This window comes from Thamnophis elegans, chromosome 14 (assembly GCF_009769535.1).
Source record: "Thamnophis elegans isolate rThaEle1 chromosome 14, rThaEle1.pri, whole genome shotgun sequence".
Classification (NCBI taxonomy): Eukaryota; Metazoa; Chordata; class Lepidosauria; order Squamata; family Colubridae; genus Thamnophis; species Thamnophis elegans.
In genome coordinates this window covers 19,426,377-19,713,518 of record NC_045554.1, presented here as the reverse complement: position 1 = coordinate 19,713,518, position 287,142 = coordinate 19,426,377, and the positions used below count along the sequence as shown (strand labels likewise).

Below are 287,142 nucleotides of genomic sequence, written 5' to 3'. Positions count from 1 at the left end.
CATATCATCTCTGATCTTTTGAACCCGGTCTCAAGTTTATCAGACAGATCCTTATGCGCAACGATATCTCTTGAGTTTGTTTCCAATCGTAACTGTCCTGAATTTTAAAAGCATCAGCCAACTCCTTCAGAAAATTCTTTCGTTAATGGCTCATCCATAGGGGGCGGAGGAAGCAGCGACTGCAGTTTGTGCCAGGTACGGGCGAGCTGCCAGAGCCTTTGGGAGCCGGGGGGGGGGGAATCTTTTGAGTAGGGTTTTGCTTAGAAGCCATTCCAAGTTTCTTCTTCAACCAATTAATAAAACTCTGCTTGCCAATTATACCAGCTGATAATTTAGGGATAAATCACTCCTTTCCTTTGAAGTTTTAAAACTCCGTAGAATTCAAAACATAAACATGTTACAAAGCAGCTCGGCGCCATTTTAACTGTCTCTTTAGTAGTTAAGTTATCGGAAGGAGTTCTTGTAAAAATGAAGCTAAGATTTAATACAAACAATTAAAGGTTCATGTGTACCGGTCCGCTCACCTTGGACTCAGTAAATCAATTTTGTTCTGAGGAAGAGAGAGTTCGCACTGCAAATTGCAGCTGGAATTCCTGGCACGGAGACAATTCTGCCTTCAGCTGGCCTTCCCCCCCTCCCAGGAACAAACTGCGAGGGTCGGATGGCACGTTGCTCAGCAGAACGGCTCACCTTATCTTCTGCCCGAAGAAAAAGGGTAAACAAACCTGTCAGACGTCTGATGGATTGGTCATCCGACAGATAAACGTGACCAGGGGTTCGGGAGCTGTAATGATCAGCTCCCATCAGCAAGCCCCTCCCAGCGAAAGTCTAGACTGTTTTGTTAAAAATCTATACTGTGTACGGGTTCTGGGAAGTCGGGGGGGGAAGGTTGTGGGAGGGATTGGGGGGAGGGTGGGGGGGAGGAATATAGATCAGGTTTGACGAGATGTGTTAGATTTTAACGTAATTTGACTCCACATGTATACTGTTTTTTCTTATATTTTCTTTACTATTATTATTTTTTCTTTAAAACTAGGATATGTTAAGCATATTGACATGTAGCGGAAATACACCAATGAGAGGAGGAGTTGGAAACAGAAGGGAGAAGAAAGATGGGAAGAGAAGGATAGGAGAGAGGGTAAGGGAGGAAGATGAGGATGATAAGGAGGAGTGGATTGTAGAGAGAGGAGCAGTAGAAAGGAAGGGGAAGTAGAGTAGGAAAGGATGATGGAGGGAAGGTAGAAAGTTGGAGGGTGGTAGAAGAAAGAGGTGCATGGAGAGCAGTAGAGCTAAAATGGGTTTTTATTTTTCTGGGCATTGTTGACAAGAGGAACTGATGTAATTATTATTTAATACTATATGATACGGGCTATGTATAGTATACATGTGAGTGTATGTTATGAAAATGGAAATAAAAAATATTTACATTAAAAGATATTATTCACTGAAGTTCTAGTTAGTTATCATGGCAAACCCCAAACCAGAAAATGGTTAATGTCAAGATTATTCTAATGCAGAGTTTGTGAGCATAAAACATCAAGCCACCCCCAAAAATGGCAGCACTCAACAGTTGGCCTGTTTGCTTGACAATAAATGTGGAAACATCAGGTTGTGGCTGATGTAGTCTGTCTCAACAGGAAGTCCCTGATTACTACTATTAGGAAACTATATTGAAAAACTGTTGAAGCTACCCTTTGCAGAGATATGATCTGGAAGTAGGAATGCAAGAACCACTAAATAAATGTCAGTCTGGCACTAAGGAGGAAGAAACTCAATATAACCCCACTTTGATTGCATTTTATACAAGAGTATGCAGAGGGAAACCTGGGCTTCCAAGGTTTTACAAGTATTGTTAACACTAAAGTATCGTTCCACCTGACACCATGTTCTGGGGAATGATGGTAGGTTCCTCTGCAATATGTTACGTTTATTTTTGGTTCCAAGACATAGTTTAGTCCAAACCAATCTTAATAAACAAAATCAATTCACCCCTTGTGTCACTGACTTTTACACAGACCACAGGATCTTCACTGAATGTTTCCTCCTTGTAATGAATGGGAAGACCCCCATCCCTAGAGGTCTGGATTCAAAATGATTAATCAAAAGCAAGCTAGCCAATCAAGATAATGGGTAGAATCCAGCAAAGCCCTGAAAACTCACAACTCTTGTGCAACTAATTTAGAGCAGGAAGTTCTCCCTCTCTCAAGTATTTGTCTTCCATGCTCAGCTTGACTCCTCCTAGGTAAGAAATTGCACTCCAAATTGGAGAATTTGAAAATCAAATGGAATAGCCCCACCTTCCACCCCCTGGAAAGATGAGCTAGGTATGAATTAAAGTCTCTCTTGCTCTCTCTTTGGCTTGCATTATAATCTTTTATCTTCTCAAATCAAAGTTTCATTTAACCTCTCATGCACCCCATCCAGTCTGCTAGTTGCTTTGCTTGTAGCCCACCTAGGGATTTTGGAGGTGGATTGATTGTAGCTGAAAAGGATCCTGGATGAAATAGACGTGGCACAAAGAAGCAGCACTGGTTGTTCACATGTGACAGCAAATGAGTTATTGTTAAGATTTCTCAACTGCTCACTGATCGCATCTTTCTAGAACTCATAAGGGTTAGGAGTTGGCCACACAGTATTTCTCCCTTGGAAATAAGTGGTTAGTAGAGGGGGTTATGGAGTTAGTAGATGGGCTTGCAAAAGTCCATTCATGTGCCTATCGGCCCTGTCACTGTATTTTTATTCTTTTACTCTTGTTCTCGTTTGACAAATGCAAATAAATAAATAAAAATAAAATATAGAGCCCACTGAACATTTATGTTGTTTACACATTTCTGAATACACTCTCCTGCAGTTGTGTTCTGTTATAGTTCTTTTAATTGTATTTTAATGGTGTTTGTTCAGATCTGCTAACTGTGTGCATTGTCCAGTCACATGGTAGATGAATAGGTACATAAACTAAATAAACATTGCAGTGGTGCCAGTCCTTTGTGAGTGGGCAGTGCAGATCATGGAAGATTAGCAATCCAGACTGTGCTACTTGCGTAGGAAAGGCCATGGGACTCATTCTCATAACGCCTGTGTATCAGGTTGCTGGGAAATTCCTGCCAGTTTATGGATGTCTCCTGAACCCAGTTAGACGTTTCCATGCAGATCCAGGCAGGTGATGCGGAGGTCCCTAGAATACGTCAAACGGCCAGCAACTGCAGGGAAGAAAAAACCAGGGGATACCAGCAAAGTTCTGAAGTTCTTTACACGCGCAGATTTCTCCTTAGGGACCTGCCCGGAAAGCGTCGCAAGGAAGATTAAAGTTGCGAAGCAAGGATTCCTCCTGCTTTTGGGGTGGGGGGGTAGGGGGGTGGACTAGATGACCTATAAGGTCCCTTCCAACTCTGTTAATGTTAAATTTCAGACAAGCAACAGGGCGACCAATCGATTCCACCTTTCCGGCCTAGAGAAGCCGCAGTTCTCGGCCGGGGCACAACAGGTGGCTGCACAGGGTCACAAGTCGGCGGCTCCCGCCCGGGGCTCCCCAGCAGGGCCCACAGGAGGGAGCGGCGATCGCACGGCGGTCTCCGGCCAAGCCAAGGCCGCTCTGGTGAGCCGTGCGAGGGCGCCATCTTGGGGGCGGGCCCTGCGCCCGGAAGTCCTTCTCGGGCGGGGCGGGCCTTCCGGGGGTAGGGCGGGCACTGGCGGGCCTCCTCCAAGAGGGAGGCTGGAAATGGCGGCTGGGCGCGGGGGCGCCAGGAGGCGGCCGAGGGCGGCGGCGGCGGCGCCCGCGGACGACGGCGGCGACCAGGCGAGCCTGCCGAGGGCCCCCAGCGGAGCGGCGCCGGGCCCAAGACCCCGCGCCTAGGAGGCCCGCCCCCCGCGCCAAGCACATGCGGTGAGCCCCGCAGCGAGCCCGCCCTGAGGAGGAGGAGGAGGCCGGCCGAGGCCCGCTGGAGGCGCCCGGCGGGAAGGGGAACGCCAGGCCGGCATCCCGTCCCTTACCCTCCCCCCGCCGGCGGCCTTTGTCCCGTGGCGCCCCTCCCACCTCGAAGTCCGCCCCTCCCCCCTCCGAGCATCCCCGGGTGGCCTCCTCCTCAGGGCCCCCGCGCTGCTTCCCTTCGGAGGGCCCCCGGGGGCGTCGGCGGGGCTGGCTCGGCCTCCCTGACGGGCTCTTCTCTTTTCTCTTGCAGAGAGTGGGAAGCCAAAGCGACCAAAGACGCCGAAAGGAAACCAAGCAGGTGAGGCGAAAGTTTGGCGTGGCTGCGTCGTGTGGAGACCGGGGTGGGGGGAGGGAGAAGGCGCCGTTTTCTGCCGGCTTTTCCTCCCCGTCCCTTCGGCTCCTGTGCCAGGCATGCTCCCTTTCGCTACACGGGAAGAGCCGCCGCAGGAATGAATGTGGGGTTTTGTTTGTTTGCTGGCGTGTCTCCCCCCCCCTTCTCCCCTCTCCAACTTTGTCCTGCCAAATAGATTTCTTCCCATCGCCTGCAAAGCCTTTTGCTGGCCTTGAGTTGCACACAAACCGCATCTTGCGAAGGGAAGATTGACTCCTTGGCTGTGCTCATACAGAGGCAAAGCGCTCGCTCGCGTTGAAACTGCCCTTCGACTGCACCAGCCTTTAGAAACTTGAGTATTTGTTTATAGAGTTCAGAGTGGTTTTTTTTAATTGCTTCTGCATAACAGTTGAAACAACCAAATTCATTTCAAGAAGCAGTTTTTCCATTCCAAAAAAAAAATCACCTGAGGCATATTGCTCATATACAATCTTCCCTAAATTGCTTTTTATCGTAATTCTAAAAGTTAGGAATGCATTTATATGTCCTTCCAAGGTCAGTAAAATGAGGATCCAGATTGTTGGGGGACAGTAGGCTGACTCTTAGAAAGGGCTGTAAAGCACTGTGAAACTGTATATAAGTCTAGTTGCTATTATATATATTTGAAATAATTTGTTCCTGAAAATCAGAATAGTAATTTCCTGGCATCTGTAGAGGCTCATACCACAAAGCAAATTGAATAACTTTTTAAAAGATCTTCAGCGTAATCCTTATTGGAATTCTCATTCTTCTGATAATGCTAGTTGAGCTTTCTCTCCATGTTGTATTGTTATTTAGAATAGTTTAAAAACCAGTGTGGTTTTAATCTTCCTAGTTTTCCTGTGCTTGGATAGTCTGAAAAATAAGGATGATTCAGTAGTTTTAAAATCCAACAAAATGTTAACTGGGCAAAACAGATTTTTGGCAAGAACAGTAACTATTGCTAGCCAAGTGTTTTCTGTCTTCATTGGGACTAAATAAAGATGATCGATTTCCCTCTTTGTAAATCTGTATTCCTGCTTTTAAAGAGAGCATTTATTCCTAATCCTGAAAATTATATCTGTCAGAGGTTATAAGCAGGATATATATAAAACAAATACTACCAGGGAAAGCCTTCCCCATTCCTTATATGAAAAAATAATGTTCCCAGTTATGTTGAATCAGGCATAATGAGGATTCTGACTGAAGAGTTGTTTGTATATATTCCTCACTCTGCAGAATATATAAAAGCATGAAGAATATGTTAAAGGCGACCTAAACACTTACTTACCTTCAGTACTGAGCATAGTCATGAAGGGCTTGTGAAAAGCTACTGCAGCAGTAATGGTTCTGTTTATGTCTCCATGATGTTTTTATTATGCCCCTCGGAATGAAAGCTGATTAATGGGAGTATTTACTTTTTAGACTGGCCTGACTATTGTACAGGTTGTAGTCCTTGACTTACAACCACAGTTGAGCCCAAGACAGTTAAGTAGATTTTATGACCATTTTACAAGCTTTCTTGCCTCAGTTGTTAAGGGAATCACTGTAGTTGATAAGTGAGTCACCTGGTTAAGTGAATCTGGCTTCCCCAGAGACTTTGCTTGTCAGATGATCGCAAAAGCTGATCACATGACAACCCCCCCTGCAAATGTCATAAATATGTGTCACTTGCCAAGCAACTGAATTTTTATCATTGAGTGTTGAGGGGGGGGCACTGCTGTAGCCCTGAGTCACTTCTTTCAATGTTCTTGTGACTTCAAACAGTCACTAAATGAATGGTTGTAAGTCAAGAACTACCACTACATGGGCTGAAATCCTCTAGTTCATATGCCATGTAGAAAGGCCTGAGTCAGAGGACATTGAACCTGTGGCTGTTAACATAGGTATTTGTAAGGGGCAATATTTCCATGAGCAGGCTACCTTTTATATCATCTACAGCAACGCCCCCTCCCCTTTTGGGTGCCAGGGACCAGTTCTGTGGAGGGCTTTTTTCTGCGGACCTGGAGGGTGCATGGTCCTGAGTGCTGTTTGGATCCTATGGGGCTTTGCTTACTTGTATGGCCTGGTTTGTATGGCCACGGACTGGTGCCTGGCTGCGGACCAAGGGTTGGGGGATATCTGATCTACAGTATTCCAGTTCGTTTTGATAATGAATCTATAACACGCCTGGTGAACCAATGTGTGTAGGCAGAGTTGTATAGGAAAAGACAGTCTTTCTTTCCAGTCTTTGAAAGTTTGGCCTACAACAATCAGTAAAGGGGTCCCCCAAGACTAAATACACAATTTGAGAAATGTTGCCAGATCTCTGCCCTCCCTTGTCACCAAAAAAGCTGGTTTCATTCAGTTGTGAATTATTTCAACAATCAACTAGAAATGTGCAACTCTTTGTGCTTGATATTTGATATTTAGGATATTTGCCTATCCTATCTTGTTGACCACTAAGCAAAGGAAAACTGTTCCCAAAGGATTGTTCCCTGTTATGGCTTTGGGCAGTCTTTCATCTCTTTGCTTTAGCTAAACATGTCACATATTTTAAATTGTATGTTTTTAATGGGTAAGTAACCTTTGCATATGTAATCCATGCACTAAAAGTTTACCAAATTTTGCCTAAGATTTTAAATTGCAGCTTTAACTTTATCAGATTTAAATTCATTGAATTAGGCCTGAGGTTCAGGATATTGTACCTTTCCGGGAGAGAACCAAATCCATACCTACTCTCAGCCAGGAAACTTCCCTTGGTGACTCTGGATTAGGCATAATTTCTCACAAGGTAGTAGTTGTGGAGCAAAATCAGAGAAAAGAGCTCCTGGAGGAAAGGCAGGGTAAAAACCTAAGGACTCAAAATAATTGGTACTATGAATACAGAAAGCCCTTGACAATTTCTCTGACTAAGTGAGACATTTGTTAAGTGAGTTTTGCCCCATTTTATGACCATGGTTGTTAAGTGCCATGGTTGTTAAGTGAATCACTGCAATTGTTAAGTTAGTAACACAGTTGTTACGTGAATCTAGCTTCCCCTTGGCAGAAGATCGCGAAAGGGGATCACATGATCCTGGGACACTGCAAACCGTCATAAATATAAGTCAGTTGCCAAGCATCTGAATTTTGATCTCACGACCATGGGGATGCTGCAACAGTTGTAAGTGTGTAAAACAATCATGTCTCTTTTTCAGTGCCATTGTAACTTTGAACGGTCAGTAAATGAACCATTATATAACGAGGATTATAAGGCGACTTATGGACCCTTTGGAGTTCCAGACGGAGCTTGGGGTTATTCCTGATACTCTCGCCCGCAGTCCGGTGGAGACTCTGGTTGCTGCCTGGAACTCGGCAGCGACGGAGTCCCTTAACCGGATTGCGCCTCTATGGCCGCTCCGAGGCAGTGGATCCCGGAGGGCTCCTTGGTTCACTGAGGAACTCCGGGAGATGAAGCGCCGGAAGAGACGCCTAGAGCACAATTGGAGGTCCAGTAAATCCGAATCGAGCCGAGCACTTTTAACAACCTGCATCAGAGAATACATTCGAGCAATCAGGACGTCTAAGAGATCACATATTGCCACTCTGATTGCGTCCGCTGAGTCACGCCCAGCCGCCCTGTTCAGGATAACCCGTTCCCTCCTAAACAGGAGGGATACGGGCGATCCGCTGCAGGGCAGGGCTGAGGATTACGTCCAATTCCTCGCGGACAAGGTTGCTCGGCTCTGGGCGGACCTGGACTCCAATCCTGCAGAACCAGCCGAGGCACTAAGGGATAATCTGGTAAGCCATTGCTGGATTGATTTTCAAGCTGTTACCCCTGAGGACGTGGACAAGGCGATGAGAGCTGTTGGCACCTCCACATGTGTGCTGGACCCGTGCCCCTCCTGGCTGGTTGTAAACAGCAGAGAGGTGACACGAGGCTGGATCCAGGCGGTTGTTACCGCCTCCCTTCAGGAGGGGGTCTTTCCCCCCACTTTAAAGGCGGCGGTGGTGAGACCCCTCCTGAAGAAACCATCCTTGGATCCAGCCATTTTAAACAACTATCGTCCAGTCTCCAACCTCCCCTTTGTGGGGAAGGTTGTATTTTGTATTTGTATTTATTGGGATTTATAGGCCGCCCTTTTCCCTGAGGGGACTCAGGGCGGCTTACATTCGTAGGGAAAGGGGGAGTGCAATATAAAACAAAAACAGTATGTGACTAAAATAAACAGTAAAAAACACAACTTTCATTCAGCATTCAACACTCGGGCGGGGTGAATTAGAAACTTATCCCCAGGCCTGACGGGATAGCCAGGTCTTGAGGGCTGTGCGGAAGGTCTGGACGGTGGTGAGGGTGCGAATCTCAACGGGGAGGTCGTTCCACAGGGTCGGAGCTGCTACTGAAAAGGCTCTCCTCCGCGTAGTCGCCAGTCGGCATTGACTGGCGGATGGGATTCGGAGGAGGCCCAATCTGTGTGATCTAATTGGTCGGAGGGAGGTAATCGGCAGGAGGCGGTCTCTCAAGTACCCAGATCCACTACCATGGAGGGCTTTAAAGGTGGTAAGTAATACCCTGAAGCGCACCCGGAAATCGACAGGTAGCGAGTGCAGCTCGCGGAGGATGGGTGTTATGTGGGCGAACCGCGGTGCGCCCACTATCACTCGCGTGGCTGCATTCTGGAACTAACTGCAGTCGCCGAATGCACTTCAAAGGTAGCCTCATGTAGAGCACATTGCAGTAGGTTGTTGAGAAGGTGGTGGCCTTTCAGCTCCAGCGATCCTTGGAGGAAGCCAGTTACCTCGATCCATTCCAGTCCGGCTTCAGACCTGGCTACAGCACAGAAACCGCTTTGGTCGCATTGACCGATGATCTCTGGAGAGCCAGGGATGGAGGCCATGCCTCCATCCTGGTGCTCCTTGACCTCTCGGCGGCTTTCGATACCATCGACCATGGTATCCTTCTGCGACGACTGCGGGAGGTGGGGGTGGGAGGCACTGTTTTACAGTGGTTCTCCTCCTACCTCTCGGACAGGTCGCAGTCGGTGTTAGTCGGAGGGCAGAGATCGACCCCTAGGCCCCTAACACATGGGGTGCCGCAGGGTTCGGTCCTGTCCCCCCTTCTTTTCAACATCTACATGAAACTGCTGGGTGAGATCATTTGACGGCACGGGATAAAATACCATCAATATGCGGACGATACACAGTTGTATCTGTCCGCCCCGTGCCAACTCAATGAAGCGATGGACGTGATGAGCCAGGGTCTTGAGGCTGTTAGAGACTGGATGGGGGTTAACAAGCTTGTGCTCAATCCAGAAAAGACCGAGTGGCTGTTGTGCTTCCCTCCCACGAATTGGCCAAGTGTTCCATCTCTCAGGCTGGGGGGTCAAATTGTACGCCCCCTCAGATAGGGTTCGCAACTTGGGAGTCCTCCTGGACCCTCAGCTGACTTTCGAACACCATTTGTCAGCTGTAACCAGGGGGGCATTTGCCCAGGTTCGCCTGGTGCACCAGTTGTGTCCCTACCTGAACCGGGAGGCCCTCACAACAGTTACTCGTGCCCTTGTGACCTCTAGGCTGGAGTACTGCAATGTGCTCTACATGGGGCTGCCCTTGAAGAGTATTCGGCGACTTCAGCTGGTCCAGAATGCAGCCGCGCGAGCGATTGTGGGTGTACCTCGATTCACCCACGTAACACCTATCCTCCGCGAGCTGCACTGGCTGCCTGTTGATCTCCGGGTGCGCTTCAAGGTGCTACTTGTCACCTACAAAGCCCTTCATGGTATTGGATCTGGGTACTTGAGAGACCGCCTACTGCCAATCACCTCCACTAGACCGATAAGATCGCATAGATTAGGCCTCCTCTGAATTCCATCAGCCAGCCAGTGTAGACTGGCAACTACTCGGAGGAGAGCCTTCTCGGTGGCTGCTCCGACCCTCTGGAACGAACTCCCCGTGGAGATCCGGACCCTCACCACCCTCCAGACTTTCCACGCCGCACTTAAAATCTGGCTATCCTGGCTGGCCTGGGGTTAAAGATTCTAACCCCTACTCGAATTGTATGATTGTTGAGTTCTTAAATGATGTAATGTTTTTATGTTGTAAATTGTTGTCCTTCCCTCACCCCTTTTGAACTGTGAGCCGCCCTGAGTCCCCCCAGGGAAAAGGGCGGCATACAAATAAAGTGAACTGAACTGAACTGAACTGAAAAACATAAGATCACATTGAGTATATTAAGACAGTCTTTATATTACCAGCCATTCAAAGAACCTTCCTATCTTAGGTGACTGGTTGTCGCTGAGCATGCCTTCCCTTGTGGGATTGCATGAAACAAACCAGATCTGGGTGGGAACAATGGGTACCAAGTTTGGGTATTTAGGGTGCTGTCACCTAGCATACCAAATAATATTCTGAAGTTTGTGAATTAATATGAATTAGTATGCATATGCATAATACAAATGCATTAATTTTTCAACATTTCTATATATCTTGCCCAGGCAGCTAAGGTCCCAGTAAAATTTAGAATTATTACAATAATTATCTAAAAATCAAGAAAAGGTTAAAAAAAAAAACCCTCAAATGTGGATTAGGGGCAGGATGTAAATTTTCATCTCCAAACAGCCTCTTTAAAGCCCTTTTCTCTGGAATGCAAGGACAGCCGATTTTACTGGAATGGGGCAGTTCTTGGAAATGTCTGTTTCCGAGTCTCTGAGTCTCCGCTTGATCTGTTGATGAAGAGGACACCAGAATATCCGCTTGTGCACAAATCAACCAGGAGACTGGATCTAAAACCATATAATTTTGTTGCTAAGATTTCAGCCCATCCAGTCTTTTGATTGGGAAGGCAGAAACCTGAGTAAATAAATCTTTTGAGACTTCAAAAGGCAAAAATAAGCACCTGGAATTGTATCTGGAAATAAACCAATAACCAGCCTCTAATACTGGTGAAACAGAGCTATATCAAGTCATCGGTATACAGATTGCTGCATTTTGTACCAAATGTGCCCAGTACTTTTCAAGTCATTGAATTTTGAGGTAACGGGTGTGAGTGACTAGTGCCAGTTCTGAAGGCTGCCTACTCACAGAAGGGGGCAGTTGCATGCCAGCTGACTTAGCTACACTGTCCATTAGCTTTTCCAGTAGGAACTATGAGTCAGGAAGACTCTCAAGTTCCAGATATGCTCCTTCATTGGGAATGCAGCCCAATGTATAGTTAAGAATGGCATGAACAGCTGTTTCTGGACAAATGGACAGTGCATCTTGCTGGAGTGCATTTTCAGCAGATTTTGTCCCATTTTCATCCTTTCAGTCTCCAGATGCTGTGTTAGTACTTCCACAGCATCTCTGCTTGGCCCAGGGTGAAGACACGTAAAAGGATATCGTCGTTTCCCCCCACCAGCAGCTGACCTTTTTCAACAGTTTCATCTGCATGTTAAATAACATGGAAGACCAGTGCTGAGCTGTGTAGTACCTTATGCTGGAGTAGCTAAGAGCTCAGGTAATATTGATTGTAATCCTCCATTTAGCGCAGTGTCCCTGAATCTTAACCCTTGTTGGCAGCCCAGAAGAATCTCATCGTTAATGGTATTGAACTACTGCAGAGTGAGCCACGTTCCCTCCAGGTCTTGTCAGGACATCCAGCACTGCCCTCCATGTCTGGGCCAAAGCCTACTTAGGGAAGATCCAAATCTGTTTCCTTCAGAATTTTCTTCAGCCCAACTACTTTATCCAACCCCCTCCCCCAAAATTGGAAGGTTGGAAGTTGCATAATGTGGGTGGATTGAGAGATGCAAAGGCCTGCTACTCCGCCTTTTTCCAGGACGCAGGCATGTCCCCCACTCTCAAAAAGACATTGATCACCTCCCAAATCCAGGCTTTGTGGATAAAGCAGGTTGGGGGGGGGCATGGATCTTGCCCAGAGATGGCTCTGCTGCAGAGGACACTGTCCAATATTAGAGTTCACAAACCCAGTGGATCCCAGATCCCTGCAGGAGTCCCTGCCTCAGTTAGCTCATTTCCTTCTGCCCACAATATGTATTATATGTGTGTTATAGGCCTCCTTTTTCCTCCTCAGTTCTTCTGGATGACGGTCTCTACATAACCATAAATCCGATATAGGGTAATGCTGGGGAAAGAAATCTAAGAGCTTGTGGTGAGCTGGGGAAAGTGTGCTTAGTCTGGAGAGAGAGAGGTGGGGGGAGAGAGCCAAGGGGATTAACCACCGCTAATCGGCCCAAAGCCATTCACTGAGAGGGAAATGGCTCCCAGACAGACTGCTGAGAAGGTTTCCTGGCTGTGGGCTCCTGCTTGCTGGCTCTGGCTCTTGCAGGCCTCATTTTTACCCTTATAGCCTCTGCTGCAAATGTTGCCACCCAAGACCCTGATTTCACTCTCTTCTGATTTCTCCAATTGACTTTGTAGCCACAGCTAGGTGGAGTTAAATGAGGCCATGGCTGCATCCTCTGGGGATTGTAAAAGTGTGGGCCTCACCAATTCTGTTAAACAGTTCTTCCTCTTTCGGAGGTGCACGTGTGCAACAGAGGTGAAATCAGTCTGGAAGGGCAGCAATTTAAGTGAAAGTTCTTGAAAGCGCTGGTGCCAGTTTTGAGGGAGGGGGAAGACGGGGTGCTTGAAGAGGCTTCAAGGTCCTTCCATGTCTGAAACATTTAGTTGATACTCCGCTTTTCTCATGTTTCCTTTTCAACCTGTTGTTCAGAGTTTGGCCTTGAGTGGTGGAGATTGTGTCATTTCCCCTAACTAGATCCCCCCCCCTCCAGTCTGGGGAAGGACAGAAAACCTACAAGCTTCATTTTACCTACTGTAATCCACATAATCTAATAATACTTTGATTCTTTTAAAAGTATCTAATTTAAATAATATTGAGAGTTACAATACAAAACGTTCTGTCTACTTTTAATTTATTAAAATTGCAACGTACTGAAGTGTAGGAGTAGCTGATGTGGAATGACAGCATCTGGTCAGGAATTCAAAGGGGGCTCCATGGAGTCCTGAAGGGAGTCCTCCAGCCCCCCTCCACTTCTCTACTAAGCCTGCTGCCAAACCCTTGATGGGGGAGGGGCTCTAAGGGGTAGTGCCCCCCCCCCCTGATCCAGTAAGAAAAATACAAGCCTCTGTTTATGGGCAACAAGGGCCGTCTGGCCCTGCAGTCTAGATAGCAGGGTGGCGGAATAGCTTTAAACCAGCGGTCCCCAATCTCTTTGGCACCAAGGACTGGTTTCATGAAAGACACGGTCTTGTGGTGGGGAGGATGGTTTCCGTCACCGCCCACTTTCAGCCATGGGGCCAGGGTGTCGGGGACTCCTGATTTAAACTGCTTGCTCTGTTCCAGAGCTCAGTGGAAATGTACCCCTTGGTCTGTCCTGGATTCTCTTCTTAAATGGGGAGCAGGTACCTGTTCCAGCAGCACCTCTCCGCCTCCCCCTTTTCCTCCCTGACATTGCATCTCTCCTCACCTGTCACAGCTTGCTGCAGCCCATCCCAAGCTGGACACATTTGGATTTCTTCACCTCCATTGGTCAACGGGCCAACTAAGTATCCACTCCTAAATCTAGCTTGGCCTCCCATCTCTTGGGATCTGCCAGGCCACTCCCCTCTTTCCTTTCAGCTCCACCTCTTGTCTTGGCTGTTCTGCTCTCCTTTTGCCCTGGGGATCTCGCCGTCTTTCTGCCTGGGCTGAGGTTGGTATCAGCAGCTGCCCAGCTTGGGACCCTCCTTCCTTTCAGAGGTCCCCGATTCCTATTTCTTTGCAAGTTCCGTTCTGCTTCTTTGCAGCCTGCTTCTCTCTTCTGCCTCATGCCTGGGTTTTTCCAAAGAACGGCGTTCCCAAGATCTGTCTCTTTTCAGTTACGAACCTGCAGTCAGGTACTTGGAGCCAGCTTGCTTGAATTTACATGGCATATCTCCAACTTTAATATTTGGGAGTTCAACTCCCAGAATTCCCCAGCCAGCTTTGCTTTGCTGAGTGGGGAATTCTGTGAGTTCAAGTCCACACGTCTTAAAAGTTGCCAAGTTTGGAGAGCCCTGCTTTATAGCCCCATTCACTTTACTGGTTCTTCAGGGTACTGTAGACGTCTGCTGTACAAGAGCTAGATCGTTTAAGCCTTGCTTAGTCCATAGAAACTGAGGAAGAGTTCTCTGAGGTGTTAAACTGTGTTTCCCTTCATTTAAGACGGAAGATGGAAAAACAAAGATGGCATTGTAAACCTTTGTGTTACATTGTGACCAAACAGAACTCTGTGGTTGGTTAAGCTGTATTACATATTTTTGAATCAGGAACACTTTCTTTCAGTTAAGTGTTATCTACATCCATGCCAGCCTTATTCTCCTCTTATTCCTCACCAACACTGCATTACTCACAAGATGTCCTGTGGAGTGCTGTCAAAATTTCTCTAGCTATAAAAACTGTCCATAAAATACTCTGATTTTCAGTCTTCTTTGAAGAGAGAAGGCGTCCATTGCTAAACATTCCGTACACCGGACATTGTTCCTTCCCTCTTCCCCTGGAAACACAATATGAGAAAATTTCAGTGGGACTAAAAAGTTTGTGGACCCTTTGGATTTTCAGTATTTCTGCATAAATATGATCTAAAATCTGTTCCCACATAAAGCCTAAACATAGACAAAGAAAGCCTGATGAAACAAATGAGACAAAAACTTTGTTCATTTATTTATTGAGGAAAATGACCCGAAACTACATATTTGTGCATAACAAAAGCATTCCTAGAGAATCAATGCATTAATACTGTTTAGGACAGTAAGATGATTTGATCACTGGAAGCTGTATGGGTCAGACTTGCCACAACTTAAGCCTCCTAAATGGGTGACAGGTTCTGGAGAACCGGTAGTGGAAATTTTGAGTTCAGAGAACCGGCAAATACCACCTCTGGCTGACCCCAGAGTGAGGTGGGAATGGAGATTTTGCAGTATTCTTCCCATGCCATGCCCACCAAGCCACACCCACAGAACCAGTAGGTTTGAAGGTTTGAAAGTTTATTGCATTTATATGCTGCCCTATTCCCGGAAGGACTCAGGGCGGCTAACAAACCCAGAAGGGGGGGGGGTAAAACAACAAAGTAATACAACAAACAAGATACAAAGAGAATTTAAAAAACAATCAACAGTCACACAATTCGAGGGGGGGAAGGGAATTCGTCAACCCAGGCCTGCCGGCACAGCCAGGTTTTAACAGCTTTACGGAAAGCCTGGAGGGAGGTGAGGGTCTGAATCTCCACGGGGAGTTCATTCCAGAGGGCCGGAGCAGCCACAGAGAAGGCCCTCCTCCGGGTAGTAGCCAGGCGACATTGGCCAGTAGATGGAATCTGGAGGAGGCCTAATCTGTGGGATCTAATGGGCCTTTGGGAGGTAATTGGCAGCAGGCGGTCTCTCAAGTACGCAGGTCCAAAACCATGAAGGGCTTTATAAGTGACGACTAGCACCTTGAAGCGTATCTGGAGACCAATAGGTAGCCAGTGCAGCTCGCGGAGCCCTGACTACTCATGCCAACTGGCCTTGGAGTGGAACTAAAAGGGCCGGAAGGAGGGATCCCTATGACGTAGGGAACCCTCCTTCCCCGGTAATGGCTCGCCCTAAAGTTCCTGCCATATCTGCCCCTCCCCGTTATGACCCTAATGTTCCGGCCCACTCCCGCGTCTATGGTCCCTCCCCCCCCCCTGGCCACCGGATTCACCGGCAGGCCCTTCGACACAAACATCTGAGGACAGGATTGAGCCTGGGCCCCCCTGACACTTCTGCAAAGCACTCAGTGCAGGAGGTACCCAGCTATGCTCCCGACCCACACACATATACACACACATACGATCAGTCAATCCCCATGAACAAGTTAAAAACAAGGGAACAGCAATATCATCAATAAAAGTGGGTACATTCAATCAACCATAATCATACCAAGCACTCCATACAATTTAAAAATTATATAGTAGTAAAAAAAATTAAATTTCACCACTGCTCTAAATAGAAACAATTCTTCGATCCATTTGTTGAGAAAGGTATAGTTTATTAGACATCAGATCCATTGCACTAGTGCAAAGCCAGAACTGAAAATCGCACACCAAAATCCATAAGTTCTATTCTTTCCTCCCTTAACACTGTCTCATTGCTTCCCAGTCAGTGTAACCAATATGGTTCAGGCAAGTTGTGTTCCTAACAGTCATTAAAGTACGGGTTGGTAGGTGGACCCCTCCTTCCAGCTGGGTGACTTGAGGCAGCGTCTCAAGGAGATAAAGCCCTTACTTTCGTTTCCCGAAGCATCGCCTCCCTTCCCACACTTCATGGTAGTCTGTCACCGCAGTGAAGCACAAGCAAGTATAAGATCTCATCTGATAATTAAATAATTTAAAAATTAAGGGAAAAAAGCAGATGCTCTCTCTGGCAATCTGGCCCTACACCAGTTCATGTCCTGGAGTGAGTCACTATTCTGTCCCACAGCCACCCTGGCACAGCACAAGTTTTGCGCATCAGGGGGGACAGGAGGAGTGCAGCGCAGGCAGGAGCTGATGCGCCAACAGTGCAAGAAATTGCTCTGCTACAGGCTGCTCAGTCCTGAGAGGTGGAAAAGGGTTGCTCCTGGCTCTTGTGCAGGGTGGTAACCTAGTTCTTTGGGTGTGGGGTATTTGCATGCGTGGTTGATGGAAGAGCTGGGTGTGAGTAGCTGGCCATGTATTGCATAGCCTACTGCGTGTGAGGCTACGCACCTGTGTGTTCCATGTCATTGAGCTCTGAAAGGGCCTTGCAAGACAATACCGACTTCAACACTGAATGCCCCTTTCATACCATTGAATGTCGGGATCATACAGTGAAAACTCTTGTACAGGCAGTCCTCGTCCTACAGCAGTTCATTTAGTGACTGTTCAAAGTTACAAACGGCATTGAAAAAAGTGACCTGTGACCATTTTTCAGTTACAAGCGTTGTAGCATCCCCATGGGACACGTGAAAAAATTCAGATGCTTCGCAAAACTGGTTGCAGCATCCTGGGGTCATGTGAGCCCCTTTGCGACCTTCTGACATCAAGTCAACGGGGAAGCCAAATTCATTTAACAATTAATTCAACAACTGCAGTGATTCACTTTAAAAATGTGGCAAGAAAGTCGTAAAATGGGGCACTGAACAAATTTTTCATTTAGCAACATAAATTCTGGGCTCAACTGTGGTTGTAAGTCGAGGATTACCTGTAATTTAAATTGGCTGGAAAAGCAGGGACCTTGTCAAAAGGATGGGCTCCATTCAGCAGATTGTGTGTACATGTGCTAAACTGCATTCTTTCTCCTTGCAGTTTCATAAATGAAACTACTAAAAATAGTCCTGTCCAAATACAAATCATTGCTCCAGATTTGTGTTTTATAAGACTTTAAGTCAAGGTTTGTATGCATATTTTATATTTCAGTAGTTTGCTATAGGAGGTGGGGAGAAGAGTCCTTATAGTGGTTGGATTATTTCCTTGAGAGCATCACTGGGACACATTCCACAGCAGTGCCTGGCAGACAAGATTTAGATTAACAGAGTTGGAAGTGACCTTGCAGGTCATTTATATATATTTATATCCTTTATTGTCATTGTACAAAATAAATGCAGCAAAATTGGTTTTGTTGGTCAGGGATGGTGTAGGGTCTCCTACTTGGGTGGAGTGGAGGATTGGACTAGATGACCTACAAGGTCCCTTCCAACTCTGTTAATCTGTGTAACAGAAGGCTTAGTTTCTGGCTGAGTCGTCTCCCTGACAGACAACAGGCATAACAGGGATTGTACTCCATAAGGTTAAGTAAAACGTTGTTTGGTCAAACTATCATGCCCTTGATTACGCTGAGGGGCTTGGCCTGAATCCTGTAGACTTTGGGAACTCAAGATCCACAGTAAGGATTTTAGATAAAAGTTTGCAGAAAGGAATGGGAGAGGAGCTGTAATAGGATCTATTAAATAAGTCCAGGAAAAGCCATTAGCTCATGAATCTTGTTACTTTTGCCATAAAGTTCAGAGGATGAAATGAGCAAAATGAGCTTGAACTCTGACAATGAGAAAGCCAGGACAATGTCTCCTAGGGACATTGGGTTAATTTTCTCACTGTATTGGCTATAGCAGCTGAAGGATACAGGAAGCCACCTGCTTAGAAATTAAAGTGAGTTAATTTAGCAAAAGTGTAGAAAATTTTGGCATTAAAATCAGGATAGAAACAAGAAGAATTCTGTATTATTTTTGCCGTTTACAATAAATCAAGGAGAAGTTGAAAATGCTGTGTTCCACAGCAAAGAATTAGAGTGAAGAGGGGTTTTAATTGCTCCAACCTCTCTTGGAAAACAAACTGAATACGGTTCTTCCAGGAAGCACCTCACTTCCTCTGGCTGACAATGCTGTCCTTCAGACAGAAAAGGAAAGCATAAAAGTGTATTAACTGTAAATGGTTTGATATTAACTGAAGAGTAAAACTTAGTAAATAATATGGAAGCACAGTGAAAAAAGAATGTTGGAAGCAAGCCAGGATTGAAGTTTTACCAAAAGTGCTTTGATAAAAATCTTCTTGTTGGACCTTTCTATGAGAGCCTGCATGATGCTTCCCCCTTTCCCCCCTCTCTCATCTCCCCCTGTATCACCTTCCTGTCAAGTAGAATAGAATAGAGCTGGAAAGGTCCTTGGAGGTCGTCTAACCTTCCTAATGCCACGACCCTTTAATACAGTTCCTCGTTGTGGTGGCCCCCAACCATAAAATTATTTTATGTTTTCCCTATTTTTTCAAAATATGTGTTTTCCAATGGTCTTAGACGACCCTGTGAAAGGGTCGTTTGACCCCCAAAGGGTCCCGACCCACAGGTTGGTCTAGTCCAACCCCCTGCTCAAGCAGAGACCCTATATCATTTCAAGTCCTTGCCTCGTTCCACAGACCTTAACTCCCAAATTCTGCTCAGTGCCTTCTCTGAACAAGTTCTTGGATACTTAATCATACTTGTTCTTTCCTGTAATGCAACAAATTGAGGTTGTTGTATTTTAAAGTTCAGGTATAATAGGAACATATACAGATAGTATATGTCCTAACCACAGTTAGGACCAGAATTTGCATTGATAGGCAAGGCAGTTGTTAAGTAAGTCACGCCCAATTTTACTATCTTTTTATCACAGTTGTTAAATGAATCACTGGCAGTTGTTAAATGGTTATTAATGAATCCTGCTTCTCCCCTTGACTTTGGTTGTCAGAAGCCAGCGGGGAAGGTCATAAATGGTGGTCACCTGACACTCCAACCATCATACAAGCATGCCAGTTTCAAGTCCCCAAATTTTATTCACATCGCGGATGCCACAGTGGTCATAAATGCAAGGACAGATCATAAGTTACTTTTTTCAGTGCCAATTTGTAACTTCCTGTGGTCACTAAATGAACAGTTGTGAGGGCTACCTGTAATAGTTAGGCTATTTTTCCAGAATGCATTCCTAACTTCAGCCCTATCCTCCAGGGAATTGGTGCAAGAGGAGGAAGAACAGTTGATGGAAGAAAAGAGAAAGAGGAAAGACGACAAGAGAAAGAAGAAGCTGCTCAGAAGAAGGTGAGCGGGAGAATAAGGTGTTTCATGAAGTGAAGGAGTGCCCTCAGGTTACCTGAATGCTGCTCCAAATGTGTGCGCTCTAATTAAAATAACTTGCTTGGGGTGTATTAGGAAAAAAGGGGAGTATTCTATAATGGTCTGGCACGTGATAGAAATATCATATGACGCCGGAGTCACCTTGTGGGAGGGATGGGTGGCATACAAATGCAATACATAAATAAGTAATAAATACAATTATTACACACAAGTTGTAACAATAATGCTACAGTGTACATCACCATAAATAATAGTGAACCATTTCTTTTCTATACAGTTTTCTGATAACCAATAGAATTCATAACCTTTGTATAGAATGATGCAAAATAAGATTTCATCATATGTAGGTGATAAAGGAGGATTAGACATTCCCGGAGAATAAGGACTATAGAGGGCATGACAGTAATGAAGGCACTTTCCCTCTATTACTAGTTTTGGAAAATTAAATGAGGGATTTATGTCATCTGGTATGTTGTAGCATTGCCCTTTCTGCTTGTTTGATTATTGGCAATAAACATTAGTCTGTGGTGCAGCCATGGCACATGAACTCAACACGGTAACATTTTGAACAATAAGTGAATCCGGTAAAATTGTAGCTATGGTAACTGTCACTCTATGCTAAAAAGATTTTCTAATTGCCTCAAATACTGTGTACCATATTTTTTAAAAATCCTATGACAATTAAGGCTTTTACACTTACAGATATTTTTCTTTATGCCTACCTAGCTAGGGCTCAGATGATTGAGTGGAATAGTGTCTAATAAAAATAAAAATATGTAAATGTAAAAATAAGACGAGACAAAAAAGTAAAATATGTTAATCGAGGGTGGTAATTTAAACTATCCGTTTTGCGGAGAGAATCCACAATTGAATCCTCCCTCTCTTTTCTGCCTCCTACCAATCTAAACAATATCCAGATACCCATTGTCATATTTGATGTGGGCTTCCTTTAGCAAAAGTATTGTGGAGTGCAAAACTACTTTGTGAATGTGCATTACAGATACAGCATTTATAGTATTAGCTTTCTGGTTTCCAGATGGAAATAATGTTGTATTTTCATTCACTTTTGCAACAAAAACTGAAAGTATAAAGTGCATTTATTAGAAGATAAACATCTTTGCTGGTTTTTATGTTTCAGGCATGTTTTTGAAAGTTAATTCATTGCTGTTTGTCTACTTCTGTGACAGGCACATGAAGTCTTGAAAAAAGTGTGTCTGACTGTTCCTTATTATTTGCTGATGTATATTCTTTTTAATCAGTTGCTTAACCTTTTTCTGTTAGTTTGCAAATAGAACCCAGCATGAACTACCTTTGTCATCCTGCTATAGAAACAATAAAGGGCCTTAAGTTCCCATTGTTTCTTTCAGTAGAACATTTTTTTAAAAGAATTGGGGGAGGGTTCCAACCAGAAGCTAGTTGAAATACTAAATAGGAAAGGTCTGGTGTTTTATTTTGAGATTAGAAGATTTTTTTTTAATGTAGTTGTACAGGTTACTAAAAGCCTCCATGAAGTTATTTATTAGAATCACAACCTAAGAGACTGAAGTATAACAGACCCTCCAAAAGGTTTATAGCCCAGTTTCAAAGTTACAGCCACTGCAAGGTCCCCACAGTTGTTCACCTTTACAACTGTCCACAGAGACACTGCAGCATGCCCCTACTCCCATCCCACTTTGCTGGATCCCCACAGGCCTTGCAAGGGTCAGCTTCCCACACGTTACTTCCCAAACCCCCACCACAGATCACTCACTTACATTTTACTCCTTAGGCATAGGGAGGGAACAGTCTCCGCGCCTGTTCTAACCTCCCTTTTCACTTGCTGTGGTTATTAGGGATTGGGCCAAATCCTAGGCATTCCCGTGCAGGAAGACCAGGCCTTACCCATCAGCTCTTTGGCTTGAATAGGGAAGTGTTCTGGCAGAAGAACACGCTGACCTCAGAGAGGGCCACTCTCCAGTTTATTCTGCAATACTTAATTTTTTTTAGCAAGTTCAAGCTTGATTCTGTTTAGTTTACTACTTTACGTTCTCAATGGACTTACTTGATTTTTAGAACTAAATTTTGAGGCATGTTGAAGAACAAATATTGGCTTCTGTTATTGTAGAAATAACTTTTGAGAGCTTTTACTTGAAAGTCCATTGTAATGTGCTGAGTCACTTTCTAAAAAACATTCAGTATTGTTTGCTTATTTCACAATATTTATAGGTTGCCAACCAGACTTTGGTCAGGATAAAAAATTATATAAAAATTAAAATATTTTAAAAAATCAACCACTATGTATCACATGTGCCCTTAAAACTAAACAAACTGAAGTTTGAACCAGATTTATTTGATGTGCTTATGGAATACCATCTTCAGGCTCATCTGCACACAAGGGGGGGGAGGGGAGAGAATATTCCACAGAGTGGAATATTGGACCTGGTCCATGAACTTTGAAGGGAAGGGGTCCTGCACAGGCCTCTCTTCAATATTCTATCAGATAGGAAGATGTGAATCTAGCAAGACCTTGCTATAATGGTCTCTGACTGCTGTGCTATACAGGGTTTTAAAGGAATTTACCAGTACTCTGAGGTTGCCAATTGGAAGCCAACTGGCAATTATTACAGTGACTTCAAAGTAGGTATTATTCTGGCTTGGTGCGGCTGTTTCACCAGGAATATAGCGACACATTTTGTACAGCTGTATAGATTCCAGATCAGACGTGGAGTGTTTGTGTTGTGTGTTAAAGAGCCATCCAAGTGAGTGGTAATGAGGATGTGGGACCAGAGAGAGACCCCTTCCATCCTCAGTTTTCATCTGTGTTTTCAGCAGCATCCAAGGGTCCAGAAGTTAATGAAAACTTCATTCCAGACTTTTGAATGATCTCTTAGCAGCTTCATGTAGATGTTAAAATAAACTGGCAGAAAGCACTGGTCCCCAAGGCATCCCACACTGGGGTTTTTAGGGACTCAAGTGTTGATCTCCCATGATCCCCAGCTGAGATAGGAGTGGAACCACTGCGGGGTGGTAATGCCATTCCCATCTCATAAAGCATGCAGAAGGATGCTCCGGTTGATGGTATCAAGACCACCAAGAGGGACCCATTCCCCCCATTGGGCTCTGACAATGGTCCATCATTTAGACTAGTGACCATTACCATTAGGATTGCAGAAACAGGCACAACTAACTGCATTAAAAGCCTGGGGTCATCAAGAAATAGAGCAGCCTTGTCATTTAAATGAATAAATCCTGACTGGAAAAGATTTCAGTAATCTCCACCCATTTTGGGCAAGTTTCCCTTCCATGGTCCAGCCTTCTTTTCACGACCTCAACACTACACATCAGTCATCTGCAGCTTGCTACAGTCAGGGAGTTCCTCCTGAGATACTTGTCATTCTTCCTACTTTATTATAGTAGCAGCAATGTATCTCATGGTTTATATGGATGCATTTTTACGATGACTGTGATAATGATTTATCACTTATTGCGGGTATGTATGCCGAGAGCTTATGCACCAGAGACAAATTCCTTGTGTGTTCAATCACACTTGGCCAATAAAGAATTCTATTCTATTCTGTTAGTTTTGATTTTACCTTCTGGAGCAACAGAGAAACAAGTGTTTCTCTATTGCCCCAGAAGGTAGAATCAAAACTAATAGACAACCCTTCAGATATTTGATGAGAACAGGGATGGGGAATAGCAATAGCAATAGCAGTAGACACATATACCGCTTCATAGGGCTTTCAGCCCTCTCTAAGCGGTTTACAGAGAGTCAGCATATTGCCCCCAACAATCTGGGTCCTCATTTTACCCACCTCGGAAGGATGGAAGGCTGAGTCAACCCTGAGCCGGTGAGATTTGAACCGCTGAACTGCTGATCTAGCAGTAGCCTGCAGTGCTGCATTTAACCACTGCGCCACCTTGGCTCTTGGAAGCAATTAAATTTTAGACTAGAACCGATTCAAGGTTGCTCTCGACCACTGAAGCTCATCTGATCTCACAGGGTTGTTATAGAAATAAAATGCAGGCAGGCCTCCTATAAGCTGAATCAGGTTTCTGGAGACAAAACAGGATATAAATCTAATCAGTATTATTAATTCATGAGGTTTCTAGTGTCTCTCCTACTCACCAGGCTTAGATGCTCCATTTTATCACAAGCTCTTGACAAAGCAGTAGGAGAGATTTCTCATCTTCTAAGCCGATTGTGGGCTTCCAAGAGGCATAGGATGGCCAGTGTGGAGCAGCATGCTCTCCTCCTTGGCTATGTCCAGCATATTCTAGTATTTCAGTCCTGTTTTAATAGCGGCTTGAATATTTTATCCGATGCCTTAATTGGAAGTTAAGTGGGGTTGGGAATTGTTTGTAAGAAGAAAAGAAGATCTAACAGATGCACATTCTGATTGTCCAACAATCCTCTAACCATGTTGGTTTGCAGCTCCCATAATGTGTAGCAAACATGATCCTTAACAAAGCATAAAATATAAACCTTTATAGGATGCCACTTTAGAAAATAGTTTGTTTGGGTAGAGGGGAAATAATAGGACCAAAGTTTTCTAGTTAGGCATGCCTTAAGAAAGCTAATGATGCCCCTAAATTGGTAGTAGGTCTAGTAGTGATCAAAAGAGAATTAGGAAATCAGTAACCAAATTTTCTTTTTTCTTTTTACTTCACAGGTCACTGAACAAAAAAGCAAAGGTAAGTTAGTTGAAATACTACAATTATTTTCCCATAACTTTGGTATGTATCCTCTTGGGGAGGGGGGCAGGTTGACTGCAGATTCTATAAGAGACCATCAGGTAGGGCCAGATACTTCCAGGTGTTCACCTTTGTGGCCTGAAAAGCACTTGCAAGCAGTTTGCTCTTCCCATTACTTGTCATACTCAGTTTTACTCATTGAGGCCCAGAAAGTGAGGAGAACAAAAAGCAACAAATTCATTGAAGGAAATTCCTCCTACTAAGCATCTCATGGTTCATAATCTGCTAGAGAGGGTGGCAGAGATACAGATGGAAATGCTCATCAAACTCATCAAACCTTGTTTGTCTGCAACATTTTAAAAGCCAGAATTTATTACCCTGAAGCCAGAAGCCTTGCTTTCAGAAAACCAAAATTGCAGTTATGCACTGTATACCAAATTCATTAGAGGTCTTAGGTGTTTTTCAACAGTTGTGTTTAAGATCAAACCATGATTCCATTTCAGTGCATTAGGTCAGAAATAGACAAAAGGGATCAACTCTAAAATTGTTGTGGAATATGTGGATGACTTACAGGTGAAACTCAAAAAATTTGAATATCGTGCAAAAGTTTATTTATTTTAGTAATACAACTTAAAAGGTGAAACTAATATATGAGATCATTATGCAAAGCAAGATAGTTCAAGCCATGATTTGTCATAATTGTGATGATTATGGCTTACAGCTCATGGAAACCCCAAATCCACAATTTCAAAAAATTAGAATATTGTGAAAAGGTGCAATATTCTAGGCTCAAAGTGTCCCACTCTAATCAGCTAATTAAGCCATAACACCTGCAAAGGGTTCCTGAGCTTTTAAATGGTCTCTCAGTCTGGTTCAGTAGGAATCACAATCATGGGAAAGACTGCTGACCTGACAGTTGTGCAGAAAACCATCATTGACACCCTCCATAAGGAGGGAAAGCCTCAAAAGGTTTGGAATTGGAAATTGGAAAAGAAGCTGGATGTTCCCAAAGTGCTGTATCAAAGCACATTAATAGAAAGTTATCTGGAAGAGAAAAGTGTAGAAGAAAAAGGTGCACAAACAGCAGGGATGACCGCAGCCTGGAGAGGATTGTCAGGAAAAGACCATTCAAAACTTTTGTGGGCTTTCACAAGGAGTGGACTGAGGCTGGAGTCAGTGCATTAAGAGCTACCACACATAGACAGATCCTGGACATAGGCTTCAAATGTATTCCTCTTGTCAAGCCTCTCCTGAACAACAATGTCAGTCTTACCTGGGCTAAAGAAAAACAGACCTGGTCTGTTGCTCAGTGGTCCAAAGTCCTCTTTTCTGGTGAGAGCAACTTTTGCATCTCATTTGGAAACCAAGGACCCAGAGTATGGAGGAAGAATGGAGAGGCACTCACTGCAAGATGCTTGAAATCCAGTGTGAAGTTTCCATAGTCTGTGTTGATTTGGGGAGCCATGTCATCTGCTGGTGTTGGTCCACTGTGCTTCATTAAGTCCAGGGTCAATGCAGCCGTCTACCAGGAGATTTTGGAGCGCTTCATGCTTCCTTCCTCAGATGAGTTTTTGGGGATGCTACTTCATTTTCCAGCAGGACTTGGCACCTGCCCACACTGCCAAAAGCACCAAAACCTGGTTCAATGACCATGGGATTACTGTGCTTGATTGGCCAGCAAACTTGCCTGACCTGAACCCCATAGAGCATCTATGGGGCATTGCCAAGAGAAAGATGAGAGACATGAGACCGAACAATGCAGAAGAGCTGAAGGTCGCTATTGAAGCATCCTGTTCTTCCATAACACCTCAGCAATACTGCAGGCTGATAGCTTCCATGCCACGCTGCATTGAGGCAGTAATTGCTGCAAAAGGGGCCCAAACCAAGTACTGAGTACATATGCATGCTTATACTTTTCAGAGGTCCGATATTGTTCTATGTACAATCCTTGTTTATTGATTGCACGTAATATTCTAATTTTCTGAGATTGTGGATTTGGGATTTTCATGAGCTGTAAGCCATAATAATCACAATTATGACAAATCACGGCTTGAACTGTCTTGCTTTGCATGTAATGAGTCTATCTCATATATTAGTTTCACCTTTTAAGTTGCATTATTGAAATAAATGAACTTTTGCATGATAGTCTAATTTTTTGAGTTTCACTTGTAGAGGGAGACAAGGGAAAGAGGCTGCCTAGAAAACACTCGGACAAGAGAGGTAGGAGCCCCCCCCCCCCAATGGCTTAAAATCAGAGAAAGAAATGTAGGATTGATGAAAGAAATATTCTTCTGGGTTCGGCTCCAAGTGGGGAAAAAGACACTGGAGACATGGAGGCAGCTTGGAAAGATGGTTTATTGGTAGACAGGACCACATGGCTTGAGTCCTGAATAGAAAAGATGATCACATGCTTCCAAATGTTGATGAAGTTGATGAAGCAGAAAGGATGAAGTTTGTACCTTCAAACTTGCAAGATTCTGTTAATGTAGCCATCTAATAACAAAGAATTGACTCATCTGTTTGTGTTACCTGTCTGGCTTACCCATTCAGGAAGGCTGACAGACTTGAAAAATCCCTTTTCTCATGTACATATACCTGAACTGGAGCAAATCCTTCTCTTTAAATTTCTGAGTTTTCCTTTTCCTTCTCTGTAAACCTGTGCAATAGATTTAAAAATAGAATCACCCCAGAAGTTGCGTAGTACTTGCTTGGTACTTAAATCAATTGTGCCCAATTTTATAGCCCCTTTGTCATGATCATTAAGCAAATCACACAGTCCTCAAACAAATTATGTCATTGTTAAGGAAATCTGGCTTCCCTCATTGACTTTGCTTGTCTCCAGCTCACTGGGGAGGTTACATGCCAGCTGCCAAGAACCCAAATTTTGATCAGGTGATTGTGGGAATGCTGCAATAGTAATAATTGTACAGAGAGGTCATAAGTCAATTTATTCGGTTAAACCTTAGATCAGCCATTAAACAAATGGTTGTATGTCATGGACTACCTGTATCCCTTCACACTTAAGATCAGTTTCCTAGTGCCCCACGATCACATTTGCAACCTTTCCTGCCAGCTTCCCCACAGTTTGGGGAAGCTGAGAAGGAAAGTTTCAAGTCACTGGAAGGTTTTAAGTCCCTGGGGTCTCTTCCATTCGTGCATCTTCCAATCTCCTGTTTTTTGCATCACCCATTCTCACACTCTTCCGGACCTGTGTTGCATAGCTGACCCGGTTTATCTGCCTTGTGGACCTGGAACTTGCAACTTCCAATTTTCTACTGGCTTCCCCACTTTTTGGTTGTGGGAAGGAGACAGTAATTTGCCTCCACAAATGTGGGATTTTGTTAATTACAGGGACCACTTAGCAACAAAAATTCCAGTCCTAATTGCTGTCATAAATCAAGGATTATCTGTATTCAAAAGTCCTAATAGGAAAAATTGTGGTTTCATCAGAGTGTTAATTTTTAAAACTGCGCAGTGGTTAGGGTGCAGTACTGCAGGCCACTTCAGCTGACTGTTATCTGCAGTTCAGCGGTTCAAATCTCACCGGCTCAAGGTTGACTCAGCCTTCCATCCTTCCGAGGTGGGTGAAATGAGGACCCAGACTGTGGGGGCAATATGCTGACTCTGTAAACTGCTTAGAGAGGGCTGAAAGCCCTATGAAGCGGTATATAAGTCTAACTGCTATTGCTATTGCTATATGTGTCCAGGGTTGTTTTTTTCCCTACTTTTTAATAAGAATGGTAAAATGCTCCATTGTGCTATTTACATTTCAAACAACAATTAGAAATACTTTTTTATAGTAATGCTATTGAAATTTATAATGTACAGCAACACAAACTTAAAGAAATGAAAAAAATCCAAAGGAGTTTTTTGAAGTATTTTTATACATGCTAGATAATTTTTCTGGAGTCATGTATCAACAGTTCATCATTTAACACAAGTTTTCTATTAAATTATAACAATTTAATTTTCAGTTCTTACATATATTTTCCTTTGTTAAAATAGTACTTTTATCAAAAGTTACAATTACAACAGTAAAACCTAATACAAACTAAAAAAGGAAAAAATAAAAGATGCAGAAAAGAAGGAGAAATAGAGAAATAGAAAAAGTAAGAAATGATTTCCCCTATATCACAATTTTAGACAATTTTAGTAGCTTATCTTTTCTCTTAAATACAACGAATGATCTCTTTTTCCCATATCCCATCTCTTAACAAATCTATAAAAAATAATATTTCAGTCCTGATGCTAGCAGAATCCATTAAGAGATAACATTTCTATTTTAACCTTAATCAAGCAAATCAACTTTATATTCCTTTTTAGTCTAACCAATCTTGATCTTTAATCCCTTCAAATAATGTCTTAGAATTTGAGGTCTTTCTAGGTTTTTTTCTTTGTCCTTTCTCACAAGATTCTTCAAAATGTTACCAAGCCTCTTTGAAATCTAATCTATAAAATTATCCAGGTCATTTTCTTGATTTGTTATTAGTATGTTCGAGGTTCGAGGTTCATTTTATTTATATGCCGCCCTATTCCCAGCGGGACTCAGGGTGGCGCACAAACCCAAGGAGGGGAAGGGAGACACAAAAACTACAACAAAAAGTACAGGGCATTTAAAACAACCAACAGCCACACGATTCGAGAGGGGAAGGGAACTCATTGACCCCAGGCCTGCCAACACAGCCAGGTTTTAACGGCTTTTCGGAAGGCCTGGAGAGAGGTGAGGGCCCGAATCTCTGCGGGGAGCTCGTTCCAAAGGGCCGGAGCCGCCACAGAGAAGGCCCTCCCCCGGGTAGTGGCCAGATGACATTGGCTAGTAGACGGAACCCGGAGGAGCCTAATCTGTGTGATCTAATGGGTCTTTGGGAGGTAATTGGCAGCAGGCGGTCTCTCAAGTACCCAGGTCCAATACCATGAAGGGCTTTATAAGTGACGACTAGCACCTTGAAGCGTATCCGGAGACCAATCGGTAACCAGTGCAGCTCGCGGAGATAGGTGTAACGTGGGTGTACCGAGGTGCACCCACAATCGCTCGTGCGGCTGCATTCTGGACGAGCTGAAGTCTCCGAATGCTCTTCAAGGGCTGCCCCATGTAGAGCGCATTGCAGTAGTCCAGTCTTGAGGTCATGAGGGCACGAGTGACTGTTGCGAGTGTCTCCCGGTTCAGGTAGGGACGCAATTGGTGCACCAGGCGACCTGGGCAAATGTCCCCCTGGTCACAGCCGACAAATGATGTTCTAAGGTCAGCTGTGGTCCAAGAGGACTCCCAAATTGCGAACCCTGTCTGAGGGGTGTAAAATTTCACCCCCCACCTGAGTGAGGAGTACTAGCCAATTTTTGGGAGGGAAACACAACACCACACTCAGTCTTGTCTGGATTGAGCGCAAGCTTGTTACCCCCATCCAGACCCTGACAGCCTCCAGGCACTGGCACATCACGTCAACCGCTTCACTGAGTTGGCACGGGGCGGACAGATATAACTGGGTATCGTCCACATACTGATGGTATTTTATCCCGTGCCGCCGAATGATCTCACCCTACGGCTTCATGTAGATGTTAAACAGAGGGGGGACAGGACCGAACCATGTGGGACCCCTATTTCAAGGGCCTAGGGGTCGACCTCTGCCCCCCGACCACACCGACTGCGACCTGTCCGAGAGGTAGGAGGAGAACCACCGAAGAACGGTTCCTCCCACCCCCACCTCTCGTAACCGTCGCAGAAGATACCAGGTCGATGGTATCGAAGGCTGCTGAGAGGTCAAAAGCCTAGACGAGGCATGACCTCCATCCCTGGCTCTCAGAGATCATCGGTCATTGTGAAGATATCCCTTTTAATTATTAAGATGTCAGTTTCTTGTTTATGTCCAATATAGATCTTTTTCCATTCTATTCTTGTAGCCTGTCATTTTTAAATCCCCTTTCAAATCAGTTTCAATCATATCAGGTAATCCTGTTCCATAATATCTTTTCAATACAGTCTATCTATGGAGGCAGATAGTAACTTCTGTCGATAGTTCACAATATCCTTGAAGACATCTGATGTTAAAATGTTTTGCTCTTTTCTGTATTGGCAAGTCACGTTTGGGTCGTGTTCTCCTTAATCTTTAGTTCCCCCTAGTGTTCAATTTTTTAATTCTTTTATTTTTTAAATTCAAATAGAAGCATTTCCCATGGAAGGATATTTTATAATTCATTCTACACTAGAATGAATTCTTCATTTTTTAATAGGATGCCACTGTATTTGTAGCTTGTTCTGATTGTATTCCTATTCTATACCAGGGCTCTCCAAACTTGGCAACTTTAAGATTTGTTTGCTGTCAAACTGGATGGCTGATGAATTGTGGGAGTTGAAGTATTAAAGTTGCGGAGTTTGAAGACCCCTGTTTTTTTACTGTTGGTGCCCAGGGAGCATTAAGAGTGGAGTAGCCTAGGAATGCAGTAAAAGCTAACAAGAAGCTTGCAATGGGGCAGTTGCATCTTTCACATAATCAATTCTTGTGAGCTTCCTGATTGCTTCCTGTCCTGCTAGCTGAAGCTGGCAGTGATAATCCTGTTTGTTAGTTTATGAAATCCGGTGTCATCCTCAAGTAGATTAAATTCTCAGTGAGTCTTGGATTTTTCCAATGGCCTTCATATTTTGTTCTCATCTCGAGAATTTCAATCTGCAGGGCTAGAAGAGGTTTAAGTATCTCTTGGGATGGCCATTCTGCTCTTCTGCTCAGAAGGGTGGGCGATACCCTTCTTCCTTTTCTCACGCAGCATTTACACTGAATAAACTAACATTCCACTTCTCCCCTCCCCCAGGATATGGAGGTGACGTCAGAGGCAGCTGATGGGTTCCTTCCCAAGACTCTTAGTTTCAGTTAAAGAGCTTACAAATGTTTTATGGTTGATAGAGCAGAAATCAGGTTCTTCATCCTATGAATTGAACCCAACTAAACCGTTTTCCTTCATTAGTTAAATTAATTGTCCCTTGTGCGTCCTACAAAATGTGCTTGATGTATAAGAAGCAGGTTGTATTGCAACAAATTGAAGTGGGAATGTTTCGATTTTGAAGTGCTTTGAACTTGAGGTATTCTGTTTTACGTCCAAAACAGTCTTGAGTTCAGAGTGATTGATTCTTACCATGTGGTTTCCATCCACATCTTCCAGCTGGTTTGGAAGTATTGTTCCTTTCAAGCTCCATAGCATTTCTGCAACAGTAAGAGAAGAGGTTGTTTTCAGGGCAGGTCAGGCTTGAAAACCTTTGTACCACTCTGCCCACCACTAAAATATCCTTGTGGTGATTTATTTGTTTAGTATCAATAGAGCTTTTCAGTTGAACCGAGGAGACTGATCTTTCGAAGGCCTTCGGTTAAAGAAATATAGTATGTTCATCAGCTTTCTGAATAGTCTTCATTTAAAAAATGTCAACCTATTTCTAGTTGATAGTTGAAATGAGCCTTAATATAGCAAAATATTTGGCATTTTAATTTTTCTTACCTGAGAGCTGAGCAAGAATTAAAACTTTTTGCAAAATGCATACTTTCTGGAAAGTATGTGCCTTTTGCCTAAGAAAACTTTCCTTAAAATTGGATCCGTTTCCTTTCTCTGGATTAATACAAAATTGTGTTGTGGGAAATTCTCACACTGATAACCCGCCTTTGTTCTCTGTGAGAAATAAAGCTGAACTTCCCTGCAGCTCTCTTGATTTGCAAACATCTGGTTTCCTGTTCAGAAAAAATTCTGACCAAGCTAATGTACCCCTGTCCCGCTTGCATCACATGTTGTTGTTGATATTGGGCTGTTTTAAATGTTTATCACTCTGTCTCCCCCCATCTACAACTCCAGGCACCAAACATACCAATAAAGACACCTTCTTCCTCCTGTTTTCCCCACAACAACAACAACCCTGTAAGCACCTGACTAGAATTCACAGTCTCCTGTTTAGGCCAGCACCTTAACCAATCTGTTGCAATATGTATTAATGCAGAGGTCCCAAACATTTAGCAATAGCAATAGCAGTTAGACTTATATGCTGCTTCATAGGGCTTTCAGCCCTCTCTAAACGGTTTACAGAGTCAGCATATTGCCCCCAACAACAATCTGGGTCCTCATTTTACTCACCTCGGAAGGATGGAAGGCTGAGTCAACCCTGAGCCGGTGAGATTTGAACAGCCGAACTGCAAAACTGCAGTCAGCTGAAGTAGCCTGCAGTGCTGCATTTAACTACTGCGCCACCTCGGCTCTTTATGGCTCCATAGACCTGTGGGGGTGAGGGATGGTTTCGCACACATGACCTAAGTCCCACGCATATGCAAACGAAGCTTCACCAGCTCACCTACCACTTGCCTGGCCCGGTTACCATATTAATAGCCATTAATATATATGGACTTGTCCACTAACAGTTGAAGCACCATTTCCCGAGCCGCTAGTTTGTGATCAAGATGCTTATATGTAGTCCTCTACTTAAAACCATAATTGCTCCAGAATAGCAGCACTTGGATATGCTACTTGCTTACCATTGATAAATAAATTAAAAGAGATAATAGACTTAAAGAGATTGATCCACGTAAATATGATTGAGAAATAAACCCTTAAACTCATTGCAGTGCAACTTGGCTCAATTACTACTCTGTTTTATCTAGTCATTCTTGCCTCTGAATTCTGCCAGAGATTAAAAATGGTGTATACTGTGCAGTTCAGAAGCATTGGCCACTCACACCCTATGGCTCTTAGGGTTACAGAAATTGTCTTCAGTCTTTATACATGTCTCCTTTGATTTCTCTTGCCCATTTGATTTCTCTCTTCAGTGTCTTCTCCTTCCACCCGTCTCTCCTCAACCAGAGATTTTCATTTTACAATTTGAGTTCAGAGAAGTGAGTCGGAGGCAGCAAGAGCTGACCCCTTCCTCCATTTCCCCAGGAACCCTTTTCCTTGGTTTCCATGGGCCCTTTGAAGATGAAATATTAGCATAAGGCCAGATTCCTGCCTATTTCTCACCCCACCGAAAGGGAGAGCAGGAATTGGTGCCGTTGCAACTGGTTTTCTGAAAGGCTCTAAAGGCCTCCATAGTTGGTGGGCCAAGGATGTACTTCAGTTTGGAGAAAGTGCTCGGGAGGTCCTGTCCCTCCTGTCTCTGCCCCCTCTTCATTCGGTCCATCCTGGGAGGTCATTTATAAAGCAATTTCCATTGGCAAGGCCAGACCCAGTAGCAGTCTTCTGCCTTCAGAATGGACTTGAACATTCCTGGTGCACCCTTTCCCAGGAATTGCTGCTCTGGTAAAAGTTGCAGGGAAAACTTGGAGCTGTTGGCCAAAGCTTCACCAGTCCAATGAAGGACTGTTTTTTTTGCAGCAAGTTTTTGAGCAAAGTTTCTTTGTATCCTGAATGAATACATGTCGATGCGTTGGGTAAACATGTCAATTTTGAGCATTTCCTAACTTGTGTTCCTGGTAGTCATGCTACTATATTTGTTTTGGCGTGGGGCATTCATAAATATGTTGAACAGATTATAGAGACCAATTTTCAAATTAGCCGGTCAAGAGGTTTCATGCCTGGCAACAGTAGAATGTTGAGTCCTATCACAGTGGAACTTATTTTGGAAATGCTGAGTTGTTTGCAATGAGTGGCATGTAAGGCTCAGTCGATAAACTAATTCACCTTAAATAAAGGAACACTCAACTAGCTCTTCTCTTAACAGCCACTTTGTGCTTTTTTTGTTTTTTTGAAGAAGTTAAAAGGTTTGCAATAATTTACTAAATATTTTCTCTCTTCCTCTCCTCTTCTCTTTGGGTTGGGGGACAGTGTTAGAACCCCCAAAGCCTGGTACAAGCCAGCCACTCCCTGCTTCAACCCCTCCTACCACCTCAATAGTCACCGGCAGTGTTAGTGGCAACAATAATGCCAAAAGGGCTGTGGGCAACAATCCGCAAGCGCAGCAGCCGTCTTCACCACGCTACCCACCTCGAGAAGTGCCGCCACGGTTCCGGCACCAGGAGCAGAAGCAACTCTTGAAGCGAGGACAGCCACTGCCAGGGATTGCTGCCAACCTGAGGGCGCCATCTAAACTGCTGAACAGCCAGGCGGGCGAGAGCACCGGGACCCGCGAGCAGGCGGTCTCCGAAAGCCAAGGACAGAGCAGCAGCCAGAAGCAGCCAGGTGAGAGGGAGGGAGCGAAGCATCTGCCTGGGTCTAGGAATGTCAGCATAAAAGGGCGGCTGGGCAGTGAGATTGCACCCAGAGCTTGGCTGTCCAGTAAAGGCCCTGGTGACTCTCTTGCCTCTCAAAGGGATATATTTGGCACTGATAGCATTTTCCCAAGAGGCTTCAATAGCCAGGCAGCTTTGTACTGGTTGTCAACTCTTGTTAATTGTCTTTGCTTGGTTTGTTCAGAATAGAACAGACCTTGGGGGTTTCCTCTTCTTCATTTTCTGGGACGCTGGTCCACAAAAATGGTTTTCTCTCGACCTTCCTGGATGCTATTGTGTGTGTGTGTTTTAGTAACGCATTCTATTTTTCTTAGATCTGAACCACAGCACACTTGGATCCCATTATGAGAATGCTCACTGGGAAAGGACCTTTTCCAGTAGTGACTCCAGCACAAACTGGGATAAAACTGTTGTAGACAGCTCAGAGAAGGCATGGCCCTCGACCACCGGCAGTGACTTGCAGCTGGCTTCAGAATGTATGGACGCTGATTCTGCCTCGAGTTCCGGATCGGAGAGGAACATTATGATGGCCTCGCGGGGCCCCAGCAGCGACGTCCAGCACCTTCAAAATGGCATTGGACATGGCAATCAGGCCAAGCTGGTCAGCAGTAGCAACAGCAATAATGTGAGCAGTGGAAGCCTTAGCGGGTCCTGGGTGCGTCTCTGGGCGCCCTGATGAGCCCCTGTCCCCTTTCGGCAGAGGCTTCCAAAGGTATCCCTGAAAGTAGCCACGGCAGAGCGAATGCTTGGGGCGCCCCCAGTTCATCCAATGAAGAATCAAATCCCAGCACTTTGACCTCCAATGGCCACGGGGGTGCCTGGCCAGTCTTGGAGAGCAGCGGGCCTGCCCTGAAAGGGCCCCGAGGAAGCAGTAGTTGCGGCACAGATGCCATGCAGATGGTGAACAATCAGAGTGCGAACTCTAGCCTTGGCAGCTCCTGGGCAGCCTCCAGGAGAACTGTGATTCCCAACTCCATGGTACAAGGAAACTTTCACGAAGTGGGCAGCCTCAGAACCCCAACCACGAAGTGAATGGACCAAATAAGAACACTACTAACTTTATGACCTCTAGTTTACCAAACCCAGCTGGTTCAATGCAGACGACTGAACCGGTGAGCAATGCAGGGCCTGGGACCTGGAGCAGGAGCGCCCAAAGCAAACGGCCTCAGCCCTCGGCCTCCCCACTAACAAACGGCACTTCCATTTCTCACCTGAGCAACGGTGACACAAAAAGTGGTGGGGCTCCTGGGTCTAGGTGGGTTACCTATGGCCCCGTTACTCCCTAGAGACCCGTTCTGACTCAAATAGCCAAGCTAACAATGACACTGTGAATGCAACACCAATGCATCCTGGGCTGACTCGGACCAGCAGCTCGGCCATAGAAATAAGTGAGGATCAGCAGACAGGGACGTGGGAGGTGGCAGGCATGGGTAATAGCCAGAATGGCACCTGGGGGCCTAGAAGTGGAATGGGCCACGGAGGAGGCCGCAGAGGCTCTGTCCAGAATGCCAACTTAGGAGACGGGGAATGGAACAAGCTCCCGAGCGGCCATTCCTCTGAAGCCAACAGTGGGAATGGGAAGATGTTTACCAATGAATGGAAATCTGCCGAGGGGGAGAAGGCTGACCCCCAATGCTGCACAGCGCCCCAGGCCCTGGAGCAGAATGGTGGGTGGACCAAGGCCAGTTCTGAAGCCGGTGATGGCAATCTCGAGGTCCCCGAGGAGCGGTCCTCCGCAGAAGGGACAAGCCACGAAAGGAGGAAAGTAGACCAGCAAGCGCTGCTTCAAAGCATGGTGAACAGAACGGACCTGGACCCGCGTGTCCTTTCCAATTCTGGTTGGGGGCAAACCCCAATAAAGCAAAACACAGCCTGGGATACAGAAGTGACTCCAAAGGGCGGAAAGAAAGCTGACAATGGAACAGAAGCCTGGGGGGTTTGTGGCCCAAGCCTGCAGTTCAGGGGGGGCTCCGGAGAGGCCCCACCTCCATGGGCCCAGTCCTTCCCCTGGGACAGGCTGGGGGAGCCTAAATCTGCAAGCAGGTGGGGAGACTCCAGAGGCCCCAGCAGCCAAGGAGGCTGGGAAGAGGGCGCAGCTCCCGTCATGGGTAAGAGCAGCCAGTCCTGGGGGACGGGCCAAGAGGTCCGCGCCCCATCGCTGACCTGGAACGACCCAGAGAAGCTCAGGCAGGGATGGGGAGACGGCCCCAAAGCAAGCTCTGGGTGGGCTGCTCCGGCTGGCGATGGCTGGGGGGAGAACGTGAGGAACAATCATTGGGGCGAAATGAAGAAGTCGAGTTCCAGCAGCAGCGACAGCGACCGCTCCACCTCCTGCTGGAAAGAGCCCGCTAGGTCGAACTCTGGGCGCTGGGCTGGGGGCAACGGCGGCAGCACCAAGCCGTGCAGTGCTTCAGGGTGGGAGGAGACTGCCAAGCCAAATCCCAGCCCTGTGTGGGAGAGACCCCCAAGCCAAATCGCTCCCAGAGCTGGGGGGAGCCCTCCAAACCCTCTGGGTCCCCTGACTGGAGTAAGCAGCAGGAGGCCGGGTGCTGGGGGGGGCATCTGCGACAGCTGCTGCTGCTGCTGCAAGCAAATCGTCAGGCGTGGGGTGGCTGGGGAACCCATGCCGGCCCCGGTCAAAGAAGAGGAGCCCACCGGTGGGAGGAGCCCTCCCCGGAGTCCATTCGTCGGAAAATTGAGATTGACGATGGAACCTCTGCGTGGGGCGACCCGAGCAAATACAACTACAAAAATGTGAACATGTGGAACAAGAACACCCCGAACCCCGTGGGCCGACCGGATGTGCAGACGCATCAGCCGGGGTTGCCCTTGGGTCCCACAGCCGGCACGGAGAGCGTGGCCAGCAGTAGCTCCAGTAAGTCTCCAGCAGTTCTTGCTCCCTCCTTTCCTAAGCAGCTGGTAGGTTGCCCGAGAGTTGATTGACAGGATTGGCAGCCTGAGGTTCCCGGGGCATCTTTTTTCTTCCCCAAGTGATAAAGACCCCACCTCAAGTGGGCTGGGTCAGGTATTTGGGTCCCTGAGCAGAGGGGCTGCGGGCAATGGGCACTCTAAGCCTTGCCTGACTTAGCGCCTTAGGGGGAAAAAACAATTTTCCTAGGATCAGTGTGGGAGGGCTTGTTTGTATCCACCTTTAGGATTTCTACAAATAAGGTGGAGAATATATCCAGCAGACTTCCTATTTGTATTAAAGTATGTTTCCCCCTGAATGCCCTGGGAACACAAAACAATGTCGCAAATCAAACTCTGTTAACTCCTTCCTGAGATATTAAAGACTTGGAAACTTCTAGTCCAGACAGTCAAAACAGAAGGTCTTTTCCCCCACAAAATTATTGGGATTTTTGCAAAAGGGAGATGGATTAAACTTATTCATCTTTGGTTGGTCTTCAAGGCGAAGCAAGCAGGGAAACGAATTGGCTCTTACCTGTCTTTGTCAGAGTCCTTTGTTACTGGAGAATGTCATATACAGCATTTCCGTTTCCTATCAGAAAGATTTTGCTTTAACACTTGCTCCTGCTAATAAGTTGGATTTCTTTTGTAAGGTTGGGGAGAACCTCCTCCTGCACCTGCTACAGTAGATAACGGCACATCTGCCTGGGGTAAACCTGTGGACACTGGTCCGAGCTGGGGAGCCTGTCAGTGAGGCCACGGATGCCAGGGCTGGGGAAATGCTTCCGTGGGACAACAGGCGTCTCATAAAGCAGGTATGGAGGTTTGGGAGGAAATGGGCTTGGGAGCCTCTGGGCGGATTTGTGGGACTGACAGTAAAGCAGAATATGCTCTGCTTATACAAGCCACAGTTCTGAGTCATGCGGTGGCTTAGAGGTAAAGCTAACGCCTCACAATCAGGAGGCTGTGAATTCGATCCTAGGTAGAGGCAGATATTTCTCTCTCTGGGCATGATAAGAATGTATCTGCCGAACAAAACTCCGCATCGGCAACAAGAAGGGCATCTGGCCAGTAAACACTCAGCTCCATTCAATTGGCCAGACTCCACCCCGCAAGGGATTATGGGGTCGTTAAAGGAAGAAGAAGATGATAATACAAACCACAGGCCCTATGAGTTGGCACTGGGCCTGAGCAGTTTCTCTGCAATAGCAATAGCAATACTTATATACCGCTTCATAGGCCTTTCAGGCCTCTCTAAGCGGTTTACAGAGAGTCAGCATATTGCCCCCAACAATCTGGGTCCTCATTTTACCCACCTCGGAAGGATGGAAGGCTGAGTCAACCCTGAGCCGGTGAGATTTGAACCGCTGACCTGCTGATCTAGCAGTAGCCTGCAGTGCTGCATTTAACCACTGGTGGCACGGGGTGAAATCTCCTGGTTCATGGGACGGAGCAGCCTAATCTGAGTAGGTTGCAAATTAAAAGTGGGCTGCTTTTATCTCCACCAGGACCTAAGTCTATGCAAGTCCCCGATGGCTGGTGTGGAGGGGATATGCCTTTGGCGGGGAATCACCCAGCCAGCTGGGAGGAAGAGGAGGATGTGGAGATAGGCGTGTGGAACAGCAACTCAGTGCAAGATGCCGGTGCGCCTTTGCACTGGCCGCCATGCTCAAAAAAGATGCCTTCTAAGGTAAATACGCCAGGAGGAAGGAGGTCATGTTTAAGGCCAAGAAAAGCTGTGGGGGAGAGGAGGATGGACTTCTTCATCTGGCAGAAATAGGTGATTTTGCACTGTGATAAGAAAACGGGAAATAAGGGACTGAGAGAGCAGAGATCCCTGCCAGCTGGGGTCTCCTTTTCAGGAAGGGACCTGAGGGAATTCCTTGGGTCAGTTGCGGTTCTGGCACCCACATTTTGCCTTGCTGTTTAGCCACAATGCTAAGCTAAGCTTCGGGTTGGCCCTGTATTGATCGCCTTTTGCCTTGACGGATCAGGATGAGGGGAGGGAGGGGGTATCCTTTGGCTGCTGGGGATGGGCTGGTCTTTCTGCCCAGACCTTAGAAGAGAGGAGGGAGCCGGGCAGAGTCAGGTTGGCCACCCTTTGGCTGCCCTGGAGTCCCTCTGCCTCTCCCAACTCCCTGAAGCAGGAAGAAGAGAAGGGCAAATAACACGGCCCCTTTGCTTGGGATGTGTAACCTTCCTTCTTCACTGGGCTGAGCTCAAGTCCTTTGAAGCTTCAGCCGCAGTCTGTGTTTTGCACAGACACGTTCTCACAACCACCTCTTAGCTTTAGCATTTCCTGCTGTTTTCATGCTGGACTCTTGTTTTGTGTTTTTAGGCAGCAATGAAAAGTGGAAATAAGCAAGACGAAATGTGGACAAATCCCTTTGTGAAGCAGTTTGCCAATCTTGGGTTCCCTGTAAGTACAGCAGGACAACGGAACACATGAATGAGCACACTGCCCCTGAAACAGCCCTCTGCTGCCTTTTGGGTGGCAGGCTTCTTTCCTTGGACACCAAAACCTCGAGAAAGGGGGGAAAGTTGCATGCAGAGACTGCCTCGGTTAAGCCCATTTCCTTCTTTCCTCCAGAGAGACCTGCCAGAAGAATTGCAGAGCAATAAGATGGAGCTATCAGGAGGTAAGACAAGCATCTGATTAGAATGAAAACGAAAAGCCCCAAATGCCTGTGAATTCCCCTGCAGTATGTTGTAGTGTGTGCAGGATTCCGATCCAGAGACGACCAGAACTGGGGAGGGGGCTGTTGCTGGGCTGGCTGGCAGGCAGTTCATTTGCAAGGAGCTGCTGGGCTCAGGAAGAGGCATTCACTTCTGAACTCGAAGCAGAGAGGGTGGCTCCAGCAAGGCAGCCTTGCCCATTTCAGATCTAAACACTCCCCACCTCTGCACCTTAGTGACCACCTCATCATGACCACTCACAGGGTCGGGGGAGCAAAAGCCCTTTTAACTGGGAGTGCTTTCCTCTCCTCCTTGGCAGGAAGTGTGTTCCTGCTCTGTGTGGTATTCCAGAAAGCCTTGGAGGTCAGTATTGGTGTCAGAGAGTATTTTGAAGCCCCTTTTCCTCCTCTTCCTCCAGGAATCTTGCCTGACAAGCGGATGGAGCTGGAGAAGCATAACCTGAATGTTGGCGAAGGCAGCAGGGCGATTGGGAAAAATCCTGGCTCCCGTCCCCAGATTTCCAAAGAGTCTTCCATGGACAGAAGTCCTTACTTCGATAAGGTGAGACTTTTTGGGAGAAAGAGTCCAAAGGGCTGGGGGGGGGGAAGGGGGCACCATGGTTGCCTGTGACCTCAGGCCCCTCCTTCCTTGGGTTGTAGGCCCAGGGGGACCCTCCGGGTGGGCTGCCGAAGAGATGGGGGAGGGGAGGATTATTTGCCTCCCTCCCCCTTCCTTGCCTCTTCTCTTTCAAGCTCAGGAGCTCATCGCTGCTTCCGCTCTCGGTCCAGGGAGGAGCTGCCTAGGGCTGGGCATGAATGTACAGGCAGTCCTCGACTTACAACACTTCACTTAGTGACCGTTCAAAGTTACAACGGCACTGAAAAAAGGACCTGAGACTTTTTCACACTTATGGCCGTTGCAACCTCCCCATGGTCACATGACATCCATGACTGGATGCTTGACAACTGACCCACATTTAGACGGTTGCAGTGTCCCAAGGTCACGTGTTCCCCTTTTTGTGGCCACCTGATAAGTAGCCAATGAGGAAACCAGATTCACTTAGCAACCGTGTCACTAATTTTAACAACTGGAGTGATTGACTTCACAAAAGTGGCAAGGAAAGTCGTCAAATGGGGCAAAGCTGATTTAACCAATTTCTCACTTAGCAACATAAATTCTGGACTCAGTTGTGGTTGTAAGTTGAGGATTACCTGTAATTCAATCCAAACCAAAAACGGCAGGTTCTGCCAAACTTTCAAGTGGGCTGCAGTTCATCTGAAGGAGGCCCCCAAACATTCTGGGGGGTTTTGGATTTCGGCTGGAAGAAACCCTGAGGGGGTCTTAGAAGACGAGTGGAGGGAGACTTTTCCACGTGGAGCAGAGCCCTCGGGGAGCTTTGCGCCTTGGTCCATCTGGGTCAAAATGCGTAGGAAAGCCGATTTTGGACTGGATCGTCAGCAGCTCCCTGCTCCATCCTGCCCCTTTCAGGCCTGGAGGGGAGATTTGGATTTCTTTCATTACTTGCTGTCTGCTGAGAGAACCGCCTGGCTGGGCCCTGTGGTGACACTAACCTCTCTCCTGTTTTCCACATCTGTTCCTGCGGCCACCGGTCTCTTCCCTCCGGCTGCTGCTCGGCTTGTGCTTCTGCAGGATGGCCTGGTAGCAGACGATTCCCCAAACATGCAGTTCATGCCCAGTCAGAACGGGAAGTTTCCCCCTTCCAACAGTGCACTTCCTAACCACGTCCTCAGCTCCCTCGCGGGGCTGAACGTGCAAAGCTTGAATTCTGTTAGACAGGTAAGGCTGGGAGCATGTTTTTCCCAGGACGTCCATCGAGAGGTTTACGGGGAGGTCCCCCTTCCTCCATGCAGAATCCATGATCTGTGGAACTACCCGCCCTTTTGCCTTTCCTAGCAAGCGTGTTGGAGGCACAGAGTCCCCTGGCTCTGTGCAGGGGGAGGGGGGGCTCTCCATACTCAGAACCACTAGAGAACGCCCCTCTGAAGAAAAGAGGGTTGTCCTTTTTTTAGCCTCTTAAGCAACTCTCCCCAGTTGATGGTTGGGGTGAAATGCAGCTTTATGCCCCTGTGCTTCCTCCCTCCCTCCCTTTTCTGGCCGAGATTTCTGATGTGCTGAGATAATTCCTTCTTTCTTTCACTCTTTGACTTCCGCCCCTTCCTCAGTCTCGGATTTGTCTTCCCCTTATTGGCCTCGCTTCCTTCAGTCTTTGGGTCTCCACTAGCTAAGCTACTTCCAGATTGGGCAAGCACCAGCCAAGAAGAGGCAAGGAAGGGGGAGGGAGGCGTCTGTTTTGTGCCTGCTTTTCTTAACTTGGGACCTGATTATACTCTGACTTCAGCAGCTCCTTTGAAAAGTTCAAGGAAGGGATGTGAAATTTACTCTTTTCAGAAGGGAGGCTTGGAGAAAGAAAGAGAGAGAGAGAAAGAAAGAAAGAGAAAGAAAAGAAAGAAAGAAAGAAAGCCCTCTCTTTGGGGCTCGGCCGTTCCTTTTGCAGTTGCCACAACCAGGGTTTGAAAGGAGCAGAGACCAACCAGCGTTGTTGGTTGGGAAATCTGAAAATCCTGGTCGTGCTCTTTCTGAAGAAGCTCACTTTGACCAGTGGCTCTCTTCACCTGAATTGGCACCATTGTTCCCGGATGAGGAAAGGGGAGGCTGGGCAGCTGGCAGGAAAGGTCCAGTCAGAGGGGCTTGGTTGTGATGTCACAGGAAGTAGGGCTTTGTGTGGAAGCCTGAGGGGATGATTGTCCCAGTGAATGAAGGCCTCAGCTTTCCAGCTCACTTCTTGAGAAAGAGCCTTTCACTTAAGAAGCCGAGCACCATTAGGCTGGCTACTTGCCCGGATGTATTTGTGAGTAGCACTTGGGGGAGGGGTGGGGCAACCTCTGCAGGCATCCCAGGTAGAGCAGGTCTGGGAGGGGAATTTTTATGCCCCTACCTGTCCTCAGGTGAAGGGGAAGCAACTCACCTGTCATCTCTCCCTCTGCAGAACGGCAATCCCAGTCCTTTTGGAAATCTCACAGCACAAGCCCGGACGATGCAGCCATCTCCAGCACAGCCTCCTCTTCACTCCTCTCAGTCCAATCCCCGCGCTCAAGTGCCTCCTCCATTACTCTCCCCTCAGGTGAGGCTCCACTGGAGGGCTTGTGCCCAGGTACAAGGATGAGGGGGCGGCAGGGTTTCTCCTTTTCCTCTGTGTAAGGCAGGCTGATGGGGCGACCACCTTAGCAGACTGAAATGCTAGTGAGGCGTCCAGCTTGGTTTCCTCCAAGCGTTGGTCAAGGGGCCCTGTGGTATTCTGATCAGGAAGATAATTATCTGTAGGTTGGCAGGCATGACAAGGAAATGGACACGTAGCTGGTTCCAAAATCACGTTCAGAGATTACGGGATCCATTGAGTGCCGTAAAGTTGGGTTCTGGGTGCTTTTCTGGTATTGACCTGGGTGGATGATGGGAATAGATAAAGCATCTAAGGCTGGGGTGTCAAACTTGATTTCATTGAGGGCTGCATCAGGGTTGTGTTTGACCTTGGTGGGATGGAGTGGGTGTGGCCAGGGGGATTGGCCAGTTCGATGTGTGGCCCGAGCACTCTGCCAGTGAAAATGGGCTCCTCAGCTCCGTTTCCAGCTGCCACTGCCTCCTGCAACCATCTGCGCGGCCCTCCCAAGCTCCGTTTCCACTGGTAGAGCCAGAATGCAGATTCTGCTTGATAGAAAAGACCCCCAACAGCGAGAGCAATTCATCAGTGGAGCCAATTACAGATCACGAAGGCCAGATCCTGTGCCTTGGATTAGATGCGTTTAAGGAGAGATTAGATAAGCATTGGGGGATTCCTCAAAGTCAGAAGGCAAAGCAAAAAACAGCAGCAGTATAACAGCCCTTGTCTTCCCATGTGCCGCACGGTCGTTCCTGTTGCCCTCTTGGCTCTAAAGTATTCTGTTCCGAAGGGATTCAAAGCCTGGGACCTGGTCGGGGTGCTTTGACCCTCGGCCACTCCTTCACGGCCTGCTCCTTTGGCCCTTTAGGTTCCAATATCATTGCTGAAGTATGCACCAAACACCGGGGGCCTCAGCTCACTCTTTGGCCCACAACAAGTAGCCATGTTGAACCAACTCTCCCAGTTGAACCAACTCTCCCAGTTACAGGTAAGCGAACATCCAACAATCTCTCCCCCCCCCCCCCAATTCCCCATGAGATTAGTTCCTGAATTAGCAAATGTCCTCATTCTGGCCTCTTTTGCAACCCTGGTTTACTGTCTTAGCGATTGCTGGCCCAGCAGAGGAAAATGCAGGGTCAGAGGAGCACGCCTGCTGTGGCCCGCCAGGAGCAGCAGCAGCAGCAACAACAACAGGTAAGCTTCCCTCTGAGTGTTTTTAAAGATTTTATCCTCAGACATTGAGTGAGGTTGCCTAAAAAGTCTGGGCGGCTTTTGGGAAGGCATTAGCCAAGTGCTGAATTGGAGGCATTGCGATGGGCACCTCACCCTGGAACCAAGCATCTTGCTTTGTGGATGTCGCCCCACGGAAGAACATCCATCTACTGCTCTGCCCCTTTCATCCTTCCCAAGCTCTGAATGGGAAGAGAGTGGACAAGCAGGGTTTCCTGCTTGGGCTGGGGGTATTGGAACAGAAGACCTCCAAGGTTCCTTCCAGCTCGGTTACTGGGTTATTTTGCGCTCATGTTAACAGCAAATTGAATGTGCAAGACAAACAGTCTACAATTGTGTTCAGCATCTACGAAATGGTTCCCCATTTAGAGTTGACCCCATGTAGTTTGGAAGTCCTAGCTGTCGTCTTCTGACTGAACAAGAAACTAATTTGTTGGCTTAATTCTAGTTAAGTTAATTCTGGGCCTGACATATATTTATCATGCTGCTGGTGGATTGTATCATAGCTCCGTTAATCATTTGGTCCTCCCTTTATGTTTGAAGAATCGCCCTCATATATGCAGCAACAAATGATGCCACCATCTTGTCAGCTTGATCCAAGTCTTCTCATGAAGCAGCAGGTGCCTCCATCACAACAGCAGTTCCATCAGACCGCCATAAAATCTTTCCTGGAGAATGTTGTTCCCCATGCTAACCAAGAGTTGCAGAAAGGGCCATCTCAAATCAATGCATTCAGCAACTTCCCTATAGGTGAGTATCTCCTCCATTTGTTGAGATCTTGCAGTGTACTCTGCTCTCCAGCAGCTGGGTTAGACCATTGGCTGCCCAGCTAAGCCACTTCCTTTGTGCTGTAAGCCAAGATTAGGCTGCTGGCAGAAGATCAATAAAATCCAACATCCAAAACCTGACAGTGTGGTGAAGAAATGATCTTCTAACGAATCTTCGGGATACATTTCACCTTCAGTTGCTTGGGTGTTCTTGTGGGAAAAGAGCTGCTGCTGTAACAGCTAGCTGGGTTATTTTTCTGGGGCTTGGATGGAATGTTTTCTACCTAGTCCAACGCAGGCGATGCGGTTGTTTGACACCCAACACTGTCCTACCAAGATAGTGGGGTCCTTCCTTACCAAACCAAATTATATGGCTGTTGAAAAGCATTTGGGTCTAGTGGCTCAGAAACTGCAAGGCCATGGGTTTTAGTCTTGCCTTCAGCATGGAGCCTGAGGGTGATCTCTTAGCTCTAGGAGAGGGGTCCCCAATCTTTTGGCTGTGCCCCAGAGTGGGTCATGAGCTGTTTGCAGCCGGGCTGCAAAAACGGGGGTGCAGGTTCATTCCATTTGTGTGAATGGCGGGCAGGTGTGAAAGCCGCTTGTGTGGGCACACTTGCTAGCCGCTCATGCAGAACCATCCCTCCCTCCCACCCTGACGCTGGTCCACAAAGCCAGAAAGATCTGCCATGGGGGGGGGGAGAGGCAACAAGAAAAGAAGAAGAAGAACCCTGCTTCACTCTCCAAGTTGCTCTTTTATTTTTCTACTTTTCTGGTCTTACATCTAAGGGTTGGTTTTTTTGCTGCTTCTCCAGAATGGCCTTAACAATTACAGATTGGTGACTAGACAGTGTGGGGTGAAAGTTAAGCTCTTGGTAGATGCTGGAATGGGGAATGTTTGATTCTTAGATTGGGACCCAAATTCCACCCTTAACTTGGGGGGGGCAATCCTTGTAGTTTTCTGAAAACTGTCTCCTGGTTTCTGCAGAGGCCCTTGGTTTCTAAAGCCCATCACTGCACACAGGGGTCAGAATTCCAAAATCCTGATCTGATTCTCCTCTTCCAAGCCTTTTTTTGCTTCCAGGCCTCAGTCCCAGTTTTCCTGTTGCTTCTGCTGCTCTGCCTCTGCATTCCCGTGCGATATTCAGAGGAAAAATCCCAGGCCCCATTGAGTAGAAAGGGAGAAGCTCCTGACTGGGCAAAATTCTATGATGTAATGGAGGCATAAGTGCTTTGGGGGGTTAAGGATGAAATTCATCTTAGAAAAGCGAACTTGGCAAGTTTTCTAGGAAAAGTGGCCTCCTCCCCCCCTCCTCATCCCCAGTGCAGTCTTGGGCTGTGAATGTGTGTCTTTTGCTTTGCTCTCCAGTCCGGGGCGGCTCTAGTGGCATCCAGTCCCTTGTGCTGGATCTTTCGTGCTTCGAGGGAGGGAAGAGGGATGCTCTGAGTCTCACCAATTCTCTTAATGCAGGAATGAACGCAAACTTGAATGTAAATATGGATATGGGCAGTATTAAGGAGCCGCAGTCCCGGCTGAGAAAGTGGACAACTGTGGACAGTATTTCCGCCAACACATCTCTGGATCAGAATGCCAGCAAAAATGGTAAATTTAAGCCAGGATGCGCAGAACAAGCCTCTGGGGGAGCTCTTGTGTCATGTGATCAGTTTTGAAATATACGAAGAGAATATCTCCATATTAGGGTTTCATTTTAGCTTGCCTCAAAGGCCCCCACAGCCAGGCCATCCATGTCGCGACAAACGCCTCCTGGCAGCAGCACCAGAACCCGTGTGCAGCAACAGCCTAGATGGCCACCAGCCCACCACTTCTGTTGCTCGCAGCCGCAACGGAGCAGGGGGCCAAGCAGTCTGCTGCTACCGCGCGCCCCAACATGAGGCAAGTGTCGGGGCATAGATGGCCTGGCTGTGGGGCCCCGAGGTGAGCCTGTGGGGCAGCTCCACCCACCCTCACCTCGTAGCCATGGCACCCATGTGTCGCTCGCCCTTCGGCCATGCTGCGAGCAAGCAGAAGAAGTGTGCCTCCTGTACATTGGGTGGGTGGGGGGATAACTCCTAGTGCTTATTTTGGGGCCCAAAAGAAATTAAGACCCGGTTTTATTTTTGGGGGAAATTAAATCTGGAAAAGGGAAAGTGCTGCTCTGCTCTGATGGAATGACCAAATGACCACAGAGTAATAGAGTTGAGGCTGGGCTGCACACAACCTGCTGCTCTTCGTGTGAACACAAAGGACGAAGTGGGATCTGTGTAGTTTCAGCCAGATCTTGTTTCAGTCAACTGATAGTGGCCACACCCTCTTCCAGATAAGACATTTACTGTATTTTTCGAAATATAAGACGCACCAAGGTTTTGAAGAGGCAAATAAAAAAAAAGTTTTTGCACTCTACAAGCCTCCCAAAAACGGCCCATTTTTTTAAAGGCATGAATTGTCCTTGGGAGGCTTGTAGAGTGTTTCCGGAGGGGTGGGGGAATGACCAATTTTTCGCTAAAACGGGCCTCATTAAAAGAACATTGGGAAGCTTATAGAGTGCTCCTGGGGACGGGGGGGGGCGCAAAATAGAGCAAAAAGCAGCCCATTTTTCGCTCATTTCTGCCCTCCCCAGCCCCCAGGAGCACTCTTGAAGCCTCCTAAAGGCTATGCACGGCTATTTTGGTGAAGGGGGTGGGGTTTCTGGAGGCCAAAAATGCTGTATTCACTGTGTAAGATGCACCCAGATTTTCAGTCTCTTTTTTGAGGGAAAAAGGTGCGTCTTATACTCCGAAAAATATGGTACTAGTCACCCATGGATGGGGATCATAGAGACCACATTGAAAACACAAAGACTCTGAATCAAAATGATCTCCCTTCTTAATTCACCATTTCATCTCAGGCCACTTCTCTGTTCCTTGGATCTCCTGTGTTGGTTTTAACTAGAAGGGTTTGGCAAGGTCTACACCCTGTTACCAGCCACATATTTGGGGGGGGGGCATCTCCCCAGGTACAGCTACCTGTCTTATCAGATCCAGCTGGAGAGGCATGCTACAGGTCTATTAATCCACTAAAGAATGGGACCAAGGAAGGGGGCCCTGTGGAAATCCCCCCCCCCCAGATCTTAATCATGTCCCCCTAGGAAGGACCTGGAGGCTTGGCTCTGCCATCATGCCTGTCAGGCTGGCAGTTGTGGTGAGCCTTGGCAGTGGCTAAATCAACATGTGATTTATAGCAGGGGTCTCCAACCTAGGCAACTTTAAGACTTGTGGACTTCAAATCCTAGAATTAACTCTAGGAGTTAAAGTCCACAAGTCTTGAAGTTGCCCAGGTTGGAGACCCCTGATTTATAGTCATTATAGTCACCTGCTAACTACAAGTGCTTTTAAATCATGATTTTAGGATATCTATTTTTTTACAGTTTCCCTTGTTTTAATTATTGTGAGCTTCCCAGAGACACAATTGTAAGAGAGATGGCCACACAAAAACAGTGGGGTTGATCTGGCTCCCAACCGTGCAGTAATCTTTGGAAGCTGCCAGTTGGAGCTCTGCAGGGACACACAACCCACATAATAGCAGATGCAGATAAGTAACCGGATCTTGTCGGACGGTGTCTGTCCTTCTCTGGGTGCTGTTGGTTGAGGCCGACGGGGAGCTAGAAAATCAGCTCTAAGGAGACGGCTTCGTGAGTTGTCAGTTTTCAACGTCTCCAGATGCTGTTCTGGGAAAAGACTGGATCTCCCCCTTGCTTCCCAGGTGCTATTTCCAGTGGCTTTAGAATGGAGACGTCGTCCTTTGTTCCTTACGACTTCATGAGCAGTAGTAACTCACCAGCCAGCCCACCTGGATCTGTGGGGGATGGCTGGCCACGTGCCAAATCACCTAACAATTCAAGCAGTGTCAACTGGCCACCAGGTGAGTCCCTGCAAAGATAGACTCTGCTCAGCCCTTCTGCCCGTGTTGGAGGTGTCAAGCTGGCCTTCTGTCTGTCTTGGGGTGGGGTGGGGATAAGAGGGGGTCTTACTCCCAGGAGCAGACAAGGAGCCCCCCCCCCCGAGAGTCTCATTTCCCCCTCCCCCTCTTCAGGCTCACCTCTGGGATCGCTCTCCTGGCGGGTGAAGGGGCCAGGTGGAGGCCGTGAAACCAACTGGCCCTGGGGAAGTCTCGGGAGGCCTGTCCTTGGCCCTGCGGGGGCCCAGCTGCTGCTCAGGGAGCGCTTTGCTCTCCATGGGTGGAGGGGAACGGGAGTTATGCATCCCAGCGTCTCTGAGATTTGCCTTCAGGCTACGTTAAGGACCGTTGTGGGATCTTGTGATATTGTTACTTCCTAAAATAGTACTTTGAATTTGTCCTGACCCTTCCACGAAGAAATGAATTACAGCTGGTCCTTAATTACGGACACAACCGAGCCCAAAATTTCCATCCTTAAGTGAGATATTGGTTAAGTGAGTTTTGCCCCATTTTACAGCCTGCCTTGCCCCATTTGTGAAGGGAACCACTGCAGTTGATAAGTGAGTCACTCGGTTGTTAAGTGAATCTGACTTCCCCATTGAATCTGCTTGTCAGAAGGTTGCCAAAGTGATCACGTGACCTCGGGACACTGTGACCGCCATATGTATGAGCCAGTTGCCAAGCGCCAAAATTTTGATCCTATGATTATCATGGGGATGTTGCAAAGGTGGCAAGTGTGAAAAATGGTCATGCTAATGTTTCCAATGATGTAACTTGGAACAGCCGTACATGAACTAAATACTTCGTGGGGCCCACAGCTGGGAAAGAAGGAAAGAAACCGCGAGAGACTCCTAAGGCCGCTGGGCTTCTTCCCCTTGCACAGAGTCAGCAGCTGGGAGGGGGAGAGAGCAGCTTCCCCCTGGGGAGTAGCACTGATGGTCACGCTTTTCATTTCCAATCCTAGAATTTCGCCCTGGTGAGCCGTGGAAAGGTTACCCAAACATCGACCCAGAAACTGACCCTTATGTTACTCCTGGCAGCGTCACAAACAGCCTGTCGATTAACACTGTGCGGGAGGCTGACCACCTCAGGGACAGGAACAGCGGTAGGTCTGTCGGGGGAGGGGAGGCCATTTCAGGATCTTCGTCGCCAGCAGAGATACCCCCACCCCCCGCCCACCCACCCCCATCTCCTGCCTGTCTCCCTGGCCAGCCGGGTTTCCAAGCCTCCCCAGGAAGAAAGCGCAAGAATTGGGGAGATCCTGCATATGGCAAGGAGATGCAGGGAAGAGAGAGGGATGGGCACCTGCCCCTCACCCGCTTGGCCATATTTGCCATCTGGGGGTGTGCCAGGAGGCTCCTGCTGCCCTCCTGCCTGGCCCTCAGGAGCAACAGGCCAGAATCTGCAGCTCAGGTGGGGCCTCGCAGCCTGAGAGGACTGGATCTCCCGCAGGCTGGGCAGCGTCAGAGAAGGGCTCCCCAGTAGATTCTTAGCGGCCAACTGGGCTCAGTAGCCACCTTCCCATCACTGGTTCTGCCCTCTCTTTGTGACGGAGCCAGCCGCTCTTAAAGCTGCAGTCCTGAAGTGGAGCTGAGCCATGAATGGCTGCCCCACCTTCCCTCCCCAGGGTCATCCTCATCTGAACCCACGCTGCCTTCAACTAGTGCCTGGTCATCCATTCGTGCCTCCAACTACAATGTTTCCCTCAACAGTACAGCACAAAGCACTTCTTCAGGTGAGGCCAGCGGGTCGTGCCCTGCATCCACCTCCTCCTCCTGCTTCCCTCCAGCCCCCCACCTCATCCCCTGCCAGGCAGTGGTGTTTCACAGCCATTTCTTCCTTCCAGCCAGAAACAGCGAGTCCAAATCCACTTGGTCTCCTGCTTCCGTTAACAACACCTCTCTGGCCCATGAGCTATGGAAGGTCCCTCTGCCACCCAAGAGCATCACGGCTCCATCACGGCCACCCCCTGGACTGACCGGGCAGAAGATGCCTCTGCCCACCTGGGACAACTCTGTGCGATTTGGGGGTGGCTGGAGCCACTCGGATGCCAGATACACCCCTGGTAAGAGTCTGAGTCCCACCCCCGGGCTCCACCCTTGCCCTGCTCGTCTGTACCCAAAGAGTACTTTTCCCATTGGGCCAAGGGTATGGCTGGGGCAGAAAGGAAGTGGCTATCCGGCCCTTGCCAGGTGCCTCCTCCTCAATCTGCCCTTGGCTGCCTGTCACAGAGCTTCTCACCTGCATGGAGATGTTGGCCAAGACCCCTAAACTAGACTCGTTCCTCGTTGGGGGGAGGAGGGAGGCCTCTGCTCTCTTGGTAAGTCTACTCAGTGGTGTGTAAACTCCCCCGGCCAGTCTTTGAAATGTGAGACTCTTCTGATGCAGTCGCTGTTCAGCCACTTGAGCAAAAGTAGGAAAGATGCTCCGGGGGGGTCGTTGCTCAGAGTTGCAAGTGCTCGTGAAAGTGGGAAGCGGGCTGAGGCTGCCAGGGCCTCCCCGTGTCCCCTGCTTTGCCCAGGGTTAAGGGGAGTGTATTTTCTCTTTCAGGTACCAGTTGGAATGAGAATAGCAGCTCAGGGAGAATCACCAACTGTCTCGTCCTGAAGAACCTCACACCTCAGGTGGGTCACACTTTGGGGGGAGGCATTTTGGCCTGGGGGATCCAAGCCCCTCCCAGCCAGGAGGGCAGCAGCTCAATGAGGGGCCCCCTCTTCTCCTTGCCCAGATCGATGGCTCCACCCTGCGGACCCTCTGCATGCAGCACGGGCCCCTGATCACATTCCACCTGAACCTCCCCCATGGCAACGCTTTAGTCCGGTACAGCTCAAAAGAAGAGGTGATGAAGGCACAAAAGTCCCTTCACATGTGAGTAGCCGCCAGGTGGGATGTGAGGCTCGGGCAGGAAACAGAGGGCTGCCACAGGGCTTGCGGGAGAGGCACCTTTGGCACTCAGACCTTCTGTTCGGTGAAGGACCTGGCTTCTCTTTCTAATTAACCTGCTCTTAAGAGACCTGGTTTTATTTGCCATTTAATTGGCTGCATTCTCCTCCGGAGGATGCCTCTTTTTCCTTCATTACCACAGAGTAGTTACCCTTGGATAAAGTTAGTGGGTAAATTCTTGTAATCGCTGTTTTTGAGAGGCGTAGAAGTTTGATGGGGGAGGAGGATGAGGATGCAGCCGGGGTGGGACTGGTGGTCTCGGATGGAGACGCGTTACAGGGGGAGGGGGTGTGCTTTGCAATCCTGCCGCCATCTCACCTGCCTCTTGCTGGCTTTGTGAACAGGTGCGTCCTCGGGAACACTACAATTCTGGCTGAGTTTGCCAGCGAAGAGGAGATTAGCCGCTTCTTTGCACAAGGCCCGTCTCTGACCCCAACCCCCACCTGGCAATCTCTGGGCACCAGCCAGACCCCCTGGGGAGCATGGACAGCACCCACGCGTTCTCCAACCGCAGTGACCTGACCCCTCCCTGGAGCGGTCCTGGGCTTTCAGGAACAAGCAGTGGGGAACTCCATGGCAACTCCCTTTGGGGCAGCCCCAACTATTCCACCAGCCTCTGGGGCTCCCTGGGCGGCAACGACACCAGGGGCCTTGGCAGCCCCTCTCCGCTCAATGCATTTCTCTCCGTTGACCACCTGGGAGCCGGGGGAGAGTCCATGTGACCTTGTTTCAGGGGGAAAAACTGTGACCTCAAAGCAGCACTAAATTTGGATTCCCCCCACCTCCCCTGCAGCCTCTAGGGGTCAACTGTGGAAATGGTTACGTCGTGCACATTTTTCCTCTTTGTGTTAGCCCAAAACATACCATTTTGAATACTTGAATCATGCAGGCCAATTTTATAATGTGAAAAGTGAAAAGATTTACATTTCCAGGTAGTACATTGCATAATTCAGCAGTTTCCTACAAAAGATCAGTTTACTTTTCTTGTTTTCCTTGATTTTTTTCCCCCCCCTTTGGCAACTTGCTGAAAATGTTGGAGTTTGAGCTTTTTAAGCTTTGCACAGACTTGGTCCTTCTCCCTGCTCTACCATGTCTGAGTGGTAGCGGCAGCAGCCCCTACCCCCACCACCCCGGGCAACGTTCTGGGGAGGGCAAGGGTGGTGGTGCCCGCTTTGGGTTTCCCCGATGCCCCTGCGGGTCTGTCCGCCTGGCTCCTCGGCACCTGGTGGCCGTCCGTGGTGCCAAACAGTTGGGGAGGAGAAGACCCTGCCAGGATGATGGACGAAAATGTGTTGCACCTGCCGGCTCCTGTGGAATCGGACGGACGGAGCTTGGCAGCTCCCGAAGCTGCACGCCCGGCTGCGCGCATGGGTGGCGCCCTGCACTTTCATGAGGCGTTTGGGTTTTGTCTTTTATTTGGGGGGCTCCTGTTGGGGCACTGCCTTGTTTACAGAAGTTTTTTCTTTCTCTCTTTTTTTAAAGAAACAAATGTTTACTCTTCCATCACTTATCTATTTTTTTAAAAAAGCAAAAGATGTGGATGATAAAGATGCTTCCTCTTGATCTCTGGGAATCACGGGCCGTGTGCGGCCACGTTCCATTCGTTTTTTTCTAACCCCTCCCCCTCCCGATCCAAGAGCCTGGCTCTCAGGAAAACGAAGGTCCCCAGTAGAACTACTCCTAGTTTCTTATAGGAAAAATAACTTTTAGCACTGATTATTACTTGCTCGGTAAAATGACTTCTGCCAAAAATTGCTTTGATTCGCTGGAGTTTGACATTCTGTGCTTTCCGATGCTGTCTTTTTAATAGGGGGGAAGGGGGGGACTTGGCTGGTAAACTGTAGTCCCCTCTTTTCGTAAAGCCCCCCCCCCGCTCCCACTTTCCCGCCCCCCCCCCCTTGTGCCATTGATGCTTTTCCTGCTCTTGTGACTGTGTTTCATGTTTAACCTTAAAGCTGAAGTAACTATGCAGACTGTAACCAAGGATTTGGAATTACAGAACTTTGTTGTATAAATTTTAAATGTTTAAAAGTTCCTGCAAATACTTTTCTTGTGAAAGTGTTAAACTCATCTTCCTTTTTTTTGCCACAAATGGTATTATCTGATGCTTGTTTAGTCGGAGAATGAAATACTAAACAAGGATAAAAAAAAGAACCTTTTAACTGTGCCGAAAGATGCTCTCATTTCATTGCCTTGATTCTAACTGTTGTGTCTGAAGATGCAAAAGTTGTCAGTGGCTTTTTAACTGTTTACAAATAGTGTGTGATTGTAAAATGTACATTTTGGGTTGTGTTCAAATTATGATGCTTCTCCAGATATTAATAAATCATGACTTTGGGGGCTGCTTATCCATTGTGTTGGATGTCTCTGATTTTCTCTCCAGCAGAACCTGCAGCCTTCGCCACCTGCAGGCATCGGGTTTACCTGGAGAGGCCCATTAGTTTCTTCGCTGTGCAGGCAGCACGGATGCCCCAGAGTAGTTTAATGTTTTCAAAGTACTGACAGTTCTGTACAGTTGCATCTCCCAAAAAACAGTTTCTTTCTCAGGCTTGATTTATTTAACAAGTAGATGATTCCTGTGTTCATGCAGGTCATTCAACCTTGCATGATATCAACAGGACTATTTCCTACGAATTTTTGAAGCGCTTAACAATTATGGGCCTTCCAGTAACTTTGACATAAAATTAGAATTGGCCTCTGGGCTCCCTCCGGAAAAACTGATCACAAAGTTTGTAGGACCTGAGTAGCAGAGAGAATGCCCAGGGCCTGTGGCAGTTTTTAATATTAGCCATTGTAGAAGAGGAAGCTGGCTGACCAGCTAATAGAGGCTGTAAATGGCTCCCCCAATGTTGGAGAGGATCCCTCCGGTCCCTTCAAGGCATCTGATTCTACAAATTTTCAGGGTGAGCCAATTGTCTAGGTGGGGGGGTCAGCCTGCCCCCCTTGTTTTGATTTCACTGGTTCTGTTTTCTCAAAGCGAGACTTCTGGGTTTGGTCTCTAAAAGAGGAGATGAAAAGACCCATCCTTCAAAAGCCCTCCCCCAATGGAAGTTAAAAAAAACCCCACCATATAAATTATTCCTGCAGGACTGGCCTTGGCTTCATTTGTAGGTGCAGGAACTCTTGCCCTGCCCTTCGCTGAGGAGCCGTGCACGATACACCCTGCTTCGTGGCAACGTTTTGCAACATGGTGCCTCTGAAGCAGGGAATCCTCATTCCTGCTAGTCGCTACTGGCTGAGTGTGGGATGATGGCGGCTGCACCATAGGTGGAAAGCAGGACCTATCTTTGCCCTGATGGAAAGCCTCGCTGCCCGAGTTGCCCCCTTAGTGGGCTGCTGTGACTCCCCTATCCTACCTCCCCCTTTAAGGGAGCAAGGGAGGGGGGGCAAGGCTTGGTTCTAGTCCCCAGTAGCTGTGCAGGCTCTTTGGAATGGCCTCCCAGGGGAGCCTGGCTGGCCAGAGGGCCTGGCTGACTGCCACTGTCCAGGCCCTTTGGACCTGGGTTTGCTGATTGTCACTTGTTTGTTTTTGTTCTTCCTCATGGATCTTTCTTGCCAACTGCCAAGAACCCTTGTGGTGGTGGTGATGGTAGTGATGTCCCAAGGTTTTTGCTTCTCATCCAAGAAGCTGCTTCAGCTCTGGATGAGAAGCGAAATGTCTTCAAAGAAAATATAAGGAAGTCCAGTTGCCTCCTGAAAAAGCACCTCTGGGACAGCCACGACCTGGAGGATGGAGAATCTACTGGCTTTTGATCAGGATGATGCAACTAGTTATCTGGCTTTAAGAACTGCTTACACCCTCATCCATTAATGACTGAACTACCCCACTTGTTTGGGTTCAAGCAAGTTACTTAATAAACATCTGGCTCTTCTTCTGCCCAACTGCATGAAAGGAGGAGCCAAGCCCTGAAGGACCTCCCTTGACAGGCTGCTTGCACAAGTTGTGCATTGTATGAACTCTGTGTCCCAATCTCCTAACCCACCAATTTGGGTAAATGTATCCTACAAACACGGCTGCATAAAGCAGAGGAGAGTCAGGTTTATTTCTCACCCAAATGCCATTGTGCACACAGGCCTTGCTGCCCAATGGACAGAGGGTGCACCCAGGGTTCAGAGTTGCACCACTGCAGCAAGCAGTCGTGCTACAGTTATTCTGAAAAGCTCACAGGAATCTAGAACCAACCAGCTGCCCATTAGCTGCGGTTCTTGTGCAGTCAGACCTCCTGCGGCAGCAAAGCCATGAGCTGCAATCAGAACCTCCTGCGCTCCAGACCTACAAATGGTGAGGCAGGGATGGTGCAAATAGGAGGGGAAGTCTTGAGGAACATAGTATTAAAACAGCGACAGTGAAACGAAAGGCGTAAGAATTTTTCATATTTATTCTGAAGGCCAACATTTACAACTTTAAATAGGACAAAGAAAACTTGAGAGCCACAGGGATTCCAAACCGCAAAGGGGGTGGCTTGCCAGGCACCTCCATCTCGATCTCTTCGTCCAGCTCTCGAAACAAAAGAGGGAAGGGATACCTATGGGCATGGCAGGGAGAGAGAATACCTGTAGTTTGCATAGGGTCACCAGAAAGAAGTTAATCTCCCTCAAGAGCAGCCAGTTCTTATTGGCTCCCCAAGCAATGAAAGATCACACATGGAAGACAAATAAACACGTCCCAGGATCATGTTGCAAGATGGAATCAGGGCCGGTCACCGGGACCAGAGATTTACTCTTCTGAGCTTTTGGACTCCTGCTGGAGCCCATCCTCAGGGAACTTCTCAGTGCTGGAATAGGTGCTCGCAGAACAGAATAGCCCAAAGGCACCTATTCCAGTAGAGGCAGATTCAATTTGACAAAGATCACTTGGTAAGACCACTATTTTGATCCAGAGGGCAAGGGTCCCAATGAGCCTCTTTAGGGAGTCAAACCAAATGCATCTGAATCATTGTGTGGTTCTCCACTCCCGGGAGAGGGCCTGGCCAACTGAACACGCACAGACAGACCCAGGGGGCAATTCTGGGGTGGCCTTGGGTTCACGTCTCCCGCTAGAAGAGCAGGTGCCAGGCGTGGTCAGGAGGGCCTTTGCACACCTTCAGGTTGTGCATCAGTTGCACCTGTTCCTGGACTGAGAGGCTCTGCTCAGTCACTTATGCCCTTCGGGCTGGACTACTGCAATGTGTTCTACATGGGGCTACCCTTGAAGAGCATTCGGAAGCTTCGACGGGTACAGAACGCAGCTGTAGGGATAGTAAATGATGTTGGATATTCAACGCATGGAACCGCTACTTCACGAGCTGCCACTGTGTTTCTGGGAGCAATTCAAGGATTAGGGTTATTAAGCCACGCGGGCTTTCCCAAGGAAACAAATTGTCACCGTTGAAGCTGTCCATGGCTTGGGGCCAGGTTATCTGAGGGACCATCTTAGCCCAGTCCTTTCTATCTGCCCAATTCGATCCAGCAGGATGGGGAAGCCGAGGGTCCCATTAGCCAAGGAATGTTGGCTGGTGGGGAGGAGGAGGAGAGGCACCTTCTCTGCTGTAGCCTCTGCCTTCTGGAACATCTTCTCCTTCCAGGGATCAGACTGAGCACAATCCTGTTGGCCTTTCATGAGGTTTTAAAAACCCGGCTATGTGCCCAGGCCTGGGGTTCCATATACAAAGAGTCCAGTTTCTTGGCTATCCTGACAATTATGATACTTTTCTCAGCTACAGAATATATGCATTTAATACTGTTTTTAAGTGTTTTGTTTTAGAATTGTTCGCCACCCAGAATCACTTGGTTGGGATGGGCAGCTACAGAAATTAAAAGAATAATTTATGATCATCAAGCTGCCCTTTTGAACATAAAAGTAAGCCAACCAAAGCTGTGCTGTCCCAAGGCAGGACATGCGGCTTCCTCCACATTTTGCTGCCATGATGAACGGAGGCTCCCATCCCAGCATTCATCAGCCAAAGCAAGAATGTCTTTCTGCCTCATCAAACACAGACAGACAAGGAGGTTTTTGCTTGTAAAAGGCACAGCAGCCCCCTATCATGCCCTGGTGAACCTCAGCCTTGTAGGTGCTCTGGGCCAGTGCCTGTTCTCCTTGCCGGGCAGCCTGCAGCTTTGTAGGAATTCTCTGCCATCTCTGATTTGACTTCTTGCAGCTCACACTAGCATTCCACAATCCATCCCGGGAACACCCTGGGCACGGAGGTTTCAACCCCATCATGAAATTGCAAGCGCTAATTTTCCTGTTTCTGACATGCTCAGCGTTTGAGAAGAAAAAAACAGATTTCATCGTCCGAGCATCTCTGCTTTCCTGCCCCTACTGCTGCTCTTGTTTGCTCCCTCCTTCCCATCCAATTTTCCAATATATCGTTATCATGAAATCATAAATGTAAACTTGGAAAGCAAGCTAGAGATCACCTAGGCCAGGGCTCTTGTCAAACTGGAAACAGCAAAGGACTGGTCTCGGTGCCTCTGCCAGCAAAATGGAGCTTGGGTGGCTACGCTTCCTTTCTGCTGGCAGAGAGCTGCAGGAGCTGCAGAGGGCTCCCCCCCGCCACACTCCCCAATCCCCTTCCCCAGATCAAGCATCAAACACCACCCTGATGCGGTCCTCAATGAAATTGAGTTTGACACCCCTGATCTAGTCTAACCTCCTCTCATTGCAGGAATCCTTTCTCACACTCTGTCCAAGGATGCTGACCAGGAGCGGTTTTGCTCCCAATGCAAATTCTCTCTCCTCCCAGCAAGCAACCCACCTTCCTAGACTGAAATGCAGGCCAACAAACTACCATCACCATGGTCTCACACATAAGTCTCCCACGATGGGACCTCCTCCCTGGTTCAATCCCTTCTTGCCGACTTCACTAGACAACAGCATCGCAAAACAGTGTCCACTTACTCCACTTGAGCAGCTCATTCATACACGTCTTGCGTATCAGCAATATAATCCATGATATCTTGAGGACTCATCAGCTTTTCTGCTGCCGCGTCTGGAATTTCAAACCCTGGAAAAGATTTGGCTCCTTTAAGTTCAGAGATGCCCAAGTTTCAGTCAGTGAGACCAGGAACCACAATCTTGACCTGAAGGCTCCAGCCCTCTGCCCACAAACCCCACAGGTCCAAGGCCAATTCCACGGCCTCAGGGGGAGGAGAGATGTCAGGCCCATCCCTCCATGGGGAGAATACTGTAGAACTCAAAGCCCAAACCCAGCCAGGTCCCAGAGCACTGCCATTCTGGTGGGGAAGGGGGCCTGGGGCATTCCTCAGTTTATAACCTTTTTCCTGGTGCCTATCTATCCTGTACTTTGACTTACCTTCCTGGGAAGGTAAGGGGGGGAGGGCCATCTCTTTTGTTTTGGCTCCTGAGGCTCCAGCAAGCTGCCTCAGCCTGCTCAGATTCTCAAAACAACTTCGCACCTGCAGATTGGCTTATTATTCAACACTCAAACTGAGGGGAGGGGTTTCTAACCTCAGATCTTGCTTTCTTTGTCTTGCTATCACTTTTCTCTCAATAAAAGTTTCTAAATGCCAAGGATCCTTTCTTGAGCAGAGAGAGGCAGGGCCTTACACCCACCAAACAACAGTCTCTCTCCTGGACCCCCCACCCCAAGATCTTTGGCACAAACCTCAATGCCGCCTGCATCCCATTTTCTACATCTGTGCAATGGGTCCCATAATCAGACTAAGACGCTGGCAAACAGGGCAGGCGGATACAGAAGCTTGAAGCCCCGGTCAGTCAGTTGTTGCAAGCCCTTTCCTGGGCAGAGACCCGGGGGCTGCCGAGGCCCTCCCCAAGGCGGGAAATTCAACAGGGCCAGCACCCAAAATCCTGCCTCCCGATCCGACCTCGGGGCGCGGCTGGGAAGCGGACGCCGCAATGACCTTCGCCGGCTGGGCTGCCTTGGGGAGACCCGGGAAAGGAGGGGGGCGGGGGCGGAGGGGGCTTACCGAACTCGTCCTCCATGGCCATGATGATCTCCACCTGGTCCAGGCTGTCCAGCCCCAGGTCCTTCATGAAGTGCGACTCCGCCGTCAGCTGCAAGGCGACCACCGGGCGGGTCAGAGGGGCTGCCCGTCCTCACCGCCCCTCCCATCCCGCGCCCCCTCCCCCCGCGCGCCCCTTCCCCACCTTCTCGGGGTCGATCTTGTCGTAGAGCTTCAGCACGTAGAGCACCTGGTCGTGGATGCTCTTCAAGGTCAGCGTCGGCGCGTCCGAGTAGCAGCGGACCCAGGCAGGCCGCTGGGCCGGAGCCGGCAGCTGCAGCCCGGCCCAGGCCGCCCCTGCCAGGCCCCGCCCGACCCCCTGCGTCCCCGACGCGCCCAGCCGCGGGGCGAGCGGGCGGCGCTGGACACGGACCCTGGCCACGGCGCGGAGCAGCACTCGCGCCGCCATCTTGACCCTGTGCGCATGCGCCCTTTGCGCCAAGGGTGGGGGGCTCCTCCTCCCGGCAGGCCTCGCGGCGAGAGGGAGGGGTCGGTACCGCCGTCCCTCTGCGGGGAGCCTCGTCACGTGTGAATCTGGCCCCATCCGCCACTCGCCTGCAGCCTTCTCGGAGTGAAGCCGGCCAGGTGGCCGCCATTGTTACAAGCCGAGCTACAATGTTGCCATTTCTGCCCAGCCCCTCGGCCAGAGCCTTTCGCGGGGGCGTCTCTCTTTTGGATGCGGCCTTTGCGTCGAAAACAAGGATCCTCGGATTGCAGAGCCCAATGGGTTGCGAGAGACCCCAAGAGAAAGACGGCGTCGGTTTTTGCCTCTCCAGCCACCTGTGGGAAGCCCCCCCCCCTCGAAGAATGGAATATTTTGGGGAATATTAAAAGGGGCAAAATATTATCTTTCCCCCAAGAAGTGGAGGGGCGTGTTCTAGAGGCAGAAAGCAGCCCCGTCTTTCTTAATAGCCCACAGTGGATGCCAGCACTTAAGGAGATCGCGTGCTTAAAGGAGAAGCAACTACCTAGAGGGCTCCATTCAAGACAGGCTGTTTCAAAACCCCTCACAGCAATTTCGACCGCTATCAAAAGCATAAGAACAAGCAGCCCCTCACCCAAAAACCTAACACGGGACATCGCCATCGGCCCCAATGAGAATGACCCAACCCCTTTTCAGAACCCAAAACTCCAATTGCCCAAACCCCAAAGTTGCAGTAACTATAAAGATCCATTCAACCATTTTATCCGCTGCCCCAGAACCCCAAACCCTGTTGTTCCATTCATCAATAAATGGACTTTCTTTCCAATCAGCCTCCATTTTATTTCCAGCTTGGAACTGAACCAGATGGATTTTCCTTTCAACATACCTGTATAATAAAATACTAAGAAGCCAGGGCTGGGCTGGACTGCACTGCAGGGTGTTGTACACGCTGCTTGCATCATTCCCACCCACCACTTCTTCGATTTTATTCACATCCTGTTCTTATGTTCATAAATGTGGCAAACCTAATAATCCTTCCTGCTTCTTTTCCTACAACCCTGTGAAGTGGGTCAGGCTGACAGTGACTGGCCCAACTTCCTCCCTGTGCAGAGCAGAGGCAGCTGGCACATGGGAAGTAAACACCTGGGGATTCCTGCCATTGTGGAGTCAAGTCAGTATGTGAACAGGGAGGGGACAAATGTGGCCCATGGGCAAGCAGGGCAGCCATGGCACAGCTATTACCCACTGGCTGTCTGTGCAGAGCTGATGTAGCCACTGCTGGAGAAAGGGTCAGTCAGAAGAGAGGATTCGATGGCCATAGACAGCGGTCAGCAAGAAACACACGGAAACCGTCTCCTCACCCATAGAAGCTCAATGTTGGGTTGGAAACAAAACATGCAGGGAACTAGCACGGTGGTACACACTTCAATTTTTTTTAAAAACCCCACATCCCAACCACATTGAGGGCAAAAGGTAGACTACACAATGCAGTCAACAAGTAGATGTTACACTGCAGTGCCAAAATGCAGCGGTACGACCCACTGTTTGGCACACGGAGCTGTTGAGAAGGAATGTTGGCTCTCTCATCCCCATCCAGCATCAAAGCAGCAGGATTGGGGTCACCTGATTATTCCATTATGGAATAGCCCAAGGCTGCCTCTTTGGGGACCCTCCGTGCCAATTACACACAGCAGCGTTGCCGGAGATGCTGAGAAACTCATATTTTGGGTAGAGATAAATGACCTCAAGTCCTCCCCTTATATCTCTCAACACTTATTCGTGTCTCGTTTTGCCTGCCTTTTATAGCCTGTTCTGTCCGTTAATGGGCTATATTTTGGCTAGCTGAACTAGCTGTGATCCGGATACAGGGATTAACCAGAAATATTCTGGGGACAAGATAAACCGACAAGTGCAGCTTTCCCACAGTCCGTTCCAGCCACAGCTAAAGTCCAGTTCTTTGCTTCCTCTGACAGCAGCTTCACACAGACAGGGGCATTCTAACCCCCGGTGCAGGCAGTGCAGCTGAGCCCCCACGGCCAATCCTCATTCCCTATTTTTTGCGCCAAGGGTGGGTGTGGGTGGGCAGAGTGCCATAAAGTTAGATATCCCTACAATATCTCAGGTAACAGAATACCCCATGCGGCGTTGTTCGCCACACTGGTGGGCTGCTCATGTGTCCTTGCCTAATCAAAAGGAAAACACCAGACGAAATTCCTTGGGATGAGCAAAAGCCTCGAAGGATCCTCGAAGGGCTCTTTTATTAGAAAAAGTTAGTTACAGCGTCATAATCACACATGGCACAAGTAAGCTAATGAAAAGTTCACAGCATTCCAGAAATAAACCAATAGAAAGTCACATCATGGCAAAGGGTGGGCAAAGGGGGGCAAAAGGGGGAACAGAAGATTTCAAGCTGCATGGCATTGGGAGGGGGAGAGAGGAAACAGAAAGCTATAGCACAGCATAGGGGGGGAGGAAGGGCATGTGTGGGAGTAGGCTCACACAGTTCTTGTTACAAAAGGCTGCATAGTGAGTTATGACCGTTAGGCAATGTTTTTGCATCCCTGTGTATGTGTGTTTCAGACAGCCGAAGCTGTCCTGCACGCAAACATCCAGAATGAATTCCAACATCTCCTCGTTTTTGTTTTAAAAAGCAGCGTCTCCCTCTTCGTCGCTGGGCATGCGGAAGGGATCTTTCCCCATGAAAGGGGTTGCCTGTTCATGTAACTCCATGTGGTTGACAATGTGAATTTTCTTCTGTGGAGCCAAGCTAGAGAGTATATTCTTGCACATTGCAAATAAAGAGGGTACACATTGAATACAGCAGCACAACAGTATCAGCAAAGCAACAAGGGTTATAATGGTCTTGACAGTATTTCCCAACCAGCTAAAATTAGGTAGCCAAGAGGTCAGCCAATCCCACAAGGAGTCCGAGGCCTTATATGTCTGTCTAACTGTTTGAACAATCATGTAATTTTTCCACACTGGTTTCAATTTCTCCGGACTGGTTCAAATAATGACAACAGGTAGCATTCAACCAAACACATAGGCCTCCTTCCTTGCTTAACAAGTAATCCAAAGCTAATCTATGTTGAGTTAAAATTCCAGCTAAAGAGTCAACTTCTGCCTGCAGGGCTTGTAGCCCAAATATCGTGGTGTTAGCTAGGGTTTCCATTTGAGCAGATAAGATACGCAGTTGTTTAATGTTCCATGCGACACCCAAGAGTGGTAGGGCTATAGCAATAAATCTTTCACCTTCTGTCAGATAGGTATTGTCAGGATCATAACCTAAAGCTGGATTGATTGCTTTCTTTTGTCTGGCCCACCCAAATTGTTTCTCCCAGGCACTATCGGGTTGAGACATGGGATGTGCTGAGATTCCGGCAGGTGCCAGAGTTCCAATAGTGCAAGTACCATTCCATACAGGGGGCAACACCTTCCCAGCCCAATGACCACAAAGCCAGTACAGGCCAGGTGGTAACCCATACAAATAATACCCATGATGGCCCCAGATTTGTTCCTGTACTCTGTTAAAGGCAACCATCCCTCTCCTGTTAGAGAATAAATCTATGACTATACTATCTTCTTTTCTACACTTAAAATGCTCAGGTAATGATAAGTGTGAACAATCGTAGCCAGTTTCTGTAATTTTGAAAGTAGCATTGCAGTGGGGATAATCCCCAACAGAAAAGCGGGGCAAAGGGATTTGCTTGGTGATACCACCAATAGTTACTGCTTCATAACCTTCATGCGAGACATTCCACCATGTAATGCAGATGGGGGCAAGAGGGGGTAAAACCCGATGTGTCAAAATATACTGGGCAGAATCGTAGATAGTATGTGCACGATTACTTTTTGTGGAATATAGTACAGTAACATTCCAGCCTGTGAGGTTTAAAGTTCCAGAGGCTAGAATGGGCCAGCCCTGCATGTTAGAGGCAGGGCCATGCGTACAAACCCAGCAATCAGACAGATTGTTAATACGGGTAAGGTTATGTATAAGAAGATGAAACTCATTTACATGCCAATCCATTGTGCGTTTGGGCCGATGATGTGGGGTGGAGACATCCTTTGCCCCAGCAGGAACTGCCTGACATTCCCCAACCCAGATAAGCAAAAACAAAATGACCATCAATAAAGCAAAGATAATCATGTGATGTGAAAATGGTCTGCAGTCCAAAGGCTTGGAAACTTCCTCCGGGGAGTGGAAGGTGGAGGGTGCTCTGCCCTGTTCTCCAGGTCAGAGACAGAGACAGCCTCAAGCTGTGGTTCCTGCTGGTTGGTCATGGTCAGGCGGCTTCTGTGTTTGTGTAGGTGGTTGTGTAGGTGGTTTTGGCAAATATGGTCTTACGTGCCGTCCTGGGATCCAAAGAACCTTGTCTTTCAGTTGGATGGCAGCATAGCCCCTTCCCCAGGTAATCAGGTCAGCAGGTCCTCGCCACGTCAGGTCAGGCAAGCGATAGTAGACAGGTGGTCGAAGAGTGTCAGCAGAAGGTGGAGCTGCGAAATGACGAGTTGCTGCTGAGGAAGGCGGCTGACCGGTGAGATTTAAAAAGTTTAATGTATAGAGACAAAGATTAAGAATGTTTTGCAAAGCTGGGAGGCTAGGGGTGCTTTCCCCTGTGTTTCAATGTAGCGATCAAGGGCATGCTTAAGAGTCTGATTAGCGCGCTCAACCATTGCCTGTCCTTGGCTGTTATATGGAATGCCGAATTTGTGCACAATGTCCCATTGGTTGCAAAAAGCAGCAAATGCTGCACTAGTATAAGCGGGCCCATTGTCTGTTTTTATCTCTTTTGGGCGTCCCAGCGATGCGAAGGTTCGAATGCAGTGGTTGATAACATGTTTTGTGGCTTCTCCCCTTTGTGGGGTAGCAAACAAGAAGCCAGAGAATGTATCTATGATTACATGTAGATACTTCCAAGGAGCAAAGGATGCATATTGAGTTACATCCATTTGCCAAATTTGGCAACATTCTGTCCCTCTGGGATTAACTCCCATAGGGAGGGAATGAGATTGCGACTACAATTTGGGCATTGTTGAATGATTGCAGATGCCCCCGCTGACGTAAGGCCAAATTGTTTTATGAGCGCTTTTTGTTCTGATGAAAGTAAGAATGGCTTTCCCATGGTGTGATAGCAGAACAAACATTGACATGGGGTGGGGGGGCTGATGCTGCAGCATCAGCAGCATCATTGCCCTCCTGGAGAGGCCCAGGGAAGGGCTGATGGCTTCGAATGTGGGAAACATGGAAAAAATGGGTGCGAGCAGAAATTAACTTTTGCAAAGATAAAAAGAGTGAGAGTAATTGTGGTTCCAATGAGGGAGAAAGATAGGCCTCATAGATTGATTTCACAATCTGAGTTACATAGAGGCTATCCAAAATCAAGTTAAAGGGTTTATTTGGAAAAGTGGAAAAAGCCAAAATAGAGGCAGCAAGCTCCGCACGCTGAGCGGAAGTCTGCGGGGGAGTAATTTTTGTACACCACCGACCATTCTCCTGCCAAGCACAAGCACCATAGGTTTTGCTTCCGTCAGCAAAAATAGTCATGGCCTGAGGAAGTGGGAGGGGAATATGGAGTGTGCCATTGCAGGGGAACAGTTTTCAAAAGAGCCAATCTGGGTCGGGGGGTGCATGGCAAGAAATCTCACCTGGCCAGTCAGCGTGCGAATTGAAGGTTTTCCGAGTTAGCAAGCAAAGTCTCCCAAGTTGATAAAGAACAAGGGACAAAAATCGTGGAAGGTTCAATTCCAGCCAACAGCTTTGTTCTGACACGCTTTTGTAATTAGAGCTGCAAAAAGTGCAGGTTTCTGAGAAATAGTGGATTTTGGGGTGTGAGACAAGTGTACCCATTCAATAATTAATAATTTTGAAGTTTTTTGCACCACGGCTCCTGTTGGGAGCCCAAGAGTGTTACATATGATGAAAGCTAAGGGGGTGTTATCCTGAAGACGATCCACCCAAATTTGAGCAAGTGCCTCATTTACCTCTTTTAAAACTTGCTGATGTGTTTCATCTAATTTAATAACATCTGCAGGGTTTTTGCCCATTGTTAATGCAGAAAACAATGGAGCCAATTGAGGGGTTGTGAGCCCCATATATGGGCGTGCCCAGTTAATGGAGCCCAAATATTGCTGTAACTGTACTAATGTGGGAGTGTGTGGCAAGTCCAATTTTGGCATTGCAGGTGCAGCATGAGAAGCCAAAAGCTTGTGACCCAGGTACGAAAAGGTTGTGCTGTTTGAACCTTTTCTGGAGCTATGTGTAGGCCATTTTTATGGAGAAGGTTAGTCAAAAAAGGTAATGTTGCCAAAACTGTACCTGGGGGCCCACATGCCGCTACCAAGATATCATCCATATAGTGTAAATTAAAAAGTGAGGATGTGCCTTCCGATACGGCTGCAAAGTTTTATCTATAAAATATTGACACATGGTGGGGCTGTTGAGCATTCCCTGAGGCAGGACTGTCCATTGAAAGCGAGAAGCAGGTTTGGAATTGTTAAATTCTGGAACAGTAAAAGCAAACAGTTTGCGATCATTTTCATGGAGTGATATAGAAAAAAAGGCATCTTTTAAATCAATGATCATGAGATCGCATTCTTGGGGAATCAAATTTGGATTGGGAAGGCCGCACTGCAGCGCTCCCATGGGCTGGAGAATTTTATTAACAGCCCTCAAATCATGCAAAAACGCCATTTACCAGATTTTTTTTTATAACAAACACAGGAGTGTTATAGGGACTCAGGGAGGGCTCAATGTGTCCTTTTTGTAACTGTTCCTGCACTAATTCTGTTAAAGCCTTGAGCTTTTCCTGAGTTAATGGCCACTGATCAACCCAGACAGGGGTTTCAGTTTTTAAAGTTAGTCGCAAAGGATCAGAGAGCAAGGCAGAAGAAGACATGACAAACAAAGAAAGCAGTTACTGCAAGATTAGTTGGCATTAAATTGGTGCATAAGATCACGGCCCCACAAATTAATATGAAGGGGCAAAATGACAGGTTTGATATGGGCTACTACAGAAGAATCAGTAGAAACAACTGATAGCCAATGCTTACTGATTTTTGCCGTTTGGATGCCGCCTACGCCGCGGACTGCGGGAGACGCTTCAGTAGGCCAATCAGGTGGCCACTCCTCCTCACGGATGATCGAAACGTCCGCTCCGGTATCTAAAATACCAAGAAAGGAGTGGCCCTTAATCTGAAATTTAGCTGAGGGGCGGGCATGTTTCATTGTTTGTTCTATAGCCATGGCTTCATGGCTGTCATGGTAATCATTTGAGTTTGTCTCGAGGGGTACCGGAATGGCCGTAGCCACCAGGGATCCCTCGGGAACATGCATTGGGACATTAGGAATAAAAATCAAAGCAACAGAAGAGAAATCAGAAGAGTCAGTAAGAAAGGGAGTAGCAATAACTCCTTGAGACATGAAATCACGATGAGGAAAGACTAAAAGAGGCATCATAGGGGGTAATGAAAGAGAGGTAGCCGGGATCACTGGAAAATAGGAAGAGCCAGCATTGGAGCATCTATAGATTCACTTGCCAAGAGATTGAAATAAGAGGAAGATAAGAAGCAGCCTTTTGTGTGGGGCTGGCTGAATGCCCCAGGATTAGTTTCCCGACTGTGAGTCAGGTTTAGGCATGGGGTTTGTGCGACATTGATTTGCCCAATGAAGTCCCCTTTTGCAACGAGGACAGACAGTTTTTGGCTTCGGTGGGCGAGAGCCTGCAAAGCGGCCCCACCCCCGGGTGCACGGCACTGAGAGCGAAAATGGCCAGGCTTCCCACAATTGAAACAGTTGCCTGATTTTGGATTATTTCGGGAAGCTCCATGAATGACCATGCCCAAATTTCCATGTTATGGGCGTTAGTGCCAACCACCCGACAAGCCTTCAGGTAGTCGGCAATGGTGGCATCAGGTTTGCTCACAAGAGGGTGCAGAACTTTTTGACAATCGAATTAGCATGTTCATAAGCCAATTTCATGAGCAATTCATTTTTAGCATCAACATTTTCAATTTGACGTGCCAATGCCTTTTGCAGGTCATCGACAAAGTCAGAGTATGCCTGATTTGAGCCCTGTATAATTTTTGAAAAAGATTTAAGGGGGCGGATGATGCCTCATCCACCTTTTTCAGGGCTGCCACGGCTGCTTGAGAAATTATGGTAAAAGCAGCCGCTGGAGAGGTAACCTGCTGTTGAGCCGTGAGAAAGGCACCTGTGCCATACAAATGGGCATCGGTCACAAGAGCAGGTAAACCCCTGTGAATGGCTTTTTGAATTTCATGAGCATATTGAGACGACCAAATAGAAAGTTGGGAAGGGGTCATCAACATACCACACAACAGTTTCCAGTCTTCTAAAGTCATAGTGTAAGTATTAGCTGTGGTTTCAAACATCCCTTGTGCATACGGAGAGGTGATCCCATACGAGGAGACAGCAGACTTAAGGTCTCTGAGAACCTTGTAAGGGATGGGGACATAATTTGGAATATTTTGGCCCGGATTGTTTGGGTCCGGAATCATTTCAATTGGAAACAGGCAGAAGCGTCCTCTAAAGGGATGTCCCCTTTTTGAAAACCTTCCCTTACAGCTGCAGCTATGGCACCCTCACAAAAGGATGTCACAGAAGAAGCCAGTGGTGTTTCTGAATGCTGAGGAGCTTCAGGGGCTGAGGGTGGGCACACAAGGGAGGAAGAAGCTTTGGATTCAGAGTGTGAATTTAGTGAAGAGGTTTCCAAATATGGCGGGGGGGTGTCTGGTCCCCCCATCACGGCTTGTTCATGAACTTTTAAACATTCCATGACGATCCCCAAGTGGAAAGTATTTTCCCTGGTGCCCTTGGAGGGTCATGGAAATACTTCCCTAATTTTTCCCAAGTGGCTATTCGAATTGAGCCCTTATCAGGATATGTGGGACAATTTTGATAAATATACCTGAGAAGGTCAGTAAGGTCTTTTTTCGAAGGGATGGGGAGAAAGTTCCCATTGTTTTTTAAGATTAATATTGAGGTTTTGGCCAATTCTCTAAGTTCTTGGAGGTGCGCAACCTGAGGCTTAGAGAATTCTGCCCCCATAACTCACGATTGGGAGGATGCTCCGTCTGCGACGGCCGGTCCTGGTATGCAAGGGGCGTTCCTTCGCCGGTAAGCAATGGGGGTGCCAAATGAGACGACGTGCTTGATCAGCAAGATCACGTCGGGGGTCACCAGTTGCGGCGTTGTTCGCCACACTGGTGGGCTGCTCATGTGTCCTTGCCTAATCAAAAGGAAAACACCAGACGAAATTCCTTGGGATGAGCAAAAGCCTCGAAGGATCCTCGAAGGGCTCTTTTATTAGAAAAAGTTAGTTACAGCGTCATAATCACACATGGCACAAGTAAGCTAATGAAAAGTTCACAGCATTCCAGAAATAAACCAATAGAAAGTCACATCATGGCAAAGGGTGGGCAAAGGGGGGCAAAAGGGAGTACAGAAGATTTCAAGCTGCATGGCATTGGGAGGGGGAGGAGGAAACAGCTATAGCACAGCATAGGGGGGGAGGAAGGGCATGTGTGGGAGTAGGCTCACACAGTTCTTGTTACAAAAGGCTGCATAGTGAGTTATGACCGTTAGGCAATGTTTTTGCATCCCTGTGTATGTGTGTTTCAGACAGCCGAAGCTGTCCTGCACGCAAACATCCAGAATGAATTCCAAACCCCACTCACAGGCACAGAAGCCGCTTCACATGTTCCTCTGCATTCGCTTAAAAAAGTATCAGGAATGGATCTGCCTGAAAAATAACATTCTACTGTCATGTTATCCCTGTCACTTCTAACTTTTACAAAAGAATCATCATGTATTCAAGAACTGTCAAGGAAATGTGTCCAGCTGCTTTATAACTTTCATTTCTTTTAACAGGTGAGGGCAAACAGCTTCAAAAGAGGCCAAAACCAGCAGCCAACCAGTAGCTCCCATTAATTCTGGCCTGTTTGCAGAAGAAATATTCCAGGGTGAATTGTGACCACGCCCATTTCTGAGTCCCTTTGCCAAAACTGGATCTTCTTGATGGCACTTCACAGCGCTACTATTATGAGCTTCAAGGGTGTCCCTGGCACTGCCCTCGAGGGATTCGGCTCCAGAGTTTCTTGGAAGGCAGGATGCCAGGTCTGTGGGCCTCTCAACCAGGTGGAGCCCCCCGTGTACCTATAGAGGTAAACTGAACCATCTTCTTGCCCAGCCATCAGGCAAGTGTCCGTGACTGGACCACCTGACCAGGCACCAGCTGCCTCCAGAGTTGGGGGGCAGCAACGCAGTACATTGCCCCAGAAATAAATCCCACACCGCGATGGTGCCAGATGTCAGGACAGCTGCTGCCGAAGAGCCCCTCACGTCACGCTCCAAGGACCTGGAAGACCAGAAACAGCATGTTTGGGAAGCTGCAGCTTTGGAGCCCCCCATCTCTTGCCTGCTTGGGGGCTCAGGTTTAGAAGACTCGGGCACAGGGGAGACCGGGCGGCATATGAATTGAATGAAGGAATGAATGAAGGTGGTTGTTTGGAGAGAAGTGTAAAAAGGAAGGCTCAAGTAAAGCAGAAATCAATGTGGTAAACGGAAGACCCCACAATGGAGCGTAATCTGGGCAGCCCTTCCTCCTCTCTCAGCCACCAGAAAACGCCGGTAAGAAGGGGCAAAGTTAGGGAGGGACGGACGGTTGTGTTTATGGCAGGTTTATGGCCGAGCAGGGTCATCCCCCAAAGTGCATTTCCGGCCACCGGATGGGGATTTTCTGCACTGCAGGCCGGGGGAAGCCAGCTGGTAACCAGTAGCTTTTTGCTCTGAACCCTTTCCTCCACTGGGGGAAGGGGGTTGCTTGGCGCCGTGATTCCTTTGCCTGCGTGCAGAGTGGTGTGTTTCCCATTGTCAAATTAATTTGGCTACAAGCAGCTGGGTTTTTGAGCAGCCAACCCTCCTGCCCCCCGCCTCCTGCCCCAACTTGCCTTCCTTGGATGCCGGGGGGGCAGGGCAAGAGCATCACCCCAGAGCTTCTGGCGGTCTTGGGATTGAGCACAACCATACTGGAAGGCGGGGTTCTCAGGCAGCTGGCTGTCTTTGGCGTGTGGGTGGCTGAAGACCAGGAAGAGGAGGCCCTGATCCGCAAGACAGAAAACACCAGGGGGGCATCAGCTCTGCCGCCAATCAGATAAGCACGGGATGCTTCAGACACACATTCACAGGGCAGCTCCTAACAACACTGAACCTGGGTCTGCACAAAGAGGGCTGGGCAACTGAGGGGAGGCCATTTATAAACTCAAGATACTGTTTGAACAGGGTCAGATTTTACTCTTCCAGGTGCCTTCAGGTGAGGCTGCCGAGGGGTCTCAGCGGGACTGTTGGCCAACTTTTTCAGAAATGGTTGTCATTGTCTCATCCTTCCTGGGGCTAAGAAGGGCGGATGGGACAAGGCCTCTACATCTATCAGGCAGGACTACAATTCAGGTGCCACTGCCCTTAACCACGACACCAAACTGCCTCTCTGTCAACTCCTAAAGTTGTCGTAGTGAGGTGAGGGGGGAGGAGCGCATTCCACGCATACTTTCCGGCCAGTCGGATCTCAGATTACTGCAATCGGCTTGGAAGGGGTGCACCTCATTGGGGATGTGATTTATGACAGACTGCGGAAGAAAGCATCAGGGGTAAAGTTCAGCTATAACGCAAACAAAGCTCAGATCTGACTGCAAAATGGCCTTGCCTAACGGTACTCCTATAAATGACTAGTTTTGTATTGAAACTTGGCTCGATGCTCATGAATCAATTAGGGCATTTTAGGAAACGTGATACTCAATTATATGTTAGTCAACAGATTCAATAGATTGAGTCATAAGATGGATTTACTGGTTCAGACACTGAATGCATCAGTTACATGATGCCAACCTTCTCCGCTTCTGGCCTCTCCATTCAGAGGATTTGAAGCACCGCAATAGCATTTAGGCTTATATATAACTCCAGTGCTTTATAGCGCTCCCTGGGCAGTTGACAATGCCAGCATTATTGCCGACCGACTCCAAAATCTGGGTTTTCATTTTACTGATCTTGGAAGGATGGGAGGCTGAGTCAACTTTGAGCCCCATCAGGATGGCCTTCAGGCCACGGTGGGCAGTTTGCCTGCCATGCTGCATTCTAACCACTGCAGGTACCAGAATTTAAAAGCAATCTCCCCAAATACATAATTAATCTTGAAACCCTGGACTTCCAAACACTTCCACACCTCTGAGAAATTAACTCCAAATATCTACGACATCCAAATATCTTCAGTTGAGCCGGGCTCAGGACAAAATGTGACAAATGGGGAAAAACCAACCAACCCAATGCAGCCCCTCCAAATGCTTTCCTGCCTGGCGTTGCCCCATATCCCTGACATGACCCCCGGCGACAGATAATAGTCATCAATGCTCATCTCTTTGGCTATGAATTTAATTAAAAATATAATCCATAGAAAACTCTGCAATTTCATGGTTTTAACCTAACTTGTTGCTTATCAACGTGACTCTCGGAGATCAAAGCTCTGCCCAAAGCGATCTTTTTTCTCCCTGGACAGAGGCCAGCCTCTGGGTACAGGCAATCCTCAACTTACGACCACAAACAGAGCCCAAAATTTATACCGTTGTGAGAAATTTGTTGACTGGGTTTTGCCCAGTTGACGACTTTCCTTGCCACATTTGTCAAGTGAATCACTGCAGTTGTTAAATGAGTAATAGGGTTGTTAAGTGAATCCAGCTTCCTCATTGACTTTGCTTGCCAGGTCACAAAGGGGGTCACGTGACCCCGGGACACTGCGACCGTCATAATGTGAGTTGGGTATCCGAATTTTGATCACACGGACCTGGGGATGCTATAAAGGTCGTAAGTGTGGGAAAATGGTCATAAGTCCCTTTTTTCAGTGCCATTCTAACTTTGGTCACTAAACAGACTACCTGCCCTTCCCAAAGGAGCCGCACCTCCTTCTCATTCCGAGCTCCTGCACATGCAGGCCCCACCTTCTCACTCCTGCCTCAAAGGTGCTCTCAGAGAAAGCCAAGCCAGGGACTGAAAAGCTCAGCCGCAGGAAGGCCACAAGCCCCCAGAGGCTTCCCTGCCTTTCCCAGGGGGGACCGGAGGTACCTACCGAGTCGGAGTAGGCCTTGTGGCAGACGGACGCAGGGAAAGACCACTCCACCGGGATCTTCTTCAGCAGCTGCCCGGTTCCCAGGTTCCTGTGGAAGGCAAAAAGGCCACCATAAGCTCAGCCCTGGAGGAATTCCGGTCCTTCAGCTGCCTGGCCAGGACGAGCCCAGCAGAGACCAGAGAAGGGAGCCTGAGAGGTATAATAGCGATCAAATAAGCAATCCCGATAAATCAGTGCTTCTCGACGGAGGAAGCTGATGTCACAGTGGAGTGGAGTGGGGAAAGCAGTTGCAATTTCCTGCTCTCTCCTGCACTTTTTCCCAGCTAAAAGCAGACAAAGGGCACAAGCTGTGCACAAAAAGGTGTATGGCATCGGCTAGCAGCAAAAATGGCATCAGCCAGCAGAAAAACCAGGTGTCACGTCTGCCATCTTCAGCTTCTTCCCTTCACTAAGGAAGGGAAGGCAAGAAGGGAAGGAATTTGAGGAAGTAAAGTTAGAGCATGGGAATGGGAAGACAATGGGGTGGGCGGGGGAGACAAGCTGACAAGAACCAGAGGTACCAAACCAGAATAAACCAGCTGCCAAGGACACCTGGCCTGGGAATAGACTCTAACATTATATCAAGAGGTGCCAAGCAGTTCTCAAAACATCAAATTATTGGACACTGATGGGACTGGTCGGGAGACGGCGGGGGGAGGGGGGCCAGGGAAAGGAGAAAAAGTGTAACCTTTGTGCCAGAATGCTCAGATCTAGCTTCACTTTCACTGCCACCACTTAACTTTAGTAAAAGAGCCGATCAATTCAACCAAATGCAGTCGAGGGTCTTTCTTTTCTAAACATCTATGTTAGGGCAGGTGGGACACCAGGAAGGAAGGTGGAGTCTCTCAGATCCCATTGTGAGCATTTCAGGCATCCCAAACAAGTCTGCTGGCTATATAGAAGGTCAGACGGAGGCTCTCGAGACATTCCGTATATTGAGGCAGTTGCAGGGATTCCAGTAAATATGTTCAAGTTCTCTTTGTTTTTAATATGAATGAAATTAGGCATTCCTAATTCATTTCTTCCTCTGTAATGAATTTAAAAACTCATTTGATTCAGCACAAATATTTGTTCCTATCTGCTGGACTCTTCAAAGGATTTTCAAAAGAGGTGAGCCGTCATCCATTCTATGCCACAGATGTTATGGTCACATCGGGTTGAAAGTTCCTTGCAGGGAATCATAGGGCTGGAAGAGACCTTGGAGATCGTCTAGTTCAACCCCCCTGCCAAAGGGGGTTGAAGCCTTATAGCAGTGGTTCCCAAACTTGGCAATTTTAAGACTTATAGCATCCTGGATAAATGGCTGACCAATTTCTTCTCGGAAACCTCCAGTGATGCAGCACTCACAAGTCCAGGGAGCAAGTTAGATATTATTGCTGTGATGAACTAGGTTTAGGAAGGAAGTTAAGGCTCTCACACACCTCTAGGCACTGCTAAACTAAAAAGGGAGCTTTTTAATTCTGAAATTTGATATATAAGGGTGACAGAATCCTTCTGGAAATATGAATCAGATCAGTGGTGGGATTCAATTTTTTTACTACCGGTTCGGTGGGCGTGGCTTGGTGGGCGTGACAGGGGTAGGATACTGTAAAATCCCCATTTCCTCAGAATCAGCTGGGACTCGGGAGGCAGATAATAGATGGGGGCGGGGCCAGTCAGGGTACGATTTACTGGTTCTCTGAACTACTCAAAATTTCCACTACCGGTTCCCCAGAACTGGTGAGAACCTGCTGAATGCCAACTCTGAATCAATGTTTATTTTGGTTCAACGGAACATGTCAACTCTTCAAATACTGAGTTTCAACTGAGAGGCAAGGCTGGACAGGACAATATTTAGTTCTGCATGGTCTCAGGCTAAGGCAATCTGTAAAATCTGAATTGCAAAAAACCTGTATGTATACATAATTAAAACTTTTGTACTGAGATATTAGAATTTTTGTTTTATTCCTAGTTTCTGCAATTTCTTTTTTTCCCCAATTATTTCACTTCTCCACCCCCTTTCAATTACTTTTCCATTTTCTACTTATGCACTGAGCATTTTTTTTTTTTTGCAATAGCAATATAGTTTATACATACATTTTTATGTGTTATCTACTGTAACATCTTTGTTGAACTGTCAGAATTTTAATTAAGGAAAATAGCTGGGCCGGAGGAAAGTTCCACAGAGCAGCCTGTGGGCTCACCAGAGCACAATGCAGTTCATGGCAGTCATTCCAAGCAGAGCCTCCTGCAGTCCAGCCACATGGGCAAAAGCCAAGACGGTCTCTTCTGGGGGTATCAAAGCCCCCCTTTTATGGCTCCTGCAAGACATAGAGGCTCTCCTGGTTTGCAGAGTCTTGTTTGTTGGATAGAAAATGAATAGAGAGGTAGAGTAGAGTAGAGTATTACTATAGTACAGAGTAGAGTAGAATATTAATAGAATAGGATAGGATGGGATGGGATAGAATAGGATAGAATAGGGTAGAATGGGATAGGATGGGATGGGATAGGATAAAATAAATAGAATGGGATAGGACAGAATGGGACATAATGAGAGAATAGGATAGGATAGAACAGAACGAAACAGAACACTATTGGCCAATATGATTGGAGACACAAAGAATTTGTCTCCAGTGTAAAAGCTCTCGGTGTACATACAAACAACAAAGTGATAAGTCATAGATCATAAGTCATAAGATACAATAATAATTCATAAGATACAAAGAAGTGATTAATCCTAATCAATAGAAGGTAGTAGGAAAGATGAGAAGGGTAACACAAATAGGGCCCTCCTACATGGGTAAATATCTTTAGGCATAGGACAGTGCTGAGGGAGTTAGGTGTTTAGCAGAGTGATGGCGTTAGGGAAGAGATCATCCAAGGCCCCCACCCCCCCCCCCCCCCCCCCCCCCCGTGACTCCTGCAAAAGCAGCAGTTTCTCATGATTTTCAGTTTATAGCAGAGGTCTTCAAACTTGGCAACTTTAAGACTTGTGGACTTCAACTCTCAGAATTCTCCAGCCAGCTATGTTGTCAAATTTGGGGACCCCTGGTTTATAGCATGGAAAATGAATTCACTGCCAACATGCTCAGCCCAATTATTACTCGCTTGCACAGATCAAATCCTCATTTCAATTTCCCTGCTGCATTGATCTTATCTATTTCTCAGAGGACTTCTGAACTGGTGATCTTCCCTGTGAGGTTGACCATTTTCTTATTTTTTTTTATTTTTTTTTTGTAAATATGTTTTATTTTCATTTTCATTTCATACAGTCACATATATACTGTGCATAACCGGGGCCGTATAACATTGAGCAATAAACACAGCCATCCTTGTCAACAATACTCCCCAAAATACAAACCCAATATACCACTTCAACCCTCCATACACCCTTTCTTTCACCCCCCCTCCAATTTCCTTTCTCCCCTACAACATTCCCCTCTACCCTATTTCCCCTCCCCCTCTATCACTCCTCTCTCCCAATATACTCCTCCCTTCCATCTCACCCTCCCTCCGATCCTCTCTCCCACCCTCTCTCCCCTCTTTCTTCTTTCCCTCTGCTCCTCCCTTCGGTGTATTTCTACTATCTATCAATATATTCAGCTTCCTATTTTTACACTAGAATTAAAAAAGCAACAGTATACAAGTGCAATCATGTTACTTTAAAATCTAACACATACTATATTTCCCCCCTCCCCCCCCTAGGACCCACCTCCCTCCCCCCCCCAACTTCCCAGAGCCCGTACACGGTATAGCTTTTTATCAAACACAGTCTAAAATATATTAAACCAAGGAAATTAAAAAAAAAAAAGAAAAAAGAAAAAAAAGTCAGTAAAATCTCTGCGTTGAACTCAGCTTCTTGCTGTTACACAAACTTTAAGCAGTTTACATTATTCCTAATCTTAGTTGTTTGATTACCTGCAGGATTTCCCCAGAGGTTATTTGTTGGTTCAACTTTTGCCTGTACTCTTCTCTAACTAGGGGTATTATCTCTTTATCTAAGTATCTGTCTATATCTAAACCCTTAATTTTGTCCCCTTTGTACAATTCTGTAAAAAAAAAAATTCCCGGAATGCCTTTTAAATCGCCTCCTGTTGAAACACCTCCTTCCCTCTATAACACAATTTGGATACATTTCAAATTTTTCTTTTAATTTCCTCTTCCAATTCTTTTCGTTTTTGCCCCTTGTTTATGTCTATGTATTTTGTTTATATTCATCAGTACTCCTCTCATAAACGCTTTACTTGCATCCCCTACAAATTCCATGAATGTACCATTATTCGTATTCAGAACAAAGTATTCAGATAGCAATTTTTTACAATCATTAATATACTTTTCATATCTAAGTAAACTCTCATTCGACCTCCAAGACCTTCTTGCCTGCACTACCCTTCCCAATTCCGTCCAGACTGGGTTATGATCCGAAAGGACCCTCGCCGCAATCTTTGTCTTCTTCACCCTAGAAAATAAATCATTAGGTTGACCATTTTCATTCCTCACCTTCCCATCTCAGAGAAAGAAAAGACTTCCACGTCTTGGCCTTGCAGTGACCAACAGCTGCTGACCAGCTTCCTATCGGTCAGACCCAGAACGGCGTTTATGTTTCCAGCTTTGAGCAGCTCCTCCTTAGCGCAGCCATCTTCAGAAGGATGGAACAAAAGCCTAGAAAAAGAGAAGTCTGCTAGTGTCAGGCGTGCCTCCCTCAATAACCAAGAAAGAAACGCCCCAACTCCATTGTTCATGGAATTAAAATACTTTTACTGGTTATAAAAGATAGCAGCGAAAGTAAAGCAAGATCTGAGCCAGGAAGGCGCGAACAAATACATATCAAATGATAACCCAGCCCCATCCCTCCAACGACCCCACCCCAGTGTCCAATCTGCAACTCCCTTAGGTGTCATGTGGGGTGCATCTCCAAAAGGCATCATCAGGTTTGTATGCAGGATGGTTGGCCTTGACCAAGTCCAAAGGCCACCAGCATGTGCAGAAGAAAGCTCCCTTTTCCATTCACTCCTGTACCATTTATTCCCATCCCAAATACCAAGCCCCCACCCTCCCCGTTTCCATGGCAGCCGACAGTAAGTAAGCGAAGCAGAGTGACAGCTTACCATGCAACATCAAAACCTGTTAACAAGGGGCTATCCATTTACAGCTATGCAGGAAAGCTGTAAGATGGGAGTAGTACACCAATAAAAATACCAACATGCTATTGCAAACAAAACAACAAAAAAAAAAAAAACCTGGCTGGTTTTTACCATAAAAATGGTACCGATGGTTAGAAATGAGGGGGAAAGGCCAGGACCGAAAAACAGAGACAAGTTAAGAATTGGAAAATATGGTATTAAGAAGGTGTGATAGGTAGAAATCGGATATGTATTTGTAATTATATAAAAGAAAGGATCAATGGATAGGTATCCATTACTTATGTAATGGATATAAAATGTAATTGTTGTAAGATCTAATCACTATATGGAAACGTTTATGCCAGAAATGTCGCACTATGTCTAATGCTTTTAATGTTTATCTAATAAAACACTTTTTGTTAAAAATAAAAAAATAAAAATAAAAACAGGCTAGGGAACTTGCCCGTCAAAGGCTTTCCATCTGCAACGCTAAACCTATAAATGGCAAATTTGGACCCTGGAGTTTCAATAAGATTACAGGGAATAAGGAATGTTTCATTTTGCCACCAGCTTAGGGTGAGGGAGCATTCACGTGCTGACCATGTCCAGTTGTCCCTCTCCACCCTAGCCCAAGGAGAGACATGGCGAAAGTCCTGTCCTGGTACCTGGAAGTGTTTGGTTCTGGATGGGGAGAGACAGGCTCAGACCCAACCCCAAGAAGAGGCCAGAAGCTACCTGATTGAGTCCTCTTTGATTCCCAACAGGGTCGTGATTGGAGGGTCTTCTGAGACCCCTTTGAGGCTGATCTGGGCTGGGATGTTCCAAGGACATTCATTCATGTCCTCCTGATCTCTCCATGCCCATCCCCCATCCCCCCAGATGGTCAGCAAGACCCTGCATAGTAGCAGAGACAACAGAAGGCTCAGCAAAGGGGTGCTTTCCACAGAGGCTCTCCCTGCTGAGAAAGAGTCTTATCCTCTAGGCTGGGACAAGTTTATCACAGTGCAAAGAGAAAATAATCTGCTGCAAACTCCACATAGGTGTCAGGAAGGGCATCCAGCCAGTAAATTCTCAGCTCTGTTCAATCACCCCGACTCCACCAAGATAAAAATGGATTTACAGGATCAGAAAAAAGAAAAAAATGTAACTATCATTATTTCATTTAATATTTATGGTAGGAATGAGATGGAGGAAAATTTGCAGAATTTGCAGAAACAAAACCAGGGAAACTTCAGGTGCTTTGTCTTGTGCAAAGGGTCACATCCATTAAATGCAAAGTTGTATACAATTGCTTGAAATACACAAAAGCAGCAAACTGCTCCTCTCATGCATTGGACCTAATGGCCTGATTTGGTTCAAGGAAAAATAATCACAGCAAACCCAATTTTGGTGAAACTCTGAGAACGAAAGCCCACAGCATTCTAAGCATCTCAGGATTCATTAGACTCCGTTGCTGAAATGCATAACCAGCCTCAAATCTTTTGAGAGTTTATATAAAAAATGAAAAATACAAAAGAAAATGATGGGAAATTACGGGAAGAAAAGGGGAAGAGAAAAATGTAGGAGAAAGGGAGAAAAGAAAGAAAAAGTGTTGATGTCCACCTCCTTTTGGTGTAGTAGAATAAGATAAAAGCATCAAACCTCAACTTTCTACTTTTCCGACCACGATTTTTGCACTATCCCACTTGAGTGGTACCTTTGTTAAGATCTGCGCAATTTTTGTGTATGGGGAGTGTATGGTGTGATTGTTGGATGAATGAAACCACCTAATTTTAATTACTTTTTACTATACCATTGTATTTTTATATGTTTTAAATGGATTTTAGTGGGGTATGTATGTGAGAGTGACTGGGAGTGCATCTAAGAGGATTGAGGGCACGACCTGGTGCCTCCCCCACTGAGTACACAAGCAGAAGTGCTCAGTTTCTGTCGGACAAAATCGCTCAGATTCGGACAGACCTGGACTCCATTTGGACAGAACCAGCCGAGATGCCGAGGGAGGGTCTTGCTCAGACTTTCTGGAATGAGTTCCAGCTTGTCACCCCTGATGAAGTGGACAAGGCCATGGGAGCGATGAATGCCTCCACCTGTTTACTGGATCCGTGTCCCTCCTGGCTGGTCTCAACCAGCAGGGAGGTAACATGAGGCTGGCTCCAGAGTCCAGAGTCCTGATGGAGGGATCCTTTCCACGGCCTCTTAAGGAGGCGGTGGTGAGACCCCTCCTCAAGAAGCCCTCTCTGGACCCAGCTATTTTTAAAAACTATCACCCAGTCTCCAACCTCCCGTTCTTAGGGAAGGTTGTTGAGAAGGTGGTGGCCCTCCAACTCCGACAGACCTTGGATGAAGCAGATTATCTAGACCCTTTTCAGTCTGGTTTCAGGCCTGGTTACTCCACCGAAACCGCTTTGGTTGCACTGACCAATGATCTCTGGCGGGCCAGGGACAGAGGGCATTCCTCTGTCCTTGTGCTCCTTGACCTCTCAGCAGCCTTCGATACCATCGACCATGGTATCCTTCTGCAACGGCTGGAAGAGGTGGGAGTGGGAGGCACCGTCTTATGGTGGTTGTCCTCTTACCTCTCCGACAGGTTGCAGTCGGTATTGGTCGGAGGACAGAGGTCGACTCCTAGGCCCCTCAATTATGGGGTGCTGCAGGGGTCGGTCCTGTCCCCCCTCTTGTTTAACATCTACATGAAGCCACTGGGCGAGATCATCCGCCGGCACGGGATTAAATACCATCAGTATGCGGACGATACTCAGTTGTATCTGTCCGCCCCGTGCCAAATCAGTGAAGCGGTGGAAGTGATGTGCCAGTGCCTGGAAGCTGTTAGGGTCTGGGTGGGAGTGAACAAACTGGCACTCAATCCTGACAAGACCGAATGGCTGTGGATGTTGCCCCCTAAGGACAGTCCATCCAGTCCGTCCTTAACCCTGGGGGGAGAAAAATTGCCCCCCTCAGAGAGGGTTCGCAATTTGGGGGTCCTACATGGCCTAGGACCTGGGTACCTACTAGACCGTCTTCTGCCACATACCTCCCTTAGACCAATAAGATCTCACAGGATGGGCCTTCTCCGGGTGCCTTCAGCGGGACAATGCCGGCTGGTGGCCCCTAGGAGTAGGGTCTTCTCTGTGCCGCTCCGGCCATATGGAATGAGCTGTCCCCAGAGATCTGGGCCATCCCCACTGTCATGGCCTTTCGCAAAGCCATTAAAACCTGGCTTTTCCGGCAGGCCTTCTGATTGGGTGTTTGTTGCGTCCCTTTTTTAACTTTGTGTGTCCTATTGTTTTTAAGTTCTTTTAATTTCTTTTTTATTTCTGTAAGCCGCCTGGAGTCCTTCAGGATTGGGCGGCATAGAAATTTAATAAATTCAATTCGATTAATATAATGAGAGCCATTCCTATAACAACAACCTATTTCATTGGCAAAACCCACAATCAAAGTTTCATTTTTTCCACCTCAAGCACAAAGTCCAAAAGTGGTTTCCAAACAGAAACAAAATTGTGTCCTTTAACAGGAGCAGTCAATTTTGCCACCTCTGCAAACTCTATCAAGCTAAACTGCATAATCCACACTTACCTTATCTCGGCTGTCTCCAGGCGCCCCAGCACTGCGCACACCACACTGTGAGCCCCCGAGAGGGGAACTATTTGGAGAACTGGAAGCTGGAAAAGAGAGCAGCAGGATCAACAGCCCTTCCCTTCTGGGCCAGACCTCTCCCTCTTCTGAGGGCATGTACCCATATTTTTCGCTGTATAAGACGCACCTTTTTCCCTCAAAAAAAAGGCTGAAAATGTGGGTGCGTCTTATACACTGAATACAGCATTTTTGGCCTCCCAAAACCCAGCCCCCTTTGCAAAAATGGCCATGCGTAGCCTTTAGGAGGCTTTCAGAGAGTTCCTGGGGGCCGGAGGGAGGGGGAATGAGCGAAAAACAGACCCGTTTTTGGGAGGTCTGCAGAATGCAAAAACTTTTTTTTTAATTTGCCTCTTCAAAATCTTGATGCGTCTTATACTCCCAAAAATATGGTAATATATATATATATATGTGTGTGTGTGTGTGTGTATATACATACATACATACATACATACATATATATACACACAATTACCGTATTTCTGGAGTATGCACACACATACATATATGCACATATACATAGAATAATACAAACTTAGTTTATACCTTTATAGCATCAGACACTTTATAAAAACACAAAGAAAGGCTGCATTATTGTATATGATATTTTATGTTGTGCATATTATATTGTCGGGACATCTATTCTTCTAAAGCTTACAGCTTTTCCCTGTCATAAAAAGAAACCATTCAGAGCCCTGGAGACATTAAAGGGCCACGTAGCCAAGCGACACCCACAATTTTGCTAATCGGGAGTCAGTGCTGAATCTTTCACCAGGCTTCCGGCCGAAATGACTGCAGCTGGAGGGGTGGGTGGGAGAGACAGGGACGTCCCCCAGCAGCAGCCCCAGGGCGGCATTGTGCTCCCCAGCAGCGGCCTCGCTTACCTTTGTAAAGTGCCAGGTGTGCACCATCCCCCACTGGCCAAGGTCCAGAGGTCTCCAGAGAGAAATGGACGTTTCCTCAGCTGTCACAATGCACAATTCTGCGAAGTCGGCTGCTTCCCACCACACAGCGCTCATGTCCACCAAGCAGGAGCCGGAGCCGTTCTGAGGGGCAGCGGGGGGAGGCAGGATGATTCGGAGGAGCTGAGGCCAGCAAGAGCCAACCGCACGGAGAGCCAGAGCTCCCTGCGTGGCACAGCCCAGGCAGGCCCACCCGCACAATCCCAAGGGCCCTGCCTCACCAGAGGGACCCAACCAGTGGTGGGTTCCAGATCCTGTTCCAACTGGTACACATGGACGCGCATGGCGTGCATGCGTCATACCTGCCTGCGACGCCTCTGCGACGCTCCAGCTGCTCGGCGGAGCATCGTGCAGGTGCTGTATGCGCCGTGTGCGTAGGTGCCAAAGGCTTAAATGACAGGTAAGGAGCGCGGGTGGGCAGGTGGGCCCTCCGGAGCACAGTACTGGAACGGTAGCCGGTACTCCGGGCAGGCTCTGGTACTCCCTTAGCGGGGCATACCGCCTGCAACCCACCACTGGACCCAACCCGCTTGGACTTCTTGCTCTGGCCTGCGACCGATGGCTTCCTTGGCCTTGTGCAGGATGGGCTTTGAAGGCAGTCATGAAAATGCTTTTGTGGCCTGTCTTTCATGAGACATTGCATGGAATCCTCACCTTATGATCGGTCACTCAGAGACTGATGGAAGTTACAATAGACCCCACGAAAGGCACTGATGTCCCAGATTCAAAGTTCCAAAAGAAGCCCCCTCCCCAGTCATGTGACCACACTTTGGACACTTGGACCATGTCCTGCATTTACGCCCATTTGCAGCATCCCAGTCACACAACCACAATTGGACTCCCCCCCCTCTTGCTGGGAACGGCTGTAGACTTCTGATTTCTGCCAAAACGCACCCATGGCAGGCAGTGGATTCGCTTAACGATCACAGAATTGGCTCTCAATGACTGCTGGGCTCGTTTTGCTTAACAACCATTGCAAAAGCTGTCATAAAATAGGGTTGGTTGCATCAACCTCTGACCGTCATGTCATCTGATGGAAATTCCATTTTGGCCATAAGTCAAACCATAACCTTTATGACATTTTGTTTTTATCCCACCCAGGAGGGGAGAAGGATGTAAAGGAATGCAATAAATAAGCCAATGATTATTAGTTGGCAGACAGGCTTCCGTAGGTCTCTGCACCTAGAAGCCATTGGGCCCCATGGTCACTGCAGGGCCCGGGCATCTCCAGGCTTGCCTGAAGACAAAACAAGCGTCTTCTGTCCCCCACATCCCTTCCCCTTCAGGAGGGAACCTGACCAGCAAAAGCCGCAAGAACTGTAGTCCATGCACCCCACCCCACCTCCGTTTCCTTCTGCGCCTGCCCCAGGGCAATTCCGTCACGGAACCCAGGAAGGGCTGGGCTGCTGCTGGAAAGAGCCCCACTCTGCCAAACGCCTGCTCAGTTGCAGTGCCAGCCCAGTCAAAGGCAGAGCGACCCAGGTCTGTGGCTGTCCCTGCAGGTGAAGCCCAGTCCTGGCCTGGAGGCTCTGTCTGCTTCCAGAGGAAAGAGCTTCCCCCAGGGCAGGATGGGTGCCACAGGCACTCCGTTATCAGAGCAACCCTGGGTGTCACATGATACAAAAATGCCTTTAACTGTTTTTCTCCTTTAACCTTCAGCTTTGAAGTCATTTTCAGGTTGCCTTCTCTCGCAGTGGCTGCTGGTGCCTCCCCCTGGAGCTCTTCTGCTGGGCCGCTCTGGGGAGACAAAGGGCAAGAAATGACGCCCTACCCAGATCACACTCCCCTGGGGCCCTCTGGAACGCGGCTCCCTCCACACCCCAGAAAGAGCAGGGGAGGGCCTGTCCTGCAGGGGACACCAGGCTCCATCGCCGGAGGGGGGGGTTCTTCATTTGGGATTGACCAGGGGTAGATTCCGGCTGCTGCTACTGCTGGTTCGCTCAGGGATGTGCCTTGCGCGCTTCATGCACGCTACGCATCAAGCACTCAAGGCACATCCCTGAATACTAAAAAAGGTAGGGTGCCGAGAGAGCCAGTTTGGGGGGGTGGGTGGCAGGGCTGGGTTCCTGCCAGTTCCAGCGACCTATTCGGCCGAACCAGTAGGAACTCACCTCTGGGACTGATGGAAAAAAGGGTGGCAGGCAGGAAAGTTCACCAACGGAACTCAACTCCTCAGAAAGGCAAGACGGTGGTCCAGAATGTGCAAGGCTTTGAGCTGCAGCCGCCAGCTACCCTAAAACAGGCTTTGCCCAGAGAAGCCAGGCTGCTTCCCTTGTCAGGCCTGCAGTCATGTTCCTTCCAGGATCTTTGGCCTGCCACTCCCTTTCCTTTTGCTATGCTGTTTCATCAGTGGGGTAATTGGGAGGGGGAATAGTGAGAAGTAGAATGTGTTTGTCAAAATAAAACATTCCTTTCCAGAAGCCCAACAGCCATGTCAAACTGTTCAGCGAGGGTCGAGGAGGAGTTCTAAAACACCAGCCGGTGATTCAGCTGCCCCAAGAAGTCAGTTTGTTGGCTATAAGGGCAGCCAATAAAGTCAGGGCGGGGGGCGGGCACTGACCATGACAAGCAGGGAGTCTGACGCCCAGAAGGAGAGTAAAATCTACAGAGCAAAATGACCAGCCAAGCGCCGTTGAGACAAAGGAAAAACTGAGGCCAGAAGGGAGAGAAACAGAACAGGAATGACCTTCTGTAAGGAGGGGGGGGGGCAGCCAAGGAGGGTGCAAGGAGACATGCTTCACAACAGGGGGTCTCCAACCGTGGCCACTTTAAGACTTGTGGACTCCCAGAATTCTCCAGCCAGCCATGATGGAATTCTGGGAGTTGAAGTCCACAAGTCTTAAAGTGGCCAAGTTTGGAGACAGACCTCTGCTTGATAGCATCAGATACTTTATAAAAACACAAAGTAATGCAGCATTATTGCATGCAATAGTTTATAATATAAAACATCTATCTATCTATTTATAGATAGATGTCCTAAAATCATGATTTAAAAATACTGGTAGTTAGAATATTGGTAGTTAGCAAGCGACTATAATGACTATAAATCAGGGGTCTCCAACCTGGGCAACTTTTAAGACTTGTGGACTTCAACTCCCAGAGTACCTTAACCAACAAAGCTGTGGAACTCTGGGAGTTGAAGTCCACAAGTCTTAAAGTTGCCCAGGTTGGAGACCCCTGCTCCACAGCATATAAAGACCTTCATTTCATCTGTGGCATCTCCAGGCCCTCTTTGCATCCCCCAAGGTGGTTGTCTCACCTCAGCTACCTGGGCCTCCCACATGCACCCCCTTTACCTGCCTGGGGGGCTCCTTGTCCCGCTCCTGTGGCTCCTCTGATGGGCCGGTGGCTTCTCCCCCCACCTTCCTGTCAATTCCAGCTGGGCCCGGCGAGCGAAGCTCCCCTATGCCCCTTCCTGGGTCAGGAGACACGGCCACAGCTGCTTGCGAAGGAGAGGCCCCAAGGGCGCCTGGGGAGAACTCCAGGAGTGCTGGGGTCGCCCCCACCAGGGGGAAATCAGGGGTCTGCAAAAGGCTCTGCCCACCGTCCAAGGCTGGGGAGAGCAGCAACACACGGGAGGAAAGAGCCGAGGGGGTCCCCCTCATTCTGGACAGGAGGGTTTGTCCCGACGCTGCTCCTTCCTCGAGAGGAGCCCCCCCAGGTGGGCTCAGAGGACCCTCGCTGGATCCCCCAGCATCCCAGATCCCCAGCGGCTTCATGGGACAGACGTTGAGCTTCTTGAACTTCAGGTGGCCGAAATCTTATCGGGAAGGTGGAACTCTTGGTGAGGAAGGACGGGGGGCAGCCAGCCGAGGGCGGGACACCTCCACACCCGGGGGAAGGAGAGGGAAAGCCGCAGCAGCAGCGGCAGAATTCTCCAACATCGGAGACCAGGAGAAGCGGGCCGGGGGAAGCCCACTGGTGGGCTGCGTCCTTTGCCTGCACACATGGAGAAAAATAAAAGAACCTGCAAGACCCAAACTCAATTCTGAGCCCCTCAAAAGAATTGACTTTAAAGGCCACCCCTCGTTCCTCTCTACAGAGACAGGAGGGAGACACTCATCCCCCAGGCGTCGCGAAAACCCTTGCTCAGAGGCGCTCTGGGTCTTTGAATGACGCCCAAGGGAGTGGGCTGCACATGCCTTTATTTCAACTGGCTGCTTTTGATTGCCCCTGCCAATAGGGAGTCCTGGGAGATGAGGCTCCATTCAGCCTGCCTGGGAGGCTCTGCCCTCCGCCCAACCCAGAGTAAGCTCTGCAGGAAGACCGCCTGGGGAGCTGCTGTGGGAGGACCCCCTTGTGTCAGGCCTGCAGCCTCTTTTCTTTGGATCTTGGCCTGCCACACTTCCTATTGTTCTACTTTGCATTTTCTAGTGTGGGAAAAATGGGGGGGGGGAGGTTGTTAGATGCTAGGTAGCCATAACAAAATTATTTCTAGAAAGCCAAGGTCATCCTTTGTCTTTGCACCTCTGCACCTGACTGGAACTGGATGGGTTGAACTGCCAGCATAGCAGTAGGAGACTGGACCATGGGATGGACTTGTGAGTAAGGGGGGGGGGGAGGGGCAAGATCTTGAACTTTCAACTGGGTGGGGGAAAACCGGGAAGCTTTCAGATTTGGGTTTTCCCAGATGTGCCAAACTGGAACTTTGAGCAATACTTTGCCTTGGACTCTGATTTACTTTTGGGTGCTATTTGGAACCCCGACACCCTTGCCTTACATCTCAGGGAGACCACCGGGGTTTCCAAGGGGAAAAGGGTCTCACCTTGCGGGACCAGCCAGGGGAATCCCTGGTCTGCTCAGGGAGCTTCACCCCACCGCCACCTTCTGGGCTTCTCCCACTGCTGGGTAAAGAGCTCAGGCCCTCCCTGGCTCAGGCTGGCCACTGGCCCCTCCAGCCCCTCCCTGCCTCTGTGCTTGCTGTCCATGGGGGTGGGGGTTGGGCAGCTGCCCCAGGGTGAGCACTGCTGCCTTCTTTCCACGCAAGCCCTTTTCTCTCCCCCTAGGAAATCCTTTGCAGGATGAACAAATGCTCAGGGGGATGGGGAAGGGGGAACGATCCTTCAGGTTCTCCAACTGACCTGTGCTGAAGGAAGTCCTCTGCTGGGTCCTCCTCCTCCTCCTCAGCCTTCTCCTGCCCTGGCTGCATCTGGACCCGGTGTTCTTTGGCAAGAGAGCTGGGGAGCCAGAGGCTCCCCTGCCATACTGGGGGTTGAGCTCAGTCGATCGTCACTTTTGGGGGGCTCCTGGGAGGGCTGGGCCGGATTCGCCACCTGCTCTTTGTGGGCCACCCTCCAGCCCTTTCTGCCCTTGCCCAGCTGGCTCTGCATGACCGCCTCCAAGTTCACCTCCTCCTGGCGCCTGGAGAGTCTCCGTGTCATGCGCACATAATACTCAAGGGGAAACATGAGTCCCTCAACCACCGTGCAAGAGCTCAGCCCCTCCTTACTGGGGGTAACTCCTTCCACGGGAGGCGACCCCACCCCAAGGCTGGGCCCTCCGTCCTCCACACTTGTCTTCTCGCCGGAGGGGTCTCCGTCATTCAAGTCCTCCTTGAGCCAATCGGGGACAGTCCTGTCTCCTGGAGCAGCGCCAGGGGTCACTGCTGAGTCCGCCAAGCTTCCTGGATCTTCCTTGCCCCACCAGCCAGGCTGCTCCTCCCCCTTCTGCTTGTTCCGCACCCTGGCACATAAGGAAGCCCTGGCAGCAGCCGAGTCCTCCCGTCCAGAAAAGCTCTCTTGGCTCAGGGGCTGAAGGGAAGATCCTCGTCTGGTGTGTGGCAGGAAAGAAGAAAGCTCTGGCATTGCCCCGGGACTGCCAGTTTGCACCAGCATGCCCATTTCAGAGTCTGCATCTGACATTGTAGGAGTAGCACCGCCCCTTCCTGCTTGGCCAGCCTGCAGGGAGGTCTCGGGCGGGCTCCCCTGGCCAGGTCAAAGCTGGGGACTCGGAGCCTCGGTCTGTGTCCCTCTCATGCTGTCCTCCATGCCCCTCCCACGCCCTTCCTCCCCTCTGGCCCAGGGGAAGCCTTCCTCTCTGCTCTCTGGCGGTTCCACTGGTGTAGCTGCAGTTCCTCGCCAGAGGCGGCTCTGTAGAATTAAAGAGCACCCTCCGGCCAGATTGATGGATCCTTCCAGAGCCTAATGTTTCTGGCAAGCTGCCTTCAAAGGGCCTGGATTTAAAGAGGACAGGGGTGGCTTCTGCGGTACTGCCTAGGCAGGACGTTCCAGCCTGACCCTCTTCCGGGGTCTCTGGAGATAGTTGACTGATGTCTCCTGCAAAGGACAAAGTTCTTGGGGAGCTTCTCTTCCCCTGGGGAGCACAGAGCTCAGCAGAAATGAGCCTCCGTAACCCAGAGCATAAAAGGGAGGGGAGGCTAGAAAAGGAGGGCCTGGCATCCCCAGAGGTGCCAAGCAGGTCTGATCAGAGGGAGTCAACTAGACCCCACTACCTCTGAAGACCCATTGGAGGCCCTCACCCCAATTCCTTCTACAAGGAGCCCAACAGAGGCTGTCTCAGGGTTACCTGCAGGGCTCTTCACAGCTTCCTCCTGCCCAAGCAGCCGGTTTTGCTCTGCAACTGTTTTCTTGATGTGATTTTTAACCTTTGCAGCTCTCTCGGCACGCTGTGGAAACAAAAGAAGGTTGGCAGCCACGTTACTTTTCTTATTAGTCAATATGACATTAGTCAATTTCCGCTGATTTCTGCCCCACAAGCCTTCCCCCAATGAGATTGTCCTTCAGCAGAGAATCCCTTTCATTTACCCACCTGCAGCCTGTGGAATGTTTTGTTGTATTCTCTTTTCAACACGGCCAGTTTTTCTTTCAGCTGGAAGACAAAGCAATTGCTAAATAATTGGCATATTTAACTTGAAAACTAATTGAAAGGACTAGACAGCAACCATGTTTATGGAGATTCTGTCCTCCAGGTCACAGTGATCCCAAAGGTGCTTTTTCAAGAGGCCACTGGACTTTCTGGCTTTTCTTTGAAGGCGGTTTCACATCACCATCCCTCCAAGAAGCTTCTTCGGCTCTGACTGGATGGATTTATACTCCTGCAGGCAGCTGGTCATTCGCATCCTTTTGAATGCAAGGAATATAACTCCTTCCATCCCCACCATCCAGTCAGAGCTGAAGAAGCTTCTTGGAGGTGATGTGAAAAGAAAAACGAAGTCCCAGTTGCCTTTATTTAGGTTTGATTTGACGAGTGAAGGCAAGCACATGCGCTCCCAGAAATTTCACATAACCTGATAACTCGTTTCTAGCATTATGAGCTCCACAGACAAGGACAGGATTTTCTGGCTTCCATGCGTTTATACTCAATGTCACCTGGCCCGACTGGAAGGAGCCCCAAGGGCTGGGCTTGGTCTTCAGGGCAGAAAGCCTGAGGACCTGAAGAGGGAGGGCATAGTGGAGCACTGCTTTGTTATTCTCAGATCACTTTTTGGTGGACATGAAATTTAAGAACACCCTAGATCCCTTCAGAGCATGGAGTATGGATCTACTTGACTTTTTAAGTACCTGGGAATGTTCCCCATGTTCTGACAGACAACTCTACTGTTCTGGACCTCAGAGGTAACAAGAGGGATGGATGGGTGTCCTTAAGCAGCCTTACTCCATATATGGGTCCTGGCTAATTGGCTCCCCTGCTTCTGCCTGGTTCATCAGACATGATTGGCACATTCCTGGTGCCCCCAATTAACTGATGCCCTCTGCCTAGATCCTGCAAGCGTACCTTCTCTGGAGCAGTGCCAGCTCTCTAGAATGGGATCCCCCCTCCCCAAAACCTGAACAGGGGATGGGCGTTTTGAAGGGCCTTGGAAAGCCAAGCCTCTCTCTCTCTCTCACTGGTCTTTGGCAAGGACGACTGACACCCCTTAAGTTTTGTTTCCCTCCCGATTTTTCCTTTGATATCATTGTTGTTTTGACTTGTGCTATTTGGAGAGGGTGGGGGGGGGGTGTTATTCTTTGTTTCCAAAAGTTTAACAACTGTAAACTGTCCAGAAGCCCCGGGAGTCATTGGGCATCGAAACAGAATGAATGATTTGCTTATTGTACTCGGAACACTCGGGGGGGGGGGGGGTGGTGTTTTGGGTGCTGCTTGATGTGCACATATTATTTTTAAATGTCTGGGAATCGTCCAGCATCCGGCCCCACGGATTAAACCGTGGGGCCATTAAATGATGGTCATAGGAGACTGAATAACCAATCGACGTAGGAAACTAAATAAGAGTTTTCGGTTCCCAGCTTAGCAACCTGCTTAATTGCCTGAACTGGGGAAGGTCTCTCCTCCTGCACGGAGCAGATTCCCTCCCCCCGCCAGGGCTTGCAGCAGCCCAAGGAAGAGCAAAGGCTCCCTCTCCTGCAAATGCCTCCCCGGAGAGAGCCCCCTCGCCTCCTTTCCCTGCCCGGGGCAGCCCAGTTCAGCCACCCCGAGCCTTTCCGATATGGCGGGAAGTCCCGCAGGCGGAGGAGGCCGGAGGGTCCCCGGGGCGCCGCTCACCTGCGCCTTCTGTTGCGGGGTCAGAACCGCCGAGGCAGTAGCCTCCATCCTCGCTCTCCCGGGCGCCTCCGCGGCGCATGCGCGCAACCCTTTCGCGCCAAATAAAAAGAAAGCGCTCCGCAGCCAATGGGAATCCGCGATATTTGGCGGCCGACGGGCCAGCTGCAGCCATTGGCTAGGGAGGGGGGCTACGGAAGCCGGCTAGGCCCGGGGGGCGTTCCCGCAGACGGGCCGTGCCGGGCGCCGCCATGGAGCTGGGCGAGATGCTCTACAACAAGTCCGAGTACATCGAGACGGTGCGCGGGGGGGGGGCTCCCGGGGGGTGGGGAGGGTTGGGCGGAGGCGAGTCCTGAGGACTCGGGGGAGGGGTCATGGGTGGTGGGTGGAGGCGGAGCGTTGACCCTGCGGGCCTCCCTGACAGGCCTCCGGGAACAAGGTGAGCCGGCAGTCGGTGCTGTGCGGGAGCCAGAACATCGTCCTCAACGGCAAGGTGAGAGACGCCCCCAACCCCCCCGCGAGATGGGGCGGGGGTGGGGCAGGGAGGGTCCCCGCAGGGGGCAGGGAGTGGGGGGGGCGAGGGTTGAAAGGGCAAAAGCCCTACGGCAAGGGCCTCTCTACCCCCACAGACCATCGTCATGAACGACTGCATCATCCGGGGGGACCTGGCCAACGTGCGCGTCGGGCGGCACTGCGTGGTAAAGAGCCGGAGCGTCATCAGGCCCCCCTTCAAGAAATTCAGCAAAGGGTAAGCAGGGAAGACGCCCCCCCCCGCCTCCTCCCCGAGAAAGAGAGAGAGAGAGAGAGAGAGAGAGAGAGAGAGAGAGAGACTAGGTAGGTAGACAGACAGAGAAAGAGATACACTAGGTAGATAGGTATATGGTTGATAGGTAGACAGACAGACAGGATAAAGAGAGAGATGATAGATAGATGTGTGTCTATTTATATATACGTGTATATATAGACAGTGTTTCTGACATAAATGTGTGTGTATATGTGTGTATATACACATGCATGTGTATATATGCGTACATCTGTGTGTGTGTGTGTAGATACGTATATACATACAGTATATCTTTGTATATATGTACAGTATATGTATAAAAACACCTAAATGTTATAACATAAAGAGAACATGCAAATGTTATATGTAAATATAACGTGTTCTATTTATGTTATAGCATGTGCTTTTATACATATAAATATAACATTTATTGGCCTCCCATCTTACTCTAAGCCAGGGCAGTATTTCTCCACCATGACAACTTTAAGATGTGGATTTCAACTCCCAGAATCCCCCATACGGCTATGCCTGCCATTTCCATTTGCTCTTTCTTGCCTTGGCTGCCACTGAGGAGGGAGGGAGGGGTGGGCGGAAAGGAATCCTCCAGAGCTCAGCCGGTTGTAGGCCTCAGTGCGGGGTTGGGGGTTGGAAGGGCCCTTAGGATTCTTGCATTCTGCCCCCTCTCACCTGGCCTGGTTTTGTTCAGCGCTGAGCATGGAAGAGAGGCTGCTGAGGAAGCTCCCGTCTTCCTTACTTTGCAGGGTCGCCTTCTTCCCTCTGCACATCGGGGATCACGTCTTCATTGAGGAGGATTGTGTTGTCAATGCGGCTCAGATTGGCTCCTATGTCCACATAGGCAAGAACTGTGTCATTGTAAGTGCGCATAGCTGCTCAGCTTCAGGGGATGAGGAACTCTCTGGCTCAAATCTGACTTCTTATGTGGGTCATGATTTGAGGCCCTTAACTAAGCAAGCTGGTTCCTCTCTGGGGGCAGCAACACTTGTCTACCTGCTTTGTGGGGCAACACAAGATCCCGTGTGACTGGCTATCCTGGCTTCAGCACTCAGGGTTAAAAGCACAAGAAAGTCAGGGGCTGTTTGGTCCCTTTGGAGGCTTTGCAGAGGCTCTGTTGGGTGGCTTAGATCAGGGCCCCCAACCCTCGGTCCATGGACGGGCATCGGTCCATAGCCTGCCAGAAGCCAGGCCACGCAAGCAAGCGAAGCCCCATCCCTGGGATGCAGACAGCAGGTGAAACCTCCCTCCAGGGAACTGGTCCCTGTACCCAAAAGGTTGGGAGCCGCTGTCCTAGAGCTTCTTCCAAGCTCACTTCTACCTTGCTTCCCTCCATTTCTTGTGGATCAGCCCCAACACGTCCATCATTTCTGGGGTTGGAGCAACAACCCCTGAAGCTTGAGGGTGAGGGTGACTCCTGGTCTTCAGACTATCTTGGCTGCTCTCCAGGTAGTTCAGTTTCCTGGCCTGTAGCTGACATTACAGAGACTGTCAAAAGCCCCGTTTCTCCAGCTTAGCAACTTTAAGATGTGTGGCGTTCAACTCTCATAATTTCCCAGCCAGTGTGAGATTTCTGGGAATCGAAGTCCACTTATCGTAATGTTGCTAAGCTTAAGAAACCCCCAGGGACTTAAGGCTGGCTCCATCCCTTTGGCCTGATGCTGCAGAGCAGAGCTCTTAAATCCGAGAGGCTCCAGCAGGTGACATCTTCATGTCTGGGCATCCTTTTAGGGTCGCAGGTGTGTGCTGAAAGACTGCTGCAGAATCCTTGACAACACAGTGTTGCCCCCGGAAACAGTGGTCCCGCCTTTCACCATCTTCTCTGGCTGTCCAGGTAAGCTGGAAGGGGCAAGATGCTAGGGGTGGGGGGCGAGAGACGGGGGGGGGGGGCAGGAGGGCCGGTGAGTTGCTCATGTTCCTGTCTTCTGCAGGGCTCTTCTCGGGGGAGCTGCCTGAGTGCACGCAGGAGCTGATGATCGATGTCACCAAGAGCTACTACCAAAAATTCCTGCCCCTCACCCAGATTTGAGAAACTCCTCCTCTGGTGGGGGGCTCAGGACTGGCGTGGCCTATGTGGGCCTGCAGGCAACTAGCTCCAGAGCTGGCCAGCAGGCCTGCCAAAAGCTTCCCAGTCAGGCCACCTTCCTTGGTGGTGACATCCTCCCTCCTGGACTGACCAGGCCCTCCTTGCCAGAAGTTCTTCTGGTTTCCTCTAGATGGTTGGAAGAGGCTGCCTTGTCCTGGCTCCCCTCAATGTGCTCCATGATGGTTTCACTCTAAATCCGCTTCCTTCTGTTGAGCAGAAGAGTGAAGCACTTGTGTTTGCGGGGTGGGTTGCTGCTCTTGTTCTGGCTGGTCCTTCTCGCTCAATCACAATCCTCCCTTGAGGAGGTCCTGGCCAGCCGCCTTGCTGCCGTTTGTTCTGTTCTGGAGCCCCTCGGAGCTTCCCTCGGATGCTGTCAAGGCGTCTCTTCAGGCCCCAGTTGTGGAAGTGGCTGCAGCCCAAATCCAGAGCTCTGTTTTGTGGGCTGTTAATCAAAGCGGATCTTTTCTCCTTCTATTTTTTGTGGGGTAACCTGAGCTGGCAGGGCAAGATCACACCCTTCTCTAAGGAACAGCAACTGCGCCCTCCAACCGATGGTCACTTTGGAGAAACTGGGCAAGAGGAAAGGGCCGTGTGGTCATTGGGTTGGGGAGATTAGCTACTTAGGGGGAGAGCAGCTGCCAGGCAAACGAGGTGCAAACGGTCCCTGGGGGAGGTGCAGCCCTTTCCTTGCCCTACCCTCTCTCAGCTCTTCCCAGGGCTTTGCTTTCTTCCCCCACTCCAATAGGTTAAGCAGCCTAGTCAGGTTGTCTTCGTTCTTTGTCTTCTTGTGCTGCCACTTTCTGCATGTTAAACGTCAGCTTAAGTTGCTCCAGGCTCTGTGTGTGGGCACACTCACACACCTGTATGTGTTGGCCTGTGAACCTCCCCTGGGTATTAACCATCCAGGGACCATTGGAGACATTGTAGGAACCTTTACTCACTGCACAGGTGCTCTTTGGTTTGTAGACCTTTACTTGTATGTATATTAAAGTCTGAATTGCCCAACCAACCATGTTGACAGTGGTGGTTCTCTCACATGGGTCTCTGGGGAGGATCGGTTGCCTGGCCACTCAGCTGCTCCATGTGCCCAGGAGGCCCAGTGCTTGACATGGCTGGGATACCCTTGGATGAGACTCTGAAATGGGTTGGGCCCAAAAGCCGCCAAGCCCTCCTCTTTTTCCACCTCTGGAGGAGGGATCTATGGCTTGCCAAACCTGCCATGAAAATTGGAGTTGCCGACAAATTCCAAAAACTATCTTCGATTCACCTTTCTTCCCTGGAAGTCGTCTCAACTAACCTGGACATCTCCCCCTGACTGGTCAATGGCCCTGGGGATGTGGACGCTTCCTTGGTCACAACTCTCAGCTCTTCATGTTTGTTATGGACGCTAATCATCTTTTAAAGACCCCATAAATCTCTTGCACGATAGAGTCTTGGGCAACCGAATAGAGCTGTGTGTTTACTGGCCAGATGCCCTTCCTATCACCAATGCGGAGATTGTTTCAGCAGATATATTCTCATTGTGACAAAGAGAAACATGTACCTCCACTCACAGCCTCCTGATTGTGAGGTGAGAGTGCCACCTCTAGGCCACCACACCACTCCTTTGTTATGAATGCTAATGCTACTTCTATTATTATAATACCACAGAACTTGGCAAGTGTGAATAGCGCCCCCCCCCACGAAGAACTTGGGAAGGTCCCATCTGAGATGCTTTTTCCAGTTATGTTTCTGCCCTGGACTCAGGTTTCATTTATCTGATAGTTGTCTTGGTCGCACTTTTTTTCCTATTCCTCAAGGATATTCCTTCTCATTACACACACACACACACCCGCCTCCTTAACTCCAGGTGTCTTGCTATCTTCAGGGAAGGTTATCTTCATACACGTACATTCAGGGTTTCTGGAACTCTGAAAAATTCAAGTAACTGCCTCATATAAAAGGTGGCTGGGAAAATCTCTTGCAGGTAATTCTTCTAAGAGCCACAGTGGTGCAGTAGTTAGAATGCAGTACTGCAGCTTCTGCTGCCTGCCAGCTGCCTGTAATTTGGTAGTTCAAATCTCACCAGGCTCCAGGTGGTCTCAGACTTCCATCCTTCCGAAGTGGATAAATTGAGGAGCCAGATTGTTGGGGGTGATAGGCTGACTCTAAACCGCCTAGAGAGGGCTGTAAATGCACTGTGAAGCACTATATAAATCTAAGTGCTATTGTCCTTCCTTCCTTTCCATGGTGCACAGTGGTTAGAATGCAGTACTGCAGGCTAACTCTGCCCACTGCCAGGAGTTTGATTCTCACAGGCTCAAAGTTGACTCAGCCTTCCGTCCTTCTGAAGTTGGTAAAATGAGGACCCAGATTGTTGGGAGCAAGAGGCTGACTCTGTAAACCGCTTAGAGAGGGCTATATATAAGTGTAAATGCTATTGCTAACTACAGGTAATCCCTGACTTACAATAGTTTGTTTAGTGACTATCTGAAGTTACAACAGCACTGAAAAAAGTGACTTACGACTCTCTTTCACACGACCTTTGCAGCATCCCCATGATCATATGATTCACCTTTGGATGCTTGGCAATTGGTTCATATTTATGACGGTTGCCTTTTGCAATGTTCTGACAAGCAAAGTCAATGGGGAAGCCAAATTCACTTAACAACCTTGTTTCTAATAGAACAACTGCAGTCATTCACTTAAATATGGCAAGGAAAGTTGTGAAACGGGACAGAATTCACTTAACACATTTCTCAGCAACATAAATTCTAGGATCAATTGTGGAATTAGGTTGAGAACAACCTGTACAAAGTCAGAAAAGAATCAAATAGGCATTGGTATTTATCTGTTCTATCCGCTCTTGGTACAACACATGCACACAAACCCATTGTTGAAGATTGAAAGGAGTTTCCTAAAGCAGGCTGAAGGATGTCTTAGCATCCCAAGGAGGAAGATGCTTCAGCCATCCCCAGGGAGCAAATACCAGAGAACTCCCTATTGTTAGAGGAGGTTCTTCCTGCACCTACATAAAAGAAGAAAATCTACCTCCCTCTTGAAAAGCATCTTTGGATCATGAAGTCGAGGGCTACCTGCACCTTTGATGTGTCGGAGGGCTTTACTTGGTTTGTGTACTATTGTAATGCCATGTGGTTGTAGTGTGTGGATTGTTACAGGGAAGTTTTTCATGTAAACATCATGTTAGCCTTTTCAGAGCTTCTTTTGATTGGCACTTTTTTGATAAATTTGTGTGGATACGTATTCCATTGGACAATATTGTAGACAGCATGTTTCCTTTTTCTGGTGTTCTGGATTGTTGCAGTGCATTTGTAGTAATCTGAATAAAGTTCTTACACAGCTCCTCTTGTGGGAAGTCGGGTTGTTATTTTGCTACAGAAGAACTAGGTTAGTGCAGGTTGTTTTTCAATAGACTCGCATTTCTAATTTGCTATCATTTCCTCTTCTGATGAGGCTGTCCAGGTATGTGTTACTGTTGCCCTTTTCAAGCCCGCAGGATGCTTAGATGTGGCCCATGGGGCTGCCCCGATGCAGCCCTCAATGAAAACTAGTTGCACATCCCTGTCCTAGATGCTGCATTACAGTCCCCATTAGGAGTCTTGAGAGTGGGCATCCCATAGATCAGGGATCTGCAACCTTAAACACTCAAAGAGCCATTTGGGACCCGTTTCCCACAGAAAAGAACACACAGGGAGCCACAAAATCTGGGTGGGTGTGACCAACTCGACGTCACTCCCTCCCAGTCATATGACACACACCCCACCCAGCCACACTTATCCAGGTTTTGTGGCTCCCAGTTTTTTCTTTTCTGTGAAAAACAGGTATCTCTCTATCTCCCTCTCTCTGTCTCTTTCTCTCTCTCTCTCGTCTGTGTGTGCGTGTGTTCCCTCTTGAATCATTGAATTCCAAAAAGAGGTAAGGGTTGGTTGTTGTTGTTGTTTTGCTGATGTTTTTTCTTCTTTGAATGCTTTTTACCATATGATTTAAATCAAAAGTCATTTCAGGTTCCCAGATAACTGAAGCTCTTTCGTCTGACTGGGAGGGGAGGGTGAGGCCAGCCAGTGGTGGGTTCAGCTGAGAGGGAGCCACAGCAGGGGGATGAAAGAGCTGCAGGTTGCAGACACCCGCCATAGATGTTCCTCTGACTTGTTGCTGTATTTTTCTATTGTGATTCTTTGGGGTTTTTAATGGACTGTGTTTGGCCTTTTGTTTTTGGGGAGGATGGGGATATTTAGGTTAATTTTAATTAATTTTTAACTAATTAAAGTTGACTTTGGGATGAACAAAGCAAGTCCGAGGCCTACATGCAGTGTTGGAGCTTTTGAAACATAAAGCAGCTGACTGGTTGATGGGAAATAGAAGAGAACTGTTCTGACCCACCTTCATAAGTAATGATCAGCTGCTTACTTGTGAGTAAAACAACCACCTTTTAAAAACGGGGTAGTAATAGTCTTTTATTCATATGGAGAAACAAAACCCAAACTTAATTAGTCCCAACAAACCTGGTTCTGGCCAAGGAATCCGAATTGCTTGCTGTATAGTAGAAAACGAACAGTTGTCTGTGACAACTGGCCACTCCCAAACCCCTCCTGTTTGTTTCATAGCCAGGGGGGAGCGGGCTAGCATCTAGAACCTCTTTTCTCTGAGAGCCGGCTTATTGCTTTCCTTTGCTCCTCTCCTTTCGCCCATCTGGCATGGACCCCATCCGTTCTCTCCCCCCCCCCCCCCCCCGCTCTCAGCTCAGGCCCTGAAGACAGCTGGCTCTCCACCTGGGGGAGGATGGAAGAGCTCGGCTGTGCCCTCTGTCTCTGATGCTGTTTCCTTATCAGAGCCTTCCAAAGGCTCTGAAGCTGGCCCAGCCCCCCTTCCCCCCCCTCAACTGCCTCCTCGTCTGACTCTGCTGCTAGCTCTGCTGGCAGCCAACGTGCCACAAGAAGAACACATGACAATAGAGCCCTTCTCTCAATTTCTCATGTGGCCCCTAGGAAAAATTAGTTGCCCAACCTTGGTTTAAAAAGAAAGAGAAGAGACCCGACAGAGCAGTCCATTGTCTTTTAATATGACCTTGTCAAGCTAATTCACCAGTATAAAAAAAAATACGTTCTTTGCAAATTTAACACAAAGCACAACTTGCTTCTTACATTCTCTCTACTCAGAAGCCCTTTCCAAGCTGTTTGGATCAATTGTGTTGCTGGGTGGGATTTCAGACAGGAATAAATAGGAAACTGGCCGCAGAGGCCCAAATATACATTCAATGTTTTATATTTGGCAGGAGGGACCAGGTGGGGATGTTGTCGATGGGTGTCCAATGTGGTGAATTTGCTCCTGTTCTTGTAGGTCTCTCTGCAGCCAAGCACTAGGCCCCTCCTGTCCCTCCTCCTCACCTCCTGCTCCTGCCTCAACTTGTCCCATCCTTTGCCATTTCCCAACATTTTAAATAAACCACGAGAACTGACCAACACAAGTGTCAAATCCCCTTCCTCTGGCTCAAGCTGTAACTGTCCATCCTCCATTCACTGGCCTGTTTTAGGCTGTGCTCTTTAAAGGATGCCAACCTCAAGCCAGCTGTTGTTTAACTAGACCGAGGGAACCTTGCCTTCAGCTTTGGGCTGGCCCTGGTCGATAGTTGCCCCATGGTGCCCTCTCCTCCATTAAGGTGCTGCATTTCCAGATGGCAAGAAGGGCAGGAGGGATGTCAACTGAGCCCTGGGGAGGAGGATGGCCAGCAATTGCCCCTGAATGGCTTCCCTCATTTCCTACTTGATAATGGCTAAGACAGAGAACTTTGCCCCAACAAATAATCTAAAAAACAAATTCTTTTTCTCTCCAATTTCTTCCCTGTCTCTTTACCAACCAACCTTCTTTCCCATTTCCATCAAAGAAGGTAGGAAATTTACTTCCTACTAAAGCAATCTGGAATATGATATGAAGTTTGACAATAGCACCCTCATAAATAATATTAAAAACAGGTAAATGCATTTTTCCGAGTGTCGGAAATGGTGGATGCAGCCCCCAAAGTAGCTACTAAAAAGAAATAACACCTCCTTGCAACTCTTGGGTAGCGAAGGTCACCTAAGCTGTTTAAGTGAGGTTTTGGGAAAGCAGTTGGGGAGGGGGCCCTGGGATGGGGGTTCCTGTTGCATGTGCAGCGCCTTTGCAGGGATTGCAGTGGGCGCCCTGCCAGGAGGTCCTGCCTCCTGCCCTGGCATCTCCGAACTTCCTCTGGCAAACCCCGCACATTGCTTTGCCCCCCCCACCAGCAATGCCCAAGTGAGGCTTTTGATGTCACTTTGTCTTAAATAACTACCATCTACACGTGTGAGCACAATACCACTGCTATAAAAACAGCAAACATACAAAAATATACATTTTTTTCCTCTTGTAAAAATCCCATATAAATTACTTATAATACACATAACATTAAACCGGCCACTGGAATATGATGGGGGTTTGTCGCAAGAAAGGAGAAAGACGAGTTCCTGCACGGACCGGCCGCAGCATTCAAATGGAAGGGATTCCCTGAATGAAAGTCAGGGAATGACGTGGAGGTAGCCACCTGTGCTGGTTCCCAGGCCTCCCTACGGGCCTCTCGCAATCCTAGTCCTCGTGGGACTTGGAAGAGAGCAGGGTGGCCAGGCACATGCAGGGCCCAGCCTGCAATAGTCACCTGGCCATCAAGGTGGCCGAGCTCCGATTTGGGAGCTAGAATCGATGGATGACGAGTTGATGGGTTTGTTCTTCACTGCTCAGCATCTGCAAGCAACGGTTTGTGTGCACCAGGAACGCAAACACATCGCTTTGACCAAGGGTGGGGAACTATGGACCCTTTATGACTTATGGACTTCAACTCCCAGAATTCCTGGCTCAGGAATTCTGGGAATTGAAGCCCACAAGTCATAAAGGGGCCATAATTCCCCACTACTGGCTTAGATGCCAAGCATCGGAGCAATTCCAGTATTTCTAGGCTGCCACCCCCCTGGGGGTCCTGTGGGGGAGGAAGGTGGGTCCACTTGAAGACATGAGAACAAGTGGCCCACCTATGGTCATAGTCCAGTGGCCCGTTTTAAATTATGATCTACAAGAAACAAAAATACTGCTTCCATGATATATTATCCTGCTCTTTAAAAGTTGCACGTGTCATTGGTAGCTAAGGCAAGCATAGATTAAAGTGCTGGCAGTAAATAGAACTAGTAAACCATGCGAATGAATATATAGATATATTCATATATTCATTCATGCATACTCAAAACATACATTCACACAAACAAACCATATAAAAATAAACCATCGTGTTCCTCAACAATAAAATGACGCAAGCAACCTAATACACATAACCACACCTTCATGGAGCCGAGGGAACGAGACCCAGGGAAAACCAGCTCCCAGGTCCTCTCCAGGCGGCTAACTCCCCACTTTCCAAACTTCTTAGTTTTTAGACCCATGAAACGGTTGTTGCCGTCTTCAAGATTGGCAGAGGAGCCTTCAACTGCGCACATTGGTCAAAAATAAGGGATCCTTTTTTTAAAAAAATCTCGGCCCGACTCTCTCTTTGGATTTATATACACTGGAGTGGCTACTCCATTCTGCTGGATTTGTCCTTTCCGCCCCACATTCTTCTGTCTCCAAAGTCCAGCTTCTTCTCCAGCCCATCTGCCAATGTCTCCGATTCCGCTCAGGGATAAAAGTCCTTCCACTCCAGGCTCAGCCTGGGCATTGCTCAGCCATGGTTGTTGAGCTCCTCCCTTGAGCAGAGTTACCAAAAAAAGAAAAGGTTGCATTAAAAACATACGTATTCATTCTCTCTCTTTCTCTCTCTCTCTCTCTCTCTCTCTCTCTCTCTCTCTCTCTCTCTCTCACACACACACACACACACACACACACACACACACACACACACACACCTGGTTTTGTTTGCTGTAAAGCTTCTGTGAAATATAACACTTTTTTTCTGTTCTCTCCCTCCAAGAGTCCTTCTCCATGGAGGTGTGTTCACCAAACACCTGACTTTACCTTTTCTGGATCCTACCCCTCCTCCCCCAGCTTGGGAACCAGGAGAGAGCTGTTCAGCCTCTGCAGAAGCCAAAATTCGGGGAAGGCCCTGTGCCACCTGGCAGCATCACAGAAGGCTGTGGCTCCGTCGTGCCGGTTGGTGCCGGCGGCTTCCAGAGCCAATCTGCAGCCTCCACCAGAAGCTACTGGAGAGACGGAGCCTGAGGCTGCAATAGAAGCCTCTCCCGTCTGCTTCACTTGCCAGTGGGGTGGACTCGGTTGTTGGCCCGCAGAGGCCGCTTCCTTTTGGTTACTGCTGCTAGCGTCTTCTGTGGCATCAGCAGAGGGCCTGGGCCGCTGTGGATGACCTGGAAGGCCGCAGGGCTGCTCAGGGGTCGCGAGGGCAGGACACGCCGGCTGCTGGGGCCCGGCTCGGAAGACAAGCAGGCGGGGGCGGTGCGGATGGGGTGGGAAAGGCTGGCTGGCTGCTCGGCCCTCAGCCTGCCCCTCTGCCTGGCCTGCCTGTTCCGGCTGCTCTCTAACCGGCACTCCAAGCTGTACACCTCCTCGACTGCTCCGTTCACCCGGTCGAACTGGGCGAGCAGTGTCTGCAGGAGGGAGAGGAGCTGCTGGATCTCCACATCGAACTCCATGCTGTCGCAGGTGCTGGTGGCGAGGCTGAGTCCGTCCAGCTGGCTGGAGGAAGTGGAAGCCCGGGAGCTCTCGGAGGCAGCGCTAGGGGTGGCTCCCTGCAATGACCGGGAATCTTGGCTGGAGGAGCGGGAGGGCAGCGGCTCCATTCCTTCGAAGCGGACCTTGTGGCGGAACTGTGGGAAGAGAAGCATCTCATGAGCCGCAGTGGTGAGAATGCAGTACTACAGGCTACTTCTGCTGGCTGCCTGCAATTTGGCAGTTTGAGTCGCACCAGTTTCAAGGTTGGCTCAGCCTTCTATCCTTCCGAGGTCAGTAAAATGAGGACCCAGATTGTTGGGGACACAAGAGGTTAACGCTGTAAAGAACTGTGAAGCAGTATATAAGTCTAAGTGCTAGTTCTATTTCCCTTTCTTCCTTCCTTCCCCCAATGACAGCAGTTCGATCCTGACTGACTGGCTCAAGGTTGACTCAGCCTTCTAGCCTTCCGAGGTAGGTAAAATGAGGACCCAGACTGGGGGGGGGGGGGGCAAGAGACTGACTCTGTAAATCGCTTAGAGAGGGCTGCAAAGCACTGTGAAGCGGTATATAAGTCTAGGTGCTATTGCTATTTTTTTTCCTTCCTTCCTTCCCTTCACAGTGGTTAAAATGCAGTATTACATTTTATTGCAACTCCGCTGCCAAAAGTTTGATACTGAGCGGCTCAAGGTTGACTCAGCCTTCCATCCTTCCGAGGCGGGTAAAGGGAGGACCCAGTTTGTTGGGGGCAAAAGCCTGATTCTATAAACTGCTTAGAGAGGGCTGTAACAGCACTGTGGAGCGGTATATAAACCTAGGTGCTATTGCTATTTCTATCTCAGCCGTGGGACTCGTCCCAGCCCCACCCGAGGGCCCTGGAGACTCAGCAGGGCTTCTAAGTACCCCCCATCTGCATTTCCCCAAGAGCAAAATTATGCGAGCCATAATGGTGATGAAATGCACATGGCACAGGGGGAGAACTTTAGCCTCACACAAAGAGGCCAAAGCAGGGGCTTAAAAGTGAAGCTTAGGAAAATCCCCTGCCTTCCCCTTATCTACTCGCTCTTGTTTTGCCCTCTTGGGAGTCTCTGCCTTCAGCTGCCAGCATCTGCACTCGGTCTGACTCTGTGTGGAGAGGGAGCAGACCAGAAGCCATGAGGTCAAGGTTGCCCTGGCAGGCCGGCCTCGACTCCGCTCTTCCTCAAAGGCGAGAGGAAGCGGCGAGGGGAGCACAACTGCAGAGGACCCTGCCTGATGGTCCAGGACCTTTTCATTGGTTGACCAAAAGATGGTTTAAAGCGCCTTCTGGTTCCAAAGCAGATTTTACAGACACCCATAGATACATCTGTGCCACTGGATTTGAATCAAAACCAATAAAACAAAATTTTAAGCCACTCCCAAATTGCATAAAAAGTCCACTTGGCAACAAAAACATTTGGCAGCCCTAAATGTCTCAGCCGTTCCTAAAACCCTCCTGATCTCCATGCAGGTTCATTGGGGCGGGTGTGGGGGAGATACCTCAAGGTGAGTGCTGTCACTGAGGGAAGGGCAGGTCACGAGGGGGGATCTAGGTTGATGGCAATATCAAAACAGTCGTGATGGCAGCCCTTAGAGCTCAATGGAAGGAGCCCTGGGTCAGGCCTGCAGTTATATTCCTTTTAGGATCTTTGGCCTGCCACACACACTCTTATTTTACTATGCTGTTTCATTAGTGGGGAATTGGGAGGGAGGATAGTAAGGAGTAGAATGTGAATCTGTTGTTGTCAAAATAATCTTCGTCTCTGCACCTGACCGGAAGTGGATGGGTGGAGATGCCAGAGTGGCAGAGGAAGATTGGACCATGGGATGGACTTGTGGGTGTGAGGCCAAGGTTTTGAACTTTCAACTGGGTGGGGAAACCCAGGAAGCTCAGATTCGGGTTTTCCACATATGTGCCAACATGTCTCTCTTAATAAATTGGAAGTTTGAGGAAAGTTCTACCTTGGACTCTGATTTAATTTTGGATGATATTTGGAATGCTGACACCCTGTCCCTTTGGCATGCCTCACATGTGTAAGACTCCTAAAAAAGGGATGGGGTCTTCACTAGTACCGTTGGACTACCCTGTGATCCGGGCCTCCTGTCCCTGCAGGCGCAGAAGGCCAGGTGCCTTTCTGGATGCCACATCATCAGTTGACTGCTAAAAGACTGAACAGCATTTACGTGGCGGAGGTGAGATTTTCAACTCCCACACAGCTAGAAAGCCCCCCCCATCACACCACTTGTGCTATTTGGGCAGGTGCTAAATTGCTGTCGCTCCAGAGACGGGGTTCCTCCTTGGAGAAAGCAGCCCAAAGACCAGAGTGCCATCTGAGGAGAAGACCTCCTTTCCCTTTTGAGTTGGGCCAGAGTAGCCAGGCCAGCGAGAGGAGCCCAAGAGCCCCGGAGGCTCCCCCCCACGACCTAGGCTTCCACCCCCCACTCACCTCCTTGGCTTTGCTGAATCCCATCCACATCTTGAGCCTCCGAAGGAAAAGCTCCACCATCTCGTAGTCCTGGGATTCGAAGGCTGGCCGGTACATCTCAAAGCGGGTCTCGCGGTAATGACGGATGAGCACAGCGGGGAAGAGCCGCAAGAGGCACCACAGCTGCAGCACCATGTAGCTGGCCCAGAGGAGGTGGGGGAGCCCTGCAGGTCCCGGGATGCTCCTGCCACTCTGCAGACCGGTGAGGAACAGCTGGATCCCTCGGCCGAAGCCGGAGAAGCCCTCGGAGGTGGACGAGAAGAGCTGTGCAGACACAGAGGAAGGTTGGTGAGCGGCTGGCCAGAAAGGTCTGTCTAGGAAGGCAGCCTGGAGCTCAGGACTCTCCTTCCCTGCGTAGCTGAAGCCCAAATGGCCTCATGGGGGTGGATTCCCAGCCTCCACACTGCTCAAGACCTCAAAAAAGGCCCTTGAACCCTGTTTTTCCCACTCAGAAATGGACAGAGACGTCCAGCGCTTGCAGAGAGCAGCAGCCCATCCGCACTCACTGTTAACTGCACCGTCTGGCACAAAATGGCTGACTTTGACACACACACCCCGCCCAAGATCTCCTGGCATGGGTATGAATGAGAAAAACACCCCTTGGAATCCGCGATGGAAATAAAATTGATGCTATAACGCATCGCTGTCAAAGGCTCAAGAATATTATTTTTCAAGCAAGCATTTCTGGGATATTTCAAAGATGGACTACAGCAAGGGTCTCCAACCTTGGAACCTTTAAGCTTGGAGGACCTCAACTCCCAGAATTCCCCAGCCAGCTTTGCTTTGCTTTGGTGGCTGGGGAATTCTGGGGGCTGAAGACCACCAGGCTTAAAGTTGCCAAGGTTGGAGACCCCTCAACTAGAGAATTAGAATTTCTGTTAAAGCTGGGTTAATGGGCTTCATAGCCTTAAAAATGTTAATTTTATCTGTATTTACAGATTTAAGAACAAGCTTGGTTCAACCAAAATTGTATTTAGGATCCACTGAACTCCCCAAAGAATGGATTTGAAAAGATGGGCATCAGGGATCCTATGCTGGGGGTGCAAACATTTGAAGGCCCATTGACCCTCAAATGGTGTGTGTGTGAAAGAGAGAGAGAGAAAGAGAGAGGGGGGAGGGAGGGAGGGAGAGAGAGCATTTATCCCACAGGTGTTTTTTCATAAGGCAGCTGAGAATGAAATGCTGAAACCGAGTCTAGGGGGAGCCTGGGGGAGGGATTGCCACCTGCTCTGGGAAAGCATCCCAACCAATGTCAACGTCTCTTCCTGCAGAACGGGGCTGATGGTAGTCAAGGAGGAGAACCAGCTCTCTTTTGGTAAAACTAGGTTGAAGAAACCATGTTTAGAAAAGAGACTGCATGGATCCCCTCCAGTTGGCCGGAAGACGAGGCATTTTGCTCAGGATGGTAAAAAAAAGTCCCTGGAATGGTTGGCATAGGTTGGGGGTCAAACCAGGGGAAGGGGCTTCCACAGGGCAGGTTAGAGGAAGGGGCCCAGCTCTCCTCTCCCTCCAGTTGCTGACATGTTGCTGGGACAATGTCCTCTCAGCCCACCCCTCCCTATTTCAGGGTTTCCCCCATTACCAGGTATCCGAGGTGTGTGTACGCCAACATCAGGATCGCGAAGGCCAAACCGGTGCCCAGCAGCTCCCCGGCTGATTTGTGCAAAGCTTTGCCGAAGGTGGACCACTGTCGGATGAAGCGTAGCTGCTGGGAAGCCTTTGGGAAACAGAGAGGGAGGCTGGCTGAGCAAGGGTTGGCCTTTGCCTCTGTGGGGGATCAGTTGGGGCAACCTCAGCTCAGTTTAAGACCAGAAGCCCTTCCTTGAGTGGATGGGGATCTGAGAGTCCTGCTCCGGTGTCACTTCTGCCTTAATCGGTCAAAGCTGCCCCTAATTCACATCCTCAATCGTTTAGCTACAAACACAGTGGTTTAACATAGAATAGCCCAGAAAATAGAACTGGAAGGGACCTTGGAGCAGGAGACCCTCTACCATTTCAGACAAATCCAGTCTCTTTCTGAAAACCTCCAGTGATGGAGCGCCCACGATTTCTGGAGGCAACTTCTGTTCCACTGGTTGATTGTTCTCACTGTTAGGAAGTTTCTCCTTAATTCCAGGTTGCTTCTCTCTTTGATCAGTTTCCATCCATTGTTTCTTGTCTGGCCTTCTGGTCCTTTGGAAAATAAGTTGACCTTCTCTTCTCTATGATAGCCCTTCAAATATTGGAAGACTGCTATCATGTCATCCCTGGTCCTTCTTTTCACTAGACTAGACGTTCCAATTCCAGTTCTTCTTATGTTTTAGTCTACAGGCCTTTAATCATCTTTGTTGCCTTTCTCTGCAGTCTTTCCAGAGTTTCAATCAGATTGTTAACCAATGGAACAGAAGTTGCCTTCAGAGGCTGTGGGAGCTTCATCCCTGGAGGCTTTCAAGAAGAGACTGGACTGCCACTTGTCAAAAATGGCTTAGGCTCTCCTGCTTGAGTGGGGGGTTGGACTAGATGATCTACATGGTCCTTTCCAATCCTGTTAATCCACTGAGAAAGCTTTAGCTCCTTGTCACACCCACAAATTTGTTCCTTCGTGTTTTCCGAAGCTCTCCTAACAAGGAAACTTGGAATTCCTAACTGATTCCAGGGCCCTCCTGATGGACACCTGTTCCTACCTTGACTGTCAGCAGGAAGAGCAGAGAAGCAGCCAGGCAACTGAAGGCCACGTGGAGAGATGCCACCGGGTAGAAGCTGGTGAAGGCCCGCTTGTTCTTCAGATACTTTGCCCACTGCCGCTCAGCGAGAGCGGCCTGGCTGAGGTGGACGACCACCGTGCAAGTGGTGGCCAGGATGAGCAGCCACTGGCCGTAGCTGCTGAGGAGGGCAAAGTAGGCCTTGCCTTCCTTCTTGATGGCAAGAGACTCGGAGACCACGAAATAGACCACCAAGATCATAAGGAAGACCTGGATGGGGAGGAGAAAGAGGACAGGTGAGCTCCCAGGAAAAGTGGGGGTGGCCATACCCGGATGAGTCCCTTCCACACCTTCTGTCACTTCTTGGAGCTGCACCCTGAGTAGAAACATGGGCTCTCTGGAAAGTTAAGCTTATTGATTAGCCAATATTGGCCCTATCAAAACGCAGAGTTCCAAGTACAAATTATTAATAAAATCCTACAAAGACAATTTAAAATGACATTGGAGTAAAATACAATAACTTGATATATAGAAATAAGATAAAATCATATTTCAGTATCATCCCTACAATCAACCTCAATCAGTCCCACATATATACCAATCTTAGCCAAACCATTTTACTCAATCCTGAGCCGTGTTAAATGTTGTTTTCAAATGCTGGCCACCCGTAAGGTGGGTTGTTTTAATATGGGGTTCCCAGTGGGTCATTCTCTGGGAAGTGTTCAGACAATGAAGAGAGTTGCTGCCATTTTTTTCATCCTCCTGTCAATCAGAGGCCCTCCATTCTTTCGTGGCCCAGAGGAATTAGGGCAGTGGTGAAATCTATTTTTTTTTTACTACCAGTTCTGTGGCTGTGGGTCATGTGACTGGGGGGATCAAAAGACAGAAACTCACTTTAACAATGTCTGGCTGGGGCAGGGGGTTGGACTAGATGACCTCCAGGCCCCTTCCAGCCCTGGATTGCTGTGCTCTTTCAAGGTATCCTCTGAAGTTGCCTCTAGTGCTAGATTTGTGGTCCTCACTCCCTCTCTTTTTTCCCTTCCTCCCTCTATTTCTTTTTTTCTCTTTCTCCCTTCTCTCTCTCTCTTTCTTTCTCAGCAACCCCACCCCCATTTTTGGCCTAGTAGGCTTAAGGGGTGCAAAAACGGACCCCCCCCACAGCCCTGTTTTTGGCTTTGTGATGTGTGACCGTTGGAACTTTTTTTAAAAAAAGTTTTTTTAGTATTTTTTTACTACCGGTTTGGGCAAACCGGCCCAAACCGGTATCATTTCACCCCTGAATTAGGGAGTCTCTTTGGGCCAAAAATGCCATTTGCTAGTCCTGGCCCTGCCCTCTACAACAGTCTGCCCTCTACAAGGAAGGAGGAGCAGGGAGGCCTTTGGGACTGACCATCATGAGCAGCTGCAGGGTCACCCTCCTGCCAAGGGGGTGCAGCGGGAAGGGAGTGACGGTCACAGCTGGCACAGAGTGTTTTGTCACCGGGAACTCCAGCCGGAGCGTGATGGCAGTATGGAGGTCCAGTACAGGGTGGTACTGGCTCATTTCCAGAAAGACTGCCTGGCTCCTGTAACAGATGGAAAGACAGGTCAAAATACCACAAAGCAAGGAGCTTTGGGGGGGGGGAGGTGCAACCTGCCTCGATTTCCCTCTTGGGTCTCTCCTGCCCTCCTCACCCACCTGTTGTTGATCCAGTTGTTCTGCTGGAGGCCCTGCAGACAAGCGTTGCTTTCTTGGAGAGTCGTTCCCAATTCCTGGATGTAACCCCCGCTGTCATAGATGGAAAGGTAGCCCCAGTACCAGGCCCTGAAGTACAAGGGGGAAGAGGAGACTGAGGAGAAGGGTCACGCATGGCCGGAAAAGCCCCTTCTGGGCATCCCAGGATTCTGCTCTAGCTCCCTTCCAGGTGTTTGTAAACTTTTCCATTCATAATAAGCTCAAAAGATTGGCTTTTGGGCAGTTTTGTCCTAAAAGTTCTGCCTCCCCCCCCCCCCCCAGTGTTCTGAAGTTTTTAATAAAACAGATCTAGTTTGAAGATCTTCATACTGCTAAAATGTACAACTTGGACAAAAGTAAATACGTTTACCTCTCACAATGTATTACCTAAATTCTAATTCTTGAAAAGTACAAGAAAAAAAGTTTTCATATACTACAAGCATGAATTACTTGCTCATTTCTAAGAGAAGCAAATTTGTGGGGGGTGGGGAGGAAGTAAGCAAGGTAGCCTACTAAAGTCAGATTACTCTTTTTTTTAAAAAAAGAATCCTCAAAATAATTTTTTTTTGCCTTTTCTTCTTTGCTTGTGACTCTTGCCTGCCGCTTGCCACCTTCCCTGACCTGCTCTGAACCAAAAGGGTTGGCAAAAAAGACGCTTCCTTCCTTTTCTTGAAGGTCCAATCCTGACGCTGCATTCCACACAGCCCCCAAACCCTCTCACCCCATTGTCACCACAGGTAGTCCTTGACTTACGGCCACAATTGAGCCCCAAAATTGCTGCTGCTAAGTGAGACATTTGTTAAGTGAAGTTTGCCTCACTTTACGACATTTCTTGCCATAGTTGTTAAGTGAATTGCTGCAGTTATTAAGTTAGTTAACACAGTTAACTAACACAGTTAACTAACTTACCCATTGACTTGGTTTGTCAGAAGGTCACAAAAGATGCATGACAGAAAATGGGAGGAGCCAAAGTCGTGACGACACGATGTGCGATCTCAATGCTCTGAGATCACAGTCGACACGTTTGTCTCTGGGTGGTCCAAACGGACCTATACCGTCCCATAGAGACGGTGAACAGGAAGAATACATCTTGCTGATCACAGAGACATCGCAAAGTCCCTGATTGATCCAAGAGAAGTTCTGCAAGCCGGTGACAAAAAATCCAGCCAAATGGCTGATGAGGTTGGGGCGGCTCCAAAACGGAAGGAGAACGTGTTTTCAGCTGGTGAGGAATTTTTACTGCTTTAAAAGTGACTGCCTATAAAAAAACTTAAAATTAATTTAAATTGGGGAACAGAAGAAATAAGCGGCGGAATTAAATTTGGACTGGTTTTGAACAGTGGGTTATCTTACTTTTTAAATGCTATCTTTACAGATGGAATTTATGCAAGCTTTTTAAAATGAACGGATTAAGTTTCCTTCTTCTATTTTTTTTTTCTTTGACTCTTCTCTGTAATCTACGGACTAAAACTTTCCTCTTTCATTACTGTGAGTATTTTTCTAACTCATTTAAGAATCAGACCTTTTTTTTTTGAAATACAGAAAGATACAAAAAGAAACAAAGAAGTGGTAACATTCTAACATTGTAACACTGCTACTCGGAAGCTAGATGTTGGTGTATTGGAAACGAAATACTTCTTTCACTGATTATCCTAGCTTGGCACTTCAAGGACTCACAGCTTGTTTATAGAGAGTGATAAGAAGAAGAAGGAAAACACACAGACTGTTCCTTTGAAGTAGATTCTTAACCAGAGAAAGGTGAAATGTTATTGTGATAATTCTGTTAAAACCTTCTAAGCTAGAGTAGCAGTGTTTGTCAGCTGGAAAATCATGGCGCAATTTCAACACCAGAAAGAAGTTTTAAATCTGCAAAATATATTCTCAGAAATACAGAAATTATCAAATACAAATGAGAGGATGGAGAAGAAGTTGGATTATTTAGTGCATCTAACAGTAAAATATGACGGAGAAGTTGAAGATGTTCATCAAATGGAAAAAGTGGTTAAAATCCAAAAAATCAAAGAGGAAAATGAATATAAAGAAATTAAAATTGCTGATACTTATGGTGATTGGTTTGTTTCTGAAAATGGAAAGAGTGGAATACTGAAAGAGGAATTAAATGGAGGGGAAACGTACCCCAGATGGGAAGATACAGAAGAGGAAAAAATAAAAGAATTTATGGACTTAAAGAGAGAAACCTTATTAGCAATAGTTTTGATAACACCACCGACAATCAAAGATAAGCAGATTAAGAAAACAGAAGAAGGGCATCAAAACTACATGAGAGATCTTATAAGCAAAGAGTTGCTAAGAGGAGTCCATACAAAGCTGATTAAGGAGATGATTAGAGGACATGCCACAAATGGCAGAAGATATGACACTGATTGTTACTGGAAAGATACAGGTTGATAGATGGAAGAGTATAATTTAAAACTAGTTAAACTTAGTGAAATTTAGTGATAATAGTTATAGTTAAATAAATAATTGATAATGATAATAATGTATACAATGTGTAGTGTTATGATAAGTAATAACTGGATATGAATATTGAATGGCACCCATGAAAGGAAGATTAGAAACCCTTTTGGATTATATATAAAGGTTAATAATAATAATAATAATAATAATAATAATAATAATAATAATAATAATAATAAAAAGAGAATTAAGTTAGATTCAGTTAAGCCTTGATTACTAGGGGGGAAATGATATGATGCAGGATATAGTCAAATAAAGGAGGGATAATGATAATAATGTATATATATATGTATGGGTACAATATAAGGAAATGAGATGTAAATTGTAAACAGTGATTTGGAAAGAAGGATAGAAAACTTTGTTATTAAATATTATGGATGTTTAGCTAGAATAGGACATAAGGATTTAGTGTCATTGGAGGATTTTAGAAATAGTAAATGAAATGCCAGTATGTGGTTATGTATTAAATCTTGGTATATTTTATGATGAAGGACATTTAGACAACTAGTCAAATGAAAATGGAGGTATGATGATGGTAACATGTATAAATATCTGAGTTAAAATACGAGTTAATATAAATTATGCTTGATGACTGTGGAAGAGATGCACGAAAGTCTTTTGGAAGCAACAGATACACTTTCTACAGTATGTAAAAAAGGAAGATTTTATGTGTTGTTTGTTTTGGAAAAAAAACTTTATTTCAAAAAAAAGATGCATCACTTATCACACATACACCCAGGACACTGCAACTGTCATAAATATGAACCAATTGCCAAGCATCTGAAATTTTATCACATGACTGCATTGGTTGTAAGTGTGAAAAACGGTCATAAGTCACTTTTTTCAGTGCCGTTGTAACTTTGAATGGTCACTAAATGAACTGTTGTAAGTCAAGGACTCCCTGCATGAGGAAAATCTGGACAAGGGACTAAGATGCCATCTGTGCTGAGCTCTTGGAGAAGAGGCCGACCACAGGTAAGTCTGAAGGAAATGCAACTGGTCACACCAAAATGGAGAATGTGGGGGAGAGAAAGGGAGGGAAGGGAAGGGCTCCACTCACCCAGCCAGGTCAGGGGGAGAGTAGGCCCAGAGCGGCCGCAGGGTGTCCGAGGGGCTCTTCCAGCCAGCCGCGTAGCTGGTGGTGTCAAAGCTGTTGGGACTGAAAGCGCATCTTCTCTTTGTCCCACTGAGAACCTCTTCCAGCGAATTGAAGCACCCTGTTGGGAGAAGGGAGCGCCATGTTTTCTCTGCTTGGTCCTTCAAATGGGCTTCTTCTATCCAGAGCTGCCTTCTCCAAAGACAAAACCATCAAGCCAACTGTTTCAAGGAAGACTCCGTCACGAGAGCCAAAGGTGTCTAAAGGTTGAATCGTAGCAACCGGAGCAAACTTGGTTTTGGTCATCAAGTCACACTCCATTTTGTGTTGTTTACTTGGCAACAATGCCTAACCGGAAGTGCCTGGTGGTTGTTTTCATCCCAAGTGTTTTTTCAACTTCCCAGGTGGGACTCTCTCAGATTTCTTGCTGCCCTCCTCCTCCTCCTCCTCCTCCTCCAGGGCCTAGCCAGGTCTGGCCCTGCTTAGCTGCCTGGGCGATGCTCCTGAGGAGGCCTTTTTCTCTCGAACCTCTTTTATGATTCTCAACTCTGCTCTTCCAGCCATGGACAGGAGAGCGTGCAGCATTGGGGGTGGGGGTGTCCATTTGTCTTTTAATGGGACTGACAAAGGGTTGTATAGGTTGGGAGTGCCCCTAAAGGAGAGGTGGGACACCCCACTCATCTGGCCCAGAGGAAAAGGATCCGAGAACCTGGGCCTCTTAAGAGTGGCATGCAACCCCGGGGGCGGTTGCTGGCTTGAGGCCGCTCCCTCCACCTTTTTCGACTTTTGCAATTCTGAACATACCGTATTTTTTGGACTATAAAACGCACCAGTGTATGAGACGCACCAAGATTTCAAAGTGGTAAATAAGAAAAAACAGTTTTTGTCCTCCCTGGGCCCCAGCAGCACTCTGAAGGCTTCAGCAGAGCTGGGGGGAGGCAAAAACGCCATCTTTGCAAAAAATGGATGGAAGATGAGTCGGTTTTTTGCAAAAACAGAGGAGTTTTTGCAAAAATGGGATGCAGGGGCAGGACTTTGGAAGGCCAGAAATAGCTGTATTCAGTTTATAACCAACATTTCCATGCTATTTGGGGGAGTGGGGTGTCTTATACACTGAAAAATACAGTATTTAACTCTTTTAACTCTGCTTTTGATTTTTTTTAAAAAATTTATCTCTTTTTATGCTTTTTATTTGTAAATTGTCAAATTTGTAAGAGTACAATTGGTGAGACAGTGATGTGGAAATTTGCTAAATAAGAAAGCATGTTCTGATTCAGTCCAGATATCAGGAAAGGCTCCATATTGATGGAATCAAACGGGAGATTCATGGTCAAGAAATCATAGAGCGGGAGAGATCAAATCTGGAGCACCTGTGTAAACCAAAGAGGCTTTGGTAGAAGACGACACACAAAATAAGACACTGGCAGTGAGGAAACTACCCTTGTTTCTTAAACCAATTATTTCTATTCCACATCTGGAACATGGTGCACAATTACTAATGGCAATAGCACTTAGTTTTATATACCGCTTTACAGTATATACAGTATATAAACCGCTTAGAGGGTGGTTTACAGTCAGCATACTGACCCCAACAATCTGGGTCTCCATTTTACTGACCTCAGAAGGATGGGAAGCTAAGTCAACCTTGAGCCTATCAGGATCAAACTGCTGGCAGTCGGCAGAGTTAACCTGCAATGCTGCATTCTAGCCACTGCGCCATCAGGGCTCACCACTAAACAGACAAAAACCTGCTCGTTTCCCACTTACCTTCTTGCACACGGATTTGCCGGAGTCTTGGGACCCCCAGAGTGATACCTGAGCTTCCCTGGGCAGAGCGATTCTGATACAGAAAGGGCAACAGTCCCTGCGTGGCCCAAAGCCAGAAGTCATCGGATCTGCACCAAGACGATGAAGGAGGAAAAGCAGAGAGTGACTGTGCTCAGCACGGAAGATGCTCATCCCAATTTCAAAGCCCCCTCTGGTCCCTGCCAAGCCCTGTTCTCCCTTGGCTGGAGCTGCCCTTTCCATCCTTACCCTCCTACCCTCTTTTTCTGTGCCCAGAAGGGGGTCTCCACCGCAGCCCCTGGATTCTGGGCCCAAGAGAGCCGATCTAAGCCCTCCCTGTCTGCTCTGCCATGGGGGCCACGCAAGGCAGCCCAGGCCTTCTGCCTGGGCTGAAGTTTAGGGCCGGAGCAGTGTGATTGCCCCACCTCCCCTCCTGGGGCTGCTCTCTCTGGGTCTGCGCGGGAGAGGAGCTGGGGTAATCCTTCCATGGGGCAAGCTGAAAAGGACCTCATGAACCCCACAGGCCCAATCCACTGGCACCTTTTCTTTGCGCTATTTGTCGGTCAGTTTATCTGGACTGCCCAACCCCAAAACAATTAAAGAGGCACATGTATGTACGTTCAAAAATAAACTTACAAACAAACATGGCAGGAAACAATATACATTCCAGATCTGAATGTGATCTCCTAGCCTGCCCAATGAATCCTCACTCAAGGTCTGGGGGGGGGGGAGGAGAAGGGAGTTTTAGGGGCTGCTTGAAGCGGGCCAAGATGGACAGGAGAGGCTGCTCCAAAGGAAAGGGGCAGCTGCTCAGAAGAATCCCTTCCAGAATTCTGCTAGAAGCAGCTTTTCTACTGACGGATCCAAAACCAGTCAGCCCTGGGGGAGCAACCAGGAGGGCAGAGACAGGCAGCCCCTCAAACACCAAGGCCTGGATCAGGCCGGGCTGAAAGGTGAGAACAGTGCCTTGAATTGCACCTGATGCCAAATGGCAACCAGGGCAGCTCAGGACGTAGTGAGATGGACATAGTGAGGCTTCTCCATCTCAGTTTGAATCCTCTCCCTCCTCCGATCCCAACTGGAAGGGAACAGAGAGAGCAGGAGGGCCACTACAGATCCTGCCTCCCAGGCTTTGATTTCCTGCGGTCGATCCAGAATGAGATCACCATCAATGATATCAAAGGCCACTCGGCTCCGGGACGGCCAAGACAGTTCCGCCATCCACATCCCAGTTCGACAAGGTCCTTGAACAAGCCTGACCAATGCCATCTCCTGTTCTGACCTGGGCTTCACAAAATCACAAAGCAGACTCCTTGTCCCAACAAAACCCCTTTGTATTAAGCTCACGTGGATTCCTCTCATTCACATTCAGCAAAGTCCCGGCAAACAGACTTTCAAGGGGGACTTTACAAGCACAGTGTCAGGCCTGCGGCTGGTTCCTTTTGGGATCTTTGGCCTGGCACACTAATATTCTATTCTACTATGCTGTTTCATTAGTGGGGAATTAGGAGGGGGAATAGTAAGGAGTAGAATGTGATGATGTCAAAATAAAATTCCTTTCTTTCAAGGTCATTCTTTATCTCTGCACCTTTGCACCTGGACGGAAGTGGATGGGTGGCACTGCCAGCATGGCAGTGGGGGTTCTACCACAAAACCGCGTTCGACTAAACTGCGTAGCTGACGTCATCAACAGGGCGACAACAGCGCGGAGACAGAAGCACACTGTAAACGCTAAACCTAAAATTAACCCCTAAACCTAACCCTAAACCTAACCCTTAATCTAACCCTAAACCTAACCCTAAACCTAACCCTTAACCTAACCCTAAACCTAATCCTAACCCTTAACCTAACCCTAAACCTAACCCTAAACCTAAACCTAACCCTAACCCTTAACCTAACCCTAAAGCTAACCCTAAACCTAATCCTAACCCTTAACCTAACCCTAAACCTAACCCTAACCCTTAACCTAACCCTAAACCTAACCCTAACCCTTAACCTAACCCTAAACCTAACCCTAAACCTAACCCTTACCTTAAGTTGAATCGGCTTGCTTTCAAAGCGCTATTTAAAGCGCCCTTCTTTCTCCACACTCGCTGTTGTCGCCCTGTTGATGACGTCAGCGACGCGGTTTAATCGGGCGCGACTTAGTCGAGCGCGGTTTTGTCGTGCCACGAGCAGTGGGAGATTGGACCATGTGATGGACTTGTGGGTGGGTGGAGGCAGGATCTTGAATTTTCAACTGGGTTGAAAGTCTTCAGATTCGGGTTTTCCCAGATGTGCCAACATGGCTCTCTTGATAAATTGCAACTTTGAGCAATACTTTGCCTTGGACTCTGATTTAATTTTGGATGTTATTTGGAACCCCGACACACAGACCTTATCAGGATTGGAGAGCTGCCAGGCCGGTATCTTCCAAACACAATGCTGTACAATAAAATACTTGGCAAGGAGTCTCTGGGAGTCACAAACAAATCTTCACACTAATTAATCAAACTAACTCTCCTGCAAACTCCAATCTCCTTCTGCTACTCTTTTATTTCCTCTGGGAGGCGCCGTTCATCGTCCACCTGTGGCCTTACTCCAAAGTTGACCCTTCTTCTTTAGCTGTTCCCTTCGTCTGGCAACTCTGCGCAGGCGCACACTGGGAACAGGCTCCAGCTATTCTGCCTCACTGCTGTCTGACTCCAAAGGCAGCTGGTAACTGTCAGACGGCCCTGGCTCCCTGTCTGCCTCCGACACAGAGCCCTCATCAGAGCCTTCCCAGACTCCAGGACTGGCCCATATTCCTCCCCAACCTCCTCACTGTCCGAATCTGTCAACAGCTCCGCTGGCCGCTGGCGGACCACAACATCTCCAGACCTGAAACCCCACCCCCACCCTCTTCTGCACTCTAAAAAAACCCCACGTGTTGGTTGTTCTTGGCACCTACAGAGTGAGGGAGGATATTCTGTGGACTGCTGATCCCTAGGAAGGGATGAGTGAAGCTCAATTGAGGAGCATCAAACCATTTACAACCATAAACATGTGAACAGGAGACCATGCAGCAGAAATACCTCTTAATATCCAGGAATTGCCTGGTTCCAAGTTGCTGCTTGATGGACTTTTGCAAAAGAAACGCCTGGCTGTTGTGTGAAGGCCCACTGTAGTTGGTGAGAAGGATGACCAGCAGGAAGAACATGTAGACGAAGCAGTTCTAGGAGAAACAGAGGAAGGGGACTTGCCATTCTGCTCAGAAGAGCCCAAAGCAGCCCCTGCAGGCAGGATGCCCCAACCAGGCTGGGAGGACATTCTGCTCTGGGATCTTGGGGTGCTTGCACGCCCACCCTCTCACCGGCTCCCCTTTGAATCAGGAGGGGAGATGCCCTCAGAGGCTCCATCTCCTCTTTCTCCTTCCAGGGCTCTGGTCTCCCCCTCCGGATGACCCCTTCCCCCTTTTCACCTTGAGCAGGCTGTGCAGAAGCTTGACCTTCCTGGCTTCCTCCTTGGCCTGGAAAAGAGCAAAGCCCTGAGGAGGCCGGACCTTCCCGATCTTCTCCGAGACGTGCTCTACAAAGGGGTGTTCCACCAAAGTGTCGTCCTCCTCGGGGTGCAGGCGCTTGGCCACCAGAGAGAAGTAAAGGGCTTCCAGAAGAATCTGGAGGTACAAAAATATCAAAGCTCTGGATTTGGAGGTGACGTTGCACATCACCTAATGCAACCCCTTCGGAAGGGAAGATCTGTTAAATCCACACTCTCTTTCGGCGAATCCATTACTATTCTAGAGACAACTCCTGTTCATCATGCTCTGAACAGACACTCAAGGATTCTGGTTGGACCACAAGGGAATATGCTCCAGGCACAACTGATCTCAACAACCCCTGCCAATGTTTAGATTCCTCTCCCTGCACAGAACTGGCTCTCCGTCCTTGTGGCCTGGATCTTCCCAAGCAGAAGGTAAGAGGCTGGTCTGTAAATAATTCAGCCCCCAGGTCCAACCAGGAGCCGCAGAAAATCACTGTAGATTTTAGAAACAGATGGCATGGTCATACTCCACTCAGTATCAAGGATGCAGCTGCAGAGGTGCTCAACAGCATTAAGTATCTGGGGGTGCAGATAACTAACAATGTGAACTGATCTTTCCACACGTCATCCTTTCATGCAAGGATGCAAGCCAGTGTCTGCAAAGCATCCAAACCAGCATCTGCAATTCCTGCATCAGATGAGGAGAGCACATCTTTCTCCTTCTGTCCTGGCCACTTTATACCGAGGCATGCTGGAGAGTGTTACTGTTACCGCATCACTGTTCGATTTGGTGACTGCAGTGCCTCAGATGGAAAGTCCCTACAGAGAGTGGTGATGACAATGGAGAAGATTATAGAAAGCTCATTATTATTTAGGATACTGCTTATAAGCTCTATGTGCTTAGAGCTCAAAGCATTGTCAGAGACCCCACATACCCACTTCACGATCTGTTTCTGTTGCTCCCCTCTGGGAGGAGGTTTCAGAGTATTTCGAGCTGGACTTCCAGATTCTGTAACAGTTTTGTTCCCTATGCCATCTCTCTGGTATCACAAGATTCATTTATCTCACCACGTACATGTATACATCCGAACTAGACTGTGTTATCTCTCTATGTCATATAATGTATGTGGGTATATGCATAATTTTGTATTTATTTTGTCATGGATATGTAGGTTATATTGGAGCTGGAGACTCTTTGAGAGCTGTATGCAATGAAATTTCATTTTAATGTATGCCAAAGTGACAATGAAGTTATTCTATTATCTATTAGGTAGCTTCCTTGAAAACCAAATAAGTTTTGAATTGCCGCAGAAATTCTCCACAACAATTTTGACAGCCCAGTTTCTCTTGAAGGTGGGAGACGTTGGACAAAAATATTTGTTGGATGCAGGGGAGAGGAGGGGCCAATGTCACAATGTTACATTGTGCGGATTCGACTGTCTGAATCCACCGATGACACTTTTGGCTCTGGACGGTCTGGCAGGACCTAAACCGTCCCGAAGAGATGGTGACCGGGAAGACAAGACCTTAGATTACTTGGCAACAATGCCTAACCGGAAGTTAAAAAGTTGGCTTCTATGTATCCGAATGTACAGCCTAAATGTTGGAGGTGTGGTTCTCTCGATGCTACATATTATCATATATGGTGGACCTGCCAAAAGGTTAAGGCATTCTGGATAAAAATATGGTGGGTCATGCAAAATATTTTTAAAAGAAGGATAAAGTTTATTCCTCAGTTATTTTTACTAGGTATATGTACTGACTTTACAGTGGTAGAGACTAATTTGATTCTGCACCTGATAACTGCAGCAAGACTGTTGGTGGCGCAATATTGGAAGAAGGAAGACTTGCCTACAATCCAAGAATGGACATTGAAAGTAACAAACTTAGCCGAGATGGCTAAAATATCGGCATATCTCAAAGATCATTTAAATGAGATATATAAACGAGACTGGAAAAAATGGATTGACTATATACAAAATAAATACGGGACCAAGAAATTCCAGTTAGCCTATGCTTAAGATCAGAAATGATTTAAACGGTTAAAAGTTAGTTCAGTAAGAAGAAGCTAAGGTCAATGTAGAATGTCATTAATTTCTTTATTTCTTTTTTCTCAATAGATTTTAGACACAAAAAAATTGTACTTCAATGTCTTAATGATTGATAAATGATGAAATATTTGTGTTTTTTTTAAAGAAATAAAATAAAAATTACCACTTTAAAGACCTTGCTGGTCGCAGGGACATCGCAAAGTCCCTGATCAACCCAAGGGAAGCGCTTCCAACTGGCGGCAAACAGGCAGCCCCCCCCCCCCCCAGCTGACATAGTTGGAGACGGCTCCAGGAAGAGAGAATGGAAGTGTTTCCACCTGGTGAGGTGTTTTTTTTCTTTTCTTTTAGAAGATTGCCCTAAGAAACTCTTTTCTTAAACTTAATTAGTCCATTAAGCAAGAACAAAGTGGCGTATTTAATCCCTATTGGACTGCCTTAAAAAGTTTTTTGCTCTTGCCTGTAATCCTTTGTGGATTGAGTGATTGCAACGCTTCAGTTTTTTCCGCTTGAGGTGAAGGGATCTTTTTTTCCCCTATTTCCCTTTACTACTTTAACTTTTTTGGCTTAAATTAAAATTCTTATTACTTTAATAAATTTCTTCTTCTACTTGTTACAATATTATATTAAAGATACTTAAGGAAAGAGGTTTTAAAAGAGTCGAATCTGCCACTTGGAAGCCCAAGTCGGAAGCTTTTTTTCCTGTAATATTGTTGTAACAATATTTTCTTTGTTCACTCTTATTTACCTATACTGACTGTGCAATAGAAGGGTTTGGAATGTCTCTTTAAAACCTGATAAAGACCCAAGGTCACAAATAGTGGTGTGTGTAAAATATTTTGACAAGAATTGGAAAAGGAAAGAAAAACTTTAGAACCCTTCTTCTTTGAAAACCATAAAAGAACATTTGTCTAAAATAAAAATAGATATATTCCTCAAAATCTGTGACAGGCTAGAGTGGCAGATAGTACCAAATTCTTCTTCTTGCTTTTTCTTTATATTTCTTTTTACTCTAAAAAATGGATCAATACTCAGATGAAGAAAACTTGATAATTCAAAACATCTTGGCTGGACTTCAAAAAATCTCAGAAGGACTTGAGATATTTGACAAGAAATGAGATAGACTATGGGGTATCACAAAAAAAGATGATGGGGTTGCAGCCCCAGAAATTAAAGAAGTGAATGAAAATACAGAAAACAAAGATAAGAACTCAGATGAACTTATTAATGGAGTAAACGTGAGTGAAGGTGGAAAGAAGGGAAGCTGGAAAAGTGACTTTGATAATCTGGTGCTTCACCCCAAACTCCAAGATGCAGGAGAAAAAGAAAGAGCAAAAAAGATGGAGTTAATAAGACAAATCTATTCAGAAACCAACATGACAACCAAAGTTAAGCTTACATTAATAACAATTCAAGGGCAACAAAACTACATGAGAGATCGTTTAAGCTACAAAGTGCGGAGAAAAGTCTTAAACCCTGGAAAGGTTCTGGACACAGAATTGACACAACTGGCGAGAGATGAAAGACCATTTTGTTACTGGAAAGATACTGGTTAATAATGCCAATTGATGGAAAAAAGCTAGTTAATTTTTGATGATTATTAAGTAGAGATTTTAGTACCTTATAGACTGTTTTAGATTACCATTGAATGTTTATCCATTAACATAAATTTACTATGATACTAATAGAGAAATAATAACCCTAGTTAGGATACCAGGCCATAGAAATGCTAGTGTACATTCTGGGTGATTGTCAAATAGAAATGTTAATATCTCTTAGATTGTCTAAAATGTTGAATGTTTATTTTCTTAGCACGTAATTAACTAATTTAGGATTGACGGAAAAGTCCTATAAATCTTATTAATAAATCATTGTTTAAAGACAGTATAAAGTTATAATATTGTGTGGGCCTGGAGAGGACAGGTGAGATAATCAGTATATAACCTTTAGTTAACTACAATAATAACAATGAAATGTTAATGGACAATATTTAATGATACATACAGGTATGTTACGGGGGTGGGGAGAAATGCTCAGATATCCTACTTAACCGAATTAATTTTAGAATATGTCATAAAGGTGTAATGTTATTGGAGATCTATTGAAACTGCAAATGAATGCCAGTAGGTGGTTGTGTCTTCTAATATAAATGATTCTAGATAAAAACATGTTTAAACAATGGTAACCAAATGAGAATTATGGTACAGAGATAGTAAAATATATAACTTTCCTTTCTTGACTTAAAATGTACAACATGATTTGAATGAAGTATATGTAAGGACTGTGGAAGAAACACACGGAATATACCGTATTTATCGGCGTATAACACGCACCGGCGTATAACACACACCCCCCATTTTAACACAAAAATTTGAGTAAAATTTTTTTTCATTAAAAATAAATGACTTGGAAGCTCGGAACTTAATGTTGGATTAAAATTTATAACATTAGAACATGAATTATAACATTAACTCCTCTTAAAAGGCAAATATGAAATGAAAAAACACCTCTTTGAGCAAAAAAACTTAATCAGAATCACTGCTTTTTGGAAAACCAAAAACCTCTTCCTCATCTTCACTCTCTCCCTCTTTTTTCCCTTCCTTCCCCCTTCCTCTTGCCTATCAACTTCATCCTCTTTGTCTTTCTGCTCTTTCCCTCTCTTCCCCTTTTCTTCCTACCTCCTTCCTTCTCCCTCCCTTCTTCTTTTTCTTCCTTTCTTCTTCCATCTTCCTCCTTCTCCTTCCATTCTTTCTCCTTCCATCCATCTTTTCTCCTTCCATCTTCTCCCCCCCCTCCCTTCTTCTTTTCCTCCCCCCTCCCTCCTTCCTTCCTCTCCTTCCCTTTCTCACACACAGGAAGGGGAGGGGGGCTATCTAGTCGCTTTCACAGCATAATTTCTTTATCTAACTTTTAAAAAACAGTGTGCAAATCAAACGAGATTTTCGTAACCTGCGAAGCACCAAGTTATATTATGTTGTTACAAATTCGCAGCTACTCCATTCTTTCTGATAGGGAACTACATTTCCCAAGATGCCTCAGGTCCTCAAAGCGCTGAACGCAGCTTTGCAATTGACTCCAGCGAGGCCTGGCAGCCGCCGGCTGGGGTGGTTGTCAGGGCGATGCGGAGCGGACGCGCCGTTTGTTACTGCTTCCAGCAATCAAGACGGACAAGGGAAGCGACTGAAACGGACGCTGGCCGCAGGAGAGCGAGGCTGCTGCCAGCCGTTTCACCTTGCGCAGCGAATTTGACCGGGTCCCGGGGCTTCTGCCGGGTGGCAGAAGCCCGGGACCCAGTCAAATTCGCTGCGCAAAGTGAAACGGCCGGCAGCAGCCTCGCTCTCCTGCTGCGGCTTCTGTTTCAGTAGGGAAGAAAACTTCCTTTCGCTTCCCGAATTTGACTGGGTCCCGGGGCTTCTGCCGGGCGGCAGAAGCCCGGGAAGCGAAAGGAAGTTTTCTTCCCTATTGAAACAGAAGCCGCAGCAGGAGAGCAGGGCTGCTGCCGGCCGTTTCACCTTGCGCAGCGAATTTGACTGGGTCCCGGGCTTCTGCCACCCGGAGTATCGGCGTATAACACGCAGGCAGGGTTTAAGCTTGCAATTTTAGTTTTAAAACTGCGTGTTATACGCCGATAAATACGGTATTTGTAACCAATCGATACGCTTTCAACAAAATTTAACAAAAGATTTTTTTTTTTTTTTTTTTTTGTTTAACTAAAACTAAAAAAATTTCTCAAAAAAAAATATTGTCGGATGCCTACTCAAATTTTAGCAGCACAAACAAAAAAAAGATGGAACGTGGAAACGAGGGGAAGGTAGGGAATGGAATGTGGCCAGAGAGAAAGGGAACCAACCACCGGAGGGAATTGAGGAGGGAACCTAGAGTGATCTTCTGGGTCTCATCTTCTGTGAGAACTTACCTTAAGGGGTTCCCAGAGCAAAAAGGAGGAGAGGAAGCTAAAAATCCCTGAGATCAGCCACATGAGGGCCACACTGGAGCTGAACCCCACTCCGATCCACACGGAGATGCCAAAGCAGACGAGGAGGAGGAGGAGGCTGATGGCGTGTGCCAAGTAGGAGCACCAAGAGGGCAGCAGGCACTTCTGGAGATTGTGGTCCACAACTGCAGGGAAAAAATGGGGTGGGGAGGTAAATCTTGGCACAATGCCCCAGGTGGGTAAGAACCACACTGAGCAGGGACTTCATGCCACTGAAGGTGAGATGAGGCCTGCAGGAGCCTGAATGCTACACCCAAATACTTTCAGAGAGTAATTTCAGCATCCTCCAGGAATGCAACAAATGTACAAAAGATAGGCATAGTTGATCCTTCACTTTTCTGATTCCCTGCTTGTAGATGCCCCACCAGGGCAAAGAATTTTGGGTTAAGGCTTATTTAACAAAGAGATAGAAAAGTGACACAGTCACAACTGAGTTGCAGGAAAAGAGGTACAGATACTATGTAGGAAAAAGCCCCACCCATTGCCTGGAGGGCAATTCTAGACCAGGGTCTCTTGGCATCTTGGCACTGAGATCCCACCAGAAAGGCAGCTGTGAGACGCCCTGCAAGTTAAGAGCATCAGGTCTTTGTATGCCTTATTTGGAAGGGATGTGGGAGGCCTGAGGCCTTTGCACTTCCCCAGGTGGGGCCAGAAAAGGTTACCTGTTCGGGTTGATTTGGCGGAATGATTCAGTTCCCGGCCAGGGGCTGCCACGCTCTGGCCTTTCTCGTTCAGCCTCTGCAAGACGATCGCTTCCATCTTGTCTCCCGGCATGTTTGACCTACCGGAATAATCCAATGCAGGAACGCCTTCAAACAATGGCAGGAAGAAACTAAGAACTTTTTGGGGGGGGGGGTTGTTCCACTCGCCTCTCAGCCCATCTTCCTCCTGATTCACCAGGTGAGAAGCCAGGTGCAAGTCAGCCAAGGGAAACCCTACACAATGCACTGCCCCCTTTTGCACATGTTGCATCTCTCTGTCTCAGAAATGCAACCTAGGAGATTGGGAGGGGGTACTTCTGAGAGCTTCCTTTCTCCCCACCCTTCAACATATTCCTTCTCCTCCCCACAGACTTACAGCCCAGAGAGGAGGTCTTTTTCCACCTTGGGGCAATTTCCCACTTCCTGAAGATGGGGGATGCCACCAGCTCCGTCTGCAAGAATCTGCCGTATCAGATCTTCATCTGTTATGGGAAGAACAAACAGGGTTCTCAGGGCAAATGGTACCTCCGATGGGTGTTGTGGAGGGAGGGTGTGTTTGTGTGTGTGGGGCGGGTGGGGGGGCATGGCCTGTCTTCCTACTAGGTTCACAAGACCAAGCGTTCCACCATACCAACAGACGGCATTGCCCAATTGCTGGGAAGGGAGTCCTCCCCTGTGAAACATCACATCCTTCCACCCACAGGGAATGGGGGCAGGCCGTCCTCTCTGGGCCCTGCGTTGGAAACCCTATGGGAAATTTGTGACGGGAGGGAGATCAAGACGCCTGTCCATGTCTGCTAGAGAGAAGTTGCCTGAGGATGGGCTCCAGCCCGAGTCCCAAAGCTCAGAAGACTCAACCTCTCGTCCCGGTGACCGACCCAGGTTGGAACCTGCAACATTAACCTGGGACACACAGATCAGTGGTGGATTACAACCGGTATTGTTCCTGTACGGTGCTCCGGAGAGCCCACCTTTCCACCCACGCGCCTTACCGGTATTCAAAATTTTCGGGGCTTCCGTGCAGGCACACGGAGCATACAGCACCTGCGCGGATCTCACTTTTCTGAGAGAGACGACTGGGGCAGGCCTGGAATCTGGAGTTCTCACCCAAAATACAAAGCTATTCTTTCCAATTCGCAATCCCCCCGCCCCATGATAGGTTACAGCTCTCTCGGAGGCGTCCAAGAAGGGTGTGTTAAGTTGGTGAGAGCTGGTTTAATGTCAACGGTCCGACTAGCGAACCTCAAAGGAATAGACACTCTCAGGATCTTTAAATTCCCCAAAGTATAACTTTATTGGACACACCATCTCAGAACTGCAGAAGTAAAACCAGCTCTGGTTTCCCCATTCAAAAGTTCACTTAGTTAAACAATAGATTCCCTTTCTCCCGACCACTGGATGCTCACATTGTCCAATTATAAGACTTCCTTTTGTTATGAGAAAGAGTCCGTGTCTCTGTCTAACAACTGCGACATTGAAAGCTTAGCATTCCATTGGCCCCCCTCCCTCCTCCCACTTGAATGGCAAGATGAAAAGTGATAGAAACTCAGAAGAAGTAAAGTGTTTCAATCTTCACACAAGAGGTGTCAAACTGGTAACATTTCTTTCTCAGGGCAAATGGCCTTGAAGATCCTTGTAGAAGCCAGTTTGGTGATCCGTCTTCCTCCTTGTCACTGCCCCCTCCCTAGTTCCCACGTTTGAAGTTATAGTTAATAGCACCAAATAAACCCTCATCCTCCCTCCCCCCTCCTGCCTTTATGGCAGGGCACTGGCAAGGCACCAAGTCGGTGATGATGAGCCTGACACTTCATTCATGTCTCCTCTGCAGAAGTTGGTCTGCAAGTTCCTCTTTAAGTCCTCTTGGTGTCACTGTCCTCCAAGTCAGAGGGATCCTCCCTCCCTCCCTCCCTCCCTCCCACTTTCTTTCCTTCCAGCCTGAGCGCTTGTGGGGGAGAACCGTTAACACGTTTGGCCTAGCCTCCTAGGACTTCCTGAGGACTGGAAACTCTGGGCAGGTTGAGGTGAAACAGGTGCCCACTGGACTCAATAAGGCTTGATTTGGGTTAGCAAGGTCCAACAAACCAGCTTTTAAAACCTTGATTTAGCAGTGGGCATGAATAACATGTGAAGCTCAGAGTTTTTCCTGGCTCTGCATTGCAAAAACCTTTCTAATGCAGAGATATCCTAGAAAGAGAACATTGAGGGGTCTCCAGGATGTGGTAAAAAAAAGGCATGATGGTGCAATCAAGGTTCTGCCCTTTTGAATTGTGCCCCACACACAAAATGCACATAAAAATCTGACGGTGCTTCAGACCCCTGGCAGATACCCTGTGGGAGCCCCCCCCTTGTTCTTTCTCTCATGGCCCCTCTGATTCTTCACACAAGGTCCCCCTCTGGGCAGATCTAAGGGCCGATTCTACACCAGATGTCAAAGTCCCTTGCAAGCCCCCAGTGGCTTCTCCTTCCCCTCCTTACCGGAAGCGGAGAAGTATTTGGCTTGAGCCTGGGGAAAGACCGGAGTCTGGCCGTCCCCCTCAGGGGCCAAAGGAGCCTCGAGGCGGAGATGACGACTGGTCCGCCCTCTCTTCAGCTTCTGGATGGTGTTGCCCATGATGGACGGGTCGCTGAGCAGGTCTGGCCAGTTGAGCAGGGCTTCGTTGGACTGCCACCGGATCAGGCTGGTCCAAAAATGGAACGGAGGGAAACTGAGAATTCCCATCTACTCTGCTTCTCCCCCTTCCTCCAAATCTGGTCTCAAGGTTTGTACAGGTAGTTCTCCACTTATGATGGGTCACTTAATGAACTTTGAAGTTACCACCCAATTTTGAAGTTCTGATGACCACAACCCCCTCCCCCTCCACTGGGCATGCAACAACCAGCTCAACTTTGGCTGCTTGCAGTGTCCTGCGGTCACAATTTTCAACATTTTTTGCCAGTTTCCAGCATTTATTTCTGATTTCTGGCAAAAAACCCCACTCACTGGATAAAACAGATTTCCTTAACGACTGCCACATCATTTAAAGACCATTAAAAAAGTCATAAAATTGGGCATGGTCACATGGTGACCTGCTTAATGACCACAATGACTTAATAGGTAATTCCGGGCTCAATTACAGTCCATGGCTACTTTTCTCAGCCTTGCTCCCATACGACTAAACTCTACTTGCAAACAGCAGGTGGCAGCACTGAGCCAAGCTTGGCTGTTCTTACAAGGCTAAGCTGTTGGTCGAGCCAAGGACTTACCTTTTTGAATCGTCCAGGATCAAATCGGTTTTGGTCTCCTCTGAAAAAGCCTGTAAAGGAAGAGAGAGTGAAAGGGACAAGCGTTTAGCCCATTGGCTGTCCTTGAGATGCCCTTTCTAGACAGGGACAATTGAGAGCATCCTGTCATACCCTGTTACTGTCTGGTTTGGAAGCATTTCTGCTTCGGACAGGAAGGCAATGCAGAGAGTGATGAGGACTGCAGAAAAGATTATTGGAAGTTCACCTTCCTTCCATCCAGGACATGGCATATAAACCATGGAGGAGGCTTCACAATAACCAAACAGAACAACTAGATTCTGTAACAGCTTTCTTGAGACATCAGAATTTCATTTTTTCATGTTTGCCAGTGTGTTCACAGAAAAAAAAGAGACAATAAAGGTTATATCTTGTCTTTGTTGTGGTCTGCCGGCAGCCTAGGGAACTGGCAGCAGATTTGGACAGTGAGGAGGTTGGGGAGGAAGATGGGTCAGTCCTGGAGTCTGGGGAAGGCTCAGATGAGGGCTCTGCATCGGAGGCAGAGAGGAGGCCAGGGCCATATGGGAGTTATGTACTGTCTCCAGAGCCTCCAGAGTTGGACAGCAGAGAGGCAGAGGTGCCAGAAGGCAAGAACAGTTAAGACAAAAGGGACGACTCGTGAGTAAGGTTTGGAGGTGATTGGCGCCTCCCATAAGACATAAAGGAGGAGCAAAGGCACGTGAGCCTTTGCAGGAAGCAACTTGGTTCATGCTGGTCAGTTTACCTTCTGAAAATACGTTTGGACTCTTTGCTCCATGTAGCCTTGCCAAGTTAATTGCCAATTAAGTCTTTGGCATTGTTTTCAAAGAAGACAAAGGTGGGTGCTTATCAGCCTTATCCCAAAGGACTTTGGCAGCCTTCTGCAGAACTCTTTCCAAACTATTTGGGACTCATTATGGGTTGTGAATGAGAATAATTCACAGCCTTTGAAGTAAAAAGAGGGTTTTTGGACCTAATCATGTGCTTTTTATTGTATCAGGAAGCCTAGGCCAGAACTGTCTTGTCTTGTCCTGTCCTGTCCTGTCTGGCTCAGGACCAGGTTACTTAAGAGACCATCCTCTCTTGTGGTTTCTGCCATCCAGTTTGGTTGGACAGGACAGGTTGGGTCCCCCCAGCCAAAGAATAGGGACAGGAGACGTGTCTTCTCTGCCATAGCCCTTCCTTCTGGAACATTCTCCCCTCAGAGTTGAGGAGGACCCCAACTCTGTTGGCCTTCCACAAGAAGCATTGTGCCCGGCCCTGGGGCCCTGAGGATGCGAAGGGCCCCATTTCATAGCTATATTGACATCTATGTTTTTTTCCTGTGTATGTGTGTATAAGAAAAGATTCCCAGGACCGGCTAGAGGTTGCAGGGTGGCATGGAGAGAAAAGGGGAAGCCCTGATTCTCCTCACCTCTGTCCGAAGTCCAGGGAAAGTGATGAAGGAGCTCTCCAGAAGCGATGAGTCCAGGTAGTTGTCAATCTCCAAAGACTGCTGGTCTGAATGGGCCAGAGACTGGCTGATGGTCACCTGCAGGGGAGGAGGCTGCTTGAGGGAGGGAGGTGAGATCACGGGGTGGGGGAACAGAAATTTAAATCTGCCTCAATTTGTCCCAAAGGGGATTTTTCAAAAGGTAACTGGGCCTTGTTTTTCCTTGAAGTAATTTTGCTTCTCCTCCAGGAAGCTTCTTCAGCTTTGAATGAATGGTGGAGAATTCTACCAGAACTGAAGAAGCTTCTTGGATGAGAAGCGAAATTTCTTCAAGAAAAAACCAAGGAAGTCCTGTTGCCTTTTGAAAAACCACCTTTGGGACAGCCATGACCTGGATATGTATATCAACTAACATGACAATATGCAGATAAGTAAACTGCAAAATTTCCGGACTGTGTACACAAGATTTATAAGCCAACTGGTATAGATTACCATTTTTAATGTCAGTGCCCAGTTAGGCATTTCTTTAGATTAAAAATATTTGAAGAAAGTCAGACAAATCAGCTTACGATCTTTCATAATGAACGCTGCTGCTGATGTTGGTTTATTGCCCTTATTTTCCAAGGCATCAAAATTGATGCAACATAGGGAATTAAAACCATTGCTATTTTTAGCTGCCAAGTTTCTTATTACAAAACAATGGAAAAATATTGTTTCAATTGGAACATCACTATTTAAAAATCTGGAAATTTGTTATAAAAATTGAACTGTTGAGTCCTTGGAGATTCCTGTAGTGTCATTATAGTCAACAACAGACAATGCAAGTATTACAAGAGAGCAAATTCCAACAACTTTATTCCAAGGAGATTGAAGTTTGAGCAACTTCTGAAACTAAACATCTTCAAGTCTGTGGAGATTCTGAGTTACCCAGGTCATGGTTGCCCCAAAGGTGCTTTTTCTAAAGGCAAGTGGACTTTCTTTGCTTCAAGGAAAAGCAAAAAGTTTATCTTCTCATCCAAGAAGCTACTTTTTTTTTTACATGTATGAAAAAAAACTTTATTTGAAAATATGAACATGATATTTTAAATATTTAACAGAGCTGCACAGCAAATAAGATATGTTTTTATTTATTGGGAAAACCTAACAGCAAGAATTTGCACCATATTTCATTTCTTGTGTGAACATGATAATTAAGGCATTACAAATGTTATGCTTTTTTAAAAAACAGAATGGCAATATCTCTCTGGCCCTATAAGTAGTCCCTCCCCTCATATATAGGCAAATAAAGCACCAGACTGTTCAGCTACTTTGAACCCAAGAAGCTTCTTCAGCTCCGACTGAATGGTGGAGAATGGAAGGATTTAACAAGGAATATAAATCTTTCCATTTTCCACCATTCTGTCAGAACTGAAGAAGCTTCTTGGATGAGAAGAGAAACGTCTTCAAGGAAAAAGCCCAGTTGCCTTTTCAAAAAGCACCTTTGGGACATCTTTAAGAGTTGGGGGGGGGGCATTGTGGAACCCCTAAATGAAACCTTCCCAGGCCATTCTTTTGGACTTCCTAGGGAACAGGGAAGCTGTTCTGAACTCCACACATGTTTTAAATGGGCTCCCTTCCATTGTTACCTTGCTCCGTGCCATCCGGAAGAGGAACAGGAGAACCAGGTACACAGGATAAACCACCAAACTGGAGACCAAGCCAACCAAGACTGTTTCGCCATTAACCGGGATCAGGGTGGAGATGGGCTCCGGACTAAAAACAGAACCAAAAAAGTGTCAATTGGAAGCTGTTTGTCTGCCTGTCAATAAGACTCCAGAAAATGTAGACAGGGGTTCAATGCTGTTTATTGTCTAACCCTGTTTCCCCAAAATAAGACCTCCCCAGATAATAAGCCCAATTGGGCTTTTGAGCGCATGTGCTAAAATAAGCCTCCTCCCCAAAAACATTGCAACACAGCAGCAGCCATGAGGTGACCACACTCACTGCCTCCTGCACCTCAAAAATAATAAGACCTCCCCCAAAATAAGGCCAAGCGCTTATTTTGGGGGTCAAAAGAAAATAAGGCCATGTCTGGAAACACGGTAAAGAGAGGAGGGAGTGAGAGACAGAGGGAGGGGGGGTAGAGAGAGAGAGATGCAGAGAGGGAGGGAGAGAGAGAGATGTCAAAAGCGTTTTGTGGTTCTGCGTGTCTTTTAACAACCGGTTCTCTATGACCGGCTGGGTAGACATGGCGGGGGAGGGGGGTGTCATGTGTCTGGGTGGGAAGGAATGGCATCAAGTTGGCCACGCCCACTCAGATTTTGTGGCTCCCGGTGTTTTCTTTTCTTTGGGAAAGGGGCCCAACTGGTTCTCTGAGTGTTTAAGGTTGCTTAAACTTTTCTGCCTCTGAGGGAACCTGAGCATCAGCGGCTCTTCTAGGAATCTTTCGAGCTCATTATGTTGGGAGAATAAAATGGGTGGCTCAGATGATGGGGGCCAGGCTCGGTATTTTGACTTAACTGTATTAAAAGTAATAATTTATACAGCGATGTTATTATTTAATGCAGTTCCAGATGTACAAACTTGGATCACTGAAACAAATTAGGTTTTTGAAAAGAATGGACTCTGTATGGATGGAGTGGAAAGATCAGGCAATCAATCGATGCTGTTCCAGGCAGCTGTGCTAATGACATGTTTAAAAATGAAGCTGCTTAATTTCTTGTATATAGTAGGAAGTTACATATTGCAGTTTTGTTTTTGTATTTCGTTCTTTCTGCAGTGTTTTTCCTTTTTTATATTAAAACAATACATTTTAAGAATTTATTCTTAAATAAATAAAACAAAATAAAAATATCCCAGCAGGTTTTACACTGAGCGTCCTGCCCAGAGGTTGCACCAGTCTAGATTTAAGCCTGTGGGAATCAAGACAGCAGGAAGGCCCATTTGCAGAGAGGGGATGCCCAGCGGGTCAATTTTGTGAACTGAGTGGGAGGAAAGGAGGCACCCAGCTGTCTTCCTCTGCCCTTCTTCTCTTCTTCCATTACACCCAGAAGAAAGACAAGGACCCCAAAGGCTTGAGACAGACTTCCAGCTTCCTTCAGTTGAACAAAATCTGCCACAAACGGTAACGTTTAATATACCGAAGAGGGGGAAATGATTAAAGATGGCAGTTATCATATTTAAATTAAGACTTATCAATTCAAATTAAATTGGTGTAAACCTTGCCCTGCCTTGAGCACACAACCCTTTGCAAGGGGCTCAAAAGCTTAAAGATGGTGCAAACATTCGTTCTGGGACAGGAAGCCGCCTCATCCCATTTGGAGCTGATACCTGGTGTTATTCGCTCCAGAACCAGTGTCTTTCTCTCTTGTCTATGGAGATTCCCCCTCATCCAAGTCATGGTCGTCCCAAAGGTGCTTTTTTCAAGAGGCAACTGGGCTATTCTTTGTTTTTCCTTAATGACGTTTCGCTTCTCATCCAAGAAGCTTCTTCGGTTCTTCTTCAGTTAGAACTAAAGAAGCTTCTTGGATGAGAAGCGAAACATCTTCAAAGAAAAACAAGAAAGTCCAGTTGCCTTTTGATAAAGGACCTTTGGGTCTGTCTTTCATCTTCCTTCCACTCAGGGCAGGACTACTCAAGCTGGGCTCCAGTATCTATCTAGGCCCACTTTGGACTGAAGGGGGGAGAGGGGGGCTGCAGGCGAGTACCGTATTTTTTGGAGTATAAGATGCACCAGGTTTTTGAAGAGGCATTTTTTTAAAAAAAAAATAACACTCTGCAGACCTCCCAAACCCTCAGCATGCCTCATATTTTGTGAAAAATGGGGCATGCAGAGAGTTTGAGAGGCCTGCAAAGTGCTCCTGGAAGCTGGAAAAAAAGGCATAGACTAAAGGCTATTCATGCACAAAAAAAGGGCATGCATAGCCTTTAGGAGGCTTGTAGGATGCTCCTGGAGGCTGGGGGGGGGGGGCAAAAATGAGCAAAAAATGGCCCATTTTCTGCTTGTTTTAGCTCTCCCCTGCCCCCAGGAGCACTTTGCAGGCCACCCAAACCCTCTGCACCTCCATTTTTGTAAAGGGGGCAGGGTTTTGGGGGCCCAACAATGCTGTATTCAGTGTATAAGATGCACCCAGATTTTCACCCTCTTTTGGGGGGGAGAGGTGTGTCTTATACTCCGAAAAATAAGATAATTGCTACTAAGGTAGGGAAGGGTCTCCTGGGGCACCTAAAGACCCAGAGAGAGAGTCACGGATGTTCTTCGGTGGTCAGTGGTGGCCACTGTCTCCTGAGCAGCTTAAACAGGAGCCATGAGGAGAACCTGGGAAAGTCACCCCTTTAGGGACCCGGGGGGGGAGGGGCTAAATTGAAGAGGAGGAATAATGCAGGGCCAACATTTCCTCCTCCCCTCTTCCATTTAATCTTGGGCAAAGATTGTGGAAGGTTCTTCTTTCAGCGGAGGTTGGGCCGAGAAGGACCTGGCGCTTGCAACACTTTTGATGCTGGTGGCTCACCTGAAGTTGGCATCTGCCACAACCCCGTACCACACGGCATTGGCACAGAGGAAGAGGAAGATGAGGACGCAGCAGCACGATGCTCTCTGGACCCGTGTGAAGCGGCTGCGAGGGGGCCGGTCCCACAGCGAGAGCCAGACGTGCCTCTCGAAGAAACCCCGCTGCAGCTCGCCCACGAAGATGCGGAAGAAGCTCCTCAGGTCGGCCTCACCTGTGGAGGGAGACAAACGGGTGAAAGGGAGGCTACGGAGCAGGAGTGGGGACCAGCAGAGCATGGCTGGCTCAGGGATTCTGGGAGTTGAAGTCCACAAGGCATAAGAGGGCCATTGAGATAGAGCATGAAGCAGCAGAGGCTACGGGAGACTCTCCTCCCCTTCCCCGTGCCTTACAGGGGCCCGTCCACAAGAACTGGGCTCTGCTGGAGGAGACTGGTGTGGGCTCGTCCTCACTCCAATCCACTCCACCTGAGGGAGCGGAAGGGGAATCTCTCTGAGAAGATCATTGGTGTTCTTGCTAAAGAGTGCGGCTCTCTCACGTTCAGGCCTTCCTTTTGTGTTTCCCTTCCCACAAAATCGGCATCTGATCTGGGGCAGCCATTTTGTCCTTGCTGTGAAGACTCAAGCCAAGCATGGCTGTTAGCTTCCTCAAGCTGGATCCCTCTGGATCGTCCTTCCTCTTCCACTGAGTCAGTTTTTCTTTTTCTCTTCTTTCTTTCTTTCTTTCTTTCTTTCTTTCTTTCTTTCTTTCTTTCTTTCTTTCTTTCTTTCTTCTTTCTTTCTTTTCCAGCATCTACATCTGTCTGTCTGTCTATTTATCTATCTCTATCTATCTATCTATCTATCTATCTATCTATCTATCTATCTATCTATCCATCCATCCATCCATCCATCCATCCATCCATCTATACATCCATCTCTCTATCATCTCTATCTATCTATCTATCTGTCTGTCTGTCTGTCTGTCTGTCTGTCCGTCCATCCATCCATCCATCCATCCATCTCTCTATCATCTATCTATATCTATCTCTCTATCATCTATCTCTCTATATCTATCTATCTATCTATCTATCTATCTATCTATCTATCTATCTATCATGTATCTATCTATCTATCTATCCAACCATCCCTCCATCCCTCCATCCATCTCTCTCTCTATCCATCCATCCATCCATCCATCCATCCATCCATCCATCCACCTCTCACATGCTGCCCATCTCACTGTTACAGTGACTTGGGGTGGCTTGCAGCATGATAAAAAGGTAACCCCAAAGAATTAAAACTTAAGAAACATGAAATGAAGACTAAAAACCAAGAGAACAGGCAACGTGGGGGTGGGGACCTTTTCTCTACCCAGGCAGCCGCCCCCACTGTCGAGCTCCCCAATCGGGCAAAGCAGGGGCCCAGCAGAGGCCCCAAGGGGCATCCAGGGCCGGCTCACGCTGCCCCACTCACTGGCAGCGAACACCTCCTTCTCCACCAGGCCGTTGTTCTCCAGGCTGTCCACAGACAGCCAGTCGTTCACCAAGAAGTGGTAGCTCTTGTAGGTCTGCAAGTCCCTGACAATGACATGGTGCAGGAACCAAGCTGGGCTGAGCCCTGGAAAGCAGAAGGAGAGACGGTTCAGCCAGGCTGGAGGTCTATGGAGATTCCCCGTCATCCGGGTCACGCTTGTCCCAAAGGTGCTTTTTCAGGAGGCAACAGGACTTTTCTTTGAAGACGAGCCAAGAAGGCTCCACACCCATTAGCACTACATAGTTGAACCCAAGGACAACAAATAAACCTCCAAGCGGCCTCAGCAACCCTCTGAAAGGATGCAAATGACCAGCTCTCTGCAAGGAGTATAAATCCTCCCATTCCCACCATCCAGCCAGAGCTGAAGAAGCTTCTTGGCTGAGAAGCAAAACATCTTCAAAGAAAAAGAATAAGAAAGTCCAGTTCCTTATTCCTGAAAAAGCGCCTTGGGGTTTAGCCGTTTTCTGGGTCGCCTTCCTACCCCTTTGGAAAGGGCTACAAAGAATACCTGCCTCCTCTCCTTCCTCCCAACCCCTGCCTTCCCTCCTCACAAGCAGATTTGCAAAGTGCGAATTCTCCCTTTATCAGTCTTTATGCTCAGGCAGGGTTAACAAGTCAGAATTATTTGCTTGTTCTCTAAGGCAGGGCTCTCCAACCTTGGCAACTTTAAGACTTGTGGACTTCAACTCCAGAGTTCCTCAGCCAGCGAATTCTGGGAGCTGAAGTCCACATGTTTTAAAATTGCCAAGGTTGGAGACCTCTGCTCTAAGGCAGCCTTTCTGGCTTTGTGGACTGCCAGCGGTTGCGGTGGTATGTGTGTGTGTGTGAGAGAGAGCGAGACAGAGAGAGGATGATTCTGCACAAGCAGCACACAGCCTAGTTCTAAACAGGCCAGGACCCAGGACCTGCTCTAAAGGTCACTTGAACAATGCAATAATAATAAATGCATAAATAAATTCTGGGCTTCAACTTGTGGAAAAAGCCAAAGGGGAAACAGTCACTCCAATGGCTGGATTTGCCCAATAGGCTTGGCAAAAACGAGGGGGCCAAATGTCAGCAGGCTATGGGAACTCAACCCTTTGTCAGCAGGTTGTGTGAAGCAGGTGAATGTGTTAAGCAGAATTGTTTGGGCATCATGTGACACCCAAACGTAACCACGGCCTTAGTTAACTTGATCTACAGGGGCTTGGCAGGTTGTGTGTGGGAAAAGGAGGAGAGGTAGACAAAATTAAATGTGGGCTGCAAAGCAATGGAATACATGTTTAGTGACAGGTGAGAACCTACAGCACCTTGGAGACAAAAATTGATCATTATAAATTCAAAAGCAACAGCGTTAACAATAGCACTTAGATTTTATAAATCTAAATCTGCCTCTTCACAGTGCTTCACAGCCCTCCCTAAGCGGTTTACAGGCTCAGCCTCTTGACCTCAACAACCTGGGCCTTCATTTGACCCACCTCGGAAGAATGGAAGTCAAGCTTAAACCAGTCAGAATTGAACTGCTGACCGTCAGCAGAATTAGCCTGCAATACTGAATCTGGATTCTCTGGAAATCAATCCTCTTGACCAATGAAGACCAATGAAAAGCAGAGATTCCTTGCCCTTGACTTCACCTCCAACCATAATTTCTGTCCTCCAGCTGCCCAGCGAAGCTCAGCACCCTGTTGCATTTATTCACCTTTATTGTCATGCCAGATCCGGATCTTCCACACGCTGCCCAGGTTGCGCTCTGTGGCCACCTGGAAGATGTCAAGACTGTTGCGGCGAAAGGCATTCTCATCATCCAGGTGTCTGTGCCCAGATTTGCTATCCATCCCATACAAAGTGATCCCCACATGGGCTGTCGTCCCTGAGGGGAAAAATGGAAGGAAGAAGGAAGGAAGGAAGGAGAGAAGGGAAGGGAAGAAAGGAGAGAAGGAAAGGAAAGGAAGGGACGAATGAAGGAAGGAAGGAGAAAAGAAAAGGGAAGGGAAGGGAGGGACGGAGGGAGGGAGGAGGGAAGAGAGAAGGAAAGGAAGGGATGAATGAAGGAAGGAAGGAAGGAGAGAAGGAAAGGAAAGGGGAGGGAGGGAGGAAGGAGAGAAGGAAAGGAAAGGAAGGGACAAATGAAGTAAGGAAGGAAGAAGGAAAAGAAAAGGGAGGGAGGGAGGGAGGAAGGAAGGAAGGAAGGAAGGAAAGATGGCTTAAATTGCGATTCACTCAGTACCTCCAGGAAGAGCTTTACCGGAGCACCTTATAATGTACTGAGGGGTCCCAGATCTGCCACTTGAATCAAGATTTGAAGCTGACAGTTGGAACACAGCTGGGGCACTGCTATCCTAATCACAAAACCATCACCATGGAAAATATTATATAATCATCCTGATTTCTACCACTTCAGTTCAAAGACCTTCAAATAGATGGAGGAGATGATGGAAATAAATGAATGTTAACTCTTTCATATACTTTTCATGTCGACATCATTCATTTACGACACATACAAACAAAACCCAACATATACAACAGGTGTGAAAACTACATCCCGGGAGTTGCTGAAAGCTGAGTAACCAGCTCATTACTTATATCAGGGCTGTCCAAACTTGGGAACTTTAAGACTTGTGGACTTCAACTCCCAGAATTCCCCAGCCAGTAGCTGGCTGGCGAATTCTAGGAGTTGAAGCCCACAAGTCTTAAAGTTCCCAAGTTTGGACAGCCCTGACTTATATCACGTTGGGGTCTCAAAGAATTTAGCAGAAGGGGAATGAAACTCAGCTTGTCCTTCTAAAGCCCAAAATAGCATTCCAGTGTAATGTCTAAAGGTTGAGTCAAAGCAACTGGCCCAAACTTTGTTACTCCAAGGTGTCTCGTTGCCCATCCAAGCAACTTCATCAGTCAGAGCAAAGTTAGCTAGGCAGGGAGTCAGAGAGTCGCTGGAATGTACCAACTCTTGCCATGCCAACTTCAGAAATTTCTCCCCAAAATGGCTTGTAATATGTCAATGAAAACACCCAGTCATCCAGGCCAAAGGTGTCTAAAGGTTGAATCATGGCTACTGGACCAAGATGTGTTAATCTCAGACGTTTCATCCAAGTGGAATGTAAGCGCTGAAGGGAAGAGAAGGGCAGTCAAATATTGTGCCAGATCTGCCATCCCATTGCTTCACACTTCGCTTTGATGGCATCCTGCCACAAAAAGGGAGGAGGAGGGAGGAGAGGAATGTCAGGAGGGGGGAGTGACAAGAACCAAAGGGGCCAACCAGAGACAATGGTTGAAAGATCCAAGGACATAGGCATGGGAATGGAATGCAAACACCTACCAAAGAAGTGCCAAACTTTAGAACTGTTACCAAAACATCTAGTCTGAATACCATTGAACATTTAAGAAATGAACGGGAGGGGGGAGAGCTAGGAGAAGGGAAAATCACTGGGTTTATGTGGGAATATTCAGATCTGGCTTTGCCATTTGGCTTTAGTAAAAGTATACCTTTTGGATGGAGTCGAGGGTCTTTCTTTTCTGAACGCCGAAGGTGGGATAGGCCTGACAGATTGCTTTATAAAATCCCAGGAGGTGTCCTGGGTGATAGTAAATTTGCCTGGCATCTTTAGGGTGGAACAGATGCTGGTGCAGTTCCAATTTCCCCCTCACTAGGAGAAGAGTAAATATTATACAAAGCTCATGTCACGCCCATACATTTAAACTGCACAATATGTATTCTATTGCCAGCCAAGGCTCCCCATAACTTCCAAAACTCGCACTGCCTAGTTCTGTAACTAACTATTACAGAGAAACCCATCAAAGCACTTCAGTGAACAAGGACAATCCATTTGCTCACAAGGAGAGCTTTTCTCCTTGGATATCACAAAAAATCAGCAAGGATTTAGGGTTTTTAAAAAACATAAAATAAAAAAGACAAAAAATAAGAGCTTACATCAGTCCCAAATTCTGTTGACAGCAGATGTAAGATGGCAGACTTTCTAATGTTTTTCTTCTGCCAACTGAAATCTAAAGTCAACAGAAAGTCTCATTTCCCATCATAACAGCTGTTGGAAGCTGCAGAGTTTATTCAGGGGAAAAACAAGCCATTCCACAGTTATGGGACAATCATTTCAGAACGTTACAAGACTATGAATAAGCTTTCGATTTTGCCAGACACGCTCCTCAAGCTGGTGTGTGAAGCAAATTCTGGGCTGCTTTAACAGAGGGATAGAATAAGGATCATGTGAAACATTAGTACCGCTATATAAAGCCTCAGTAAGACCACACTTGGAATTCTGCATCCAGTTTTGGTCACCACATTATTAAAAAGTTGTTGAGAATCTGGAAAGACTGCAGAGAAGAGGAACTAAAATGATTAAAGGCCAAAAGACTAAGAGACATGAAGAACGGTTGCAGGAATTGGGTTTGGCTAGTCTAGTGAAAAGATAGACTAGGGGTGATGTGATAGCAGTCTTACAGTATTTGAGGGGCTGCCACAAAGAAAAGGAAGTCAACCTGCTCTCCAAAGCACCTGAAGGCAGGACAAGAAACAATGGATGGAAACAAATTAAGGAGAGAAGCAACCTGGAATTAAGGAGAAACAGTGAGAACAATCAACCAGAAGTTGTGGGTGCTCCATCACTGGAGGCTTTTAGGAAGAGATTGGCCAGCCACTTGCCAGGAATTATATAGGGTATAGGGCAGAGGTCCCCAAACTCAGCAACTTTAAGACTTGTGAACTTCAACTCCCAGAATTATCCAGCCAGCTGTGCTATGCTCTGCTGGCTGGAGAATTCTAGGAGTTGAAATCCACAAGTTTTAAAGTTGCCAAGTTTGAAGACCTCTGATCTAAGTGGAGAGATTGCAGAGGAAGGGATTACAAGACAATAAATTATGCTGGCTGGAGAATTCTAGGAGTTGAAATCCACAAATCTTAAAGTTGCCAAATTTGAAGATCTCTGATCTAAATGGAGAGATTGCAGAGGAAGGATTACAAGAGAATAAATTATGCTGGCTGGAGAATTCTAGGAGTTGAAATCCACAAGTCTTAAAGTTGCCAAGTTTGAAGACCTCTGATCTAAGTGGAGAGATTGCAGAGGAAGGGATTACAAGAGAATAAATTATGCTGTCTGGAGAATTCTAGGAGTTGAAATCCACAAGTCTTAAAGTTGCCAAGTTTGAAGACCTCTGATCTAAGTGGAGAGATTGCAGAGGAAGGGATTACAAGAGAATAAATTATGCTGGCTGGAGATTCTGGGAGTTGAAGTCCACAAGTCTTAAAGTTGCCAGGTTTGAAGACCTCTGGTACAGGGTCTCCTGCTTGAGCAAGGGTTGGACTAGAAGACCTCTAAATTCCCTTCCAACTCTGTTATTTTGTTATTCTGTTAAATCTTGGCCTTAATGGTCATGTCTCAAAGCCTGTTGGTGACACTTGGGCTAATTTAAGAAAAGAGGGTGATTACTCCCCAGGAAGCTTGCTCTTGAGCAAAATCATGTGCCAGATAATTCAGAGGGTTTGGGTTTTTTTTTTCTCTTTGGCAAATACAGGAACCTACTTTTCTATGGGCCACTTCCTTTGCAGGATCAGGTTGCAGGGACATTGGAGTAGCAACTGCCCCATTTGTGAGAGCCCGGGACTGCTGCCTCTCCAAACAGGAGCGCCGGATCCAATATTCACTATCTTGCCAATGTTCTAATGGGAGGGGATATTTGTTCTGGAGGTTGTCCCACAAAGGATGCCTGTGTTCCTTAACAGCTGCCAGATGTTCTCCATTCTGCCCTTGCTTACTGGACTCCAGGATAGAGAGCTGGAGACAGGAGGGACTTTTCCAGTCCGCTGCCCTTCGGATATGTTAAGATTGAAGCTATAGCTTTCTCCAGGCAGTCCAGATCAAAGTCGAGGGTTGGCCATTATGTGCCAGAAAATCTAGAGGGCATCATGCCAAGCAGGACTCACAGTTGCTGTAACCAAAAGCTATTCTGATTCTCAGAGTTTTTCTTCAACAAGATTTAATAAGATTTAAAAGAGTGAAGATTTTAGCAGCTAAACTATTGCTAGTTTTGAAACTATTGGTGAATATGATAGGACCAGGAGTGCGACCTGGAGCCCCCTCCACTGAGTGCAGAAGCAGAAGTGGATGGGGGCCCAGACTCGCCTCCCGTCCTGGAGTGAATGGTGTGTGTGGCCTGCCAGGAAGAATGGGGGCTATGGGGGAGGAGGGGGGCCTACGGGGATGGGGGAAGGTCGGAGCATTTTGGTTACGACTGGGAGGGGCAGATATGACGGGAGCTGTAGGGCTAGACATTACCGGGGAAGAAGGACTCGCTACATTACAGCGATTCCTTGTTCCGGCCCCTCAGGCTCAACTCAAGGACCTGGTGGCAGAGGAGATCAGGGCCCTGGTCTCAGGTTGTTGTTGCTAAATGCCAGGTCTGTTGTGAACAAAGCTCCCCTTGTCCGGGATTTAATATTAGACAAGGAGGCATGTATAACTGAAACCTGGCTGGGCCGAGAGGGAGTTGTCCCCCTCTTAGAAATGTGCCCAGAAGGGTTCCAGGTGCTCCACCAACCACGACACCAGGAAGGGGTGGGGGAGTAGCAGTTATCATCCAAAGGTCATTAGTTCCTCGCAGGATCCCTGCCCCAGAGATTGTGGGGTGTGAGTCTCTCCTCTTGAAGTTGGACCTAGGGGTTCAATTGGGCTTGCTGTTGATGTACCTACCTCCCAGCTGCGTCACGACAGCCCTTCCTGTGCTGCTAGAGGCAGTAGCCGGGTTGGCGGTGGAGTTCCCCAGACTAATGGTACTGGGGGACTTTAATCTACCATCTCTTGGTGAACACTCAGATGGGGCACAGGAGTTCATGGCCTCCATGACAATCATGAACTTGACCCAAGTAGTTCAGGGTCCAACTCATAGAGCAGGACACACGCTCGACCTTGTATTTCTCTCAGGGCAGTGGAGACGTGATCTTGAGTTAAGGGGAATAGAGACCTTGCCCTTGTCATGGTCACATCACTCCTTGCTGAGGCTTGACTTCAGGACGCTACTCCCCCATTGCAGGGAGGTGGAGCCAATTAAGTGGCTCCACCCCAGGCGCCTGATGGACCCGGAGGGATTTCAGAGGGAGCTTGGAGAGATACCTGACTCCCTTGTCCGCAATCCAACCGAGTCTTTGGTTGCTGCCTGGAATGTTGCGGCGGCTGAGGCACTGGATCGGATTGTGCCTTTGAGGCCTCTCCAAACCAAGGTTTACCGAGGAACTCCGGGAGATGAAGCACCAAAAGAGACGCCTACAGCAACGCTGGAGGGCTAGTAACTCTGAATCTGATCGAGCACTATTAAGAGCCTTTATTAGGACTTACCTAGTGGCGATACGGGCGGCAAAATGTACACATTTTTCCGCTCTTATTGCATCCGCGGAATCTCGCCCAGCCACCCTGTTTAGGGTGACCCGCTCCCTCCAGAAAGGTGAGGAGGCGGGGGAACCTCAACAGGGAAGAGCTGAGGAGTTCGTTCAGTTTCTGTCGGATAAAATCACTCAGATTCGGACAGACCTGGACTCCGCTTGGGCAGTACCAGCCGAGATGCCGAGGGTTAGTCTTAATCGGATTTTCTGGAATTAGTTCGAATTTGTCACCCCTGAGGAAGTGGACAAGGCCATGGGAGCGATGAGTGCCTCCACCTGTTTACTGGACCCATGCCCCTCCTGGCTGGTTTCGACCAGCAGAGAGGTGACACGAGGCTGGCTCCAGACGATTACTAACGCGTCTTTGCAGGAGGGGTCTTTCCCGCAACCATTAAAGGAAGGAGTGGTAAGACCCCTGTCAAGAAGCCTTCCCTGGACCCAGCTATCTTGAAAAACTATCGTCCTGTCTCCAACCTTCCTTTTCTGGGGAAGGTTGTTGAGAAGGTGGTGGCGCTTCAACTCCGACGGACCTTGAATGAAGCGGATTATCTAGACTCCTTTCACTCCGGTTTCAGGCCTGGGTACAGCATGGAAACCGCTTTGGTTGCCCTGACTGATGATCTCTGGCGGGCCAGGGATAGAGAACATTCTTCTATCCTGGTGCTTCTTGACCTCTCAACTGCCTTCGATACCATCGACCATGGTATCCTTCTGCGACACCTGGAGGAGATGGGAGTGAGAGGCACCGTTTTGCGGTGGTTCTCCTCTTACCTCTCCGACAGGTCGCAGTCGGTGTTGGTCGGGGGGCAAAGGTCGACCCCTAGGCCCCTCAAATGTGGTGTACCACAGGATTCGGTCTTGTCCCCCCTCCTATTTAACATCTACATGAAGCCGCTGGGTGAGATCATGCGACAGCACGGGGTAAAGTACCACCAATATGCAGATGATACACAGCTGTATCTTTCTGCCCCGTGCCAGCTCAGTGTAGCGGCGGATGTAATGTGCCGATGCCTGGAAGCTGTTAGGATCGGGATGGGGGTGAACAAACTTGTGCTAAATCCCGATAAGACTGAGTGGCTTTGGATGCTGCCCCCAAAGGACAGCCTAGACAGTCCATCCTTAACCCTGTGGGGTGTGTGTGAAAATTTACACCCCTCAGAGAGGGCCCGCAATTTGGGGGTCCTCCTGGATTCGCAGCTGACACTGGAACATCATCTGTTGGCTGTGACCAGGAGGGCCTTTGCCAAGGTTCGCCTGGTGCACCAATTGCAGCCCTATTTGGATTGGGAGGCACTCCAAACGGTTACTCACGCCCTTGTCACCTCAAGGCTGGATTATTGCAATGCGCTCTGCATGGGGCTACCCTTGAAAAGTGTTCGGAGACTGCAGCTAGTCCAGAATGTGGCCGTGCGAGCGATATTGGGTGTACCGAGGTACACCCATGTTACACCTGTCCTCCGCGAGCTGCACTGGCTACCAATTGGTCTCCGAACGCAATTCAAGGTGTTGGTTATTACCTTTAAAGCCCTACATGGCTTAGGGCCAGCGTACCTTCGAGACCGCTTACTGCCACATACCTCCCAGCGGCCAGTAAGATATATAAATTTTGATAATAATAATAATAAATAATAATAAATAATAATAATAATAATAATAATAATAATAATAATAATAAATGATCCATTGGAATTTGTGCAAAAATTATAATATTAAAACAGCAACAAACTGGTGGGAACATCAGCCTGAAAAAGTCACCGAAAATCAGATGGTCAAGATCTTGTGGGATTTCCGTATACAAACCGACAAAATACTGGCGCATAATACACCAGACATCACACTGGTTGAGAAAAATAAGGTCACAATCATAGACATCGCAATACCAGGTGATAGCAGGGTCGCCGAGAAGGAACATGAAAAAATCGCAAGATACCAGGACTTAAAAATCGAAATTCAACGACTATGGCACAAACCAGCAGTGGTAATTCCAGTGGTAATTGGCACACTGGGTGCTATTCCAAAAGCACTGGAATTACATTTAAAACAGTTAAAAATTGACAAAATCACCATCAGTCAAATGCAAAAAGCCGCACTGCTTGGATCTGCACGCATATTACGAAAATACGTTACGACGTCCTAGGCCCCTGGGTGGGGCCCGACTAGTAACCAATGCCAAATCCGGCGAAACAACTGGCCGCTGTGATACAATTGTATAATAATAATAATAATAATAATAATAATAATAATAATAATAATAATAATAATAATAATTATTATTATTATTATTATTATTATTATTATTTATCCCCCAATTTATTCAGGTGGAGTCTGTCTTTGGAGTCAGGAATTAACTCTTTGCACCAATAGTTTAGTAGGGTTACAAAACCATCTCCTCAGTCCTTATCAGTCACATCTGGTTTAGAGCAGCGGTGTTGCAAAAAGACAAAATAAAAGTCAAAAGACTTTGGTTTGGTTCATTGTTACAACGTGACCTCACTGTCCATGTCCTTGCAACCTTCTGATGGGCTGGAAAGCATGACCTGGAGTTGAGAAAAAGATTGCTCATTCTGGAATAAATGGAGGGATGTGAAAAATGAGCTCCAATGGGGAGTGGCATTTTAACATTTTATTTGGGGTTAGCCAGGTAAAAAAGAGGCAGGGATTCAATCATGTGGACCAGTGGTGGGATTCAATTTTTTTTACTATCGGCTCTGTGGCCGTGGCTTGGTGGGCGTGGCAGGGGAAGGTTACTGTAAAATCTGCATTTCCTCCCGATCAGCTGGGACTCGGGAGGCAGAGAATAGATGGGGGCGGGGCCAGCCAGAGATGGCATTTGCCGGTTCTCCGAACTACTCAAAATTTCTGCTACTGGTTCTCCTGAACTGGTCAGAACCTGCTGAATGTCACCTCTGATGCGGACAATATCTTGACATCTTCTCCCCACAGCTGCCCTACTCCATATGTTCAGTTGTATGTCCCCACAGCCTCCCCAAGTGATTTGGCATTTTTTGCTTGAGTTTGCACATGTTATTAATAAAGAGAGGACTTATGAATTGGCAAAGCTCTCTATGGTTTTAAGATAAAGACAGTCCTGTCCCCAAGAGAGGGACAGAAAAGAGGGCCCCAGGGAATGCCCTCCCCCATGATACGTGGATGGAATCCAGCCTCAGTCCCAAGGAGTGCTCGCCTGCATTCTTCAAAGCCGAACCTAGTGGTTGATAAAGAGGGTCACAGATCAGTGGTGAAATTCATTTTTTTTTACTACCCGTTCTGTGGGCGTGGCTTGGTGGGTGTGGCTTGGTGGGTGTGGCAGGGGAAGGCTCCCGCAAAATCTCCATTCCCTCCCCTCTCTGGGGCCAGCCAGAGGTGGCATTTGCCGGTTCTCCGAACTACTCAGAATTTCCACTACTGGTTCTCCAGAACCTGTCAGAACCTGCTGGACTTCATCCCTGTCACAGATACTCACCTGACCCTTTTCCCCAGCCAGTCTTCACCAAGATTTCGTATCTGTATAGCCCGTTCTTCCCACAGAAAGGGATCGACCCCACACGACTGATGTCTATCAGATCCAATTTGTGGACAATCACAGCTGCCATGGAGTAGGTCACCAGACAGACAGCGCAAGTCAGCAGAACGATGTAGTTGAGCCCAGGGCCGGGAGGCTGAAGGGAAAGGCAGTGCACATTTCAGAGAACGGTGACTTCCTGCTGCTTACCAGGTCAATGTTCAGCCGGCGCTTAAATCCACATTTCAGATGAATTTTGGCAATAACAGATCTGAATACGCTACCTATATCACCCTACCTATATCACCATTAAAAAAAACCCCAAAAATTGGGTTTAAATTGTACTATATACTATTTTACCCTTTGGATATTTTCAGGACGTCCAATAATGTATTGTTAATTTCCTCCCAATTGATAATCTGGACATTGGGCGTATGTGTATCTGTGTGTGCGTGTGCGCTCAATATTCAGATTATCAATTGGGGGAAATTAACAATACATTATTGGACATCCTGAAAATATCCAAAGGATGAAACAATCATTCTGGCTGCTTCTGTGCCACCTGGCTAGGAGTGGATGGAGAAGCCGAGAATCAGACTTCGATCCAGCGCAGGGAACAAGAGGGGAGATTAAACCTTCGTCTTACGAGAGAGTAATGGGTTAAGGCTGGAAGGTAAGAGAAACCCCGAAATATTTCTTCCTTGCAAGGAAGGGCATATCCAGCCTAGAAATGATCTTGCTGAAAGAGGGGCGAGGGATACAGACCGTCCTCGACTTACAACAGTTCATTTAGTGACCGTTCAATGTTACAATGGCAGTGAAAAAAGTGACTGATGACCGTTGCGATTTCACACTGAACGGCCAGCATTACCATGGCAACGCTTGGCAATTGACTCGTATTTATGATGATTGCAGAGTCCTGGGGTCACACGATTACCTTTTGTGACTGTCTGACAAGCAAAGTCAACAGGGAAGATATTAACTTTAACAACTGCAGGGATTCACTTAACAGCTGTGGCAAGAAAGGTCGTTAAATGGGGCAGAATTCACTTAACAAATGTTTCGCTTAGCAACAAAAAATTTCGGGGCTCAATTGCTGTCGTAGGTCGAGGACTTCCTGTTCAACCCTCAGGTTTTATAAGAGGAGGCGGTCACAAAATGTGATCACATGACCTCAGGACACTGAAACCATCAAAAATACGAATCAGTTGACACTTCATTGCCCATTTGGGCACAATTTCTACAGGCGCCTCTGGCTGAGGGTCTCCAGGGCACCAGAAGGAGCAGAGACACCCTGGGCACAGAGAAGAGGAGGGGTGATGGCAAAGGGGTTGTGGATAGAGGCTCTGACCCCTCGTAACTTTTCCAAGGGCACAAGAGGAATCCACTCGGAGGACCTAGAACAGCTTGGGCTGAAATGTTATAGAAGGGAGCTTGGACAGGATGAGAGTTTGCACACTCCTTGCTTGTGGACAATTTGAGATTTCCAAATATCGCTCCCCACCCCCAAATAGGGGAGAAGCATGCCCAACTCTGGAAAGAAATAGGAAGTCGAGGCACGGGCACAGCAGTTTGCACAAGAAAAGCCCTCCCAAACAGCAGGGGATAGGAAGGAACCCATCCTTGCCACTGGGACAGCCACTGAAGGTGCTTCAGGAGCGCAACAAGTGAAGGGAGGAAAGACCCCCTCCTTTGGTGGGCCAAGGACCACAAAGCAGTGGGTGAGGGTCCCGTCTCCAAGGGAATGCCCTCAGCAGGCCTTTGCTTTCCAGCCTGGCCTTGTTGTGCACCCCAAGAGCTGTGATAGTTGGGGTCTTCATGCAAACCTTTGGAAACAAGGAAGATGAGGCTGCTCCCAAGTGGTGCTGCTTTTGAGTTAATTCTTAATTATCTTATAGTACACACTGAACATATTGTCTGGGAAGAAATAAAGAACCATTATATATAGCCACAATAAAGGAGGAGAGCCTGTGGTTTAGAGGTTAATACAACAGCCCAAGTTTGAATACCAGCAAGGGTATGGCTAACTGATGAGAGCTAAATAGCTTGAAATAGATGTATACTAGTCTCCCTTCATTTATTTATCAGCAAAAATGTAACACAAAAATGGTTTGTTGTGTTAAGCCACTGCCTGGAAGACTCCTGGAGTGGGGCTAAAAGGCAAAAGGGAAGCAGTATGCTCCCTTCCATATTTGGGCACACCAGATGATTTGACAAAAAGATTTGTATATATGTTTATATATATGTGTAATGTGTGTGTGTGTGTGTGTGTGTGTGTGTGTGTCTGCTTTACAAAGGAAAATTCAAGAGCAAAACAAAAACTTTTACAAAAAAAGCATATTCTAATAGAAATATCTAAAATCAAACAATATATGTAAATTTCTTTAAAACACAATTCAATTTCTGTCTTTTTCGGGTGAATGCAAAAGACCATACATTAAAGCAGGACCATTTGCGTAGTCAAAGGGAGCTGGTCGAAAGGAAGAGCAAAAGGAATTTAAAAGGCAGCTTCCTGAAATGAAGGACTGTCTCTTGTGATCAAGACAGATGGTCACCGTACTTCTAGGTTTGGCCCCTGAGCCATTAATGTTGGGGTGACCAGATGGAGAAATTCCACCTTTCCATTTGTGGCCTCCTTTCCACAAAGGCTTTAAGGAAGAATTGGTCCCATCCGCCAACTTTCTTGCAAGAGGAGAAGTGAGCTCCTTTGACCCAAAAATAACAACAGCCACGCCAAGGTACAACAAATTAAAAACAGAAGCAGCGCATAACACCGACAGCATCCATCAAAGCTCCACAGCTCAACTCACTGGCTTTATGAACTGCACAGAGTGTGAGGGGACGAAGAGGCTCGCCCCGAAAGCAGTCAGGTGCTGGGTTAAGCACACAGCCTTCTCCGGAGTGGCCCCCTCCAAGGGAGCCATGCCCTCTGTCTTCCAGCGGGCCTCTTCCGCGTTGAAATACTGGCACAGGGAGCTGTACAGGCCCAGAGTCACCTCCACGGGGGACCACACGAAATGGTTAGTAATGTTCAAGTGATGGTCTCTCGCTGTGTCTGCAATCCTAAATGAGAGAGGGAACATGTCACCTGGTGGGGCAGGAGGCCAGTGGTCCTGTTGGTGGCCATGGGGCTCACTTGCACCCATTTATCAACCAGGAGGCCGGCCATGCGGGGAGGAAAGCTTCCTCGCCCACCACTCTTTTGCATCCCCTGTGCTGGCCAACGGTGAGCTCTACCTCACTTCCTCCCTGGGAACCAGGTCATCTCCCTTTGGCCCCAGAGGTCCCACTCACCCTGGGGGAACAAAGATGGTGTAGCGCCGTGGGTCGCCCTGTGGCCCCTCTTTCATATCCTCTAGAGAGATCTCCTTGGAGGCTGTGCAGTTGCGCTCTCCGGATTCAGGGGAGTGGAAGAGACAGACGGCAAGAAAGGGTTCCTTTTCCCGGGAGACGTAACGATCTGTCAGAGAGGAGACACCGGTGGGTCCCAGCTAAGAGAGCGACTCCCTAGCCAGACGCTCACCAGTCGATCCACGTGGGGCTTTTTTGAAACCAGGAAGGGCTGAGAAGCAGGGAGCAGCTTCAGGAGGGTCTGCTGCCTGGGAGAAGGTCTCCTTGGAGAAGGGTACATTTTGGAGCTCTTAAAGAGGCTGTCTTTATTTCCTTCCTCTGTCCCTCCCTCCCTCCCTTTGCTGACATGATGATTTATGGATTTGTTTATATGTAACAGATAGGATATGGGAAGAAGAAACGTTATTAAAATTGCTGATATCTGTTGCGGTGAAGGAGAATATGATAACTTTATACATTTCTTTCCTTTCTCTTTTCTTTTTCTTCTCTCTCTCTCTCTCTCTCTCTCTTCTATTCTATGTTCTGTACCTTCTATTTTTCTTTTTTTATTATTTTACAGTATTTTTATTTAGTTTTTACTGTTGTAAATCATACAACAATAAAATTGACAAAATTATTATTGAAAATAAAGAGTGGCCTCAAGGTTGTGCAAGCCACAATGTTTACCTTCCTCAGGGATCCCTTGAACATGCTCTCTCTGCCCTGAGCAGGGGCCAGGCAAGATGATCTCTCCCACCCTCTGATCAGGTGCTTCCTTGACCCAAGGCTGGTCATTCCGAGAGGTCAACAAACACACAAGGGTCTCTGAATCAGGTGCCTACCTGTGACAAGGCTGAAGGTGATCTGGAAATACAGCCCGGCTTCCGTGTTGCTGTTCTCCATCGAGACCACCACGTGCACTGAATTCTTTTCTTCCACCACCACTGTGCCCACGGTGATGTTCTTCGGCCCAGAGTCCACAACCGCCACAGTGATGGCTTTGTCCACATCCAGGCTATTGACTGCTATTTCTGTGCCGTTGCTGCTCTGAAACTCCATGGAGGCCACATCGGAGGAGACGCTGTGGTTGGTGATGTAGCCAAAGGGGAAAGGGTTGTAGTCGACATGGAAGATGACCTGGACGACGTCCGTCAGGTCGGAGAAGGTGGCTCGGAAGGCCTGGGGGATAGAGAACTGGCAGCTGGGGGTGTCCCCGTAGCAGAGCAGGGCATGGGGGTCGGCTCGTTTCCCTCTGGCCGTGATGTTGCTCCCGGACAGCTCCAGGGGCTCCTCGTTGAGCACTCGGGACTTCATTAGGATGCGCATCAAGTCAGTGGACAAGGCGTAGGCTTTGGAAGCCACCTGCTCCCGATTCGGAGTGCTAGACAGCTCCAGCCGCTCGGACTCCTGGGATACGCCGTTGACGAGGTGGATCAAGTCTCCTGCAAAGCAACCTGCCAAAATCAGGACCAAAAGCCTTGCTGGCATGCAAAGTCCCCCACCCCACTGAAATCACCGCCTGCCACTGCTGTTCTGCCATTCGCCGGCGGGTTTGCAGAAGTGCTACTGCCCCTCCACATTGGACTCAAAGGGGAGGATGCACCTAATTCTTTTCCCCTGCAGGGGTGTCTACAGCCCCGACGGTGTAATCCCAGCACCACTGGTTTCTTTTGCCGCAATGCTTTGTTGACTATCTCCTGTGGACAACCCTTGACCTCTCAGGTCCCTTTCCACCAAGAAGAACCACAGTGGTTCTTGGCATCACACAGGCTCACATTGCACAGGTTGAATTTACAACCACAGACCTTATCAGGCTTGGAGAGCTGCCAGGCTGATATCTTCCAAACGCAATGCTGTACAAGAAAATAGTTGGCAAGGAGTCTCTGGGAGTCACAAACAAATCTTCACACTAATTAAGCGAACAAATTGTCTCCTGCAAACTCCACTCCCCCCTCGCTCCTCTTTATTCCCTATGGGAGGGGCCTTTTACCGTCCACCTGTGCCTTACTCCTGAGTCGGCCCTTGTTCCTTAACGGTTCCCTTCACCTGGCAGCTCTGTGCATATGCACATCAGGAACAGGCTCCAGCTGTTCTTCTACCCCATTGATCTCCGACTCCGAAGGCAGCTCACCCATAATATCGAGGATGTTGTCAGCAATGGCTTTGGGGGTCATGGTTCCTTGCAGGGTCTCTCCTTGAAGAATTGTCATCATCGTTTCCAGCTTCCTCAAAGTCTTTGTCAGGCAAGATCGACAGACAAACTCCTTTCTGGCCACCTGCAAATCCAACGCACAGGGGAAGCAAGTCGGGACAACATTTCTGGTCCTCATGGGGCTTGAGTGTCTTCACCACTTAAGACTTTCTGCCCACTCTCTGTTTCTACTCTCAGCCCTTCCCATATGATTCTCAACATACTGGGGTGTGAAGCTCATTTGAGCCAGTCTATATGCATGCACGTGCACACACACACACACACACACACACACACACCCATCCCAGCTTGCCCTGTACCCAAAAGGCCTACCATACACTGGGCCAGTGCAGCCACAATCTGTCGGATGTCATCCACCGTGTTGACATTCAAGGAAGTCAGGGTTTCGGTAACATTTTTTCGGATCCAGATCTGGAGCGGGGCATCAGGCTCGGCTCCCAGCTTTGGATGCCCGGAGGATTCATGCTTTGGGTGGGAGGACAGAAAATGAAAAGTCAGCTTCTATCTGACCTTGAGGGAGGCAGGACAGGAGACAAGCCTCCCTCCCAAGGACGCAGTTTGCAAGAAGAGAAGCTCAAAAGCCAGTTGGAGTTTTCCTTACACCAAATCAGGGTGGATTTGATTTAAATCAAGTTGATTTAAATCATAATTTAAATCACTAGTAAAAATCTTAATTTTTAAAGAGCAACTGTCATCTCTGTCCCGCAAAGATACAATTTAAATCACTAGTAAAAAGGTTTGATTTAAATCAACTTGAATTCAATCATAATTTTTAAAAAGCAACTATCATCTCTGTCCCGCAGCCTCATGCTACATAACTACATAAGCTCCATTTCATGCTGAATAAACTACATTCTTCTATGTGTCTTTCCAAAACCGTGATATTTTCTTGTAAAGTATTAGGCAAACTAATTTAAATTTTAACTTCACAAAGCTGACAAAAGACACCAGAATCCTTTCTCCCTAAATTCATACCTCATTTAAGATGGTGATGAGAGCCAGTGAATACTCAATAACAGGTTGGGGGTCACTCTGTTTGACTAGGCCTTGCAGTATCACCTCCGTCTTGTTGTGAAGCCACTGGGGAAGACTGTGGAATCCCTCTGGCGTCCTGGGCAAGGTGATGACCATAGGCCTAGACAGGAAAACAGCAATGACTATCACATAAAATCCTCTATGCCTGATAAACTAGCTATGTTCCTAATATGGAGTGTTTTCTATGTGCAGGGAGGGTGCTTGCTTGTGTTTTAAATACGAGGGAGCATTTAAATGACTGACTGGCAAGGATACAGTACAGTTTACCATACAGAATAAACTAGCAATTCATTCCGTGAATTCACCATGTCCAGCATTTGTAGATTTCCCTGATATATACTAAACAAACAAACAAACAAATAATCTATCTAGAAATTGCTCTGAGAAAAATACATACCAAGAGATGCTGAGAAGGCATGTGCCAAACAGGAGATGTGAGCAGAATGAACTAGCAATTTAGGCTATCAGGAGTGCATTGTGCCTAGCATTTGTAGATTTCCCCGACACTGTGTGCCATGCGCTAAATAAATAAATAACCGGTCTAGAAATTGCTCCAAGAAAAATGCAGACCAAGAGATGCTGAGAAGGCATGTGCCAAGTGGAAGACGGGAATATCTTGGAGGATAAATGGTCCAGGAGGTGCATTGCCATTTCTCTTTGGCTGCAACCCATTCATCACCACACAGCTGTCCTTAGCAACTCAGAAAGGACACTGGATTCTTTCTTGAAAGAAATACACTGAGCTGCACTTTTGTCACTGATTTATAACCTCAGAATGTATTGATTTCCTAGGCTAACCAAAGTGGCAATTTGTATTAAAAGAGCAGTACATCAAGATGAACGAGAAATGAATCTTTCTTGGCTTCCAACTTTTGCTCATGGACCACAATGGCAGCCTAGGTAACAGCAAGGTAATGGGGGGGGGGGTGTTTCCTCCTGGGTGAAACACCCCAGAAGCAGCTTGCAAGACACAGGTGGAACACCCAGTAAAAAGTGTGGCACATGATCTTCTAGGACATCCAGGTTGACTATATGTGGCCAGCAAACAGCAGCAAGATTATCTGTCTGTCAGCCTTGCATATTCACAACTCCAGTGTCTGGGGCCTAGCTCAATTTTCTTTCTGCAATTAGGTATCATAGCAGTATGACTGCATTTCCAAGCATCAGACATACGTAGGTTTTCTTAATTACCCTTAGGAGATTGATTTTGTCTGCAAATTAAGCGTAGCCGTTTCCAGTCGCTTTTACAATGCCTACAAGAAACCATCTGGCATTATTTCCTCCACTTAAGTATTAAGTATTCACTTTCCCCATGTAGCATCCCATGAGGGAAGCACATGTCCCTCGTGTTTCAAAGGCATTGTCAACACTTCATGAAAGCTATTGGTGCCCAAAAGTATGGTTATAAAACAGTGGTCCACATATGTATATGTGCTGAGAGGGAGGGGGGAAGAGAGAGGGAGAGAGAGATGGATTTGAAGGAGAAAAGGCCATTATAAGAACACACTGCATGTTCCATGAAGAGAGCTGACATAGCCAGGTAAAGGCACCCAAGCTGAAAGGGCTCGCCAGAGTTCGTATGGCACAACTTGCCACAGTCAACTCGCTGCAGCCAACTTGCAGCGGTCAGTTTGTCCTGGAAAACTTGCTGCAGGACAAGAACCTTTAAAGGAAGGATGCCAAAGGAGGACAAAACAAAATGCGAATGACAAAAATTAAAATAATTTTTAAATTATTTTAAATAATTAAATTGAATTGTTGAACTGTCCCTTGGCAAGTTATCCCATTGCAAGTTGGTCATGACAAGTTGCCCTGTGGCGAATTGCCATAGACCAGGGGGTGTCAAGCTCAAGGCGCGGGGTACTTAGATCTGGCCAGTGAAGGATCGGCCCACCGTGCCTCTGCCAGCAAAAGCGGAGCTCGGGAGGGCTGCAGGCGGTCCTCACGAGCTCCATTTTCACTGGCAGAGGGTTGCAGGAGGCCATCACAGCCAAAAACTGAGCTCAGGAGCCAGTTTTCACTGGCAGAGCGCTCAGGCGCCCCCGACACAAGTGACATCAAGCTGGCCACAACCACCAAGGTCAAACACAACCCTGATGCGGCCCTCAATGAAATTGAGTTTGACATCCCTGTCGTAGACCTCTACCAGAGCTGCCCAGCTGTGGTTAGGACTTCACGGAGCCTGCATTGAGGAAAAAGAAAGGCACCAAGATAATGCAAGCATCGCAACAAAGAATGCAGCATTTCTCAGCTGGTGTAAGTTATGCTGACAAAGCACATTTGCCCTGTCTCTTATGCTAGGCATAATTTACTCTTACTTAAGTGGAAGAAAAAGAAATGGAATACTTTTTCTAATCTCAGACTGGAAATTTTATCATCATGGTAAACCTTAACCCTATCCAGGTTTCTAAGATTTCAGCAGGCATTAGACGCAAGCATCCGAATCCTCATGATTAGCATTGTAACTTGCAAATTACATGCTAGTTTGCCTCTATTTAAAAGAAAGCATCTGGAACTGCTGAAACATTTCAAATATATGCTTATATAGAAAGGACATCTTATCACATGTGTTGGTTATATTAAAAAATCAAAAGCACTGGAAAGGAATAGGCAGCATTATTCAGAAAAAAATTAAAAAACAAAATTTGACTTGAAGCTTCTCTTTTTCTTCTATTAGGAACCTTTCCAAAACAAATAAATAAAAATGTCACAGTTTATTAAGAATTATGCTGATAGCTGCAAGGACAATTTTGGCCCAATGTTGGAAAAGAGATACTTTGCTGACAGAATCAGACTGGAAACAGAAGTTAGGGAATATGCAGGGGTGGCAAAATTCACAATACTCTATTGTATTTATCCAGAACAGAAGCTGGGCTGAATTTAAGCAAGATTGGCTTCTCTCCCGGCAACACAAGGTAAGGAAAGTTAGATTCTTAGAAATATGTTTTTAAAGGGGAAATATTTGATATAAAGGAAATAACCAGAAACTAATATTTATATATACTTTGATATAATACAAGTTGAGTATAACAAGAAGGAATGTGGAACTTAATATTGCTTTTACTGATTGTTTTTCACATTTTTTCTTTTATAAGAACGTGCCTATTTCTTAGATAAATATGGCAACATTCACATCATATCACATCATCACATCAATTACAACAGTTTAGAATTTTGTAAGTGATTACAGTCACTTTTCAAGATGATATGACGATTTTAGTTTTATATATTCAATTAATTACCTAACCAATGAGATAAGGAATTCTAAATTTGGTAACAATTGTAAATTCTTTACTTATTAGTTTGTTATTTTCCAGACACAGAATCTTATCTCATATTTTTTTTATTATTATTTTTTTATTTTGTTACATAAACAAAACTTTGCGAACGTCTCTGGGGTCACTGGATCTCCTCCAACCTTTCACTGTCTCTCCGGGACAACTTGAGTTCAAAAATGAACCGTCCAATTCCTTCGGAATAGAGGAATTTCAGGAATAGCCTGAAAATCCGTCTTCTCACTGCTAAGCCTCGCCTTATCTCATTTTCTTCTATTTTCCTTTTATGTTGTCTTTCATTTTATTCTTCAAAGATTTTAAACTACCGGAAGATGAAAATAAATATGCGTGCACTTTTAGAAGTAGTTGGATGGGAGGCCACCAGGAAATTCTAGGGCTGTAGGAACTCCCCACTCCCTCACCCCAGATTTTTGCCAGAAAGCCTAAATAGGTCTGTCCACGAGGCCATCAAAAGCCACATTTACCTGCATTCCCAGGTTGAGTTTTCAAGACCAAACTGAACGGGAAACGAATCCTGCCCAAAAGTCCTTTGTCCCATATTTCTCACGCCCCTTGCAGACTTTTCAGGGTATGATTCTGCCAATCGTGGGCCAGAATATGTGGGCCCAGGAGAGAACCCCTGAAGGCCTCTCTTGCCTTGCAGTGGGGCAGGGCAGAAGGGAGAGGGAGCCCCCTGACCCGAGGGCTGAATGCAGCCCCCAACCCTGCTATAAAATGCTGCTGTGATTTCCTCAATCATTTGCCAGTGATGCAAAGGCCTTACTAGAGTTCCTTCTCCGAGGTGAGGGGAATATGCAAATGAAGACCTTGCTTGAGATGTCACCCTCTCCTCTCAAAAACTACAGTTGTGGCCCACTGTGCGATTCACACACATCTGGACTGATTTTCAAAACAGCAGCGAGGGAGCAAAGATGAGGATTTACTGGCTTTTACAAAACTCCGATGAGAGTTTACGGCACCAAGTGGCATTCATCCACGCCTGCTCCTTTTTGGTTTTGAAAAAGGGAAAGAAAAGGTACCTTTTTATGGCCACCACTGTTGCTCCCAGCTGATCCTGTACAAGCACCGAGACGGACAGGCGGGAGCCATGCGCTCGGAATCCGGGGGGCAGGAAGGCCGCGTGGGCAGGGTGGCTTCCTTTGTACACCAAGAATTCATCACAGTGGCCAGGGCGGCAACGGGTAGCCATGAGGATGTACACCAAGGGGGGGTCTTCTCCCACTGAATCTCTCCAGCCTGCAACCAAACAGGGCATGTTATGAGAAAGGCCGACAGCAGCCGCCCCCAACCTTTCTGGCTTGGCGGCCCCATGCAGTGGGGGAGGGGGAAGGGGATGGTTCCGTGTGAGTGACAGACACTCGCATATTTGTGCGCATAGCTCTATCTGTGTGAGCAGCAGGCACATGTGCCCGCAACATGCACAAGGGGAGCTTTGCACATGTAAGGCCACACCTGGAATACTGCATCCAGTTTTGGTCGCCATGTTACAAAAAAGAAGTTGAGACTTGGTGGGGGGGGGGGAGTACAAAGAAGAGCAACGTAGATGATCAAAGGCCTGGAGACAAAAACATATGAAGAATGGTTGCATGATTTGGGTTTGGCCAGTTTCGAGAAAGCCTTGATAGCAGGATTCCAGTATTTGAAGGACTGCCACAGAGAAGAGGGGGTCAAGCTATTCTCCAAAGTCCCAGAGGGCAGGACAAGAAACAATTGTTGGAAACTAACCAAAGGAAGAAGCAACCTGGAATTAACAGTGAGGACAATTAACCAGTGGAACAGAAGTTGCCTCCAGAAATTGTGGGCTCTCCATCACTGGAAGTTTTTAAGAAGAGACTGGACGGTCACTTGTTTGAAATGGTATAGGACCTCCTCGGTGGTGAAATCTAATTTTTTTTCCTACCAGTTCTGTGGGCGTGGCTTGGTGGGCGTGGCTTTTTAGCCATGCGACTGAGGGGTCAAAAGATAGAAACTCACTTTAACTATGTCCGGCTGGAGCAGGGGGTTGGACTAGATGACCACCAGGTCCCTTCCAGCCCTGGATTGCTGTGCTCTTTCAAGGTATCCTCTGTAGCTGCCTCTAGTGCTAGGTTTGTGGTCCTTCCTCCCTCTCCTTTTTCCCTCCCTCCCTCTTTCTTTCTCTCTCTCTTTCGCAGCACCCCCCTCCACCACTTTTTAAACCATTTTTTCCCTGCCTATTCGCCTGAACCAGCAGGGGAAAATGCTTTAAAAAGCGGAGGGAAAGCTTCTGACGATTGCGCGGCTCAAAGTAAGCCACGCAATCCTCGGAAGCTTTTGTTTTTTACTATTGGGTCGTAGAATCAAGGACAATCGTCCCTACAGGTTTGGCTGAACCAGGAGGATTTCACTCCTGGGTCTCCTGCTTGAGCAGAGGGCTGGACTGGAAGACCTCCTTCCAGCTCTATTCTGATTCTGATTCTGCTGCTCATGTGAGTGGAGTTGCATGCACTAGCTGCTTGCATGGCCTGCTTCTGAACAGGACACGGCCTGGTAGTGGACTGGGGTACGGTAATTGGAGACCCCTGACCCTCAGGAGACGCTTTCTCCTGTCTGGCTGCTCCATAACCAATGAGGATTTGAATGGATTAAAATAGGTTATGCAGGTCTAGTTGCAAACCCCAGCCAGCCATAAAGGTCACTGTTGTTCTTTGAGTCCAGCTCTGTCATGAGCCAAGGAAATCAGGAGATTCAGGAAGTTCAAATGAGTATAAAGACTTATTGCAAACATAAATACTCTACAAGAATCTGAGCTACTAACAGTCAAGGAAAATGAGTGGGAATTAAGAAGGCATTCAAGGTGAGGTGGAGTTAGGTCTCTTGTGGGTGCAAAGGGACTCATGACTGATGACGTGTTTGACTCCTCCCTCAGGCTCAACCTAGTCATCTCCTACATCCCCATGGGACACAGATGTTCCACATTCTTACCTGCACATTCAAAGTGTATCTTGGTAGCCAATGCTTGGACAGGATTTGCAGGCGAAAGCTGGCACGATCCCCCGAAGGGAGGCTGGTTGGGAAACAGGTCAATGGAGGCATAGCCTTCTTCCCCAGTGGCCAGGTCTGTGATGTAGAGAGTGAAGGTGTACCCCTCCCCATCCTTCAGAGCCCACGGACGCAAGACGAGGCTCATCTCGGCATCCCCCGTGGAGGTCGATCTCTTGTTCAGAAGCAGAGATTCATTTTTGAAGCTCTGGGCTGTCCATCTCGGCTTAGTCTTAAAAAAAAAAGAACGGGGGGGGGGAGATCCCCAAGATTTACATTTTGTAAAAAAAAAAAACCTAACTGCAGTTTAAAGTATTATCCCTCTATATTTTGATAAAAGGAGGAGGGTCCATTTTCAGTCTCTGGCCAAATTTGGGGCTGACATTTCAGCCCCATTCCCAGGCATTTGATCCAAGGAAAACCGGGAGAAGATCAAATCGCTTGACAGGAGATCTTCTCTAAAATCAGATGTGATCCACTTTGTCAGATCTGGAGGCCATCTTTTACCTTTGGGACTTCAGGCCTGCCACATTTTCTACTGTGGGAAAATGGGAGGAGGGATTATATGGAGTATGGATGATATATAGTCATAATAACATTCCTTTCTCAGAGAGTCAAGGCCATCTTGCCCTGCAGCTGCAATGAGGTGACTGGGAGGCATCTCCGGTGTTGGACGGTGCCTGATTGGACCATGTGACGGATATGTGGGTGCTGGGCAGGGAATTGAACTTTCATTTGGATGGGGAAAACATGGAGCCTTTCAGATTCGGGTTTTCCCAGATGTGCCAATAGGACACCTCTAATAAAATAGAATTTTGTGGAAGCTCAAGCCTTGGAGTATTCTTTCCTTGGGGGGTCTTACTTGGGATCCTGACACACTTCAAATTTCTTGCATTACCTCACCTTCCAATGTATGGTTTCAGAAGAAAAGGCCCAGGAAACCTGACAAGGAGATATAGTTTTTTTTTTTACCAGGTACCACTGATTTTCAAATTAAATACAGGACGGGACTGCAAACCACACGGTATAATGGCAACATTACACAAATGCAAGGGAGATTGTGGGAACCACAATAATGGGATTGCTGAGATAACTGGCGTGCATTTTCTCAGACTCCCGGATTTTTGAAATAATAAACTTAAGACTTTATCCAGCTGGAAAATGACATAAATCTCAAAATGGAGCAGCCGGCTGAGAGGAAAAAGCACGACGCTGCCTCCGACTGCAGAAATTATTGGCGTTCAAAATATGCTGCAGGTTTAAACATAAGCTCAAATTCTGCTCACGTCTTCACACCCTCCTTCAAATTGGGGGGGGGGAGGGGGCTGCGGGACCGACAGGCGCTTCCACTCAATGTTTTCCTTATGTTGTTTTTTTCCTGACCATAGTGCATTTTTTAACTTGAAAAGGCAGCCAGAATATCAGGGCGATGGGGAGAAGAAAAATGATCTGTGGAAGGACAAGAGCTGATCTCACAGATAAACCTCATTAGGCGAGCGGGAAGAACAGGAAACGTGGCTGAAACCGCTAATGAAAAAGTTCCAGCTGGATTCCACTGAATCCCTTGAAGCTGGCAGTTCCACGCTGGCAGTTCACCTTCAAGGAGATGCAAGGGGCAAGGCCGAGGTTCTTGAGACAGAGGAGGAAACAGCCCAAGCCTGCTGGACCATTCCCGCTGGGCACTAGGTGAGTGATGGATGGAAAGACCCCGAGGTGAGGGGTGCAAATTTGAAGGCCACAAGTCTTAAAGTGGCCAAGGTTGGAGACTCCTCCCACAGAGCTCCCAGCAAAGACTTTTAGGAGAACATGCAAAAGAAAAAGAATGGCCCTAGTTTCTTGGCCCTGGGATTTGTACAGGGGTGGGATTCAGCCAGTTCAGACCAGTTCATGTGAAAACGGTAGTACTGGCAATCAGTTGGCCCTGCCCACCCGCCCCTGCGCTAGTCTGTCCTATATTTCCTTTGTTTGAAGCATAGCTGATAGGCACGGCAGAGCGGTTTTAATCCCCGGTGCTGCAGGAAAAGGTAAGTTTTAGAGCTGTTTTCAATGGAGTGCACTGTGCGCAAAGCATGTGCCTCAGCAAACTGGTTGTTGCACCGATTGACTCCCACCACTGGATTTGTATCTGTATTTTGTGTAGGGGTGTGTTTGTGGTGTGTGTGTTGTCCTTGGCCAAATCACTATCATTCGGAAGGCCCTTATGTCATTTATTGCTTCTTTGAACCTCAAGAGAAAATCATCCTTATTTCTATACCTACGTAGCCCAGTATGGTTCTTCTTTGATGATGCCCAAAAAAACGGGCCTCACAACTTGTAGAGGGGAAAGGACCACACCAAAAAATGAAAAACAACTGCAGGCCACAAAGGAAGAGCTGGCACACTGACTAGCTCTTCGGTGGCAAAGCAACGTGGCAGCAGAGCTGGTGGTATTGCTGAAGCCTGGAGGTGTTGGAGACACTTGGCAAGCCCGTCTTTCACAAAATGTTGTGGAGGACTGCCAACAACATTGCGAAGAAGTCTAGACTGCAACATCGAGGGATGGATAAGAAGATGTCTTGCTGTGAGCTAAGTTGTTAAAAGGGCCTTCTCCATATGCTTAAAGAGGGGGAAATAAAATCCCCTTTTGACTAGAGTCGTCTGTGTGCATCTTGCAGAAAAGAAAAATGAAAAAGAAAAGGGAAAAAGAGAAGGGAAAGAAGGAAAGGAAAGGAAAAGAAAGGAAAAAAGGAAGGGCAGGAAAGAAGGAGCGAAGGGAAAGGAAAAGAACAGGAAAAGAAAAAAAGGGAAAGGAAGGGGAAGGGAAAGGAGAAATATAGACACTCCTATATTTCCTGTCAAAAGGGTACAGGATCTGGTGCTTGAGCAGGGGGTGGGACTACATGACCTACAAGGTCTCCTTCCAATTCTGTTATTCTAAGGAAGAAGAAGAAGAAGAAGAAGAAGAAGAAGAAGAAGAAGAGGAGGAGAGGAGGAGGAGGAGGAGGGAAAGGAGGAGGTAGGAGGAGGGGGAGTGGAGGAGGGGAGGAGAGGAGGAGGAGGAGGAGGAGGAGAGAGGAGGAGGAGGAGAGGAGGAGGCAGGAAGAAGAGGAGGAGGAGAGGAAGAGGAGGAGGAGGAAGAGACGAGAAGAAGAAGAGGAAGGAGAGAAGAGAGAGGAGAGAAGAAGAAGAAGAAGAAGAAGAAGAAGAAGAAGAAGAAGAGAAGAAGAAGAAGAAGAAGAAGAAGAAGAAGAGCAGAAGAAGAAGAAGAAGAGAAGAAGACCGACCCCTGAAATGGTCCAGTAATGCCAAAGAAGTGCCTTCTGGAGCAGGACGACTCCATCTCGCAGGCCGCAGCCTTACCCCCTGGTTGGAATTGTTCTGGCAGTTCAAGCAGGTCCCCTCCAAATACACGTAGGAGCTCCGGCTGACTTCGTAAACAGACTGCGCCTTGCAGGAGACGCACTCCAGGGACACGATGGGGACCGTCCCTTTCTTTAGCAAGACCTTGGAGAGAGAGAGAGCAGAGAAAACGCTCAGAGGGCTCCTCCTCAGATCCTCCTGCTGCGAGGAGAAGACAATGTCTGTGGGGTGCCAAGAAACACACAAGCAGACAAATTGAATAGCCACAATGCTAGGGCGCCTCCTCGCACTTCCTTTCATTCTTCTGTGCCCTTATTTCTTCTTAAGAACCCGTATCTTTTATTCTGGTTCCTTTCTGGTCAAAGGTAGAAGAGAGAGCCAAGCACCAAACTCTTAACGGTAACATTTGGGGCTCTGTGGATTTCACCCCCAAACCCGCTCATGGAAGTCAACCGTTGACTTACCTGAACGGTCCTTCTATGTGTGCTGCGAGGGGAATCCAATCATGGGTTAACTTTGTCCATTAGCCTAGAGACTGAGTATGTAAATTTTGACCACGCCTCCTCTGACTGGACTGGCTCAGTTTTGCATGAAGTCAGCCGAGAAAGATGCATGTCAATGTCACTCATGGCCGTGGCAAAACAAATACTCAAAATCACATCCAGTACTCAAAGTCATGTCCAGAATTGTCCAGTCAGGGAAAAAGGCAAGGAACGTCACAGAGTCATAGTCAAGGTGGAGCCCTGGCCAGCCGAAACTGCGGGCGGGTTTGGATTCCCCTTGCAGCACACATAGAAGGACCGTTCAGGTCCTGTGTGCTGCTTGGGGAATCCAATCATGGGACATGCCAAAGCAATTAAGTCCCAGGGCGGGAACTAGGCTGGTCAGGATCCTCCGCAGAAGAACCCGTTGCAGCACTCTCCGCCCAAAGGAAGCCTCAGCCGAGGCATACACGTCAACCTTGTAATGTCTAATAAATGGCGAGGGCGACGACCAAGTAGCTGCCCTGCAAATCTCTTCTACTGAGGCTTGCATAGCCCAGGCCACCGTGGTGGCCGCACTCCTGGTAGAATGGGGAGTTATATGTCTGGGAACCGGTCGGGAGTGGCTGTCGTACGCCAACACAATGCACGTCTTCAGCCACCGGCTGATGGTGTGGAAGGACACCTTCTGTCCCATGGATGATGGCTGGAATGAAACGAACAGTGCCTCCGACCTCCGGAACAACGCCGTGCGTTTCACATAACGTCGGAGGGTTCTACGAACATCCAAGTGATGCCACTGGCGCTCCTGAGGATGGGAAGGATGCGGGCAAAAATCCGGAAGGACGAGCTCCTGAGCCCTGTGGAACAACGTGTTGACCTTCGGGAGGAAGACAGGGTCCAAATGGAGCACCACTCTGTTGGGATGAAATATGCAGAGATCTGCACGAACAGATAGCGCTGCCAACTCTGACACCCTCCTGGCCGATGTAATGGCCACTAGGAACACCGTCTTAAGCGTCAGCAGCCGAAGGCTGATGGAGTGGATGGGCTCGAATGGAGCAGACATGAGTGCTCTGAGCACCAAGGTCAAGACCCAGGCAGGATAACGGTGCACCGTTGGAGGCCTCAAATTCGTCACACCCTTCAGGAAGGCCTTGACCCGTGAATGCTGGGACAAGGAACGGCCCTGACTGTCTCCAACCACCGTGGATAATGCTGTGACTTGGCGATGGAGTGTGTTGGGCGCTAGGTCCTTATTAAGTCCCGACTGCAAGAAGTCTAAGACTTGCGGCACCAAAGCTGTGGTGGGCTCGGCCCTGGCGCGGTGGCACCACCTACAGAAGGATTGCCAGGTGGCCTCGTAGATACGTGTAGTGGATGGTCGTCGGGCCGCCTGGATAGTGTCAATAACTTGACTTGAATAGTGTAGGTCGGTCAGAATAGCCTGCTCATGTGCCACACGGCTAACTGCAGGAGCTGGGGGTGGGTTCGGGTGGATGAGAGCCCCCTGGTTGAGCTGGATCTGGTCGTCCGGAATCCTCCACAGACGTGAAACCGACAGGTGAACGAGGTCTGCGTACCAGGGTCATCTGGACCACATCGGGGCAACCAAAAGCACCTCCGCCTGCTCCATCAAGATCTTCTGGATGACCGATGGAAGAATCGGTAGAGGGGGAAATGCGTAAAGGAGGCCGGCCGGCCATGGGCTGCGTAGAGCATCCACCCTCTCCGCACCGGGAGTCTGGTATCTGGCGTAAAACCTCGGAAGTTGCGTGTTGTGTGGTTGCACAAACAGATCCACCTCGGGACAGCCGAACCAGCGAGAGAGTTCCCGGAAGAGGTCGGGATGGAGTTGCCACTCCGCTTGATCCACGGTGGCTCTGCTCAGCCAGTCCGCCTGTGTGTTGGCCACACCCGAGATGTGTTCCGCCCGGATTGACAATAGCCTGGCCTCCGCCCAGTGATGCAAATTTTCCGCCTCCAGCATCAGGGCCTTTGAGTGGGTGCCCCCTTGGTGGTTGACATGGGCCTTGGAGGCGACGTTGTCGGTCAATACCAACACATGGCTGTATGACACAATGCCCCGAAACTCCAGAAGGGCTAGGCAGATGGCACGTAGCTCCAGCCAATTTATGCTGTTTGACAGTTCCTGACTCGACCAGCGCCCTTGAGCTACTCGGTCGAGGGCATGGGCCTCCAAATAGGCTGGCATCCATTGTAATTTGGATGCGGTCCGGTTCCTTGAAGGGGCACCCTCGGAGGAGCTTGGAGGACGTCCACCATCGAAGAGACCTGAGAAGCTTGAGTGGGAGCCGAACCTTGGTATGGGAATGGCTGGTGTGCGCCCTCTGGAAGGGCGGCAGGAACCATTGAAGTAGGCGTGCATGGAACCTGGCCCAGGGAACCACGCTGATACACGAAATCATCTTTCCCAGTAATTTGGACAGCGTTGCCAACAGCAAGAGTCTCTGAGATAGAACCTGATTTGTCAGGCGCTGGGTGCTTTGTCGCCTTTCCGGAGATAGGAAGACTTCGCATGACACTGAATTTATGATGGTCCCCAGATGAAGCAGCGACGTGGTTGGCTGCAAGTGACTCTTGGGAGGTTGAGAACAAAACCGTGACCTGCGCAGCGAGTCCATCGTGACCTGCAGATCTCATAAGGCCTGGTTCCGAGATGAGGACAGGACCAAGATGTCGTCCAAATAACAATTCACTCGTATTGGGACCAAGCGAAAGTAGGACGCTGCTACGACTGCCAGAAGTTTTGTGAACGTGCGCGGGGACCGATGACAGACCGAAGGGCAAGGCCCAGTATTGAAAGTGTCGGCCATGAACTGGAAGCGCAGGAAGCGCCGGTGTGCCGGATGGATGGGCACGTGGAGGTACGCCTCCTTGATGTCGACTGATGTCATCATGTCACCTTGGCGGATGGAGGCCAGTATGCTTTTGAGAGATTGCATTTTGAATTTTTGGTATTTGATGTACTGATTGAGCCTTTTCAAATCTAGGATGGCTTGCCATCCCCCCGAGTTCTTGGGCACCAGGAACAAGATGGACTAGAATCCTAGGCCTTCCTGACCCTTTGGCACCTGTTCTACCGCCCTGATGGTGAGAAGGTGATGTATTTCGGCGTCCATGAGGCGCCTTTTCATCGGGCACCTGGGTACGGGGCACTTGATGAACCGCCTCGGGGGAATGGAGAGAAATTCTAGAGTGAGGCCCAGCTTCACGACTTGAAGGGCCCAGACGTCGGACGTGATCTCCGCCCACTGATGAGCGAAGGCCAGGAGACACCCCCCAATGGGTTCTTCCCCTTGTGAGTCACTGATACCTTCGAAAGGACCGGTTTCCAGCTCCACGAAAGGGCCTCCTAGCCTGGGACTGCGTCTGAGTCTGCTGGTGACCCCTATCCCTGGCGCCCACGCGATCCTGGCCACGATCCTGGGACTGGGAGAAACCCCTGTTGTAGTTGGGAACATAGGGAGCAGGGGCGAATCCGGAATCCCCGGCCCAAAAGGGCTGACGCCTATTATAAGGCTGTTGTCTCCTATTGACACGGCCACTGGTGGAAGGGAGAACCTTACGCTTATCCCTGGTCTCAATGAGGATGGGGTCTAGAACGGACCCAAACAAGGCTCCACCCTTGAAGGGCGTGGATGCAAGGCGCCACTTGGATTTGACATCAGCTTGCCAATGGCGGAGCCACAGCAAACGCCGGGATGCCACGTTAGAGACCATAGCCCGAGAAGCGAATTTAGCTACGTTAAGAGTGGTGTCCGCGGAAAATTCCAAGGCTGCCATCAATTTGGTAATATCCTGGTGAAGGCGCATTTCCTCCGGGGCAAGCCTACTCTGCAATTGCTTAAGCCAGACCAATGAGGTCCTATTAAAGAAGGAAGCCGTGGTAGCCGAGCGCAGGGCCCAGGCCGCAGCCTGATGGGTCTTGCGAATGACTGTCTCGGCTTTACGGTCTCTGCCTTCAAACTCTCCGAAATTTCTGATGGAATTAATGTGGAGAGGCGAGGGCAGCAATAGGGGCATCTACAGTGGGGAATTGGAGAAGGCCTTCCAATTCTGGAGTAGAAGTGTACACTTTCCTATCCCCATTGCTGGGTGGGTTAACCGCGGTCAGTTGATCCCACTGCTTTTGAATCAGATCTAGAAAGAGTTTGGGAGAGGGAATAACATCCTGCAAGGCCACTTGCTCAGCGAAGGGGTGCTCAGTGGCATCCAGCCCCACAACTGTGCTATCCTTAGAGGCTGCCTCCCCCATGTGGATGGTGGTCTTGGCCTTTTACAGTAATGATTTAAATAGAGAGTGCCGGAACAATCCAGGGGCAGTAGGCTGATCCAGGGGTAGCCCTTCATCATCAGAGAACTCCCTGTCGATAACCTCACCTTCCTCCACTAAGGCCAACTCCTTGCTATAGACTGAGGGTAGAGGCGAAGGAGGGTCTGTCTGAAGAATAGACGAATCCCCTTGCACTGCCTGGGGATCAGAGCCAGTCTGGGCCACAGTGGCCCTAGGAACCTGGGCCCTGCGATGCAGCTCCACATCCACCCCCCTAGAAATAGCTGCAGATATCATTTGGTACAAGTCAGGATGAAGGCCCAAATCCTGGCCTTCCATAGGCCTGAGGCCTGCAGCAGTGGGGGTGAACGTAGCAGAAGGCCCTGCACACGGGGGCGAACGGGCCGAAGCCACACCTAGCTCCGAAAAGGGGGAAGGAGATTGGGGCCTCAAACCCCCCTCCGTGGAAATGGGAGCCCTGGGCAATTGAACATCGGGAAACCAACCCTGCTCTGTAGGGCGCACCGGGGAAGCACGCTGAAGAAGCAGCACCAGGGGTGAATTGCTGGGCGCTCCAGAGGCCTTAGATGGCGCCTTAGATTTGTCCTTGCGTTTTTGGGATTTATCCCTAACGGCGGAGGAGGCCCGAGGCCTATGGCTGGAAGCCCTAGTAGCGGCCCTGCCGGGCCTAGGACTAGCCCCCCCCCTCGCCAGGGGAACGGGGCTCAGAAATGGGCTCTACAGTACCTCTGGGCACCGATTGGTCTGCCCTTGTAAAATAGAAGAGATATTTGGAAAGGCTCAACCTCGTGTAGGGAATAATGCCGAGAAAATGCTCCATCGCACAAGGCGCCACGTGAGAACAGCAACTGCACAGAGACAACCTCCTCACTGTCTCAGCAAGTCGCAAGTGAGGGAAAGAGGAGGCCGTCGGGGTGGCGCCGATGCCTGGGCGCAAATTACGTACCCCGCCTCCTCTGGGCAATTCCTGCGCGTGCGCAGAGCCCGGTCCAAAATGGCGACCGCCCTGGAGGGCGCGAATTTCAAACCGGCAAGGACCGACAGACCGCCCGGGAATCCTGCAAGCCACGAGACTCGTGGCGCAGCCCGCCGCAGCTCCATCCAAGGGAAACTCTGCAGAGCAAGGAGCGGAAGCCTGGGTGAACCGCGCTGCATAAGTGGGTTGCTCCCGGCGTGAAACAGCGCAGAGCGGCGCACCAGCCCAGGACGCGCACAAACAGCCAGCAAGGGGGGAAAAACCCGAATTCCGCCTGTGGAAATGCCACCACTGTCCCGGCTTGACGAGCCAACGGACCAAGCGACCCCCGATCTCAGGCAAGGTATCCGATGGCTGGGAGGGTCTGGGCTGGCAGCAAACTGCCGCCTCCACCTCTGAAAGGAATAGATCCATTTAAACTGCAATGTGCAACTGCTGAATCCAATTAGAAAGTTAAATTTGTCAATGAGTCTAGAGAGAAAATTGAGATGCGTCTCGTTAGGCTGGACTGAGTAAAAAAACTGAGCCAGTCCAGTCAGAGAGGCGTGGTCAAGATTACATACTCAGTCTCTAGGCTAATGAACAAAGTTAACCCATGATTGGATTCCAACAAACAGCACACAGGAGAAAAGGTTGGTGAAGATGCTGGCCTGAGGAGGCCCTGCTCAAAGGCCTCCTCTGTCCCCAAAAGAGATTTTCAGAATCTGTTTTCTTAAGCTAACATTCTAGAACTGTGATGGTGAACCTATGGCATGCATGCCACAGGTGGCACATGGAGCCATGTGTTAGGGCACGCGAGGCATTGCCCTGGCCAGCTGACTTCGGCCTGCTTTTGAGGCTGCTTTTTGCCCTCTGGAGGCTTCAAGGAAGCCTCCGAAGCGTGAAAAACCAGCCCTATGTGCAAACCGGAAGTTTAAGAATGGACTTCTGGTTTGCTTGTAGGACTGTTTTTCGCCCTACGGAGCCTTCAGGAGGCATCCTTGAAGGCTATGGAGGTCAAAAATTGGCCCTATGGACAACCCAGAAGTCACCATTCCCAAACTTCTGAGTTCCCCATAGGTCCGTTTTTCACCCTCCGGAGCCTTTAGGAGCCTTCAGGAGGCTTCCCAGAGAGCAAAAACTGGCCTTACGAGCACACTGGAAGTCACTTCCAGTTTGTCCGTTCGGATGTTTTTCGCTCTCCCCAGTCTTCAGGGAAGCCTCTTGAAGGCTCCGGAGGTCGAAAATTGGCCCTACAGATAAACCGGAAGTCACCATTCCCGAACTTTGGGTTCCCTGTAGATCAGGGCTGGGTTTCAACCAGTTCGCGGCGGTCCCTGCGAACCGGTTGGTCGCCGAACCCGGAAGTAAGTAACTTCCGGGAACGGCGAAGCCCCCCCCCCCCGTGCGTGCCCGCGCCCGCTCCTTACCCGGTTTTGATGAATTCTGTGCTTCCACGCATGCGCAGGACGCATACAGCGGCTGCGCGATCCTCCAGGAGCAGCTGGAGCATCGCACAGACGCTAGTACGCATGCGCGTGCCAGGACGCCGCACACGTGCGCGAGGACGCCGCCGGCCTCGTTCCAACCGAACCGGTTGGAACGGGGCGAGAAACCCACCCCTGCTGTAGATCCATTTTTCAAGCCTCCGGAGAGCCCCCCCGGGGGGGCGTTTTTTGCCCTCCCCGGGCTTCTAGAAAGCCTCTCAAGCCCGGGGAGGGCAAAAAACCATGCCAAAAGTGGGGCGGGGTGTTTTGCTGGTCGTGTGCGCATGCATGAAATGGGTGGTCATGTGCACATAGCTTTATGGGTGTGGCACGCCCGCGTACAACCCTGCACTCCCCCCGCTTTTGGCACGGGAGCCAAAAAAGGTTAGCCCTCACTGTCCTAGAAGATAGGCTCAAGATCCAGAAGATCTTGACAGACTTGAACACTGGGCCCTATTGAGCAAAATGAAATTCAAGGTAGAGAAGAGTAAAGTCTTACACTTAGATAAGAAAAACCAAAAGCACACATATAGAGTGGGAGAAACCAGGCTTCCTAGACAGCTTCTATTCCACCAGTTAATTGTCCTCCCTGTTAGGAAGTGTCTCCTTAATTCCAGGTTGCTTCTCTCTTTGGTTAGTTTCCATCCATTGTGCCTTGTCCTGCCCTCTGGGGCTTTGGAGAATAATTTGACCCCCTCTCCTTTGTAACAGCCCCACAAATATTGGAAGACTGCTATCACGTTGCCCCTACTTCTTCTTTTCTTTAGACTATCCCAACCCAAATGATTGGCAACTGACTCACATTTACGATGGTTGCAGTGTCCCAAGGTCATGTGTTCGCCTTTGCCACCTTCTGACAAGCAAAATCAACGCGGAAGCCAGATTTGCTTAACAACCTTGTTACCCATTTATCAACTGCACTTAACAACTGCTGCGAGAAACGACGTAAAATGGGGCAAAGGTCACTTAGCAAATGTCTTGCTGAGCAGTAGAAATTCGGGGCTCAATTGTGGACGTTAAGAGGAGGTCTTCCTATACTGCTCCACAGACACTGGCTAGGAAAGTCAACCCCAGTAGATTAAAGAGTGCTTAGTGAATTTGAGCGGTGTGAAAAGGCAGCCAAAAGGCAGCTCAAATCACGTTTCAAAATCCCTACTCAGGATGCTGGTCTCTTTGGACACTCTGGTTATGGGGTATCCCTCCCTGAGTCTGGCATTCAGCCCCCCCAAAATCAGAGCTGTCCACACACCCTTCCAGCAGGAGCCGCTGAGATGCTCTGTGCCTGGCAAACTCCGAAGAGACCCAAATGCCTCTCCCCCACCCCCACCCCGTTTGTTCCTCCAGCCCTGCAAATTCCCAGTCAGATCATTTGTTTGGAATTCTTCAATGCAAAGTAGATAGGACGGAATGTCCTTGAAAGACTATCAATTTGACGTGAATTATCTTTTTTCTTCTTCTCAGCCTTCCCTTCCAACCTCCACTTTGCAAAAAAAAAGAGAGAGAGAGAGAAAGAGAGAGGGACAGAGAGAATAATCAAGGCAATTATGGTTTTCACTTGAAGACAAGCTGCTTCTCTAATTGCTAAGCAGCCCTTGAAACTGGTGATCTAAACCAGAAGGTTTTTTTGGCTTCCAGCAATTCAGTTCAGTCCTCCAGAAGGCACGGATTCAAAAAAAGCTGGGTGGGGCTGTCCCTCCCACTACTTCTCCCAAGCAGCAGGAGAAGAAAAACAAAGGAAGTCTTGAAGTCACACACACCTGACAAAGTGAGGAACCCAGAGCTTCCCCCCCATGTATCCCATGGTGAAGCCCCTCTTTGCAAAGAGGAATAGAAGGGAAGCATGGGCTTCAGCATCCAAGCAGAGGGGACAGGCTGAACATGTTCTCCAGCTCCCCGAGACTCCGAAGAGCCCTTCCTTTGCTCTCTGGGGGCATCTGGGTGCATAGACGCATCAGAGGAGACCATTTTAAGGTGCTGACAGTCTCCCAGTCTCGGTTCACCCAAGGATATTATAGGAGGAGAGTTATTGTTCAGGCACGGTAGCAAAAGTCAGGAGAAATCTGGCAGCATTTTTTCCAACTCATATTTTATTGCAGAGCAGAAGTTTTCAATCAGAAAAAGAACTACTGGATTCTCCTGATTTTTTTTTTTGCAAAGCTAGAACTAACAGCCCAGCACCTCAGTGGTTGTTGCTGAGATACGAGACACAACAAGCAGACTTACATCTTCTAGATGGACAGGAGCCCCTTCTTCCTTCCCCCAAGTGGGCCCAGGGGGCACATTTTTAAGGCTCAAGTGCAGGAAAGGACCATCTCTTGAGTTGGCAGAACTATGTCAGGCCTCATCCCATCTCCCACTAAGGCCTCCCATCCCAGATCGTTCACAGAGCCTGATTAACAGAGTTGGAAGGGACCTTATAGGTCATCTTGTCCATGCCCACGCTCAAGCAGAAGACCCTACACCATTTTTGACAGATGGCAGTCCAGTCTCTTCTTGAAAGCCTCCAGGGATGAAGCTCCCACAACTTCCGAAGGCAACTTCTGTTCCGTTGGTTGATTGTTCCCACTGTTAGAAAATGTCTCATTTCCTTATTGGAGCTACCAATTCAGCCAAACCGGTAGCATTTTTTAAAGTTCCGATGATCAGATGTGCGACAATCAGCTGTGCTGTGTGATTAGAAATTGTCGCACAGCTGATCGTTGGAGCTACTGGTTTGCCTGAACCAGTAGCATTTTTTTTACCACCGGTTTGGATGAACCAGTAGCACGCATGCCCGAAGTCAACTGGTAGCAAAGCGAACCAGTAGCAGACTTCAGAGCATTTCAGCTCTGATACACCCCAGGAGGTTTCCTCCCTATCTTAACTTACTGCTCTTTTTTCCTTTTCTTTTTTTAGGCAGATGGACACCCTCCCCCCTGAACCTTACTTTGCAGAAAGCCACATGCTTTGTTTTTTTTTTTTTACAAGTTCCACTGGGGCCTTGTGTGAAGTCCAGAAGCATTCTTGAGGAAAATGATGTGCCGGAGGTGGCACTTTCCTTGTGAGGAAGATCCCCAAGGAATAGCTCCATCTTTTCTTTTCATGCTGCTTTGAAAGGTTCAGCTCTGGCAACATGGAAAGTGTTTGCATGGAGGGCAGAACAAGCAGGAGGAAAGTGCCTTGTTCATACATACGGTTTGATTTGTGGCTTCTGAATCCATGCCTGGTTTCGAGATGGTGAGGTCAAACGTGTATTCCACATCTGCTTCCAGCATGGCCCGAGGGATGGTGACCAGTCCTCCTGTGGCACTGAAGTTGAGGCCATGTGCACCAGGTGAATTCTAGTTTGTGTGACGATAAAAAAGGAGAAACTCAGAACATCTGGAGAGAGTTTGTTGTGTCCCAACTAGCCAGATGCAAGGTAAACTTTAACCTGTTCTGATCTTGGCTTCACTAAATCACAAAGCAGACTCCTTGTCCCGATAAAACCCCTTTTTATTAAGCGAATGTGCATTCCTCTCATTCACATCCAGCAAACAGTCTTTCAAGGGGGAGTTTACAACCACAGACCTTATCAGGCTTGGAGATCTGCCAGGCCGTATCAATACTATACAAACATATTGTCTCGTGCAAACTCTACTCCCCTTTTGCTCCTCTTTTATTCCCTATGGGAGAGGCCTTTCCACTTGTGCCTTTACTCCTGAGTTGGCCCTTGTTCCTTAACTGTTCCCTTTTCTGAGCAACTCTGCGGATACATGCATCTTGAACAGGTTCCAGCTGTTCTTCTGCCCCACTGATCTCTGACTCCAAAGGCAGCTGATAACTGTCGGACGGCTCTTGCCCCTCTCTGCCTCCAATACAGAGCCCTCCTCAGAGCCTCCCCCAGCCTCCCAGACTCCAGGACTGGCCCAGGTTCCTCCCCAACCTCCTCACTGTCTGAGTCTGCCGCCAGCTCAGCTGGCCACTGGCAGGCTACAACATCACCAAGCCTCTCCATCACTGTGTTTTCCCACAAAATAACACACAAACGTATCCCACTATACCTATTTCTAATATCTCTGCAGGTGTAGCTGAGTAGTTTCCAAGATAAAGCTATCTTCATTGCAGTATTTGAGATTAGTACAGTAAGAGTAATAAACAATTCTATCCTACATGCCTTTGATGCTGAGTTCCAAATGTTGGGAAGATGGAAAGGACACAAGGACTAGCCACATCCTTAAATCAAGGACAAATGAGAGATTCTCTAAGTTTCCCCTCGGCCCCGAAGGAAGAAGCCCAAACCGCAAATGAAAACATATTGGTTATAAGCAACCATCTGGGTTATACCAAGTTGAGGAAGACAAATTTAAATTAAAATGTTTTGATAAAATAGACCATAGTAGTCCCAGAGGAGCTCCACCAAAATGGTAGTAGCTCTGGAGTACAGCACCCATGAAAAGCATTGGGTGTGTGAGGGCTAGAGATGGGAACATCCAACAGCTGTTTTTGAACATCTGGAAGGAGTCATGTTTGGAGGTGTTCCAGAAGACAGCAGGATATGAAAAAAGGGGTTTATATGAAAAGGAAGTTGAACTGGGTTGGGCCCTGGGAAAAATGTCCTAGAACTACAAGCTGTTCACCAGTGGGACAGGAAGCGGTAGACTCAATTTCTCAGAAAATGTTTCATGAGGTTGGATGGCCAATTGTGAGGATAACTGCAGGAGTTGGGTTCCATGATCCCAAGACTATCTTCCAATTTTTACATTCTGTGGTTCTATAATTTAACACTATGTTTTAACTCAGCAAGAAAAATGGAGGCAGAGGAAGTGGATGATCTAAATCACTCCTAATCAAGAGTGCCAATCTATCTCAAAAGCCACTTGAATTAATTCACAATCAAATATTCTCAGTCAAGGTTTTGCTACTTTCTGTTACTCCTGTTTTGAAGGCTCCTCTTTTCTTGCTCTCTTTAAAACAAAATTCCCACTCCTTTCTTAACCCGCCCCCCCAAATCTGCAAATTAAACAAATTTCTTCTGTTTGCCTTTGTCTTAGATTTTATGCTTCTGCTCTGCTGGAATGACCCAACCAGACAGCAAACAGTCAGAAATTTAGATTAACAAAGTTGGAAGGGACCTTGTAGGTCACATAGTCCAACACCCCCTCAAGCAGACCCTATACAATTCTGACAGATGGCAGTCCAGTCTCTTCTTGAAAGCCTATATTGATGAAGCTCCCTCAACTTCCAAAGGCAACTCTGTTTCCATGGGTTGATTGTTCTCACTGTCAGAACATTTCTTCTTATTTCTAGGTTGAATCTCTCCTTGATCAGGTTCCATCCATTATTTCTTGTCTGGCCTCAGGTGCTTGGGAAAATAGCTTGACATCCCACCCCATCCTCTCTGTAGCAGCCCCTCAAATATTGGAAGACTGCTACCCTGTCTCCCCTGGTCCTTCTCTTCACTAGACTAGCTGTGCCCAGTTCCTGCAACTGTTCTTTATATATTTTAGCCTCCAATCCCCACATCATCCTGGTTGCTCTTCTCTGCCCTCTTTCTAGAGTCTCAACATTTTTATTATAGGGTGGTGACCAAAACAGGATCCCTCTCACAGTTACTGCTATTAAGCCTGGTTTTGTCCAGTCTATATGTTTACTTTTGGTTTTTCTTGCCTGTGTAAATAAAACTCTCACAATTGAATAGAAGAGGCAGCTGGACAAATTAAAGTGCTTGCTCTCTCTCGGTCTTAAGAAAAACGTCTTTCTGGGAGACCAAGTGGAACGTTTCCTACCTAGGAAATGAGCAGGGCATTTACAGAGCAGCTCAGGCTGACCAGTGAGGCCCTGATGCAAATGTGAGATTGCTCCCTGGGCTAACAGTGACATCTTCCAAGAGGAACCCTGGTCATTAAATGTGAAGAAATAAACAACTACATTTAAATTCCAAAATATCCAATGTATTAAGAGAGGGGGGGGGGGGGGCTAAAAGTTTTACATTACTAGTAGTTGGATTCCAACTGAAAACCAACGGAAACGCCTGAACAGAAAGAGCATTTTGTCTGTGAAACCAAATCCAGGGGCGTGTGGGGAGAGGCTGGGAGTGAGCAGCAGGGACCATTGGCAACACTCGCGTTGCTTGGTGTTCTCAACTCAGCCATTGGCAAGCTTGAGGTGCCACATGTTTCACCATCTGCGGCCAAGGTCACCGCAGAAGTGTGAGGGATTACAGGTTAGCCAATCGCATGCCCTAAAACTTCAAAGCGATTGGTGGCAAAAGCCAGATCCTGCATTTAGCATTTAGATGGGTGGAGAAATTTGTTTATCTATTTGTTTGTTTGATAAATTGATCTGCCACCCATCTTACCAAGAGGCCACTCTAGGTGACTTAAAGGTAAAGGTTCCCCTCACACATATGTGCTTGTCGTTCCCGACTCTAGGGGGAGGTGCTCAGGGAGCTGAGGTGGCGCAGTGATTAGGGTGCAGTACTGAAGGCCACTACAGCTGACTGTTATCTGCAGTTCAGCGGTTCTAATCTCACCAGCTCAAGGTTAACTCAGCCTTCCATCCTTCCGAGGTAGGTGAAATGAGGACCCAGACTGTGGGGGCGATATGCTGACTCTGTAAACCGCTTAGAGAGGGCTGAAAGCCCTATGAAGTGGTATATAAGTCTAACTGCTATTGCTATGTCCGTTTCAAAGCCAAAGAGCCAGCGCTGTCCGAAGACGTCTCCGTGGTCATGTGGCCGGCATGACTAAAAGGTGCCCAGAACGCTGTTTCCTTCCCACCAAAGGTGTTTCCTAGTTTTCTACTTGCATTTTTACGTGCTTTCGAACTGCTAGGTGGGCAGAAGCTGGGACAAGTAATGGGAGCTCACTCCGTTACGTGGTGCTAGGGATTCGAACTGCTGACCTCAACAAGCTCAGTGTCTTAGCCACTGAGCAACCAAGTAAAAATAGGGAGTCCCCACCCTGAGAGGTGACCCCCAACTAATCTAGAGCTCTATTCAGGGGGGGGGGCAACATCCAGGTTCACTTACTTTGGAAGATGATACGCAAGTCCAATCATAATACAACGGTGTCTGTTCCCAATCTTCCCAGTTAGGGTCGTAGGATTTCTCGCCATCCAAGATCAAGTCCCGGGTGCTGGACCAGACACGATACGATCCTCCATCAATGATGGGTACCAGTTTATTGGGCAAAACTGTCACATTGGCAAAAATGCTTTTGGACAGAGGAGTATCACCAAAAGAGACCAAGAATTTGAAGCAGTAGTTGCCGAGATCCAGAGTAAGCTTTGGGATGACCAACTGTGGTCGGCTCACGTCCACGCTGACCAACTGGACTTTGGCAAAAGCCTCCAGGTGTAGGCAGCTCGGGGTTTTGTAGATCTCCCAGAGGTAGGCAGTCTGGTACCTGGTGCATCCTCGCAAGTCAATCTGGGCCTCCAGATAATTCTTCTGGGATCGTTTCATAAACACCTGAGCAGGTAAAGCAAGCTCAGCTTCTGGTTCCTCGCACTCCAGAATACGGACCGTGACCGTGCGGTGGGCAATGGAGAAGCTGATGAGGTTGGTGGCATTCACACCCACCGCATAATCACCGGGCCTCAGATAAACATGGTTGGCAGACGGCACACTCGTTTGCACTGCTGGAGAGCCATCTCCAAAATGCCACCAGAAGAGGACTTCTCTGGCACTGGGCAGCACAGATGCTTCGAAGAAAGTTGTGCGGTTGACGAAAGAATCAACAGGCTGGATGGACAGCTGGAGGATGAAATCTTGGACTTGGATCACCACAGTTACGTTCAGGCTGCTCAGACGGTTGAAAGCACACAGGTGGATGTCCAGCTGCCCCGCTCCTTCTGGGGTGTAAGAGACACTTTGGCCCTCTAAGTGAACCTGGGAACGTTGCTGCTCTTTTACTAAGGTGAACTGCCAGACGTAAGACACCCATGAGCCGCTCTCAATCCGAGCCGTGAACTGCTTCTCCACCGCAGCGGGCATTCCTTGTTCGCAGCAACCGGTGATCTGGAGGCCACACACGGGCTCCAGCACCACGATAAGATCCTCTGCGTAAGCCACACTTACTTGATTCTCTGCAGTTACTCTCACTAAGTATTCTCCAACCTGGCTGAACTTGTAGGTGAAGCTGGAAGCACTGAGGATCTCAGAGTGGTTACGGCCGATGGTGACCCTGTAGCTCACCGAGGAACCAGAGGTTATTTCAACCTCAAAAGAGACCAGTTCCCCTGGCTGCAGCACGTCTTTGCTTACGCTGAGCTTCAGACCCTGGATTGCATCTTGGACTGTCAAATTGAGGCAAGCTATGTCCCAGCTGACATCGTTAGAAGCGTTCAAGCAGACAGGAAAAATTCCGGCCATGGGAAAATTGAGAGCCACCCTTTGGCCCGAGATGGTTTTGTCCTGCATCTTCCACATCCAGAGTACATCCGATCCCCTTTCCAGCTCCCCAGCAAAGTTTACCACGGTGCCAGATTCTACAGAACTGCTGTTTGGCCTTATGATCCTAATCTCTGGGCCCACTACGGGTTCCTGTATGCATACCACAAGGGATGCATTGGCAGAACCAAACTTGTTTCCTGCCACCACAGCAATGGTTTGGGTGCCTGGACTCGGGAAAGAGTGTGCGATTGTACTGGAGTCTGTGCAGAGAGAAAGGCCATCTTCAAAGTTCCAAGTGTACAGCAGCCCACTTCCAGCAGTTGCACTGGCGCTGATGTTAACAGATGCGTTGACTGCAGCAGGATTAGGGGTGGCGGTTGGCTTTAAGGCGCCCACCTCCTCAATGAACTCCACCGTCTTGTTGACAGCTGAGCTTCCCAGCATGTTGGTGGCTTTCAGATGGACAGCAGAGACGCCTGCTTTCAGAATGACAAAGGAGACAGCCTTCCCGGTAAACGTCTGCACGGTGTGACTTTCCTTCAGGACAGTCCAGCTGTAAGAGATGTTTGTTCCGTCTTTCACGGCCGCTTGGAGCTGCAGCGTCTTATTGGTGGGGAAGTAAATGTTGTCCAGGAAGTCTCCTCCGGTGATCTGCAGCCCTTCTATTTGCTGCAGGACATAGATGAAGATGCTGCTCTGCAGGCCCCCGATCTCATTCTCGGCCGTCACAATCACGTTGAACGTCCCAACAGAGCGAAAAGTGTAGGAAATGGTGGAAAGACCCGGGATGGGAGTGCACCTGTCGCACAAGATCCAAGAGTACCGGATGGCAGTGCCCACCAGGAGGGTGGCCGTGAAACTTACAGAACCGTTCAGAGGCACCACCGTCCTGCTGGCGTTGATGCTCAGGCCCTGCAGGCGCCTCTTCACGGTTACGTTCATCTTGGCCTCATGGAAGCTGACATCGTTCCAGCACGTCAAACTGATGGTGTGGGTACCACTCTTGTTGTAAGAATGGGTGATGGATTTTGCCAACTGGGAAGTCCCATCCCCAAAGTACCACAAATAACTAACATTGGTCCCAGTGACATTGGTCCAGAAGAGATAAACTTGGTTCAGCTCCAAAACCTTTGAGCCGTTTGACTCAATCTTGGCCACCCCAACCGGCTCCTGGACTTTCACTGATGCCGAGACATTGTTGAAAGAGACGTTGTTACAGACGGTCACCATGACCATATAGTCCCCTGGACTTCTGTAGGTATAGCTCACTTCGGTCCCACCAAACCTGGCGGAGTCGTTCGTCCCAAAGTCCCAAAGATATCGGTAGCGGTAAGGCGGCAAGGCTGTGACTTGAAATTTGGTCTCGTTGCCGAGCCACAGCAGTTCTGGCCTTACCAAAAGCGTCACATTGGTGATCTCTGGCTCCACACAAATCTCCGTATAGTACTGCGCTTTGTTGACCTTGCTGGAAAGGACCAAAGACAAGGAGAAGATTCCACTGAGGGTGAAGTTGTGGATCACTGTTGGATCACCATACACGGTGATGTTGGATGAGCCATCGCCAAATGTCCAGTCAAAAAAGTAGTTCTGGGGATTACCTGAAACGTGAGCTGTGAGCTGTACTTTGGGGTCTTCTCGGATACAAGAGGAAGGCTCAATCTTGAGCACCATCAGCACAAATATCTGGACGGGCACAGCTCGGGACAGAGAATTGACTGGATTCATCGCAGTTACATTTACGGTGCAGTTCATCTCCTTTAAATAAGTATGCTTTACGGATGCCACAGGAGTCTCCAGGATGGTCCCATCGCCCATGTCAAATATCCAGGTGATATTATCTCCTGTTTCCACAGAAGCGCTGATCTCAATCGGGGTGCGAAGCTCTATGGTTTCATTCAAGGACACCCACAACCCACTGATCTCTTCAAAGACCTGGTAATGCTGCCATGTCTCAACAGTGCTGATGGTGTTGTTTGCTTGCACCCTGACCTTGTACATCCCTCTGGAACTGTAGGTGTGGACTACGGCGGCCTGGCTTCCCACAAATGCTTCTGACCCGTCCCCAAAATTCCAGGTATAAGAGACTCCGAAGCTGGAGGGCATCATTTGAGCTTCAAAGGTGACAGGATGGCCCACCACCAAAACATCTGAGGCTACTTGCATGGTCACTTCTGTTAGGTGAGCATAGATGTGGACAGGGATTGAACAGGTCAGGTTCTCAAATTCATTGGAGACTACAACAGTCAGGCTGTATTTACCTGCAGGGGAAAATTAGAGAGAGAGAAAAAGAATCAGAAGTGTTCATTTTTCCAATGGATCGGAAATTCAGGTCAGGATTAAAAATCGACACTGCTGAACTCACACAGTCCGCCATGCTCAAGCAGAAAAACCAGGCTGTGGCTTCATCAGACAGCCTGTTACCTCAATACAAACTACCCAAACTCTCTTCAGTCAGTCAGTCTACAGCACAGTGTCCAACCCTGGCAACGAAAACTTGTGGACTCCCATAATTCCCCAACCAGCATGGCTGACTAGAGAATTCTGGGAGTTGATCCACAGGTCTTAAGTTTGCCAAGAAAGAGAGAGGGAGGGAGGGAGGGAGGGGGGAGGGAATTGTGTCTATAGCTTTCCAGGCAAACCTAACCAATATATTTCTCCTCCTTTCAAGCATGCCAGAAGTGCCACCACCTCGCTGAGGAGGAAGCAGGTACTTGATGCTGCGGTCTTTCCCTTTGCTCCCAGGATGCATTGTGAAGGAAAGGGCCTTTGTTACCCATGGATGCAGCAGCCTGAAGCCCAGTTTAGCCCTTTGTGCTGATAGAAAGAAGGAGGACCTACTGATTTTTAAGAAATCCGTTTTATTCCTCTGCTCCGGATATTCTTACCTGGAATAGGATTTGATTTGATTCTTTGCCTCAGGAAAGGCAAATTGAGATGACCAATAATTTCATCACTGCCCACTGCAGGCTGGACTGGGACTATTTGCCATGGCCAACTTGCTGTGGGACAATTCAACCCAGGATAATTCAAGAGAAGGACAAGTGAACTGCACCCAGCCTCAAGGACTTCTAACTTGAGAAGGGTCAAACCTAAAGCAAGGCAAGTGCTGCTGCAATTCACTCGTTTCTTTCTTGATTATCACACTGTCAATTCTGAAGTGAACCTGACCGGAGCCATTTTTGAGGCTTCAGGGTTGCCACAGTGCAAAGAAGGGAAAGGGAGGGGGAACATAGTTAGATGGAGTTTGTAGCCAAAACAAAATAGTTTCCTGTGGGAACCAAGGACATTCCAACTGGTGGCTGGGGAGAGGAGGAGTCCGGTTACCACATGACCAGCCAGCACCTTGATTGGACAATGTGACTGCTTGTTTGGGGAAAGGGGGAACTTTTCTATCAGTTGAAAACCGCGGGAATTTTCAGAGTTGGTTTTCACCAGTTTGTGCCAATATGATATCTCCAATAAAATTGTCCTTTGAGGAACTTGCTTGCCTCTGACTTCTGCTTTTTATGGAGAGTTACTACTTGGAACCTTGACACATGCATTGAATTGTCCTGTGGCGACTTGTCTCACAGTGAGACAGGTTGGCTGGGACATGTCAGCCATGGCAAGTTGTCCTAGACCCCTCCAGCCTGCCTCTGAGCCACGCATCAAATTGCAACTGTCCCTCGCAGTAAGGAAAAGAGAGGATTGAATGGATAAATGCAAAGAGAAGGAAACTGTCCATTAGGGCAGAAAGAGAACCGACTGAGTACATCTGTTTTTTTCTCCGTGTCTTTTTCTTAGCTCAGAATTTGGAGCAGACATTTGGTTTTATTTTCATGTGATTTGAGAAGTTTGTATTCTCATTCATTGGCATTGAGTGCTACTTCCCTTCTCTGGAATAACATTCTCCACGATTTCACTTATCTCAACTTTGGAGGATTAGGAAGGCAAATCAAAACTGGATTGTTTCAGCAGGACTTTTCTTTTGGGGGGGGGGGAAGATGAATTAAATGAGATTCCCCGCCCCCAAGAATATATGATGGTCTGAGATTCTATGGCTCCTCAGCATTGAAGTATTTAATGTTTACCATATTAATTTATGGTTCTATTTCTTAGTTGTTTTTAATTCTGTTTAAACATGGCAGGATAGTAAGATGCTCTGTCAGTCAATTATGAGAATAACATGTACGTCTAAGGAAATAAATAAAACTGCTCAGCTACTCTGAATCTTTATTTAAAAGAACATACATGAAAATTTCATAAAATTCCCCAAACTGGAAAATTGCAAATGTCATCTGATTGGCAGCACCCTTTTTCTAGACAATCCCTTGGACTTCTTTCTCCTTTCTTTTCATAACGGAAGTTTCCATAAAGTTTCTGCAGGAGGCAATCCCAATCCCAAGGTTGAGCCTATGAAGTCCTATTGACACCTTATCAAGTGACTCTTTCCGATAGTGGAACTACATATTTACATTTTATTTCCATGTTTATATGTAACAGCAAAGGGAGCCTTGGCGGGATGGGCAGCATAGAATTTTTATAAATAAATAAATAAAAATCAGCAGTCAGGTGTATTGGTCGTTAAGTGAATCACGGGGTCATTAAGTGAACACAGCAGTCATTAAGTGAATCCACTGTCCGCAATAAATATTTTTTCCCCCAGAAATCAGAGATAAACACCAGTTTCTGGCAAAAAATAAAAAAATCAATATAAATTGCGGTAATGACCATGGGATGTTGCAAACTCTAATTGTGAGTTAGTTGCCGAGTACCCAAAATACAATCTTGTGACGGGGTGGAGGGTGGGGGGAACCTGTCAGAACTTTGAATCTGGATTGTAAGTATCCCTCGGTTCCATCTTCCAACAGTCACTAAATGAGGACTCTAAGTGTTCTAAATTAAATCACCACCCCAAATTGTTTATAAAGTAAGCCAAATCCTTCCCAAATGTAGACGTGTATGCTAAATTTTGATACTTTCATAAATTTTCCCTGCTGGCAAATGAGTCTTTCTCCACTCATCTTCGGTTTCACTTCATTAACCCTCCTCCTCCGTTTGCTGTTGAGAGAACCAAGGAGACCAAGGCAGAAAGGAAACTAGAGGGCCTCCCTTTTCCCCCTCCCCAAGACACACAGCAGCATCTGATGGGCAAATAAACAGGCAGCAACATACAAGCACACAAACAGATGAATAAACAATAATGACATTATGTGCAGGTTGCAAACCACAACAAGCAATGTGCAATGACGCTGGCTAGTAAGGCAGCGAAGGTTATTTTGCAAAAACAACCCCCAGGAGGTTAGACCATCTTCCCAATGCCAGTTTCTTTTCCTGTCCCAGTTCAGACATGCTGGCTGGGGGATTCTGGGAGCTGAAGTCCACCCGTGTTAAACTTGCCAAAAACTGCTGAATGTGCTCCCCTTTGCCCTCTTTCTCAACCCAATTTCTCCTCTCCAAACCCCAAACGCTGTGATTCAGCCAGAATATATGAGGATAATGACAACCATTGCAAGAGTTATAAAAAGAGCTACCTGAAGATGGCAGGACAGTCACCCAATAGGATGGAAGAGAAGGAAGGACAAGAGAAAGGTGCTGCCGCTGGAGGAGGAGGGGGTGAGAAGAACAGGAAAAGAGAGAAAAGAAACATTAGCCAATAGAAGCAAGGAAAAGAGACTCAGGGTGCAGATCCATGGCCTGTGAAGCTGAAAGACGTTGGCTCTGCTTTTAAATGGGACAGATAGCTGTTAATTATTGTGGGAATAATATTAGAACAGGGGTATTAAACTCAAGGCCCGTGGCCGCATCCACCCCATGGGGGTGCTTAGATCTGGCTCACGGGGCTGCCCTGCAAATAGCGAAGGACCAGCCTGCGGTGCCTCTGCCAGTAAAAAAGCTCCCCCTGGGCGCCCTGAGTCTCTTTGAGAGTGGGCGGCATACAAATTAAATAAATCAATCAAATCAATCAATCAATCAATCCATTTTTGCTAGCAGAGGGCTGCCTGGGCCACCACAGGTGCCCCTGACACAAATGACGTCAAGTTGGCCACACACACACTAAAGCCTAGACACACACGCGAGGTCAAACACAACCCTGATGCGGCCCTCAATGCAATCGAGTTTGACACCCCTGTATTAGAACAATGGTCTCCAACCTTTTCAGCTTTGTAGACTGGTGTGTAGGGAGAAGGGATGGTTCCATGTGAGTGGCGGGTGAGTGCAGCAGCTCCATTTGCGCAAATGGCGAGCATGTGTGCTCAAGTGGAATTGCATGCACGTGCTCACCCGCTCACTGAGCGCACAAGTGGAGCTGCAGATATAGGGTGCTTGCCTGCTGCTTCCATGGGCATGCTTCCAAACGGGCGATGGCCTAGGGCAGGGGTCAGCAAACTGTGGCTCTGGAGCTGCATGTGGCTCTTTCCTTCCTCTGCTGCGGCTCCGTCACCGGTCGGCGCTACAATTTTGAGAGGAGCTTCCGGTGGGAGAAGCAGAGTGTGCCAGGAGAAGACTCTATGGCAAGGGGAGGGTTTTCCAGTTGTCCCTCCAATTGATAGGGCTTTTGGTTATGACAGGTAGAGGAAAAAGTATGCCGCGCTCGGAGGAGACTCTATAGTGGGGGAACTGAACTTCTGGTCAGCAGCTCCAGAAATGAACAGGAGGCTTCCGGTTAGGACCTTTGTGGCTCCCGGTGTTTTCTTTTCTGTGGGAAACGGGTCCAAATGGCTCTTTGAGTGTTTAAGTTTGCCGACCCCTGGCCTAAGGGTTGGGGATTGCTGTATTAGGGCATTTTAACTCCAATGCAGACTTCAGCCTGACCCTTCCTTCCACTGCTTTGAATTGGTCCCCTCTTTCCAAATATCTGTGCATAGTTTACTCAGTCATGATTTCAAATATCCAAAGAATTTCTCACCTGGGTCTTGGTAGATATGGGACAGATTATGCCTGATTTGCACCTGGTGGATCTTGGGATCTGGCTTCAGGAAGGACTCATTATAGGGAGGATGAAACTCCAAAATGGCTTGGTCACCATCACCAAAGTCCCACCTGGGGAGTCAGAAAATGAGACGGTCAGTAGAAGGAGCAACGGGTCAGTTATTCACTCTTGAGTTGTGTGATTTTTTGGGCCAAAGAAGAAAAGACTGGAGCCCATCCTCAGGGGACTTCTCTCTCCTGGAATGTAGGTCAAATGTCATAAAAGATGTGTAAAAATAAAAGGCTCAAGATGAAAAATGATTTTTCCCTGCACAGTTTTAAAAGGCTGCATCTCTCAAAGATCTATGGAGATTATCAGTCACCCAAGTCATGTTTGTCAGTAAACGCACAACATAGAAGAACAAACCCATCAGGACAAGATTCAGGAGTCCATCTGAATTTGAAAGGCAAAGGTCACTCTTTTGAAGACAGCAAAGGCCACATGTTTAACAGAGGGGACCACTGGTTTGAAAGAAGGGTCAAAGAGGCCATCTAGGACAAAATTAAATAGCTCTTCTCAACAGAGGGGGAGGGATACGACATCATGTATCTCCAGTCTACAACACAGTCCTTTCAGCAATTCCAAGAAGGCTCCTCACCCATTTGCACTACTTAGGTGACCCTGAGGACCCTGAGGACACCTCCAAGTGCCTCAACAACTCTCTAAAAGGATGCAAATAAGTATAAATCCTTCCATTCCCCACCATCCAGTCAGAGCTGAAGAAGCTTCTTGGATGAGAAGCGAAACGTCTTCAAAGAAAACCAGAAAGTCCAGTTGCCACCTGAAAAAGCACCTTTGGGACAACTCTCCAAGGGCAATTCCACTGGTCTTTCTGGACCACTCATTGGCCTGAGTGCTGGGGAAGGGTGGATCTCCCCGTCTTGGTCTGTTGGAGAGCCAGTGGAAAAACTCACAGGAATCTGGCATCGACAGCCGAATCCACAGTCACAATTGCTGACAGTTCCACACTGCTGTTCTGTGGGACGTGGGTCAAGATCTCCGAGACCTTCAAGTCCTTCATCCTGTTCATCTCCTCCACAGTGATGTTATAGCACACCGTGATGTTGCTGACGTTATTTGAGGCTGTAAGCTGGAGAGACCAGAGACAAACTGCTTTGTGACTTCATCCCCCCAATACACCCGGGGGCATTTGCGGTTTCACAATTTTCATCGTTCTTTTTACCTCCAGGCCACGAGGGGGATTTATAGATCACGCTTTGCCTTTTGCTTCTCCTGTGCGCTGCTTGGAGAATCCAAGCAAGCATGGGTTAAATTCAGCCTATTAGCCTCAAGAATGTGTTGAAAAAAGTCTTGGCCACGCCTCTCTTCTCCTCCAAAAGCCAGTTTTTTAAACTCAGTCTAGCCCAAATGAGACGTACTCAAGACTTCTCCTACTCAATCTTTTTAATTGGCTTTAGACTAAATTTACCATCATTTTGGATTCTCGTTTGGCTTGCAGGAATATATTTATCAGGTATCGTACGATTGTGAATTGCATGTTAGCCGCTGGTATCTTTTTATTCTAATTAAAAAGTGGTTCTCTTCCTTTCAATCCCTTCTCACCCCCCCTGTTTTAGCATTGGTCCGAATGCTAAATCAGGGGAAATCATATGAAGATTTCCATTCTGCTGTGAAGCTCTCAGGATAATCTGGGACAATTATTCTCCCTCATCTTAGCTACGGGAGCTACTGCAGGGGTGAAGGTGGGGTGTTCCCTTCCTGGAATCAGAGTTTGTAAGCCTGACCGTGAGAATGGCAGCATATGAAAACCAGTGTCAAGCCATCTTGGGCCAAAGTAACAATCAACATTGGCCACTGAAACATCATGGAGACAATCTTGATGAACTAGGCAAGGCAGGGTACATAAACTCAAGATTGTTGAGGTGTAAAGGGGTAGAATTAATCTGAGATAGCCAGAACCTTTAGTTCGTATCAATTTCTTATTTTGGATTTGAGGTTTAACAAGGCGAAAAAGTTTGCCCCAGCTAAACCAAAACTGTACACTTTCCCATTGTCTGTCAGGTGCATTAATTAAATGTGTTTCTGTCAGACAGGATTAGAACCATCATTTAAAAAGGCACAAGGAAGAAGGTTCTTCCTGTATCAACTCAGGGAGGTCAGACTGCCCCAGGAACTGCTGATATAGTTTTGCAAAGGAATTTCTGAATCTGCCATTTGTACTTCTATCACTTCCGTTTTGGTAGAGCAACCAAACAGGAGAGGACAGACTCCATGGACAGTTAGGACTGAAGCAGGGGTGCAATGCAGCTGCTTCTATCTGGTTCAGGCAAACCGATAGCAGCGGTGGCGGGAGGCTCCGCCCACCCGCTCAGACGTCATCACCTCATTTTTGACACTCTGCGCTTCACAGAGGTTCCTGCGCATGCACGGAGGAATCGCGTTCACTCACATTTGAAAAACAGTAACGAAGGTAAGTAGATTTCACCCGTGGACTTCAGGGAAAATACCGTATTTTTCAGACTATAAGACGCACCAGAGTATAAGATGCACCATGATTTTGAAGAGGTAAATTTTTTTTGCACTCTACAGGCATCCCAAACCCTCTGCACGCCTCATTTTGGGGGGTGGGGGGGTGGAGGGCATGCAGAGCTCTTAAAGTGCTTCTGGGGTCTGGGCCCCCATAAACGAGCAAAAAAGGGCCATTTTTTGCAACAACAAAAAAGGCGGCATGCAGACCTTTGGGAGGCTTGTAGAATGTTCCTGGAGGTTGACGGGGGGGGGGGGGGGGGGGAAACGCCCCGGTTTTTTGCTCGTTTTTGCCCTCCCCAGCCTTCAGAAACACTCCCAAAACCACTGAACGTCCATTTTTACAAAGGGGGCAGGGTTTTGGTAAGCCAAAAATGCTGTATTCAGTGTATAAGACACACTCAGATTTTTACCCTCTTTTTTGAGGGAAAAGGGTGCATCTTATCCTCTGAAAAATATGGTAATTGTAACCAGCTTGCCTTCAGTTGAAGACCTGTACACTGCGCTCTCAGAAAGAGGACTGAGAAAATATCTACAGACCCCTCACATCCTGGACACAAACGGTTTCAATTCCTCCCCTTGGGATGATGTATAGGGCATTGCATGCCAAAACAACTTGACACAAAGATAGCTATCACTCTGATGAACACCCAACTCTCACAGGACTATCTTATATCTAAGAATATTTAGCCATGTTGTATGGCTGCAATATCCCGAGGTCAGTAAAATGGGAACCCAGATTGTTGGGGGCAATATGTTGACTCTGTAAACTGCTTACAGAGGGCTATAAAGCACTGTGAAGCGGTGTATATGCTATAGTTATCCTCCTTATCTTCTTTACTACTCCCTCTTATTTGCATGATGATGATGATGATGATGATGAAGATGAAGATTACTCTGTTGCTTTGCATGTGCACTGAGAGCTTCAGCACTGGAGACAAATTCCTTGTGTGTCTAATCACACTTGGTCAAATAAAGTATTCTACTTCTATTTCAACTCCTATTCTTATCCTTTTACCCTTGGCAGGATAAAAAAAAAAGGAAACAGTTATTGGGAATCCCAAGGGAAGAATCCTATCAGGCAGGAATCCCTGCCTGCTGAGGGCCACAATACACCCCAGACTGCAAATCAAGCTTGGTAAAAATCCTGTGTGCCACTTGGAAGGACAGCAGGAGAAACACACAATTTACGGAGTGGCCACCTTAAGTGGGAATCCATAGTTTTGGGGCACGGTTCCTAAAAGAGGGGCCACTAGGAGGCCCGGACTTACCGATAGCTTGTACACAGCCGGGGACTGGTAAAGGACGTGGAAGACGTCATTGTAGAAAGTAAAGGAGCTCTTGTCATCCAGTCTCCACATGAAGGTGACATCCGACCCAGCATCCATCACAGGGATGTAACTCTGCAGTGGAGGGGCACAAGCAGCAATTTCAGAAGGAGTAACCATTGTCCATCCATGCTAACCATTCTTTCCTCGATTCTGGCCAAGCTGAAGCTAGGCCTTTGAAGGGCTGGTGGCTGAGCCCTCCCATCATCAAGTCTTTTTTCCCCCTGAGAAGGAACCAACAGGCTTAACTGTGAAAGAAGCGGGTCTGATACTCAGCCTCCTGCTGATGTCCAAGGCTAGGCTAGGAGCCCTGGTGGCAGAGTGCTTGGAATGCAGTATTGCAGGCTAAATCACTGCTCATTGCTAGGACTAGGACTCCAATCGTGACCGGCTCAATGTTAACTGAGCCTTCCGAGGTTGATAAAATGGAGACCCAAATTGTTGGGGGAAATGTGCTGGCTCTGTAAATCACTTAGAGAGGGCTGTGAGGTGCTGTGAAGCAATATATGTCTAAGTTCTATTGGTAGTCAGTCCTTCCTTGCTTCCTTGCTTCCTTGCTTCCTTGCTTCCTTGCTTCCTTGCTTCCTTCCTTCCTTCCTTCCTTCCTTCCTTGCTTCCTTCCTTCCTTCCTTCCTTCCTTCCTTCCTGAGCAGGGGGTTCGACTAGAAGACCCCCCCAAGATTCCTTCCAACTCTGCCCGTCCTTCCGTCCTTCCATCTTTCCTTCCTCCCCCAGTGGTTAGAATGCAGTATTGCAGGCTAACTGTGCCCATAGCCAGCAGTTCAATCCTGACTGGCTCAAGGCTGACTCAGACTTCCATCCTTCTGAGATTGGTAAAATGGGGACCCAGATTGTTGGGGGAAAGACGCTAACTCTAAATAGCTTAGATAAGGCTGTAAAGCACCGTGAAATAGTATATAATCTAAGTGTTAGGACAACCGCAAGGACCTTCCAGTTGAAGGGGAGAATGGACTTTGCAGGAACAGACCATTGTATTTTTTTCAAGCATCCCAGTGGAAAACATCAGGCTATTCTAGATGCAGACAAAGAAGCACCTTTGAGGATCGAATAAGGATTTCATTTGAGCCATCTCAAGAACTGAGTTCTGATGTGACTGTCTATATTCTCACACGCTTGTGGTTCTCTGAAACTGGTCTTAAAAGACATTTTATTACCATCCAGGTAACATCATCAGCCTTAAGCTACATGTATTCTCGGTATTGCCTGCTTTTTGCAAGTTGCTCTTTTATTTCAGACACAATTCTGTGGCCTGGGATGACCCAGGAAGGAAGGAACGCTAAGAAACTAAAACATGTTGGTATCTCACTTTGCGCTCAATCCAAAACCCACAAAACCTGAGTTTGTTTTTTTTAAAATCTTGTTTGAAAAAGATTATCAAGCCACAAAACTGATGCCTGTTGTCCGTTGGGCACATGGGCAGCTGGTCACTCACCACACGCTTGTTCTGAAGGACCCTGGTCTCTGGGTCAGGGGTCACACGCAATCCTCGGATGGCATCCTCCGCTTTCACCCTGACGGTGATGTTCTGTGAACTCACGGCATTCTTGGCCCACAACACAACAGTGCTCAGGTTATGCCCAATGCCCTCCAGCAGGATTACAGAGAACCAGGTGTCATTGCTGTCTCTTGTGCATTCTGCCACCAGTGGAGTGACCGCTGGGGGGCAGCTCCGTCCAAAAGGGAAGCTCTGGTTGCCCCCCAGCCGGCCAGAGGTTGCGTTCATCCCAGAAAGGATTTTCACCACCAGCCATGTGCTGTTGCTTTCCATGTAGACTTTGCCACATTTTTCCGGTGGGTAGATAACACGGAGGCCCAAGATAGCGGAAAGAGCCCAGAAGTCGCAGGAGAAGTTCCTCCTGAAGAGGCCGTTGTGGACTGTGGCCTGCACCGCATAAAGGCCAGGGCGGTGGACGCTGGAGTGGTTTTTCGGCAGGAGCGGGATGGTCTCTTCAGCAGCCGCCAAGATCCTGATAGGGCACCTGGAATCGTTCTGCCAGGCTTGGGGAGCGGGGTGGACAGGCCAGCCCGGGTCCCAATCCAAAGAGCTGATGGTGAAGTAGCTCATCTGCGTGAGTGGCTTTTGGCTGGCATGGCAAAGGAGCAAAGCGCCAGGCCCAGCATCATGCTGGACACTTACTGTATCGTTGGGTTTCACAAAGGTATCCTTGCTTCTGAAGAGCAACTACAGGAGAGAAGCCTCAATGAGTTAATTCTTCCCAACACAATACAACCTGCCCTTCACTCACTAATTCTGAGCTAAGGGTTGGAGGAAAGTGGGGGGAGCAGCGATGGAGTGGCTTGATTGCAACTGCCCCCCCTCCCCCTAAGGCAGAAAAAGGTACTGGGTCACAAGAAGGGCAAATATGCAGCTCAGAGAATTGAGAAATCTTTTTCTGGAATGATTAGAAAAAGAAAAAGAAAGCAACTCCAGAGAGCCACTTTGTCCTATAGGTAGTCCTCAGTTATGGACCATTTGTCCTGTGTCTGACTTGTGTTTCTGTCCCACACTCCCCCCACTTTGCAGTGCAGACTGATTGGAGAGAAAGGGATTGCAAAAGAGAAGCTGTTTGCTCTTCTCCACATTGAAAGCAATGTGATCGTGCTGGCAGTCTGGGGCTGGGGGCCATGGTCACACTTTATAGACAATTTATAGTACTCTCTTGAAATCTCTCTCCCCCTCCCTCCAATCTCTCTGTTCTGCAGGGGAGTGGGGGAGTGGGGGAGATGCAGGCATTTTCTTTAGGCAATATCTCCTTTGTCTGGCCCTTTTCTGAGATCACATTGTTCTTGATGCGTATAAGAACAGGCAACTTAATCTCTGGAAATCCCTTCCCCTCTGCTCTCCCCAACAGAAATCACTCTCCCCCCCCCCAAGAGATTGGGAAAAGAGAGATGCCAAGAACTCTCCACTTACAAGGTACCGCGTGGAGGGGCCCAGGGGCAACATAAAATGTGACGTCTTAAGCACCACGCTCCAGGTTTGATTTTTGCAGGGGTGAGGAAGACCAGCAGCTGCCTGAGTTGTTGAGTTGGCACATGGCTCTTGGTGGCAGCAGCTTTCTAGAGGTTGGCATGAGTTGGCTGAGTGGCACCACTGGAAGCCAACCAGACAGTCCATTGGTGTCCAAGTCTCATTCTCTTGGGAAACAAGGAAGAGGTCAGTCACGTTCCTGATCTCGTTGCATCCTGAAGGAAAGGAAAAACAAGTAACACTCTGGTTTTTGTCTATTTAATTTTGGCCCCTAAAAACTCATCGGAGAAAGTGTTAAATTTATGTTTTACCGACAAAGAAATAAGGAAGTTAGTATAGATCTATTTCATCAGCTAGCCATACCTTCTGGGATTTGAACCGGGGCTGCTTACATATTAGGTAGATATGTACATATTCAGAGGAGAGGTACATGTATTAACCTCTAAGCCACGGGCTCTCCTCGCTTTGTTGACTATACCAGAGAAATTAGAATAGTCCAGCCCCCTGCTAAGGCAGGAAACCCTACACCATTTCACATAAATGGTTATCCAATCTCATCTTGAAAATGTCCAGTGTTGGAGCATTCACAACTTCTGGAGGCAAGTTGTTCCACTGATTAATTATTCTAACTGTCAGGAAATTTCTCCTTAGGGGAGAATTTAAGTGTTTTTTCCCTGGTGATAGACCACCACTGGAGAAAAAAACACTTAATCTCTCCCCTGGTGTAGCTGACAAAGTGAGGAGAACCCGTGGCTTAGAGGTTAATACATCTACCTAATATGTAAGCAATCCGGGTTCGAATCCCAAAAGGGTATGGCTAGCTGATGAGAGCTAAATAGCTTGAAATAAATCTATACTAGTCCCTCTTTATTTCTTTGTTGGTAACAATTAAATTCAACACAAAAATAGTTTGTCGCAAAAACGGCTGCCTGCGAAGGCTCCTGGATTGGGAGAGAAAGGCGAAAATGGAAGCTGTATGTTCTGTCACATAATTTGGTAGACCAGGTTGCCTTGATAGACCCACCGGAGAAAAAACACTCCTAGGAGAAAGATGCATACAGAGGGAAATAAAAAAAATGAAAAAAAGGCAAGAAAAGTCGTAAAATGAGGCAAAACTCAACAAATGTCTCACTCAACAACAGAAATGTTGGGCTCAATTGTGGTCGTAGGTCGAGGAGTACCTGATTAAATCGCTGTGAATTAAGGCTCGTAGGATCATATAGCTTTGGAACCACTCTGGAATGAGTTCAGAGGAGAGGAGACCTCTAGCAAAAGGGGACTCACAATTTCCCTTAGCAGTTCCCCCCGCAACACTTGACTTTAATTTTCTAATCCATCTCTCGTATTTTTCTTAAGTTAACAGAGTTCCCCATCTTAGTGTGAAATCAAATTTCATACATTATTGATGTTAAACACACCACGGCTTTTATCTGCCTGGTTTTAATGATACTTGAAAATGCCATAAGCACCCCAGTTCTTACTTTGCTATCTCAGTATTTTACAGAAATGTCCTTAGAATGAGCAATTCTAAGCTAAAAACAGTCATTCTTCTCTCTCTTATAACGTTTTTCTCTCTGGAAACTCCCTGCAAATGGAATAAACCTGATTTCTATTTATTTTCAGCCTCTGTCTTCCTCCGTATGAAAATGAGGTGCAGAAAGATGAATAGTAATAGAGGTGGTTTTTTAGATTGTTTGCATGGCGTGTTCAAAGTGGGACTTTTGCATATTGATCATTCTTTCTCATCTGCAGTTATATATGCCAGTGTACTTTACCCAGACTTTCAATAGTTTATACTGATAAAAAAACATATAAAATGATTGCACCTTAAAAACAAACCAACAATCCAAAAAGGAAGAACAGAAAATAAAGTAGAAAAAAGGATGGAATAGATAACAACCACTTCTCGGTCACAGAATCATGGAGTACCTTAGAGGTCATCTAGGCCAACCTCCTGCTCAGCACAGGATCCCTGAAAGATGACACCCCCCCCCCCCAGCCACTGAAGTCCTCCAAGAAAGGAGAACTCATCACTTCACTTCACTTCACTTCAAGCCCCCAGTTCCACCATCTGACTGTTCTTAAATTTTGTATGAGCCACAGTGGCGCAGTGGTTAGAGTGCAGTACTGCAGGCTACTTCTGCTTATTCCCAGCTGCCTGCAATTTGGCAGTTCAAATCTTACCACGTTCAAGGTTGACTCAGCCTTCCATGCTTCCGAGGTGGGTCAAATGAGGACCCAGATGGTTGGGGGCAAGAGGCTGAGTCTGTAAACCACTTAGGGACGGCTGTAAAGCATTGTGAAGCAGTAAAGAAGTATAAGTGCTATTGCTATTGCTTGTATCTTTCTTTGTAGCCCTCAGGAGCAAGAGAAAACAAGTCCACTCCCACTTCTACTTGACAACTCTTCAGGTATTTGAGACTCCTATCCTACTTGCCCTAGTCAACTTTTCTGTAGGCTAAATTCTCTCTAGCCCTTCTTCATGGGGCTTGATTTCCAGGTCCTTCACTCTCCCAGTACTGCAGGCTACTTCTGCTGACTGCCAGCTGACTGCAATTTGGCAATTCGAATTTCACCAGGCTCAATGTTGACTCAAGCTTCCCTCCTTCCAAGGTTGGTAAAATGAGGACCCAGATTGTTGGGGGCAAGAGGCTGACTCTGTAAACTGCTTAGAGAGGGATGTAGAAGCTCTGTGATGTAGTATATAAGTCTAAGAGCTATTGCCCTTCCTTCCTTCCTTCCTTCCTTCCTTCCTTCCTTCCTTCCTTCCTTCCTTTCCTTCCTTCCTATTAGAATGCAGTACTACAGGCTAATTCTGCTGATTGCCAGCAAATTCGATCCTGAGTGGCTCAAGGTTGATTCAGCCTTCCATCCTTCTGAGATCAGTAAAATGAGGATCCAGATTGTAATAGGCTGACTCTGTAAACCGCTTAGGGAGGGCTGTAAAAGCACAATGAAGGGGCATATAAGTCTAAGTGCTATTACTATGGACCTTCCTTCCTTGTTTGGCACAATGGCTAGAATGCAGCTCAAGGTTGACTCAGCTTTCCATCTTTCCGAGCTGGATAAAATGAGGACCCAGATTGTTGGGGGCAAGAGGCTGACTCTGTAAACCGCTTAGAGAGGGCTGTAAAAGCTCTGTGAAGCGGTATATAAGTCTAAGTGTTATTGCCCTTCCTTCCTTTCTTGTGATTAGAATGCAGTATTGCAGGCTAATTCTGTCCACTGCCAGGAGTTCAATCCTGACCGGCTCAAGGTTGACTCAGCCTTCCGTCCTTCTGAGGTGGGTAAAATGAGGACCTAGATTGTTGGGGGCAGGTGGCTGACTCTGTAAACCACTTAGAGAGGGCTGTAAAGCACTATGAAGCAGTATATAAGTCTAAGTGCTATTGCTATTTGCCTTCTTAGCAGCTGCATCCCACTGTCAAAGCACAACTGCATGAAGATTTTATGCCACTGGAGGGGGATGCTCAAGTCACAACAGGTGCCCCTAACAGGATCTGGAGAGGAAGAGAAGAGCCACGTAAGGATGGAAGATTGTCTTCCATTGCTCCAGAGGGCAGATCTCATAGGCCTTAAAGGACAACTAAGTTTAATAGCAATAGCAGTAGACTTATATACCGCTTCATAGGGCTTTCAGCCCTCTCTAAGCGGTTTACAGAGAGTCAGCATATTGCCCCCAACAATCCGGGTCCTCATTTTACCCACCTCGGAAGGATGGAAGGCTGAGTCAACCCTGAGCCGGTGAGATTTGAACCGCTGAACTGCTGATCTAGCAGTAGCCTGCAGTGCTGCATTTAACCACTGCGCCACCTCGGCTCTTAAAGTAAGAACAGTTGGCTAATTACCTCAGAGACACCTGGATCACTCATATCAACCTAACGTCCTCTCACCTTTTGGGTGGGCTGGACGGTGTACTTGAAAGCGGATATGGGCCGGCTGCTGTAGTTTCTGCGCCACCAGCTCCAAGGCTACTAAAAAGCCCTCCTGTTGAAATGCCAAGCTGGGAAACACCAGAGTCTGGAAAACAGAAGGGCCAAGATTTCACCGAGATCTCTCATGAGTGATCTCTGCCCAAAGGAGGCTGCGAGCAATCCTCACCTCTACTGGCCCCAATGGGGCAGAAGGCTCTTCTCTCTCGGTCAGGCTCCTGGTGGCCACATAGGTGTCGAACGCAAGAGATCCCAGTTGAAAGCGGTCAGCATTTAGAAGAATCTCGACTGGAAGAAGCAAAGGGGAAAAAGGAGTGCGGGAGGAACATTAAGTCTCTTTTTCTTATTGGAAAGCGATGTTCTAAATAGAGGTCTCCCAAATCCGGAAATCTGAGAAATTTTTACAGAATTTTGCTTTGTTTGAGGTTTTTTTCTCTACTCCAAATAAAACTTCCATATAAAGGCTTGGGAAAGTAGTAGCATAAAAGGGACACAGGTTTTCATCAGAAAGAGTATCTTGCTTCAAACAATTGGCTCATTGGTTCCTCCCCCGCCTTCATTTTCTACCACATATTTTTTCTTTTTCTGTTTCATTACATAATGCCACCCCACCCACCCTCCTTCCCAGCCACGAAAGAAATCAAACCTGCTCAACTTTCTTCCATGTCAGGCATGGTCAACCTATGAGGCAGCCTGCGTTCTTTTTATCACTTGGGCAAGAATAATGTCTGTCAGAAGAAATCTTTCTTGGTGGCAATGAAGGATTAGACCATGAGACAGACTTGTGGGTGCTGGGCATTGGCTTGGACTTTCATTTAGGTGGGGAAAACTTTCAGATTCGGGTTTTCCCAGATGTGCCAATACGACATCTCTAATAAAATGGAACTTTGAGGAAACTCTTGGAGTCTTCTTTCATTGGGGGTCTTACTTGGAAGCCTGACAATGTCATTGGTGGGTCTTCTAATTGATGGGGTTGGAGTAAACCAGGGGTCTTTAGGCTGCCTTCCCAGGAACTTCAACCATGTGGAATTCTGGGATCTGAAGTCCATAAGTCTTAAAGTTGCCAAGTTTGGAGAGCCCTGTTCTACAGGCTGATTGTAGAATTCTGGGAACTGAAGTCCACAAGTTTTAAAATTGCCAAGTTTGGAGAAGCCTGGAGTAAACTGATGAATGGATGTTTAAGCCTAGCAGAGGCTTTCAGCACCCATTTCATCACCATGAAACCACTAGGAACAATTTTCCATGGGGTGGTGGTGGATGATAAAACATACCTGCATCGTTTTGTCCTTTGAAACCCTTAACCTCCCCACAGTCTAAGACTTGGTGGAATGCATCTCGTGGTGTCCCTCACCATGTCCAGAGAGTCAAAACAGTCCCTACCATGGGGAACTCATTCCTCCCTACTCTAAAGGCAAGTTAGAGTTTATCTCTAGAGAAAGGCAAGAGTTTTTCTCTAGGAAAGTCTGCAGAGTCAGAGGGCCCAAAAGGACACTCCAAAGTCCTGGACTTCTCCTCTGATCCCATTGAGCCAGGAAGGCTGGTGCATCGCTCCTGGGGAATGGGACAACTCACCATGGACAACTCACTGCAGCCAACTCATCATGGCCAACTCATCATGGCCAACTTGCTGCAGCCAACTCACCACGGACAACTAGCTGTGGGACAATTTTACAATTATATTTAATTATTTAAAATAAATAAGTTATTTTAATTTTTGCCATTCACATTTCATTCTGTTGCTCCTTTTGCATCCCTTCTTTAATGATTCTATTCCATTATTTCTTTGGTATTAGTGTAATTCTTGTCCTGCAGAGAGTTGGCTGAGGCAAGTTGGCCATAATGAGTTTGCCATGGTGAATTGGCTGTGGCAAATTGTCATAGACCATGGGTGTCAAACTCAAGGCCTGGGGCCAGATCGAGTTCATGGGGTACTTAGATCTGGCCCACGGAGCCACCCTGGAAACAGCAAAGGATGAGGCCATGGTGCTTCTGCCAGCGAAAACAGGCTCCCAAGCTCCATTTTCGGCTGCCACAGCCTCCTGCAATCCTCTGCCAGCAAAAACGGAGCTTGCCCTCCCAAGCTCTGCTTTCATTGGCAGAGTATTGCAGGAGGCCATGACAGCCGAAAATGGATCTTGGGAGCATGTTTCCACTGGCAGAGTACTCGGGCCACCACAGGCACCCCCGACAGGAGTGACATTGAGCCACGCCTACCCTGGCCCCTCCACAATGGCCCCATGAGGTCAAACACAACCCTGATGCGACCCTTAATGAAATTGAGTTTGACACCCCTGTCATAGACCATCGCTCCTGGCTTAGTTTTTTGAGTCAAGGATAAGACTCTGCATAACCCGTGGTGCCCAAGGGCCCTGGAATAACACCCACCTTGTGGCTTGTGCTCGCACACGTAGCTGTGTTTGGCCATACAGAGATCGGTGTTGCACTGCCCGGCAGGACCCATCCGGACACAGTGGTCGGCATTGGAAGGATGGGGTTCACCCGGGAGCCAGTTCTGGCAGCTCTGCACATCGAAGCCTTCCTCGCCTTGTGGCAACGGGCTGGGGCTTGCCACGTCGTTAAACCCAATCCAGACATCCAGGCTCCTTTGGGGAGAGAAAGCCCAGGCCGGGTGAGGGAGACATCAGCATGACATGCCCTGTCCAGGATGCCTGGCTGTCTGTCTGTTCCAGAAGAGCCTTCAGGAGCAAGTGCCAGGAGATGGAAGCAGCTGGGCCTCTCCAGGAGGAACTGACTTTCCTTTTCTCACAGTGAAACATGCAACCGGGGACTGAACGTGGGCAGGTTGAGTGGACACAGCACAAAGGGAAGCAAGGGCTTAGGTTGGTTAAAGCGTGCTCACAGGGAGGCAGGCTCAAAAAAAGACAGGATGGCAGCTATGGCTACAACAAGGAGTGTCCAAACTTGGCAACTTTCCAGATTTCTGGACGTCAACTCCCAGAATTCCCCAGCCAGCTCTGTTCCTCACAAGTCTTAAAAGTTGCCAAGTTTGGACACCCCTGAGCTACACAATTGAAGTCCTGCATGAAAAAAAAACAGAGCTGTAAGAAATGAGACAGTTTGGAGAAGGACTGAGTCAAGGACGTGCAGGGCTCTTGAGGCTACGACAAATGCTTTCATTAAAGCAGATCATTTTTACTGATCATTCATTTATTTGGCTTCTCTCTGCCTTCTTGTATGGGAGCTCAAGATGGCATGCAGGGAATCTCTCTCCCACAGTGACCCAGTAAGGCAGGCTGGGTGACCAGAGAGCAGAACCTGATCTCCCAGATCCTAATCCAGCTCCTTCCTATGACCCTAACCTGGTTCTTGGCAATCTGGTTCACATACCCGGCTAACCATTTCCCAGTAAATCCACTGAAAATTTCGACTTCTGGAACAACTCCAAGGGACCCCCGCTAAAGGTTTGGGTGTACTGGGATCCTACAGCTTTGGGCCAGCTGCCCCTCCTGGCTTCACCCTGGTGGCATAGAGGTCGGAATGCAGCCTTGCAGGGAAACTCTGCCCAGAGTCTGGAGTTCGATCCTGACCGCCTCAAGGCTGACTCACTCTTCCATCCTTCTCAGGTCAGTAAAATGAGGACCCAGATTGTTGGGAGCAACGTGCTGACTCTGTAAACTGCTCAAAGAGGGCTGTAAAATCCTATGGGGTGGCATATAATTCTACTGATATTGCTATTCAGTGTCCAGCCAGTTGGAGAAACGTACCAACTCGTCCCTCCTGCCTTTGTTTAAAGCAGCCTGCCTAAGCAGGCAGTCCTGTGTGTCCTGGCAACCTCCAAAGGAGGCTACATGGATGGTGTGTGGGGTGGGGGGCTGACTTCCCAGAAACCTCAATTAATGATGAGCAGAGTTGTAGCTTCCACTGGGCACTGGATCCCTCTGGGCTCAACCTGGCCAGTTTTCAAATAGCCACACCTGCATTCAAAGATCAGTTTTGTCTTCCTCTGTCTCTGCGCCCCTTGGGCTTTGCAAGCACTCCCAGGCACCCACTTCCAAGCCCCCCACCTCACCCAGCCTCTCTGCTGACCAAAGGCCATCTCGCTTTGGCAGTGGCACCCCATGTTTTGAATTCCTTTCCCAAGGAAACTACCCTGGCATTTGGCCACAGGCCCTTTCTGGGCTACAGTGATATTCTTTCCTCTGACAAGGCTTCGGGGGGTGGGGCTTTAAATCAAAACTAAGCCACAAGCCCCCCCCCCCACTTATCAGGGGCAGAAGGGAGAGGACAGTGGGTGGTCTGCCACTCAGAGCGGGAAATGCATGGAAACCCCCAACTCAGCCCTACCCAGTTATGAAGATGTCAACCTCACTCTGCGCACCTCCCCTGCCCCCAGCCTACAGATGCTGGATGTCTGTGTGTGTGTGTGGGGGGGGGGGGGAGGAACAGCCCCTCCCTGGGAAGCCAGACGTCAAAGCCGAGCATTTTCTCAAGCGCTCTGGGCACATCTGGTGGAAATAATGTTCCTCCTCATGCGAAGATATTCATCCCCCTCTGGAATCCTTTAAGAACCACACTTGGGCCCTCAGCTAAGCGATTCAAAGGGCTCCTGCGCCACCTTCTCCAAGCAGCCTCTGGAAACACCAGGGCAGCCCGGCCTGGCAGGGTGCTGGGCTCCAGGGCACCATGGTGCGGATCCTCGTGCCAAAGGGCTGCAGGATTGAGTCCCTCCCCATTCAAGCCCTGTTCTAACCCCTCCATCCCTAGAGTGGGCTTCACTCTGCTTTCCTCTCCCTGAAACCAGCAGCCTCCCCCGAAACTTACAAAAATACTCCCCCCCTCTATCCCCCCCCCTTAACAAAAGTGAACCTTTCCTGCCCAGTCAGACACAGGGGCACACTTTGTGTCATTGTCGCTTCTGTTCTAGCTCCTGCATCTTCCCTGCCGGCATTTGGCACATCCTCAGTCCCCCCCCCCAAGCCTTTGCCCACCTCAAGAACATAGGCTGCAGCCCCCCATCTTTTAGGCTATAACTAGGGGTGGGTTGCTACTGGCGTTACTGCCAATTCGGCATGTGTGCACATTTACACCTGAAAAGGTCTGCACATGCACAGAATGGTAGAAAAAAAGGGGGGGGGATTACATTTCTGCAATGGAAATTGTTCTGCACATGCGCAGAACCAAAAATGAAGATGGCGCCACCAACAGGAAAACTGGTTTGGGTGCATGGGCAGCTGAGATACTACCTACTCGGCCGAACCGGTCGGAACCCACCTCTGGCCGTAACTGAGGTGGCGCTCAGGGTAAAGCAGCCTGCCAGAGGGAAAAGGAGCTGCCTATGGACGGAGCTTCTCAGTCCTCCAGGTCCTGGTTGTAGCTGAGCTTTGTTTTCCCTTCCTTCAGCCCTGAACTGAAGAAGCTCCTTGGGGGAGAAGCGAAATGTCTTCAAGGAAAAGCAAAACCCAAGCTGCCTTTTGAAAAGCACCTTTGGAATGGCCTGCTGGTGTCTCTTTTGGGTAATCCACTGAGCAAACATGCTTGGGGGCAAAAGGCTGATCGACTGGCCCTTCGGTGAGCTGATTTCATGAGTGGGTCCCCAAAAGAAGAGATTCCACCCAGGTCTGCGCACCGACCCTGGCCCATCTGCCCCATGATGGGAAATCCCAACTCAGCCAGTGGGGTCCCGGGGGTCCGGTTTGAAGACACAACATGGATCGGTTGTCAAGGGCCAAGCCACACCGGCTGCCCCCTGGCACAGGCTGGCACAGCCACATGGCCCTGTCATGCATGGCTTTTTGGGGAGAGAACGGGCTGCTTGGGATTCATAACTGCCTTGAATTAAGGGTGGGAGGAAGAGGGCCAGGCAGCCAAATGGGCTGAAAAGTTCTATTTCTCCTCCTCTGTTTTTTTTTAAAAATAAAAAGGCGGTTCCAAGTTCACACCTTGCCAGATTCCCGCCCTCTGCTTGGCCCGTTTAAGTCATGTGCAAACAGGATGGCAGGCTTGACTTCCAGAGATAATCAATGGTTTCTCCACCACGGACATGCTTTGCCAGCCACAGTAATGAAGTCATCCCAGAAAGAGCTTTCGCAGCAAGAAAGCTACGACAAAAATAACTTGCTCGGACAATTCAGCAGCAGCCTCCTTTTCCTCCTCCTCCTCTTCTTTTTTCTCAAGTTACAAAAATATGCCTCAAGGATTAGCAATGGTGAAGTTTTGCTCCTGGCACTGCTGACCCAGAGACTGGTCTCCAAACAGCCACCTCACCTGCTGCCATCCCCAAAGAGGCCCTGGGGTGTTCCTGCTTTTCATTCAGCCCTGATCTCACTACAGAAAAGCAGCAATGCCAGGCTCACCCACTGCTGCCCCTTCCCAGGCACCAGACCCCAAAGGCAGGAGAAGACTCTTTGCCTGAATAACCCACCTCACATCATCCATCATCCATCTCAAGGCCCTCAGCAGCACCCTCCCCAGCTCTCTCCCCCCACCCCAGCAGTTGCTTCAAGAAAATAAAATGTAGGTAGATCCAGGAATCATCAAGCAACCACAATGTCTGTGACTCTGTGTGTGTGTGTGTGGTGTGTGTATGTAGGGGTCCTTGGCAGTCACACAGGGTAATGGGAAACAGATTTCCCTGGTGTTGCTTTCCCACGTTTCCCTCATTTGTCTCCCCTCGCTGAATTGAACTGACAGCAATGCTCCACCAATGTTTACCTCACAGGGCAGCCCCAAAACAAAATGGAGGTAGGAAAGAAAGTTATCGCAACATCCCTGAGGATCGGGGATAGTTCTGCAGCTGGCGAGCCAACAAGAAACAGCGAATAGAAAGTCAAAGGGACAACTTTTCAATTAAAGGTTGGGCAGCCATTTGTCTGGCATGGAATGAGGTCTCCTGTTTGGGCAGGGGGTTGGACTAGAAGACCTTCAAGGTCCCTTCCAGAGGATGATTCTATGACTGTGCCCTCCAAACAATCCAGAGCTCCAAAGCCCTACGGCCATATGAGCCACAAAAGGCTTGTTCTGGTCCCAAGGAACTTCCCAAAATTTGGACAATTTCATTCTTCATTATAATGCATCTAAAGGAGAAAAAACTATATACATGATTGGAGACTAACCACTGTATTTAGACGACCAAAGTAAAAAATGGCATAAAGTGAACTTTAATTTTTTTCATGCCTCCTCCATCTATTTTGGAACATCCTCTGCAGATACTCCTAAGTTGTGGGGAGTGGACCATCCTTAACGATAGACCGGCTGATCCCTGGTTCTCACACATGAACATTGCTTTAGAAGAAACGTCTATGGTAGAGGTCCCCAAACTTGGCAACTTTAAGACTTGTGGATTTCAACTCCCAGAATTCTGCTCTGCTGGCTGGAGGACCTCTGGTCTATGGGGTATTCATAGGAGAAGAGGGACAGCTTCATCCATCCTTGCCAATTCTTAACAAATTTCTCCCAGCCCTGTTGTTTGTCTTCTCTGTCCCAGCAAAATGAGGAGGAAGTTAGGTAATATCAGAATATTCCCATTTTAACAATCTCTCCCCTATACATCCATCAGCAAAAAATACTTGAATTCCAGTATCATCCTTTAACCAAATCCTTTTACAGAATAACAGAGTTGGATGGGACCTTGGAGGTTTTCTAGTCCAACCCCTGCTCAGGCATACTGAAGGAGACCATACGAAATCAAACCATATACCTTACCAACCAATGGTCATGCTGTTTCCAGCAACTGCCCCTTTTCTCAATTCTAGCAGCTTTAAGACTTGTGGACTTCAGCTCCCAGAATTCTCCAGCCATCCATGCTGGTTGAGGAATTCTGGGACTTGAAATCCACAGGTCTTAATGTCACTACAGTTTTGAAATAATGAATTAGACCCATGATGGCAAACCTATGGAACATGTGGCAGAGGTGGCACGCAGAGCCCTTTCTGTGGGCGCATGCGCCATCAGCAGCTGCTCTTCTGCTTTCCAGCACGCACATGTGCGCCGGTCAGCTGGTCTTCGCAGGTGCTGGAGTGGCAGAAAATGGCCAAAACCCAGGCCATTTTCCGGGTCAATTTTACGCTGTTTTCCAGCACTCCAGTGCCCGTGTAGGCGCATTACAAAAACATCCTGAAAACATCCTCAAAAATGGCCTGAAAATGATCCAAAAACTAGTATTTGTGCGCCGGCCAGCTGGTCTTTGGGTTTCCGGTGCTCTGGCACATACACATGCACACACATGCTCATTCCGGTTTGGGAACTCGGTGCCGAAAAGGTTCGCCATCACTGAATTAGACCGACCCTGTTTTTACTAACTTACCGGGTGACACTGGACACCAAGAAATTCTGAATTTCGGGGCTGCTGACAAAGGCCAGACTTCCACTGCCGTGCTCTTGGCAAAGCCTCTGGGCCTCCAGCCATTCTGCTTTTTCTCCTCCGAGCCAATAGCAGTGCCTGTTCCCAGGGAAGATCACGCTGTCCGAGGGGCAACCAGGTAAGACCACTGCACAGCAAAAAAATAAAAGGCATGAGTGAGTTTTTGGACCGTGCACAGAAGAGACAGGCTCTGGTTCCTTGGAACTACCAGTCCACTGATGATCTGGCAGAAACACCAATTTTATGTAAACCTCAAAGATTCCTCTATAAAGCCATGCCTCCTTTTCCCCCCTCTTTTGATCCGTGGAAGGTCAAAATCATTCCAGGAAAGATAAGAGTTGAGAAGCAGATGCACCAACGTCTCTTTTCATAAACTCAGGTTTTAAGCTGTGCCAAAGATACAGCAGGCCCTGAAGTCCTCATTCTCCCAGAATACTTAGCACTGGTGAAGTATAGAAATCCTGCGCCTACCAATCTGAAAGGACTGAGGGCTGCAATCCTCAGTCTACCTGGTCCTGGTCAGGTTTGAGAGACCGCCTCCTACCAATTACCTCCCTACGACCAATTAGATCCCACAGATTAGGCCTCCTCCGGATTCCATCAGCTAGCCAATGTCGACTGTCGACCCCCCCGGGGGAGGGCCTTCTCTGTGGCTGCTCGGCCCTGTGGAACGATCTCCCCGTGGAGATTCGGACCCTCACCACCCTTCAGGCTTTCCGCAAAGCCGTCAAGACCTGGCTGTTCCGGCAGGCCTGGGGCTGATGAGTTCCCAGCCCCACTTGAATTGTTGCGGCTGTTGAGTAGCTTTTAATTTGTTGTTTGTATTTTGTTTTGTCTTGTTCGTTTTCTTTGTATTTTCCCCCTTCCCTATTGGTTTGTTAGCCGCCCTGAGTCCCCCTGGGAATAGGGCGGCATACAAGTATAATAAAGTATAATAAACTATAACTAGGTAGAGGGCTGCAACCCTCAGGCTCATGCTACCTGATCTTGGCATTTCCATAGATCCTCTTCGTTCCACTTCTGAGATGGCAGAAATCAGATCAAAGCAATGCAGCAAAATACTGTTAAAGACTTTTCAAGGCTTGGTAGCTCTAAACTAGAAGTTGTCTCTTGTATCCTAAGGTACTTTCAATTTGATTTCTATTGATTGTGGAAGGAGAATTAGAGGTTAGGAACTTTATCTTTCAGGCTCATTTTTTTCTTTTGTTCCTGACAGTCACCTGTCTCTAACCACGAGAAGAAGAAATTCTCCACAAATCAAGGTGCCTGGAGATTCGAGGCTGGGGAAGGATGGCTTATGGCAGGGGTGTCCAAACTTGGGAACTTTAAGACTTGTGGACTTCAACTCCCAGAATTCCCCAGTTCCCAAGTTTGGACACCCCTAGCTTACAGCAATGCCCTCCATATATATGAGAAACTGCCCCAAGGGGGGAGATTCAGAAGGAAGAGTAACATTGCCCATAAGCCCAGTTGACAGAATTCTGTGTTCAGGTCAGCTCAAAATGAAGATGTTTAGGGCCCATTCAAAGCTTCAGCAAGGCTTGCTCACTCCTCACCTCTTCCAGGCTCCTGGTCCTGCACAGTGATGTTATAGGCCACTGAGAGGCCAGTTCCTCCACGATTCCTCATCTGTAACTGTAAACTTTCATTGATCTTCAGCAAAGAGGGACACTGAAGAGCCATTTCCTCTGGGGAGGCCAGCACCTCGATTTCGGTCTGCGCGGAGATAAACCGGTTGCCGACAAAAACCGTGGCTGTGACGTTGAAGAGTCCTGGCAATGTGTAGACCTGAAGGACGGTGGTCTTGGTGGTATTGAAAAGCCCCGTTTCATCCCCAAAGTCCCATTGAATGGTGCCCACCGCAACCGGAAGATGGAGAACAAAAGCCACCTCTTGGTAAACACCCCACAGTGTCCCCGGAGCCTCCAAGGACACCGGCAGCACAGCCGGAAAGACCCTGGAAAGCAGCGTTGGGCCCCCACAGAGGGGTCCAGCCAGGGGCCTGGCACAGAAGGGCAAACAGCCAGAGGAAACGTTGGGCTCCAGAGCAAAGCCGCAAAAGCAATCGGTTTCCTCACTGAAGCCCCCGTAGTCTTGCCCGTCGGCATAGCAAAGTGCACTGCACACTTCCTCCGTCAGGTTCGGTGGCAAATGGGAAGTGAATCGGATGACAGACTCCCCTCCACCTGTGCTGTTGTCCGGCAGGCAGGCAACGTAATCGGCTCCTGGAAGGAGAAGCAACAGAAGCACAGCCAGGTCAGGGAGCCAGTCCAGCACCTTCCATCTTACCCCCCTGGGGATGCTCTCTACAGAGCCACAGACTCTGTAACTGGCCACGCAACCTGAGAGGGAATCCTGCTTGGGTGAAGTGGAGGGAGGTTCTCTAGGCTAGGAATAGTCAATCCCACTAGTAGAGCAGATCAGGAAACCAACTCCATGAGATTGGCTGTAACACCATCAGTCTGAGGTTATTCTTGTGTTATTGTGACTCAGGTCTGTATCTGGGTGCAACGGTTGTAAGTGTGAAAAATGGTCACTTTTTTCAGTGCCGTTGTAACTTTGAACTGTCACTAAATGAACTGCTCTAAGTTGAGGACTTCCTGTACATGAAACTTGATGAATTAAACCATGTGAAACCCTGACACTTTTCTCTTTAAGTATCCTTCTTACATTTAATCTAAAGTTACATTTCTTTCTCCTACTTTTTCTCCTACCCTCCTCTTTTAACTTCCTTGCTTATTTTTCTTCATGCTTCGCACGACGTTTTACTGAAAACCAAGAGAATTTTGGGTCCAGAGGTCCATTTATGTAAAATGGTGAGCTGTATAAAACTGAGGCCCTGTTTTATGGGGCCTGAATGACTTCTGCACTTTTGCTCTCCAGTGCTTCCTGCCCCACTGCCCCAGCCCTCCTCTGCCTTACCGCAAGTAGCGTCACTGAAGGAGACGTTGAAAAGCAGAAGGTCAGCCAATTCCAGCGGCTGAATGCACCGAGTCTCAGACGGACGGGACACCTTCACATTTCTCTCTTCAACCCAACGGGGGAGCCAGGCCAGGTTGCAATCACAAAAAAACGGATTCCCACTTAAGTCTCTGAAAGACACGGGAGAAAATACATAATAATAATAATAATAATAATAATAATAATAATAATAATAATAATAATAATAATAATGGCAGGATAGCAGGGTCGCCGAGAAGGAACATGAAAAAATCGCAAGATACCAGGACTTAAAAATCGAAATTCAACGACTATGGCACAAACCAGCAGTGATAATTCCACTGGTAATTAGCACACTGGGTGCTATACCAAAAGCACTGGAATTACATTTAAAACAGTTAAAAATTGACAAAATCACCATCAGTCAAATGCAAAAAGCCGCACTACTTGGACCTGCACGCATATTACGAAAATACGTTACGACGTCCTAGGCCCCTGGGTGGGGCCCGACTAGTAACCAATGCCAAATCCGGTGAAACAACTGGCCGCTGTGATACAATTGTATAATAATATAAAATAATAATAATAATAATAAGCAGCCTCTTCTCATTCTACAATAACTATTGAAATAGCAAGTGGAAGGATGGGAGAGAAAAAAACAGAGGAGGTTTTCCATACCGGCCTGCATTCCATATTCAAGGCATGCTGTAGTACCACCCTAGCCAAGAAATAAAACTCAACATCTTGGCCTTAGCACAACTGAATTTAGACAACTGTGGCTTATTCAACAAAGCATGGTTTAAAAAAAACCACAATGTGTGACTCCAGCCAGTGCGTGAAATTACTTAACTGCTTAGAGTTCACAAGTAATAAGACATGAGACAAATTGCTTACATAAATATTAAGGATGCTGATGGCTGAACTTGGATGGCTTAAAGAGCCATGGGTGATGCAGTGATTAGAATGCAGTACTACAGGCTACTTCTCTGACTGCCAGCAATTCGATCCTCACCAACTCAAGGTTGACTCAACCTTCCGAGGTGGGTAAAATGAGGACTCAGATTGTTGGGGGTTATAGGCTGACTCTGTAAACTGTGAAGCGGTATATAGGTCTAAGCACTATTGCTATTAAAAGGAGGTAAAACCACTTTGCAGAGGTTATTATATTTCTTCAAGTAAGTGATGCAATCTTGTGAAGAGCATCTGCCAAGGAACAATGGTAGAAGTTGGCCATGGTCTTCAGTTCTCCTCTTTGGACATCTGAAAGTTTTTGTCTTGACATTGTACATAACAGGAGGCCTCACTTTGGCCTGATCCTGATCCTGCTTATTTATTCCCATACATTTTTGTCAGTCTTAATTTAAGTCAGTACTTGATAGATGTTTGATTAGATTAGAAATGTAAAGCAATTTTGGAAAATGGCATTGGCAAGCCACTTCAATTATATTGCCAGGAAAACAACATGGATATGCTTGTGCAGGAGATTTTACTTGATATTTTGAAAGGGATAATGGTTATAATCACATTAATCCTCTTTAGAATAAGTGGGGGGTTTAAACCCAGACATGTTGAAAAGTGTATTATTAGAAATTTTATTCATTTGATATTTTTATTTAACAGCAAGTATACGAAGCCTTCTCTGTCAAGTCATAATACTGAGGAAATTCATCCCTTTAAAGGAAACACACTGTTGTGGTCCTGATGAAAATCCACCCCCTCACACAAACATTTTTTAATCAGATATGTAATATAATGGCCCAAATAAGATGCGCCACCTGATTTCTCCCCCAAACCATTTCCCCAAAGCAGGTGAAAATGGATGCAGGAAAAAACGAATTAAGGAATTTAGAATTCCAGAATCCTAAGGCCGCATCCCAAGGGAGTGAGAACATTTTTGAAAATACAAGATAGTTCAGCATGTTGACTTACATTTCAGTTAAATTAAATAAATTATCAAATACTCCATCTTCTATCGAAGAAATCTTGTTGTTGCTTAAATCTCTGCAACCAGAAAAAGAGAGAAAAGGGCATGAGCACAAATGAACACACCTTTCCTTCTCTCCCTCCACCACCTGAACCTCAGGTACAGAGCATTTTTCATGGGATACCGGGAAAAGGGGAAAAGGGACAGAACGGAGATCACCAGGCGGACGAAGACTGAGCTGTTACACATCTCAAAAAAAGAAAAAGATTACAAGTTTTTATGTTCCAGGAATGACAGCTGTACACGGCCCTAAACTGAACCGGTGCTGCAGCTGTGCATGGGAGGGATCCTTACAATACACACCAGCACCTTTCTGGCTCTCACAATTGTGTGGCCTCTTCCAGTTTAGCTTAGCATGTTTCTACTGTCAAAGAAGCTTTAGTGTTTTGTAGTTTACTCCCTAAACCAAGATTAAAGCAAGTTAAGGCTTAGAATCAGAATCAGAATAGAACTGGAAGGGATCTTGGAGGTCTTCTAGTCCAGTTCCCTGCTCAAGCAGAAGATCCTATACCATTTCAGACTAATGGTTCTCCAATCTCTTATTGAAAACCTCCAGTGATGGAACACTCACAACCTCTGGAGGCAAGCTGTTTTGCTTATTATTGTCCTCACTCTTAGGAAGTTTCTCCTCTCCTCAATTAGCATGACTGAAATTATCTGACCTGTTAGATCTGAATTTCCACTGTTCCCATATAGAGGCGACTCTTCTGTGGCACAATAGGCTTGGTTCACACTTGTCAGAAGGAATCGTTTTCTGGTGTTGTCTTAAGTCAACATTTCCCAATGAAAAGGGCCAACTGCTGTTGGTCAGGAATGGCCTTCTCATTTATCCACCTCTCCCTTCTGGCAGAGAGAAGCCGTGGGGCTTCAGAAGCATTCAACACACTTTCCCTCTCAGGTCTAAGACAACATCGGAAAATTTGCCCACCTCTTCCTTTAGAAGATGTTGCCTGTGAATTCAAAACAAAACCCACCAACTTTGGAGAGGTCAAAGAAGCAGGAGATCTGGGGGGGCGGAGCCTGTTGCCGAGGAGGGCTCAACCGAGCTCCTCTCAGAGATCTGGTCTGTATATCTAAATAAGATCATAGATATCACCCCTTTTTGGCTAAGAAAGGGGCAGGGAGTAGCTCTGTGTGCTAGGGTCTATTCGTAATTCACAGCCTTTCTCTTTTTTTTTGGCTGTGGACAGAGATTAGATCCAGCGTGAGCGGAGCTTTTATCTCCAGCCAGTTCTTCTCAGCTGCCTTTTTTGCAGCCCCAGACAGGCGAGCCCCCCCCCCCAGGACAAAGCAAAGTTGTTTGAAGCTAGGATTAATACGGGCGGGTCCCACCCCTGTGAGATTTATGCTTTTATTACTATCTTAAACACCAGCACCATTTGTCTTAGAGGCTTCTTTGTTTAAACGGACTTCAAAATGGCGATTTCTCCCCGTTGGTGACTGATAGGGGATGTACTTAGCCGGTTTTACCTTCCTGCAGACCGCTCCTTAACAAAATAATTATTTTTTTTTGGAAACAGAGGGGAGCGAAAGCGCTGTTTATTTGTTTATTTATAATGGCACCCAGGTCAAAATCGAAGCGTCTCTCTACAAATGTGCCTAAAGAATCTAAAGAATCTATACTGGAATCGCAGCCCTTGTCTCCTACGCCCTCTACTGGAGAATTTTTAACACAGGAATTTTTCTTTCAAATACTTAATGATTTTAAACAAGAAATTAAGGAATTTGTATTGGAGCTATATGATGATTTAAAGTCTAAAATTGACCAAATGAAGGCGAATACATTTGCAGCCGTGTCTGCCCTGTCAGATTATTCTGCTGAAATAGAGAATAAATTGGAAAGCTTGGAGGAGGCTAATTTTAATTTGACTACTAATATTCAAATATTACAACAAAAAATTAGAGACACTCAAGAACAGCTCGTGATGATAAACTTTAATAAGAAGGCATTCGCAATAAGAGTCAGAGGATTCCGCGAAAAGGAGCGAGAGAATCTGAAACAGACCTTTGTTGAAGCCTTCAGCCATGCGGTGGGAAGCCCGGGACTTAACTTTGATTGGCAGATTCGGAAAATCTATCGCCAGAATTCGTTGGTAGCGGAACAGCGACAGCTCCCGAGGGACATAATTATATATTTTTCCACAAAAGAATCCAGAAACGCGATTATGCAAAAGTTTCATAATAATAGTCTGCGAGTTGATGACCAGGACTTGATTGTCTTCAAAGAAATACCTTTCCAGATGTTGAGAGCAAGAAGAGACTATGCTTTTTTAACTAAAGAGCTTAGAAATCAACAGATTCAATATAGATGGGAGGCCCCAGCCGGCATTACGGTCACATTTGAGAATCAAAGACTTCGTCTTAACTCTGTTTCGGAGGCTCGAGATTTCTATTACAAGACTTTGAAGGCGGGACTTCCTGATTCACTTGGAAAAGAGGAGAGACAAGCTGAAGGAGAAGGCAAGCAACAGACCACATGGCTGCAAGATGGAGGGGGTAGCCTTTCCTCCCTTGGAGAAGCAGAAAAGCGGAGATCGAGGATTTAGACATTTTAAAATATTTGCCAAAGTTGTGGACTGAATGGGGGTTTGCGACCTCTCTCCGGTAGAAAAAGCGGAACTTATTGGTGGGGTGATACTGATTGTATATATGTAAAATGAATGCGGAATGATTTATGTTGTTTAAATTCTGTTAGAAGGGATTACTTTAAAACAGAAGGTAAACTGATTCTTGTTGAAAGTATTATTTGAATATGTGGAATGATCCATGCTATTTAATTTTTATTAGAAGGGAAAGCTTGGTGAAATTATTTTGAGTTGGATTTTAAATTAATGTCTGCATAAATTTGATAGTGGTAAATATCAGAGAAGCAAGGGATGAGGGTAAAATGCATGCGGAATGATTTACGTATATTGGTGGGGTGATATTGAATGTATATATGTAAAAGGATGCAAAATGATTTATGTTGTTTAAATTCTGTTAGAAGGGAAAGCTGGACGAGATTATTTTTTTAAAACAGAAGGTTAACTGATTCTTGTTGAAAGTATTATTTGAATATGTGGAATGATCCATGCTATTTAATTCTTATTAGAAGGGAAAGTTTGGTGAAATTATTTTGAGCTAGATCTTAACTAATGTCTGCATAAATTTGATAGTGGTAAATATCAGACAAGCAAGGGATGAGGGTAAAATGCATGCGGAATGATTTACGTGGTTTAAATCCTATTAGAAGGGAAAGCCGGTCGGGATCATCTTAAGATAGAATGTAAACTGATTTTTGTGTAAAGTAATACTTGATTCACGCTGCTTAAATTTTACTAAGAAGGGAAAGTTTGGTTAGATTATTTTGAATTACTGTTTGAAAATAAGGTTAAGAAAGATTATTTACGCTGTTTAAATCCTATTAGAAGGGAAAGTTTGATTATTCTTCTGTAAAGTAATATTTGAATATGTGGAATGATCCACGCTGCTTAAATTTTACTAGAAGGGATTATTTTTGAGCTAGATTGTATATTGATGTATATACAAATTTGTACAAATGTTTATCTGAATACAAGGTTAAGGAAGAGGAACGGGAGAGTCTACAGGAGGTTGGGGTAAATAACAAAGAAGTAAGAGACGAGAATAAAATATAGATAGAATGACTTACACTATTTAAGCATAGATAAAGATGGGGGGCTGAGCTTAACACAAAGAGTTCTTTTTCTTTTTTTTCCTTTTTCTTTTTTCTTTTTTCTTTTCTTTCTTTTTTCTTGTTTTTCTTTCCTTTAATATATTACTTTTATTTTTAATCCATACGAGCACAAGATACTTTAGATAGAAGGCAGTGCCAGGTGTGGGCCCCGGGAAGTCGGGAGGATTAGGGATGGGGATTTATGGGGGGTGGGTGGGTGGGTGTTAACATAGTCTCAATAAGAACAAGAATGCACTTATATACGGTTGTTGTTGTTTTTCTTTCCTTTTTTTTTTCTCTTTTCTTTCTTTATATTTTTTTTCCCTTGGTTTATTTTACTTTTTATCAGATTAAACAACACTTGAATAAAGGCATACACCAAGGAGGGAGGTAGAGGGAAAGAAGAGGGAGGAGTAAGGAAGGAGTAAGGGGAATGTAAGGAGGGCGTGTTGGGAGTAAGGGGAGAAGGAAGGTTTGAGGGGAAAGGGAAGTAGGAGGGGAGTGTTAGAGGGAGGAAAGGAAAGTTGGAGGGGGTAGATGGGGTGTATGGAGGATGGAAGTGTCAGGTGGGGTTGTGAATGATGAGTTGTGTTTTTTTTTATTTTGTTTTAATTTTTTTTATATATTTTTTTTCTTATAGCAAATACTCTGTATATAAGTGATTGTAAAATGGAATGTGAAAATGAATAAAATATATTTAAAAAAAAAAAAGAAGCAGGAGATCTGAGGGTCTTTGGTGCTCTGAGCTTGGTTGTTTTTTTGTAGACGTTTCATTAGCAGAAGTTTCATTCTGGTGAGTCTACCTAGTTTGAGTAATTAAATGTCTGCAAGAAAACAACTAAGCTCTGAAAAGACCAAAGACCCCTCATTTCAACCTAGAGGTACACATAGTCTCTTTAATTGGAACAAGAGACCTGCAACCACCTTCTGAGAGGTCCCTAGCCCACCAAATTTAGCTTGGAACACGCTGTTGTCAGAGGCCATCCCATTGCTTTGCTGGACAGTGGGAGATGTCCTTTCATGGTCCGGCAGCATGAGAGAAATCAGAAGTCCAGCTAAAATGGCAACCCCAGACTCACAAGAGTACACAATGGAAGGAGCTAAAAGCAGTTGGCCTTCATGACAAGAATATCAGTCCTTCTCTGAGGAAATCCTAAAGAAGGAAAGATTTCAGATCTCTCAGAGCAAGACAGAAAGAAGATTCACTGGGCCTGGGGAATTTAGTTAATCCAAGGAAAGAATGCAGTGATAGAAAACAAGGAGAGTCTGAGAACTAGCTCTCATGCTTAAAAGCTGTTTTTGACCAATGGACCCAGGTATCCACATGTCGTTAGTCACGCCGCCCTGCTAAGCCTTTGACAGAGATGCAATGCAACATCTCCCAAAAGGTAGGACATAGAATAATAGAGTTGGAAGGGACTTTGGAGGTCTTCTTGTCCAACCCTTGCTCCAGCAGGAGGCCCTAGACCATTTCAGACAAATGGCTGTCCAGTCTCTTTTTGAAAAGTAATGGAGCACCAACAACTTCTGAAGGTAAGCCATTGGTTTATTGTTCTCACTGTCAGGAACTTTCTCTTTATTTCTAGGTTGACTCTCTACTTGATTAGTTTCCATCCATTGCTTCTTGTCCTGCCTTTTGATGCTTTGGGAAATAAGTTGTCTTTGTAGGAGCCCCTCAAATATTAGAACACTGCTATCATGTCTCTCCTAGTCCTTCTTTTCTTGGTTTCTGGCCTGAGATGGTTTTCTTGATTTCAGTTTTGAAGAAGCAGAAGATGTATTATCTATAGGGAGCAGCCTTCATATCTGACTAATGCGAGGGTTGTAGGAATGAATTATCCATGTTTTCTTTTTCGAAAAGGTCTATATGGTTCTTCATTTCAAAATAGTGTGAAATGACATAGCCGAAAATGGCTGTATCTGACTCACTTCTTTTCCCACAAGGATTTCAATAGGGATGCAACACTATGCATTGTTTGCCACCTTGAGTTACTTACAAAGTAATAAAGGCAATATGAAAATCTAATGAATAAATAAAATAAAAATCTACTCCTTGGCTCTTAGTGTTTTCCTCCACGGTATAGTGCTATATTCTTGGAATTATATTACATTATTACTACTTTTTAAATTGTTGTAATAAGTAAGTTGTTTGTTGTCTAGAATTGCTTGGATGATTGAGGTAACTTATATATTGAACTGCTGTTGCTGTTACGACTAAAGGCTCAGCCATTGCCGAGCTTGGAAACAAGATGGATTTACATTAGGAATTCAGTTCTGAAATCCCACATTTGGGTCAAGTTTATTTTTTCCCCAGGGCATCTATATTATGGCTTAACACAGCACTGGGGATAAATTGCCTTGTTTGCTTTATCTGTTGGTTGTTGCTTTTATTTTATATATTCATTTCAAAGGTTCACTGTATATAGTCTTATATCGAACTCTGGACTGGCCTTTGGTGGTAATAATATTTTTTACTTGTTTGTTTAGCAATAGCAATAGCAATAGAGCCAAGGTGGCCCAGTGGTTAAGGTGCAGTACTGCAGGCCACTTCAGCTGACTGTTATCTGCAGTTCAGCGGTTCTAATCTCACCGGCTCAAGGTTGACTCAGCCTTCCATCCTTCCGAGGTGGGTGAAATGAGGACCCTGTGGGGGCAATATGGTGACTCTGTAAACCGCTTAGAGAGGGCTGAAAGCCCTATGAAGCGATATATAAGTCTAACTGCTATTGCTATTACTTGTTTGTTTGATTTTGGTTGAGCCTGAAGTGTCAATCTACCTTTTGTGACTTATTGCAGTAGTTCTCAATCTGTGGTCTGTGGACCCGGGTGGGGGGACACACGACAATGTCATCACAAGGGTTCTGCGAAGGCTTGAAGAAATGTTATGATTTAAATGTTGAGTTAAGTCTTGAGGATCCATGGCCACATGGTCTGTGGCCACAAAAGATATTTAAAGGGGTCCCATGGTGAAGAAAAGATTGAGAAACACTACCGTGTTTCTCTGAAAATAAGACAGGGTCTTATTTTGTTTTGACCCCCGAAATAAGCGCTTGGCCTTATTTTCGAAGAAGTCTTAATTATTTTTGAGGTGCAGGAGGCGGTGAGCGTTGTCACCTCATGGCTGCTGTTGTTTTGCAATATTTTCGGGGAGGGCTTATTTTAGCGCATGCACACAAAAGCCCGATTGGTCTTATTTTCGGGGAAGCAGGGTAGCTGATTGGATTGCGCCTACTAAGCCACTATGGTTTGTTCAGCAAGTCACAATTTAAAATTGTAGTTTTCCTAACCCAGCTTCTGTCATCACTGAAGCATGTTTCTCATGCATCTTGTTCACACTTGGTCTTGTTTTTGCATTGTTTCTAAAAGCCATAGAAATTAAGCCAATGTTTTCTCAAAATTTCTCAAGGACGACTCGTAATGGGAAGGCTTTTCCCACAAGCTTTTCCCTTGGGATAGCTGCAGCTTTGTGGACAGGACATTCCCATCAGCACATATCACATGGCTACCTTGCTCCCTGCACATGCTTCCAAAATTCCCTTCTTCTTAGAAAGACATTTCAAAAGCCAGCTCAGTTCCGGTAGGGAAAAAACGATGCCAGAATTCTTTGCCTGACTCTGTGCTAACCTTCTTAAAGTCGTTTCCAACATCTTCTTCAACTTGTTTTGCTAAAGGAGGATGCTCAAGATCAGGAACATGGGATGTTGGGAGCATGTGGGATTTGATTAAACAGGCTACAATGGTGTATCTTTACTTTGAATAAGTGTATAAAGGTACGTAATTGGGAGACAGTGAGTTCTAGTCCTGTCTTCGGCCATGGAGGACGGCTGGGTGACTTTGGGCAAGTCCCTTCCTCTCAGCCCAATCCACCTCAAAGGGTTGTTGTTCTGGGGAAAGTACAAGGCAGATAAGTTCGCTGCCTAAAATAAAATAAATCCCAAGGCGGTGAAATCCTCATCAGTCAATTGCAAAAGGCAACTTGACTCAGAACAGCTTCCATCCCTTATGCTGATACCTTTAACACCATTAAACCTCCACATCTGCCTATCCCATGTCCTTGTGAAGGACTCGGGAGGTGGATAAAAATGTCAAATCCAATCTAAATATCTGGTAGACTGTAAGACCAACAACAACAACAACAACAACAACGATAATAAGCCACTATATGGAACTCTTCATTGCTCTTTTTAACACTAGAGCTCTCATCTTCTTTTTAACATTAGAGCAGTGATGGTGAACTTTTGGGGTTTTTTGGCATATCAAAAATTAGAGTAAGTGTAGGATGGAAGGGGAGAGGAGGGCAGCGCAGGGGAGAGGATGGAATGGAAGGCGAGGAGAGGGGATGAAAGTGGAGAGGAGGAAAGAGGATGGAAGGGAAGGGGAGAAGATGGGAGCGAAGGGAAGAGAATGGGAGGGAAGGGAAGGGAAGAGGATGGGAGGGAAGGGGAGAGGATGGATTAGACACCAAAGGAATTTGTCTCTAGTGCATAAATGTTTAGTGTACATAAATTCAGAAAATGCTTAATGATTCTGCTGGTGTATCACCTCCCCATCTCCAGGAGAAGAGAAACAATTTTTTATCTCCCCGCTCCACCACTATCCCAGCCTGAACAGCAGCACCCAAGGCTGAGCCTGAAGGAGAGGTCCAGGTCTGTATTTCAATGCCTAGCCCCATGGCTGCCTCTCAAAAAGGCCACCCCATACTACTGGGGAAGAGGGCAATTGCCCCCTCAGCCCAGGGTTACATAAGGTCCGTCCTGTGCCTCTTCCCTTCCTCCTCCCTTGTGGGCCCACCTGAGGCTGCCGTGTTCTTGAAGCAGTTTCTCCCTTGGCCTCTGCAGCCTCTCAAGACTGAACGAAAGCAAGTCCCATCCTCACGTGACTTTGGAGGCTCCAGAGACCAAGAGAAACCCCATTCCTGCATGCCCTCCACAGCCTCAAGAAAGTGCCTAAGAACAGGGTGTACTTTCAAGAATAATTGATGTCGGGTGTTGTTGAATGTTGGTGTGTCACCCAATATATTGTGGCATGCCACCTTTGACACACACATCATGGGTACGCCATCACCACTTTAGAGCAGGGCTTCCCCAATCTCGGTGGCTCTCAGACGCCTGGACTTCAACTCCCAGAATTCCCCAGCCAAGATGCGATCTCATCAGCCACCGTCTCCATTCAAGTCATTCCACTGGAATTGAGGACTAGATGCTCCTTTAATTAAAACCCCCGGCTGAGGTTCCCCGAGTACAATGTAAACGTTCCTCTTCAGCAGAATTATGCAGAATTATTTGCAGTGCTGTGAAACAGGAGGTCTCAGAAATACTTACAGTTTTGCCAGAGAAGTCAAGTGCAGGAACGCTTCAGCATTTAAGGTGCTGATCTTGTTATTGGAAAGATTCCTGGGGAGAAAATGAGCAGATTAAGCTTGTTACCAGCGAACCAGCAGTAGTGGCTGCCGGAACCCACCCCTGCACCACAGCCCAGGTTCACACAACACACCAGACCCCAAAACCAAATTGACAAATGCAACAGTGGAGTTCATCAAACCTATGAAGCCAAAACATGATGATTTAGTGCAATCTGCGAACTCAATCACCACGTCTCCCATTTATTGGGGGAATTCAGTCCTCTGAAGTTTTAGTTTGTGTATCTGTCACTTTCTCACCTAGACTTTTCAGAGGGTGGGGGCTGCAATGAATTTGCCCCCATCAGACAATCAGAATGACACCCCCATTCTCCCCATACTCAATTACTTTTAGGGCTTGGTCACGACATCAATAAAGTCCATCTAAAGCCCTGTGTCAATTTAAGGCCAGAAGGTTAACCAAAATAATTACAGTATAAGACAATATTTGTTTCCAGCAATGTTTGAACCAATTTCTCAAATATGGTCAATATTTTAGGAGTTGATCTGCTTCAAAGATCATCTTAGATTTTTTTCTTTTTTGTTTGATCTACTTATTATTTTTGTGGTTGTGTTGCTCCTTTAATGCTGTTGTGTGTGCTTCTACTTTTTAAAAGTATCCCAAAGGTGCTTTTTCTGGAGGCAACTGGACTTTGTTTCACTTCTCATCCAAGAAGCTTATTCAGCTCTGACATGATAATGGGGAATGGAAGGATTTATACTCCTTGTCTCCTGAAAAAGCACCTTTGGGACAACCATGACCTGGATGACTGAAAATCTCTACAGACCTTTTTAAATGTAGTTAAAAATTCTGGTTTTGAGAACTTTTGCTTCCCTACCTCTTCCTGAAGGAGGGTCCTACTGGAGGCCATTCTCTCTGTTCCTTGGAGACCATTGCCATAGGAGAGTGGCCTCCTCTGCAGGAAAGTTGCCACCAGCTGCATCATGGGCAAATGATTGCGTTGAGGGTGCCAGAAAGAAACAGGGATTTTCACCCACAGACACCTGAGTCCGGGCTGAGAGAGTCATAAAGGGGCACGAGGGCAGATCAAAGCATTGCTGGGGCAATGTGCTCTGCGCAAGGACCAGCCTCAGAAGCTCATTCATCGTGCATGACTCTCCTCCAAGCACAGCAGAAGGGGTACTCCTGTGAGCCCCTTAAAAAGCCAGTGTTCTCCTGTCAAGGGTGATGTCATATTCCCATGATGTCATTCTGCACAGAGAAAAGAGGGTGGACGGGAGTCTTGCACTCCCCGTGGCGTTTCTGATGTGTGGCCTGCAACCAGAGCTTTAATGGAGAAAGCATTTGTCACATCAAGACTGCAGCAAGTCACAATTTTGCAAGGAGGCCAATGATTCAGGGAGTAATGCCAAGCTGGCTGATTTTGGCCCTTAGAAGCCACCTCCTGGCTTTACCTCTGCTCCCCCCCACCCCTTTATTCAACGCAAAAGACACACCTAAGAGGTATCTCTGTTTTACTGTCTTTCTCGCAGAAAGAAAGTTGCTGAATATTGTTTTATAGCTGATTTTACTGTAATTTTATCCACCTGGATTTCATTATAATAAATCTGTGCAGCACCCGTTGACATAAACATAACAGCTACTGAACATCTGAACAGGTTTGAGCTGATCAAGTTATCCTCCAGCCAGGGGTGCTTGCTGAAATCTTGACCAACCCAGTATTTCATTTTGACATTGTTCTAGTATCCTAAATGTTCTTTTAAATGTCAGGTTCTCCAAGCCAAACATTCTTCTGTTTTTAATCCCTCCTCTGTCTTTGGATCATGTCTACATTAAACTTATAGAGTGGGGACAGTAACCAAATCAATCAATTGTTGCATAAACAGGGATGTCTGAAGGGGAGTCAAAAAGAAAGTCAAGATGATTACCACAACAATGCCATCAAAATCCTACTTTGTTCTACATGGTTACGCAAAATATCAATTAATGGATAAATAAACACACAACATTTCATATGTGATAAGATTTGATTGCTGCCATAAATATTTTTTTACAATGACAGCTTAACAGGGCATTTTAATTACAGTAGCAATCTATCTTCATTTTTCTTTAATTTCTTAGTTAGCAAAAAATAGCAACCAGTATTTGTTTTTGTTATTTAGTTTTCATGGTCCAAATGCCATGGCAATTAAAATATTTATTAGAACAGACAGCAAAACACTTACTGAATGAATAATGTTTGCAATTTTCTGCAGAGGATAAGGCAACATCCACACAAAATAACCCAAAGTAACCCTATTTTTAAGCAATATGTATTTATGGCTATTTTAGAGAAATGCAGCATGACAAATTCTATTCCCCCCAAGTTGCAGTCCCTCTCCTGCCAGTCACTCGTTCAGTCCTGCAGAAAAGCCCCCTGCCCCATTTGTAAATAGGAGGCTGGCAAGCCAGAGGGTTGATTAGGCTGTTACTATGGCAAACACATAGACATCAAAAGTGCAGAGAGAGACACTGCAAAGCAACTGTGTTCGCCTGACAAGATTGTTGGCTCTCATCTATTTCTCTTCCCAGGGAATTAAGGCAAGCGAGAGCAAAGAATATCTCTGGTTTGCCTTTTTGTGTTGAGGCCAGTTGCAGTTGGTGCGTTTTGATACACACACACACACACACACACACACACACACACACACACCGATTGGTGGTAAAGCCACCTTGGCACATTGAGGGCATCTTGCATGCTGCCCATGGAAATTAAAACAAAATATATGGTTATAAATCCAGAGAGAAAACCTTAAGGAAACGCTTGGCAAGTTAGCCACCTCTTCAAATAGCACTCTGAGCTACCTCCACGCAGAAACAATTCCTTCAGCGCTCACCACATATTGAAAATGTCACTTTATTTAGATTACTTAATATACGTATGCCGCCTTCTCAATTTTGCCTTTTCTCACTGCCAGAACAGGGATAGAAGCATTGAAAAAGAGAGGAAGAATTGGTAAACAGGGGGATGTAACTTTACATTAAATGTTTGTTTGGATAGGAATCTTGAATTGTTTATTGTATCCGATTCTGGATTGTTATTTTTTGTTTCTGGATTTTTTTTTCCTTTTTACTTCTTTTTCGTCTTCTCCCTTTTTTCTGAACTTTTTTTCCCTTTTCTTTTTTGCATTCAATCATAAAGGCAATCATTTCTGCCATCTTTATTCTTTTTCTCTTATTTCTTACTTTCTAAATGCTTTTAACACTTTATAAATGACCCAGAGTGGCCAGTAGTTGGGTGGCACATACATTTAATAAATTATTATTTTATTCATTTTTATTTTATTTACAGATAATCCTCGGTTTACAACCCCAATTGAGCCCAAAGCGAGACCGTTGTTAAGTGAGTTTTGCCCTATTTTACTACCTTTATCACATTTATTATGTACAGAAAGTCCTCGACTTATGATCATAATTGAGCCCAAATTACCGTTAAGTGAGACATTTGTTAACTTAGTTTTGCCCCATTTAATAACATTTCTTGCCACAGTTGTTAAGTGAATCACTACAGATGATAACAACAGGGTTTTTAAGTGATTCTGGCATCCCTATTGACTTTGTTTGTCAGAAATTCACTTTTGACCCTTGGACACTGCAACTATCATAAATATGAACAAACTAGCCAATAAATCAGCATTATCCGGGTATTTATCTATAAGTAGGAAATGTCCAGACCAAACGTAATTTCTAATGTTGGATTTTTCGCCTTACCAGAGGGAGCCCTGTTGTGGAGTACTGTGAAGCCCATGGCAACTCCACTGCGCTGCACAGTAGAAGCCATTTTAAAGCACAACAGGCTGTATCTTAACAGAACACACACCCTGAGTGGTTTTAGGGGTGTCTTACCCCCCACAATAATTCTTTCCAGAGAGTAAGTCATCTGTGTACCAAGTTTGGTTGAAATTGCTTGAGGCACTCCAGAGTTATGCTGGAACACACACACACACACACACACACACACACAGCGACAGATAGATTAGATAGATTAGATAGATTAGATAGATTAGATAGATTAGATAGGATAGATAGATGATAGATAGATAGATAGTGTCAGCTTCTGCTTTGCTGTTGCTTCAGCTGCCATGAAACGGGAAGGGGGGGCGTGTATGTGGGAGGGATTTAATTGATGTGCTGGAGGAATGTTCTAGGATGTACCAGTCGGTGGGATTACGCATGCGTACGTGTTTCCCGCCTGCATCAACGGCCTACACATTCCATCTTCGGCCTGTCGTTTTGAAGTTATCTCACACCTGACATTTGAAGGACTTATGATTGGACTGGAGCTTTGATCCTAAGGGGGGGGAACGGGTTTGCCTATATATCAATTGCTTTCGCGCCATATTATTCAGATCTTGCTTCACTACTGCTCGCTTACCATTTATAATTAGTAAAAGTACTTTGGATTTCCAACCCATGGAGTCTCTTAGTCTTCTTTCCTAATTATGGAGTGGAGTGGGCCTTGACAAGAAGCAAGATCTGAATATATCCCTTTCCAGGAGATTTACGTCTACCGAGAAGGGAAAGAATGTCTTCTCCGACCAGAGAGGAAGAGGGCGCAGCTGGAGGGGATTCCAGTGAACTAGGACCTCCCGACCTTTCGTTACACCAGCCCAGCCCGTCTGACCGACCTTTGCACGAAGATTTATTTCAACTGCAAATTTCCAGTCAGCCTGAACCTTCCCCCCCACCCCGTTGGTCAATTTCAGCGGGGCAAAGAGAGATAGAGACAAGCTGGAATGCTGGGCTCACCCAAAGACCACCTCCACAAACTTCGCTGGAGCCAGGTGCTATGAGAAAACCTCAGGCGAGTGAAGTCCCTGACTATTGGAGCCAAAGGTACTGTGGGGAAAGCAGAGGGGGCGATGAAGGAGAATGGAGAGGCTATCAGCACCGGGGCCCGATGAGAAAACCCCAGCGGAGTGAATTACCTGATTATTGGGGTCAAACATTTTTGGAAGAGAGAAGGGGGGAGGAGGAAAGAGACTGGAGAAACTGGCAACGTTACCCACGCCAGGATTCTCCCCCCCCCCCTCGGCCCGCGTCTCCCCCTGCGGCTAGAGGTTTCGCTGATCAAAGAGGACCTCCCCCCCAGCCTCCCCCCCGAAGACATCGAATGGCTAAAATCCCTCCCTTGCCTGTACGTTTTAAGGGGGATTCTACTAGCCTTCCCTCCTTTCTTATGCAGGTGTTTAACTACATGGAAATTTATGGCCGGGACTTTGAATCTGACACTTTAAGGGTCAGAATGATTCTTTTATCTTTGGATGGTGAAGCGGCTACGTGGTCGACTGCTTTGCACATGTCTGGATCTCCCCTCTTGGGGAATTTCAACCGTTTTATGGAGGCTTTCCGTCAACGTTTTGATGACCCATTAACTGAGAAGCGGAACAAATTGAAGTTTTTAACCTTCGACCAAGACGATAGACCTGTCGCCCAATACATCCAGGAATTTCAGTGCCTCTCACAATACATGAGAGGATGGGGGGAGGACGCCCTTCTGGACAGATTTGCCGAAGGGTTGAACGCAGACATTTATCAACAATGTGTCAATCGTAACCTGCCAAGACTCTTAATCACGTGGTTTGAGCATGCTGCAGACGCCGAGCTTGACTTAATCCGTCTGCGTTATGCCACTGAAGAAAGAAGGAAACGGAAGGAGAAGGCTGCCCGGTCCCTCCCCCCTCCTACTACGCAATCGTTCTCCAAACGACGAGGCGACGCAAGAGGGCCCCCTTCTGGCTCCTCCAGACCGTTAACATGCTTTCGTTGTGGCAAGCTCGGGCACACCGCCCCCGAATGTCGCGCTAAACTGCCTCTCTCTGCCCAACCCCCTCCCAGACGTGATGACAAGCCTGCCAGAGGCCCTGACAAGAAGAAGAAGGAGACAGCGTTCGCTGGGGAAACCAACCCCCCTCCTGTTGCCCAGCCATTAGAGGGTGACGCAGATGCTAACTCCTCTTCTTCTGAGGACTCTGATGACGACACATCGCCTCGCTGGGTGAGTTCAAACAAGGGGCCCCTTCTCATCCCTATTGAATTAAAAGTTCCTCCTGAGGGGACCCCTGCCACCCTCCTAGCTTTACTTGATTCTGGCTGTTCCCGATCCATGATCAATCCCGCCATGGTAGAAAAATTGGGCATCAAATTGCGCACTTTGAAAACCCCGATTGTGTTTTGCCAAATAGATGGCTCGATTGCGGGGGGGGGGGCCCGCCCATTTTTTTACTGAGCCTTTGGAAATGAAAATGGGTACCCATACTGAATTAATCTCTTTTGTGGTCGCGCCTGGCATGGACAGACCACTCATTTTGGGCATCCCATGGCTCCGGAAGTGGAACCCTCACATAAATTGGCGGACAGGCCGCTTGCGTGTTCGCTCGAAGGTGCCTCCAGTGGGGGAGGGCTCTCCGGACCAACCTGAAGTCACTGACGTTCCTGAAGTAGCCGCTAGAGGGCAGGAGAGGATTGCAGGAGAGGAAAAAATCCCGAAAGAATATTTGGATCTTAGGGACGTCTTCAGCGAGCAATCTTCGGACATTCTACCCCCCCACAGGCCTACTGACTGCTCCATTGACATTTTACCCGGGGTCAAACTCCCAAAACCCCGCATTTACTCCATGTCACCCAGGGAAATGGAGGAGATGCGTTCTTTCATTGACAAAAATTTGAAACGTGGGTTCATTGAACCGGCTCGACCCAAGGTGGCTGCCCCTGTCCTATTTCGTGAAAAGAAAGATGGGTCTCTTCGTTTGTGCTGTGACTTTCGCAACCTTAACGCCATCTGTACTCAAAACCTCTACCCACTACCACTGATGAAGGACTTGTTAGCGCAACTGGGGAAGGGCCGCATCTTCACAAAGTTGGACCTGCGGGAAGCTTACTATAGAGTACGCATTAAGGAAGGGGACGAATGGAAGACCGCATTCAACTGCCCTCTTGGTTGTTTCCAGTTCCGAGTTATGCCTTTTGGCCTACAGGGGGCTCCTGCTGTGTTCATGCAATTCATTAATGAGATCCTCCACGATCATCTCTATAAGGGCGTTATCGTCTATCTGGACGATATCCTCATTTATACTCGCTCTTACGACCACCACGTCAATCTGGTGCGCACTGTCTTGAAAAAACTCCGTGCTGCCAACCTATATGCCAAATTGTCTAAGTGCGAGTTTCACCAAACGACTATCGACTATCTGGGCTACCGTATCTCCTCGAATGGCGTTGAAATGGACCCTGAAAAAGTGAAGGCGGTCACTGAGTGGGACGCTCCCAAAACTCGTAAACAGTTGCAAAAATTTTTGGGTTTCGCTAATTTCTACCGTCAATTTATTCCCTCTTTTGCCAACATTGCTCTCCCTATCACTAATTTACTCAAGACTAAAGGCGACCCGAAGCCTAAACCCAATAAGCCTTTGGACTGGACCATGGAATGCCAGGCGGCATTCGAAAAACTTAAACGCCTTTTTGCCGCTGAACCAGTTCTTAAACATCCTGATCTCAACCAGCCTTTCGTCGTCCAGGCGGATGCCAGTGATGTCGCTGTTGGGGCCGTTCTGCTACAAGCCAATGACCAAGGTAACTTACAGCCTTGCGCGTACACCTCACGTAAACTCAATGACACAGAACGGCGCTGGGCGGTTTGGGAGAAGGAGGCTTTTGCGGTCCGTTGGGCCCTCGCTACTTGGCGCCATTTTCTCGAAGGCTCTATACACCCATTTGAAGTGTGGACTGACCACAAGAACTTGGAAGCGTTACGCACCCCTCGTCGTCTCTCCCCCAAACAGATGCGGTGGGCCCAATATTTTAACCGTTTCAATTTCACTCTCAAGTATATCCCGGGCGGTAAGAACTTCATGGCCGATGCTTTGTCCCGATTGCCTCAGTATAATTGTTCCAAACTGAGTATCGTCCAACCGCTCTTGGCAGCTCCGGTACTCACACGTCAACAGACCAAAGCTCAGGAGGTAGTGCCTCACGATCTACTTTCTAACCTCAAAGCGGCTCTTCCTCAAGACGACTGGTTCCTGACCCATCGGGACGAGTGCACCATGAGGGACGATCTACCGTGGATAGGTGCTAAATTATACGTCCCCGCTTCCCTACGACTTGTCGTCCTTCGTCGCGCTCATGACTCCCGGATGGCGGGTCATTTTGGATTCGTCAAGACTTTACACCTTGTGAAGAGACAATTCTGGTGGCCTTCTTTAAAAAAGGACATTGAACTTTATGTGGCCAGTTGCCCAGTTTGCGCTGCCGCCAAAAAGCCGCCGGGGAAACCGCAGGGACTTCTACAGTCTGTCGCCCGCCCGGTTGCACCTTGGAAGGAGATTTCTATGGACTTTATTGTTGACCTCCCCGAGAGCCAGGGGCACACCGTCATCTGGGTGGTCACTGATTTGTTTTCCAAGCAAGTTCATTTCGTGCCTTGCCACAAAATTCCTTCCGCCAAGGCGTTGGCTAAATTATTTCTTTCCCACATCTACCGGTTACATGGGGTTCCCGACCGTATTATCTCCGATCGTGGAGTCCAATTCACATCTAAATTTTGGAAGGAGTTCCTCGCACGCATTGGTTCCACCCAAGGCCTTAGCTCCGCCTACCATCCTCAGACTAATGGCGGCTGTGAACGTACTAATTCCGTCCTTGAACAATATTTACGTTGTTTTATCAATTATCAACAGGACGATTGGGTTGACTTGTTACCGCATGCTGAAGTGGCCTATAACAATTCGGTTCACTCCAGTACGGGCTTCACCCCTTTCCGGGTCGTTTACGGCCAGGATTTTGTTCCTATCCCCGAACTGCCTACGGCCCAGCCTCAGGTTCCTTCCGTTGCAGACTGGAGTGAGCGTCTCAGTCGCCTTTGGCCCCTGACTCTTTCCACCTTGGACGCTGCCCATAAGGCTCATAAGAAGCAGGCTGATAAGAAACGCTCTCAGCCCTATGAGTACCACGTTGGAGATTTAGTGTATTTGTCCACAAAATTCTTGCATACTACACAAAGATCGAAGAAATTGGGTCCCAAGTATGTTGGCCCTTTCCCAATTGTGAAGGTTATCAATCCTGTTTCTGTTCGTTTGCAATTGCCCAAGCATCTCAACCGTATCCACCCAGTGTTCCACATTAACCTCATCAAACCTGTTCGGGTGTCCAACCTAAGGCCCACAGATGACCCTCCGCCTGCTCCGTTACTTGTGGATGGGGAACATCATTTTGAAATTCGTGACATTCTTGATTCCCGTCGGCACCGTAATCGCATCCAATACCTTGTGGCTTGGAAACATTTTCCCCCCTCCCACGCGGAATGGGTTGATAAGTCCCACGTTCGTGCGCCCCGCTTACTCCAGAAATTTTATGCTTCTTATCCCGACAAACCTTGACTTCTCTCCCCTCCCTTTTTCATTTGTTTTGTTATTTGTCTGTTTTGTTTGTGTTTTCTTCCAGGCCTGACAGCCTTTTTCCGGGGGACGGCCGGATGTCAGCTTCTGCTTTGCTGTTGCTTCAGCTGCCATGAAACGGGGAGGGGGGGGGCGTGTATGTGGGAGGGATTTAATTGATGTGCTGGAGGAATGTTCTAGGATGTACCAGTCGGTGGGATTACGCATGCGTACGTGTTTCCCGCCTGCATCAACGGCCTACACATTCCATCTTCGGCCTGTCGTTTTGAAGTTATCTCACACCTGACATTTGAAGGACTTATGATTGGACTGGAGCTTTGATCCTAAGGGGGGGGAACGGGTTTGCCTATATATCAATTGCTTTCGCGCCATATTATTCAGATCTTGCTTCACTACTGCTCGCTTACCATTTATAATTAGTAAAAGTACTTTGGATTTCCAACCCATGGAGTCTCTTAGTCTTCTTTCCTAATTATGGAGTGGAGTGGGCCTTGACAGATAGATAGATAGATAGATAGATAGATAGATAGATAGATAGATAGATAGATAGATGATAGATTGCCAAGCATCTGAATTTTAATTACATGACCATGGGAATGCGGCAACTATGAAAGTGTGATAATCGGTTGCAAGCCACATTATTCAGTGCTGTTGTAGCTTTGAATGGTAACTAACAAACAGTTATAAGTCGAGGGGTACCTGTGTTTCATTTCTATGGCCAGCCATTTGAACCAGGCGACTCTGGGAGGCTTACAATCCTAATAACAAGAACCTTGAAATGAGAAGAAAAAAAACCTAATCACTTGCATATAAACCGAATAACTCCTCTTTCCCACATGAGGGAGGGAGGGAGGGTGTCAGGTGTGATCCCAGGTCTTCCTCACAAGAGCTTGGTGAGAGAAACAGAATCTCCCAATGGCAGTTCAGACTGTGGTTTGCTGTGATTCAACTGATCTGTAGTACGTCCTAATTTAACATTCTCTCCCCCACCCCCCTCACACACACTACTTGGCTCTTCCAATGCAAGGCTGTTTTTGTTTAAATGCCGGAAAGTGTGGTTTGCTTATACCCCCAGGTTAGGATTGTCTTCACTCAATCAACTCATATAGTTAGATGATGTTTGTTACATGTCCAACGTTTCTAATTCTCTTCAGCCATAGAGGGAACCTTCCTTAGTCAGGCAGGGAAATGAGGTGATAACAAGGCTTCCAAGTTTATTACTGACCGATTCATGCAGCAAGTTACCATATTGCTGAAAAAAATAACTTTGCAATCAAGGGGCGGCTTTCACAATATGAAATTGTCATGAAATTGCCGTTAGTGTGAGTTGCCCTGGCTTATTTGTTTGTTTTTCCCCTTGCAGAATTTAGAGAGAAAAAGGGATTTTAAGAGAGTAAGCAGACACACAATGGGCAATACACATCAAAAGGAATGCAGTGGCACTGGCATCGCTTTACAAATGGCAGAAGGGGGGCCAAGAGGAAAGCCCAGCCACTGTTATATGATTTCCCACTTAGTGACTGTTTCACTTAGCATCAGAGCTGCTTGTCCCAGTCATAGACTCTAAATGAGGACGCTTCTCCTGGGAATCAGAGAATGGGAAGCAATTAAACTGAGGCTGAAAACTTTTGCCCTCTTTCGGATGGAATTCCTCTTTCGTGCCAACTGTTCCAATGGGACAACAGGGCTTGCATTTTCAATCCAGCGAGTCGCATTTTAACCAATTGAATTAAAGATCAAAATGACACTTTGCTACATGATTAAACCTTCCCTTTATGCCTTGATCTTCAGCACCCAATGCCTCTGATCGACAGCATCCATCTTCTCTGGGCCTCGTGGCATTTGAGGAAGGATCAGTGGTGGGTTGCAAGCGGTATGCGCGTACCGTTGCCTGCCGGAAGCAGCAGCCACTGTACCGGAACGCCACTGTACCAGCAGCCACTGTACCGGAGGGCCCGCCCGCCCTCGTTCCTTACCTATATTTGAAGGAAATGGGCTATCTGTGCACATGCGTGCAGCATAAGGCGCCTGAGTGATGCTCTGCTGAGCAGCTGGAGCATCGCAGGTAGTGGGTGCGCAGGCGTGCGCAGCACGCTTGCCCGTGGTGCATGCCTGGCTCCCGTTGCAGCGTACTGGTTGCAAAGGGAGCCAAAACCCACTACTGGAAAGGATGATCCCGCTGTTACAGTGAGGGGGGAGACCTCATAAGACTCTGAACAACATACTGAACCCCTCCCATCCCTCCCCTTTCCCCACATCCTGCTTCTCTGCAGTGGAAGTGAAAGGAGGAGGAGGATCTGACCCTTAAAGGCTTCCAAAAGAAACTCTGGTTTTAGAAATGATTCCCTGAAAAGAACCTCAGGAACTGTGATCTGCTAAAACAGTGGACTCCAACTTTTGCGGCTTTGAAGACGTGTGTGTGTGTGTGTGTGTGTGTGTGTGTGTGTAGAAGAAATCTCCATGCGAGCTGCAGGAGAACGCATGCATACAGCTCTATTTGCCTGAGTGGTGGGCACCCACATGCACGTAGAAAGCTCCATTTGTATGAGTGGCAGGCATGCTCACCTCTTGTGCAAATAGAGTTGTGTGCATGAGCTCACACGCCTGCTGCTTGTGCAACCCAGTTCCAAACGACTGCGGCCCAGTAGTGGGTCACGGGCCGGGGACTGGTGACCCTTGTGCTAAAGCGTTTGCAAGTGGTCCCAAGCAAAGCCCCCCCCTAAATCCAAGAGGAATGCCTCTGGTTTTGTGAAATGTCAACAGATTTTATAAATTCTGTTGACTTCAGAGAGAAATCTTCCAGAATGAGCGATCTTTCCCATATGGGGTTTGGGAAAGATCACATCATGCTTGCAAAATGGGACACATTTATCTTGCAACACATGCGCCAAAGGCGGATTCAAAGAGCCAAGCCGCCCTCAATCTCCTTCAAGAATTGTAGAAAAGGGTTAACAGCGCATTGATGCACCGACTGGACTGGAGAGAAGAGAGATGAGCAGGAATGCTCACTTTCTAGGAACATCAGTGTGTTGAAGTACAATACGGGTAGAAAAGTTAGATTGAACCCCTTTTCAAAATGTGAAAAGTGGGAACACGGATGCTTCCTCAAAAGAGTCAATTCCCATTTTTTCTTGGGCCAAAATTGCTATCCTAAAAGAGAAAAGGAAACCCAGAAACTTTGTGGGATTGTAAAGCTACTTACTTCCTGTTTCCCCACTAATAAATCTCAAGAAAAAAAATCTGTGCATTCTAGGGTTCTCCTGTTTGAGCAGGATGGACTAGAAGTCCTCCAAAGTCCCTTCCAACTCTTATTATTCTATATTTTATGTTCAGTCCTAGGAGCCACGAGGCATGCTGGATTACAACTCCCATGATTCTCAGCCAACATGGAAGGATCAGAGTGGGCGAGCTGATCTCAGGACACCAAGATGTTGTTTCTCCAAGTCCACCTTTGAGAAGGCAGTGAGGAAACAATTTCTCAGGTAATCCCTCATAGAGTCCTATTCAATCTTCAAGCTTTTTCTCCCTGATGGGTTTGCTGCTGTATTCAGCCATGTCTGCAAACAGAATTTAATACCAGAAGATGGATGGATTTAGAAGCAGAAAACAATTCCCAAGAGAGATTATGTGCATCTTTGTTTGTATATAAACTGTTTGCTTTCTCAGTACACAACAGATAAATAATTCAGGTCAGCTGGTTAAACCTAAAAAAAAAGAGGAAGGGAGGGGAGCAAGAAAGTCCAGGGAAGAAAATAAAAAAATTAGATAATGGTTTATTTTCTCTTCAGGAAACACATATAAAAAGGGGGCTGGTTTTAGTCACACAGTTGTGGCTGCTATCTTGACTTTACTTACTCCTCCCCATGCAAAACACCCTAAACCAAGAGAATGAATGTTTAAATATTCCACTCATGCATCCATAGACATATAAGTAGATAGCAAGCTGACAAGCACTGACTATTTGATGCAAATGTTAAGCGTAGCTAGATTAACATTTTAACCACATGTAATTCTAGGCTGAGGTGGTTGATCAGAGTGTGCAGAGGAGTAAAACTCAAATAACAGAATAACAGAGTTAGAAGGGACCTTGGAGGTCTTCTAGTCTAACCTTTTTCTTAGGCAGGAGACCCTATACCATTTCAGACAAATGGCTATCCAATCTCTTCTTTAAAATCTCCAGTGTTGGAGCACCGACAACTTTTGATGGCAATTTGTTCCACTGTTTAATTGTCCTTACTGTTAAGACGTTTCTCCACTGATGTCCATGGTTTGCTTTTTGCAGTATAGGAAAGATTTGTCCTCTTCCTGGTTTTTAGACCTTCCACTTCAGGTCCAAGATTAGCCAAAGATGATGCTCTCTGCCATGATCCTCGGCAGCTATAATCTACTTAAATCCCCCTCGCTTCCCCACTGTAAAAAAGACAAGTTCCAGCAATAACAATAGCAACAATCATTCCCATTTAGTAAACTGATGCAAGAAGATCAAATAGACTGACTACAAACAACAGCATGACAAAGTAGCAACAATGGCACCCTGGAAGAACTTCAAGAAATACCATTTGCCTACAAACAAGTATTGTGGGATCACAAAATAGACCAATAGAAAATGAAGAAGCTACATTGCTCTGAAACATTTCTCATCTCTATGGCCCTGCAGAGCCAAAGACAAAAAAAAAACTTTTTACTTTTGGAGACCATATTGTGAGATCAAATGGCAGGGAAGTTCAGGCACAGCTTTTTGATATCTCTTCATCCAAATGTTTTAAAGTTTTCAAATATACTGTATGTGCTTTAAAAAAAAAAGATCATTGCATTATTTCATTTCTGCAACACACCCAGATATGGGAAGGGACAGCGTATCAACTGGCTGATATATCAACATGCAGGTGGTGTTCCTTGCACTGCATAGAGTGAGCTACTGTCGGTATGTCTTTTCACCGCCCCAAAAGAAACAAACAAGCGTCTTGCCATAACTCATCAGACAGCAAGCTGTCCAGCACAAGGCTTCCTTTCTGATCTGACAAGGACAAAGGAACACCATTCCCAACCAATTAATCTGAAAGTGCATTCCTCACTGGTAAAGCAATGTTTGGTGCGCAAAGCTCCCGGGGAAGCCAAAGTCCACCCAGCAGCTAAGAATGTCAGCAACTCTTCCCTTGAAGCGCACAGCTTTGCTCCATGTGGACAAGGCAACTGGGAAACACTCCCATGTGCTCACAGGGGCTCCCTTGACTTTGTTTTGCCCATGAAACACCTGGGAGAAGACTCCCTTATCCCCTGCCCTCCCGAACAGCTGGCTCTTTGCTTCCCAGCTGCAAGGAGGGACAACTCAGGATGGATAAGGGGGAGGCGAGACACAGTCCTCCTTCTGGCCAGCAAGCCAGCAGAAAAGAGCAGAAGCCTCTCCGCAGAAGCCACACCCTGCTCTGCTCCCAGAGTCAAGAATAGCAATCTTCCTTCATTTCAAGAACTGGAGATCCCACCAGGGAGGAGAAAGAAGCCACTGTGACATCATGCAGTTCTTTTGCGCAGAAACTGTGTTCCTCACGTGCATTCCTAAACCCCCCGGGTGCATCAGGAGTCAAAGAGTGCACAAGGGGAAGTTATTCTGAGAGAAAAGGGCGACGTACATAAAAGGGAGGCAAGCAAAATCTCCCACCACACTATAAAAAAAAGCATGTTGAGACTCTAGAAAGAGAGCAGAGAAGAGCAACCAGGATCATTAGGGGATTGGAGGCTAAAACGTACGATGAACGGTTGCAGGAACTGGGCATGGCTAGTCTAGTGAAGAAAAGGACCAGGGGAGACAGGATAGCAGTCTTCCAATATTTGAAGGGCTGCCATGGAGAGGAAGGAGTCAAGCTATTTTCCAAGGTACCCGAAGGCCGGACAAGGAATAATGGATGGAAACTGAACAATGAGGGATTCAACCTGGAAATAAGGAGGAACTTTCTGACAGTGAGAACAATTAACCAGTGGAACAGAAGTTGCCTTTGGAAGTTGTGGGAGCTTCATCACTGGAAGCTTTCAAGAAAAGACTGGACTGCTGTCTGTCAGTAATGCTGTAGGCAGGGTCTCTTGCTTGGGCAGGGAGTTGGACTAGATGACCTGCAAGGTCCCTTCCAACTTTGTTAATCTGTATCTGCAACCAGGGCCAGTTAGAAACTGGGGTCAGTTGCTGCTCTGAGATGGAGCTCTGCACTTTTGGGGGGGAGGGCGGCTCCATCTGTGGAATGTTACGGCCAAGCGGTGGGGCCTCTTCCTCCTGACCAAGGCCAGTTTCCATAAATAAGGTTGTTTTCATTATGCATCGTATCTGAACCTCCTTTTATGCAACCGATATCAGCACCACCTTGGAGTGCAAATGCCTACTTGGGCCTGCCTTGCCATCTAGCCTACTTTTGGGGTTCTTCTTCAGATAAGAGGAGGGGATACGGCGTGCCATCTTGGATTCAGGGGAGGGGGGACAAGGTCTAAATGTGATAAATAAATAGACCCTGGCGTTGAGATATGGGCTACAGCGCTTTGAATCGGCCAATGCATCAACCACAGAATCCTGGGAAGGGATGCAGCTGCTTTCGGCCACTGTAGAGTACGCTACTTCATGCTTTTGCATGCTCAAAACCAGCCTTTCATTGCGAAGCATTGCAGTCCTCTTTCTTATAATTCCTACTGCGGAGTCCTGTTTTCCATAATGATTCCATGAAGAATATTTGTGAATTGAAAGGTTCTCAGCAGTTCTCGCTGGGAGTTTGCCATGGACAGACAAACCTATGGAAGTAGCTGAATCCGGAACTGGAGGGTCTCTCCTTTGTTTGGCCCAGAGGGTCTGAGGTCACTCTAAGGGGCAGGGGGGTGGTTCTGTTGGCAGGTGATTATGACATAATTAGGTGATAAGCTAAGGCCGTGATGACAAGAGCCATATTTACCAGCACACGAGGCACCAGCTCTGGTGGGCATGCACGCACCGGCCAGCTGATTATCGGTCTTCCGCAGGGCTGTTTTTCGCCCTCCCATGCTTCAGGAAAGCCAACCAGAGCCTGGGAGGACAAAAAACGGGCCCAACGGAGGTTTGAAACGATCCGTTTCCGAAGGGCTTCTGGGGCACCGGGGATGTCATTTTCGCCCTTTCCAGGCTTCCGGAAAGCCTCCAGAGCTTGGGGTGATGAAAAAGGGGCCCAACAGGCCAACTAGAAGTTCGGAAAATGGGGCTCATTGCATTGTGGGTGTGGGACACACGCATGCGCTATCACACATGCACACACAATTTTGGCACGCCTTTACATTACTGGGTTAAGGTATGAAGTAGGAAGGCTTGGCATGTGATGCAGCTATTAAATTGCAGCTACAGCAGTGGCTCTTAACCACAATATGTTCCCATGACTAATCTAATCAGTGGTTTATGTATCATCCAAACCTAGATAGTTAATTCCCCTTCTTGACACAGAGATTCAGAGAAGAGGAGGCCTACCACAGCACAGCGCATTCTTGGGAAGTGAAATGGGAATATCAAGGTGGGAAGCAGGGGTGGATTCTTGCCAGTTCTAACCTCTTCTATAGAAGAGGTTCCACAAATCTACCGTACCGTTTAGAACAGGTTCCAGCTCCCTCCCCCCGCACATCCGCACATCATCAAGATGAAGAGCAAGAGAAGGAATTCTGGGAGTTGAAGGCCACAAATCTTAAAGCTGTCAGGTTTGAACACCCTGGGTTTTTTTTTTCTAAAGGGTTAGGGGTGCAAGGGTCTTGTAACTTGACAGCTTTAAGACTTGCACACTTCAGTGCCAGAGTTCTGAGCCAACATTTTGGTTGCTAAGCAAGAGCATTGTTAAGTGAGTTTCACCACATTTTACAAGTTGGCCATGCCCCACACAGTCACATGGCCACGAGCCACTCCCACCCGGTCACATGGCCAGCAAGCCACTCCCAAAAAGCAGGCCACATCTACAGAATAGGTTCTAAAAAATTTTGAAACCCACCACTGGTGGGGAGGGAGGAATTCCTTCACCCCACACACCCCACCCGCCTTCACTGTTCCCCTCTAGGTGCGCGGCCGCACACGTGGCAGAACCCCCGCGCAGCAGTTTCTAACTGCCGCACAGAGATTTTCTATCAAAGCAAACGTGGGGAAGTCCTTTGCAGGCGGCTAGAACTGACTGCCCGCAAAGGACTTCCCCAGACTGGGAGAGATATTTAAAAAAACGGCGGTCCGTCTAGCTCGCTTTGTTGCTTGGTTTGCTTGGTTTGCTGCAGCCCTGGGGAGCCATGGAGAGGGTGACGTCAGAGGCAGCCCAGCACCTGGCGTCCCCTCCCCTCGTCCGCCACCAAGATGGCTCTCCTGGACGCCTGACCTGCCGTTATCTCCCCCCCCCCCGCTTTCCAACCTTCCGGAAGCTCCTCCCCATCCCTTGCCCTGCTTTCTGCTCGAAACAGAATCTGCTGCTGCCCTCCTCCTCCCCCAACAGCACTGCCGGATTTGCGGCCCAACACTGCAGCTGAGATGAAGCCGCCAAAGCTCCCGCCAGCACCCCTGCTTAGGTGAGGTGTTCCGAGCGGAGGGGGAGGCAGGCACCGCCGCCGCTGCCATGGGCGGGGGGCGCCAGCGGGAGCTTTGGTGGCTTCACCTCAGCTGCAGCGCCGGGCAGCAAATGTGGTGGTGCTGTTGGAGGAGGAGGAGGCGGCGGCGAAGCAGTTATTCTGGGGGGGGGGGCTCATCACAGCAGTGATAAGGCCATAGATCAGTCGTTTTAGATGCAGGATATTTTCATACAGTAATGTAGAAAAAGCAATGCATGTCTGCCAAAATGCTGTCACTTAATGAATATGTATAAACATATCAGTGAAAAGTGGGTGAATGAAAGGCAATAAAAATAGGAAATGTTTTGCTGAAAGCAATGCAAACAGAAATGCCTTCTTGTTAAATTCTTCGAATACAAATTTTAAAGATTGTCTTAAATTTCTTGCTGGTTTACAGGCATTATTTTTTTTCTTCCAAAAATTAAGTTAGCCTCAAGGAATTCATTCCCAAGAAAATGAACACAGAAATGAATGTAAAAAGAAACTATAAAAAAAACCCTGTTCATTAATTATATAAAGCACTATTTTACTTACACTATTTTCTCCAACTACCATTTCAAATTATTCACCCTTCGAAGTTCCTATGTTTCCCTCTCTCCGTATGTGTGTGTGTGTGTGTGTGTGTGTGTGTTTAAAATGCAGGAATAAAAATGCTCCTAACACACCACAACTTTAAAGGCTATTTTTGTTTCAAATGCCAGACTTTCTGAGCCAACATTTTGGTTGCTAAGCAGGAGCGTTGTTAAGTGATACTGATACTATTTTTAATTAAGCGGGCCCCTTGAATAACATAACTTTGAGTTTCAAATAATACTGATTTCGTTGTTGTCTTAGGTGACATCTGTGAAAAAAATTCAGGTGCTCAGGCATGAAAATGTGCCACTCAAACACTATATTTTCCGCTCACACTGAAAAAAAATTAGAGGGAACATTGCCTGCCTTATATGGTTGACCCCAATCCTGAAGGCCTTTAGAAAAGTTGATAACCTCTGGCCTTTTCCTTGGGCACATAGGACAGGATGAATAAGAATTCTCAATTGGCGAGTTGTAAATATGTTTTAGTTCTGATCATCATTTGAAACAGCTTTAGTTTTATGTATTATTTTTCTTTTGTATTTCTGTCTAAGATTCTATACAATACAATACAATAGCAGAGTTGGAAGGGACTTTGGAGGTCTTCTAGTCCAACCCCCTGCCTAGGCAGGAAACCCTATACCGTTCCAGACAAATGGCTATCCAACATCTTCTTAAAGACTTCCAGTGTTGGGGCATTCACAACTTCTAGAGGCAAGCTGTTTGTCTGGTTAATTGTTCTAACTGCCAGGAAATTTCTCCTTAGTTCTAGGTTGCTTCTTTCCTTGATTAGTTTCCACCCATTGCTTCTTGTCCTGCCTTCAGGGGCTTGGGAGAATAGTTTGACTCTCTCTTCTTTGTGGCAACCCCTGAGATATTGGAACACTGCTATCATGTCTCCCCTGGGTGACATCACCAGGTCATAAAAAGGGTGGGTGGGTGTCGCATATATTAAAGATAACATTCCAGTAAAACAAATTTATAAAGATGATGAAGGTAGAATGGACAGACTGACTCTAGAGCTCAAAAGAGAAAGGTGAGTCGAAATATCACGAAATCTGGGACAAATGGTACCAATGGTTAGAAATGAGGGGAAAAGGTCAGGACAGGAAAACACAGACAAGTTAAGAATTGGAAAATAGGGTATTAAGACTGTGTGATAGGTAGAAATCAGATATGTATTTGTATGGTTAGTAATTAGATATAAGAAGGGATGAATGGACAGGTAATCTGACTGACTACATATACCTACGTAATGGATATAAAATGTAATTGTTGTAAGATCCCAAAACTATATGGAAATGTTTATGCCAGAAATGTCACACTATGTCCAATGTTTTTAATGTTTATCTAATAAAAAGCTTTAAAAAAGGTTGGAGGGAACGAGTCAATTAACACAGAGGTCTCCAACCATGGCAACTTTAAGCCTGGCGGACTTCAACTCCCAGAATTCCTGGGAGTTGAAGTCCACCAGCGTAAAGCTTTGCTGGCTGGGGAATACTGGGAGTGGAAGTCTGCCAGCATAAAGCTTTGTTGGCTGGGGGATTCTGGGAGTTGAAGTCTGCCAGGCTTAAAGCTTTGCTGGCTGGGGAATTCTGGGTGTTGAAGTCCGCCAGGCTTAAAGTTGCCAAGGTTGGAGACCCCTGCTTTGGAAAATAAGTATGTCTAAAGAAAACCAAATTCTAAGAGCGGCAGTCTTAGAACGAACAGTGAAGCAAAAGACAATTTCTGCTTTTTAGGAGCAACCAACAACAGTAAAGGAAAAAGCAGCCAAGCAACACACGGCTTAGGAGGTGGCCATGAAGATCTCGGAAAGAATATTCAGTGGCCATGATGGGCCGATTCAGTTAGTCCTTGATTAACGACTGGGGATTCGTCGGAAACACGTGTCTGTGTAATCCACTATAGTTATGTTATATAACAAATGTGGCAAAACCCTTTTGCACTGCTTATTCCTTTCCCTTTTAGTATTAAACTGACAACGGGCCCGCAAATTTCATGGATTGTAATTTTAGTATAGTTGTACCATGTATGACTGACAGACAGAATTTTATCATAGATTTCAGTTGTTATTTATTATTTTATACTCAAATTTTTAATTATACATTTACTGACTGTTTTTATTTGTTCTGGTCTCTGACTGTAATAAAGTAAAGTGCATTGAAATTGAATTGAGTTGAATTGACCATCCGAAGTTATGACCAAGCTGAAAAGGGGGATTTATAAGCTGGATTTGGAAATTCCAAACGTTCGTGGGCCCAGCATAGTCTCAAGGTCAAACTTCAGGCCTTTGCAATGTCCCATGGTCACAGGACCTGTTTTTGACAAAACCCAGCATTTTCAGTTTTCATCAAAACTGCATCCACAGAGAACCATTGGTTCACTTAATGACCCCGCAAAAAAGGTCATGCAATTTTGGAAACGTTAGGACACACAGCCAGAACAGGCAGAGTCCATTACGGTCATACGTCAAGGACGACCTGGGGATACAAAGATCAGAACAGCAGAGGCAGTGGTCTTCTCTGTTACAGTGAAATTGGACTTTGTAGAAGCTGACTAGAAAACAATTGGTCCAGAGATCTTCTTCCTCCAGGTTCAAATGGCCAGGCTCTGAATTATCTTGCTTCAGACACCTTCTCTGGAGTTGGCTCTGAGGCCAAGAAAGGTGGAAGGGAAAGAGAAGACTAGTGGCAAGGACTCAATTACAGCGGTCACTTCCAATGTGCTACTGGGAGAACTGAAGGAACAGATTAAGGATATCGATGGAAAACATCAATATATGTGGCAGCACATCATAACAGCAATAGCACTATACCGCTTCATGGTGCTTTACAGCCCTCTCTAAGCAGATAACAGAGTCAGCCTTTTGCCTCCAACAATCTAGGTCCTCATTTTACCCACCTCAGAAGGATGGAAGGCGGTCAGGATTGAACTCCTGGCTGTGGGCAGAGTTAGCCTGCAATACAGCATTCTATCCACTGTGCACCATGGATGGATGGATGGATGGTGGGTGGGTGGGTGGAAGGGAGGGCAATAGCACTTAGAGTATATACCGCCTCACAGTGTTTTCCAGCCTCTAAGCAATTTACAGAGTCAGCCTATTTTCCTCCCCCCAACAATCTGGGTCCTCATTTTACCCACCTTGGAGGGACAGAAGGCTGAGTCAACCTTGAGCCCAGTGAGATTTGAACTGCCAAATTGCAGACAGCCGGCAGTCAGCAGACGTAGCCTGCAGTACTGCATTCTAACCACTGCACCACCGTGGCTCATAGTCTATCAAATCTAGTCTTTGCAATGATAATGAAACTGATTATGGATCAAAAAAAGATGGAAGGAAAGACAGCACTCGGAATTGCTGCTTCTCCCAAAGGACAATGGCTATGCAAGGCAAGAAAAGACCCTGCATATTCACAAACTAAAAATCAGGGGGAACAGAATTAAAGGGCAGGGTCGCACAGCAACAGCTGTGGCATCGCTGTGCCCTGAAGACTTGGCTTCTCCCTGCATTGGCTTCAGCCTCCTCTTTTGGGCACCCCAGATAGTGTACCACATGTGCAACTGTGGTGTGCAACTGCCTTGGAAAGCTGCCACCGCTGGGTTGATTCCCACATCGATCCTCCAAGAGGCTCCCCTAGAGCCCGTCTTCTGCTGCGCCCCTTGCCAGGTTTATGAAGTCAGCATCCCACCCATCCAGCTGCACTCCAGCACCTTAATGCCACCATAATCTGTTCTTTTAATCCTTTTCCCATAAAAGAATTATGTATATCGCCCTGCATAGAAGTCCAACCGCATTGCCAATTGCTAACAGCTGACAAGGGGAGAGGGAGAGAAGGAAGGGCTCCCCTGCTGGAGTGCAACGTGTCCCTCTGTGCTGCTCGTGCTCAAACCCAGAAAGGGATCTGGGTTCTGGGCACCCTAGGAGGCTCTGAAGGCTGGCCCGGTGCTAGCCCGAGCATGTAGGTACTCTCTGTTGTTTGCTTGTGATCTTGCAAACAGGACCCACTCTGTATCTGGTGTGTTGTCTGATGCATGGAGCCCATTGGCTCCCAGGTCTCCAAAGAAAACATCTGCACATTCCAGACACATTTTGTAAGGGGAGCAAAGCCCATCGTGAAGCAAAGTTTTACAGCCGCCACAGAACACACTAAAGACTGCTGGCAAGCAGGAGTGGAAAAGTCATGTTTAAAATGTTATTCCAAGGATGGTGGCTGCCAGAGCCTCAAATTAATCATTAGAATGTGTCTTTGGAGAAGAGGGGCGGGGAGAAGGAGGAGGAGGAGGAGGGATGCGTTATGTAACATTTGTCCACCCCCAGATTAGAAAACAGCACCGCCTGCTTCGCTTGCCCCCCCCCGCTTTTCTTTCTGCAAGAGCGGAACAGAGGACTCTGCTGACAATCATGAGTATCGCTTGGACTCCAGGCTGGCTCTGGACAGAAGGGCAGGTCTCTCTCTCTCTCTCTCCCTCTCCCTCTCCCTCTTTCTCTCTCTCTCTCTCTCTCTCTCTCCCTCCTCCCTCCCTCCTCCCTCTCTCTCTCTCTCATACACACACACACACACCAGAGATAAGGAAATCCCATCTCTTGGAAAGACCTTCCCAAGGAGGAAAAAGAGCTAGCAGGGCTGAAGGTCCACAATTCAGGTCTCGTGCAAGTTTCAGAATAACAGAGTTGGAAGGGACTTTGGAGGTCTTTAGTCCAAACCCTACCTCAGGCAGGAAGCCCTAGACGGTTTCAGACAAATGGTTGTCCAGTCTCTTCTTAAAAGGCTGCAGTGATGGAGCACCCACAACTTCTGGAGGGAGACCGTTCCACTGATTAATTGTTCTAACTGTCAGTTTCCACAGAGACTTTTGTGTCAGTTCACCATGGGACTATTTTCACCATTTTCACTCTGTTCTTCTCTTCTTCCACATTTCATTTCACTTTCTTTGCCACGCGCCTATTCCCAACCAAACAGCAGAGATGAGACAACAGACAAAGCATCAGATATGTGCTTCCTGCAGAATGATAGCCCACTAAACAATGACTGGACCTGCAGCACGTGTGGAACTGAAAAGCATATTCTAGGGGCTTTCATGAATGGGTCTATGGCAATCCACCATGGCCAACTCGCTCATCATGGCCAACTCACCATGACCAACTTGCCACAGCCAACTTGCCACAGGTCAAGAGTTACACTAATATCAAAGAAATAGTGCAACAGAATCATTAAAGAAAGGATGAGAAAGGAGGCATGGAAAGGAAGAGGGAAGGAAAGGGAAGGAAGGGAGGAAGGGAGGAAACTGCTGCTTTGCTTTGTAGAATGCCAGCTTCCCATATAAAGATTGAAAAAATCTTGGAGGTCATCATCCAACCCCCTACTCAATGCAGGAACCACCAGTCCAGCATCCCCATCCAATGGCCACCCAACCTCTGCTTAAACATCTTCAATGCAGGAAACCCCCCCCCTTCTTCTAGAGACCAAACTCTTTTGCCAGAAAAGGAGACTTCTGGGGAGGTGGGACACAGTGACACCCCCTTCTGAATCCCAAAGAGGAGTTCTTCCATCAAGCTGCTTTTCCCAAGGAAGTCACCACTGCCGTGGTCCTATGAATGCCTGGGCTTAGAAAGCCCCACCAACTGCCCAGCTAGACTTCTGCGTGGAGCCCTCCCACCCTCTGCTGATCCTGAGGTCTGAACTACTTTTGCAGCTGCTCTTCCTCAGCCCCATCCACCAGTTCCAGCTCCGTCTGGAATCCTGTTTTGAACTGGGCTTCTATGCCTGACTGTTGGACAAAGGAGCATGCAATTTTGGACAGTCGTGTGACATGTGTGTTTCATTAAGGTATCTGGCAGCCCCTGATGCACCAGAGAAGCATGCTGGGAGGAGAATGTCTAAACACACAACTAACCTTAGAGCTGTCTTAAAGAAGGAAGGTGGCGTTAGGAGGGCTACTTCAATAGCTTGCCACTTACTTCTTTTGGGGTACATTTTTAAAGATAAAAGGGGAGGTGGTCAGTTATGCTTATGTTAACCCCCACATTATTCTCTTTTCAGGATACACTTTTCTTCTGAGGAGAGGCCGTCAGGCCTACAGCCATCTTTTCTTTTGGATCTTTGGCCTGCCACACTTTCTATTATTCTACTACGCATTTTCTATTATGGGAAAATGGGAGGGGGGATTGGACGGAGTTAGATGATATGTAGCAATAACAAAATTCTTTCTAGAAAGCCAAGGTTATCCTTTGTCTTTGCACCTGACCGGAACTGGATGGGTGGAAGCTTCCAGCATGACAGTGGGAGATTGGACCATGTGATGGGCTGGTAGGTGTGAGGGAAGGATCGTGAACTTTCAACTGGGTCTGGAAACACAACCCTGATGCGGCCCTCAATGAAATCGAATTTGACCCCTGTCTTAACCACTACACCAGATTTAGCTTTTATCCTATTAAAAAACTTGTTTCTAACCATAACAGGAAGTGAATTGTGATTCCTTCTATAGGTTCTCCCTAGCCCATCCTCACCACACCTCCACTCCTGGCAGATGCCAAGGTCAATTACCTACAGATTTACAAAATAAAACCCAGCATCCTTTCAACATGGATTGTTTGCAAGGACGCTTTCATTTCTGTAGATTCACCAGAGTAGCATCTACTGCAAAAAATATTTTCCATTTTTAGCCTTGTGCAGCTCAGCCAAACTCCGACATGCATCTCCAGGTCGGGAAGGGAGAGTGGGGAACTGCCTCCTTCTGGCATTAATCATCTGAGTGGTTTGATGGCTTGTTTTGAACAACAGAATGTCCTGGACAGGCAGTCAGAACATCCCAGTTTTAAGCAGAAGGGAAGCGGCAGGGGGCTCCCACCCCAGATCTTTGGGGCAGAGAAAAGCAGAGATTGTGGCCCCGTGTCTTCCGTCAGGGCTCTGAGCCACAGGGAAAGGCCTGTCTTGGACTGTTCCACATAAAGTGGCCAAGGCAGTCCGCAGCAGGCATCCATCCCGTGCCTTGATGCGTAGTGCCCCACGCAATCATCCAGCCAAAATCTGTGCTTTTAATTCCAAACAAGGGAGGCACAGGTTCAGTTGACGTTCTGGAGAGCTGGTCCTTGCCCTGGTCTTGGGGACAGAGGCCACTGGAAGTGGCTGTAGGGACAGCTGGCTTGGAGTCCTGCTGGCTAACAGATGAAAGGCTTCGTTTTAACAAAGCCCTGGAAAGGAGCCCTGGCAGCAAAGAGATTCAGAAAATTCTCTTTTCTGCAATTCAACGGTTGTCTGGATTTTGGCAGCTCCCATCCCTTCACTACGCAAAACGATCCAAAAGAAATGTGGGCCATAATATGCTGTTAATGTTTTAGAAAAATTAAAAGCTGAAAAGAAAATTAAAAAGAAACTGGCATGAAGTGAAGCAAGCACTACTGCAATGTTTCTCATTCCCAGCAACTTTAAGATCTATGGACGTCAACACCCCAGAATTGGCTGGCTGGGGAATTCTGGGAGCTGAAGTCCATGCATCCTAACGTTGCTGAAACTCTGCATGAGCCTGTTGGAGACCTGTGGTTGGTACCTTGCCTGGCTCTGGGGAATGACCCCAAGGCAGTGAAGTTGCCAATTTGGCTAAACTGGCAGCAACCACTAGCCGCCACTGACCAACGCAAAGTAATGAATGTACCAGAGTTTTGCAACGTTTGAAAATCAATTTATGGATGCATTGTATATCGTAATTAAGAGTATCACACGCTTGTGATATTGATATGTTGGGGGTTGTTAATTTGTTAACAGAATATGTTTCGGAAATTGAAGACAGATTAGAAGATCTTAATAATGCTAATACTAATTTGGTATCAAAAGTCGACGTGGTGCAACAAAAAGTTGGAAATGCTGAAAAAGAATTATTATGTTACAGTATAGACAAATGGAATTTGCACTAAGAGTAAGAGGTTTGCGTGAAAACAATCAGGAGAACTTGAAACAGATTCTTTTAGAAGCTTTCGATAGTCTGTTGGAAGGCCAGGGGGAAATTTTGATTGGCAAATTGATAAGGTTTATCGTGCTAACTCCTGGCTGGCGAAACAGAAGCAGCTCCCACGGGACATTGTGTTACACTTTACTACAAGAGACATGAGGAATATGATTTGCAAGAGTCCTATAGAACCAAGCTTCAAATTGGGGGTCGCAGGAAGTGACTGTTCTGAAAGAGATACCACCTCAAATGCTAAGATTCAGGAAAGACTATGCTTTTTAGTCGAAGAGCTTAAAAATCATCAGTTACAGTTCAGATGGGAGGCACCAGTTGGGCTATCATTCATCTTTGAAGGGCAAAGATACCGTCTTAAATCAGTATGGAAAGCTCGAGATTTTTACCATAATATCTTGAAGGCAGGACATCCTGCCCTACCCGGGCCTAAAGAAAGAGATCAAGAAGGACAAGATAGACAGCAAACTACACAACTATCAACAAGGATGGATCACCCTTCTCCCTCAGAAGTACAAGGAGCCAAGGAACAAAGACAAAACCGTGTGATTACCAGACGAATGGATCAACAATTAACAAAACAACAATTAACTAATTACCAATGATTTGTCTTCTAGGGTGAAGAAGATAAAGATATGTGCCAGAGTTTTATCAGATCATAATCCAGTTTGGATGGAGTTGGAAGGGGTGACGCATGCAAGAAGGTCTTGGAGATTGAATGTAAATTTATTTAGACATGAGAAATATACTAATGAATGTAAAAAAATGTTAGCAGAATACTTTGTTGTTAATATGAATAAGGATACATCTATGAAAATTGTATAGGATGCAAGTAAAGCAGTATATGAGTGGAGCTTTGATAAATTTAAATAGATTACATAGACGTAAACAAGGGGGAGAGTGAATAGAACTGGAAGATGAAATTAGGATTATGGAAAATGTTTTTTTTTAAAGGGGGGGGATAAATAAAGTTTACTCCTCAGTTATTTTTGTAAGGTATAATTACTGAATGTACAGCTGTAGAGATTAATTTGACTTTGCACATTCAAGAATGGACATTGAAAGTCACAAATTTAGCCGAGATGGCTAAAATACCTGCATATCTTAAGCACCACTTAAACGAGAGATATAAATGAAAACTGGGCAAAATGGATTGATTATATACAAAATAAATATGGATAAACAAGATGGCGAAAAATGGATTGATTATATTCAAAATAAATACAGGACTAAGAAAGTCCAGATAGCTTATGATTAAGATGGCGCAGTGGTTAATGCAGCACTGCAGGCTACTGCTAGATCAGCAGTTCAGCGGTTCAAATCTCACCGGCTCAGGGTTGACTCAGCCTTCCATCCTTCCGAGGTGGGTAAAATGAGGACCCAGATTGTTGGGGGCAATATGCTGACTCTCTGTAAACCGCTTAGAGAGGGCTGAAAGCCCTATGAAGCGGTATAAGTCTACTGCTATTGCTATTGATATAAATTGTTTAAAGTTAGTTTAGCAAGGAGGAGCTAAGCTCAATGTAAAGAAGTTATCAATTTTTTATTCTTTTTTCCAATATATTTTAGACTGTTTTTGTTAAAGATTTATACCATGTATGGGTTCTGGGAAGTCAGGGGAGGGAAGGCTGGGGGGGTTGTGGGGGAGGGGGGGAGGTTTGACGAGGGGTGTTAGATTTTAATGTAATATGATTGCACATGTATACTGTTTTCTCTTATTTTTTCTTTAAAACTAGGATATGTTAAGTATATTGTTATGGAAGTATAAATACTATCAACATAGATTGGAGTTTGCTCAGAAGCAGAAATACACCAATGAGAGGAAGAGTGGGAAACAGAAGGAAGATGGGAAGAAAGGGAGAGGAGAGGGTAAGGGGGGAAGATGAGGAGGATAAGGAGGAGTGGAATGTAGAGAGAAAGATGGGAAGAGAGATAGGAGAGAGGGTAAGGGGGAAGATGAGGAGGATGAGGATAAGGAGGAGTGGAATGTAGAGAGAGGAGAAGGAGAGGGAAGGGGAAGTAGAGTAGGAAAGGATGATGGAGGGAAGAGAGGAAGTAGGAGAGAGGTAGAAGAAAGAGGTGTATGGAGAGCAGAAGAGCTAATAATGGTTTTTTGGGGGGGCGTTGATGACAAGCGGAACTGAGGTAATCATTATTTATTACTATATGATATGGCTATGTATAGTATACATGTGATTGTATGTTATGAAAATGGAAATAAAAATATGTATAAAAAAAGAGTATCACACGCTGGAAGCAAGGTCAGCAGAATAAAGTGAACTGAACTGTGAACTGTTTACATCTTTAGTATGTCACACAGTCAGGTGGCCAAGATGACTTTTCTTAACACAGGGCATCCTCCCAGGCAAATCACGTATGTCTTTGGGGGCCTTAATTCTGACAGAAGCAAAGCCAAAGTCCCAAACGAAGCAGTGGGACTGTTGAAGAAAAGGAGACAGCAATACCAAGAGCCCTTAGACTTATATACTGCTTCACAGTGTTTTTACAGTACTCTCTAAGCAGTTTAGAGAGTCAGCCTCTTGCCCCCAACAATCTGGGTCCTCATTTTACCACCTCGGAAGGAGGGAAGGCTGAGTCAACCTTGAACCAATCAGGATCAAACTGCTGGCAGTCGGCATAGTTAGCCTGAAATACTGCATTCTAACCACCATGCACCATGGGAAGGTAGGAAAAAAAATAGCAATATCCCTTAGACTTATATACATCTTCACAATGCATTTACAGCCCTCTCTAGGTGGTTTACAGAGTCAGCCTCTTGCCCCCAACAATCTGGGTCCTCATTTTACCCACCTCGGAAGGATGGAAGGCTGAGTCAACCTTGAACTGATGAGATTCGATCTGCCAACCTGCTGGCACTTGGCAAGCATCAGAAGTAGCCTGCAGTACTGCACTCTCACCATTGTACCACTGTGGCTCAGTCTTACATGTTAGATGTTTTTACAGGTGACGTTAAGAAAGAAAGAAAATTAAAAACTACATTAAAGTACTTTAAAAAAAAACATCATTTTTTAATGTACTTAAGTCTTTCCTTCTATTTGGCTACAAAAGCCTCAGCACAAATCTATGATCCATGACTGCTATTTAAGTTACGCATGGATCGAAGTACAGGTTAGGAGACATGATGAGTGAAAGTAGGAATTAATTTTCTTTTGTAAAACTTGAACATACTTTGGTGTGTCCATAAAAGTAAGGCAAACTCATGCTAGGTTCTCAACTCTGCACAGGACCTAGTACCACAATGTGTGCTAATCCACAAAGGTTTCAGGCTCTTCCTGCACAAAATGGCCCCTTTGTGTGCGTGAGGCACAGTACGCAATGGTAGCCCCTTTTCATTTGCCTCTAGCTCCCATCCAACACAGATCCAGCTGAAAAATGTTGCACGGTTTAGTTGGGGATCCTGGAGAACATCTACACAAAGTTTTCTTCAATTTGGAGGCAGTCTAGCATGGATCCCCTTGATATGGAATGACCTAAAAATGGAAAAGTAAGGAAGGCTCACCTTCCTGCCAGAAAAGACAGGCAGAAGATGGGGCAGGATGGGGGCACCCTGGGCATTACCCAGTATTTTTATGACGATGATTCTACAAGTGGGAAAACTTCTCCTTGGCTGCCATTTCTCAGAGCAATGAAATTCCAGATGCATCAGTTCTGCCAAAGTCCTGGAACTTTGCAAGAAAAAACTGTGCAGCACAGAATCCACTGCGTGGCTGATGCCCCAGAAACCAAAAACCCTTTCTAACTTCCATGCAACTAACAGAAGCCAAACAGACACGACTCTGAGCTTAATCCAATAAGAATGATCAGGGGGTATAAACAAATAATTTGATAAAAAGACGAGGAAATGAGCTTCAGTAAGTCTTACACTATTGATCTGGAGAAGGCAGGATGGAAAACAGGAGAAATTAAGAGGGTTTTTTTCCTGCCATGTCTTGCTTATTGGAAAGGATCTTTTAATACGCCCCGAATAAGCACAGCGGAAAAACAAGCAAGCCCTGGCATCGACAGGAAAATAAAACCAGGTTCCCAGCACACACATTCACATGTAACAAGGATGAGGCTAAGTGGGAGCCTTGAGAGTCCTAACTTTCCCCTTTCTCAGCTCTTCTCTGCACATTGCTGTGAAAATCTCCACAGATCCAGGCCATGAAGAGCCAAGAGGTTTAACCTGATCTGCCTGGGAAGATTCTCTGGCTGATGTTGTAATGACCGAGGAGCACATGGTTGACTCTTCATAGAATTGCTCAGGAACAGGATGGATCAAGGCAGCTGCTGAACTTTTGATGTGAGCTGTAAAGTGGTCTCTGAAAGGCAGCCCCAAGTGGGGGAATCCCCTTTCCTCTTGTCGACCTTCAGAAAGCCTTTGCCCTCCATCTCTCCCCCTTGGCTCAGAGGACCCTGGAGTGCTAAAGAAAATGACTCCACCCAAGATGAGAGAGAGGGGGGGGAGAAAGAGAGGGAGAGAGAGAGGGAGACGGAGAGAGAGGGAGACGGAGAGAGGGAGAAAGAGGGAGAGGCGGGAGGGAGAGAAGGGAGGGGCAGAGAGAGAGAGAGATGAAGAGGGGGGGAGGGGGAGGAGGGAGAGGGGGAGGGAGGGGAAGTGAGGGGAGGGAGGCAGAGAGAGAGAGAGAGAACAAGAGAAACGAGAGAGAGACAGAGAAAACAAGAGAAAGAGAGAGAGAGAGAAGAACTGGGCCAAAACAGCAACATGAGAAGGGAGCAGTCAAGGCAGAGCCATGAATGAGTTCTCCTCTTCTCTTCCTGGGGTCTCCTCAGATGAAGGATACGGGCCCACATGGTTTCCTTTTGGAACAAAAACGGTTCGGTGGGCCCCAGATGTTATCCATCTGCAGAACAGGCAAGCACAGAACTGACCATCCTACAAGACTTCCATTACAATAAATCTCAGAGGCGGTCAAGCTCCCCCTCCCTCCTGCAATGAGAGAAAAGGTGTCCACTGAAATCTCCTTACTGAAAAATCCCTCGAGTTCTGAAAATAGAAGGGTGCCCAAACTAAATTCTGGCTCTCTTTTCCCCCAAATTTTTTTAAACTTTTATTATTAAAAAAGAGCAACAATTTCAATGTTGGTATAAATCATGTGTTATCTGGTTACAGTTAGTTGGAGCCAGAGGTGGGTTCCTACCAGTTCGTACCTATTCGGTAGAACCAGTTCGTCAAATCTTACTGAACCGGTTAGAAGAGGTTTCACCAGTGGACCCGGAAAGCAGGCCACACCTACAGAAGAGGTTCCAAAATTTTTTGAAACCCACCACTGTCACTCACACACACACACAGACAGACAGACAGACAGACAGACTGACACAGAGAGAGAGAGAGAAAGAAAGGAAGAAATAAATAAAGAAAAAAGAAAAAGAGTGAGAGAGAGAGATGAAAGAAAAAAGGGACAAAGAGACAAAAGGAAGGAGAGAGAGAGAGAGAGAACACAGGGCCGGCAAGCCACTCCCACCAGGTCACATGCCCGGCAAGCCACTCCCACAAAGGAGGCCACACCCACAGAGTAGGTTCCAAAAAAATTTGAAACCCACCACTGGTTTGAGCAATCATCATCATCATCATCATCATCATCATCATCATCATCATCATCATCATCATGTTCATTAGTAGTGATCATATAATAACAGTATTTTCTAAACATAATATGAATACTTAATTGTTAATAGTAAATCATATTGATAATAAATATATCATAATGAACCCTCGTAGTAAAATTTATTTTCTATGAAACCAACCTCTTCCTTCCATATGTAGCCCAAGGCCCTCGCACTCTCTCCATGTGAAAAAGACGTGAAAGGTAGAACGGCTTCCCAGAGAGATCCCGTCTCAAGATTCCTCACTTTATGCAGCCTCCAGATCCGCTCTAATTCTTGGCATTTCTAGCTCTCCCCCTAGGGAAACAAGGGAGGCTGGAGCTAAGTCATTGCCAGCCTTCTCTCCCCATTAGGGATGAGCTCAAGCACTGGGGAGCATAAGTAGGTTTGGGGGCATAATCCGGTCCTCTCAAACACCTCTGGTAGCTGAGAAAACCCACTTGGCACGGATGGAGTCCCCCCTCGCTCCCAGTCAAGAGCCTCCCAGACCAGATGTGACTCCAAGGCCACCCACATTTTTCCCACCTGTTACTTTTCCTCACTTCCAAACCTCTTGACTGATGAAAAGATCTTTGGGATGGGAAAGCGAAAGTGGCAGCTCTTCTGCAATGAAGCAGACAAGAGGCATTCCCTGGGGAATGTTAATCTGAACATCTGGAATACGAATGACGTAAAGGGTGGTTTTTAGCTAAGCAGGAATGACACAAATGAGTCAATTCAGGAGGGCTCAGTGCATCTTTCCACCCGGCCAGCCTACAGAAGGGAGGCTGCCAGTACCAGGCACATCTCTGGTTGAGAATCTGGGGAGCTGAACCCCACATATCTGGCATTAGAAGTCTAGGGGCCACATTCTATCAATACTTGTTATCATCATTTTCTGATATACGGGTAATTCTCTTTTTTTAAAAAGTTTTATTTTGATTCAAACATTATCTTTCATTAAACAGTATGTCATCTGGGTACAAATATTTTGTACAAATATTTTGTACAATAATATACAGGTAATCCTTGACTTACAACCACAGTTGAGCCCAAAGTTTCTGCTGTTAAGCAAGACATTTGTTAGGTGAATTTTGCCCCATTTTATGACCTTTCTCGCCACAGTTAAGTTAATCACAGCAGTTGTTAAGTGAATAACCCAGTTATTAAGTAAATCTGGCTTCCCCATTGATTTTGCTTGTCAGAAGGTTGCAAACGGTTTCACATGACCTCGGGACACTGCAATGGTCATAAATATGAGTCAGGTGCCACACATTTGAATTTTGACCACATGATTATAGGGATGCCGCAAAGGTCATAACTGTGAAAAAAAGGTCATAAGTCACTTTTTTCAGTGTCGTTGTAACTTTGAGCGGTCACTAAATGAGTAGAATAGAATAGAATAGAACAGAATAGAACATATGGAATGGAATGGAGTGGAGTGGAGTGGAGTAGAATAGACTAGAATAGACTAGAATAGACTAGAATAGACTAGAATAGACTAGAATAGACTAGAATAGAATAGAATAGAATTCAATTCTTTATTGGCCAAGTGTGATTAGACACACAAGGAATTTGTTTCCGGTGTGTAAGCTCTCAATGTATATACAACAATAGTGACAGAACATTAACATAGTCATTGTAAAATACATTCATCATAAAACATTAGATACAACACTTAGTCATGGAGACTAAATAAACAATCAACATAAATCATACTAGGATACTAAGTAAACAATATAAATCGTAAAACACAAGCAACAAAATTATAGTCATAAGAAGATAAGGTGATAGGTAGCAATAGCAATAGCACTTATATACAGCTTCACAGTGCTTTACAGCACTCTCTAAGCTGTTTACAGTCAGTCTCTTGCCCCCAAACAATCTGGGTCCTCATTTTTCTCACCTTGGAAGGATGGATGGATGGCTGAGTCAACCTTGAGCCAGTCAGGATTAAACTGCTGGCACTAAGCAGAATTAGCCTGCAATAATTGCATTTTAATCACAAGGAAGGAAGGAAGGAAGGAAGGAAGGAAGGAAGGAAGGAAGGAAGGAAGGAAGTGCACTTAGACTTATCTACTGCTTCACGGTGGTTTACAGTGCTCTCTAAGCAGTTTACAGAGTCAGCCTCTTGCCCCCAACAATCTGGGTCCTCATTTTGCCCACCTTGGAAGGACGGATGGCTGAGTCAACCATGAGCCTGGTGAGATTCGATCTGCCAAACTGCAGGCAGCAGATGTAGCCTACAGTACTGCACTCTAACCACTGCGCCACCACGGCTCATTTTAATAGGGAATAGGGAAGATGAGAATAATGATGGTAATACTGCCTTTTTATATAGTTTGACAATATTGGGGGAATTGTTTGCTTAGCAGAGTGATGGCATGGGGGGGGGGGAGAACTCACCTTGTGTCTAGTTGTTCTGATGTGCAGTGCCCTAAGTGTTATAAGTCACCTGCATTGCTGCTCCTTTCTAGAAAGCAAGCCATTTATTCCTGTATGTACTTTTGCCTTATTCACACAATTTAGCACAAAGACACAATGGAACTCATTACTCTCCTTTTATTTGTTTATGACAGAAAAGTCTCTTATGACTCTTCTTTTTCAGTTGTCTATTATGTTGCATAAAATAACCTCTTAGAAGTTTTACTTCCATCCATAAATCAGTGCCTTTCAGTACTTTATTTTCAAAAAAATATTGTAATTCCTTTTTACAATCTTCCACTATTGTTTCTTTCTGTGGCGACATTTTATTCAGTCTCCATCTAAAATAATTAGACTTTCTTTTATAAATCAAACTTACAGGATTATGATTCAGAAAACTCTTTGGCAATATCTCTGCTTTAGAAAACCTAGTAGCCATTTTTTTTTCCAAATTTGAAATATTTCTCTTCTTGAAAAGGAAATACGTATTTCAGAAAAGTCGGCACTTTCTTAAATTACCATTTTCTGCTTCCATATATCAACTAGCCCTAAATTGTCTATCCAATAAAAAAAAACTTTGGGGAATTTGCCTTGAGTGATTTTAATGTTTTTCTCAGAAGTTCTGTCCAGTTGTGGGGCGGTCATTCAATTCCCACCCCCCATCGAATGCCAACTCTCACAGGAGAAACCTATTAGTCTCTCCATAAGTCCTTTATACAACAGACATTTATCCTCACCCCATAACAGTCCCATGAACAGATTAACAGAGTTGGAAGGGATCTTATAGGTCATCTAATCCAACCCCCCGCTCAAGCAGGGGACGTTACATCATTTCTGTCAAATGGCAGTCCAATCTCTTGAAAATGAACTTCATTTCAACAAATCTACCATGTTCACCAGTTGATACAACTTCTGGTTTTACAAAACAACTTCATTTTTTTCTTTTTTGGTCCTCCTAAAATAAACTCTTCACCAAAATTTTATAAATCAAATAGGTTATATCCTCTTTTCCCCTAATACTCTGTATGTCTCTTGTAGGCAAATTATTTTATCTTTTTCAAATAAGGAATATTTTCTTTTCTGAGGAGCATTGGCTCCATTTATATTCTACATCAATCCAAAAGTTTAGAAAAATTGGTACCATTTAGCACCTAGTTCAGTTTCATTTTCCTGTTGCGCTGTTGAGTTTTTGTGTGGTCTCCTTTGACACCTCCATTTGAATTTCCTCCATTTCTGCTTTGAATTTTTCTAGAAATTCCTTCACCTTCTAGACAGAATTCAATCAAAACCTCTGCGGTTGAAAAGTAAAAATCACAGCTCCCAATTTGTCCCATCAAAATCGGATCTTTTTCTGCTTCAATCAGTCAAAAAAATTACATAAAATTATAATACAACATAGTATTATTACTATTAGTGTATGGTGTTGTTTCATAGCCAGGAGATTGCAGAGAAGTAGTTTGGATTTCAATGTACGAACTCTGTTGTGGGAAATGCTCATGCACTTTCCATGGTGCGCAACAAGAGGGCAAGCTGGCTTACACCAGAAAGCAGCTCTATCTGCAGTGTCACCCAAGGCCCCCTTCCTACCCCAGAGCTGCCTCACAAATGGGCACCACAACCAGGAAAGTTCAGAGGGCAGGAATCTGCCTGCCTGCATGGAATACCAGCTTGTCCCCACCTCAACGAAGTGGTACCTGTTTTATCTACTTGTGTAGAACATGGCTTTAAACTAGTAAGTGAACAGAAACTGAGATGAGTGACGGGAGCTCACCTAACATGCAATGCTAGAACTTGAACCATTAGAGCAGAAACCATCTCCAGTGTCATTAAGCCACTCACCACTGTGCCTCTATACTATAGAAATTAGTTTGAGTACAATTATATCTACATTATATCTACATTAATCTTCAGTCTTGTATTAAATTGCTGCTGCAAAATTTGATCTCTTATTTTCTTTCTGACAAAGTGCACCAAGACATTCCTTGGAATATTTCTTGTTCTCACAAGTCTTTAATTTATTCTATATACTTTATCAGTTTCTGACTCAGTGTTCTCCTCTTTCCAATCCCCCAAAAATTGCCAAGAGTTTAATAATGTTTTCTCTAATATCTTTACCAGGAACCTCTGGGATTGCACCGAGTCTCAAATAAAATTCTTCTCTCTCAATTCCAATAAAACCAGATTATCTAATGTTCTTTCCAACTCTCTATGACTTCTCTCTTACTAAAATTTCCACTTTGAGAGGTAATTTGCTTTACCTCTCCAGACAATTGTTTTACAGAGTTCCCTTCTTGTTAACTTTTTTCATCTCCTCTTTCATCTTTACATCCATTCTTCATCCATTCTTTTTTTCAAAAGCTATCAATTTGGTAACAAGTGCTTCTAACACTGCCCATTTGCTCAAATTTGCTCAAAAGGAGCGTGGTAGCTCAGTGGTTTAAAGACGCTGGATTTACTGATTGGAAAAGGTCAGTTGTCTATATTCCAGCAATTTGAGCCCAAGCACTGTGTGACAGAGTGAGTTCCCATCACTCGACTCAGCTTCTGCCAACCAGCAGTTCAAAAGCATGCAAATGCAAGTAAATAAATAGGTATCACTCTGGTGGGAAGCTAATGGCGCTTTGTGAGGTAGCAAGAAACCAACCGGCGCAGGACCTGCCCAAATGCAAGGCAAAATCAGCGGAGAACGCAGACACTCCTGCAAACCATCATTAGAAACTTTGCGTGTGGAGCTAATTTGCCCATTGTGGTGCACCCTGGATAACATGTGAGCCTAAACTAAATGAACTAGCAAGCTTAGGCTGCCAAGCTACTCTATAGTAACATTGTAGATTCCCTGGCTCTCAATGTACAAATGCCATATGCTAAATAAATAAGGTGCCAATCAGGTATAATTCTTCTCTCTGTGAATTGCTTCAGTGACCCTCCCCTCCATTCTTGATGCTTTTCTCGTAGTCGTCACTATATTACAAAATATTATTATTCAAAAGTGAATGTGTCTCAAGGAAAAGCTTTTTCTTTTTCATCGAGACACATTCACTTTTTCTTTTTTATTTATCTTGCTTTTTCTTTTTTATTTATCTTCCTGTGCCTTCAATACTTTCATCTCTAATGGCACCCTGTAGTAACAGAACATCACAATCAACATTTCTATAGTTACAATCTGCATTGCAGTCTGCTTATATTATCTTTATCTTTTCTCTTGTAAAGTCCACCATTTTATTTGTTTGTATCCCACCTTTTGTATCCCAACCCAATTATTTTTACAAATAATTCAAGGCAGCGAACATACCCAATATACTTTCTTCCTCCTATTTTTTCCACAATAACTACCCTGTGAAGTGAGCTGGGCTCAGAGAGGGATTCTGTCTCAACCCAGCCAATCACCCAATTCGCTTCCATGCTGAAGCATGACTGGAATTCACCGTCTCCTGCTTTCTAGCCTCGTGCCTCTAATTTGTTTGTGTGTGTGTGTGTGTGTGTGTGTGTGTGTGTGTGTGTGTATGTATATATATTAAAGAAATTTCCAGAGAAGATAAATATCTCAACAAATTAAGCTTTTACAAAGACAATTATCTATGTCAACTGTAAGAGAAATGGAAACAAAAATGAATTATGTGAAGCAAAAAGAATCCCGAGTTTGCACATAAACCATGGAAATGTCTAGCCTATAAAATACAAAAAGGGAAAATTGAAAGTTCAAGAGGGAGGTACTCTATTAATAGACAATGTGGCCATTCAAAAAGCATTCCATCAATATTATTCCAATTTATATAAAGGAAGTGACATCTCACTAGAGAAAATAGATGAATATTTAAAGAAACAAGATTTATCAAGGATTATAGAGCAACAGAGACAGATTATGAATGACCTATAACAATAAGTGAAGTTTCTGAAGCTATAAAAATATTAAATTAGGACAGGTCCCTGAACCAGATGGATTATAAGCTTCTTATTACAAATGTTTTATGGATGAACTTTTACAACGTTTACAAAATATGATGAATTCTATCCTACAGGGAGAGGGAAAAATGTCAGAGAGCTGGAAAGAGGCCAAGACATCACTAATAGGGACAAGATGTAATTTTTAATAAAATATAATAATAATAATAATAATAATAATAATAATAATAATAATAATTAAAAAAATGCGCCACTGTATCCATAAAAAGGGGCAAAATCACTGCATGTGAGGGAATTGAAATGCTCAATGGCCAATTAATTAAATGCAAAGAAAATGAAGCCTACAAATACTTAGGCATTCTGCAGTTGGATAGCATCAAGCATGGAGAAGTAAAAACTATTGTCAGGCGAGAGTACACCAACAGAGTTAGGAAAATTTTGAAATCTAAATTGAATGGTGGAAATACAATCAAGGCCATAAATACCTGGGCAATACCAGTTATAAGATACACAGCTGGTATAGTTAACTGGACACAAGCTGATTTGGACCTTTTGGACCGAAAAACCAGGAAACTAATGACAATGCACTACAGTTTACATCCACGTGGTGATACTGATAGATTATACCTGCCCCGAAAATCAGGTGGCAGAGGATTATTACAAGTGAAGCAAACAGTTGAAGAAGAAAAACATGCACTGGCTGATTACTTAAAAGAAAGTCAAGAACATCTATTAATCGAAGTAAAGAACAAAAATCTACTGAAGGCCCAACAGACGAAACAAGAATACAGAAAAGATGCGATAAAATCAAGAATGGAGAGTTGGCAGAACAAAGCACTGCATGGCCAATTTCTGGAAAAAATAAAAGATAAAGTGGACAGTGAACAAACTTGGTTATGGTTAACAACAGGTACATTAAAGAAAGAAACAGAGTCACTAATCCTGGCTGCGCAAGAACAAGCTATCCGCACAAATGCCATTAAGGCCAAAATCGAAAAATCCTCTGATGATGCCAAATGCAGACTTTGCAAAGAAGCTGACGAAACTGTTGATCACATACTCAGCTGCTGTAAAAAAATCGGGCAGACTGATTATAAATTGCGGCACAATTCAGTAGCACAAATGATCCATTGGAATTTGTGCAAAAATTATAATATCAAAACAGCAACAAACTGGTGGGAACATCAGCCTGAAAAAGTCACCGAAAATCAGATGGTCAAGATCTTGTGGGATTTCCGTATACAAACCGACAAAATACTGGCGCATAATACACCAGACATCACACTGGTTGAGAAAAATAAGGTCACAATCATAGACATCGCAATACCAGGTGATAGCAGGGTCGCCGAGAAGGAACTTGAAAAAAATCGCAAGATACCAGGACTTAAAAATCAAAATTCAACGACTATGGCACAAACCAGCAGTGATAATTCCAGTGGTAATTGGCACACTGGGTGCTATTCCAAAAGCACTGGAATTACATTTAAAACAGTTAAAAATTGACAAAATCACAATCAGTCAAATGCAAAAAGCCGCATTGCTTGGATCTGCACGCATATTACGAAAATACGTTACGACGTCCTAGGCCCCTGGGTGGGGCCCGACTAGTAACCAATGCCAAATCCGGCGAAACAACTGGCCGCTTTGATACAATTGTATAATAATAATAATGGCCAATATCATTATTGAATAATAACCACAAGTTGTTCACAACCATTTCACCTGATCAACTGAAAATAATTGTGCAAAAATGTATTAATGAGGATCAATGTGGATTTTTACCTTTTAAAAAATCCAGTTTTTAGAGTTAATTGACAATGTCAAAAATGTGTGGTACATTTTAGAATATTTGGAGCAACATTATGAAAAACAAGCCACACTAATTTTCTTAGAAGCGGGAAAGGTGTTTTGGAAGATATGAACTTTGGAGTTGATTTTATAATAATGGGTAAGATCATTTTATACTTCACAAAAAGCACACATAATTGTCAATGGAGATCTAACAAAACCATGTGGTATAAAAAAAGGAACAACACAGAGGTGCCCACTGTCTCCTCTCTTATTTATGTAGGTTCCTGAAATTAGGGTGCCTTCTGGTTTACCATGTTTTGGGAATCTTAGTAAGTGATCCACCTGTCCAGGCCATCCACCTGTCTTCAAATGGATCAAAAGTATACGGAACAGGTTACTACATAAAATGTGGGATTTTCTAGGATTTTATTTAATGAAAGCCAATATAATTATTATTATTATTATTATTATTATTATTATTATTTGTTGATAGCTGGGAAGCAGGTTTCTCTGCCTCTCCTTATTTCATTGTATTTATGCCGTTTTCCTGCTGTGACGCAACAGCAGCTGACAAAATCCTCTGTGTTGGGATCAGTCTAATGTAGATGCCTTTGGAGCTTCTGATTCTATTCCAACCATTTTTACAAAGTGCTGAGAAGCCTGCATTTTACAAACAGCTGTGATTTATGGTCTTTTGTATGCAGCCTCCTGCAACATTCATTTTTTCAACACAATTTTCCTTATGCAATTTTTTTTGTCCGTGTCTTTCTCAAACATACATTCAGTTCTCCTCATGGACTTCCTAAATTAATACTATTTTTAAAAGAACTGGATTTCTGAGTGAATCTGGAATTTGGAGGGGGTGACACGATAGCAGTATTCCAATATTTGAGGGGCTGCCAGAAAGAGGAGGGGGTCAACCTATTTTCCAAAGCACCTGGAGGTTAGACAAGAAATAACAGATGAAAACTAATCAAGAAGAGAAGCTACCGAGAACTAAGGAGAAACTTCCTGACAGTGAGAACAATCAACAGTGAAACAGCTTCTCTTCAGAGGGGGTGTTTTTTCCTCATTGGAGGTTTTCAAGAAGAGGCTGGACAACCATTTGTCTGAAATGGAATAAGGTCTCCTGCTTGAGCTGGACTAGAAGACCTCCAAGGCCCCTTCCAACTCTGTTATTTTGTTACCATTTCCTCCCATAGAAATCCATGACAGATTTCTTATTTATGTATTCAATTTTTACACCACCCATCTCACCTAAGACTCTACTGTTCTATGTGTCCACACTGGCTTTCCACAACAACTCCCAATGTAAAATAAAACAGCAACTGGGTTAAATCTCAGTTTAAATGAATATACCACTATTGTCTGAGTTCGCCCAGCTTACACCCTGAGTTCAGCCAATATCTAATAAATAATTTCAGGCTGGGTGGGAATCCAAATAGCCTCACAACTCATCAGTAATTCAGACGGCCAAATTTCCTAAGGCTTCATTTCCATTAAAACTTGCCTCAAGGATGATGCAATTTTCCTATTCAGATTTGTCCCAGAAAAAAAGGCTTGATGCAAGTAAAATTTACTCAGTGCAAATTGCATTTATCAAATTAGCCGATTCAAAACCATGGAAACCCACATCCCTGTCTGATGCTGCCTTTGGAAACCTGTGCCAGGAGGGGTGGTAGGGTTGCCCAGGAAACTGCTGGCAACACATGCCTCTTACACCCAACTTCACGGAGCGCAACCTTGTTTGGACTCTGTAGCTATGGAGCTTCACAAATGCCAAGATTCACTTATGTATTAACCGCTGCCCTTCACCCCCCACCAGCCGGCACCAGGACCAGCGCAGCTTGCCAAGATCTGATATCACCCCTGCCTGGCTAGAAGAGGCCGAGCGCAGTCACCTGACCGGACTGCCCAGGCAGCTGCCTGTGGTCCCCAGCGAATCATTAACCTGCCAACGCCAGCTGGGTCCGGCTGGCCTCCTTTCCCACAGCCCCAGTGCAATCTGCCCCACCTGCAACTTACCCCACCTGGTGTTTTCCAGATGTTCAGAGAGGCAACGCCCAGGGCCTTGGGTTACTGTCCTGGAGGATACTGGGACAGTGCAAGGATGCACCCTGGCTCCTGGACTCAGGAGGGATGCTGGAGGGGCCCACTGGCCAGAGCGCTGGACCTCCTGTTGTTGTCCACTCGGATGATCACGCCAAACCTCTGACTGCATTCCCAAGGGCTTGCTAAGCTTTAGAAATGCAACTGTCATTCAATTTGCTTCTCTATAGGTTTTGCTTAAACTCCCTTGAGACTGATTATCTTGATTAAAGAAAAGGACATACTGTATTTTTCGGAGTATAGGACACATCTTTTTCTCTCAAAAAAGAGAGTGAAAATCTGGGTGCTTCTTATACACTGAATACAGCACTTTTTGCCTCCCGAAATCCCACCCCCTTCACAAAAATGGACATGCAGAGTGTTTAGGAGGCTTTCAGAGAGCTCCTGGGGGCTTGGGAGGGCAGAAATGAGTGAAAAACTGGCTGGTTTTTGCTTAATTTTGCCCCCCCCCCAGCCCCCAGGAACACTCTACAAGCCTCCTAAAGGCTATGCATACCCTTTTTTTGGCACAAAACGGGCCTATTTTTGCGAAAAACGGGCTGGTTTTTTGCTCATTTGGGGGGGGGGTCACCCCACAGGAGCACTCTGCAAGCCTCCTAAAGGCTATGCATGCCCTTTTTTGTTTGAAAAGAAATAGGCCTGTTTTCGCGAAAAAGGGGCCGTTTTTGGGATGTCTGCAAAAACCTTTTTAAAAAATTTGCCTCTTCAAAATCTTGGTGCGTCTTATACTCCAGTGCGTCTTATACACCGCAAAATATGGTAAATCATTTTGTTTCCACATGGAAAGTGCTTCTGAACTTCATGCTTGAAGTGGAAAAAAAATGAAACTTTGATTTGAGGTATTACAGATTAGATTGATAGATCAAGGCAAAAAGCTGTGATCGGTTGTTAACGCCTTATTCTACTGTAAGAGAGAGAGTTGGAAGTCAACACTTTTTCTTTTTTTACTCCTATCCTTCCTCACTTTTCTTCCCTCTTCCCCCTTCCCCCTCATTGTCCTCTTATTTACTTTTGTATTTTGTAATCTACAATACCTTAGAACTTAATAAAATGTGATAAAAAATAGTCAACTCCCTTGGGACAGTTTTTGATAACATAGCCGAAGGCTTCCCAAAATTGCTCAATAGTGAGATGGGTGGCACATAAATTTAATACATAAAGTTTTTCTAAGAAGAGAAATAAGAAATATATAGACTTGCCCACCTGTGTTTATTGCATGCACCAAAACATGACAAAGCCTCAAGAAGACGCTACCGTTTTGGCCAAGGCTCAACATGGCTCTCCCTGGCATCACATTGAAGCGGAGCAATCAGCAGACCAATAAAGAAGAATATTTGTGGCTCAGGTTCAAACTGAGGGTCCTTGGTGCTCTCTGTGTTTGCTTGTCCTCTTGCAGTCATTTCATGACCCAACCAGGCAACATCACCAGCGCTAGACTAAAATTGATGATGTTACCTAATTTGGTGACTGAAACATCTGCAAGGGAAAAAAAACCTCAAGCCCAGAGAGCACCAAGGACCCCTCAATCATCCCTCAACCCCTGACCTGTGAGGACCATCACGTCAGACCCAAGTACCCACCACCCCAAAGGCAGGCCAGCACAGGCTAACTCATTCTAAGGGTCAGGCTGGGTTCAGTGTGTTTTGCAAACCCGACATTTGTGCCTTGCCAGCCGTGGCTAGCGCAGCCTTAGCATGAGGTGGGAAAGCAAACCCTTCCTCTAATTCAGCTGCCTTTGGAAGCAACACAACTGGTGCCCGCTTGATTGATGCAGAGGAGCCGTGCTGGCCAGGGGTGCTAAGAATGGTGGTCCAACCCCTCCATGGAAGGATTAGCGGGAGAAAGACAAGTTCCAAAGAGTTTGAAGGGTCCTTGATGCTCTCTGAGCTTGTTTGTTTTCTTGCAGATGTTTTATGACCCAAACCATGTAACATCATCAGTCGTAATAGAGGAGTGGGTTTGCCCTTAATTTCTATTCTAGTGACTTGCCCTGTCAGTGTTGGTGGGGATGTTTTTAGAGGTTCTTGGTTGGGCTGTTTACTGTTGGCTTGTTTGACAGTCCCTTGCTTGGAGTAATTGTTTACTTGATTGTTGGTCTGATATTAATCTAGTATCTAGAGATTTTTAGAGATTTTATTAATATTTGTAGGCCGCCCTTTTCCCTGAGGGGACTCAGGGCGGCTCACATAAAATCAGGGGGGGGAATACAAACATTGACATAGAGACATATAATAAAATAGTAAGCAACATACACTCATCATTCGGGAGGGGCGGCTATCCTTGTCCCCAGGCCTGACGGGCTAGCCAGTTCTTAAGGGCTGTGCGGAAGGCCTGGACGGTGGAGAGGGTACGAATCTCCATGGGGAGCTTGTTCCAAAGGGTCGGGGCTACTACTGAGAAGGCCCTCCTCCTTGTAGTTGCCAGCCGGCACTGGCTGGCCGATGGAATACGGAGGAGGCCTAATCTATGAGATCTTATTGGTCGCAGGGAGGTGATTGGCAGAAGGCGGTCTCTCAAGTATCCAGATCCACTACCATGCAGGGCTTTATGGGTGACTAATAACACCTTGAAGCGCATCCGGAGATCGACAGGTAGCCAGCGCAGCTCGCGGAGGATAGGATATCTATGTTCATCTGGGTGCTGAGTGCTGATGGGGAGGTGATTTGGTCTTTCTGTTCCCTTTCTGTTCCCAGGGGTATGCACCACCCATGCACTGCCTGTCTGCTCCCCATAGGGCTATGGCCCCAGACATTGGGGAGCATCCCTTTCCGCTTCTTATCAGCTCTGTCATGTTCCTGAATTCCTATTTTCCACCCCATTCAAGGCAATCTCAAGAAGAGTCTAGTCCAGCGGATGGAGCTCTAAGTGAGATGCAGGGAAATGTCTCGTTTTGATCATCCCTCTGCTCTGTAACTTTGATGCAGGAGTGATCACATCCTCCTCTGCAGGGCTGTTTTAATTACTGAGGAATCTCAGCATCAGGTACTGAAAGCTACAAAACCACAAGGAACACTCTTATCCAAAAGGCCCATTCCAAAACACAGGGGTGTGCATGGGTTCTCTCTCTCTCCCTCTCTCTCTCTCTCTCTTGTTCACGCACTGAAGGAGTCAGAGGGATTAATCACTCCCCTTTTACTTTACGCAAGAGCTTGGCTAGGGAGCCAGTTGGTGCAGTAGTTAAAGCATCAGCCTAGAAACCAAGAGAGCCTGAGTTCTGGTCCCCCATTGGGAACAATGCCGGCTGGGTGACTTTGGGTCAGTCACTCACCCTAGGAAGGAGGCAATGGCAAATCACTTCTGAAAAAAGGTGACAAGAAAACTGCAAGGATGTGTCCAGTCTATGTCTCCCAAAATCAGACAAGATTGAACAGTAGGGAGGGGGAAAAAAGCCCAGCTCAGCTGGGCTTGGCTTCCCCGTCTGAACAATTTATCCACCGAGGAAGATGCCAGGCAGACAGACTCCCCTTGCCTCGCCCCTCTGCCTGACTGCATTGGCCCCTGTGGTCTGAATCCGGCCTGGCCAGACTTTGTGAGCAACCATGCCGCCACCATGTCTCCCGTCCCACCGGCACCCACCCACCCATCCCTCTGAGATGCACCATCAGGCCGCTTGGAATAACAAGAAAAGAGATGGCAGCGGGGCCTCTTCCTGCCCTCCCCTCCCCTCGCAGCTTATGCAACAGGGCTGTGAAGGCACCCCGCCCTGGGACGGATGCAGTAGCACCCAGCATCTTCTCCAGAAACTTCAGCAGAGGAAAGGAGAAGAGCCAAAGCTCTTCCAAATAGAAATTCATATTTGCAGAGAATTGTTTGCTCTGCACTTCAGGCAACAGATCCTCCCAGGACTGAGCTGTAACCAAGGGGCTTTTCTGTGTTCCTTTTTTAAATTCAGGAGAACATCCAACTTCCTCCATTCCCCGTCGCCCCCTCAAAGAAACACAGACTGACTGGGGAATCATGGGTGACACAGTACCAGGTTGGGGAAGGCAGCAGGATGCACAAATCGAAATTTTTCTGTTTCTGGAAATGCAGAAAGTTCTCAGGGAGAACCCATCAGAGAAAAGAAATAAGCAAGGGCAACAACGGACAGGAGGGAGGAGAAGGAAGGAAAGGAAGAAAGGGTAGAACAGAGGAAGTAAGGGAGGGAAAGTAAGAGTAGGAGAGAGGGTAAAGAGGTGGAGAAGAAGGGAGGAGGGGAGAAAGAGAGGGGAAGAAGAAAGGAGGAAGGAGAGGAGGAAAGAAGAAGGCAGAGAAGGGAGGTTGAGAAGAGAGAAGGAGCAAGGTTGTTGCAAAATAAGATGGAGCACAGGGTAGCAAGAAAGTGACCCAAACTGTATTCTATATATTTGTAAGAAAATAACGATAAAGATTAATGATGAATAGATAAATGTTAATATCAATTATAAGAATGTACTGTATATTTGTGAATGAATTTGAAAGGGAAAAATAAAAAAACTTTTTATTTAAAAAAGAAAGTTCTCAGGGATTTGGATGGGATAAAAACAGGACATTATTCCAGCAATCTCAGAAGGATCGATTGATTCATTATTGGTGGTGGTGGTGGTGGTGGTGGTGGAGGAGGAGGAGGAGGAGGAGGAGGAGGAGGCCTTCACAGGACTGCACTTCTGGGGCTTTAACTATCCATGAGGAGTCACGCCCCCCCCCCCATCCTAGGAAAGGGATCCCACCAAAAATGTGGTTTTGACATATTCAACAGACCTCGGCCTCTGCTTCAGGTTAGAAAAGGTGAATTGTTAAAGTATAACCCTGAGAGGGTTTTTTTTCCCCCAGCATAAACACTCCTGTTTCCTGGGCCATTAACTCCAATGCACAGGAAAATGTCACACCGAGCAGAAAAGAGGGCAGGGCGATTCCCATGAAGAGTCTTGAAAAATCGATCGCCTTGTAAAAACTCCCACATGTCTCTGCCCCAGAGATGGGAGAGTCTGCAGGGTGGCAAGCAATGTTCCCTCTAATTTTTTTTCAGTGTGAGCAGAAAAGTATACTGTTTGAGCAGCATATTTTCATGCCTGAGCACTGAATTTTTTTCACAGATGTCACCTAAGACAACAACGAAATCAGTATTATTTGAAATTCAAAGTTATGTTTATTCAAGGTACCCGCTTAATTAAAAGTGTTATATAATATCAGTATCACTTAACAACGGTCCTGCTTAGCAACCAAAATGTTGGCTCAGAAACTCTGGCATTGAAGCATGCAAGTCTTAAAGCTGTCAAGTTACAAGACCCTTGCACCCCTAACCCTTTAGAAAAAAAAACCAGGGGTCTTCAAACTTGACAGCTTTAAGATTTGTGGACTTCAACTCCCAGAATTCCTCCTCCAGTCATGTTGGCTCAGGAACTCTGGCACTGAAGCATGCAAGTCTTAAAGCTGTCAAGTTACAACACCCTTGCACCCCTAACCCTTTAGGAAAAAAAAAACCAGGGGTCTTCAAACCTGACAGCTTTAAGCCTTGTGGACTTCAACTCCCAGAATTCCTCCTCCAGTCATGTTGCAGCAACGTCATCTGCGTGGATCTGCTCCATCTTCTATTTTTTTCACAGGGGGCAGGGCTGCCTCTGAAGATGCCAACGAGCCCCCGCCGCCACTAGAATAGCTGCTGCCGCCTCTTCCTCCTCCTCCTCCAACAGCACCAACATATTTGCTGCCCAGCGCTGCAGCTGAGGTGAAGCCTCCAAAGCTCCCGCAGGCGCCCCCGCCCATGGCAGCGGCGGCGGTGCCTCCCCCTCCGCTCAGAGCACCTCAGCTGGGCTCTGGGTTACCCCTGCCGCCGCCTCCACCTCCACCGTGCTTTTGAGAAGCCCTGAGGCCTTTTTTCCTGCTCCCGCCCCCTCCACCACCTTCTTACTAGCTCCCGCGGCCAAATGGCTCCTCAAAAGCACGGCGGAGGAGGAAGAGGGAGGGATAATGCGGGGGCCAGCTCAGGTCCTCTGCGTGGAGGGAGAGGCACCTCCACGCAGAGCACCTGAGCTGGCCCCCGCGTTATCCCTCCCCCTTCCTCCTCCGCCGTGCTTTGGAGGAGCCATTTGGCCGCGGGAGCTAGTAGGAAGGCGGCGGAGGGGGCAGGAGCAAGAAAAAAGACCTCAGGGCTTCTCAAAAGCACGGAGGAGGTGGAGGCGGCGGCAGGGGTAACCCAGAGCCCAGCTGAGGTGCTCCGAGCGGAGGGTGAGGCACCGCCGCCGCTGCCATGGACAGGGACGCATGCGGGAGCGTTGGAGGCTTCACCTCGGCTGCAGCATTGGCGGCAAATCCGGCAGTGCTGTTGGAGGAGGAGGAGGCGGCAGCAGATATTTCCCTCAGCTTCCGGAGCCTGTGACAGAAATCACTGCATGCAGTTAGAAACGGCTGCGTGGTGTTTTCTTGCCACGTGCGCGGCCGCGCAGCCACGCACCTTAGAGGGAACAGTGGTGGCAAGCCCCAATTCAGGACGGCAAGGCTGTGGTTCCGTGGCACCTTTGTAGACGAGGGCCAGAGAAAGCATGGAGAAACTGGACAGCTTTTTTAGAATAGAATAATAATAAGTTTATTGTCACTTGGAATGTACACTAATCGGCATGACTAAAATGAAGTTTTGTTGCATACAGCTCTCAAAGGGTCACCCCCTCCAATATACGCTACATAAACATGACAAAATAAATAAATAAATAAATAAATACACTGCTCAAAAAAATAAAGGGAACACTTAAACAACACAATGTAACTCCAAGTCAATCACATTTCTGTGAAATCAAACTGTCCACTTAGGTAGCAACACTGATTGACAATCAATTCCACATGCTGTTGTGCACATGGAATAGACAACAGGTGGAAAGCATAGGCAGTTAGCAAGACATCCCCAATAAAGGATGAATCTGCAGGTGGTGACCACAGACCACTTCTCAGTTCCTATGCTTTCTGGCTGATGGTTTGGTCACTTTTGAATGCTGGCGGTGCTTTCACTCTAGTGGTAGCATGAGACGGAGTCTACAACCCACACAAGTGGCTCAGGTAGTGCAGCTCATCCAGGATGGCACATCAATGTGAGCTGTGGCAAGAAGGTTTGCTGTGTCTGTCAGTGTAGTGTCCAGAGCATGGAGGCGCTACCAGGAGACAGGCCAGTACATCAGGAGACATGGAGGAGGCCTTAGGAGGGCAACAACCCAGCATCAAGACCGCTACCTCTGCCTTTGTGCAAGGAGGGACAGGAGGAGCACTTCCAGAGCGCTGCAAATGACCTCCAGCGGGCCACAAATGTGCATGTGGCTGCTCAAACGGTCAGAAACAGACTCTATGAGGGTGGTATGAGGGCCCGACGTCCACAGGTGGGGGTTGTGCTTACAGCCCAACACCATGTAGGACGTTTGGCATTTGCCAGAGAACGCCAAGATTGGCAAATTTGCCACTGGCGCCCTGTGCTCTTCACAGATGAAAGCAGGTTCACACTGAGCACATGTGACAGAGGTGACAGGGTCTGGAGACGCCGTGGAGAACGTTCTGCTGCCTGCAACATCCTCCAGCAGGACTGGTTTGGCAGTGGGTCAGTAATGGTGTGGGGTGGCATTTCTTTAGGGGGCAGCACAGCCCTCCATGTGCTCGTCAGAGGTAGCCTGACTGCCATTAGGTACCGAGATGAGATCCTCAGACCCCTTGTGAGACTATATGCTGGTGCGGTTGGCCCTGGGTTCCTCCTAATGCAAGACAATGCTAGACTTCATGTGGCTGGAGTGTGTCAGCAGTTTCTGCAAGATGAAGGCATTGATGCTATCGACTGGCCCGCCCGTTCCCCAGACCTGAATCCAATTGAGCACATCTGGGACATCATGTCTTGCTCCATTCACCAACGCCACATTGTACCACAGACTGTCCAGGAGTTGGGGAATGCTTTAGTTCAGGTGTGGGAGGAGATCTCTCAGGAGACCATCTGCCACCTCATCAGGAGCATGCCCAGGCATTGTAGGGAGCTCATAAAAGCACATGGAGGCCACACACACTACTGAGCCTCATTTTGACTTTTTTTAAGGACATTACATCAAAGTTGGATCAGCCTGTAGTGTTTTTTTCCACTTTAATTTTGAGTATAACTCCAAATCCAGACCTCCATGGGTTGCTACGTTTGATTTCCATTGATAATTTTTGTGTGATTTTGTTGTCAGCACATTCAACTATGTAATGAACAAAGTATTTAATAAGAATATTCCACTCATTCAGATCTAGGATGTCTTATTTTTGTGTTCCTTTTATTTTTTTGAGCAGTGTACAAAATTACATATATACCCATGTACAACACAGTCTAGTTCAGATGTACACATGTGCATGGCGAGAAAAACTAATCTTACCAGGCAGATGGCCTAGGGAACAAAGCTGTTACAGAATCTGGTAGTCCTGCTAGAAATACTTTGAAACGTCCTCCCAAAGAGGAGCAACAGAAACATACGGTGAAGTTGGAGTGTGGGGTCTCTAACAATGCTTTGAGCTCTAAGTACATAATGCTTATAAACAGCAACCTGAATAATGGGAAGCCAGCTTCTATAATCTTCTCCGCTGTCCTCACCACTCTCTGTAAGGACTTTCTATCTGAGGCGCTGCTGCCGCCAAACCAAAGAGGGATGCAGTTCGTTAAAATTATAAGCTTCAGCTCGCCTGTCCTAGAAGACGAGGGAAGCTTCCCCACTGTCAGCAGTTCTATCTATTTTATAAGAGGTAAAAGCATAGCAAGGTTTCCCCACCTTGCGAGGAGGCTGCATTCTGCGTCTCTAGGTGAGTCACAGTCCTGAATTGGCTTCCTTCCAGGCAGGGCATTGCTCAGAGCAAATTGGGCTGGGTGTCCCTTGGAAGAAGAGGGCCCAAGCGTTTCCCAAGCCTTGTCTGGCATATTCATACATGCAGGTAGTCCTCAACTTACAACCACAATTGAGCCTAAATTTTATGTTGCCCAAAAAGAAATTTGTTATGTGAGTTTTGCCTCATTTTACAACTTTTCATGCCACAGTTGTTCAGTGAATCCCTGCAGTTGTTAAGTTAGTAAGACGGTTGTTAAAGTGAATCTGGCTTCCCCCTTGACTTTGCTTGTCAGAAGGTCGCAAAAGGGGATCACATGACCCTGGGACACTACAACCGTCATAAATATGAGTCAGTTGCCAAGCATTTTAATTTTCATCACATGACCATGGGAATGTTGCAATGATAGAAAGTATGGAAAGCGATCATAAGTCAGGTTTTTTGGTGCCGTTGTAAACTTGAACGGTCACTAAATGAACTGTTGTAAGTCGAGGACTACCTGTCTATAATACAAGTCAAAGAAAGCAGTGCAGCTTTCAAACTCAAAATGCAAAAGGCACCCTCTGCTTTGTCGTCTTAATCTACCAACACACCAAAGTTTGAGAAGAGAACAAAAATGCATGGAATATCTTGATAGCAACAAAAAAAAAAAGGGAACTGTTAAGCAGTTCCCAAAGAAAAGCATTACTGAATCATATAAAACACACACACACACACACACGTATAAATTTTCCACCGTGTCCTGAATTAGATTCTGCCCTTTGGCCTCCTTTATTTTTAGAAACAGCAACTGAAGAGAGACAACATTTGGTCCAGATGTTATTACGGGAATTTAAAAAAGAAAATCTGTGGAACCAATAAGGAGAAATTGGGGGGGGGGGGGGGTAGCCAAAACAATATTTCAAAGAAGAAAACTTAGAACCATCCATATGTGTTTAGGCAAAATCTCTAACCAAAGAAGACAAGATTTTTGACTTAACCTCCATTCCCAGTTTGCCGCTGTTCTCTTCCAGAACATTCTTGTTTGCCCAGTCTAGTCTATAACCCCGAGATTTCCTGATGGTCTCCCATCCAAGAACAAATAAGCTTCAGAGTCCAGAAGATAGGGCCATCTGCCAAGATTAATAATGAAATAAGTTGTACTATTTTTCCAGGCCTCCTGAAAAAAGCACCTATGTGCAGGCTGTGCTCAGAAGCCAAAGACGGCAACCACAACGATGCAATTAAAAGTCCACCTTTTGTAATCTCTGTCTTGGAGACAGAACACAACCCTTCTTGGTCCAGACATGGATGCACAGTACTATTTCTTAGCGAGTTTACAGAGAAGTTACTACTTTTAATGTGTAATAATTACAGAAGGGGACTGCTATCAGAAAAGGGGCATTTCTTTAAAAGGTTGATGGCTGTAGTAAGTACCTTACAGAGAAAACTAGTGCATATTTACTCAAAAATAGGCTCAATCTAATCTTATTCTCAGATGACTCTGCAGTAACTGGTGCAGGCATGGGAGAATATATACATATACATCACAAACACATACGTCTCTCTCTCTCTCTCTCTCTCTCTCTCTCTCTCTCTCTCTCACACACACACACACACACACACACACACACACACACACACACTAAATTTGTACCAACCCTGGGTAAGGATGATAGCAACCTTACGTTCTGATCAGAAAATATACACAGATGCTCTTGCATAGCAAGTACCTCTCCAAGCTCTTTCACACATCACTGGTAACAACCCCGGGTTTATAGAGATAAATAACATCTACATACTATTCAAGAGAGATAGTGGTGGGATTCAAAAAAAATTACTACTGGTTCTGTGGGTGTGGCTTAGTGGGTATGGCATGGCTTGGTGGGTGTGGGACGGGAAGGATACTGCAAAATCCCCATTTCCTCCCGATCAGCTGGGACTCGGGAGGCAGAGAATAAAGAGGGCAGGGCCAGCCAGAGGTGGCATTTGCCAGTTCTCCAAACCTCTCAAAATTTCTGCTACCGGTTCTCCAGAACTGGTCAGAACCTGCTGAATGTCACCTCTGAAGAGAGACAATCAAAAAGCAAACATAAAGATCAGAGCATCTTCTCACCAACAATCAACAATATGAAAACATAAAACCAAAATATACATGTAAGTGTTTTACAAATGGAAGAATTGCAATGCCGCATATTGTAATGCTGCACTGTAACGCCAAATGAAAGAGATAAATAAAAAACAAATATGTCCTTCAAAAAAGAAAAACTCTCCAGAAATTAAAGAACATAAAAGTAGAAAACAGTCCTTTTCTACTTGCCATTCTAACCCACTTCCAGGACTGTTTCTCACAATATTCATGTCAGTTTCAATTATTTCAATCAATCAGTTTAATTTGCTTCTTTCCAGCCATTCTGATTTATGATATAGCACAATGTTTCTTTGAACAAATTCCTTAAATTATAACAAGATGTTAACATGCAACATGGTTATTCTCCCAACAATTAATTTGATTTGTTCTCTGCATTCTGCATAATGTTACATTTTCTTCCAACACAAGGATAAGATAAATGGACAATTTTAGCAATTAAATATATAAATCTCTTTTCCAGTCCTCCTTATTTGTATTCCATCTATCCTCAATCTAAAACCTTTTGCCCCTAAATTTCTAATGATTTCCCTTACTGAATTATTTGCTCCATTTAACCACAAAGTTCCCTTTTTACATAATTCTGCACCTGTAGATTCAATTTCAACTGCACCATCATAGCCCTTGTCTTGGCCTTTTTGACCTCTGACACCCCTGCCCAATAATCCAAAACCCCAGATGTCAACACTTTGACAGGTAGCAGCAGCCGCAGCACAGCTAAAGAGGAAGTGAGCAGGTGAGACAGTTCCTGGAAAGTTCATGGCTGATCCCTCAAGCAGCAGCAGGAGAAAAGGTCACCATCAGCCACTGAGGAAACTACCGTACTAAAGGGGGATATTTCTAGCTCAGGATTGACATGAGGGCTTCTTGGGGCTCTCAGAGCTTTTTTGCTTTTTTGCAGACGTTTCTTTACCCTAACCTCACCAATGCTAGAAGGGAGGGGGAGTTACAGGGAGGAGGAGGAAGAGGAGGAGGAGGAGGTGGTGAAGGACAGCTGTGCTGGCTGGGGAATTCTGGGAGTTGAAGTCCACACATCTTCAAGGTGCCAAAGTTGAAAATCACTGGTGTAGATGACAGTAAAAATAGATGATTTTTTTTCCCGTTCAGGTGTATCCAATTCTCAGAGACCACCAGGACAAATCCCTTCCATTTTCTTGGCAACCTTTATTAGAACTGGCTTGCCATTCTAAAGAATGAGTGAAAATGGCTAGGTGCCCCTGCTAGCCTTGTGCCCAAGAGGAGACTAGAATTCACAGGTCTCCTGGTTTGTAGCCTGGTGCCTTTACCGCTGCACCCCATGAGCTCTCCAAAGGAGAGATACTTCAGTGTAAATTTTGTTTCTTTATTTTATGGTACTTTATCTTCAGGACACCATTCCAAATCTAATCTTACAAACAAAATCACAGAGGGAAGAGGAAAATGTAGGAAAGCAATGGGGGGGGGGGGAGAGAGCTGACATTCATTTAAATGAATAAAACAACATCGTCTTCTGCTGCCAAAACAACATTCAATTCAGCTTTGAATATACCAATGAACTTTCCATTTAGTTCTGTCTGGAAGCATGATATAATGTGTTTGTTATGTTCAACAAGGCCTAGTTTACGACTGCATGTATCTTCCAGACCCAACAATCAAAGCCTTCAGAATCTCACATTTGTCTTCTCATAGGCTCATGAATACTTCCCCAAATCTCTCTCTCTTCCTCTTTCTTTTTCTTTCTCCTTCCTTCTTTCTTCCTTCCTTTCTCTCCTTCCTTTCTTTTTCTTTCTTTCTCTCTCTCTCTCCCTCTCTCTTTCTTTCTTTCTTATTTCTGTAACAGACATGCCTAACTTCCCCAGCACAGACCCTCAGCGATGCCCAATTTTGCCTTCATGTCCTTACATGATGCACAACCTCTACTGTGGGCATCAGGAGTGCAAAGCTATTACAGACCTACCAGATTGTCACCAGATCTCCTGCTTTAGGAAAGATTATCCTTGAGTTACAACCACAATTGAGCCCAACATTTCTGTTGCTAAGTGAAACATTTGTTACGTGAGATATTTGTTCATTTTACGGCCTTCCCTGCCAGAGTTGTTAAGTGAATTACTGCAGTTGTTTAGTTAGTAACACTGTTGTTAAGTGAATCTGGCTTCCTGGTTGACTTTGCTTGTCAGAAAGTCGCAAAAGGGAACCACATGACTTTGAGACACTGCAATGGTCATAAGTATGAACCAGTTGCCAAGCATCTAGAATTTTGATCACGTGGTCATGGGAATGCTGCAACGGTCATAAGTGTGAAACATATCTTCAGTGCAATTGTAACGTTGAACTGTCAATAAATGAACTGTTGAAAGTCAATGACTACCTTTAGGAGGATGTCACCTCTGTGCAGAAATATGGGAAGTACTTTTCATCTGGCAAATAAATGACTGCCAATCTCAGCCAAATCACTTTTTCAGAAATCTGGACAAGTGTTTCAACAGCAGCAAAATGTTAACATTCTCTGTATCTCAGATTTTTGCAGATAAGAATGATAGCCATGCTTTCCTCAAATGACACCACTTAAATGTTCTTTTGTATATAAAAAAATTGCACTATCTCCCATGCAGTGCCTCTCCATGTCAAACCTGGAGGTCAACAGCAGCACAGCCCAAAACTTTCTGGAGTCCCTTTAAACTCATTTACGAACTCTTGTAAATTTCTCACAAACTGATTAAGTGGGTCCCTTCTATTCCTGTCTACTTCCTATATAGTGCAAGCATTCCTACACCAGAGGCTGGAACAAAACTAAATCAGTTAGAAAATAATTACAGGTAGTCCTCAATTGGGCCACAATTGAGCCCAATTTTTTTGTTGCTAAGTGAAACATTTAAATGAATTTTGCCCCATTTTATGACCGTTTGTGCTATAGTTAAGTGAATCTCTGCAATTGTTAAGTTATTAACATGGCTGTTAAGTGAGTCTGGCATCCGACTAGAAAGTCACAAAAAGTGATCACATTATCCTGAGACACTGAAACCGTCGTAAATATGAGTAAATATGTGTCCAATTTTTGATCACATGACTATGTAGATACTGCAACGGTCCTAAGAGTGAAAAAAGGTCGTAAGCCACTTTTTTCAATGCCACTGTAACTTTTAATGGTCACTAAGTGAAATATTGTACGTTGAGAACTACCTGTATTGTAACTACAAGAATGTAGGTGGTGTTACTGAGAAGAGGCCCCCAGGCAGACCCCATGTTAAGACTCCCTGGCACCACTCGCCTTGCTATGTGGGAATTAAGTGAAAATAGAGCTGAACTTAAGGAATGAAAGAAACTCTGCGCGTGTACCAACCAGATGAATAATAAAATGTTTTAAAAACCCAGAAGCCCAACACAACCAAAGCTTTTCCCTCCGGTCCATTCTGCTTTCCTGGGGCTCAGGAGGCTCTGCTCACCCTCCCCCCATTTTATCCATCTGCATCTTGCCAACAGATCCTGACCCCACAAAGCAGGTGGAGATCTATGGCTGAGTAGCCCCAAAGGTGGGGGGGATGACAGGGGCACCCATTTTGCAAAGGGGAAGGTTTTCTCCTAACTCCCCAACTGGTTCAGGGTCCAGCAAGGAAACTCAGGGGCCACATCAGGTTCAACCAAGGGTGCCTTCTTCCTGCCAAGATGCATTCATGGAAAGAGATGGGGGGGAAAGTCCAGGGGTTGGGGGGGAGGCTTTGAGAGAGGCTGGATGGGCAAACTCCCAAGCTACCCCTCCTCAAAGCATCCAGACTCCTTCGTTGGGGGAGGGGGGCTTCTGGAGCCAGTGAGGGTGTGTGTGGGTGTGCAAACTTCTGCCACCATTCAAAGCAAAAAGTTCCAGAGCAGAGCCTCCAAGTCAGGGACCAGCTCTCCAAGGGCCACAATCAGGAGGCCCCGAGGAGCATCTTCCTGCCTCAATCAGAAACTGGAGATCAAGGATGACGCTTCACTTGGAAGGTCCATAATCCGGGGAAACTTTAAGAGGTCCGGAACTGGGGGCCCTGCTCCCCCTTGGCAAAAGCCCTCTCAGCCCCGGGGACCCGTACAAGGCGGTTGCATAGACTGTCCAGCTTGGCTTGAGCAAGACAGATTGCCCCTGGGGGCGGAAGGTCCGTTGACGCGCAAAGCCACTGATGCGCCAGGCCTGCGAGTAACTCTTCCCCGAAGCTGTCGCATCTGCCGGAGGCTCCGGTGGCGGAGAGTGCCAAAGGCGGCGTGGGGGGTGGGAGAAGCCAGGCCAAGTCCCCCTTCTCCTCCCCCTCCCCCTCCCGACCTGCAGCCCCCGGCCGTACTCACAGCGCGACGGTGCCGGCGGGCCAGGCCGGTGCCGGCGGCAGCTCCAAGCCGCGGGCGGCGCAGTCCACGGCGCAGGCGGCGCTGCCCACGGCGCGGCAGGCGCACTCGGGCCCGCAGGGCTGCTGGCATCCGCGCGGGTTGGCGCTCGCCCCGGCCAGCCCGCCGCCCAGCAGGCAGCACAGCAGGCACCAGCGCCGCCAGCCCGGGGCCGCCGAGGAAAAAGCGGCGGCGGGCGAGGCGCGAGCGCTGTGGCGGCGCCGGCGGCCCTCCGCTCTCGGCGGCCGGAGGCAGCGCCGGGCAGGCATCGCTTCAGCGCGGGCATGGCATGGCCGCTGCGCCCGGGCCGCCCCTCCGCTCGTTCGCTCGCTCGAAGGCAGCGCCCGCCCCGCCGCCTCGCCCACGCCCCCCGGCCCCGCGCGGAGGGACGGACGGCCCGCGCCCCGCCCGCAGCCCCGCCGACCAGCCGCCTGCCCAGCCCCGGCCGGAAGGAAGGCCGGCCGGCCCGGTCTAGGCAGCGGCGGCAGCGCCCACCCTCGGGCTCGGCCTGCGGGGACGCCCTCCCCCCGGCCGTTGCGCTCCGGTCCCCGCCGGCCCAGCTTCTCCACGGGTGCCCGGGGAGCCCAGACCCGAAGCCTCCCGGAGTCCGACCCCCGTGCCTCAACGGAGGGTCCCGCGGAGCCCAGAGCCGCCCTAGCCGAAGGTCCGGGGCCAACTGGCCGTCGTGGCGCAAAGCAACGGGGGCCTCTGCGGGACGCCCCCGGGGCCCCCTTTGGTCCTTCCAATGGAGCCCCGGCAACGTTTCGTTAAGAGGAGGATTTGGAGGGGCTGGAAGAGCGGGCGCGGAGAGCCCATTGTACCACCCTCATGCCCCCCGATCTTGCCCAGGGGCTGAAGCGCTGCTTTTGAACAAAGAAGCTTTGGTTTTAAATGAAGACACCAAGTTGAAAATGGTTTGATTCCAAGCTTTTTCAGTTGTTGAAAAACAACTAGTGTGGCTTTGGGCTTTCTGCCAATCCAGGAAATAACACTTACAAGCCTTTCCCAAGCTGGAGACTAATAGTAATAGCAACCATATAACAGAGTAAGAAAGAACCTTGGAGGTCTTCTAGTCCAACCTCTGCTCAAGCAGGAGACCCTTATAGCAGTGGTCCCCAACCCCCGGTCCGCGGACCGGTGCCGGGCCGTGGAGTACCTGGCACCGGGCCGCGCAGCGGCCGGGGGCCATGATCAGTCATCTCCGAGTTGCCCAGGGAGGGGCGGCGCGCCCGGGACGGAGACGGCGCTTCCCCGCCCGGCCTTGGCTTGTGAGAAGGAATGGCGGGAGAGGTAGAGAGAGAGAGAGAGAGAGAACGTCGGGCAGCCGAGGGCGGGGGGGTCTTTTGAGGGGAGATGGGGGGGTGCACGATTTTGGCGCGCGTGCGCCCTCCGCGGGCGTGGGTGGGGGACTGAGAGGAGTCTAACGGTAGTGCAGGAAAGGGGAGGGTATGAGCGCCGCCTGAGGTGGTGAGGGGCAGTCGCCAGATTCAAGCCGCCGCTGCCGCTATTGCAGCGCACGGTGGAAAAGCGGCGGTCTTGCCCACCCCTTCCCTGCCTCCCGCCCGCTCCAGTTGCCGCAGCCAGGGGTGGGGGCTCGGTGCCTGAAGTCTCTTGCCTCTCTTCCAAAATTTCGCCAACGGGCATCGGTGAAGCGCGCTCTTTCTCTTCCTCACAAAACACATTTCCTTTCCCCCCACGCATAGTTATTGGCGATATGGACTCTTGGAGGCTGCGCTCCCGGGTCGCGTTTCCTTTTTGCAGCCCACGAGAATGCCTGGTTCTGAGCCTCAAAAAACGAGAGTTCTCTTAAGGCTGCAAAAAAGGAATATACTTTCGTCCTTGAAGCGCTTTTCCTGTTATTTGGACATTATATATATATATACGTACGTACATACGTACGGTATGTATATATGCATGTATGTATGTATGTATGTGTGTATATATATATATATATATATATATATATATATATATATATATATATATATGTCTGTAGTCCATAATATAGTGATGATTTTAAAAAAAATTAGTTGAGCACATGGAATCTTTTTTCTTTTAGTATATTTTGGAGGTGGGGGCCCACTTTGTTATTTAAGATAGTATCTCCTTTTATATATGGTAGTGAAGATACCTAATACTCCCACCCCCTATTTTCCCCACGACAACCTTGTGAGGTGGGGGGGCTTAGATAGAGTGAATGGGCTAAAGTTACCCAGCCAGATCAGTATCAAACATTTCCCTGACCTCATACAATCTGATATATAAACAATCAATGTGTCGTCGCGAACAACGCCCCCCCATCCCTGCGTGCGCTCAGCGGGCCACGGTAAAATTATCAAAGGCTGACTGGTCCGCGGCGATAAAAAGGTTGGGGACCACTGCCTTATAGCATCCCTGACAAATGGCTTTCCAGTCTCTTCTTGAGAGCCTAGTGGATGGAGCACCCCCAGCTTCTGAAGACAAGCTATTCCACTGGTTCTTACCACCAGGAAATGTACCTTATTTCTAGGTTGGAGCTCTCCTTGAGTTTCTTCTATCTATTATCTCTTATCTTATTCTCAGGTGCTTTGGAGAATAGGTCCACCCCCTCTTCTCTGTGACACTGGAGGCTGCTATTGACTCATCACTAGTCCTCCTCTTCACTAGACTACTAGGTGCAACTGCTCAAGATATGTTTTATTTTTTATGTATATGTGTATTGCATGTCAAGAATAGTTTGGAAAGCTTGTCAGAGGAGACCAATGGGAAAGGTGGGAAGCCATCTCCAGGGCAAGGAAAGCAGTGATACTTTCTGAAGACCAACTGGTTCTAGAACTTTTGGTCTTGTCCATCGTCCCACACAGCTGATCTTTCCAAGCTGGGAAGCAAATGACTTTCTTCCTGAGATCCAGGGATTCACAGGAGCAGCAAAACCTTGTCCTTCTGTTGGTCCTTAAATCTCCTTCTTTTGGATCCAACCCATAGACCAATGCCCGGAGGTACTTACAGAAATACAAAGATGCATTTTAGCGACGGGGGGGGGGGGAGGCAGATAATTCACAAGGGTAATCTTTCTCTATCACCTACTGTTTAATGGCACATAAGGGGAACCTATTGCAATGCACTTTGCATGGGGCTACCCTTGAAGACTGCTCAGAAGTTACAAGAAGCACATGGTTTTCAATGCCCACAGGTTCACCCATGTTACATGCTTCTTGTGTGACCTGCACCTCACCCAGTTTTTTATGGGGGCAATTCAAGGTGCTAGTAATCATCTTTAAAGCCCTACCCCACACCTAGAGTACTGCATCCAGTTTTAGTCACCACACTATACAAAAGATGTTGAGACTCTGGAGAAAGTGCAGGGAAGAGCAACCAGGATGATTAGGGGACAGGAGGCTAAAACATACGATGAACAGTTGCAGGAACTGGGCATGGCTAGTCTAATGAAGAGAAGGACCAGGGGAGACATGATAGCAGTCTTCCAATATTTGAGGGGCTGCCACAGAGAGGAGGGGGTCAAGTTATTCTACAAAGCACCTGACGCCAAACAAGGAATAATGGATGGAAGCTGAAGAAGGAGAGATTTGACATGGACATAAAGAGAAATTTTCTGACAATGAGAGCAATCAATCCATCAATAGAAGTTGCCTTCGGAAGTTGTGGGCTTTCAAGCCACCTGTCAGAAATGGTCTATGGTCTCCTGCTTGGGCAGAGGGTTGGATTAGATCACCTACAAGGTCCCTTCCAACTCTGTATGGTTGTATGGTTATTTGCAGGACTGCCTCTACCTTAAAGCATCCACCTGATCAGATACAGTGGGACACCCCAGGTCCCTTCCCTAAAACTTTGTCAGCTAATGAGACCTCAGAATTGTCTTTTTCTGTGGCTGCCCCTACTTCTGGAACAGCCTCCCACCAGTGATTTGACAGGCCCCACCTTTCAGAAGGTCATCAAGATGAGGTTCTTACTGAGGTGCTGAATTTCTACAGATAAAAAGTTATAGAAGAAGGATGGCTGAACTTGCTTGTGTGTATCCTAAGGGATTATTTTTAAATTATTTTACTATTTTTAATGTTTTATTATTGTTTTATGGTTGTGTAGGAGCCAGGACTGTCCATAACAGGCTAGGTAAATTAGCTAGGGATCAAAGGATAGAATAAAAGCTATCTGGACTAAGAACCCTAGTGAACATTTACCAAAGCCATATCAAAGAAAACAGCCCTGAGGAAAATCAGATAAAAAAGACAGCTCTGAGAATAACCAGAGTGTTGGAATTCATTTCAAGTGTTTATGTGAAAAGCAACCTCCGTTATCTTAGATACAAACACACAAAGATGAAAAGACCTCGCACCAAAAAGACATCTTTCTGACCTAGTTTACTTTGCAGGCCTCATGTAACAAAAACCTGTTACTCCCTGCTGTGATTTACAACTCTCTATCTCCCTTCAATGTCACTCAGCTGTAAATCTTTTGTTCCCCTTCCTGCCCTCCCTTTTGCCAGGATGTGATTTGTAGAATACTGTGAACTCTTTTGTTAGTTTATTTGTGCCATTTGTTGATCATATATGCCCTTTGATGCATTCCTTTCTGATGACGATGTAACTAGCCTTCTTCTAATAAAAAGGCATTCTGGAGAAACAGAAAATTGCCACTTTGACCAGACAGCAGCCTTTGTGTGTCTTATTGGGAAGCCGTCTAAGGGATTGGATCGCAAAGTGGACCGCTGGTTGAAGGGACCCCCGTAACCCTTGCGGGCGTCGTCTCTTCAAGTGGTGACCCTGACGTGATTCATTTTACAACGCCAGGAACCAGTCGAGGTGCGACGCAGAGAGACAGAAGGGGCTCATCGCGTGCCCAACACCCCCATCTCTTACCCAGCGCAAATTCGTAAGTATGGGGACAGATTTATCTAAAGGACAGGTGGTCCACCTTAAGGAAATTGGACATTTGTCTAAAGAGCAGAAGGCTCACCTTAAGGAAATTAGACAAATAGTTGGAGCTCACAAAATTATATTAAAGGATAGAGGTGAACTTCCTACAAAAAAAGGGGTTCAGGAATTAATGAAATACATTTGGCAAAATTGTCCATCTTATCCAGCATATGGATTACTTAATATAGACACATGGACAAAAATAGGTTCTTACTTACATGAAGAACCAAGGGCGCCACCATCTATATTGATCAGTTGGAAAGCAGTTTTAACCGCCCTCTGTCTCCATCAAGGAGACACATTTACTCTTTCAAAAAAACAGGCAGATGAAATAACACCTTCAATAAATCCAACCGCCCCTCCTAAATATGAAGAGGTAACAACAGAGGTTATAGAGAAAGTAAGGGAGGAAAATAAGGAGGAGATCATACAACAAACTTCTCAGGGAGAAAAATCTAACATTTACCCGGTTTTAAGCAGTGAGTGTCCATGCGGTCCCCTCACCACAGGAATCCAGAAAGCAAGAAGTGGGGATAGTGTAAAACTGGAGGATCTAAACATGATGGCCGCTTTCCCCGTTGATTTTGCAGGAGCAAATCCTGTGTACACTCCCTTGTCACATAATGTTTTAAAAGATTTAAAATCAGCCATAATAACTTATGGATTATTGTCTCCATATGTTCAGGGCTTATTTTTAAGTTTAGCTGACAACTATGTTATGTTACCGGGCGAATGGTATTCAGTAGCAAAAACGGTTCTTAGTATGACCCAGGCAATGTTATGGAAAGCTATATTTAGAGAACAGTGTGAAGTATTGCATAAAGATCATGCTAATTTCCCTATTCCCCAATTACAAGGAACGGGAAATTTTTCCACACAAGCCCAACAAATGGCCATCCCCGAGAACTCTTTGAAGGTGACCGGGAAAGCAGCAGTATTTGCCTTTGCACATTTAGATGATATGAAATCTGCCGCCACCTCCAGTTTTACTACTATCAGGCAGGAAAATGGAGAGCCGTATAGCAGTTTTGTAGAAAGATTGCAGATTGTAGTAAATAGAGAAATTAATAATGATGTAGCTCAAAAGGAATTGATGATAAAGCTAGCCTTTGAAAATGCTAATGAAGATTGTAAGAAGGTCTTGGAACCTCTGAGAGGGGATCCCTCAAAGACCTTGGTAGATTATCTGCGCAAAGCCTCAGTGGTAGGGTTTGCTACGTATCAGGCACAATTGATGGCCGATGCATTTGTAATAAGTCAAAATAATCAAAAACCAAGAGGTCCTAGAATGGGAAATTGTTTTAATTGTGGAAAACCTGGTCACTTTAAAAATCAATGTAGAGCCCCGGGGGGGGGGGGAGCAGGACCGCCCGCTAAGAACGAAGGAACCCGACCTAAAACACCTTGCCCAAAATGTGGAAAAATTGGCCATTGGGCAAGAGAATGCAGAGGAAAAGGTGACCAGAGGGAAAGTGAGAATAAACAGCAGTTTTCGGGAAACTAGATAGCGGGCGAGGTTCCAGCCCGGTAATTAAAGGAGCCATTTTTAACGTAAATTGTCCAAATTTTATTTCCAAAAATCATAAATCTATAGTTTCATTACCATCTGATAAACCAGAACCCATGGCTATAGTAACCTCTCCTAGAGAACCGGTAGATTTTGCAGAAAGAGAAGCAGTTGTGCAATCGGTGGTAATTCAAGCTTCAGAAACAATTGAAATGTTTACTCCAGGATTAGTGTATTTTTTGGCATTAAACATGTTGGCCACTCATTTTCCACCAGCAACTCCTTTAATTATGTATCCCCACAGGGATCTTATATCCCGTAAGGTTTTGGCTTCACCCTTTTTATTAGAGGATACAGATATCTCCTCTCTAGCCTTGGCATGTATTTGCAGCAGTCCGCTCACAGTCAGGGCGGGGGAGGACGCTGCTATTGTAATACCTGTTTCCTTAGAAGCCAATCCCTACGGATATAACCCCCTGAGGCATTGCGAAAAAATGCCTTTGGGAGATTTGATAACTACCCATGAAGAATACTTTACTACAGGGGTAAAAGCTCAAAAACCATTTTTGACTATAATACTTAATGGCGTTCCCTTTACTGGTATTCTAGATACTGGTGCTGATGTGTCAGTAATCAGTTCTGCACAGTGGCCCGCCTCTTGGCCCTTGCAAACTGCTGCAGCCGTTAAAGGAGTAGGAGGTGTCCAGCTGACTCAATCCAGCACGGAGTGGCTAGAGGCTTCTATCCCGGGTTCTACAACCAAGGCATGTATTCGTCCGGTTGTTTTAAAATTACATGTTAACTTGTGGGGGAGAGATTTGTCTCAATTTGGGGCAACCTTAACATTGGAATGAAATGGATCCCCTAATGAAGCTTACGCTAAAAGATGACACTCCCATATGGATTGACCAGTGGCCACTCCCTGTTGTTAAATTAGAAGCTTTAAAAGAAATTGTACAACAATTGTTATTGGATCAAAAAGTAGAACTATCAAATAGCCCTTATAATACGCCTGTATTTTTAATAAAAAAGAAATCAGGGAAGTGGAGAATGCTTCAGGATTTGAGAAAAATTAATGAAATGATACAGCCAATGGGACCCTTGCAGTGTGGGCTACCTAATCCTAATATTATCCCTCAAAATTATGCTTTAACAGTTATTGATTTAAAAGATGCCTTCTTCTCTATACCTTTGCACAAAAAGGATAGGGTATTGTTTGCATTTACTATTCCTGTACTAAATTATAGTGAACCAACAGTAAGGTATCAATGGAAAGTATTGCCTCAGGGAATGCTAAATAGCCCAACACTTTGTCAATATTATATAAATAACATTTTAAAACAATTTAGAGCCAAATATAGGGGTATCTTATTTTACCACTACATGGATGATATATTGATAGCAATAGAGAAAAATATTCAAAGTGTAGGTTCACAAGTGATAAAAGAAATTATACAAGAATTTTATAATAAAGGATTTAAAATAGCTCCAGAAAAAATTCAAAAAATGCCACCGTATTTGTACTTAGGACATAAGATAATGACAGCTTATGCCTCACCAGTAATTCCAAAACTGCCTGAAATGGATAAATGTACCTTAGTACAATTACAACAATACTTGGGTTCAATTAACTGGGCATGTCCCTATATGGGATTAACTACAAGCCAATTGCAGCCATTGTTTGCACTGCTGGCGGGTGGGAAAGAACCCGCTGCAGTATTAACAATAGGGGATAAAGAGAGACAGTGTATTCAGATAATTGAAACAGCTATGACAAAGAGATGGGTAGATAGGATGATCCCACAAGTACCCCTCTCGGCGGCCGTTTTCAATACTGAAAATTTGCCCACAGGGTGCTTGTTGCAAATACAACAGAAAAAAGTTTTTGTAATTGAATGGATACACTTAGCAAACACTCCGAAGAGAACGGTTTCAACTAAACCACTATTGTTATCCCAGATAATTATAAAATTAAGAGAAAGGGCTCGAGCTGTAATGGGAATGGATCCAATTGCAATTTACATTCCGTTTCCATTGCCGTGGTGGGAAAAATATTTTCAAATATCAGATGAACTTCAATTGGCCTTAAGTGACTATTTAGGGACAATTAAATACCACCTTCCCACAGATTACAGGTTTTTGTTACTGAATCAACAACATTTACAATTGACCTCGTTACAAAGTAAACTACCAATTAAGGAAGCAATTACAGCTTTTGCTGACGGTACTAAGAATAGGGGTGCATGTGTGTATCAAATCCAAGGACAATGGGTAGTTTATCACACCACCCCTCAGAGCTCAGCTCAGCGCCCAGAGCTGGCTGCTTCCATATTAGCTTTTGAAAAGTTAAAAGATCAGGAATTCAACTTAATTGTGGACTCATTGTATGTTTTTCAAATAATTAATAATTTGTTTGATGCCTATCTTTTGCCAGCCTTAGATAAGCAATTGTTAGATATGTTTTTACAGTTACAGCAATTAATTGTGGATAGAAAATTTCAATATTTTGTAGCTCATATTAGAAGCCATCAATCACTTCCTGGAATGTTAACAGAAGGAAATGATTATGCAGATAGAGCCGCTAGGGAAAGTTTTATCGGGTTTGCAACTCCTTGGGAAAGTCATGAATATTTTCATCAAAATGCTAAGGCATTAATGAAAATGTATAAAATTTCAAAAGCAGAGGCTATAGCGATTATACAACAGTGTCCTACTTGTAGTAAACAAGGAACATCAATTCCTATGGGAGTTAATCCCCAAGGAATCAAACGCTGTGAGATATGGCAGATGGATGTTACTCAGTACCCTCCTTTTGCACCATGGAAATATATTCACGTTACGGTGGATACCTTTTCAGGGTTTATTTTTGCAACCCCACAGCGGGGGGAGACAACCAAACAAGTGATCAATCATTGCATGCGTTCCTTTTCAGTTTTAGGAAGTCCTTTAGAAATTAAAACAGACAATGGACCTGCATACAGCAGCGCTGCCTTCACCACCTTTTGTGATCAGTGGAAAATTGTCCATAAATTTGGCATTCCATATAATTCCCAAGGACAAGGAATAGTAGAGAGAGCAAATTTAACATTAAAAATGATGCTTGATAAGCAGCAAGGCCCCTTTAAGATAGGGTTGCCTGAAATTCAAAACCGTTTGAGTAAAGCCTTGTATACTCAGAATTTTTTAAATCTTACAGGCTCGCCTATAGTCTCCACAGCTGCAGAGAGGCATTTTCAGAATAGTGTAGTTTCTCCCCGCCCTCTTGTTTATTACAGACAATTGCCAGACCCTCAGTGGAAAGGACCTGTGGAGCTCGTTACCTGGGGACGAGGTTACGCTGCCGTTCAACTCCCGGATAAGGTTTTGTGGGTCCCTGGTAGATGCATACGACCGTTTCATGAAAAGCCGATAGAAACGGATAATAAAAAGAATCCAGAAGCAAGCCTGTCATTTTTGTTCCAAGCTACAGACCAATAATTTGCTATTGTGGCCAATGTGTTGGCTCTGCCTTTGTCCCTGTGAAGCCTGTTGTTGCTCCCATTGTCCCTACTGTGTGCTTTGCACTCAGTGCAAGATCCCATGTGACATTGTGATAATTGAACAGTGTCTTCAGGAATATTTTTCCTATACCAATCCATCCTATACA

The 287,142-nt window shown here is 46.8% G+C and overlaps 5 protein-coding genes across 5 annotated transcripts; 2 read left to right on the top strand and 3 right to left on the bottom strand.

Annotated features, from left to right (window-relative positions):
- The first annotated feature begins 4,180 nt into the window (after window positions 1-4,180).
- On the top strand, window positions 4,181-54,679 carry TNRC6A (trinucleotide repeat containing adaptor 6A). The gene is given in 31 exon segments (XM_032231308.1): window positions 4,181-4,226; window positions 19,713-19,802; window positions 24,491-24,512; window positions 34,299-34,652; window positions 35,017-35,355; window positions 35,358-35,639; window positions 35,642-35,971; window positions 35,974-37,155; window positions 37,158-37,260; window positions 37,293-37,318; window positions 37,321-37,356; window positions 37,359-37,577; window positions 38,263-38,424; window positions 39,118-39,299; window positions 39,948-40,028; window positions 40,200-40,248; window positions 40,704-40,846; window positions 41,936-42,082; window positions 43,293-43,427; window positions 44,329-44,448; window positions 44,565-44,654; window positions 45,254-45,440; window positions 46,926-47,057; window positions 49,194-49,352; window positions 50,353-50,493; window positions 51,016-51,123; window positions 51,235-51,453; window positions 51,939-52,012; window positions 52,117-52,256; window positions 52,676-52,800; window positions 52,803-54,679. Coding segments are annotated over 27 exon segments (4,998 nt in total). The 5' UTR covers window positions 4,181-4,226; window positions 19,713-19,802; window positions 24,491-24,512; window positions 34,299-34,652; window positions 35,017-35,180; the 3' UTR covers window positions 53,054-54,679.
- Window positions 54,680-56,691: 2,012 nt separating this feature from the next.
- Window positions 56,692-60,744, bottom strand: NDUFAB1 (NADH:ubiquinone oxidoreductase subunit AB1). The gene is made up of 4 exons (XM_032231287.1): window positions 60,442-60,744; window positions 60,261-60,348; window positions 59,212-59,317; window positions 56,692-56,857 (listed from the first exon to the last, which is right to left on the bottom strand). The coding sequence occupies exons 1-3, from the start codon at window positions 60,703-60,705 to the stop codon at window positions 59,226-59,228; spliced, it is 444 nt and encodes a 147-aa protein (XP_032087178.1). The 5' UTR covers window positions 60,706-60,744; the 3' UTR covers window positions 56,692-56,857; window positions 59,212-59,225.
- A 9,550-nt stretch (window positions 60,745-70,294) lies between these two features.
- PALB2 (partner and localizer of BRCA2) lies at window positions 70,295-92,170 on the bottom strand. The gene is given in 16 exon segments (XM_032231042.1): window positions 70,295-70,950; window positions 70,952-71,099; window positions 71,692-71,768; window positions 71,770-71,841; window positions 73,857-73,944; window positions 76,079-76,195; window positions 78,375-78,536; window positions 82,574-82,659; window positions 83,515-83,676; window positions 85,246-85,329; window positions 86,889-87,352; window positions 88,721-89,506; window positions 89,508-89,867; window positions 90,118-90,217; window positions 90,361-90,420; window positions 92,095-92,170. Coding segments are annotated over 16 exon segments (2,997 nt in total). The 5' UTR covers window positions 92,143-92,170; the 3' UTR covers window positions 70,295-70,767.
- Window positions 92,171-92,291: 121 nt separating this feature from the next.
- DCTN5 (dynactin subunit 5) lies at window positions 92,292-97,027 on the top strand. The gene is made up of 6 exons (XM_032231234.1): window positions 92,292-92,390; window positions 92,516-92,584; window positions 92,721-92,839; window positions 93,637-93,748; window positions 94,619-94,721; window positions 94,819-97,027. Exons 1-6 carry the CDS (start codon window positions 92,343-92,345, stop codon window positions 94,914-94,916), a joined length of 549 nt encoding a protein of 182 aa, XP_032087125.1. The 5' UTR covers window positions 92,292-92,342; the 3' UTR covers window positions 94,917-97,027.
- Window positions 97,028-102,889: 5,862 nt separating this feature from the next.
- On the bottom strand, window positions 102,890-277,390 carry PKD1 (polycystin 1, transient receptor potential channel interacting). Its single transcript, XM_032230933.1, has 46 exons — window positions 277,041-277,390; window positions 219,429-219,500; window positions 210,380-210,451; window positions 208,433-208,602; window positions 207,067-207,735; window positions 205,454-205,637; window positions 199,576-199,793; window positions 197,360-197,478; window positions 197,152-197,278; window positions 193,202-193,473; window positions 191,720-192,469; window positions 190,210-190,341; window positions 187,366-187,541; window positions 186,389-186,522; window positions 178,135-181,757; window positions 174,317-174,463; window positions 163,902-164,045; window positions 160,506-160,794; window positions 158,582-158,798; window positions 154,207-154,366; window positions 153,544-153,696; window positions 153,151-153,295; window positions 151,862-152,461; window positions 150,984-151,149; window positions 150,500-150,752; window positions 147,651-147,846; window positions 138,503-138,673; window positions 136,765-136,908; window positions 135,314-135,524; window positions 132,449-132,575; window positions 130,806-130,922; window positions 129,377-129,426; window positions 128,609-128,811; window positions 126,510-126,615; window positions 126,095-126,213; window positions 125,355-125,557; window positions 119,329-119,523; window positions 118,943-119,082; window positions 115,872-115,999; window positions 114,069-114,225; window positions 110,495-110,620; window positions 110,207-110,381; window positions 108,799-109,086; window positions 107,718-107,852; window positions 106,097-106,399; window positions 102,890-103,789 (listed from the first exon to the last, which is right to left on the bottom strand). Exons 1-46 carry the CDS (start codon window positions 277,343-277,345, stop codon window positions 103,217-103,219), a joined length of 13,164 nt encoding a protein of 4,387 aa, XP_032086824.1. The 5' UTR covers window positions 277,346-277,390; the 3' UTR covers window positions 102,890-103,216.
- Window positions 277,391-287,142: the final 9,752 nt, after the last annotated feature.

What these genes read in the sequence shown, in the direction of transcription:
- NDUFAB1 (XM_032231287.1), bottom strand. Translation starts at nt 60,705, where the DNA reads ATGGCGGCGCGAGTGCTGCTCCGCGCCGTGGCCAGGGTCCGTGTCCAG. An exon ending in ACAAGATCGACCCCGAGAAG is followed by an intron (nt 60,349 to 60,441) that starts GTGGGGAAGGGG and finishes GTCGCCTTGCAG; the next exon opens with CTGACGGCGGAGTCGCACTT. An exon ending in GGCCATGGAGGACGAGTTCG is followed by an intron (nt 59,318 to 60,260) that starts GTAAGCCCCCTC and finishes AATCTTTTCCAG; the next exon opens with GGTTTGAAATTCCAGACGCG.
- PKD1 (XM_032230933.1), bottom strand. Translation starts at nt 277,345, where the DNA reads ATGCCTGCCCGGCGCTGCCTCCGGCCGCCGAGAGCGGAGGGCCGCCGG. An exon ending in GAAGGAGGTGTTCGCTGCCA is followed by an intron (nt 135,525 to 136,764) that starts GTGAGTGGGGCA and finishes CTCCCTCCACAG; the next exon opens with GTGAGGCCGACCTGAGGAGC. An exon ending in CCCTGCAGCTGCTCATGATG is followed by an intron (nt 109,087 to 110,206) that starts GTCAGTCCCAAA and finishes CTCCCCATCCAG; the next exon opens with GTCTTCCTTATGATCTTGGT.
- DCTN5 (XM_032231234.1), top strand. Translation starts at nt 92,343, where the DNA reads ATGGAGCTGGGCGAGATGCTCTACAACAAGTCCGAGTACATCGAGACG. An exon ending in AGTCCGAGTACATCGAGACG is followed by an intron (nt 92,391 to 92,515) that starts GTGCGCGGGGGG and finishes CCTCCCTGACAG; the next exon opens with GCCTCCGGGAACAAGGTGAG. An exon ending in CATCTTCTCTGGCTGTCCAG is followed by an intron (nt 94,722 to 94,818) that starts GTAAGCTGGAAG and finishes TGTCTTCTGCAG; the next exon opens with GGCTCTTCTCGGGGGAGCTG.